The sequence below is a fragment of the Poecilia reticulata genome, chromosome 12, assembly GCF_904066995.2.
Source record: "Poecilia reticulata chromosome 12, P_reticulata-male-v2, whole genome shotgun sequence".
In the NCBI taxonomy this organism is placed as follows: domain Eukaryota; kingdom Metazoa; phylum Chordata; class Actinopteri; order Cyprinodontiformes; family Poeciliidae; genus Poecilia; species Poecilia reticulata.
Window position 1 is genome coordinate 6634917 of NC_088841.1, and position 288358 is coordinate 6923274.

The 288358-nt window shown below is 38.3% G+C and overlaps 1 protein-coding gene and 1 long non-coding RNA gene across 3 annotated transcripts; one reads left to right on the forward strand and one right to left on the reverse strand.

Moving 5' to 3' along the window:
• Positions 1-9683: 9683 nt before the first annotated feature.
• Positions 9684-239787, reverse strand: LOC103473501 (netrin receptor UNC5D-like). Of its 2 annotated transcripts, none has more exons than XM_081614107.1 (18): positions 239324-239787; positions 115118-115324; positions 87063-87206; positions 86741-86844; positions 65443-65623; positions 64447-64614; positions 61486-61650; positions 61145-61177; positions 55881-55985; positions 51693-51842; positions 44577-44795; positions 42680-42764; positions 33962-34130; positions 30558-30788; positions 23366-23515; positions 20836-21000; positions 19188-19366; positions 9684-16363 (listed from the first exon to the last, which is right to left on the reverse strand). In XM_081614107.1, the coding sequence occupies exons 1-18, from the start codon at positions 239406-239408 to the stop codon at positions 16171-16173; spliced, it is 2733 nt and encodes a 910-aa protein (XP_081470233.1). In that variant the 5' UTR covers positions 239409-239787; the 3' UTR covers positions 9684-16170. The 2 variants fall into 2 exon arrangements, with proteins under 2 accessions (XP_081470233.1, XP_081470232.1); XM_081614106.1 differs by having other exon boundaries at positions 55800-55985.
• Positions 239788-247822: 8035 nt separating this feature from the next.
• On the forward strand, positions 247823-248058 carry LOC145554405 (uncharacterized). The gene is made up of 2 exons (XR_014090366.1): positions 247823-247911; positions 247987-248058. It is a non-coding gene; the product is annotated as an uncharacterized LOC145554405 (long non-coding RNA).
• Positions 248059-288358: the final 40300 nt, after the last annotated feature.

The window sequence follows — 288358 nt, forward strand, 5'->3', positions numbered from 1 at the left end:
TCAGCGGTGTGTGGTGTTGTATATATACTGTGTGATTTACGGGAAATAATGCCATAAACACAGACCCCTCGCAAAAAGTATTCACACCCCTTGAATTTTTGACATTACAACAGCAAACTTTAATGTACTTTATTTTCATGTGATGGATGGAAAAAAGTGGATATAGACACTTTTCATGAAAAAGAAAATTCAAATGGTCTACATTTCTATTCTTATTCCCTTCATTTTAAAAATCCAGTGCAACCAACTCTCTTCAGAAGTCACCAAATTAATAAAATGTTGCCTGTGTGTGGGTTTATGTTACAGTTGAAGCCAGAAGTTTACATACACCCAATAAAAAGACACATATTTCTTTCACACCTTCTAAGCTTAATCAAACTTAAATTCTCTTGTTTTAGGTCAGTTAGAATCACCAAAGTTATTTCTATTTGCCAAATGCCACAATACGAACAGTGTAAAAATATGTCAAAGATTTAATTTAGTAAAGTTTGAAAAATCTAAAATTAACATACATTTGGTCCAGGGTTATAATAATTAGGGCTTTTTCATTAAAGCTTAGTTTTATTTTGTTGTGACTTCTCTTTTAAATTGGTTAGTTTTAGTCAGTTTGCTGTTTTTATTGGTTTTTAAAAATTGCTTAGTTTTTATTAGTTAAAATAGATTTAGTTTATTTCATATTTTAGTTCATTTTTTTATGCGCAGTATTCAAAAAGGTCAAAGTATTGTGTTGTTATGTATACACCGATTGAGTAATGATTACTCAACAGAAGACGCCATTTTCAAAACATATTATTCAGTAATTGTTGAACAACAAGCTGACTCAGGCGTTTTCTCCCAACTTTTTCTATCGCCACTCTGTGGTTTGGTGCCACCAGGATGATTATGGAGTACCGTAATTTGCTGACAGCTGGAGTAAACCGCTTATGTGTGGGAAACAAACAAACAAAATCTCACTTCAGTTTCAAAGGCTAATAATTAGGTTCATAAATAGTATAATTTCAGTATGTTTAAGCTAGTTTTGCAAATGCACGATGGTTTTTCCCTCAGTAATCACTCAGATTAAGTTTTCGTTATCCACAATAACCTTAATTTAGTCAGTATTTGGGACAACTGTTTTTTTAAACGGTGCGACGTGGGTCAAACTTCCTCAAGTTTCTCGCAGTACTAAACCTGTGGAATGAGTTCTGACCTCCTCTGGCATGTTGCAGCTGTGATGACGGCGGTGTCGAGTAGATGATGAATACTTAATGAGAAAAAGGTTGACAACTACTTACAAAAACCACAGGGAACACAGGGAGCCAGACCCAAAGCAGAAACAGGAATTCGGGAGCAAATCGCAGCAGGGTCTAATGGGAGGGGGGCGACAACGTAAGGAATATGAGAAAACCAGAGAAAACAGAGTTTACATAATGTGAAACTGACGGCCCTAACAATAGACCGGTGCTGATTGGCTAACAGGTTGCAGGTGTGAGGAGAGAGAGACAGAGAGAGAGAGAGAGAGAGAAAGAGAGAGATGGGAAAATGAATCTACCTTCAGCAAATTAGACACAAGGAAGAAATATGAATTAGAATAACTACCTGAACCAAAGCAGAAACGAGGCTGATCTAATCAAAATAAGAAACACATAACAATAATCATAACCAGACTAAAATAATCAAACCCCGAAGCCACCCAGATCCCGTCCTCCTCCTGTCAGAACTGGGCCCGTTTTTGTGGGCCACCTCACTCGCACACGCCTTTTCCAGATCTGCCCATAAACTCCCTGTCAGACTGAGATCAAGACTTTGTGATGGCCACACCAAAACACTGACTTTGTTGTCCTTTGGTGACTTTACAACCACTTCAGCTGGGTGCTTATAGGGTTATTGTTTGTCTGGAAGACCCATTTGTGCTTTATCTTCCTGGCTGATGTCTTTAAACGTTGCTTCAATTCTTCCCCATAATGTTCTTTCCTCGTGTTGCCATGTGTTTTAGGCAGCGTACCAGATCCTCCACAATATGATGCAAACTTCACAGCTGGAGAGACGGCAAACATTCCAGGGAAAAGATGCTCCAGTGAATTGAAACCAACTTTAATATTATTTGGGTAACTTGAATAAATGCCATGTGAATGGGACAAATACAGTGCAAAAACACAAAATCTGATTTTTAGGGGCTTGTTTTGAGTCAATAATTCCTTGAATATTGTTGTCAGATTATTTCACTTGTAACATCAAGAGTCACAGGTGAAAAAATCTGACAGTGGAACAAATACTCTTTTATTAATATCAACTTAAATCAAGGTCCTATATTTTGCTGAAAAGTTGGTAGTAAGTTGGTTTCATCTTATTTAAAGTGTTCTAATTTATGTGCACAAGAAACTCAATAAAAACTCTTGGTTGGTATCTTGCAGATGCTTTTTGTCTGTGTGGACACTAGCTGCAAATCCATTGACCATAAAATTGCGTAAATTGAAATTACGAAAATAAATTTGCTTGACGGAAACGCGGCAGTTTCGAGAAAACTCAAGTTTTTCAATAAAAAGTTTTCGCGCCGAAATGATGTGGTTTTTTTGGCCGTGTTGAAATTGGTTGGTATCGCAAAACTGCAACCAGAACACTTTATTTGCATCACACAAGTCATGTGATCAACAACAGGATGTTACCTCTGGCAGAAAAGAGGCTGAAAAAACAGCAGGATGAGGCGCAAGAAGGCTTTTTTATGACTTATCGCAAGAACAAACTTATTTACGTGACTTTAGTTGCGTCTAGTTGCATTATTTAATGGAAACTCCGCAAACTGCAAAACTGTGTTGTTGTTTTTTTCAACATTAGTGGAACATCGACAAAGTTTTACACGCATTTGTAATGGAAACGCAGCTGTTGAAGCTGGTCAGAGTTGATGGGAAGCTAAACATAGGGCAACTCTGGAAGAAAACCTGTAGTTGCAAAAGACGCTAGTTCACCTCATGAATCTGCTAAAATGGCCCAGTCAAAGCCCACACCTCAATACAACTGAGTATTGGACTCAGCATTTTTTTTCTTCTACTGAATAAAAGTCAGATAAAGCCCGCTTAAACTCATGGTTGTCAATTGACAAAATGAGAAATGGTTTAAGGGATTTTAATACATTTTGCAAGTGATTTAAAGTTGAGGGACTCGATCTTGGAAAGAGTGATGAAAGAGCTCCAGTTAAAAAAAAAAAAAGTGAAGGTTTTCTGGAAAGAGTCAGCAAGAGTGAATTAAAGTTGGACTCCTGGCTGAGCCACCGGCGCTGATGTTTGCCGTCTGATCCGCTCAGAGACAGTTGGCAGCCAACAGTCTACCAGCCGCAAATGTACAGTAATTCAAAGCATGCGACGTGACGCCGTTCCCTCAGAGCTGGGGCTGCAGCCGCCACCCACTCCCTCACTCCCTCACTCACTCCCTCACTCCCTCACTCACTCACTCACTCACTCCCTCACTCACTCACTCCCTCACTCACTCACATTCACCCAGGCTGAAGCGCCGTATGCCATAAAAGTAACGAATGCACCGAGGCCTCAGTTCCACGTGCCACAATTCTTCACAGTTCCACTGCAAATTTTGGCTATGGCTAATCTCTCATATAACTGTGTTAAAAACGGTGGAGCGCTTTTTATTTTTTTTGTTTGTTTTGCAGAGGCCAGACTTTCCAAAACAATAACAAGAAATTGAACATGGCTGATTAGTGAAGTAGCATGGCTTTTGGAGGACCCAAAGTTTATCTTGAAGTCAATGCAGTAAATTACAAACTGCATCGCAGCGCAAGATTTTCACTTATTCTGTGTGATGAGGCTTTTCTGGGAACATTAACCCAAAGCGTTGTTTTTAGGAACTTTTCATGAAAGCCAAGATACATTTTCAAATTGAACAACGAGCTGAGATGAAGCACAGTGTTAGCAAAAGAGTTAGTAAAAGGAAAACAAGATCCTATCTTTTGTAGGTTGGTTCTCATGAGCTTCACATGACTTGCATTTAGCCCTTCTCCCCCCCCTTCCCTCCCTTCCTTCACCACTTCCCACCATGCACCCCCCACCCCTCTCTCTCTCTGTCTCTCTCTCTCTCTGTTCTGTGCAGCACATAGACTTCCTGTGTGTCCTGGCCTGAATGGTATGTGCATGGAGTGGGTGTCTGGGAGGCCTTTCATCCGGCATGGAAAGAAAAGAGAAGTAGAGAGAAAGAGAACGGGAGAGTGAAGGAGGGAAAGGAGAGAGAGGGGAGGGGTGGAGGGCAAAAATGTGAGAGAAGAGAGTCATCTTTAATCCGTTTGAGTCAGAGCAGTTGTCCAGAGGAGGGGCGTATTTGGGGACGGGTGTGAGGGCTCTGGGATGCGTGTGTGTGTGCGTGTGTGTAAGCGTTTGGAGGGGCTGCTGGGAGAGCCTGCTGCCTGTTTTGCCTTCCTGGGACTGATGACATCCGGCTGGGGCATAGTTTGCATGGCTCAGTGAAGATACCACACAGTAGACAGGATAAAAATTAACTCCAGTATGAGGGGGAAAAAAAAGAAAGAAAAAAAGTTAATGTCATGCACATCATGCAGGAAAGCACAAAACAACTCTTGTGACTGGGTTTTTAAGCCAGCAGAACCTGCAGCCTCCAGGCTGAGGACGGATCTCCGTTTGAGGTCGTCAGACAGGGTGTAGCTGGCCAACGCCGGCTAGACCCTTACTTCACTGAGACTCTGCCTCATGCCATGGAAATAACACACTCACTGCTCTAAGTGTGGATGGATGCGTGTGTGTATGTGTGTGTACTTGTAGAGGACCACTTTCAACATTTTTGCCAACAAAAGTAGGTCATTTGTGGAAATGGTGGACTTGTCCTGGTCCTTTAGCTGTTTTTTTCCCAGTGTACTTCACTCTACCAGTTAGGCTTAGAGGACTGGAATGAGTGAAGTTTTGGTTATGATTAGGAACAGACTGGTAATGGTTCATGAATGCAGGCACTGAAATGCAGAGTTGGGTAATAACTGGTTGCATCTTCTCTGTTATGCTTGAATAAGATTTTTATGAAATCTAGATTTAGAAGCATTTTGATGATGCTGTACTTTCTTACTTTTACTTCAGTAACTTCTTTGTGAATTATAGTTTCTCTTACTGGAGAAAACATCATGGATACTCGACACGTTGTGAGCAACAAGCTTGTTTTAATAAAAAAATTCATCAGACCTGCAGTTTTTTGTTAAAGTGGTATAAGTTTTATGTTGGGGTGGAAAAAAAACTGATTTGGAAAATGTTTATTTTGCCTCATTTTGTAATTATTTATATGAACTATTTTCATTTTGATCTTTAAAACACCATATCTTCCACATAACTTTATATTTTAGTCTTTCTGATTATGTGATTTTTAAATATTAAATCATTAATTTTTCATCAATTTTTAAAATTTGTTTTCTTATCAAATTCATTTTACTTTCTTGAGTAAAAATATGTCGAAGTAGTGCTACTCTCAGCTAAAATCAACAGAAGTCAAAACAAAGATCCCAGTTGATGGAAGTACAAGCAGTGTGTGTGTGTGTGTGTGTGTGTGTGTATGTGTGTGCAGGCATGAACAAATAATGACATATCCAGGAAAGATAGCTTTCAATCAGAAGATAGGACACAGCGCCATCTGCTGTTTGGGTCCATCAAATAGTAGATGCTTTCAAATAATTGTTTAAGTTCATTAGAGAATCTGAATCCACTTGAAGATTGTACTTCTCCCCCCCCCCTTTATTTATGATGTAAAACTAGGATTTTGGCTCATTTAATATTTGTGACACCATGAAACTTTTCAGTGCCATGCGAAAGTTTTCCTGCCTCTAAAGGTTTAGTCACATTACAACTATGAATTTCATATTATATCCATCCATCCATCCATTTTATTATTTTTTTCTTACGGATAATAAACCCGATCTTGCCTTTGTATTCAGACGCCCTTGTAGGACATCGGCTCACCGCAGCTGCAGCAGAAAGGCTTCTGTTTGTTTTCAGTTTCCAGAAAACCCTTTGTCGGCCCATCTTGGCAGAACAGCTCGAGCTCAGTCCGACTGGACCATCTATGAATATCACTTTTCACATTTTGACTGAGTTCTGTACTCTGGAACCTCCTGAGGTTTTGATTTGGCTGCTGGACAGTGAAACTCCTTCCCAGTCTCGAGTCTTTTTAACTTCTGATAGATTTTCTCCAAGGTCGTCCTTCCTCGTTTTTGGACTGCTGAGTTCATGCTGAAGAAAAGCATCGCCACAGCATGACGCGGCCACCGCCGTGTTATTCAGTAAGGGCAGTGAGTTCAAGGTGATGTGAACTCACCTTGAACTCACTGTTTTTATCTTGTTACAGAAGTTTTTATCTTCTGTAACATACTCTGTATTTGTGGGTAAATGTATCCAACAAATAAAACCTAATTGTTGCTTGTTTTTTTTTGTGGTCTCATCCAATCACTATCCACCATCTTTCTTTATGACTGGTTTTTTTTGATCATGCAAAATAAATAATGATGCTGTCCACCTCTCCTTTGACAGTTTTCTGCACATTTGCAGCAAATTTCTTTGTTCAATGAAAACTTTTAGGTTGGTGGTTGTAGCATTTTATCTCTACGCTTTTCATCAAAAGTAATGAAAACACTGTCCATTATCAATTCAAACATGCTTTACATAAAGGACACATAACCTACATAATTAAGCCGCCATGTTAGATTAATAACACTGCAGGCTAATTAACCAACATGAGTGGAGTTCTGAAGGTTCAGATGAGTTATAATCACTACAGAAATGTCAGAGGAGGACGAGGCAGGAGGTAATTAGGTCCTCCAGCTATTGGCTCACAAATGGGATAAAATCTCAATATTCTCTTACTTATATCAGAATGAGCTGCCCACTCCTCAATTTATTACTGCATATGATTGTTTTAATGTAAGTTGTTTGGTTTGGTGGATTTGATTACATATTTCACATAAACCATTTGCAATAATTTACTTTTTTTTTCAACCTAGACTCATTTAAAGACTACTAAATTTTACTTTGGTGTCAAATGGTCTTGAATGGACTTGATTAATGCAGAATTATTAGACTTTAATGTTTAGATTTGAACACATTCTGGTGATGATTCATTTTATAATTTAATTTTAAGTCAGCTTTTGAAGTAAATTGCTTGAGAAAATATGTATACACAAACTGTTTTTCTTTTCAGATTTTCTTTTCTATTTTCTACATTCAGATAGAAGAAGTCGATTGTCTCCATAAAGATCCAGAAACACCAGAGATGGCCCAGATCAGATGGTAAAAGCGTGAAGCCTGGCGAGTCATGCTTTAAACTCGATTACTTGCTAGCTGTCAGCACGTTTTGAGCAACACGCAACAATTCAGACAATCGGGAATTCTCAGCAGCTGTTCAAAGCGGGGTCGACTTAAAAGTTTATTTCCCTCCGTTACAAACAACACGCACTTTAAAACTTTCCAGCAGTTGGACAGAACATTACTGACAGTAGTTTTTGCTACAGTTGTTTACATTGACACAATTTCTCAAGCAAGTAACAACTGGGCATTGCTACATGCCCAGACTCTGGTGTTTGGTTTTGTAGAGGATGTATATGTCAGAGTTTGCACCTTTAATGGTAACAGTATGTTAGCTTCAAGAGTAATTCTCTAAGAAAAAGCTCCAGGATAAAAACTTTCCTGGAGCTAGTTTTTATCCTGTGAACAGTTGAACAGTTGAAATCCATGACTCCTAATTACGCCAATACAATCTAAAAGTTTTCTGAAACAAAATAAATGTGCTTAAGACTCTGAAATCTATGAATAGTTTTAAACATATTACATAAGAACTGTTTCAACATTTACAAATGAATGTATTAAACTGTTTGTGTCAGTATGTTCAGGTCTCTGCAAAGTTGCTGTAAAACACTGAGCCTTTTTCTTTCAAATAAAGCTTCTTGGAGCTGTGAGTAAAGTTAGTATTGACGACTTTATATTATTCCTAACAATAAAGTTCCTTATTTTTAATATAAGAAGTATAAACTGACATATGTTGAAAATATGAATACCTTTAAAATACTAAGTTAGAAGTTTGTCAGCGGTTGAAGTATTAAAAATTATCTTACAGGACTGAAACATTGAAAATGTCTTCCTACTGATAATTAAGAAGAGTAAAACACAGTTTTGATGTGCCAGTTTTTGTCGGAATATAAATACGAATAGAAATGTTACATATGAATGAAATAAATTGGTACCCGGTGGACACTGTCTTGTTATTTTTTGAAGAAGTTGCCCGTCAATTCCTGGAAGAAACAAACATTCCCGGCTGAATGAAAATAACTTCAAATCTAAATCTGTCAGGCGTATAAATAATTCAGGCTTTAGGCCAAGAGTGAGCGAGACACTGGCTCTCTGATCCACCTCACCAGGATTTACTGCAAGGACACCGGGATGCCGTTCAGATTAGGTAAGTGCAGCAGAAAGGTGTCCAAGAGAGGCAGGATGATCACGAACCGAAGGGAAGGAACCGGCTTTCATTAGAGCAATGGAGGCCAGCCTCCAGACAAGACGATGCAGAAACGCTCCAGAAAAAGTCCTACGCATAGTAGCTGGTTATAAAGTACAAGAGGGAAAAGGAAAGCTTGTATTAACCGCCATAAAGCATATGGCTGGAGTGGTGTAGAGGAGGCTATGTTTTATTGATGATGAAAGTGGAGAAACTGTGTGGAGACCAGAGCGCCACTGAGCTGCAAAGTCCCACATCAAAAGTGAATGGACTGGAAAACAGTTCCGGAGTTAGGTTACTATTTTATTACACTTTAAAGTCAGGAAAGTCCCCTGTGAACTCATTAGGCGCTGATATCGGCTAAATGTTCATTAAGGAACGCAGCAGGACTCGCTCCCAACCGGACTCGTTCTCCCCACACTGTGACTAACTGCAGCAGTGCATTGTGGGATGTATAGTATAATGATTTGAGTGCTACACAACCTACAGATGGTATATTAGTAATAGAAGCTTGGAGCTCAACATGTCTGATCTGAGCTATAGCCAGCATCGTTTTATTGATTATTAAAAGAGGTACAGATGGAGCGCGTTGGTCACTTATTGTGCTTTTGATGATTAATTAAATGATGTTTTTGTAAGTAAAATGTAATGTTTTGTAATTGTATTATTTTTCTGGTGTATTTAGAGCCACTAAAAAATAAATAAACAAATCAAAATCTAGTCTTAAAATTTAAATCAACCAAATATATTTGGGAAAGGCTTTCAGTGTGGATAAAGTGCAAGTTTACAGATTCTATAACAAGGAAGAAAGAGTTGTGATTATTGTGCCAACAACATAGTTAATATACACATAGGAATGTTTACTTATGTCAATTTTGAGATTAAACAGAATTAAACAGAATCCCGACTGAGTCAAAATTTTGAGATTAAAGTCAGAATCCTGAGCAATAAGTCAAAACCTATTTTTCTTCTTTTAGTGGCCCTAATCTTCATCCATTTCTATGTATGATTTAACAGAAATATTGAGATTATACTTAGATTTGACAGATTCTGTGCAAATTATCCCTGTTTTTCAGTTAATTCTCATGAATTCCAATCGGGGGAAAAAAGCCCGTTCGGAATATTTCCAACTTATTTACCATGGGAACGCTGAGGAAGGTGTGCATCGCTAGCAGTGACGCTGTCAAGAGGATCTGAGGTAATCAACGAAGGGGAAAAAAAACGCACTTTCACTGCATATTTATTTCAACACAATACAATATATACAGCATCAAAATGAAACGTTTCCAAAAGGAACAAAAGTAAAAACAACAAAAGCAAAAGAGAGAAAACGTCACCACTGATTAGCAGTATGGCTATCACTCTTTTCCCGACGTTGACATTCATATGGCACTTAACTCAAACGTTCAGCACAGGATCTGTATTAAAATGTTTCAAATCAAACACACACAACTGCAATTAAGTATCAGTTTAACACTTCAAATCATAAATAGTAAAGATTCATTTTTCATCTCATATATTAAACATATTTAAAAGGCAGTAGTAGAAACAACAAAATATCTCTCTTCCGGCGACACCTTTGCCGACGTTAACCGTCTTTAAGCCATTTTCTATGTTCCCTTCCTGAAAAAGCGACGCGGATCTCACCATCGGCAGGCTGTGAAAAAAAAACCCAAAACAATAAAACACACCGTTTCACACTCTGAAGCTGAAATAGTAGCGGTACCAAGATAGGCTGGATTCTCGAAAGACACGGAAACACATCTCCTCAAATTTACACACACGACCTTTCCTCCGTGCGCGCGCACAGATACACACTCCGACTCTTTGAGTTTCAGGCGGACAGCGACAAGATGGCCGCTTTGTCGGCGGTCGCCGTAAGTTCCTGGCATCGGAGATAACAGGTTTAAATGCTTCTAGGTTTGTTTTTTTTTTCTGTCAGGAAACACCTCTGCACCAGCTATAAGGTGAACACTGTGCATGGCAATACGCAACGCAGCTTTGCATATAACATCCTAGGTGATATGGAGTAGTAAGAAACCAAAAAAACAACAAAAAAAACAAACAAACATTCTGGTCAGGCCTTTCTGGTTACTCTAAACCCACACAAAGAAGAGGCACGATTCGTACACAGGTAACTATAAAGCTAGAAGTTTCCTTTCATATTCTTTATACAGATGGAGGCAGAAAAAGGGGATTGTTAAAAAACCCATAATCAACAAAACAAAGATTTAAATTGGGAACAGGAACATGTTTTCATTGTGGGGTTTGGCAGCGGAGTATATTGTCCGAGCTTTAAGCCAAAAGTCACAAAGGCTTTAAAATAAAACCCAAACGGCCAAAGTAATTATTACCTCCAGCGGTGTGTGTCCACAGGATGTTTGAGCTGTGGAATGAGTCAGAAGGTTGTTGCTGTTTTGTCATAGATCTGCATAGCAAGGCCAGGCTCCTTCCCTGATTAGAAGTCGTCACATAAGCCGAGGAATGTAGAGTCGTCCTGATCCGTCTGCCCAGAAAATGACAAGAACCGGACTAATGCTTTCCACTTTAATGCGGTAAAATTGATCTTTTTTTTTTTTAACGCAGGTGTTCAGTCGGTATTGGTGTAACTCGAAGGCACCCCCCCTTCCTCACTGGTCAATATTTCCATCCCCATCTCGCAGTGCCGTCTCTAAATGAAACCAGCGGTTTGGTAGCTCAGCTGCCTACTTTAGTTTTTTTTTTTTTCATCCTCGATCTTCAGGGAGAAAAAAAGAAAAGAAAAACAATCCCTTCTTTCAGATATTGTTCTCATTTCTGTTCCGGTCTTCATTAGCTGTTGATGTTTTCCTCTAATGTAGCGGAGGACCGCTGCCAAAGCAGCTGCTTCACTGCTCACTTCAAGGAAAGCAAGGAAAAATTTGGGGCGGGCTTTTCACGGATTTATTAATCAGTTTTAAAGTCTCCTCTGGTTTCGATGCCCTCTCTCTCTTTTGGCCGGGATTTGTTTTGTCTTTACTCACTAAGTAGCTGCCCCAAAGAAATATTTGTACGGAGCTCCAATCTAATCTAATTTCTTGAAAGCCGTTTCTAGAGCTCAGCTTGATCCAGAAGCGTAAATAAGTATGATGGTTTGCACAATGATGTAAAGTTGCCAGAAATGGTTTGGCAGGAGTTTCAGGACATATTCTGTGCCTCAGCAGAAATTTGTGAAAAAAAAAAAAAAAAAGACAGCAAATTATTGGAATGTCTGGGGCAAAATATCAGGAAACTAAAGATGTAAAGGAATTCAGATTCTTGCTGTAAGAAACCATGTTAATAGCATTTGTGGGATTTGCCAAAGCAAACCTTTGCTAAAGGTCAACCTTGGGACTCGTTCACCTACAGGTGGTAATAAGTCAATAGTTTTTGCTAAATCTTCCTGGAATATAGCTGCTCCTACTGTAACAGAGTTATGAACATTAAATTGATTGCTGTTTTGTTCTCTCTTCTAATGTTTTTTAAAAGCCAGTATTATGCATTATTCCAGGCACATACTACAATTTTACAGCAGAACCAAGTAACTATGTTACCTTCAGTTGTTATAAAAACACTTTAAGTATCAAATATGACAAAGGAAATTCAAGTTTGTAGTTTAATACTTTAAAATTGGGTCTCTGTCTCTTTAATAAACTCCTACTCTTTTTGAAACAGGAAGTCAACACAACATCACTCCTATATTAACCCTTTAGCAACATTTTTACCAGTGTTTCACTGAGTTCCACCAGGTGTTTGCTAATTGCTGCTTGCTAGTCTGAAGGAGCTGAGTCTGCTCTGTGAGGCAGAGGCTCAGAAGCTGCAGCCCAGAGGAGGAGCTTCGTCCTTCAAGGCGGAGCTAGATCCAATCAAGCTTTTTTCATAGCTCAATGGTTGCCATGGGAGATTAAATAATTTCTCAACCATGCATAAAAGAGTCAAGGCAACACTCCAGGAATTTTTTTGATGAAGAAATAACATTACAACATGACGTAAAGCTAAAAAAAAATCATTATTACGTAGCACTGTCCCTTTAAATGGAACTCGATTTTCACTAAGAGCCCAAAAGCAGCTCATCAATCAAATAGTGAATTTGAATTCAGACTTATGTTTGTCTGATTAGGATATTTTTTCCCTCTATTTTTAGACCTTTTTTTTTCAGATGAGGAAAGAAATTAAGATTCTTTTCACTGGCCGTTTGAGGGCAAGAGCTTCCTATGCCACAAAAATCAGGACACACTTAGAGCAGCTAGGTGAAATACATAGAACATAGAAAAACAGTAAAGTACGAACATAAAGGAACGAAAATGACTTCTCCACATGGGGAGATACTGTTTGGTTTGGAATACTTTTAATCTATTAAAATATATCTATGTATAATGGAGCAATCCAGACTGTAAAAACATTGAAAACATTTTCTTAAGCACTAACCTCTAACCTCAAGGTATTTTCTTGGGATTTTATATTTAGTTATGCACTAAAATATCAATAAACCAGCATGAAAGTATTGGTTGTAACCTAACATTAGAATTAAAAAAAAGGTTATGGGTTATAAATTCTTTTCAAGGCACTGTACGTCATAAACTTCAGCAGAAAATAAAACTGTTGAGCTTTAAGATCCACTTGAGTCCAATTAGAGATACACTCTACATGTTTCAACAGATGAGCTGAATTCCAGGTGAAATCTTTATATATTTATAGTGATATATAGAGGAGATTATGAAAACTAAAGCCATGAGCTCGTTTTTCTGTGGTGTTGTACAGAGTGCATTAGACTGCAGGCCCGCACCGTTTCCATCACGCAGTCCTGACTGAACCCCCGTCTCAGCAGTTGCTGAATGAAATGCACACTCGTGTGGTTGAATATCTCAAGTTATTTCCATAAATGCACAAATCAGCAAGAAGTTCCTGCCGCCGAGCCAGAAGAACCACATCAATCTGCATTCTTCCTTTACCTCTGTGACTGCAAACCGTGACAAATTCAGACCAGGAATTCGTCCTGTTCGCAACCCCACATTCAAACGCAAGGAGAGCTCTCAGGAAATCCTCTGAAGAGTCTTTCTTTAGTCTTTTGAGATCAGTCAGATTATTGGTTGCTGGTTTCCAGGTTTCCAACCTTATCACCAGAACAAATCCCAAGATAAACAAGTGAGTAAGCTAGTAGCTACCTGAGAGTTTTAGCTCTTTCTCAAAAGCTGCGAGTGGAAAAGGATTGACCTCGTTGAGGGATTTAAGAGTTTTTAAAAACCGCTTTTCCACTTGTCTAGTTATTCAAGTCAACTTTAGTGAGGACAATTTTCTCCACAATTACTGACTCTCCAGAACCCATTGTGTCATTTCTGGTGAAGATGGGTAAAAAAAAAAAAAGCCTGAAAGCAAATACACCTTTCATAGCAGTGGCAAAATCTTAAATTAAATTTAGAAAAATTCAGCCATTTATTTATTAAAGTAACAAAAAAAATGCATGTAAAGAGAAATCCCCAGTGCCATAATCGCTGATATTCCTAACATTTGCTATGAAATATCTAAAAAATGTTCTGCTTATTTTATGTTATAATATACAGTTTAAGCTGACCACTGTCCCTGGGAACTTTTAATAAGTAATTCATGACTTCATGCTGCCTCCAAGTATAAACACCATGAACCACAAAGGCTGTGTTTTTTTGCCACTGGCTTTTATGTAGGATAATTATCTAGTTTCCACACACAGTAATGAAGAAAAACAAAAACAAAACCCTCCAAAGCTTTTTGTTACGAGAACTGCAGCACAGACTAATCTCCTGGGATCTCCGTAGCAACTACTGGACACATTAAATAGAAAAACATTTCTGTCCTACCATCACAAACATAAACATGTGCTTACTAAAGTGTGGCGAGCTTTTCTGCTTTATATAATCATCAACATGGGGCACGGTGGAGGATCTGTAATGCTTTGGGTGAACCAGGTGGATTCTGGGTAGAAACTGACTGAACATTCGGTCATTCTAAAGGATAATAATTATATGATAATTATGAAACAAGAACTGGCATCGTAGCTGTCTATAACTTGTTTGTTTTGTGAAAGGGAAAGATAAACTATTATTTCTCCATAGTAAATGCACTCAGATCACATTCTCAACATAAGATTATGGCACTGAAATAAAAGTTGCATTTATTTTAAGGCTTCTTCCACAGCTCCAATCCATCCATCCATTTTCTTGACACCCTTGTCCCTCAGTGGGGTCGGGAGGGTTGCTGGTGCCCATCTCCAGCTAACGTTCCAGGCGAGGGGCGGGGTCACCCTGGACAGGTCACCAGTCTGTCACAGCACCAATAAGTTCTGTATTTAGTTTTTTCACAAATCTAAAACCCAATTCCATATAAAATCATTAAATGGGGGGATGTCAGGGTCTGTTTCATCTTTTATTTGAACACCAGATTCCTTCATCGCGCCGTAATGTGGGCCGCCTGGTCTTCAAGAGGTAAATGAGTTAAGCAGATGGAAAGCGAGTCCCAACACCGAGTTGAACACAAACTCACTTTATTATTAATCTAAGGAGCCTCTGATTGCGGGGACTTATTATTATTTTTTTAAAGCCAAGTCAACAGAAGATTGCTGCTGGTGAGGTTGACGATGATGCAGTGGTAATTGACAAACTCTGGCTGCAGGAGACTCCGCTCTGACCACACATCAAAAATACTAATTTGAACTCAACCTATAGCAGGAGGAGAAGAAGAAGAAGAAGAAGAAAAAGCCCTGGGGATCTTGGAAATACACCCCACTTCACCAGTGGCAGAAACATGAAGGCTGCGTGGGATGGAGTCACATGTCACACGTTAAATTTCCTCCAAATTAACCAGACGCTGATTACTTGAACTCACAGAGAGGGTTGGGCTGGTGTGTGGGTGTGTGTGCGTGCACATGGGTGTGCAGTGGGTTTTTGGGGGGTAAGTGGTTCACCTCTGGCTGCTTTTCCAGATGAGGCACAGATCAACTCGTTCCTCCTCTGCAGCCTCTGCTTTGATATTTTTCTCTATCTGCCGCAGGTTGGAAAATGCTCCTGTATGCTTGTGGCTCATTCTTAAAATTACAGCTATCAGCGTGATTCATCCGTCCATTATCGCCTCAGCAAATGGACGCGTGTCCTTTTAGATACTAATCACCGTCAGTGTCTCTGACTTTATGGAATGGAGAGGGAAAAAAAAAAACTTTATATCTTTCTTCCTGTTTAAATCAAAACTGCAGAGACACTGAATTTACACTGAATAAAATAAGTTTCATTAGAAATCTATAAAATGAATGAGAAAATACTGTAAGGATATATTTTTTTGTTGTTCTGGCCACTTGGATTATTTGATTACGTCTGGTTCTGGAAAGGGTGCGTTGGAAACCGACTCCGTCCCGGTAGAAGGAAACGCTTCACACGTATGTCTTAAATCAGAAACTACGAGCGGCTGGATTGAACTTCGGAGCTTTTTTTTTTTGTGGGCGTTTCTCAATTGAAAGGTGGTTCACCTCGCTGACGACCTTTCCCCAAAACGCATCGGTACCTCTCGTAACACAAACGCTCGATCTGTCCTTGACTTCGTCGTGTCTTGTGTGGACCATTTGGTTTAGCAAAGGTGTTCCTTTAGTAACAGTCTCCTCCTCTCGGCGGGTATGTCGGCACACCCGATCGTCAGCGTTCATGCAGTAAAGGTCTGTCGGGACTCGGACTGCGCCAGAAACCCTTTTCCCTACCCGAGTCTCGTCAGCTCAGAGTCTTTGCTGCAGCTGAGAGCGCCGGCCTCCCGGGGGGACTGGACCTTTCCGATTTCTTCAAGGGCGCTGGCCAGAGAGTCCAGGTCCCCGGGGTCCTGGTGCTGCGCTTCCCACAGGCTCAGAATCACCGACGACGGGCTCTCCTGGCATGCAAAGTAGCCCAGGTTCCTATGGGTCGGAAAAATGGATGCATTTTAAAAAATAAATCAAGGAAATTATGTGATTATAACAAGAAAGAGATTAACAGTCAAATAAATGAGGTGATATGTGGGATTTTTTACTATAAATTGACAGAAATCATGTTTTTTTTCTTGTAGGTGCATCTGAAGGATATGTTAGTGAATATTTATTGTATGTATGAACTGATTTGAGTTAAAATAGAAGTTTCACAAAAAAATTATATAATTAATCACAAGCAGCCAAGAGGCCGACGGTAATCTGGTCATCCGGTAATTCGTAGTCAGGATTAGAAAATCTGTTGAAGCTCGTGGTTGTAATGCGACAAAAACGTGAAAACTTTCAAAAGGCTTAAAGATTTTAGCAAAACGCTGTTTTTGTGCCTTATTTTAGAATTCTCAGTTACAAACATAAAAAGACAATCAGAAATGATTGATGAATCAAATCGACTGATGCAGGTGTGATGCATTCACATCTCAGTGTTCAGTTTGACACCAATTTACTGTGACGACAGTCAAACGCAGACAACTAATTGCTCAAAGTTCAACGTTTTACATCTAAAACCAAATGTAAGGAAACCTTGGCAACACTAACACTTTGACGGGATGTGCATAAGACTGACATGACGCTGTCATAAATACAACATAACATTTGTTATGAACATGAAGGAGTCTTTATGAATGATTACGACTGTTGTCATGAAGTGCCATTGGGTAAATAATGACACCTTTAATGCAAAGTTGCTTTAAAAGTTGCATTGAAAGTGAATTAAAAGTGACAACTTTGCATTAAAGTGTCGTTTTTTTTACTGAAAAATGCAAAGGTGACACTTTTAATTGACTTTTAATGAAACTTTTAAAGCAACTTTGCGTTAAAGGTGTCATTATTTACCGAATGACACTTCAAGATCTCAGTCGTCAACATTAATAGACTCCTTCATGTTCATATAACAGATGTTATGTCGTGTTCATGTCAGTCTTATGCACAGCCCTTCAAATAAAGGTCAACAAAATGTCTACACGTTTCCGTCTCTCGTTTAGTTTCACATCTAATTGATTGGCTTTATAAGAACTTATATCTGAGATGATTTGTAGAGTGCTGATCCTCCTTATCTTTAAATTTTGTTCCCCACAGAGGATTTGTCCGTACTGGAGACATTTTTACTGACGATGTGGTTCGCCTTTTTTGACAAGGTGGTGGCCTTTCAGTTTCAGTTTTATATATTTCTTGTCTCATCTCCATATCGCTTTGTAATATATGCATCACAAGCCAGTCAAAACTCTAAAACGGAACAAGTCTCAGAGGTATTGTGGAATCCATTTTATTTAAAGGAATGCAGAGTGTGCAGCTGCTTGACGTTTTCTCTTCATATTAACACGATAGTTTCATCTAACACATGATTGCTGCACGTCAACAAGTGTTTTCCCTCTGAAATATAAGTAATAAATCAGCCTTTATGCTGCAGCACCTTCAAACAGTATTCACACACTTTGACACACATACACACTTTTACAAATAAAAGGTTTTGGATGTATTTCGTTGGGGTTTTATGGGACAAAATAACACTTAACTGCACAACAGTGACATGGAAGGAAAATAGCACAAGTTTCAAAGTTTTATAGAAATTTAATTTTGTCTATGTTAGTACTTTATGAAACTTATAAACATGAAAAGTTCAGATTTAAGATAAGCACATAACATGTTTTAAAATGTGAAGGACCTTTTTATTAGTTTCCGTTCCCTCATCCAGCAGAAGCTACTTAAACAGACTCACATTTGTTCTTTACCTTCATTACTCTTACAAAATCTCTCCAACAGAGGGCACCGTTTCATCGCAGTGACATTTCATCCTGCTGCCTGTCTCCTATTTTGCTCTCTTTTCCACTTCCTCATCTCCTTATATCATTATGTTCCCACACACTCACAGAAATAATTACAGAAATCAGCTTAAGTAGGTAGAGACATTCTTATGACATGCTTCTCGGCGTGTTTGACTATGTCGTACAAAAAAAAAGCAAACAAACTCTGAAATCCGTTCCCATTTCTCAGCTACAGATGTTTGTTTTCAGACCCGTTTAGGCAAAGCTCCCCTAATTGTGCAGTTGGCGCATAGTTTCCCCAGTTAACTTTTTGTTTTTTTCCCCCTCGTCTCGCGTTCCTCTAGCCGAAGAGAAACAAAGGCAGTCGCGAGCCAACTGCAAAGATCTGAGAGCGGTCATGGCAATAAGCACTTGATTATTGACTTCTCCTCTGAAGCACAAGCAGAGATCAGCGCTTCTCCAAATAAATAAAATCCTCCCACGCCCACACAAACACTGACCTGACACGAGCTCCTGAGTGTTCAGCAGGGGCGGGGGAAGACGAAGCAGGCGTATCTGCTGCTGCTGCTGCTGCTAATGAGAAGCACTAACACGAACACGTTTTATCGCCAGAGTGCTGGGCTGTCAGCAGTCAGAGACCTTTCCTCAGATTTCTGCGAGGCACCACATCCGCTTAGCAGCTACTGTATGTTAAACTGTGCTAAAGTCGACCTCAGCGCCCTGCTACCTGCCCCCGCCCCCCTGCCTTTTCACCTTCTACGTGCATGTTTTAGATCTATAATGAAATCTGCAGAGTGGTGCGCAAGTGAAGGCTGGTAGGCGATGAAAGATGAAGTCTGACACTGGCTTAATTCCTGCCTAAACACGCGATTCAGAAGGAGAGCTGTGTTTGCACCGATGAAGGAGGCATGAGTTACGCTGCGCTTCAAAACAGAAGCTTCATTGGAAGACGAGCCAGTGGAGTCGGCGTGGAACGTGAAGGCTTTCGTTCAGACCTGTCTATGTGAAGCTTCTGAGCCAGCAGCTGCCAGTCCTTCCCGTTGGCGTTGGCCGTGTCAAAGGTGGCGCTGATCCGCTGCCGGATGGACGGGGGGATTTTGAAGGCCTTTGACCCTGTCTGAGAGGTGATGGTGCAGTCGGACTGCGTGAAAAAGGGAACCGCTCCTTTGTCGTTCTGGAAGCGGCAGAGGAGGAAAGAGAGAAGACGGAGGACAAAGAGTCACCGAGACAATGCAGAAAAGCTCATTCAGCGAGCTCTTGAATCAGATCAATCACATCACAATCGATGTATACCGTTTGGTATTTACCCTGTTACAGGTCTGAATGTTCAATTGAATGCTAAGATCATCAACCAAATTTTGATGTCAGACTAAAATCTTCGTTCACACAGCTGGCGATTGCGACTCAAATCCGCTTTCTTTGCCTATTCTTTTGCATACACGCACCTTTCCCACTCCGTTCTGAACATCCCAATTCCAATGTTTTCGTTTCCCCCAAAATTCAATCTGTGCCACTTCCATATATGGTATTAATTTGGCCACTTATCCAACATTTTCCAAAGCATCTGCAGTCTCAACAGTTAAGTCTCATTTTATTTGGCTTTTATCTCACCGATGTGAGACACGCATCATTATTTTGCACAAGAAGAAACCAGACGAGGTAAATGTGGATGTAAACAATGGCTGAAAATTATGATTATGAACTTACGAGAAACGTCTGTGTCACTGAAGCGCATCAGATCACAATCCCACTGCTCTTTGCTCTGACTGCATCCAAACTTCCCTGCAGAAGCTGCAGTCGGCGCTCCACAAAAGACCACCGCTATTTGTGCTTTCTTTTTATTAGCTTCCTTCGGGTTGTCCTGATTTTGTAACAGTTCTGTCAGTTTTCATTGCTGAACAAACTTTAAAATTTCATCCTTTGTTATTTCCGTAACCTGCAGTGTGATGTTTTCTGCGCATGAGGGTTGCTTTGTGGTCGTCAACCACTTCACACATAAGTTTGATCTACATAGTAGCAAGAATGGCCAGGCAAAAAAAAAATAAAAAAATATTTCAGAAATAAAATCTGAATTGAGCATCAAACCCTGCTGTGTGAATGTAGCCAAAGATAATTTTAGCATTCAAAAGATGCTAATCTGGGTTTATGTAAATTTGTTGCCCCACTTGATAAATCCTGAATTATCTGTGATCAACCACATATTTCTAAGTCAGTTAGTTAGTTATTACTGGGAGAAGGCAGTGGAGCTCGACTTTTCCACAGATTATCTGTTTTATTCTATCCTGTCATGACAGAGTGAGAGTTTTAACAAATATGTAAAAAAACATATAATTAAACATGTATTTCTATTAAAGCTACTTCAGTTATACTGCAGCTTTAAATACAACTGAGGATCTGTGCTATCACCTGAAACAGGCTGTTCATGCTAAACAACGTTCTGCAGTGTGTTTGTGTGTTCAGTGGGTGATTACTTTCTCCCACTGAACCACGCTGGCTTAGAAAACTGCATTTACTCTCCACACCTCTGCTTGATATTAAAATTAGCTTGATGAACTGAAACATGTAAGCGACAAAAAAAATGTAAAAAATCAATCAGTAAGTCTTTCAGATGTGTGTTCGCAGCGCTGCATGAGTGCGGCTCACCTCCACGACAGACGTGTAGATCTGGAGTATCTGCTCCTCTCCTGTGACCTGCCGCACGCTGATCTTGCAGGACAGCTGAGACGAGGAGAGGCTGTAGCGCTCCAGAGAGAAGGCACACTGCAGGGGACACCGGTTACTGGCCCACACCTGAGAAAAGGAGAACTCCTGCGGAGCCGAGAGAGACGGAGGGCGGGACGGGATGACGGGATTAGGAAGACTTGTTGAATTTGACATGGGTCGGCTGATTGTTTCTGAATCTCACTCTGCCCATCTGCTGCTCTGCATGCTTAATTACGAGTGAGCGAGTGGCCTTGTTAGCCGATCGATGACGTTAACGAATCAAGAAGCTTCGCCGGGAGTTATAAAGTATCTTGTAACGAGAGAAAATGCAATAATTTGAGAAATGTCAGGTGTTATGTGGTGGATGTGCTGCTAAATCTAAAAAAACAAAGATGTTGCTAGCATAATGCTAGAACCAGTAATAAGCATTTGATTTATACTCAGTCTATCTATAAGTCAGGATCCACCAATTAACGTTCCGAATCAGTGAGTGTTCCCCTTATTACTGTAAATGTGTTCTGTTTACAAAAGCAACAACCAACAGTGTGTACCTTGAAGAACTTTTTTTTTTAATCAAATGAAACTGAAAATTGGGATAATATGGTAGATTCAACATTGCTGCCTCTATCAGTGACCCTACAGCTCTTTGTTCCTCTCTTTTATATTAGATTCTTCTTAGCATTAACATGGAATTGGTCATAACTGAAAATAAACAAGTCAGACCTAAAGGAGAAACATAATTCAGTATTTTTCAGAAACAAATGTAAGTGAAGAGCACGCTTTGTCACTATTCCACTTTTCCCCTCTTGTTCTGAATGTACATACGTGGACGTTAAGGTAAGAACCTATTTGCTTGTTGCCATTTCCCGACTTGTGAAGATAAACACGCATGATGACTCGAGTGGCTTGTTCTGTCATGTTTCTCAGTCTGAGGATGGGTTCAGAAATATCCATCTCTCTGCGCCACGTAATATTTATGCTGCAGGAACACAGGATGCTCAGGGATCCCCAATAAAACATTTCCAAACACACTGATCGATTATAAAAAGTACAAACACAAGCAAATCTTTATCTGAATGATTGTAGTACCTGCAACTTTGTAGAAAACAAGTTATTATATTCCTACTAAACAAATTGCAGGTTCCATTTAACAAAAATAAATAAATAAATAAATTACAGTGTAAGATTACGGCAACTGCAATAATACATTAATTTAGTTCACCGCGGTGCTGGGGGTAAGTGCTAAGCGTGATCTTTTACTTTATACAGTGGTGTTCTTACGTGGAAATACATTTTAATAGAATAAAACACATTTATCATCTTAAAAAGGCAGCATTTTATTTCTTTCTTGGAGGCTACTACATCCCACTACTGTTTATGCAGGAAAAAGCTTACCAATTTGTAAAAATAAGGAGTAATACTGATCGTTGAACTGTTTGCAGAACGTTTGTTATAGATGATACCACTTGGTTAAAAGAAAGAAAAAATGTTAAGCAAAGTCCACGATATCAGAACAATTTCATTTTGAGCTTTAACCTCAACTATATATATATATATATATATATATATATATATATATATATATATATATATATCACTGAACTGCATTAGTTTGAGGATTTATTGTCTTATTCTTCTCCTCTCCTCCACAGTCCTGCTGCTAAGCTTGTATCTTAATGCCGATCTTTAGATGGGGATCAATGTTGTGATTATAGAATTAGGGCGAGAGATCCCTTAACGCTCACAGTTTGCTCTGCATTTCCACCTCGGATGTAGCAAAGCTTTAGAAAGCAGAGCTACATCTGCTGAGCATATACAGTCTGAGGCTCACTGTTCCAGCTGCCGCCGCTCGCTGCTGTGTGACTCAGACGCTGCTGCAGTCGGAACGGGTCAAAACTCAGTTGTACAGATGAATCATCCACTCTTCAGACCCATCAGAAAAGGACAGCCACTTATAACTGCCTGCTTTAGGTGGCAGTCATGTCTGAATCAGAGCCTGAAGCCGTCTTCCTGGTCGAGTTTTCAGCTTTCCTCGTTGGTATTCTGGAGGTGCTACGTTGGGCTAATTCTGCTAATAAGATGTCGCTGGTGGGATAAACATCACAGGGCAGAACAGAACATGCAGCACGAAGACCCCTAGGAAGATAACTATGATATATCTGTGTGTGTGTGTGCGTGTGTGTTTTCCTGCCTACTAGTCATAATTAAGTTTGTAATGGTGTGTGTGTGGGTGAGATAGCTAGCCTCCTACTGTGCCCTTGCTGCTGCCCTTTAGCTTTGATGTGACCAAGCAAGCAAATGGCGTGTGTGATGGAAGAGTGAGGCTGCCGATGAAAACCAGGGCGGACGCCTTCTTTTCATGCACATGGCTGCCATGCAGCTGCGTGCGGTTTCGACATTAACACCGATAAACCCGTTGTGAACACTCCTCGCCGCTTTACGCAACAGTAAAGGATGGAAACAGTCCAACCTGGCAGGTGGTGAAAGGCTTGATGCTCCAGAGTAACCGCGGGACGTCCTGGATGGACACCTGGAGGCTGAATGTGTTCCCCTTGAACAGCAGAATTTTGGGTTCTTCGAGGAGCCGTCCGCCCCTGCTGCGCTCCCCCACCACCACCTCCTGATAGGGAACGAGACAATTGAACAGGCTTTTTGTTTTTGTCTTTGGCACAGAAGGAAAGGAAGACAGTTGCCTTACAAAATCATTTCTTTTGCTACATTTTTTACCATCACAGCTGCAACAATTAAAGGGGCAGTACTGCTAAGAAAATAAAATGTTTTTTTGGCCGATCTGAAAACACGAAGTGAGAAGGACAACTGGAACTCATCGTACGTTTCATAAAAATGGAGGTGACAGCAGCATACTGTGTGGATGCTTTCCTTTATCAAGGACAGGGAAGAAAACCCGCTATAGTTGCAAAAGACTTGAGAACCTTCCAACAAGCTAATCACCTCAAACTTACAGTCAGTTTGCTCAACAGAATGGTCTACGTCAAATAAAATCTGTGTGTTAAAGTGGCCCAGTCAAAGTAAACACCTATTTAGACAAAATTTTAAATTTGTGGGAGAACATGACACTTGAGATGAATGGATACCCTCCATTTAATCAGACTGAGATCCAGGTATTCTGAAAAATCAGAAGATAAACAACAAAAATATATTTGTTTATTTTTTCATTGAAAAAAAAAAATCCAGAAAAGTTTTACAGGAAAAATTTTCAGAAAAATTTTTCAGGGAACTTTACAGTGCAAAGTAAAAGAGACAGTGTTACAGTGTGTTCACACGGTAAAGACGTGAACAAACTGTACAGGTTTATATGTAGATGTTTTTTCTGTTTTCTAATGTCGACAGAAGAAGGATTAACAACAAACTTTGTTGAATATTTCCAAGGCAATCTACGGTTCATCTAAAACACAAAGGCTTCCTTCAGCTTCTCAGATTTTCACCCACGTTTTTTTTCCAGTTTTCATTTTCGACAGTAATGCACCCGTCCTTAAGTTCAAAGTCTAGATTTGGTCAAAGTGGAGAAATCCTCTCTTGACTGTGATGCAGCTCCCTCCTGATATTTTCCACAGACAAAAAAGATGAAAAGATTTCTCATATAAAAATAAAACTCTGAGCAGAACAGATGAATGTTAGATAACCTTATTGCAGAACACAATTAATATGGCTATGTGCTGAAAATCAGATCAAAATTTTAAAAGAAGTTGTCAAATAATAAAAGAGAAACATGATTAAAACAAGCGATGTTTGCTTGAATTTTTGATGACTGGCTGGAAAACAAAAGAGTGTAAAACACCATGGAGGAAAAAAAGAGTGTGGAAAAGTGATTCAAATCAATTTGTATTTGAAAATGTAGTTTTGATGGTCTTGCTATATTAAAAAGACATCAAATATTAAAAAAGTCAAAATGTCTACATGGCCTACATGATTTCACACATATGCATAAAATAAGTAATAAAGAGCACAATATTTCACTTAATATCTAAGAATTAAAGATAGAAATGCTTAGAAACTGCATGCATTTTACAATTGGAGTCTTTTCCTTTAAGTGGAAAGCAGCCCTCAGTAAATTGTTGGTGCTTGCCCTCTGTTTCTAGCAAAATAGCTGCAGTGAAAAAAGGTCTACTGCATGAAAAATTATCCAAATGCCAGCTTAGAGGCAGGTGGACAAAAAAAAAAGGAAGGACTTTGTCTATAAAAGAGAAAAACAAAGGTTCTTCTCTTGGCAGACAAGCAAAAAAAAAAACAACAACAACAACCAAACAAGCTTCCCAGGATGACAACTAAAAGAGGACACAATAATCTGACAGAGAACAAAGCAGGCCACACCGAGAGAACAATGGACAAAAAACGCAGCAAAAGGAAAAATTACCTCAAACAAAGCACAGTTCAAGCATTTATACCTCATTTTGTTCCTTCTGTGAACCATGTTGGGGTTTCTCAACAGGTATGAAGATCCATCAATGATCTGATTATGTGAGCATGATCTGCCATTCTAACAGCTAATGTTTACAGTGCAGTAAACAAAGGATAATCCATGTTAAACGATAAAGTAGACGAACAACACTGCAGGGTGTTTGCAACATTTAAAACGTATTAGTCATGTTGGCTAACTATCATGAGTACATACAGTATAACAATGTTTTTTTTTTTGCTGCTATAAGTATATGGGTAATGGTCACTGAGTTGATTTAATGTTTCATACCTTTGCAGTTTTAGGTTTTTGGTGTCTGGCATTTTTATGTATGAAAAGGAGCTTACAGCAGTGCCTATTCATCAATTTGTACCTAAAGTTATTTTCTATAATCTATTCATAATACGCTGGAAAGAAAATACATATGACTCCAGTAGTTAGTATCTGTCAGCAGGAGATTATGCAGTTATTCTGTTTGGATCAGCATAGTGCAGATGTGGGTTTGCATCCTCTCTGCCCTAACGTTGATCAACAATACTTTAAAGCTTTCTGACGCTTTCGCTTTTAACTCCTGTAAAAAAAAAAGAAAAAGGAAAAGAAAAAAGAGAAGAAATGGCTCACATCCCACCTTGGCGGTAAGCGCCATCGCTAAGCTAACAAACCCAAGCAACCATGAAGTGATGACGGCAGGATTTGGACCTGAACTCAGCTCAGTTCGACCAACTGGATGTTGCCTAAGATTGATGAGGTCCAACCAGCAGTGGACAAACAGGGTCGTCATTAATCTTCCCGTAAGTTGCCTGCACAGGAGACAAGTCAGTGACTCGGGAATCTCAGGGATGCATTCTTCAAGCTCCCAGACTCTATCTTCTCTGGTCATCGACTTGAAACACCAGGTGTCAAAGCCCAGCCCTCGAGACTTTCAGATTGTGTCTCTGAAATGATTTAAAAGGAATACAGTGGAGGTAATTTAGCCATTTGATTCAAGTGTGTTGGACCCCGGGGATGCATCTAAAAGTTTCTGCTCACCCTCGAGTACTAGAGCGACTGCCTGGCTCAGTCTTTGCCTGGGACTGTTTGGACTGACAGAGATAATGCCACGGCTGAAACCAGATGAGGGAACGTCTCCATCGCTAACAGACCAGGAACTTATCATCATGGAGGTGCGAGGAATCCAGGAGTTCTGAGTAACGCTGATCAGTGCATTTGGAAATGGGGATGACTGTTACCCCAAAGTCCTGAATCAGAAGGACCAGAAGGTACTAATGGAGTTTGCCTATCAAGGTCATCTTGATTTTTGTGCTGCCGGTTTCTGCATTAACATTTGCTGTCCAGAAAATGAAATTCTTCCCTGAAGTTCAAGTCTTCCAAACTAGTATCTGCATACTTTCTCTTTTATTTTTAATGCAATAAAAGTGTTTCTATTATTAATTATTTGGTTTATAGACACAAACAGTGTCTATTATGAGCTAAAATAAGAAATACTTTTTTCATCAGCAACACTAATGGATGGAGTCTCTCTTCGCGTTTCTTTCATTCATGGTTTCACTTATTAGCCGTAGTTTTCTTTTCTCTACTTCTGAGCAGTTTCCATCAGACGACATCTGAGATGCAGATTCATTCTGGCTACATATGAATATTTAACGGCTGTTGATTTTAACATGCAGCAGCTTCTGTAACAGCTTTAAATTACATTTTAAGGAAATTGTAGAAAACTTTATAAGAGGACTTTAATTGGAGTGAAAAACTGTTATCAACTTTATAGTTTTCACAAGATGTCAACATTCTCACTGTACGGTAATTAAAATTCATAAGCATAACACGGACTAACCAAGAATAGAAAAAGTGGGACTTTCATCTGCTTCCATTCACTTACACTACATCAGAAGAAAACGATGCAATTAACACACTGAAATGACTTGCTATGGTGTTATGTGTTGTTGGAAACAACCAGAATGAAAATGGAAAAAATATTTAAGAGCTGAAAAATATATGTTTCATACTTCACTTTACTTCTATAAACCGAGACTGTGAGGTGTTTCAATGAAAATTCTTCTCAGGTGGAAACCTGCCACAAAAAGGAGAAAACAACAAAAAACCTACACTTTTTTTTTTAATGTCGATATACTTTTTAAGGATGCTGAATGTGTGCAATTGTGTAGTGCACTTTGCAGATAATTCTGGGGAAAAAAAAAAAAGAGGACAATGCCAAGTGCGCAGGCTGCCTATCGATTTTCAAGCTCACAGGGGAAATTATTGCATGAAGCACAAAAGAAAACAAAAGCAAGGAAGCAAAACAGAAAAAAAAACAAAGAGACCAAATAACCACGTGTCACTGATGGAGAAGTAGAGTGAGTTGACTCTTGGCACCTACATCCAATTTCTCGTTGAGTACTTGCAATTTTGTCTCTCAAATGAAGCCAGTACTGATGCAGAACAAGTGGGTAGTGAGAGGCAACTAACGGGACCGTTTCAGAAAAACCTCTTGTTTTGTTTGTTTGGCTCAGATGGTACAATGGCTGCTGCGAAATTTCTCTCTGAACGAAAAGAACAGCTTCAAAGAAAAGCAAAAAAACAAAAAAAAACAGCATTTTGTGTCCTTTGTGCGGTGGAAGGATGAGAACCGCGTTTCCACATAGCTCCACACTCGAGGACGCAGCGGTGAACTTCCGCTCCGTGTGTCGAGCTGTGCCTCATTTTAACATGTTCAAGTGCTTTACAGATGAAATGTGTCGCAGAAACACATTTAATTAACAGACAGCAAATTAAACTACGCAAATAAAGGGCAGGGAAGCAACCCTGGAGCATCTGTTGTCTTTGTAATTAAAAGTCCTTCTTTGTCTCCTCGACATCAAGCGTCTCCCAGTGGCAATGTTACTTAACAAGTGGATCTTCAACAGAGCGCTGCACAGGCTGCTTCCACACGCAGCACTGCTGGAGCCTTATACCATTTGATAAACTTGTATGTTGCACAAGAAATCTTCAGGGAGTCATTGCTTTTGGTCTTACAACTAATGTGCTTTAAGACCCACAGTAAGCAGTTTGTTGAAAACATTCAGTACTGCGTGGATTTTCACAGGTATGTGAAATTCAGGGTGAAATTAGAGCTCCCTCTAACACAGACATAACGTTAAAATTTGAAACATATAGGGAATTCTTTATTATTTGTATAAACCACTGAAATAACGTTGCGTCAAGATTTCTTTATAACTTCTGGCGATCTAGGAGATTTAAATCTTAGCACCTTTTGTTTGATTACTAGAATTGTCACTTTGTCTGACAATCTCAGACAAAGTAAGTGAATTTAACAATCCTTGGTGCGAGGCCCTTCTCCTTCAGCTAGCTCTGTTGGCTTTATTTGGCACTGGGACTGTTTTACACGTTCACTTTGTCTTCTTTTTCTCTACTCACCTGGTCTTCGTTGCCAATAAAGGCATCTGCTTTTTATTTAGAGAATTCTTTCCTCAGGATGAAAAATGTCTCGGTTCTTCTTATTTCTTGTAAGACTGCCATCCCATTTACAAACAACAAGCTATTTTTGTCATGGCAAGATATGATGTCTAGTTCTGTTCCTTGTCCTCCTGCAAAACACTATTGCATATCTCCTTTGCATTCCAGTAATGTAACAATATAGGCTGCCTTCGCTAAATAATGCTTCAGCATTACCTTCCTACAAGTCTAATGCTGCAGCAGAGGCCATCGGATCACCAGCTAAGCCGGGCTGCCGCCGAGTCGGATTTGGATTTTAAATAACTTTTGTTCAATCAAGAATGTCGGGTATAGAAGGAAATGAGAGACAAAAGCTGACAAAAAAAACAATGTGAAAGTTGCAGCCGTTTTAGACAAAAATACTTTTTTTATTTAATTAAAAAGGTGTCAGGTCAAAATGTGTTTGGCATAAAGAAATGATTGATTCCGAAATTAATGGAAAATGTTGGCGAGGGATTATAGCAACCCGAGCCGTTTCCTAACTGTTGAGCAGCTTTTTGGCATTTTGAGTTGAAATTGTGTGATGAGTTAAGTATTATCTAAATGTCTCAGTAATGACTCAATGTTTAATATCATATTACTTTATGCAGACGCTCACTCTCCACTGACGAAGAATTTACTCATTTTGGAAGGCTTAAACCTTCCAAAAACAATAAACAATATTGCGATCTGCTTTCTGATTAGTTCACTGACCAATAAAGAGCGCTTATCTAAGCATAAATCTCTGACGCTTTATCAGGGAATAAATAAGTTATGGAAAAAAACATTCACATGAAGGCAAAAACAATGCAACCCTTTCCTACTGATGCAACTTAGTCACTATTTAAAGATGCATCAAAGTTACACACATGTTCCATAGACATGAAATAACTTAGGAATTTCACAAAATTCACTTTATGTCTTTAGGCATTTTTAGATATATGCCAGGTCACTAAAAGGAAAAACAAACAACTGTGTAGTTTGGTTGTCATGCCTACATAAATCTGTCTTTGCAGGATCCTGGTGTTAATGTACACCTCCATCACTGCTTTAAGGTAAGCTATCACAGCAAAAAAGGCTAACATATTCAATATCAAAAACTGTTGGCTTGCTGGTACAGTGATGAGGAGCAGAGAAATAAAGCCATGATCTGACATTTTTAAAGTTTCTCTCCAAACATCACAGATTAGCACAGAAAAAATAACAGCATAATTGTCTTTAATTTAGGTGAATGACAATAATGTCAGGTGGGTCAATATATTCTCAATAAGGAATGTCAACCCTGTGGTCCTGTTAAAGTAGCTGCAATAAAAAAAATAGCCTTCATGAAGCACATCAGCTTTATGATAAACTCAATCAAGTTTTATGAGAACAGAGACAGTAAGAAGCAGTTTGATGCATGTGAAGAAGCTGCCTGAGGCCAGAATGAGAATGTTAGGTGATAATTGTTGTGGAACAAATTCATATGGAAGTGTAAGTTTAATTAATTTATACTTAGATGGTGAAACATGTAAGCCAATTACTTCTGTTTTAACCTGAAACCCTAAACATAAAGTAAAAGATAAAATAATACAACACACAAAGAATATCTTCACTATAGATAGCTTCCGAGCTAATACCAATGGGCTTTTCATATATTCAACCATAATAAATTTCTTTGCAAAAAAACAGAAAATATGAAAACAAGTTTCTCCATTCTTCACAGATAGATTTTACAAAATCAGTGTAGAATAAGAAAAAAAAACAACTTTGATATATTACATTTCTTCCCTCATACCTGGAAAGCGTAGGGAGTGTCGTCCACACAGTACACTCTGAGGGTGAAGCCCAGAGAGTTGCTGAGGTCAGGGCTGCCAAAAACGGCTAGCCGCAGTCGCTTGGCAGCCTCCTGGTTCAGCGCCTCCCCCACCAGCGCGTAACGACCCGGCTGCTCCAACAGCACATGGCACCTCTGGGCCTCCAGCAGACAGTAGCAGGACGTGCTCTCCTCATCCACTGACATCACTTCCTTTGGTGGGAGAGGCAAATAAAATAAGTGCTAGATATAGCAGCAGAGCAAAAGGAAATGCTGTTCAAAAGCAAGGATTTTATTGAGTGAAATTTAACAGTGAATCTTTTTGCAAGTCATTTGACTACTTAAGCAAACGACTTAACTTTGACTTTTTTTCACCCACATTTTGTAACTTTACTAAGTGTTTTCCAGCTACATAGTGCCATTTTATAGCACAATCAAATAATTATCTTACCTTCAGTTGTTATAAAAATGCTGAGTATATCAAAGATGACTTGAAATAAACAACTTCCTAATTTATCGCCTTGAAATTGGGCCTCTGTCTCTTTAAGAAACTCTTGCTCTTTCTGAAACTCTGCCTTCAGGAAGTGATCACAATGCCGCTCCTCTATTAACTCTTTAACAAACGTTTGGTCAAGTGAGACATAATTTGAAATTTTTGGCCAACTTACTCTAAACACATTGTCCCTTCAGTGAAACATGGTGGTGAGAGCAGTATGATCTGGGGATGCTTCTCTTTAGCAGAGGCATGTAAGCTGGTCAGAAGTGATAGAAAGATGGATGGAGTTTGGATGGATGGGTCAAACATTTACTCTCCAGTAGGACGATGACGCTAAACTTACAGCCACAGAGCTACAATGGAAAGGTTTAGATCAACACATACTCATATGGTACAATGACCTAGTCAAAGTTCAGTCCTGAAAAGGGGTACACACCCCAAGTGACTTGTATTTGTAATTGCAGGGAAAGTTGTCTCTATAAATTATTGACTCAGGTGGGCTGGATGGATTTATTTATTTATTTGCAAAATCTTTCGAATTCCACATATCACAATTTCTTTCCAGTCGACCGGGTCTGGCACAACTTGTGCCGGTCTGTCACATAAAATTCCAATTTGCTGTTGTACAATGTAAATCCTCTTGTAGGGCATTGTATCAGCATCAGTGTGCTTTCTCAATGTGTACGGTTTTATTTTTTATTTCTTTTTGCTCTAAACCATTAAAATGTGGAATATGAGCGATATCATTAGTGTCATTTACCGGTTATTCATTAGGAAACCTTCCAGAAAACCTCGGATAAGAAGCTGTACGGAAAAAAACAACAACTTGCAAATGAATAATGATGCATCTCTCTTAACAGATGGGGGAGCTGGTAACACTGACAAAACGGATTAGCAGGGGGCAGTTGTTTCCAGTGGCCAATTGCTCCTCATCATGTGCTAAGTTCTCCCTGAATCACCTCATAACGTACCTGCGACCCGGCGGCCCCCTCTGCATATGGCCAAGTAAAGAAAAGTCGAGTGATTTTGTGGCCTACAGCTGCTTCAACCCGGGCCCCATTAGGGAAGCGCCACACATGACGGATATCTATGATATAGCTCCATCCCCCCACCAGGCGACGGTGGCGGCTGGGGGAGAAATGATGGAGTCAAACAAGTGTAAAAAATAAAAAAAATAAAAAAGCAGAAGCTTAAATGGGAATGGAGCTTAGAGGCAGACGGGGTGAAAGAGAAAAGTGAGGGCAAAGGAAAGAGAGGACAGAATGGGAAAGAGACCTTCATCTTTCATTATATCACTAATTTAGAGATTAGGATTTGAGTGAGCACCCTTCCAGAGATAAAAGCCTCATTAATTCTCCATGACAGAGATGGGCCATGGTGCTACATTCGGAAAATATATTCCCTGTCTTAACCTATGTCTTCCTGTCCGCGTCTGACCTCCCCCCCTCCCGTTCTACGTCGGCGTATAGCTCCCATCAGCGATGGGTATTTTGATAGCTTCCTCTTTGTGCAACACATCTTGTGGCAAATTACATCTGTGTAAATGTCACGCCGAGTGAAAGGACCAGGTAGGCAAAGTCACAGATCCATCCTACCCCTTCACCCCTCCCACCCCTCACAGTTCAGGGAGAGTCTGGCTGTGAGGTCACTGTGACCTGATGAGGTCTCCAAAGGCTTTCGATGAGGTTACTTAAACATTAAAAGAGCAGAGAAAACACAGGGAGAAGAATGGTGACTGCGTGGAAACGATTGCAGGTGTCTGAGTGCTCTTGTGATAGGCTACTACTCCAAAGGGCAGAGTTGAAGGACTTTTTTACAGCTATTATTTTATTAAAAGAGCTAGATGTGAGAAGGAAGTCACTCGGCAATCACGGAAATAACACTCTAATGCATCGAGGGAGGGGAGGTCCTGCATCCTTTAAAAGGTGCACTTCACAAATTTTTTTTTTTTTGGGGTTTTTGCCTACTCACGGATGGCTTTGAGACAGAGAAGTGCAATTTAGCCTTTTAAGTGTTTCGAATATTTAATTCCGTTTGTTAATGTAATTTTTTTTTATATTCTAGCAGCTAGGTGAGATACTTTTTCATTAAAACCTAAATCAAAATAATTCTCCTGTTTTACTCTGTATCATTTGCAGAATTTATTATTCATTTGCACTTATTACTCAGAAATTAAAAACAAATTAATTGTAAACAAAAACTAAATCAGATGTATTTATTCAAGTAAAAAAAAAAGAGACTTAGTAAAGACTCCTTAGTAAAAAGTTACTACCATTTAATCTATCAAGCCTTTTGGATATTAAACAGTTTGAGATACAGTTTTAATTACTATATTTTTAATTGTACCAGCCTTAAAATAACTACCAGCCTTAAAATAACTATTAGCTGAATTAAATTATATATATATATATATATATATATATATATATATATATATATATATATATATATATATATATATGATGTATATTTACATCATGCTATAATGTTATAAGATGATAACATCATAGCATGTAAACTATTTTTCAGTTCAACACTTCTAAGAACCATTGTAAACGGCATAATGAGGAGCATTGTTGTGATGACGGGTGGAAGGCGGAGTTTTGGAAAGAGGAGAAGTTTCTTAAAGTGACAGAAGCTAATTTCAAGGAATCAAAATGTGACACCAAATTTATTTTATGTCATGCTTTATATCTACCTAATTTTTTTATCACAACTGAACGCAACAGTTACTTGAGTGTGTAAGAAAATGGCATAATGTGCCTGGAAAATACATAATATTCCCCTTTTAAAAGTTTCGTGCACATACTTTGGCATTCAGTGTTGAAGTTATGGGGGGAAAAAACTCAATCTGCTTACTTTGAATTGAAGATAAAACGAGTTCACTCACCTCCCACTTGTCCTGGATTTGTCTCTTTAACCTGATGGTCCAGTTGTCAGCAGCGACTTCTGCACAGTGTGCTATAGTCATGGCTACTGGACAGGACAGGTCAAGGCCTGGCGGGCCGTACGTGACGGCAGGACTCAAAAAGATCTCTATCCCATCCTCCGGCACAGTGCTGCACACATGTAAAATACCACAGTTTTATGCATTTTCTCAACAAATGTGCTGGATTAATTCAGTCACTGTGTGTGGTAAACAACATATTTTAAACAAGAAGTGCCTAAGAGAAGATCTGGAAACATCTTAACTAAAAAAGAAAACGATATGGGACTATTTCTAACAAAAATGGAAACCTAGGTATAAGTAAATAAGGCCACAGCTTAATATTTTACAAAGTCTTACAATGTAAAGAACAGCCTTCAAAGGTTTGCAATAATCCAAATAATTTGGAAGCATGAATATCTTTGTCCATTGTCTTTAATTGGGAGATTTTTTTTATCCTCCTCTGTAGTTTATATTTTCTGTTACATTGAAATTACACACCATAAGTTCTGTAACATGCAGCCACCTATGCCAAATATCACGTTTTGAACAGTTTGCCTTTAAGTACACTGATAAAAATCCGTCAACCTTATTGGAAAAGTTAAATTAAAGGAAGCATGACATTCCCCTTTCGGTTTCTTCACAGATGACAAGAAAGAATAAAGCCTTTTAAGGAAATGTGTAGCCAGTAAAGTAAAAGTATCTTTTCAGCTTTAATGTTTTAAGATCAAAAAGATCATGGGTGTCAAAGATTGTTGATCATTCACCGATGTTGGGTTGAATAGCGCAGAGGCGCCGCTGCAGCTCCAGCATGTGTGTGCACGGTTGCTGTTCCTAGGAGACACATCCTACAGGCTTTAATTATTAAAGATATGTAAATTATTACAAATTTATTTTGAGCTAAAATAGGTTTTATTCAGTTTCAGATATTATTCGAAATGAAGGCGTCATAAACTATTTCTTTATGTGGCCAAATGTAGCATTTTTCCTGTCTCTTGTCATATTTAGGGGATTCAGGGTGATTTTACTCAACAAGGACAATTAAGCTGGTCAGAGTTGATGGGAAGACAGAAGGAGTTGAATACAAAAACAAACCTACTGTATTTCAGTTTCAAACGACTTGAAACAGGACGACAGTGACAATAAAACATACAGTTGGAGCTACAACATAAATGTTGATGGGCTATAGTGACCAAGTCAGAGTCAAAACCTGAATTCAATGGAGAATCCGAGGCAAGACTTGAAAATTGATGTTCACAGATGCCCTCCACCCACTCTCACTACAAGTGGCTGAAGAAAAAACTTCAGTCTCTAGGTGTCCAGAGGCAGTAGAGACATGCTTTCTCTACCAACAAAGTGTTAACTATTGACATTGTACGCAGTTTTGTAAACTGGGTATCAGTTTCCTTCCTTTGGCCTCTAACGTCCCCCAACGTAATGTCCCAATAAAATACATAAAAGTGTTTAAGGTTGCAACATAATAAAATGTGAAACAGCGTAGCTGAATGCTTTCACAAGGCACTGTACATCTTTACCTACTGGTCTCTGTGTAATTAGGACTGGGAGTGTAAAACTTACACATGAACTCCGTAAACTCAAATCCCTGGACAACCATAATGAATCAATCCCTGACTAGCTGACGCGCAGACACACAGATAGAGGAAGATTAAAGCACCAAGACTAATGGACAGTGAGGGTGGGTAGGACAGGCTTTAGACCGGAGTGTGTAAGCTTTGTGGGTCGATGGAGCTTATGAAGGCTGCTCCGGCCAGCCTGGTGACAGATTAGCCGGGCCAAGCTTCTCTTGGCCAGGGGCCCAAACTTGGCTGGAAGCCCTAAAGACTGAGAGCAATCGATGGGACCACCATCAGTCATGCAGCTGGCCTGGCTGGATACCTCACGTACGCAGAGCACAACGCTGGTGCTGTTGTCGTTGCAGCAGCATGGGTGTTTCTGGGCATCATTAATATAACTGTGGCATGAACGGACCCTAACGTGAGCGCAGAGATGCATCGCAAATGTGGACTGTGTGTCAAATCATACACCAGCGGGGACTAAAGGAAAGTATCACGCTTATAGGTTGTGATTTTATGCGTTTTATCTATCACCTAATGCACATTTAAACTAATATTGGTGTTCAGTAATTATTCTGAAACCACTACCACTCCGTTCTCCATTTGTCTTGCATTTTAAGTTGTAGGAAGACGTGCAGCCTTAAGTAATATCGACAACACTCCTGCCTTGCCCTTTTATACAACCAATATTGAACCAAACACAATTCTGATCAACAGCTCAGTCGGCCTGCCAAGGAGTTTCTGGACATAAAGTCACCTTCCTAAAATAGTGACCCAAGTTATTTTTTTGTCCAAGACATCTTATTTAAAAGATTACTTAATCTCATACTACATTATGCAGAAGCTCTGTCTGAACTATTAAGATTAAATCATCATAGGATACCTAATGCTTGAAGTGGCTGCAGCACACAACAGCCTGACCATTTTGATTAATTTGACCAACAGTTATTAATGACTGGGGCCACTAATAGAAAGTGTATGAATTTCACAAAAAACTCCATATTTTTATCTTTACATTCACTTAAAATGGTTGTTTACATACCCAGCACAAGACGACAAAACATAGGAAACAAGAAGAAAACCTTAAACATGCACGGATAAATTATAATGTTTAGAAATATGAATCTCTATAAATGAAAATAACAAAAATAATAACAAAAAAGATGCAGTGCTTTCAAACCTCAAATAATGCAAAGGAAACAAGTTCATATTCATTTATAAACAACAATACTAATGTTTTAACTCAGGAAGTGTTCAAAAATCAATATTTGATGTGATGGAATAACCAGGAGGTTTACAATGCGGGTCAGTGTAGTGGTGTCTTCATTTTTTCCAGAGCTGTATATCACCAATAACTGAAAATTAAATGAACGTTACAAAAGAATCAATGCATATTCCCTCGTATGGACAATGCTTGTTGTCATTTTCAAATTCAAGTGACTTAATACAAGACTAAATCTCTTCTCATTTGCATTCACCTTCAGCAACTTTCACCATTCCATGTCTGGGTGCTCTTCTTTAAAACATGCCAACTGAAGGAGTTATGAAAACTATTCAACTTTTAACAGATGGAGGATTTTTGTGAGCAAGTCTTGACACTAATTTATTATATTTCTGAATATCTGAATCAAAATGATACAGTTCTGCTGGCAGCTGTGCAGTTTCCAGCAGATGTTACCCGTAGACCAGATAACATGTTTGCGTTCAGACTTTTTAACCACCGTTATTCTTCTGACTCAGAGCGCTGTGAGAAGCTTTGTTTTTCATTATGCTGTTACCAATCATCAGTAAAAAATGAAAAGAATTGCAGTCCAAATGTAATTTCACACTTTCAGTCAGGCGGCACCTTGTCCGTACAGCTGCACTTCTGTGCTAATCAGCCCCCAGCTCAGAGGAAACCAAGGTTACCTGCTGCTGAGACTATGGTAATTAGCCAGACTGTCTGTGAACAAAGATTAAAGATGATTCTTTAGCATCCCTGATTGTGGTTATGGGAACAAAGAGCTATCACTGCAGTCATTGTTGGTTACAATTTCAGTTGCTGATTAAGTATAGTCTCATGTGTGCAGATGAACATCATGCTGCGTTTCTGCATAAAACAAAACCTCGCAGGATGCAGTTTGTCAGACGTGTTGCTGACAATGCCTTACACGTTATCTATCATGTTCTGAAATAAAGCTACAACGCTTATGGGCTTATAAATTGGGACCTTAATTAAAGCGAACACTTCTCACAGTCTGTATTGGACCAGGCAAGTTGTCAATGGAGGCAAATGGGAAAAGAAAAAAAAGAAAGAAAGAAAAAAAAACTAAAATCCTTCTCCTGCCTCTGTGAGTCTGGATTTAATCCACAGAACAGGATGTGAACAGCTGTGGTGTGACAGCCCTTTCTATCAAACAAATAGTCCCTGTGAAAACTGCTGACAGCACTTTATTTTATTACTAACTTGTCAAATGTTAATGCCGAACACGAGTCTGCTGTATGATACCGCTGTGTTTTATGCAGGAAACAACAAGTTAATAAAAAAACCTGTTACAGATCGAGTGCAGCTTCCATTCGAACCATGAAAAGCTTTGGACCGTTTCATATAAACACTAATTATTTTACAGCAATATTTTCTCTTTTAATAGTGCCTTAATATGAAATGTCTCACAAAAAGTTTTCATACCAGCTACACTTATTACACTTTGTAGTGGAGTGACCACGAAATGCAGTAATATGTTTTTTCATATGGAGTTTATGACAGACCAACAGAAAATGACATAGTATTGTAAAATGGAGGGCAAATTATAACTTGTTCTCTTTATGAATAAACATTTGAAAATGGCGACGTGTACAGACCCAGCTCCAGAGGAATGCTGCTGGAGGGGCAATGGCTTATGTTGGGGGGTAATGGTAAACGAACATTTAATTTGACATAAATACATTAAAAAAATTAGTTAATTTTCAAATAAAATACCCATTTGGCTTATTAATACAATAAACTTATGATGTAAACAGTGACTTATAGAAAATGCCGAGTAATTATGCTCAGATTTGCATAAACATTAGTAAATGTTGCAGAAATCTAATAATCTAATGTTTCCAATCTCTGAAGTCTATTTCTTTAAATGCACAATCAATTTACTCAAGCAAGAGCAGCAGCAGTTCATTACTATTAGCAAAAGTCAAAAAGTACAGTGCAGTAAAACTTTTTTTAACCGCCAAAAAACCGCCAAAAAAATTTACTCAAGCAAATGTACGGCTGAAAATACGTGGAGGACGGAGGGCACAGCTGTAGAAGGGAGCCCTTTCTGTATATCAAATTGAGATATCAATAATAGAAAGTTGACCATTCCGAGGTAAAATAACTAAATAAGTAAAATTAACAGCTACATCAGCAGGTACGGTGAGTCTGTGGGCGGGCAACGCCCCTCAGAGCCCCCCATGCAGACGGGGCTGAATGTGATTGTATTCTGCCCTCTTTAATGCAACTATTTCATACAAAAGTCTCCTATTTTGTGACTTGCTCATGAAAACCAATAGCGACAGTCGACTGTGGCTTTTCTGCGTTTCCATTACCCAAGCTACAATGGAATAGTTTAGTTCAAAGAATATTCCTTTGTAAGAATGTCAAAGTCTTTTCCTTTCATCCACAATTATGCACTAGTTTTTGGTTGGTCGTTTACTCAAAATCCCAGAAAATGACATACAAACTATAGCTGTAATGACTAAAGGCATAATTTAGTCGATATTTTTTACTTAAAGGTAAAGTACTGTAGTGGCCAGATTAAGATATGCTCATTTAATCTAGTCTGGTTAACAGCAGGGATAAGATTTAACTTCTGCTTTAACTATTTTTATACCACGATGAGGAGATTTTCAATAAATGCTTCTCACTTTGAAACCCTTTGTAAAGCACTCTGCATTTTCAGAACGTGTGGCCTGGTCTCCCAGTCTGGGAACATCTCAAGGTGAAAAAAGGGAATTCAATCTGGAGAAATCAATATTTTTAAATGAGCAAAGGCTCTTATGATAATGCACGCAGTAAAAGATGTAGTGACAACCCCGGAGAGAATCACCATCATGCCCCTGTGCCTAACCTCAGCTCTGCTAAGTTTTTTAATCACTTTTAATTGATTATTTTTACAGCTTTGCTGTGTTTCGATCACTTGCTACCGCTACACAATTGGAGTTGCCCTCATTAGCAGAAGGAAAGGGAGATTTTCAGCCAAAAGCTCCACAGTCCCAAAGAGACAAATTTGCTGATAAACTGAAGAACGTGGGGGATGGAGAGAGGGGGGGCACGAGACGCTAATCAGATAGATATTTCTCTGTGAGTATAGAGGAAACAAATGCAGTGCTTAGGGACTTATTAAATATTCACGACTCTTTCATTCATGTGATTCGAGAAAAAAAAATACAACTCTCTTTAGTTCTTCTCTTTATGTGTGTTGGAGGTGGCCATTATGTTGCACTGGGAAGCCTACAAGAAAATCTGAAGGTATACTTTAGGGTTCAGTTGTAAAAGGAAAGTTTTAGCAAAGAAACTTTGTAAAACTCGCTAAAAACAACCTCCAGCCAATGGAACCAATCGGAGACAGGTTTATTCCAAGTTTCGACACTACAGACTCTCTCTATGTGCACAACCAAGAAAGGCCCCCCTCGACTTATCCACTTTTGTGAGCCGTATCATATTAGGCGCGTTTTGCCACACGCCATGATTTCGTCCTTCAGCAACCTTGTGTCCCCTGCTGAGCTCAGAAAGTTCACACACAGAAGGGGAAAAAAAAAAAAGCTTCTTGATGCCTGGAGGACATGGAGAAGCTCCTTTGAGCACCTGAAACTGAGCCGGAGCTGATCGATTCCTATTCTTTGAGAAGAAAAACAACGTCTTATGTAGATGACCGAGGTTTGAATGGGAAGAAAGGATCCAATTTCTCCCCTGGACTGTGCGGCTGTCAGAAGATAGGCTGTGACTGACAGCTCAGCAGTGCACGGATCCTGCAGCTACTTAAATGACAGCCAGAGAAGTAAACAGCATCAGGCTTATCAGAGCAAAGCAGCAGCTTGGAGGGCAACAGTTTGGCTGAACGGGAGCGACTTAAGGCACAGAAGTGTGCAACGAGCCCGCTAACTGTGCTCCGAGCCACGGCATCTATTCGACCTTGGATGTGTTTCCTTTCCCCCGTGACCCCAGGCACCTAATGGGTGTGTGGAACTGCAGCGAGATGACGGCTGAATTTCAGATGGAGCCAAATGTCACTTCTCTGCCCACTGCTATTTGGGTTTGCTTTGGAAATTAAATCACATTCAGAAGTACAAGCAGCTACTCATGTCCGTGTGATAACATCTTGTGAGAAACGGTTCACGCAGACATGCTGACATCTTGATAGTGGCTGCTTTAAATCAGAAACATGTCATAAGGCTGACTTCTGCTTGTAAGATGTCTTCTGAGGGTCTGTTGCCAAGCAATCAGACGTGTCAGACACAGCGCCTTTGCAAAAATGCTCATATCCATAGAGCTTTTTGAGCAAACTTGGCTGTGCTTCAATGGATTTTTGGGGACTAATAAACACCAAGTGATGCCTCATGGTCACAGTAAAAGTTTCATTTATACCAAATTCTGATTGTACTGTCTAAATATCTCAGCTGAAATCAAGACTCTTAAGATGTTTAATCCAATCTGACATTGTCCAAATTTGTCAAATAGGTGTAGATTGTAGCTCTTCCTCTTCTTCAGTCAGTGTCCTTGAATGTTTGAGAAGTTGCGCGTTCAGAGTCGGTATTCTGCGTGACAAGCGCTTACTTAAACTACTGTTGACTTCATCGGCTGAAATCTAGCTTCCTACTTCTCTCTGACCTCTGAAATCAACAAGGCATTTCGTCCACACAACTGGCACTTACTGAATATTTTAAGACCACACTCTGCAAATCTTAGGACACGGCCATACCACATTTGTAATCACTTATAGTTGATCCACGCCAATTTAGGGTTCAGTATTTGTGGATTTCTCTTAAATGTTTTGAAAGAAAATGAAATTTGGGACGCTGAAACACCTAACCACAATGCCACTACAGATGCTACTGGCTGGCAGCCAATCCAGGAGCTGCATTTATTTTGTTATGGGCACTGATAGACTGTGCCCCAGAAAAAGCAGAAATAAGGAAGATAGTGGATTTTAGCTTATTAATACTATCTCTATAAATAGAGACAGTATTAAAATACTGTAAATATTAATACATATAAGGTATATTTGGTGTGTGAGCTGTTACTAAAAGCAGTTTTAGGTGCTATTAAAGGTAGTATCAAGTATTTGTAGATCTTAGCTATTACCTGTCAGCTAATATCAGGGGGTCCACTGTAAATAAGATGTGTTGTTTAAACTCTAGCACGTTGTCTTCACCACACCTCAATACATTAACACATTGGGTAGCTACTCCCTTCTTGATCTTTTATTTGTGTTAACAAGTAATTAAACAGGTGTACCAAACATGGTGGACGTCTGTGTTTGTGATCTTTCTCCACCAGGTCTTACTTATCGGGACGTTTTCTCCCTGAGTCGCAACTTGGTGAAAATCTTACATTCTCCTACTGCATCTGCATTCTGCAGCACATCATACCCAATCTCCGTCCATCTGACCAAACACCAGTTATCGCCTTCACACTGCGGAGTTCGCAGCGCTCGCATCTCTTACCAGTCGAGATGGAAAGAGATACTGTCATAGCTATGTCTGCAAATAGAAAACAGACTACCGTAGCCATGAAGTGTGTTTTCCTCCACTGAGAGAGTTGCTTAGGGCAGTAATGCAATACGTCTACGGCTTCCAATGTATTTATGACACATCACATCCTCCCCCTGTGGAGTCGGCAAGATGACAAAAGACGGCAAGCCGAGCGGGGACATGTGCATCTGTAAGCCAGAATATGTACATTGTGTGTCACTTTGTGTGCTTCTTAAGAGAGCCAGTGTGTCGTCGCCTTTGTATGTTCCAGGTTTTTGTTTGGCGATGAGACAAGGAGACGGCGTCACAGCAAGATGGATGAGATATGCACGGGGAAGGGCTGAGAGATTAAAAGAGAGCAGCCTGAGAGGCAGACGGTGCCGCCTCTGTGAGAGTCCCTCACCTGCTGTCCTCCTGGTTGATGCTCATGTACATTTCCCAGGTAGTGTCTTCCGCGATCCCCCCGTGAGGCACCAGCAGACTGATACCTGTGGAGAAAAAAGGCATGCGAGAGCTGATCAGCAGGCAGCCGGCCACGCACACACGTGGCACACACCTGCTCAGCTGTCAGGCCTCTTTACTGAGGGTGACAGCCAGCGGGGTGACGGCCCCAAAACGAGGTGACAGGAGAGTCTCAGAGGCCTTGTGAAACCCAGCGCTGCCAAGACTGCCTCTGTTGCAAGCAGACACACTTACACGCTGCATCTTTCTTAAACGTGTCCTCGCAAAAGCGTCGGCAGCGTTGTTTGGTATCGTAAACCAATTGCTACCAGTCTGGATGAAGTTCCTGGAGGAACAGAATGATGAATGTTTGCCACGACTATGTAGAAGTTCACACATTTCTTTGTAGTGTTAATTATATGCTTTCAAATACGGAATTAGGGGCAGTAATTCATATATATTTAGCTAAAGATGTTCTATATACAGCATACGGCTGCTGTAGTTAGAAAAAATACCTTAATGTATTTTATTTGATTTTATGTAAGAGAACAAAAGAGTGGATGGAAAAGTGGTCATTAGAATATTTGTTCCAATAAGACTCATTTGTCAGATTAAAAGTACATTTTAAAACTAAAAACCTTTAAGCAGGAACTAAACATGCTTTGTTGTTAGGCCCACATTTTTTGTTTTTTAAAGATAGTTTTTTTTATTGATTTGCTATAATGTCCTAATTTTAAATGGCATGTTTCTTGTGATAAATGGACTTTTAAATAATATTCTAATTTATTGAATAGACCAGTACACACCATACCTGTTGAGCTGATGCTTTTTATCAGCTGGGACATGAAAGTTGGTCAGCGTTCATATGGATAGAGCTTAATATAGAGTAAATACTGGAGGAAACCCTTTTAGAAAGACTGGAGAATGGGGTGGATGGTCGTTTTTAAACAGGAAACGAATGCTAGACATTCAGCTGTAGCATATTGATGCATCAGAATGGACAATTCATATCACAGACTTACATTTTTAGAAGAATTTCAGGAAATGCCTATAGAAAGTTATTGAACTTGATTCCAGCTTCCCAATAAAAAATTCCACATCTTGTGTTTTTAGACAGCAAATCGGTCCACTTAACATCTATTGATTCATATGAGCTGAATATAAACATCACACTTTTTAGATTTTCACATTAACCCTTTCATGCATAGTGGTCACTACAGTGGACAGCTGTGTAAAAGCCATTTTCTTGTGCTTGTGGATTTTTATGTTATAAATGCACACAGACCACTTAAGTGGACACTAATGCATCATAAAATACACCATCAACCACTGGGCATCAGCTGCAAATGCGACCCCCTTCCTCCTTCTACTGTAGACGACTCTTACAGGTAAAAAAAAATTGTGACATCAGATAACCCCCACATAACAATACTACTGATGTATTTTTCAAATAACAACTTTGTATTTGGAGAAAATTACAATTCACCTAAAAAAATAAAAAACAAAACATTTTAAAAAAATTACGAATTTTTTTTTCCCACCTTCTTTTTATGTTAAGAAAATAAAAAAATAAAAAAACTGAAAAAAAAATCCTGACACAAAGGATCATTCATGCATGGACAACAACAACAAAAAAAACACACATAATTTTCCTTCCATATTACAGTCATCCACTGTTTTGTGTTAGATTTTAACATAAAAACCAACCTCAATTTGCAAATTTAAAAATGACAGTGGTTTTGTAAATGACCAAAACCAAAAGTTTAATCTTCTACCACATTCACCTTCACATTACAGAAACCCGAGTTCACACTCCCAGGAGGGTCGCATCAGATCCAATTGCCTCACAGTTGGCTCACCTGTGTTGGGCACCACCAGCCTGCCTCCAGCATGGCCAAACACCGCCGTTGCTTTGTGCAGAGGCCTGCTGAGCGTCTGAAAGACCCGCGGAGTGAAAAGGTTTTTGCCTCTCCTGCCCAGCGTTGTCCCTACTGCAACCCCTCTGTAGTCTGGAGCCAAGCCCCGTGGAAATGTCTGAGGGTGGGACATGACGTGGTACTCTGCCCTTTCTGTTGCCCCTGCGGAAACAATGAACGCTTTGAAATTTTGCTTTCTGTAAACTTATGAACTCTGACGTCTCGTCAGTACATCTGTTCAACCCAAACAAAAGGCGAGCGGCGCTCAGCAAGCAGCTTTGTTTACATTTATGACACGCTCGTAGTAAAGTGATTCGCCCTCTGACTGCTCACTAAAGCTAATCCTGAAAGAGCAACCGAAAGAGCAGCAAGCCTGTCTCTGCCAAGGATTTTGCCTCCAGCTGAAACAACGAGCCTGAGGGAAGAGCATCACTTTGCATCCAAAGAACCAGTGAAGTAGAGTCTTTTCACTGCAGATTCTATGCAAAAGGTGATTTTTACATCCTAAGTTTCAGCATTTAGCAGTGGCTGTTTTTCTCTTGTGTCACACTAATATGTTTCAGGTCGTCAAACAAATGCGCTTTTTAAATTTGTATTGTATTCTCTGTGTAAGAAAAGCTTTCCAAACTAACCAGGCCCTAAGTAAAGAGCATGTCACACACACACTCCACGGATGTGACAGGACTTGATGTTTCGCAAAGTGAAATTCATTTCTTAACATTTACAGACACGCAACACATCTATGTTATTTGTGTCAACATAAGGTTGGAGATATAAAAGAGTGTGACAGCTGCTTCGGTTTCTCAGCCGCTGTTGTTGCTGGTGGCACAAATCCACGGAAAAACAGGGCAATTGTTCAAGATCGGCCATGTTGTGGTTTTCTGATATAGGATGTTGCTCTGAGCAACTTTACAAGATGAAAAATCTCTGTCAACTCATCAGACATCCACATCTGTTTTGTTCTTAGCTCTGTATTTTCCTTTTGACATTGTTGACGTTACCGGTGTGGTCGATATCAATTCTGTTTATTTAATAATGTCAACGGATCTTTATTTGGAAGCTTAAATTATTTTTTTAAGCATCTAAATATGGATAAATATATTTAAAACTCGGTCCATTGAATGGAAGAGCTCCAGACCAGCAGGGGGAGTCAATCACTACGCCCTCAAGATTGATTTCCTCAATGTTCAGAAGAAAGTTAGAGAAAGGATGAAAAGGTGTGTTAGACTTGTGTTTTTAATGACATAGTCTTTTTTAATATTATAGAGCAATAAAATAAATACATAAATAAAATTATCTACTCCAGACTCTCCCTAGTGGCATAGAGTACTTCTCTTTTGTGAAGCTTTATTTGCAGCATCTCTTACTTTTTGTATTTCCCATATGTGGGTATTTTTCCCTTTTGCTTCCATTTCCTGTGATTTTATCTGTGATTGCAGCATTTTGTCTTTCTTCAGTCTGCATTTGTCTTGTTGATTGTAGGTTTTCGCTTCTATTTTTTTCGAATTACAAAATGTATTTTTTGCAGTACATTCTGCTGTTTGCTGCTTGTTTGCACCTGGCAGCCATTGTACAAAAATCCAGCATAATGCTCAAACTGGTATTTTCAGGACTAAAATTAAAACTTTTTTTTTTTATTACTTAAGTAGGAGCAGCATTCCTCCATAATAATGCTTCTTAAGTAAAAGGTGTAATAAAATCACTCTTAGATTTACTTTTTCCCCAAATGTTTACTCATGTAAATGTAACTAGTTACAATTTAAATTTGACTGATAAATTATTCATGTAAACAAAAGGCCCTAATGTCAGCCCTTGTGTCAGAAGAGAACTTGCCCGACAGTGAAACCCAAGGTTTATGAAGCTGATATGTGACTGGGGTTATTTTTATTTGTATTTTTTTGTGGTACACAACTTGTGACCAATCAAGCATTTCTATCTGCAGAGTCGAAGTTTCTCAATCTGGCCCAGCCGATACTTCCAAATGCTTGTGGCTGAGCTGCTGCGGGTCATGAAATTGCAAGTATTTGAGAAATAAATTACAGGTCACGTATTTTAATATCAGTTTTCTGGGCAGCGGTTTTGATGTGTGAGCTCCCGGGCCAGGTACCGCGTGTTTTCTTGTTCGGTCATTATGTGCCTCGGCTGTTGCAGTTTCTCTTTTACTGGTTTCATCCAGGAGAGAAACACGGCTAAACAGATAAGTTATGAGCCTGTAGGATGAAAAACAGAGTAGAGAGCGTAGCTGGTAACAGACGCAGCTCAGAGACTATGTAGGGAGATACAATTGCTTTCATTAAAGCGCCACAAGATTGTTTTCAAACAATTAAAAGCCAGTCATTCTGCGGCGAGGAACATTAGGAACAGTTAGAGAAGCATCAATAAAATACATTCCTAAGGTCAGACTGTGAAATGTTTAGAAAACCAACCGGGTTCTTCTCAGACTCCATAGACTTAGCTTTTAAAATCTTATTGCTAATGGATGAAAACAGCTTTACAAAGTATGGCTCATCTGTAATATTGCGGTTCAGATCTTCGGTACGCAAACAAATAATTGACGTCAATCTAACCTGTAATGCACTGTACTGCTGAAGAGCAAATCACATTTTTCAACACAAACTAACTATTAACATGGGCACTTTGAGTCTGTCATAAACTCCTCTGTTGACTAAGTTATTCTAAAGGTAAGCAGCTGGTTCATCATTAGGGGCACAATCTCCTACACAGAAGCAATTCTGCCACAAAAAAAAAAAAAAGTGGAATCAGTGTGTTCCAACGGCCTAGTCAAAGTACTAGATCTCAACTTGATCCGAACTTAAGAACCTTACAGAAATAATTGCATGCAGTACCTAAAAACTGAAGCAATGTTGCAAAAGATTCCACATAAAACCCTACAGAAAATGGCCACACCAAATTACTGCCACTAAAGGAGTTTATACAAGTTGTTAGTTTTTCACACATAGTATAGCATTTTTTTGTTTTGTTTCACAGACATTGAGTGGAATCAGCTGTGTGATTTGGTATGCTCAAGGTTACATCTAAGCCATTTTAAAACCTTGTAAAGAACAGAAGCTGTGGCGCTGAAACAGTGTGATTCCTTTTCTTAGATATTTAGAACTTCAAGAAATTAGCTTGAACTTGTTAAAAAGGGTGCAACATACCTCCTTTATGTTCAGTTAAGCTCATCTATTTAAAGGATGGAAGAAAAAAAAGTCTGTGTGAGGTAGAAGTGTTGCTGTTAAAGGTGTAAGAAAAGGAGGTGTGTGTGTTTTTTTAAGAATCAGTCTGCAAATGTTTCTTGAAGGTGGAGAGAGAGACAGCTCTTTGTTGATAGAATTTGGCAGCTCGTTCCACCAACAGGTAACCGCAAATGAGAACAGTCTGTGCTCAGACTGCTTCGCATTTAGAGTCGCCCAAGTAAAAAAAAAAGTATACTTTAGCATACTTTGATTGATGTACTTAAACTGTACTAGTTTGGAACAACTAATTTTGTACTTAATATACTTTAGTAGTATTTAAGTTGTATAAAATCACAACTTTTAGTATACTTAGTATACTTCACCTTACTTTTTTGGAACAACTTCAAGTTGTACTTAGTATACTTAAAGTATACTTTTAAATGTAATATTCAACAGCTTCATTTTTATATTGAGTGTACTAATTCTGTCATAGAATTATATTAAAAATATACAGTATTAAAAATATATATTTTAAATATACTACTAATATATAAGTAATTATATAAATTACACTTAATTTTTATTCTTGATTTACTGCTATTGCTAATAAAGTACAATTTTAATTACTCATAAGTCTTTATTCATACTTTGTACATTGCATGCATAACTACACTACTTACATTGTTTTAGGCTAACATTAAATGGAAAGATTAATTACACAAGATGCCCACGGTAATTCAAATATTTTGTTTGATTACCGACATTTTAAAATTGTCCAATTTTACTCAACTTTATGAACTTCACATAAATGATCAGTTTACACATCAAAAGTGAACACATGAATAAAAATTTAAGTGTGACAATAAAAGATGACAGTGAGGATCAACGACAGAACATTCTCGTTCACTGCACCTTACAGGAACCTACAAAAAAGAACAATACAGCAATTAAACAGAGAAAGCATTTGTATTTAAAGAGAACAGAAAAATGGCAAATAAAAAATAATAAAATTTTAAGACATTTTGTACTCGCCATGTATGTGACATCATAAGAACTGATAATGATTGGGACCAGATGCCTGAGGTTGAAAATCATTTCTGGGTGTCGTCTTTGTCTGTTGATGTTAGAAGTAGAAAAAAATTGTCAGCAATGTCATAGAACTACCTTAAAATCTTTCCATCCATGATCTGAACACACTGATCCTTGCAGGGTGGTGAGGGGGGCTTGTGGTGCCCATCTCCAGCAGCCATCAGATGAGAGGCAGGGTTCACCCTGGACAGGTCACCAGTCCATCACAGGGCCCTGAAAGTCAACAACAAATTAAAAAAAAAAGAAAGATAAATGTTACATTAACAGGAAGAGAAAAATTATTTCCAGTTACCTTTAAATCAAATCATGTTTATTAAGCACTTGGTGTTGGTAACACACCAGTTTTTGTTGTTGAAAATGTAGCTAGGTCCTTATTGAAAAAACAAACTTACATCATGAAGACGATGTGAAGGTTCATCTTCAAAGCTGGTTGGTGATCTGGTGGAGTCGGAGCTTCTTCTGAGACTGAAAAGTCTTTAGTTTCCTAACACCTGATTTCTCTGGCTTCCTCTTTCATCTTCATTTGCTTAGACTGCAAACATATGTTGAAGATAAAATCATTGATGAAGGAGTTAGAACAACAACAACCTCACAATATCAAAGTCTCTCTGTCTTATGGAGCTTACTTAAAACCAGGTTAGTTTATGAATTAAAGTATAAGTTGCAACAAACAACCTGCATGCAGTTATAACATGAAGCTGAATGAGTGCTATAGTAATAATCATACAAGTCACAATAAAATTGATACAATAATTATTTATGAAACCAACGTAAGTTATATATCTTTACTGCACTGTTTATAATTAAATGAAGATAATTAATAAGCAAACTTACCACCAGCTAGCAACACTTAGCAGTCTTCGTCCCTCAGGGCTCCTTTTGTGACACACATTTCATTTCCATCGGTTGTTGTCCCATTGTGTTGTCGTCTAACTTGGACTAGGACGTCACCAGCTTGAATTTACCAAAATTAGTAAGTATTGTCAAGGCCCTCTCTACTTTTAAGGCAATATTATGCGAGTAAAAATGGCAAATTTGAACAACGCTTGTTATCTTCCCTGCGTTCAAGTTTTTTCTTCTCTTTGTGGCGTTTTTTAAATAAATGAAAGTGTGCAATACTTATTTTTCCTTCCATCCTTTAAATAGATTAGCTTAACTGAACATAAAGGAGGTATGTTGCACCCATTTTAACAAGTTCAAGCTAATTTCTTGAAGTTCTAAATATCTAAGAAAAGGAATCAAACTGTTTTAGCGCCACAGCTTCTGTTCTTTACAAGGTTTTAAAATGGCTTAGATGTAACCTTGAGCATACCAAATCACACAGCTGATTCCACTCAATGTCTGTGAAACAAAACAAAAAAATGCTATACTATGTGTGAAAAACTAACAACTTGTATAAACTCCTTTAGCAGTGGTAAATTGGTGTGGCCACTTTCTGTAGGGTTTTATGTGGAATCTTTTGCAACATTGCTTCAGTTTTTAGGTACTGCATGCAATTATTTCTGTAAGGCTCTTAAGTTCAGATCAAGTTGAAAAATGTGATTTGCTCTTCAGCGGTACAGTGCATTACAGGTTAGATTGGCATCAATTATTTGTTTGCGTACTCCAGACCACCATCTGGTCTGGAGTGTGAACTGGAGCTAATGCCGCTGATTATAAGGTCTTACATCACACATCTGAAAATGGATTGGGTACTTACTTAAAAATAACATCATGATTATAATTTTTTATTGTATGCAATTTTAATAAATAGTAAAAGATTATTAATGCACTTAAAAATTCATACTTTTTAGGTACTAAAAAAGTATGCCTACATATTACATTAAACACACTAAAATACATACTTCTGCATAAGTATTAATTAGTTTTATTTTGTAATCAGGTTGCTGGGGGTTGCAGACTTCTACCCAGCTCCCTCTTGAAAATGAGATCTGGATCTCAACGGGGTTCACCTGGTTAAATAAAGAAAATTAAGGCAGACTTTATTAGGCTAAAATTTACACTGAGCTGTAATTTCAAACATACTGAAAATAATAATCTAAAGAAGTGTTAAGTGAATTAAAAAAAATCTATTTTTAGCATATATTTTAAAATATACACAAAATATATTTTAAATATACTTGAGCAAGTGTATATTTAGACTTTGGCAAATATATATTTTGTTCACTTAAAGTATACTTTGATATATTAAAAGTATATTTTGGTACAATTATCTTTAAGTGTGTTTAAAGTTCTAATTTCGAAATTGGTACGAGTGTATTTTTAGTATACTTCAGATATACTTATAGGTAGTACACTTAATACTTTGTATACTTAAAGTGTACTTTCACAAATTTAAGTGTGTTTGAAATATACTAAAGTATACTTTTTTTTCACCTGCATTACCTGAGAGGAGCACGCCATTATCTTTCAAAGATTTCAATAATTTCCCTATTCAATCTCAACTCAACTTAATGTTTCTTTTCAGAATTTTGCGAAAAAGGGAAATGGTTAAAATTCACCCAAGTTGCATTTGATTGGTCAGAAAAGAGCGAAATATAGAAAATGTTAAGGGGATTGGTCAGATTTAAGGAAAAGCTGCGATGATTACAGGTCTGAATGATGACTGAATTTGCATTAATAGTGGTGATTGCAACGTCGCAACTTCCTGGAGGGACTAATGTTAGCACTAACACATCGGGGAACACGGACTGGAAAATCAGGTTGTTATGGATGAAAAGTTTCTTTAGAGATAAAATAAAATTTATTCAAAGAAAGGAGAATAAATCTCCTACCAGTGGTTGAGTTTTCTAACCTTTCGCCTTCAGATCAGGCAGCGGGTCAAGGAGTGAGTGATCGGCCATTAACTCCTTGTCAATGGAGTCCTGGAAACATATGGGGCTGGTATATGTGCGGGACACTGTGAGATCCGGCTGCATGGATGAGTTCATGAGCAGGGGGTTTGCTGAAAAACACACACAAAAAAGAGTGAATTATTGACAGCAGCTAGATTTCTTTTAAAGACATTTCAACACAATGACAGTTTAGACAAGAGGGTTGTTATTACCCTGAGTGCATATCAATAAAATGTTTTTTTTTTCTCATTGTGTGGAAATGACTATCATTTCTTCACCATGGAATCAAGAATGTCATGCATTTAAAGAAATAATGTCTTGCTTAGCAATGACAAACAGGAGCAGCAGATGGTGTTATCTGATAATCAACTTTCAAAACAGCTACAAAATCTTACATATTTGCATTTAAATGGTAATAACGTCATAAAGGGCATAAAGGAGAGGACACCTCCACTGAAAGATGCACTGACTTCCTCCAGCCACCAACAACAGCAACACAAGGAAGCACAGGATTGTGAAATGAAAGGGAAGTGCATGTTTTCTTTATATCCGCTTCAAATAAAAGATTTATATTTGAAATGTCTGTTGTTCAGCGGGATTCATCATTTCTGAACAGAGGAACTCTGGCACAGTGGCAGAGAAACCCTGTGACCGTCACACAGAGCTGTTTAAATGCTTTCATCAGTGACAATAAAACCATAAGTGATACACATAGATGGTCAATGGACCAGTAGAACGTAGCTCCAAACTTTCTCGGACATTTCGTCTAGTCACAGATGTTTCTCATAGAGCACATGTCAAATTTTCTGTGGAAAAAATGAAACGTGGGAGGTGCAATGCTACTTGACAAAGCTACTGGCTAGCATTGGCAAAGCAGCCAGTCCAAGAGTTGATCGCTGTTCATCGGCTGCATTCCCAAAACCATTTTTAGAGGGAGTCTCAAGTGTTTTTTTAGCTAGTCACAGACGACTGTGGTCCTTAACTCCCATGAATATTACAAGTCTTAACTTACACAAGTTAAGGCAATTAGCTTAAGAGATGCTGTTGCAGCATCTAACCTGTGATCTTCTATAGTGGCAGAATCATGTCAAAGTGTTGTGAGTGTAAATGAGATTCTGTGGAAGAAAATATCATTTCAGAGAAAGGGCATTAAGTGAGCATAAAATATAAAATTAGCTGTAAAGTTAAAATGTTTAGTGGGTATAAACACCTTCACAAACAATGTTGTGACTTAATACTTTCACAGAAAAGTCTGTTCAAATAGTGCATAGAAGACAGGATTGTTTGCTAAAAAGGAATTGGATTCTTCTTTTATATTTGACAGATTTGATAAAATAATATTTTATTTCACACAAAATGACAACAGAGGAAATGGGGCTGAAGTAAGAAAAAAAATTCGGTGTAAGATGTTCGACCGACTCTGGAAAGAAAAAAAGAAAAGAAAAACTAACTGATTGCTGAGATTTTACTTGTAGCAGCATATAACTGAGTGGCATATCAGGAGGGGAGCACATGCAGGATATTATGAAGATTCTAGCACAAGGAGCAGAGACCAAGATTAAAGCCTTCCCTGCCACCTGTGGTGTTATTAAAATGAACTTTGTTATGCCTGGCTGAGGGCTCCTGCTGTGGCCAACCATAATGCCTGTCTGGAAAAAAAAACAAAAAACACACAGACAAAGCTAGAACACTTTAATGTTTTTTGCATTTGCTGCATGAATTTTTCATCCCTGAACTTCACACACACAAAAAAAAGAAATTGGAAACACTAATAAATTGCATTTTTAATTCCGCTACAATGAATTGAATTGAATTGAAATAAATGGAGGTATTGTTGAACGTAGGACCATAAGTTAAAAAAAAGCTCCGTACTCTAAACATAAGCCTTTTATCTACCACGTTGATTAACGCACTCCGTGGTAGGAGGACAAATATCTAAGTAATAATAGATAAGAGTGAAATTACACAGATTCTTTATATGTTTTACCGTTTGTTTTCAACAAAGTTTTATGAGTCTGGCTGCGGCATTGTTTAAAATAAGATTCAAAACACCCTGCATGTTTTATGGATTAAGCCACATTATATTGGTCACTTTAACTCCAACTCAGACATTTAGAATCTCCAAAAGCCTTGCAGTAAACAAACTAAAAAATTAAAAACCGTCATTCTCATCCCGGCTCCTAAAGCATTTTAATAATTGATGCCCATTAGTTATGTCATAACACAAAGAAATGAATGCATAATTCATGACATTACATGAATGCATACACTGTATGGACTGTGTGGAGGGTGCTTTCATTCAGAAACATTAGCATCAATATTTCAGCACTTTTTATGGTTTTTGAATTAAAATAAATACCAACAAGAAAATGACAAAATCCTTCATCTTTTGCAAAAGTAATCTCTGCTCCACTGTTAATCTTTGGGAAAATAAAGAGCTGGTGATGGTTTGTGTTTTGTGTTTGTTTCTTACAAAGCCAATCTGTAAGAGTGACATTTTTCTGTCTTTTTCTCTATCAACTTTTGTGTTCTTCTGCTATTTGAAGGGAAATGACATTTTTTACAATGTCTATGCAGCCAAAGAATGACATTCAGAATGTAATATGCTCTCACTGTATTTATAAGGAACAAAACAGATTTGATTGGAGTTTTTTTTTTGTTTGTGGCTCATTCAAACCATAAAACCAGCTAGCATGCTAGACGGCTGCATGGATTTTATTTTTATGCATCACACGGCTTAGTCACAAAACATATAATTTTGACGATACCAACAATTCACAGCTTTTATTCCACCTATATTCCTTTTTTACTCTCCTGATTTCTGAAAAGTTAGGTAACAAGTAGGAAAAAACTGCATTTGGTTTCCAGTCTCATAGGACAGTTAAACCTTATGTGCTGGAGCCCAGAGCTGTGGAAATTATTTGTATTGTCATTAAAGATTTCATGATGATCTGTGTAAATAGAGCATTTTTTCAAATGAAGTGACCCAAACCAACCTGGCCGTATGTAAAAAGTAATCACCCCTAAATATGACAACTAGTGTGTCACCCTTGGTGGCAAATGGTGACATCAGCCATTTGTGATCACTGGCAATGAGTTTTGTACATATCTATGGAGGAGTTAGGCAGAATCAGCCATACTGACAGCTGTTCAAAGTCTTGCCTGAGCCTTTATCATAAAATCTTAGAGTGTACTTTGACTAGGCCCCTCTAGACAGTTTTTTTTACCCATTTATTATGCTTCTGATCTTCATCCTGCTGCATTACCTAGGAAGGTTTGAGCTTAAAAAATTACGTCCAGATGTTCAACTACAGGATTTTCTCATAAGAAATAAATTTATGGTTTCATCAATTACTGCAAGTTGTCCAGGTTGTGGTTAACTAGACCAGAACCAGTTGACCAGCGTAGTACCCATGATGTTTTTTATCTGAAACTCTTTGTTAGTTTTTGAAACATATGCATCCTGTTACTAAGACTTTTGTCTCGTCAGTTCGCTGAATATTTCTGCAAGGGTCTTATTTAGAAAAATCAGACCTTAAGCCCAAAAATGATCATAAAAATCATTTTTGGGAAAATATGAGATGGATATTTTTGTCCTGTTTGGTCGGCAGCTGTTTTGGTCTCCCATAGTTGCCATTTTTGTCCAATTGAATCATTAACAATAACCCTAACTAATGTCCTTGTTGGTGAAGACTGCAGTGCTTCATATGTTGTTCAATCTCAGTGAGTCATCGATGCGCCACTGAAGTAATTTTAAGTGGCTGATCATCCTTAGTCAGATGGAGCATTTCTAAAACTACCAGGACATCATTCAAAACCTGGGGTTTGATACATATCTCTACTTATTTTAAGTGGCTATAAAAAAAATCTAAGAGGTTTTAAAGTGTTATTTTGGCATACATCATGTAAACTGGTTCACACTCAGAAGTTTGCGTGTCTAGTTCTTGGAAAGCAAGTTGGAATTAGCAGATAAAATCTAAAACAAAGCTGGAAAAAAATCTGAAGTCTTGCAGGTGAAGGTTTAGTTTGAGCTGACTTATCCCTGTGAGACTCGGTCACTGGCTTACCTTGACGAGACGTCTTGAAGCTGAAAGACTGGAAGCCCCCAGTGAGGGCAGAGGAGTCGATGACATCGACCCCGTACTCACTTTGGCTCCGCCGATACAGAGTGACGGCGACGATCAGCAGCACCACGGTCACCACTCCCGCAGCCAAGCCTGAGTACAGGGCCACATCACTGGTTCTTTCCACTCCTTCGAAGGTTAGAAGGGAAAAGTTAGGCTTTTCGTCACAGTCCGGGAAATGTTATTGTGTCTAATTAGGACACAAGAAGCAGCTTCTTCCCTTAGAAGCCCAAGAATCCGTGTTGTTAAAGAATATTAAAGTTGTGGAAGTCGGCGGGAGGCAAATCTACCCCTGTTCCAAACTACATGAGAGCCTTTTGGTTTCTATCCATTGCCTGCCTCCTGATACACAATTTTATTGTTCCTTTCTGCAGAGTTAAGACTACTAATGAGGAACCTCGGAAGGAAGGCGATTATAATCAACCCAACACCTGACTGTCATTTCAAACACCGCTTGGCTCTGGTGTTGGAGGCTCTCTGCTTTCCACTGGGATAATGTGACAAAACCAATTCATTAAATTAGCTCATCGGAGACGATTACGCTCTATCTGCTCCCGCCAGTATTGCGGCGTCCAACTCCACAAAGAGAAAGAGCGAGAGAAAACAGAAGCTGCTAGCTTGTTCTTGAAAGATAATGAGATCTGTGCTAAAAACAGGACATGCTGAGAAATCCTCTAAGTAGCCTGAAGCTCAAAGGGAAGAAAATTGACAAAATATGCAAAGCGGTATTAGCAGCTATAGTGGCAGGTTAATTGAGGGCTCAGGAAAGTTACGGAAGCCTGAATGCATTTTTCTTACCGTTGGTGACAAATGGAAATACTGATTGTTGTTAAAGGACAAGTAAGGAGAACACGAGCTTCTGGCTCCGTATGGATCAAAATGACACTGCAGCAAATTCCTCATTTCCCTAAACAGCAATTAAGCATAAACCAGTGACTTTGCAGTGGATATCCACCGACAGGTGTGACCTGGCATGCCAAACCGGATAAAGTCAAAATTAAGAGATTTATTAGAGGGGAGCTACGTATTGATACGAGATGCTTTAAATGCTGCTTTTAACAGCAGCCTGCTTAGTTATCCATCCTACGAGGCAAATAAATGTCAAAAAGATCAGATCATCAATGAATTGTCTCAATTTAAAATGGGGAGATTCCACTGGGAGTTATTTTCCAGATTCACATGTATTAAAAGGATTTATTTGTTGAACTAATGTAGGGATATATTTTAGTTTTTGGTCTGTATTTTTCACATTATAAAAGGTGTGGGGTATATGCTATGTTTTAACAATCAGGCTGAGGCACCATTATTAAGAAAAAACATCTACTTAAACACTTGAAACGCACCCGGTTCCACATTCAGGTGAATCTTCATACGTCACTGATGTATTTTTTTTTTTCCTTTTGTATTAATTTATAGCTGAAACATCCTAGTATCCTTTTCTTTGCATCAACATATTACTGGATGAACCGAAAAACAGTCATCTATTTTATATGTTTCATCAGTAAATCATAATTTGCCCTCGTTGGAAGTTCCCATAATAACAAGGTATCTTTATTTAATCTAACATAATAAATGATCACAGTAAAGTATGACATTGTTTGTGTACTTTCCTTCTTAATGTGACAATTAATGTCTTAATGTTGGCTCCATGATGCTTACTGAAGCACAAAACACAGAAAAACTCACATGATCACGATTTTTTAAATTTAACAGAACTTGTCAGTTCATATAATATTTGTTGTATTCGTCTTTTTTAACTTTCAAATATGGACAGTATCATACTTTTCAAGGAAGAAGAAAAGACACTTTTTGGAATTATGCAGCGAAACAGTTCAAATGTCTAAACCTCAACCCATAGTATAGAACAGTATAGGGGCTAAATTCAGACAGTGATAAAAGATTCCACTGGGACATGGGATGCTCCTCTGCTAGAAGAAAGCTCAATCAGCTGTTATTGATTCCTTGTGGAAAAAATATATGTGACTTAATATGTCTGCATGTATTATATAAATGGTCATCAACACTGCAGCAAATTCCAACAGGTGTTATTTCTTTTTAATAACATTGAGAAGAAACATTACAACAATAATGTAAAAATGAAAAATATGATCAAGTGTTTTAACATGTTTTAAATGGAGATATTGTACTACTATCCACTGTCAGTTTTTTGTGCATCTTAGAATTTTTTTTTTTAAAAGCTATTAATATTAAAATCTATCATAATGCACAAGCAGAAACAACTTTTACTTTGTTTCTGCCTAATAATGACAGTGATTGATGATGATTACATATTGAAAATATCAAGATTAGAGAGTGCAGGGCTTATTGCTTCATTTAGTATCTTATATGAGGAAATAATAAAAGACTAAGTGTATCTGTGAATGGATGTACAAGCTCAGCTTCTACCTCTTCATTTTTCGAGTGTCGCAGAAAAAACCCCTCAAGTAATCCATGAACCCTTCGTCCTCCGCCTACTACTGAGAAACAACTGGGACATCGCACCCCATCGACATTTAGGATTAAGAGCAAAGACTGATGACAATGGGTACAATTGGATTAAGTCTTATTAATGATTACATATGGTCCAAAAAAAAGTCATGATGACAGTAATTTTCTAGCCAACTAAAACTGCTGCTCATAGTAATCCCAGTATGATAAAGAAGCAGTATGGCAGGGATCCAATGTTGAATACATTTATGGATGATTATAGCTCAGCAAAATTGTAAAGAAAAAAAAACGTCTTGCATTTGGAGCATTTGTTACAAGACAAAGAATAGCTCCACCTCAGCATTTAGTGTTGTTTGACATCATTGTAAAGCACACGTCAAAAGACGTTATGTATGGATGTATATTTTTTTAAAGAATTTATCAACTGCACAAAATACCTACACATAACTACTTAATGCAGCATTTAAAATAACTGAAATCAACATGAAAATATGTTAAAGCTGTGGTTCTCAAGAATATTATGCTGGGAAATGTCCAAACAGTACTACAACAGGCTGCATTGTTGTATTGAAAGAAAAAAAAGAACCAAAACTTCCTCAAGGGTGTCAAGATTTCCCTTTTCCTGCCCTAATTTGCACTCTAAAAACGATGCTCCTCTGTACAGTCCCACAGGCAAAACATTCCCCGATAAAAGAACAATCTCCAGTCCTCTATTGTCAATCCACAGAGGATTCAAGTTGATGGAGGTCCAAGACTCTGAGGAGGATCGACTTGAATAGTAAATATATACATGAAAGAATAAATATATAAATAAAGGAATAAATAAAAGCGTAAATATATATTTTGATAAGAAATAAAAGCAGAAATATATATTTTGTTTTTCCTTTTCCTTACACATGAGTTTCCATTAGGTAATGTATATATTTTCTTTTTCATTTCCCCTAAACATGCGTTTTGTCAAGAAAAATAGATATTTTGCTTAGTCTTTTTTTTTTTGCTTCTTCCTTTTCTGCTTGCTGTATTTCTGCTTGGTCTTTTTCCGTTTGCTGTATTTCTGCTGCACCAATATGTTAATGAGGAGAGTTGTCCAGCTTCCCTACTATTGGCCAATAGCTCTTTGGAACCAACGTCACTGCGTGAGACGTTGTTGGGCGTTCAGCTCGCTCGGTGCATTCTTTACAGGCCACAGACTGAGAGAACGGCTGTCCGACATTAGCGCTCATAAATCGGATCAACCTCGAGCTAAACGCTGCTTTCTCTGCAGACATTGGAATATCCAACTCACAACTAACGTCACTGCAGTTGGTAACACATTAAAACTACCAGGATAAAATTTGTTTTAGGGGAAATGAAAAAGAAAATATATACATTACTTGACGGAAACTCGTGTAAGGAAAAGGAAAAACTAAATATATATTTCTGCTTTTATTTCTTATCAAAATATATATTTATGCTTTTATTTATTCCTTTATTTATATATTTAATCTTTTATTTATATATTTATTCTTTTATTTCTTATTATGTCAGTTTTGGGGCTGCACAGTGGCGCAGTTGGTAGAACTGTTGCCTTGCAGCAAGTAGGTTCTGGGTTCGATTCCCAGCCCCGGTCTTTCTGCATGGAGTTTGCATGTTCTCACTGTGGATGCGTGGGTTTTCTCCGGGTACTCCGGTTTCCTCCCACAGTCCAAAAACATGACTGTCAGGTTAATTGGCCTCTCTAAATTGCCCCTAGGTGTGAGTGTGTGTGTGCATGGTTGTTTGTCCTGTGTGTCTCTGTGTTGCCCTGCGACAGACTGGCGACCTGTCCAGGGTGACCCCGCCTCTCGCCCGGAACTTTAGCTGGAGATGGGCACCAGCAACCCTCCCAACCCCACTGAGGGACAAGGGTGAAAGAAAATGGATGGATTATGTCAGTTTTGGTCCTCCAAAATATATTTATGTGCTTTTATTTCTTAACAATATATATATTTATTCTTTTATTTATACATTTATTCTTTTGTTAATATATTTATTATTTTATTTTTTATTATGTTTGTTTAGGTCCTCCATACGGGGTTGTTGTCCTGGCAATTTAGGAAAAAAAACTGGTAAACGTGATGTTTTTTTTTTTTTTTTATTGCATCCTGAAGTTGTTGAAACTTTGTATATATATTATTTCTTGATTCAGGTTCTTACATCAGAAGTAAACAGGACAGAGCGTAAGCAGAAACAAGAACTTTTTGAATGCTCTTCTAGATCTATTTTTTAAAGCTCAATCTGAACTAATGTTTATTTGGCTGATTTGCTTTACTAGCTATATGTTCCAGTTAATTGGCCGTTTCTCTTCAAGGTGGATAAGTGATTCCAACATTTCCTCTGAGGACCAGTGAAAGCAGTCCAATCATCACCAGTAGTAGTCTTAGTACTTTTGTAATTCAATACAATGTTAATTTTAATGATTTCAGTCTCTAAATGAATCAGTTAAAAGGATGCGCTTATTGCATGCAGGTTTGTGGTGAAGATTTAACTACATTAACACACTCATGTATTTAGTTAAGCTCTTTTAGACCATCGTCACAGATTAACCTCCAGTCATAAAAAAAGCTTAATGCTGGTCAATGGATATTTGCTTCATATCACAAATCATATTGGAAAATCAAACTTCCTGACCAGTTAGTGGTCAGAGTTATACCTTATTTATATTTTAAATACCTAAAAGAAAACATAATTTCAGACAGTAATCCATTAACATCAGATCAAAATACTCTAATCTGACAGAGACATTTTTTGTCAGTAGTGGAGTTGACGTTAGAAGTTTAACATTTATTAGAAAGTTTGGATGACATGAAGGAAAAACTCACCCTGTGGCTTTGCGTCATGGAGCAACTTCCGATCTGCAGGCAGACAAACACATTCACTTCAGAGTTTGCAGTCGGTTCATTCAGGCGCTGCTTGTGCATGCGTCCCTGCCTGAACACACTGTGCTTAATGTAAGTCAAGTGGATGAATAATGAAGACGGATGAGGGTGTTGGTAATGAGCATGATTATAATGATGATCATGATCCAGCCAGCTCTGCCAAAGATGATAAACATTTAATGTATAATGACACAGTCTTTAAGCATCATGCTTACAGACAGTAATGATCCCCAACTGCCTTTTTTTTTTTTTTTTTTACTTCTTAAGCAGATGACGTTACCCACTCTGCGTGCAGAGGCCGCCTGTGCAGTTTTCCGCTGCTGAAGCTGCGCCGTCGCAGAGCCGTCCTCCGTGTTTGGGCTCCGGAGCCGTGCACTCTCTGCCGCGATGCCTGTCGCAGTCGGAACTACACACAGACCACTCGCTCCACTCCCCCCAGCCTCCGTCCACTGAGCGATAAAACACAGGCAGGAAAGGAAAAAATATATACATATCATTAGCATAAGGAATTGACGGAGAACAGACGAGCAAACACAAACGCAACGCACAGAAGAATAAAGCTGTGTTTTTCCTCTCGTGAGTACAGATTCTACTCCAAGTTGACTCTCTCAAAAGTTGTTTGATTCTTTAAAGGAAACACTTTTAAAGTAACCGCTGCGGCTCCTTCCTCGGCCTGTCAAGATGCTTTCGGAGTCTTCTCTACTCGGAGCACAGAGACTCTGTTTGTGCCATATCCAATCAAGTCTCCTTCCCGCCTCCAAATGTTCTGTAAGCTCCCTTCCTCCAGCTGATCTCATGAACCCTTTTTATGTCTCCAGACATGAGAAAGAATTTCTCCCAAGAGTGAGAGCGCTGGCTTCCCTGATAGCCAGTTTTATTGAATGTGATAGATGTTTTCTTCAGGCCGTACAGTGGTTGAAATCATACAGTTTGGGATTAATTCAAACGCGTCAGCAGAGCAGATGAAGCATTAGTTGCAGAAGTCGGAAGACGTCTCGTTCGTTTTCACAAATTAAGACTGAAACCGGCTGTTCTGCTGTTCCAGCCAGTCAACTGTGTTTTCCAGGTTCGTTGATTTTAATTGTGTTTTCGGTTTCAGACACAGACGAATTAAGTTCAGGTCAGAAGCCGTCCAAAGATTTTTAAACTACCATCATATTGCGTAGGATGGTACTTCTCTTTGTTTGCTTTTATTGCACTGAAAAACGAGAATGGAGTGCCAACTTAAAAATATTGTGTTAATTGGTCACAAGTGATATAAAAAAGTTTGTCAAACTAACCTTATTTACTCATGTTTAACTTTAACAACTAAAATGAACTAAAATAAACTTACTTTGATGACTTGTGTTAAAAATAAACATATTTAAATATGCTGGGTTACTTGGCCTCCTTTTCAGTGTATTGAAGCCATCTTGCCTTTAAGGACGTGTTAAAACTGTAAGCTGTTTAATTCACAGCCCAAAAAGTAGCATTTAATAAATAAGTTTAAGACTTTTATTTTGTTTAATTCTTTTAGGCATGGAAGAAATACACTCATCACATTTCACACATTTAAAAAGAATATTTACAGTTTTTCTTTGCTTCACGATGCCCTACCAAATGTTTTTCTTCCACGAATTTTTTTGATTTATATGCTTTAATAGAGCACACACTGCACAGTTTCTTTGGTAAAGACTTTTTGTGCAAGTAAATGTTTGATTGTGCAGCCCATAAAATTACCATAACATAATCTTTTTGTATTACAAATTATTTTTCTCAAAGCATAACATTGCCATTTTCTAAGAAAAAATATTTTGGACTTTCATTAGTATAATAATCACCCTCTCACAAATAAGTGTGTTGAAGTACATCACTATGTGTAATGCATTTCTATAATACAGGCTTGCTTTTTTAATTTTTCTTTTTGGAAAAAAAATAAACCTTTTAGTTATAGTTTAATTTATTAAGATGCACCTGTGAGAAGCTCATTTGGTGCAACTCCAGACAGATGTAACAGTGTGGATCGACCAGAAACATTTAAGCAAAAGTATTTTCAACCTTCATGTTAACATAGCTCAAAATGCTACTGCACAGTAAAAATGCCGGTGTTGGATTAACACCCAAAAGTGTCTATATGTGTTCAAGTCAGCGGGTGTTAAAGTAACACTTTTGAAAGTGTTAAAATATTGACACCCATTTTTTTGTTAAATTAACATTGGTCTATAATACTGAAATGGGTTTAAGAAAAGTTTAACTTTCCATTTCTGTGTATAGTTTTGAATATTTTCCACTGGATTTGATTGATGTTGACACCTTGTGGGTCAATTATTTACTTTTTTAACACCACATTATGTTTTGTGATAAACACTGCACTGGTGTTACTTTTAACACCAGCACCGTTGTAATTGTTAATGTGACACTGCATTGTTGACTTGGCAGCTGACTTGGACACATATAGACACTTTTGGATGTTAATTCTACACTGGCTTTTTTACTGTGTGTAAATAGTCAGTTTGAGTCAACGATTACCCCTCACTTTAAAGCTTTAAATGTTGTTTACTGTGTCTATTTATTCTTATATTTTAAGCTCATCTACCATTAGCATACATGGCAACAGCATATTAAAACCTAGGACATTTTGATGACTTTTACCTTTTCTTTGAAAACTTTCAGTCGAGGAAATTTTTGCTTCTCGGTTCTGTTTGATTACAGACGTCCCTGGGCAGAAGAGCTGAGCCTAATTCAATCATGTTGGCTGATAAATAACTCCAGGCAAATGTCAAAGTTGGAGTCCTAAAAGCAAACTAACACATTCTTTCTCCTGATGAAAGCCTTCTTGTTTTTGTCAAAACCCTGTAGAGAAAATTTGACACTGATACCAGAGAACATTTGATCTTGTGGATCCACGGTGGACTGCAGGGCGTGGCTACTGAGGATTAGATTTGTTCCTGTGAATCACACAGATGCTTGATCGCATGGGGATCTAGAGAGTTTTGAGATTTAGAGACTTCTTTTTTTTTTTTTTTGCTGCGTTGCCTGATCCACTTGTGAGGTTGCTCGGCAACAAAGTCGAGGTGTGTAATTTTTGTAGAAGCATGGCAGCCACATAAATGCGAGAATCCAAAGGATTCCCAGCAGAACGTCAAGCTGCTGGTAAGACAAACAGTCCAATTCAGCCCAACCTGCCCAAAGATTTTAATATTCCTGATCTGTGATTTAATGCGAGTGCAGCGTTTTCCACGCATGTTGCAGCACATTTCTCTCACCTGGGCACACGGTGTTGCACGTGCTCTTCTGCACCGACATGCCCTCGCAGAAGGCTCCGCCGTTGAGAGGCGCCGGGTTGGTGCAGGTCCGCGATCGCTTCTGCACGCCCCGCCCGCAGCGCACGTTGCAGGTCGACCAGTCGCTCCACGACGACCAGCCTCCGTTCACTGGAGTGCAACCGGGATTCAAACGGGAAAGCAGTCAATGCGACATTTCCCGTTTCATGTACAACATCGGCGACTGCGGCGCCGACTGAGTCACAACCTTTCCGACTTGACGCAGGCTGTTTGACTAATCTGCTAATTTGCTGTCGCAGGAGAAAAAAAAAAAAAAAGGAAGCAAAACACTATTGTTCCACTACTTAACATTGGCAATGGTAGGCCTGTCAGAGTCCTTCATTAGCATTACGGAACTTAATAATTGATGGTCTTCAGCGAGCCGCCATAGTGAGAAAGAATCAGATATGTTCCCGCTTTAGCTTAATGCTCTCGCTGAATAAATAAGAGCATGAGACGGGAGGTCAGTGAAATGGGTACAGAAACGCTAATCAATGCTTTGCTTTTAGTCAAAGAAGCGCGATGCAGGCGTGACATTATAATTTCACTCTGCATTGGCCCATTAAAAGCCTGAGAACATTGTTTACCTGCCTGTAGCTACATAAAGTGCTCTGAAAAAGGTATTTAATACAGGCACAAATAAGTGGTGAAGTATCACTGACCTCATGGCAGCTGCTTTTCAATCATGGATAATAAGACTCTTGTAAATATTGTGAGTGTCTCCTTGCTCGACACGACTGATCAGTGATGATAAACCGCTCACAAGACTCAAGAGTCCAAAAAGGATCGCTTTCTAGTGGTGTCTGTTCAGTCTATAGGAGGCAATTTGACACCATAGCATAAGAGTTTGACATCCGATTTACTGCTGGTTTCATTCCGTGTATTGCAAATCATTTATTATTCTACACTACAACACTGCGCTTTACTTTCACATCTTACCGTAGACTACAACCATAGCCGTGACACTGCGTCTCTTGGCCACAATGTTGCTGGCAACACAGGTGTAGTTGCCGGAGTCAGAGAGACGGGCCTCCGAGACGATCAGCTCATGGTCACCCTTCTTACTGATCATGCCGTCGGCGCCAATGTTCAGAGGTTCCTCGTTTTTCAGCCACTCCACCTGCAAAGACCGAAAGAAAGAAAGAAAGAAAGATAGAAAGAATGGAAGGAAGAAAGAAAGGAAGAAGGAAAGAAAGAAAGAGAAAAAAAGAATCAGATTGCTATTTTTATTTTAGCTGAACAAAAACACTTCAAGTACCAGAGGAGGTGCACTTCCTGTATTAGCAACTTTTTCCACGAGCTGATGAAACGCCGCAACACTGGGGACTTTCTAATGTGAGGCTCCTCAGGAGGATTACGCTGAGATAAGAGCGACATGCGCCTTTTGTTTTATCATATGTTATTATGGGAGACTGTTGTGTAAGTGTGTGATTTTGATTAGTATTTTGGAGCGCGCTGCTCTCTTTCCTGCCGCTGCACACGGCTCCAAGTCGCACTCACTACAGCACCCCTGATAAGACGAGTAAAAATAAGCGGGAAATTAGATTACGTTTTCACAGCACCAGCATAATCTCACACTCAAATTTTCAACCTTTGATTACGTTTGGAGTTTTTTTGTCTACTTTCTTACAAAATTCTTCTTCAATTATTAGATCCCTATCAAGTAAATAATGCACTTTTTTATACCTTACTTTTTTTTTAAAGACTGATGATGATGTTACCACCAAGCACAGGGAGGTTAAAGGTCAGCTAATCTGAAAATGTGGCAATGCGAGACCAAAGTAAAAAAATAAATAAAAATAGTTTCCTTACTTTCACAAATCTTTTTTTGTGCCAATAAACATGCAAAAAAGTGGGTCACAACTCTGAGTTACAACCATTTTTAGCTGTTAAGGATGATATGGTGTTTATCTGTCAACGTTCGGCAGACGCATCAGAGCCTGAACTCACTCAGAGACGCTGTGATTATGCCATCAACTTGATGCAAGTGGCTCATGCAAAACAGGCCGGTTTTTATAATTTATATCAATTTACACGACGCTTTAGAAGGTTAATTATGTTAAGATGCTAATTTTGAATGGTAGAGCCCGTTGTACTGTACTATGCGCCTTCAAAACATCTCGGAGAAAATGCTTCAGTAGGACGAAATATAAACAAGAATGCAACGATACCCAAGTCTCAAAAAGACTGTCAAATGATGCTACTGACAGAGAAAGAAAAATAAGTGGTATAGGCATGTTTACCACTGCGTTGCATCATTTCTGTAAGCTTTGAGAAGTGAAGAGACCTGCTGCCTGCAATGTTAAAAGCAAAATCTTCATCTATTGATGTTTGCTTCGAGATTTGAGCTCCGTTGCCTTGGAGGGTCTCCTTTGTCGAGTACTTTGTTGGATGAAGCACCAAATGTTTTCAGCGGACGACGAGTCTGAACTTTAAAAAGAGACCAGCTGAGCCAAAACAAAGCTGTGCCGTTGTAACGCATGCAGATTAAGGTTTCTCGGCGAGACAAAGATGCTCCTGTCAGGAAAAGACGGCCGTTTTGATGGAAGCACATGTTGCTCTGGGTATCATTCAGCATTAATTGTGCCATCTAGATAAACATTCATCCCGTATGCCCACAATTTATGGTATGCAAAAGAATTTCAAGTTTTAAAACACCAGATTCAACTTACAATCTTTGAAGTTTTTTTTCCTTCCTTGGTCAACTTTAAAATATCAACTTTTGTGTGTTTTGAATCTTTGCGTGGTGCGTTTGCAACTTGTATTTTTTGCATCGGAAGTTCAGCTGTGTTTCTGAAACCCACAGTGATTTTCACCACAGGATGTCTGTATTGGCTCAATACTTGGGAGATTACAGCCATTCACTGCTGATTTCCTCTGTTTTTTTTGGGGGGGGGGGTTTGAGATTTAACAAAATCTCAAAAAGTTGTTTTAAATTTTACTTTGATGGGCAATATTCCTAAAATTTTGATCAATTTTCACTTTTGACAGAAGCGTAACCTCCTTCCTCCTCCTTATTTTTCTCTTTCCGAAGGACTAATTGGAAGGTGCTTTCAGCTCCAAATTATCACGACTTGTTGATTAATGTTCCACCGAGTTTTACACAAATTTTCTATAATTTTGTTGTCAACTTTCCAGTTCTTCTTTGGAAAGTGTCACTGGCGTCAGATTTTAAAATGACCCCCACATAAAAGAATTATGTGTTTTTTTATCCATTTATCTACTAATGCGATGCAGACTGTTTATCAAGCTAGTAATATTTGCCTGGAATATTTAGGAAAGTAAAACGTTGGACTAATTTATTATTCATTTTAACTCATATCTTACCAAATATCATACACTTTATACTGCGGGGGAAGTTTAGCCAAAAATAAACAGCTAACTCCAATTATTTAATTTAGTGTGGCAACTTTACAGTTTACTTCTTATTTCTGAGCAAGTTTGTCAAGGACCTTCTTCTTCTGAGTTGTTTATGATGACACCTTCAAATGTATCTCTAAACTTTATTGACAGTGTCATGAAAAAGTCAATTTATTCCACAAGTTTCAGATAATTAAGCAAATTGTTCATTTCAGCCAAATATATCCGGAGTAAATTTAACATAGAAAACAGTTCTTACTCTTAGGTTTCTTTTATAAAGGGAAAAACAGCTATTTAAACCAAGCTGACCCAAAGTGACAAAGTAATTGCCCCCTAAACCTATTAGGTTGCACCGTCTGGCTGCCATCAAGTGTTTGCAATAATTGGAAGTGAGTTTTTTTTTCCATCAGTAGTAGTATTTTTCCATTGACCAAATAATTGCGCATTTTGACATTAAGAAAACAAGTTCACTTATTGGAGACATGGCAATTTAAAAAACCCCCCAAAAAACCCAAATTTTTTGATAAAAATGTTTTGGTGCCAGGATGAGGCATTTCTCAATTTGGTGATATCAAAATTGGTTTATTTTGCAAAACTGCAATGGAAACCTTTTTTGTGTTTGAGTCACATGATCAACAACCGGATGTTGCCATTGGAACAACCATGAAGAAGAAAACAACAGGAAGTAGTTAGAAGATCATGGCACAGAATGTTATTTTAATGATTTGAATGAAACATTCCAGATTTTTTGGTACATTTAAACAATTACAGGAAGTTTTCCAGATGTGGTTTGAGTAGTTTTTTTTCTCCCCTCTAATAAGTGAAATTGTCAAACTCAGCTCCCAATTACCATGACTTGATGATGATTAATGCTCCACCAAATATTAAAACATAAAAACATATTTACTCTGACTATCCTCGTCAAAGTTCATGTGATGAGCTGAAACATTTCTTTGTTTAAAAAGTAAAAGAACAACAATTATATCTGACGGGGGGGAGAATGACTTTCCCGCTGCACTGTATACGTCAATTTTAACCTCGGTTATAAAAAAATGAAAGAAAATACCAGAAATAGCTGACATTTATCAAGACGAGATGGAACTCATTCTGCAGTAATTGCAAAATAAGTAGTTTGTAAGAAAGGAAGCACATTGCTGACAACAACCTGGAGTGAGTGATGTAGTAGGTAGGTCACATGCCCTACCGTTACCAATTCATTGTCCGTGCACTGAGTGAAAGTAATAAGGAATTACAAAATAAAAGACGCTCTGTTGATGCTCCCTTCCTCGCATGACTGGCTCTGTAAATTGCTATTAATGTGCCACTAGCATGAGCTGTTCATTGAGAGGGACGAGCCGGAGCACGAGGAGTGGGGTATGATTTATGGTCGTGTGTTTGGGGATTAAAACTCCGCCCCCGCTGGGAGCTCAATGTGTTTGTATATTGGTGGGGTGGGGGTGTGTGTGTGTAAGGGAGCGTCCATTTGCCAGAGGAATTTAACAAGAACCACTGAACTTGGAGATTGCTTTGCTTTTTTCCAAAACCCTTGATAAGAAAAAAATTACAGAAGTCAGAAAATCGATAAATCACGAGTCACGTTGTCACAAGTGGGTGCTTTCTTTTTTTTTTTTTTTTTCGACTTTGAAGGCTGAGGAAGTCTTTCATCATGTGGCTTTAATTTGAGTTTTTTTGTTTTTTCAGGACTTGGCTTCGGACCTTTCAGCACGCACTAAACATTGGTGGGTTGAATTGGTCTGTCAGACAACCTTATTTCTAAGCAATGTTTCCTTTAATATCATCAATATTTAAGTCCTCCACCCATGTTCACCAAAACTGATCAGACCACGAACCTGTGAAGAAAGTAAAACAGCAAAACCACATCTTCCATGTCTGCTAGGGAGATTTTGTGTGAAAGAATAACAGAAAACAAAACTCAATGATGAAGTGGGAGGACATAATTCATGTTGTCGTTTTTTTTAAATGATGAAAGCTGTTGTTGAAATCCAGTCAAAGGAAGTCCTGTTTGTAGTTTGCTTCTACAAAGTATTGACTTAGAGCAGGGTGTCAAACTCATTTTTGTTCTGGGTCAAATCACATCATAAATGCTCTTAATGGGTCGTTTGTGCCAGAACGTATTGATAAAAACCCGTTAACCTGTTAAAAATATTAAAAAATTCTTGAAATTAAATAATACTGAAAATCTTTTCAATCCCTCCAGAATTTTGCAATGTTTTTTGTGAGTGTTTTGCAATAAAAATCAATTGCTTGTAGTATATTTGTGGTATTTGCGCTTATTTATGACTGCAAGTGCGACTTTTTATTACTCGCTGTACAGATCATGGATCATTTGACATCAACTGAGGCTGAGGCAGTTGTTTAGTACAAGTATGAACGTTTTTGTCAATTCTGAAGAAAAATCTGCAATCTAGTACAAAAAAACTTCAGGGATTTGCTGATTTTGCATAAATTTCCACAGCAATTCCCAAGAAACTAGAGAGACTGATTGATACAATTTGACTGCAAACAGATAAAAACTCCATTGATTTGATTGATAACATAATGTTTAAGCAGTTTAGTCTAGAATCTATAAGGCCACATAAAACGCTATGGCTGGTTGGATTTGGCCCACAGGCCTCGAGTTTGACACGTGACTTAGAGGGTCTGAATACAAAGAAAAAACACACTTTTTAGGTCGGACTTTTCTTTTTTTTTTGCATTTTACATGTATTTTTGCATAATTTTCCTTCCAATTCACATCTAAGTACCCATTTTGTGGAGGTTCTATCACATAAAATACCAACTGAAGTTTGTGTCTCTAACATAACATGAGGAAATGCTTAAGAGGTGTGAATACTCTTCAAAGGAACTTTGTCATCTTCAAGTACAGAAACAGTTCATCTACAATCTTTTGCCTTGACCAAGTTTGATTATATGTGTTTCCATTTATAGTAAAAAGCAGCTAAACTAAAAACCATTTCCCCACATCTTTTTCATCTTGATGGAGGAGTAAAAGACGTTGGAGCTTAACCTCCAACCCTTTTGTTCTTGTCGTCAGATAAGACGCATATTCAAGGAAAAACGTTGGAATTGAACTTGACAGGAACTGAATTTAATGCCTGGGTGTGTGCGAATTTAATGCATTTAAACATTTAGCAGATAATGCCACCAAAGGAATTTCTTTAAGAGTCAAAGATGGTCTCCGATAAAATATGCATGTTGTAATTTCTGACAACGAAGCAAAAACAAATAGCAAGGATACCGTGTCATAGATCTTTTTTTCTACATTTACACCTGATCTGAATTAAAGCTATTGTTCAAAGACAATAATCTGTAATGCTATTTAAAGCCCAAACTCAAAACATAAATAATGCATCTTGTGATTTGGTAGATTAAAAGCATAAATAAATTGAAGAAGCCCAATGACATCTGCATGTGAAGACTCCAAACTGAGAGTTACTTTTTGCAGAAATGTGGATATGTTTTAAATTTATTAGAGTTGCAGAGCTGTCCATCCGGAGCAGTTTGATTAAATATAATGATCCAATGCTGATGTCTGAAACCAGGTTATTTGAAGCTATTGAACCAGATTTACAAGCTGGAGAAAGTTTGTAGACTTTTTATAACTAGAGGAGGGAAGTTACAATGGAGATGTACTGACATTAGGGTGCAGCTGGGATTTGACCCTTAGCAGTAAAGAAACACTTTATGACAGAAGCATCACTGCATTCAAAGAAGCTCAGGGAACAACTTTTTTCCCCCCCGCCTTAATAATCCATGTGTCATTTCACCATACAGACATTCACTGCCTGTCTCTGTCTGTCCAGCTCACTAAAAGTAACGGATCAGTGCAAACTTTGCCAAGATGTCGCTTAAACTAAAGTTCTGGTCTGGCTGCACCAATTCATGCTTGGAGAGTCTGCTCATTATTTAAAATCTAAAATTTTAAGGCAACTTCCACAAATCTGTAGGTTTTTCACATGTTGTCATAACTACAATTGTCAGTGTTTTTTTATTTATTGGTATTTTCTTTATGACATACCAACACAAAGTTGTACAAAATGTACAACTCAAGTTCAGTCAGATCAGATGGAGATACATTTTCACATCTTCCTTGTTTGACTGTTTCCTGTTGCCTTTTTGCAGTAATTTATTGGATTAGGCATCTGTCAAACTATCAACAGATAGTGGGCTGCGGATCTCTGCTGCTCCTCCAAAGACACCGTGATTCATGCACTGTAAAAACACAGAATCTTACCAAGTATTTCTGGTTCAGGTTCTAGTTTTTAAAATAAGACAAAAGTAACTTACAAGTAACCTTTCGCCAAGACACAGAAGTTTGTTTTAAGTCAGCAGTTCTTTAGCATTAATAATAAAAAAGGCTGATTATTTTATTTTTAATAGGAAAATGTCTTGATACAAGTCAAAAAATCTACCAGTGGCCTGAAATGTTCCTTTTAAGTTAGTTTTGTCTCATTTCAAGTGTACAAACTGATTTTTACTAGAAATGAGACTAAAATAATTGGTAATATTTTGTGTTTTTGCTATCCATATGTGGATGTTTCAGATATTCAGATGTCCAGGTCTTGGCATTTCAGTAACATGCTTAAAGCTTGGAGTATTGCTTGAAAACCTGATGCTACTTTAGTTTTCCACAACAACACCTGCATTTATGCCCACGCAGACGCTCCTTATTTGCGGACTAGATGATTCTGAACGTACTGAGTGTACTGGACTTATTTAAGGGTTGAACATAAATGTACGTCACACATTCAAAACTTTCATGTCACTTTTTGAAAACCATGCATCATTTTCTTTCCACTACCAAGCTATTCTCTGATTTGCGTCAGTCGGTCACATCAAATTCCAACTGTGAAATTGCTCAAGGGGTAAGCATACTTTCGCAAGGCAGCACAAGTCATCTTTATTCAGTAGCGACATTTACAGATTCCCAGAAATGTAATTGTTTTGTTTACACAGCTCGCCTGAAGGATGATGGCAGCGAGGCAACAAGTGCGTTCTTGCCACCCTCGAAGGCAAAATGCATCATTTATGTTTATTTTTATTTTTTTTTATATCTGCCCCAATCTTGCACCCAGACTTAAAGAGACTGCTCTCTAATCAATCTATCTAGTTGGTATTGATAACCCGTGAGCTGTGTCTGAGAGAAGTATTGATCACCCGCACATCGATCCGTCCTTCACTAAGGATCATTCACTCGCTGTTTTTGCAATACTGCTGACTTGTTTAGGATGCTGCGTGTCTCAGAAAATTATTTGTGGTGTTCTCATGTTCGGCTGTTCACAATCGGTGCGGATGTGTGCACATTTTCGGACGGGTTGGTGTTCGCATAGGCATCTGGGAAGCTTGCGCCGATGGAACCCGAAGGGATAAAATGTTTTTTGTTTTTTTTTAGCATTGGCTTACTCATTAAAGTCCTATTTTTGAAATGAAGTCAGTGTCAGAGGAAATTATATAATTATTAGAAGGAATACATTTAGAGCTATAATTAGCCCTACTTGGACTGATAATGAAAGTGTTTGATTGCTATTGTGTCTTTTGTAGGAAGCATCTGAGCGCCATGATAAAACGTGGAAGACAGCGGCAGCAGAAAGATGTAGTTTAATTAAACCAATAAACATCAATTGTTGTCTTCCTTAATTAAACTGACCAAATAATCTTGAATCTAATTTCTCCGTGATTGCTGAGTTTATTGCAATTCAATTTTCTTAGCTAAATCTATAATTTTTTCTTTTAGTTGCAAAGTTTTTGTTTTTTTTCTGTTTCATGCTTTTGCTTTGATCTATCTTTCTCATTCTGCTCCTATTCCTTGTTCGCTACAGGATGAGCATAATCCCAGAGCAGGATATGCATGCTGTGTCAAACCTGGAGTCTCCCCTCTGGGTGGGTGGGGAGAGGCGGGGGGATGAGGGAAAGCGATAGAGAGATGCACATGCTGATGAGAAGGCAGGGACAGGACAGACTCAAATGAGCCTGATAAGCCTCGCGCCTGGGGAGGAACAGAAACGGATTTGCTTAATTGGCAAATTTGTTCCACTTAGATAGCAGCGGTTGGGTGCTGAACAACACCTCGCCTGGCCTCGCCCGGCAGACCGGGCCTCGAGGGGCAAATCTGCCAGCCAGGTGTCAAGGTCACGACGCTGACCATTAAAAACCGTCGTCAAATTAAGATGGAACACGATCATGTCCATCCATCTCAGACTTTCCCTAAAACGTTTTGTCTTCATTAGCGGCCGAACGAGACAGAGTTCACTGTGGGTAGGGACTCCGTGAACTACACAGAGAAGTTTTTCTTTTGTTTTTTTTACCCCCTGCCATTCTTTTCGACAGCTTCGAGGTGTTTGAAGATGTTGAGAAAGAGAGAAGCGGCCCACCTGAAGCACTGTGCAAAGGTATCATCTCAACGCACAGGGGAATTTCCGCATCTCATCGGATCAGATCGAAACACCGATTTTGATCAAGCCGAAGTCAGAATAAATTCCATACTGCGTCATAACAAAAGGATGACCAAAGAGACTGCAGTCAGATAAAATTGATCTCAAAAGCGGTGCAGGTGTTGATCGTGCCACTGCAGAAGCTTTGGTTTTGTGTTTTTGTTCAGAGGTGGACTTGCTTGAGTGCGCCGGATCAATGTCCTGCTGCATAATGCAAGTGTTCTTGAGCTGAAGTCCACCGCTGATAGTCAGACGTCACCCTTCAGGATTTTCTGCAGGAGAGCAGGATTAATGGTACCACTTCCAGGAAGATTCACCACTTTTCCACAGCTTTCTATTGGTGGGTGATGGCTGTCAGCGTGGCTTGCTGGAGACCCAAAGCCTTAAGCCTGGTTCACACAGCAAGATAATGAAGCTGATTTTTGATACAGTCTCTCCCTTTGGAGACTGTATCAAAAATGCCCAGATTAACATGATGCCTCTAAAGATAATCTTATGAGATATTCCTACAGTGCATGCTGAACAGAGAGCGACCTAGTGGGATGTCCTGACCACTCTGACCTCAAATTGGGGATATTCAACATGCTAGATTGCCTTGGCAACAATGTGTAGCCAATCAGAAAGCAAAGGGGAATCCTAAACATGGAAGACAAGACAACAGCAGAAAGACTGGTGGACATAAGAGACGTCTTTTTGTGTTTTGTTTTCCTCTGTTATAAAATCATAAATTGCATTTACTCTGGACTCATGTTTAACCTCAAGAGGTTTTGTGAGATTCAGCTCCTGACATCTGAATGTTTGTGAGTGAAATCTGTTGGTTTGCTGTCTTTGTCGTGTGGCTGTACGCCAACGTCTGGCGTCTCTCAGGTCTTAAAAACCAACTGATAATTTCAAAAAGGCTACCTGTTCTTATATTTAGCTTAGCTTATTTAGAATAAAAAGCTGCTTTTATCTTATTTCATTTGTTTAGGCCGCACTTATTGAACTGATTTACTGATCCTATAGTTCAGAAAACGATCAAGCCTCAATGTGGATAGGAAAGCTAAACTACAAAAATGGGGGCTTTGAATATATGTGTTCAATGAATGATGTGTGCTTGCTTGATTACTGTTGATGAGAATATTAAAAACATTAGTATTTATGCATTAATTTGTACCTAACAGCCTTCATCCTCCAAAGCAGCACAGGAGGAGGTTATCGTTTTTAATTCTCATATCTGTAGCAAGAGTTTGAACTGAGTCAGAGAGAAACATTTTAAATATTGTGTTCCTCAGTCTTTTGTCTCAATGAAAGCTTTAAAGCAACTTCTACTACATGGATAATGTTCTTCTTTTATTGTTATTTTTATTTATATTTATTTGACCTTTAATTAAACAGATTGTCTCTCTGAGATATAGGATCTCATTTACAAGAAAAACCTTTTAGACTGTATTGTTTATCATTTGAATTACTTTTGTATGTTTCTGTTGTGTCTAATTTTTACCTGAGTTGGATGTTTTTATTCTAGTGTTGTTCTACACTACTGTCAATTCGAACTAAAACAAATCTTGTACAATTGTACTCAAAGGTAATCCAAAATGCTTTGGAGGTAAAGAATTTCCCATAGCAGCCTTTCATAAAATAAAAGATGTTATAGCTACAGGTACAATTCCTCATTTTTTTCATGTATATTAATCAGGGTATGAATAGTGGGACAGTAAAACAGTCTAAATAGTAAAGGAGTTCTAATGACCTACATGTGTAATTATTTAAATGGGAGGTGAAAGCAACATGAAGGCAATTAAAAAGCAATTTGCTGACTTTTCTACCATCTGATTCAATTAAACACACAGCCTCTTCCTCTCCCCTCCCTCATGTCTGCACTCTGCTCTACCTCAGTCATCTATGACTTTTTTCCTCGATCCAACAAAGACCGTCATGTCTTCACATTAAACAAACGAGGCCTCCAAATTTGACAGCAACATATTCCAGAATCCAAGGTGTAATTTTTGTGCCTGCGGTTTATCTTTGCGTTCTATGTCGGAGTGTTTTGTTTGTCGCCTCATAATTACATTTTAAGCACTTCAGACGACTTGGGATGGGAGGCGTGATGATTAATGAAGTTTGGTTTCGAATACTAGGATGTTTAATGTGGGACTAATGGTTGTAAGACACTTTCGCTGAAGTTACCGGAGGAATATGTCTCCCACAACTACTCAAATTTCATTCTAAGTAGACATTCACTCAACTTTTGGAAGATGGCGCACCCAGACAGCATACAAATGGTAATTTTTGGCTTTTCTTGTAAAAGTGTAACCCAGGTTAGCATAATCTTCACTAAATGTAAACCTTTTCATAAAAATAGCTATAAAATAGATACATAGGACATAAATAAATAAATAGGAGAATAAATAGGTCTTAAAATAGTTAAAAATATAAAAAGTAATAATTACAGACACCATAAGTGTTGTATTTCATGTTATATTTTATTTGGTTAAAAATATGCATAAAACAGCTTTATTTTGTCAGCAGTTAAATGTGAGTAAAAACTCTTATTCTGAAGGGTGACATTGATGTGTAGCCCATGTGACTAGCTCCAGCCAACCGGATTGCTATGTTCTCGTGCTAGAAGAAGCAGAGAGAGCAAAGAAGAAGCAAAGAACAAAGAAGCTAAAAGAGTTGTGCTGTGAATGAGAAAAAGATAAGAAATCGACAATTAAAAACATTTTTTAAATTTTTGGAGAAGGAGCGTTCTGCACTTTTCAACCTGACTGCGTTCGGGATTGTGTTATATGTTACAGAACTGGACTTGGTGAGTTAAAAAGTGTATTTTATTTTCTGAGAAGAACGTATTTGTAAAGTATTTTTATTTCATTGAAACGGAAAGCTAAAGTAGCGCATTTATGTTGTTTTATGTTCAAAATCTGTGGAAGTAACGGATGAGCTGTGGTGGATGAAACATGTTTCCCCCACCCACACACGATGTTCAATCACCAAATCGGCGAGTATATAACTTTATTCAGTACCAAGCGAAGTTAAATGAACTTTTGTTATGTGTAAACTATATGAGCAATTCATGTGGTATTTTTAAATGTTTTATTTAAAATTGAAATGTATCACAAGCAGATTTAGCATGTGAAACGGAGACCTAAGTATAAAACATGCTCTTTAGTTAGTTGGTTAGGTTATCTTGTGTCTTTTAGCTACTTTATCACATTGTTTCTTTATGCCACAAACATAAGCGGAACTCATAGTTCTGAATATTCGAAGTTTATGACCACTATTTTAATTTGTAGATGAAAAGCAGCACAGGAAGACTTTAAGGCACAGCTTTTTAGTCAAACATTAGAAAAGTATTTGGTTAATCTGAATCTGTAGTAGATAAGTTTCACATTGAACACGAAGAAGCTCAGAACTCATTCTGCATACACAAATAAAATGTTTCATATAAAATTCCCCAACATAAACAAGTTAAAGCTTATCCCATTTTATTCCGTTTTCAGAAGATATCTTAAATGTTGGCAGATTATGTAACGTGGTGATTAGCATATTTGCTAGATCGTCATGAATCATTCACATTTTGCCCTCTGCCTGCGTTTTCCCATCTGTTTGCTTCTCTCCTACTCCTTGAGAAGCAGAAGTACTTTAAATCAAATCTTCAGAAGGTTATATTCTAATCGACGTGCCCTCATTCACAAATTGCAGCGTTTCTATGCCTGGACTGCATAAAATACTGAAACTGTTACATTAACAATTTGTGTAAGTGAACTGGAGTCATCTTTGCAGTTATTTCGAAAGTGTTTTATGTGGAATGATTAGTCAGAGAGTAGGCAGCTTTAAAACTCTTCTGTCATTCGTCATTCTCTCTGCTGTCCCTGTAAGCCAAGACGAGGACGTCAGAGTATGCCAGGACAACTCAAAATAAACTTTTAAAGGTTAAGTCAGGAAGGTTTGTGTTTTTTCAGCTACATTTAAGGCAAACTTGGAGAGCCACCCACGTTATCAATAGAAAAATACAAGCACAGAGAGATGATGTGTGTGCGCAACAGCCTGACAGTACAAAATAAACTGGGTCTGCCCTTGTGAGAAAACACTAGTAATGCTCTTCCGGAAGAGGCAGCTCAGATTCATCCAGAATGTCTCAGTACACACTGCTTATTTTCTAAAAACGAGCATTGTTTAGGGTTTCTGTTGCGTTCAAACAGAAGAAGTACACTCAACACCCACACTGAAGCATGGTGGTGGGAGCATCATGACGCTTTTTTTCCACCAAACATCAGAAATCTGATCAGAGGGCAGGTGAATGGAGCTAAAAACAGAAAATTCAAGCAGAAAACCTTTCAGAGGCTGGATAAGACTTATGAAAACTCAGTCACCTTACTACAACTCCACAGGTGAAGAAATGCAACGGAATATTTAGATCAAATCCTATTTATGTATAGTCAAATGTCCAACCTAATTGATGTTTGTGGAGTAACTTAAAATTTGCAGATGTTTTTAATTTGGTCAGTCTGAGCTCGAGTTAATTAGAATTTGAAGATTTGCAAAGCTCGAGGAGACTTACACCAAAAGATTAGGAGCTGTAATTGCTGTACTTGCAGAAAAACAGTTCTGGCTCTGCCTTAGGTCATCCTACCAGTGGGATGTGCTCAAACAACCTTTGAGCACCTCCACCCTTAGAGGAAGCCTGATCAGATGACTCAAAAGGTGCCTCCTTTTGGATGTTTGCTGGGTTGGAGTATAGATTGACTGGTAAATTGAGAGCTTTCCTTTTTGACTCATCCCCTTCTTCACTACCCACTGCAGACAAACCCCCAATCCATCCGTCCATCTCATGATCCATCCAAAAGAAAAAACCAAAATAAGTGAATTTTTCAGGCAAACCCCCATCTGAGACAGTCATTCTGCCTTCGTGAAGTCCAACACATACATACAAGGCCAACCTTATGCTGAGAATGTAGAGAAAACATCTCTGGCTTCATTTAACCCTTCCAGATTGAACGGCTGGCGACAACCCAGCAGTACTGGACGAAACTTGCAGTACTGTAATTCTGCCACACTTTCCAACAGTTTCTGAAAGGAGAGACGTTGCGCTTTCCAGTCAATATCAGGTTTTTACGGTAATTTCATCCCCGCCGTAGCAGGGAGGGAAATTAATCTGAGGGGCAATCTTTTACTAGGCAGCAAATAGCAAAAATAATTCGCTAGATATTGAAAGTTTCAGTTGTTATGGAAAAATGGGCAAATATATTTACTTATAGGACATATAAAGAACTGCATACAATTAAAATAAGCAAAGATATCCAGGTGGAGATTTGAAACTTAGGCCATAAAGGGATTTATACAATGAACAGATTGCTCTTGAGAACTTCCCTATATCCCTGAAAAGGTCTGTGGGGGAAATGCTTTCTCTATATCCATGTAAACCAGTAAAACAAAATCCCTCTGCAAGACGGATGGATGGATGGATGGATGGATGGATGGATGGATGGATGGATGGATGGATGGATGGATGGATGGATGGATGGATGGCATTCTTTCTCTTTCTCTACTCTGTGGTTGTTTAGCACACAGGGAATTGTGGTTGCAACATGAACTGGCAGGAGAAAGAACAGTTTAACTTAAAGGCGGTGGAGACCGTCCTCCAGATTATCTTGCAGTTTATTCGACCAAGCAAAAAGAGAGACAGATCAGCATGCTAGCATCCTGGTGTGTGTCTAACGCAATGAGAAACACGGCCCGGTTTTACACACACTGAAGTCCCACCCCACATTCCACAATAGACGCTGTTTGCCCCCCAAACTACAGCGTGGTAAAACAGATCCGAGCTGATTTTATTACAGCCGTGCCCCAGCTACGACCCCGTCTAATCCACTACCCCTTATCTGTCCCACTACCCTTAAGCCGTCCTTTCATCTTCAATATTCTTCGCTGTAGGATCTGTAAACAATGTCCAGGTGTATCCCCAAACAAGCCACACATTTTCCACATGAATATGTTTTCACACAGATAAGCAGATTTAACAAATGTTACAAAAATTCTAAAAGTGCAAGAGACACTCGTACTTTTGCGAGACCCCCCCAAGTAAGCCTCTGGGTGTACGTGAATGAAAGCAGCCTAACAGTGTGAGAAGCAAACAATAATGAAAATCTTTTAAAGAGCAAGAGGTCCGTATATCTCAGTGCCAGTTAAAGTTTAACATGATGGCGGGGAGGGGGGAGAAAAAATAATCACACTGAAAATTGCTCTGTCTATAAAAAGAGGATCTAGTTTAAACTCTTGTCACTATTAAAGTGAAGAAGACTTAAGCTGTTTCGCTATGATCGATTCTCTGTGGTCTGACTTACAGTAGTGTGCAGATTATTGCTTCTAACACTGCTGGGAGCAATAATGTGGCGTTCTCTGGTGTTCATTAACATCCCGCGCAGCAGCCCAGCAAACCCCCGCATGGTTTGGTTACAGCCAGACGCAGATAAACTTTTTTCCCCCTTCTTTTTCTGTTCGCGTTGCCTGTGACAACTTGAAAAGAGAGGAGACGTAAGGGGATTTCGAGCCGCAAAGTCGGCCGGTGCGCGCATTAAGACAGCGGCAAGCACAAAGTCGAAACTTATTCCATTTGCGTCTTGTCAACCGACTGAAAAAATTAAGCGTCGGGACTCCTTCGATGGTGCGGAGTATGAAAGCTCGCAGAGGATGTGTTGCAAGTCGGAGGGGGCCGTGAAAGCCTTAAGTGAATGTCATGACCAAAATAAACATGCCTCTGAACACAAACAGTGTTTAATACAGCAGATTGCGCCGCATCGTGACCTCGATTCCTTAAAATCTAAGCTTTGGCGTCTTACTGAGGAAAGATTCCACAGCTCTGTCCACGGAAACGACTTTTAACCTCCTGACAATGGCTGATGTCACAAAAAGAGAAAAGTCCATTTCTGCTTCTGGGTGCCAGTAATTTCCATCTAGGTGTGACTAATGGAGGCTGCTGGATTTGTCACTGCATTATTTACCAACACCATTCTCTTTGTTATCCACAGACGCATTAATGAATGCATGAGGAAGTGCCTATTTGATGACCACAATGCACGGGGGAAAGTCGTGGTACACCAATGCTCCATTTGTGAACGCTGAATGATTAATCAGACACAAACACACACACACACACACACAGTTGTGCAGGGAGAATGGACACACACTTTTACATATTTATGGAGCCTTTGAGAGCTCTTTACAGACCTCTCTTTTTTTCCTCTTTAAACTTTTAGTAAAACCGCAATACAGACCTAATAATGCGAAGGAAATAGAAAAGTTCAGAATATTTAATGAATAAACATGTTGATTTTCAGCTCTGTTCGTACATTATTGGTTCATAAGTTATTATGGTTAAAGGTCAGTGCTGTCTCTTGAGAACTTTGTAGCTATTTTACATTTCTGGGAACCATGCTTGTTTATTATACACAGTTTCATTGGAAAGGTTTCTGTGGACTAGCTAAGCACCTGCAAATCTTGATTTGTTTTTCACATTTTTCAAAAATCACAGAGTGAGTTATATTTTTATTACACAATGATGTGAAAAACTACTGTGCTACTAGTTCTGAAGGTGAAGTTATTTGGTAGTGACTAGCTTACGGTGATAAATGGACATTATCGCTGAAAATGTTATGCAATTATGCAATTTTCTTACCCATAAAATTAATAAGGTTTCCAGATATGTGATGCATTATTATCTGTTTATATTTTTTTTTTTTTGGGCATTTTTTGTTTAAATGAAGTCACTGTTTACCTTGCTAGGACCTGAACAAATCTCATCCTCCTACACAGTTGATGTATATTTTAGGACTGTAACGATTCCTCGAATGATTCATCTACCTCGATTATTAAAATTCCTAGAGGAAAATTTATCTGCCTCAAAGCTTTGTTAAATTATGTTTCATTATTTAGCACATCGTGTTCCGGCCGGATCATTATTTGTGATGGGCAGTGTTCTCGTTTCCGCCTGTGAGTTGTTGCTAAGTGCTAGCAGGATAACATGGAACTTTCCGTGTTTCCATCGTTTTTTGGGGGACCAATAAGCATTCTTAAGTAGCCCGGCATGATGCTTGGTACTCAATTACTAAAATATTCTTTTACAACAGCCATAGGATCTTTATCTATGTGACATATCTTTGACATGTCAAACTTTTAGCCATGCTCTTCCCATTGGTTGTGTTTTCCAGGTAGTGTTTTTTCCTAAAAATTTACATTCTCATAAAAAAACAGAGAAAAATATACAACAGGATCACATTTTTGCAGATGTTCAGACACAGATTGCTAGCTGCAGCTGTATGTTTTACGAGCAGCAGCCCCCTGCCTGCACGTCACCCAATTAGTGCCTGAATGTACGCTTAATAAAGCCAGCGGTGGTACAAGAATCAAAAGTCAGTAGTGTGAGTGTCAAATAACTAAACAGGGAAACAAAATAAGAAATCCAATTAAAAACTGGCTAAACTAAGCGAGGGCAGACTTTGAATGTATTTGTGATTTTGTAAAAATGTCACACAGTATTTTTCTGCCAGTCGGGTTAAACACTGTTTGAAAGCTTGTGGACATCTGTCCATCATTGTCATGGCTATAATCTCTAATGCATGTACTGCTGCCAAGTTCACTTCCATTTTTCTGGGGCAACTTTCTGTCATTCTATTTAATGCTTTGTGGATTTGATTTACATAAATAACAGTAAATAATAAGGTGGCAAATTTGGTGCTGCCTGTAACATAGGTTTTTAATGTACCAATGTGATCCTCGGCGTGCTCTTTGTGCACTAACTGAACCGCTTTGAGTTAAATACATGCAAGAAAAATGCTGGTCTCTGAAGACAGCCTTGGGCTTCACTCTCTGCTAATTAAAATATAATTGGTTAACTCTTCTGCTAATTTCTGAGCAAAAACATGCACGGCTTTGGTCCTCTTTCTCGGCATGTCCTTCTCTGCCTTCAAAGAGCAGCTGCAAAACTAGGGTTGAATAACTTGCATTCTGACGGATTTCGTTTTAATAAAGCAAATATTAAATACGAAGCATTAAAATCTTGAGAAAACATAAGATGACCTTACGCCCTACAGAGATTGTTAAGGATAAAAACTCTTTTGAGACTTTTCCAGGAAAAAATGTTAATCAGTGAAATGAAATGAAGTTCAGAAAAAAAAACACAAGGTTGAATTGTTGTAACTGTCTTTGTTTTTGTCACAATCCCAACACATGGCCATCAACATGAACTGACAAGATTGGTTACTCTGGAGGGGCTGCAGCGATTCAAAGCTCGAGTAAAGGAATGGAAGATTTCTCTTTTAAAGTAGAGCATCTTTTGTTAAAAGAAAGCCATGTTTAGAGATTGTTACAATCCATGTAGGAGATACACTGTAAAACAGGGTATATCATGTTGCATATCATGCATTTGTCTTTAAGTAAAATAAAAGATTGAGAAAAATTGACTTGCATTCAGCTTTTTTTATGATTTCACACATAACAGAAAACATTGTTTGAGTTTTGCTTCTCAGTTGTGTTTGAAAATAAATCATTTTACTGTGTTAAGGTGTTTAGTTAATTCCTTTGTGTTAAGAGGTTTAATTCTTTCTCCTGTCTTTTCTGTGCATTTCGTTTTAGTTTTTTGTTATCAGACCTTAGCAGTTTCCATTCAGATTGTCAATTTTCCACCATTCCCTCAGTTCCCAGTTTAGATTATAATCTACATTCTTTCCATGCCATATTCACATTTCCACTGTATTTAAGCTCCTTGGTATCCATCTGTCACTGCTAGATTCTACAGTTGCTGTCGCTCTGGTTTGTTCCTCATGTTCCATCATCTGTATTCTGAGACTCTATCTGCATTTTGATTCGAAAACCCTACATGACAACCATTGAGGAGTTTTTTTTAAAATAATAATTTTGTTTTCTTTCAATGTAGGTCCCTCTTATAATTTCCTAACCCCTTGTAAAATTATTTGTTGCAGTTTTTGACTTTCACGTTCTTGCAAATTTAATAAATCTAACCTCTAAATCACAAGTCTAGCCTTAATGAAAACCTAATAAACGTTTTATTGTAAAACTGCATTTTTGTAGGTGAGAAAAAAAGGTCCAAATATTTACATTTTTCTTTCAACATTTCAGCTTAAACTAAGAACATGTTATTTAATCAAACAGATATTTATTGCCTTTTTTGATTAAATACAGAGAAACAGAAAAACAGACTGGATTTGAATTAGAAAAACAGTGACATAGATCAAAACCTGCTTTGATTTTAATGTCATAATAATTCCTTTGATCACTAATTTTCTTTATAGATCAACCACCCCAAATTTTTCTTTGAACCTTTTTTCTTCGTTGTCGTCAGCCTCAGCACACCTGTTGCCTTTTTTCATCTGCTATGATTGCTTCTCACTTAACTTTGGTAATAAAGTCACCGCTGACTGATGAACAATAGCTCTGGTACGTATCAGTGCGTCAGCAGCAGAATACGACAAGAAGTTTCAGATTTAAACGAGTGAGAACCGAAAATTCTCGGCAAGCGTTACGTAAACTTCATTTTCACGCTAAACATCCCAAACATGAACAATAGCTCACCTGAATTTACAAAAGCCTCAACTTTTCAACATTCATAACCTTGTGGTTAGCATATTTAAAAGCTCACCGTTTTGGGTGTTGTGTTTTTAAAATTGGAGGGTAGGATTGGCGCTTTGTTTTTGTGCAGATCACAGGCTGTGTCTGTTAGTAAATGGAAAGCTTCAGATGGCTGGGCACACAGGCTTTGATATTGACATATTTCCCTGCTGAGCCTCTGCATGAAGGAACACAGCGGCATCAGCGAGCGGCGGCAGCAGAACACACACCACTCAACGAGACTGTCCACGAAAGCCTCATTTTGTATTCATAGTAGAAATTAAAAAGACCGTGACAGCTGATTTTTTATTTATTTTTTGTTCTCAGGCAATTATGCACCCCTTTAAGACCGAAAATTGCAAGAAGAAAAATATGCTTCTTCACATTTTTATTCTTACGTTTTGCCACTTTAAAAACCACAACCTCCAATGTATTATTTTGGAAAGTAATCACATCAAATAGCTGTAAAGTGGAAAGAAAATGATCAACTGTGTGCGTTCTTTTGTTTTTTTTGTATTTCACAAGTAAAAAATGAGAAGAATTGTGCCATAGTATTCAGTATTTAGATTCCTCTACATAAAATCAAGTCAATCTAATCTGACCCTCAGTAGCTGGAGGTCAACTGCACACAATTTAATCTCAGCTGTTTACAAACCTGCATGAGAAACACTGCAATAAACGCTGCAGACAGGTCAGGGAGAAAGTCGCAACGAAGTTCAAACCAGGGTTAGGTTAAAAATAAATATCTCAGAATGTGAACGTGTAATGGACCACTGTTTTATCCATCATCCAAAAATAGAATTGAGTGTGGGACAAATGCAAAACTACCAAGACACGGTGTCCACTTAAGCTGATAGCCTGGACAAGGAGAGCATCAGTCAGATAACCAGTCGAGAAGATCAAGGTCACTCGGAGATCCGCGGCTCAGTGAGGGGGATCGGCTCACGGGATGACTATATGTTGTGCACTCCATTAATCTGACCTTTCATGGAGGAGTGGCAGGAAGGAAGAGATTGTTGAGAGAAAGTCATATTCGCAGCTAGTTGACATAAGCCATGTCAGAGACATGGCAAACGTGTGGAGGAAGGTCAGAGAGAGTCAGAAGAGAACTTTGTGGTCAATAGTTCAAAAAGTGTCAGCAAATCCACAGTCCAATGATTTAACTCAAAACATGTTCAAGTGTTAAAATCACCTAATGCACTGCAAAAACACCACATCTTACCAATTATTTTTGGTTCAGTTTCTAGTGCAAATAACTTTGTACACTGATTTACAAGTAGCTTAAGTTAATAAATTATTCACTTAAACAGTTATTCACTTAATTACTTGAAAGAAGTGCAGATGTCTTGCTGAAAAGTTACTTGTGATATATTTATTACAAAACATTTGCAACTGAAACGGCAAAAGTTTGAACCCAGAGGGACTGAATAGAAACATCGGCCACCCTTTTCGGATTTTCAAAACCATGCATCAATTTTCTCTTGACGATTATGAACCACCTTGTTTGGATCTATCACATGAAATTCCACAGTGGATGAATACTTTTGCAACGTATAAAGACATATAAATCAGCCCCCACAATCCAACTAATGCCTGACACGGACACAGAACTCTAAAAGCTCAAATTATCTGAATCTTCGGCGTACAACTAAAGCCCCCTCTGAACTGAAATGCAAAGTGCAGATGGGTCTCTGATATGTTGAAGCTGCAGAGCAAAAGCAGATTCTCTAGTGACAACAACAAGTAAACCAGACAGATGACAGCTGCTCTCAAGGCAACACAGGGTAAGATCTTTCTTTGAAGAGCAAGCAGCCCCTCACCTCAGCCACTGGCACTCCCTCTGGAGGACGACAGTGCAGAACAATCATGCCGTTCAGAGGCACCTCGGTGCCCTGGGGGTCCTGCTCAAAGTTCTTCCTCAGGTCTAGAAAAGACAATGAAAATTCAACATAAAAAAACACACACACACACACACACATTAGGAGGCAACAGGAAATGGTTCGCTTGTACATTTGTACAAGCGATATATTTTGTGACCTTAAAATATATCGGTTATCATATGTTTTGACATGGAAAAAAAGAAACAGTGATTTCAAACACAGTCAGGTCAACGTGGAATCAAAGGGAGATGACGTCGCTTACAGGCGATGCGGACGCTTGCCTTGCGGCTCTTGGAGGTCCCCAGGTGACTCCAGGCGACGCACAAACACCAGTAGTCCTCTGGGCCGTGGAAGTCCTCCACCTGCTGACGCGACACGTTGATCATCACTTCGCGGATCTTCAGCCCTGCGGACCAAATGAACGATGGCTCAGATTAGCTTTCATTACGTCTGTGGGTCGATGAGTCAAAGAGACGGAGATTTGCGGAGACAGGGTGATGAGTCAATCTCAGATTTGATAAGATTATCAACAGTAAACAGATCTACCATTTGTCAGGAGCAAACTGAGGAGAGCCTGGCTTGTCAAGGCATATCAACTTCTGGGAATTTGTTTGGATGACATTTTTAACCTGCATTCTAAGTTCATGTGGCAAAAACTCATGGAGGAGTTCGCTTGGTTTCTGACAATTAAATCCTTTGTTGTTGTTGGTCTTTTAATGCTTTGTTGTCCAGAAAATGTGGATTTTTCTTGGTGCTGGATAGATTTTACTTTGTAGGGTTTCAAATCTTTCACTCTCTGCGCACTGCGAGATATATATTCTGAAGTGGCAATAACTAATTTCCGGGAGAAGCATTATTGGGAAAAGGAGCAGATCAGCTTCTCATTGTTGCGAGTGAGAGCGTGATCAATCATTTTTTTTCTTTGTAAAGATCTCAAAAAGACCATAATTCACGATGTGGGGAAGGAAAAACAAAACGGCTCGACTGAGAGCTGCTTCTGTACACAAACGCTTTCTATACCCGTCAAATCCTTTCAATTTCGCCAGCCGAACTTTGACCTGAAGTCATGCGGGTCGTCCGCTAATATCCGCATTATTGTCTGTGATGCGGCCTGTAATGAGCCAGGCATGAGAGGGACATTTTCTAAGAGAATTAAAATGGAATTTAAAAAGCCGGGGATTTCAATAATGCCAGCCTATGTACAAAACATGACAGGCTTGGGCCATTAATGTGTTGTATAATAGGGGCTGTTTCACTGGTGTCCAGGAAAATTGCAGCCTCCGACAGATGCCTGTGATTCTCCGACTAGCCCTGCAGAATCCTGCGTTTTCAGGCAGCCAAGTTGAACAGATTTTTAATATGGTGCTACGGAGTTATGAATAGCTAATGTTTAGTGTCTGGTGTCCAAACTCATCACTCCCCGGAGAATGCAATTAAGGCTGCACAGTGGGGGGATTTAGAGAGGGGTAGATGGAGGGGTGAAAACAACAAATGCCCACCCCAGTGAACAGAACGTGGTGTTCTGCAGTGTAGGTGGCATGTCTGGTGTGTTACCACTGAAAACAGACAAAATCATCCCTATTATGTATTGTGTGTTTTCCAGCCACATAGTGGCATTTAAGGCACAAACAAGTAACTATGTTACCTTCAGTTGTTATAAAAATGCTGTATATATCAAATGTGACTTAAAAAAAATTTGACTTGGTACAAAATTTGAAATTTCAACTGTCTTGTTAAGAAACTCCTGTTCTTTCTGAGACTCCACCTTCAGGAAGTCATCCCAACATGGCTCCTCTTTTAACTCTTTACTATTTTTACCAGTGAGAAGTAGTTTCTAACATGAGCCCAGCACATGTGCAGTTCCACCAGCTGTTTGCTAATTGCTGCTGGCTAGTCTGAAGGAGCTGAGTGGGGGAGAGGCAGGGGACGGCCGCTCTGTGATGCAGAAGCTCAGAAGTTTGGAAACTGCAACTTTGAGGAGGAGCTTCGTCCTCGAAGGCGGAGCCAGGTCCCACCACGCGTTTTTCACAGCTGTATGGTTGCCATGGGAGATTAAAGAGTTTCTCAAGCATGCATGAAAGAATCAAGTCAACACTCCAGTTATGTTTTCAATCAGGAAATAACATAAGATAATGGACATATCAAAAAAGTCCATTTTAGATAATACTGGCTCTTTAAACATGGTAAGGGCAGCATTATGCTTTTCTTCCGGAGTGACTGGATGATAAATCCAGTTAAATATAGAGAAATATTTGAAACATGCAGCTTAAACGTCAATAAATGGAAAAAGAGTCCAGACCAAATCCAGTTCAGAATCTGTTTTAAGACTTGAAGTCCACAGTTGCTCTCCATCTGATCTGACTGAGTCATGTTTCAAAGAACACAGTGAACATTTCTGTTCCTGATGTGCTAAGATTCTGAAAACATTCATTTTTCCACTTCATAATATGCACTACTTTGTGTTGGTCTATTACATAAAATCCCAATAAAAATATGCTGAAATTTGAGTGTTGTAGCATAAACAAAGTTGGAAAAAACTTGACAAAAATCAAAATCAGCATGTAATTTACTTGTGTTGTTTTTATCTTTGGGTCTATAAATAAAGTGATTTAACTCTACTTGACAGCACCCCGAATTGTTTTTTGTTCAGACATGGAACTGCTTCCTCCGCTTTTGAGTAGAGACAAATTCTGCCTGACAGAATCTGTTGTCACCCCTGATCTACGGAGTAGATTAGCATTACAACAAATACGACGTTATGATTTAATAATGGCTTCATGTTGCTTTAATATTTACTTCAAGTAAAAGACTGCAAGTCTCAGCTGACTTGCTCAAACATCTTAAGCTTGAGCTTAACCCAACTCAAGGATTTTCTGTTCTTGCTGCAGGGTTTAATCAATGTGCTTCAGGTAATAATTGTTTTGTCTTGTTTTTATCATAGGCATTGTGCTGCCTGTAAGTTTTCAAGTATGGCTAGCATGTAATTTAATTTCTCTTAGCAGCGTTTGAAGTGTCAAACACAGCTGGCAAATAAAGCAGAACACAAAGCGCAACTTTTAACTGGTTGTTTTTTTGTGTGTGCAACTATTACATTGACATGTATTTCAATAAAACTGTAAAACAACCATCTGAGCCTCAGCAGGTAGTTGCAATTCAGCATGTAATATAATATACTGTTGCCTTAATATTTATATATAATAGTAGTAATTACTCTTTCAGGTAGAAACAGGCCCTTGTAGACAGTTTGCAGAATTTGATAATCATGGTTTGACTCCTAAAGATGGTCTTCCTGTTGGAAGGTTCATTTTTGTTTTATGCCTTACTTATTTGATCTTTCACAATCAATATTAGGACACAGAAAGAGTATTTCACCCAGCAGCAGATTCAAGAGAAAGTCCTATTTCAAATTATTACACAATCACCACCAAGCCTTACAGGTAGTGTTGTAAGAAATTTGCATTAAATATGTATGCTGTTGTGGATGAAAGGCTGTCTTTGTCTTCCACCCACAGTCCATTTTTGAGTCAATACACTTCTAAAGCGAACGCAGATGATCCTCCTTGTAGTTAAATTACACTGGGTTACAAAAAATATATATTTTTTGGAAGTTGTCTATGTTTTTTCAACTGAATTAGGACTATTTGCACTGCTGAATCAATCATGACTTCCATTTTTATCAATCGGGCCAGGATTTTATTTTAATTCAATTTAGAGAAATTTGACCTTCTGACTAAATTGATGACATTTTTGTGACATTATCAGTTCATTTCTCATTAAAAAAAGGTTTTAGGAAAAAAATTGTTTTCCAACAGAGTGTATTGATTAAATGTTACAAACTTGGATTTCTGTGAACTGAATAATAAACACTGATAAGGGTAAGTACATGTAAATTGAACATTATATCTTCATTGTGTAAAATTCTCCATCTCTTCTATGTCCTGATTGAATCTCTCCTCCTGCTCTTCACTCATGGATCCCAGATTCTGAGGAAACTGATCCATTTGAAAGAAGTCATGCGTTTTGAATCTCATCTTACTCCATAGTTCAGAAGGTTGACCTGATTGAGCAAAGCCAATGTGGTATTTTGGATTCAGCACAACAAAATGACCCTATACAGCTGAAAAACACCAGACAATTTTTTGGGTGCTGTCCTGTGAAATTAGTTTACATTTTTATTTAACATCTTTCACAGAGCTGTTTCTGTCTTAGTTTTCTGACACCCACACACGTCAAAAGCAAAATTATACAATAAATGTTTTCCAAGGTGATCAAGAATTTGCCTGTTAAAATATACGAAAAAAACCTTCATCACTCGGATGGATGAACATTTTCGTGACACTGTAATAGCATGCGATTAATGTGGATACACTAATTATTTGCTCAAAAACCTCTAACTAGGGCTTTCCAGGGTTTTGCACGTTCCTCAAACTCAGATAAAAGCTGTCGAGCAAAATGCCCGTCTCCTACCGGGAGCAACTTAGGGTTGGGTTTTGCTAAAAGAGAGTTTGGCAAGTGGCTGTGAAAGGTGAACAAACTGCATCTCTGCTCGAGTAACATCTGGCCCGTGGGGATTATGAACCGGGGATAAATCAATCTAAAAGAATTAGCAAAAGTGCCGATGCTTAGAAATTACAAGACAAAAACAAATTCCGGCACTAAATTGCAGCCGACTTAACAAATCCTGTTCCAGCAGCTGTTCCGAGTTCGATGGAAACGGCGGCCCCTTGAAGTTTACTCCTTAATCACCTGGACCTCCACTTGTAGAGGAGCAGTCGCTCCACAGGCTTTTCTCTTCATGTCGTACATTGCAAGCAGCAGCTCAGACATGGGCAGGGATTAAATGAAAACTATTAATGTGAAATGAAAGGTTATCTGAGGGAGCCTAATGAAGTAATGAAATGTTCTCTGAAGACACTGTAATCCTCCGCACTGACTTACTAATATTATGTACAATAAAATCCCTCCTCCGTCTGCCTCTCCTTGCCACGGCAACAAATTAGTCATAATCAACATGCCTGATTAAATGAGAGCACAGCAGATTTAACTTTGGGGAAATAAAAAACATAAGATTGGTTTCTAGGAACGGGGAAAAATGGGATTTTCCTCTATGTCAGAGTGCCAGCTGTTGCTCAAAATTTCCACCAGCAATATGAAAGTATTTCTTCTTTTTTTAAAAAATCTATTATCTCCCTGCTGTATACAGAAACACCACAGTATAAGTCTGCCAAACAAACAAAACATGACAAATTAATAAACAGGACTAAATGTAGCTTTGACAACTTTGTCACTAAATATGGATTTAGCAAACATATTGTGAGACCATTTAGTTACTTCTTCTTTAGTCATAAGGACTTTCCTCATGAGGTTTGTAAATTGATTCTTCTTCAGTCTCATTAGCTCTAAGTGATCAGCCAAAAACAAACAGATTTAGGTTTTTCTTGGGCATGAGTCCCTCTGACTGTACACACTGCAACATGCAAGTACACCAATCTGCCGACTCCAGGAAGTACTAATATCTAATGTAAGTGAAAACTAATTTACACCTGCATCCTCTTACATTGTTTCTCTCCCTCATTAAAGTTGAAACTGATGGTGAATGTACTGAAACTTCCCACATTGAAAGAAAACACGGTAGCACTTTATTTGAAGGAATGCGCATAAGATTTATGTGACACTGTCATAAATATGACATAACACTTGTTATGAACTTGAAGACGTCTGTATGACTGTGGTCATGAAGTGTCATTGGGTAAATAATGACATTTCTAATGCAAAGTTGCTTATAGTTGCATTAAAAGTCCATTAAAAGTACAACTTTGTATTTGGTACATTTATACACTTTGATGCAAAGTTGGTACTTTTAATTGACTTTTAATGCAACTATTAAAAAAAACTTTGTATTAAAAATGTCATTATTTACCCGATGATACTTCATGACAACAGTCATAGACATTCACAGACTCATTCATGTTCATGACAGATGTTATGTCATATTTATGATAGTGTCATGTCAGTCTTATGCACACCCCTTCAAATACAGTGTTTCCGAAAACACTTGTAGATCGTTGACAAAACACCTCAGTAAATCTAGGAGACCTGTAGTAGTAGCTTTGTGGTAAGGCCTGGACAGAATCTGGAAAAACAAACTATGGGTGGACAGACATAAATGAAACAGGCTCTTCCACATTTGCCCTGATCAAACTGCATTCCAATGGTCCGTGAGATGATGGAAAATGCAGGCCAGACTTTGGGCTCTTTCACACCAGGATGGTTCAGTAGACTTTGCCCTATTGGGCGGAAAGTGTCAAAAACTTTCCAACCTTCTTCAGGTTCAGTTCACGTTTATGATGAACTCTTAAAATTGGAGTAAACCACCTGGATACAGCTTCAGCAGCTAGCTAGGAGCGCTATTATAAGAAGCTCCCTAGTAAGAGACCATGAAGGTGAGACAATGAGCTACACAACATGTTGAATGCAGGTAAAAGAGGCTGTGACGTGTTGCTATGGTGACGCCGTCACAGAACAAGGTACCAGAAAGATTTCAGAGTTTTGAGAACAAAACTATGTTTTTATGTCATTTGTCACTTCCTCCCTCGGGTTCACTTTCTTTCTTTCTGTTCACGGGATAGTTCTGCATTACACACTAACAGAGAACCGTTCCACGGTTCATCTGAATGCAAAGCACAACCTACATTTTCAGGTGGCCCAGATTTTGCTTGTTTTGGCTCCGGCAGAGATTGGATATGCTTTCACACCTTCCCAAACAAAGCAGGATATCTGAGGAAAGCAACTCTATACTGTTGAAAGTGACAAATTTGGAATGAGGGAAAAGATGTAGAGATTTGGTGTAGACAGTATTTAAATTCATACGCAAAATGAAAATAAAATTCCATATTATACACATATTATGCAATAAAAGAAAACATGTCAAGTGAGTAAGCAAAGATGTCGGTATAATATCAAATGGTGTACAGTTTTTTGTTGAACAGAGATTAGATTTCAGCTACATGGTTGCTAATGAATCACAGTCCAACCAGAATGAGAACTTTTTAAAACCTTATAATTTATTTTTATACCTTGATGAAATGTCTGTTTTTAACACTGCTCATGCACTTTTATGTTGTGCTGTATGCTTCAAATGCCTGGCTGCAAAACAAATTTCCCCCTTGGGGGACAATGAAGGAACTGAACTGCACTGAAATGCATAAAGAAAAACAAACATGAAGACAAAAAAATAAATAAATCACAAAACAAATAACACAAAAACAGAAATTTCAAATACAACTTCTTCTGTACCGTTCTTGGTCTGCAGATTAAATTCTGCTGTTTTATGATAACTTCTATAATTGCACAATCACAATGTTTCACTCTCTCCTTTCCCTGTCAACGTCCAGGAAGCACACATCAACAAACGTCAGGCCACATTATGATCAACGTCAAATTTCAACATGCAGCTTTCAATTTCCAGACACCGCTGTGCGAGTCTGATGCCACACTGATGGATGGATTTTCTTCTATGTTATTTATATACAGATTGATTCTGTAACATTAGTGATGAAAATGATAACTTCTGTTGCAAAGATAGCTGGAATGTTCAAATTTAAGTGAGGATTTTCAAAACAAATATTCTTCAGTCACCATTAAGAAGCAAGAACTTTATTATGTAAGATATCATAGTTCATATGAGCACTTTAAATATGATTTTTGTAATTTCAAAAACTGCTTTACCACATGTTCTCTTCAACATGTGATCAGTGGAGCACAGCCCTGACTCTACCCACCAGAAATCTCCAAAACATGGTGAATATATAAGGTCATGAGACTAAAAAAACAAATGTCTCTTGTCTGACATGTTAAAGTCCATGTGAATATTTTTTGTTAAGCTTTCAAAAAGCATTGAAGTAGTCAATATTTACTTTTAAGAAAATATGGATCTTTAAATATTGATTATTATTTGCTGTCTTAAAACTTGAACATCATTCTTTGTATTATTATATATTAACAGTGAGATCAGCCATGGTAATCGGATAGCAATGTAGTTATTTGCAGATAGTTGATACTTTTGGTTCTACTGACTCTACAGGACACAATTATGGATTTTACAATCCAATTTTATAAATTGGAAGTTGTGTGATGTCAATGTTCCTCTTCAGTGTATGCAGATTTACGGGAGTAATAATGTATGCTTTAATATATGGATGCATTTTAAAATGGTTGAGCAATGGAAACCAACAGTTTTGTGACAAAACTAAGAAAGCCAACTGCAACTTCTGTAGAGGAGTCGGTTTGGATGATGTGATGCCCTTCACAAGCTTTTCTAAGATTGTTTACATCTGGATTTACAGCAGCTGGCTCTTCTCATGCAGAATTATGATGATGATCATGATAAATAATGACATGAAAGATGCATAAAATGAGACATGACTTTTCTGACTGCAGATTCCTGGAAAACTATAAAACTGTACACAGAAATGTTTTAGTTTAATGCAAACCCCAATAATTCCCTAGGACATAGTTTGAGTTTATGAAAGTGGATAGTTTATGAATCCTAGCATAGCAGACCAGCTATATAGTTTTTTCTTTGAAAAAGAAAAAGGTTACACAATGGTTTGTGTTTTCTCTCAATGAGATTTTAATTTTTGATAGTGAAATTAAAGACATCATGAGTACAAACGCGTTGGTACCAGAGTCACTTCTGGGTCAAAATAAAATGACACAAAGAGAACAAAGAGGGCTGAAGAAAGGTTCCTGCTGTCTGAAGGTAAACAATGGAGCAAAACCCAAAGAACAGCTCGACTCCCAGATTCCTTCGCTTTTTGGTGGAGATCAAAGAACCCCGGCCTTTCTTTTTTTCCAAGCAACCCAAAAGGACAGTCAGTGACAGCGTGCTGGAGCGATGATCCAACAGCTGCTCGGCCCTGCTGCTGTTAATGGACACTTTTCTGCATTCAAGAATGAAAACATCGATTCGGCTCCCGCCACAAGTTTCTCCCTCGTCGCTTGTTTATTTTCTTCCACCTCTTTTCCTCTCCTGCCTTCCCTTTAGGCTCATTACAGCGGCTCATGACGGAGCGCCGCAAAGCCTTGACAGCAAACCTCGAGGTGGAGTAGGTTCCACTTGCTCATTCAATCATGTCTTTTCATGTGTCTCTATAAAAGAGTCCAAAAAAAAGAGACGTAGAGAGGCTGATGTTCACTTATCATCTTATGCTACTCTGTCTCTTTTCCCTTTGCCTCTCCCCGTTGTGTCTCCCTCCCAGCTCTGGCCCATTGTTTTTTCTTTTGTTTTTTGCCTTGGCTCACTTGATGAAGAGGCCCTGAGAGAGCCGAGCGTTGCCAGCTACAAGTGGCTTGATCCAATCCTCTGTCTTGGTCCGGCCCAGCTCGGTCATGTCTGTCTCTTCGCCGCGTTTAACTCCACAGCAGAGGAGTGGGATTGTGTTTGTCTGAGGGATCCTCTCGAGGCGGCTGTACACATAACGGGTGACACGGCGTGGGCAGCCGGGTTGAAGCGGATGGATGTAGCTTTTGGAGAGGGTCTGTCCGATGTGAACCCAGCTTTAGGAAAATGTTTGTGTGATGTGACACTGTGCTGTGCTGTGTGTGTGTGTGTGAGAGAGCATTGGCCGGGGGCCAGACACAGACGAGCCCTCCTAGACAAGCGTAGCATGCTCCCAGCAACATCATCAGTCTGGTCCCAGCTGTGTTTATCATGCTAAATCCCAGCACCGAAGAAGGCACGGCGCTCCACGCATAAAAAAAAATAAAAATAAAAATCATGATAATTCAACCACTAAACTGCTACAAGTTCTCATCCGAGGCTTTCTCCTCAGCTGGCTTGTTTATGTTTTTCTAAAAGCGGCATGTTTGCCTATTAGGGCGTACTTGTGCATATGCAAGTAGCTTTTACTCAGTGGGCCACTTAATTTATTTCATTTCCATTTCTCTAACTAACAGTTTGTGACACGGAGCCCTCGGGGGCATCTCAATTCTCCCCGACTGGTTTTCACCTCTCTCTTCTCCCCTCTGCGCTGCGAGTTCAAGCAGAGTTGATGATATCTCGCAGAGTTCGAGGATCAGAATACACATGGTTTGACGGGCCATCAACAGGAATAGACATCCACACTTCCTCTACCCACCCTGCATTCACACGCTTACCTCCATCACTATCTCCTTATCTCTAAAATCTACTGGAGCTCGATCTCTTCCCCCCGTCTCGAGACGACCGGCGTGGTATCGTTTTCAGCCTCTCTTTCACTCCTCCATCAACTTCTGTTTCCTACGTCCTCTTTCTCCTATTATTCCCTCTTTCTCTTATCTCTCCATCAGGGTATCAACCTTGCAGCCGGAGCCTAAAGGCACAGATATCCCCTCTGTTCCACCACCCTTCCTCTCTTCTTTTCTCTCCGTCTGCCCTTTGATAATCTCTTGAGTTGTATCACTCATTTCCATCTTTTAGCCCTCTCGCAGCACTATCTCCTGGTGCGAGTCGCAGCGAGAAATACGCTGCCAGGATGTTTTTGTTTTTGTGGATCTTTTCGGAAGGCCTTCCAACAATCCAGAGCTAACTGATTGATTCAGTCTTTAAATACTTATCCCTGGGATAATTCGAAGGAGTGAGTTGTTTTCCTGAAGAGAGGGCTGAATCAGTATAGTGATAAGCCAATAGGATATCTGGCTCAGCCTCTTTCCAAAAGGCTTGGATAATTGCAAAAACCCACAGCTGTAGAAATGTAGCTGTACTGAATTTGAAGATGCCCTGAACAGCCCAGTAACAACCGTTTCTGCCAGAAAATGTACAAATTGACAGCATTTACTTATTTTGTTGTTGATATTTAAAAGCTATTCAATTTTCATGGCAACTAAATCACTTCACAATAAAACTACAGACAATTGCAGCAAGTTTCCCTGAAACCAAAACACATCTAATGTGTAACATGTACACCAGAAATGCCTACTGATACATATTTAACACATACCAAGAAACTTAGTCTTACCTCTATTTAGTAGGCGGAGGTATGTTCAGTTAAAGTTTTTTATAATACAGATTATTACAAAAATAGATTCAAGTAATAATGAGTCAGCACAGGGTGAAAACACTGGAGATAATCATATCGTTTTAGAAAGAATCCACTTTATTCTGCTTCAGCATATGGCTGCTAACGTGAAACAACACAAATTTTACCTGAGTGCTGGAAGGCACATGTCTACCTATGGATTTGCTTAAGAGTGTGCATACGACTGAAGTACAATAAAATATTTGTCATTGGCATTTTATGCTGACTCACTCTTACATAACAATGCTCCGTTAACAAGGGGCTCCTTAAATGATTTTTTTTTCTTTCATTTGAAAAGGAGGAAAGCACTTTTATTCCCAAATATTTCTCACAAAAGGCCAAGATAAACAGACATTGTTAAATATGTAAATGTTTTTCATATAGCAGCAGTGATGCTATGAAGAAATGTTGTCTTGATGACTGCATATTGCTTTGCGTGCTGATTTGATTTTCCTGGTCGTTATAAATGATACCTTGGGGACAAATATGAAGATAGTATCAATTTCGTCTTTTTTTTTTAAAGCTCAGAGGATTACATTTCTTTTTTTAATACAGTATATTTCAGTCGTCCCTCTGCTCTCTCTCTCTCAGAATCTCTGATCAGAATCAGCTTTTTTGGACAAGCTTGAGCACAGAAACAAGAAATTTGACTTTGGTTCCACTGTGTCTCTGGTGGATCATTTCTGCAATTAGAGCCCTGTAGCACCGGCATGAAGGTAAAAGTCTAAGCAGTTTGTGTTCAGAATGTTATGGTCTGTTTTCTGTTTTCTAAACCTGTGCAGATCTCACTGCAACACATAACAAATGTAGGATATTTAGCAACATAAGATAAATAGTGGTGCAGAATTGCCTTTCTCTGAATGTGACACTGCATCATGGACAGTGATCACCAGCTAAACCAGCCTGAGTCATTCAGCAGCATGACTGTCATCACTCTGAAACACCATATTTATTGCAAAAAAAATACCCAAGTGGCAACGTGTAACGGCACAATGATCACATAATCTCACTCTATGCCATGTAGACATTCATTTTGTGGTCATGAAAATGTACCAGCCATCAACCTCACCTCTAGCTGTTTTTCAGATTCTAAAAAAATATTTATATTTAATAAGTTCCAGTACTTGATACTTAATTTTGAAAACAAAAAATGAAAGTAACATAAGTAACATGATGCTATAAAAATTTGTGCATCAAAAATGATAGCAGCGTCGGTAAGATTACATTCATGGTATAAGAGAGAGACGTGTGTTGCTGCAAAAGCCTCATTAGGATTTGAGTGGGTGGTAAGAGTATTGCTGGTGGTAGCCTGGCAGCCTTTAGTAAAGTTGAGAGGAAATTTTAGAATTAACTATTCAGGAGATAATTAATTAACTACAATGTAAAGCTAACAGGCTGAACAAGTCAAAAAGATGCAGAATTAGGTTTGCCTCAAACAGATATTACTAAAAAGAACATTTTAACAATCATACTTAACTTGAAGGTGGGAATAATGTCAAACTCAACGAACCCAGGTTCTGGTTGAAGACTGGAAACTAGCAGTTCAAGCTAACAACAATATGTCTGCACTTTATGCAAAATAAATAGAGGTAGTGTAGTGCTATATGTGCAAGAGACTCAATTTGTCCAACTATCACCTGTAAATGTACCATTTAAGGTCAGGGCTGTTATATTATTTACCAGGATGAAACTTGGCTCATATGATTAGTAGCACTATATCAGGATAACATAGCGACATTATTTTGTTTTTGTTTTGTTGTTTTGTGGAAGCAAACCAACACATTTGTCCTAGACTGACCATCTTCCTTCGCAAATGCAATTGTGCAAACTCTTTTTCTACGAGTGCCCATCAGATCTGTTTCACAAAAATTAGATTTCCAACTTCAAATTGTGGAAGCTCAAATCTTAATGGCTTTAGGTTGAGCACATCAGGATACAGCAGCTTCTGACTTCCTGCTGCTGCAGCACCTCATTCACCTGATTCCTCCGAGATTCAGATAATAGTCCAAACTAAGCTACTATAGGCTCTAAGGATAGATCAAGGCTGATTCTACTTAAAACTCTTTTTTCCCCTCTCTCTCGCTCTTTCTCTCTCTGTCTCTGTCTATTACTCCACTTGTGGTGATATTTGTTCCAGCTATATTGGCTGAATTATCAGTAGAGACACTGGGGGCGGAGGTGGTCAGAGAGTCTGCTGCAGTACATCGAACTCTCTGGGGTAAATATTTGCACAATAAGAAGCGTATTTCTGTTTTAATAATAATCACTAAAATGTGTTCTCAAGCTGAGTTTGCAGGAAGGGTGCAGTATTTTAAAATGAATTTAAATGAGAGGGTGCTACAAGTTACTTTGTTTGCATGCAAGTATTTTCCAGAGCTCGAAGCGCCGGGCTTTCCACCTCTGTCCATAATTCATGTTACATTTCACATGAAGTCACTGGATACAGTTAACATTAAACAAGAAAGTTTAATTTAGGTTTATGTAGGAACCTGCATTACTGCCGGTCCTGATTTTTCAGAAGTTTTAAACTCCCTGCAAAGGCTCTTGCCGCTAGCAGTAATTTAGTGTATGCATTACAGAGTAACTCGTCCGAGACAGTTGTAAACACACCAAGAAAAACTGGAACAAGAATCATTAGGACAAAAACAGCAGTTTAAACTGAGCTAGACAATGGAAACAAATTACTATTTTACTTTGTCGTTAATAGAATTCATAAAACACAAATTATGTTTTAGCTTTAATGTTGTTTCTTGGCCACAAGTCTCACAGAACTCTACATTAAAACACGGAAGGCTGATTTCTTTTTTGTTTTAAAAACTGCGACTTGAGAACTGCAGCACTTAGCACTTATCAAAGTGCAATACAGTGTTTACAGCAATAAACCTTTTTTTTAAACCTCTTAAGCAAATAGAAATCTGGAAAGTTTGCCTTGCATCGGTAATCAGCCCACAGTTCAAAAAGTCAATGCTTTCTTTGGCTGCACTTACATCTGAAAGACTTTTGATGTGTGGCTCAATTATCTTTGACCATCAACAGACTAAAACTTTTGCCTATTATTCTACTTTTCAAAATAGCCTAAGCTTGATGTGGCAAAATGTAAAAAAAAAAAATCTAGGGGCTGTAATAAAACACCTAAATTGAAAGTATTTATATCATATTAGCATTATGCTGCTTTCTGTGAAAATAAATTTAAAAGAAAAACATGTCACAAAAATCTGTTCATAGAAAACTAAATTTGTTCTCTGATAGACTGATGATGGATGGACTGACAGTGTGTACTCTGTGTCTGGAGACAGGTACTGCATAGACGGGTGTGTTTAAATAAAGGATGAATGGATAAAAAACCTGCTAACATAAGAGACATGGAGGCGTTGCTAACAGCTAATCATGAATTGAGCAATACAAAACATTTTCTTCAGGATTGAATTTGCAACTTGGAAACTAACATTGTTTTTAGTTTAACAGAATATCTCATATTTTGTTGTTTTTCCATTCCCAGCAAAACTAATTAAAGCAGTTTAAGAAGAAGTCTTTATGTTCAGCTAGCATGTTTAGCTAATGTCAAAGTAAAGTTTCAAGAGAACATCTCAGGACTATCGCAGTTTCTGTACCAGTGTGATGCAATATTTTGGTTGATTCTGGTCAAATCTAAAAAAATAAAATAAAATACATGCCGGATAAATTTGCATTTAATCAAACTCGGTCTAAAATGTTAAGTATTGATCAACTCCACTGTGAAAAGAAACGCACCGTGTTCATATTGACGTCCAAACAGGAATGAGCGGCTGCAGAGTAACTACAGACTTTTTCCCACGCATAAGGGAACTAAATTAAATCTGACATTATGTCAGTTCAGGAGACATACTGTTGACTCACATCACACCAAGACCTCACGCTGAAAAATCCGCACAATTAGAGGTTCCAACTGTTCTTCATTTTGTTCCTCCATTTTTCAATTATTGTTTCTATTTAAAATAATAATAATAATGATGAAGAGTTAGCAGTGGGTGAATTTACTAATTCTTTAGCCTGTTTTTATTAAGCAAAAAGTCATATCTGTTTCTGAATTATCGTACAGCAAAACTGGCGGTGCAGTTTTGTTGCACAAATATTTCAGTGATCCAAACTAAACAAATTTCAGCACTAGACAGCAGCAGTATGACAAGAATTGATACATTTACACAGAAACTACAGTAACAGTCATAAATTAGAATATACATTTTGATGAGTCTTGTCAGATGGGTTTAAAAAAACAATTTAAGCAGGTATTAAAAAGACTGAATTGTTTTTCTCTATTGTGATATTCCAGTTTTAAATGTTACCCGAAAGCGGAAAATCATCATAACTAACTGTAATAAAGGCTTAAATACATCAATCTTTGTGTTATTATCCTACATTATGTATTTTCCATAGTGCATTGAGATGCTGAAATTTTCAACAATATTCTAATATGGCTATGTGTAACTGGGTCTATATTAATAGTTGTATATTTCCACAAAATGTGTTCTTTCATGTATTTGTCTGCTTCTACTTGACTGTTGTTGTGTTCCTCTGTGTCTACTATAAGGGGTTTGGTCCTCCAACTCCGCCTTATTTTCTTCTTCTTTTGTTCAGGGTCCTCCAGGACATAGACATGATATGTCTATGCTCCAGGACTATTATAAATATTAAGTTATTAATTTCCTCTGCCCTTTTGTAATTCGTTCCACTGGGGAGAGGCAAGTTTTATAATCTATTGTAATCCTTTCATTTATATTGTTCAAATGTTTATTTTTCCTTCTGTATTAATGGTAAGTGTTTGGATATTTTTATTTGAGTTGCTATTACACCTTTATATAATTTGATGCATGCTAACTATTATTTTGTATAGATCGGGTTGGAGAACTGGAGCACATGCTAGGTGCTAATACTAATATCTCCCGATTGACAGGTACGTTAGCGGCCCTTTTGTTATTCGTTACACTGGGGCAGTGGCGCAACTACACATTATTCAGGTGGATGCGAAAACATAGATCGGCCTATATTTTTTATTCCATCTGTCTATTTCCATCTTTTTTTGTTTAGTTCACAACATGGAGTTTATTTTATGTCTCCATTTCGCTCTTCTTTTATTAAAAACCTTAATTTATCCAGGTGGGTCGATTCAAAACCAATTGCCAAACAATACGATAAAGACCTATCGTATTGGCTGAGATTTGGACGTTTGTGCTTCCTCCAATGACATATTCATGTCCTAAAACTGCACCTGTGAGTTGTTTTCACTTCACAATTATGAAAACTCCAATCTGTAAAGAAAAAAAACAACAGTTTTTCAACTTTAAAAGACCTAAATGGACAGATAAATTCAGAACAAAAATAAAACACAACGGCAGTGTAGAGACATTTAGATGATTCAAATAAATCTTTGCTATATGATAGAAGAAGTGACGTAAGTTTAGCTCGCCATGTTCGATAATCTGCCTTTAAATGTCACACCATCTGCCTGTGGTAACTGGTTGATGCTCATTATTTTCCCGTCAATAAACTCACACTTCATTCAGACAGCGTTGTTGTCTTTGCAAAACAAACTCCTGGCTCTGCTCTTATTGAGCCGTTTTAAAATGCCACACTGGTCGTCACATTAGTTTAAAAAGATGGGAGTAGTAATGAGAGTTTCTGGGAAAGTTGAATGTTTTCATCACGGCCCACTGACATGCAGCTTAGTTTAGATCTTCACTTTTTAATTACACAGGTAATACCTTTTTGCATTATTTTACAATATCTGATTTATACAAAGGTCATTCACGCATATAATGTGAAATGCGGGCACATGATTTAGTCCAGCGGTGGGGAATAAATAATAATAATAATAAAGAAAATCTAACCATTGGTGTTTGTGTGTGTGTCTGTGTGTGTGTGTGTGTTTAACATCTAGCTAACTTGAGATCTGTTGAGCTTTAGGTGGATTGAGTGGCTTAGCGTAGCAGGGCTGTGAGGTGGTGAAACAGTTAACAGGACTAAAACAGATCCACATCAACTTAGATCAATGGGGTTTTCCCAACCTGCAGGCGAACAGCTACCCTTTATGCACCGAAACTGGCAACTTTTCTTTTTTTGTAGGCTTAAACTTTCTCATTTGGGTTTTTTTTTCAATCCAAAAAAGGTGGAATAGATCATTTTCTCAAAAATCAAAACATTTCTGAAAGCCAGTTAAAACTGCTCCATAAAAAGTTTTAGAAACTATTTGGCTTTAGTGTCGATCTGGTGGAAACACGGGAATCAGAGGTAGGATTACCCGTAGCTCCCTATCTTTTATCCATAAAGATTACACTTGCCTCAATGGACAATGGACTTCCTGTGTGTGCTTTTTGGGCAGTTTACCCCTTTAGAGTTGTGTAACTTTAAACATTTGATACCTGACTTTAAGAGGCACATAACAGAACCATCAGCCACAGGATATTTCATGCCACTTAAGCCTCGGTTCATACCCACCAAAGGTACATTTTGTACTGTGGTTAGAGTTATTTGGGGTTAATTGCAGAGCCTATTCTGTCATATTTCACAAGAATCAAATGGACCAGGAATGCCTCTTTTTCCACTGAGCGGTACGACATGGGTCGATGCAGTTCGGTATGCTATTTTGTGGTCGAGTGTTTTAAGGAGTGTAAGCATTACCAGTTAGCCTCTCGAAGGCCGGCGGGGTTAAACCCAAATAGCTAATGTAGTGTCATACTAGTGGATCAAGAAACGTGACGCGCTAGTATGCCTCGTTGTGGTCGTAATAAATGTAGTTTTTCTCTCCCCAGTAAACAAACTGTTTTGTGTGACGACAGTAGCTCCTCCATCACCGTAGCATACCACCGTCCCATGATCCTACAGTTCAAGGGAACTCAGGAAAGTTATGGTAAGAGTTGGTTGTATGGGAGACATTTTACAACTCAAACAAAAAAATATACCGAAGCGCATTGACCCTCAGCGGAACATGGATGCCATAATATAATATGCAGTACATACATTCGTCCATTGTCTATACTTGCTTATTCTTGTAAGGCTGGATGACACCAGTTCAGTTCAGCTAACATAAAAATTATTTTGTAATGTGGGGGAAAGCTGGAGTACCTGGAGAGAATCTCACACATGCACAGAGAGAACATGCAAACTCCATGCAAAAAGACTCCCTTCTGATATTTAAGATAAAGGGAATTTTTTTGCAAGGCTTCAGCGACAAAAACCATCCCAAATGCAGCTCATTGTCTAGTTTTATTATTCAAGAAAATACTTAACTTTAAGGAAAGATAAGCTGGCACACAGTTGTTTATTTATAGATATGAAATGGACGAAGGAAAGAATAAAGTGCCAATGCAACATAGCCTCTGAACTGTTTCCTCCTCCTTTGACTAACAGAAAGTTATTTAAGTTCGGGACATTTTAAAAGTGAACTGGCTGAGAACTCCGCTTTGCTACGGTACTTTGCTTTATGGGTGATGACACTAATTTGGATATGTTTGCTGTAGGTTATTCAAACTCAACACTTATACTAGCAAGAAGTGGTGCGAGTGGAGTTACATGTACTGCAGCGTGCTGCTTTAAATAGATACGGTTTACATGGTATCAGTTACCATGTTATGGTTATGGTGCTTTTTAATATAGAGCAGAAAAAAACACAATCAAATCCTCAGTTTTAGCAACATTTTTATTGTCTTATTGAGAGCAAAACCAATATGCTGAAGGCAGTCAAGCAGCGATTCAGAAACATTCAAACAATAAAAGTGTCACTTCCTTGTATTGCAAAACAGTAAACAATAGTCAGATTGTTTTTCCTTTGTGGAAGTGTGTGGCTTTGATTCGATTGTCCAGTTATTTTTATTTTTACTATTATTACTTATATTTAGTGTGTATTTGTGTATTTTCATTTCCCTGTTACCGTGATGTTGATACGCAGATATTCTCTGGGAGGAACAAGTCAGGGAAGAATGAGATTAGTGTATTCAAAAACTGACTTTTTTAAAAATAATTTTGTCTGTTATTATTGGTCATTGGCATCAGTCATCGCATTTAATGCCAGGCTGTGTAATCATTTCATCAAATTGCAACTTTCTTTGCCAGACATTTGGCTAAGCCATGAAGTTGAGCTGTCAAGAGATAACCATCCGGTGACAAGTTAGATGAGGTGGTGAGTAGCCGAGCTGATGACTATGTAATGAAATCACACAGAGAATCACACAGGAAATTTATGGGGACCGACTTCTCAGTGGAACTGAGGTACTTAAACAACTTAGCGGAGTCAAAGTCAAAGAAAGGATGAGAATCCACCCTGAGATCCTGAAGGCTGTGCAACACTGGCAGGAGTTCGGGGGCACTTGCAAATCTTTTTGAAGATCCCTCATTTTTAAAAATTTCTAATCCATATTTTAAGGTTGGATTAGGAGCAAACTGCATCCCCCTGGAAGACATTATGCTAGTGAGGCCTGGAAGATCTTAGGATTTCTGCAACCTATTTCATACTCATGCTTATCTAATGCATTGAGACCAACGTTTACTTTTTGAAGTAAAAGTTCAAAAAGTAAAATTTAAGGATTGACATTTTGAAAATGATCAGATGCAATGACTGCATGATGTTAATAAATCCAAATAAAAACAGTCTTTTTAAATGAAAAGTTAATGGGGTTATATTCATATTACATTTTTAGCTAGTTTACCAAAGATCTAACCAATGGTACACTATATCATGAAACGAATTACATGGCAATCGTATTCAGTCAGCTAGCTTTCTGCTGAGCGCAACATATTCCAGAGTCTATGCATGAAATACAGGAAGCACAAGTCAGGAGAAGACGGTATCATCAGCCTCTAACTTTGCCGCAGTGATTGCTTTGTCAGAAGTGGTGCGAGTCAAGTTACATGCACTGCAGCGTGCTGCTTTAAATAGATATGTTTTATACAGAACAAGTTGTTGAGAGCATGAGGTTTACTTTGAATTTGTTTTTTTCAACTAAGGTAGATTCTATCCGTCCATCTATTCATTGTCCACCGGACTTGGTGTTTACCTGCTGCAGACATTGGCATAGAAGTGGCGTATACCTTAGACTGGTCACCATTCCAGCACAGCGCAAGGTCAGTTTCCATTTACATTGAAATGATTTGGAGACCAAAAGCTTTTGCAATCTAAAAAAATGTCAAAAGACAACATGTTTCTTAAAATCCGACAGATTTTAAGGAATCAAGAGTCACACCATGTTGACACTTCCAGTTCATTCAAAGCTGAGGCATAGGGATTAAGTCACCGCAGATTATTTTACAGGTGTGAAACATTTTATTAATCTGCAACACATATTATGCGGGCTGAAAAACATTATGTAAACAATCAATGCCGGCTTTGCAGTGGATCTAAAAAAAGTGTAAAATACGTGATATAATGAGATCGTGATGAGTCCCTGAACAAAAGCGTGTGCACACTTATGAAACGATTTATGCGATTAAGCATTTCTCCTGTTTTAGTGGAATTGTGCAGAATATTTCACACTAAACATGGAAGAAGTGTAGAAACGAGTTACCACTGTTTCACATGTTTACGTAGCAGAAACCTGCAGTGTACATCCTTTATGTCCACTATTTACTCTGTATTTCAACATCAGATGGTCATATATATCCTTTTCACAACATGTCTTTTTATTTTTCTCACTGAGTTCTGAAACGGGGAAAAAAACCTACACAACACATAATGGTAAAGCTCCATATGTCTCCCTTGCAGCCTTTGGATATCCATGGTTTTTGTCCTCTGCCTTAAACCCTCTGGTCAAACAGTGTTAAGGCATCTGTTGTTTTGTCTGTCTCCATTTAATTCACAGGTTGCTGCTTTAATAACTACAGCCCCCTGTTCACTCCAGAACCCTGGGGCCATTCCACCAACTGAGCCACACTATAATAGCTTGTACTGATCTATAGCTGCTCCACAGCCTAATACAGACGAAGCTGGATGAGGAACAAGTTGTGTTTCAGTGGACAAAGGGTGTTTATTTTCACACCAGAGGCTCATAATGCTCTGCAAGTTGACACAGGTTGTGGAAAAAAAAAAAAAAAAACCCACCTCAGAAATACTCAATAATCCTCATTAAGGCCAAAAGCACGCTTCAGTGGCCATGAGATACTTTGGCATCCGGGCTAAAATTCAGATTTAAAGAGATATTTCTGCCAAAATGTAATGAGAAGAAAAATGTAAAAGGGATTGAGGTCAACAAAGAAAGGGTATATTAATGAATTGATTAAGACAACAAAGAAAAACACAAACTCTGCTTTCTCAGCCAGCATGATGTAGACATAAAATGAGTTTTGGGACTCCTTGAAGCTTACTGGGGACATTCTCCTGAGAATATCCAGCTGTACTTTCAGTTTTTTTTCTCTGCTGGCATTTAAAGGTTGCTTAACTAACCTGCTGGCAACTGGAGGCCTGCCCAAAATGAATATTTGGTTGTGTGAGGAATCCTGTGAAACTTTTATTTGCTTTTATAATGTGCATTTTTATTACTACTATGTTCTATGTATATTTTTAGGGAATTTATGTGCCATTTCCAAGCGATTAATTCATTTTACTTAGGTAAAAAATACTTCAACTACTGACAAACATAAACCTAGAATAGAAGCTACACTCATATTCATTTGCTGTGGCGCAGACACTCATTTTTACTTGTTCTTTGTGTTTTTTTTAATGATATACAAAGAAAGTTCTCTGATTTAAAGCCATTTTCTACTTGGAAAAGGAAGAGTGCTGTTTGAGTGTGCAGTAACATCCAAGTGTGGGCTGTCAAGGATTGGCCATCTCTAGTGTTCTTAAAAATCAAGTGATATTGGAATCAATGCGGGAACATTTCATTCTTTACAGAATCCTTTGAGGTATAATGCAGAAAGACTTTTCAGATATTCCTCTGTTACACCTCAAAACCACTTTGTGTTTATTTTGGAGCCCATGTCCGTGTGAAGTGATTTAATGAAGGAGAAAAAAATTAAAAATCACAGGATTTTTTTTCTTTTTACCCAATTAAAATGATATTCTTTAGTCATAATTCAAGTGGACAACAGCAGTGAAGTCCTTTCATACACTACTGTTGGAACAATTTCCTTTTTTTCTTGCAACTGATTTTAGATGACATTGTGAAACATTTGACTCCACTTTCTGTCATCAGCACAATATGTATACATATATCTAGCTAGCTAGCTAGCTAGCTAGCTAGCTAGTGAAATAGATGGATAACTAGATAGCTACATCGACTATTTACATATTGGTTACACTGGACTGTATTTTGGGGTAAAATATGGAACATAGCAGAAAGATCCTTATGAAAACCAATGTTGTAATGTGACCAAATATGAAACAGTTCAAGTTATTAATTCTGCATTAATGGATACATGTTTCAAAGAAACACGAGAGGTGTCGGGGACTTTCATGGTATGTAAAAGATGTGTGTATGCAAACATGAGAACAGGATTAAGAAGGACATATTTCTTGACCACTTTTTAAGTAAACAATGTAATTTTTATTGAGCATAAAATGGTTTGTCTCCAATGTAAAAGACTAGGTGCAATAAATTGCAAAGAAACTGGTATGGTTAGCTTGATTTTCATCCATCTTTTAACAATTTGACTATATACCCTCATCTAATTGTTGTATTTTGTATACATTTATCGCAACAGCATCGTTTATTTTCAGTTTTTCACACCATATTTCGTGCTGCTACGTTTGGTTTGTTACGGCTCTCGAAAAAGAGCAATAATGTGAGCCTGCATCCTGTTAGCAGGCCAGAACCTGCTCCTTCAGGCCCATCATAAAGAAGCACCAACAGCCAGAAAAAAGGGGCCGAAACACAACACATCAGTGAGCTGTTGAACCGATCACAGTCATGGTCACGGTCAAAATTTGCTGACAGGTATTGTCTCAATAAATCCTGGATTTTTTTTTTTTTGCTCGTGTCTTTCTGGTTCTAGAGCCGAGTTAGGACACATCTCTTAAATGGACTAGTCGAATAGCTGCTCATGTAGTGATGTTAGTCAGTTTTAATATGGAAATGCTAATTTAATTTCACTAACTCAACAACCAGCAACATATATTTTAAAAGAATATCCAAAGATAAAGAGCTGAAAAATGAAATCTTTGAGCTTCATATTCATAAATACAATGGCACATACAGTCTCAAACGATTTCTCAAACTCTTCCACTGCTTTCGCACTGTTTACATAACAGAGACAATGAGCTAATAAAGAACCACTTACATTAAAGCTGAGCAAGATCAAAGAACGCTTTATGTAACAGGATGAGGAGGAAGTTATGTAGGTCAAGACGACCGTCAACAAGTAGCGATAATCATGTTAACAAAATCAAGACAAAATGTAGTATTTCATTAGCTTAATATAAAATAGATCAAACACAACATTACATTCTTGGCGTGGTATATTCACAACCAATATTTGGGGTTGTCTTGAAATAAGAATTAAAGATGTTTCATCATTATCACATTGTGGTGGATAGCATTTCATTGTTATTTTCTTTCCTCTAAATTACATTAGAGTTGTGTTTTTTTATTCATATTGCTGTATCTCACTCTGATTCACTGGGAGTAGACAGACTAGCAGTGTAAAGGATAAGGAGGGACTGACAGACGGAGTTTGATGTCGGGTCTTTTATAATATGAAACAGCCAGACTCTGAGAGACAGGCTCCCTCCCTAGTGTCTGGGGGTAGTTTCTATGTGAGATCTCGAGCTTTGAATCAACTCGCTCCTTCATGCATCTAAAGATAGTCGAGACTTCTGGAGAGGTCCTGGCAAATAATTTCAAAAAATAAAATATTGAAAGAACAGCTGTTTTTTTTTTTTCTCCCCCTTCCTCTTAGCACTCGGTACTTTCTGTTCTAGTCCGCCTCTCCTTTTGAAGAAGCTCTGATCTTATTTACTTGCAATACAGGCTGGTTAGGGTTTCTGCTTTTATTTATTTTTTTTGTCTATTAATAATAAAAAAAACATATAGTATTAGAAAAAACCTATCAGCACCATATATTATTATTATTATTATTATTAGTAGTATTTTTGATAATAAAAAATACTGTGTTTATGATTGGTTATTTATTTAGTTATGTGATCACATCTTCCCACCTTAGTGTGAAATCCTCTGCCAAGATGAGTCGACAATTACTGTTTTTCAGCTGTACTATTGAACACTTTCTGAAAATGAAACGTTGTAATTCTGCTGTTAACTTCATCTTTTAGCAGGTTGGCATTTCAAAGGCATTTCTAAACATCCAGACAGTTTCAAACGGGATACAAGCTACTGTGTGAGGAGATAAAATGTTTATATGCACGATGATCTCCTACAGAGATTCAGAGTGCATATAGGGAAGACATAGTGAAAGCGAAGTATGGATGCGACATTGAGTTTCAGTTATTTCTTATCAAAATACACATTTTAATTGAGCTGCTTTAATCAAATCATAAAGGTAGAGCACTCGCCTCCACTGGTAAAATAAGTTACGACGCTACAGACTGCCTCTGCACAGAATGTAGGATTTAAATTCAAACTTTGCAAGAGCCGCCCCTCTTTAGCACTTTTTTACCCTTTCAGCTCATCTCAAAGTGACAGAAAACAGCCTTGAGCACTTGCTGGGAACAGCTCATGAACTTAATTTCTTTGACAGAATCTGATTTTTTTTTTTTTGCCAACACTCGCATGTACTAAGGACTGATAAAAAATACATTAATTTGAAATCTATCCTGCTCAATTCTCCTGCGTGCTGCGGCTAAAGGGATACATCCTGACAAAGTCCAGATCCCAGCAGAGCTTGTTAGGTTATGAGATACACTCCTGCACAGCCGCTTTCCCCTTCCTGCATCTCTCCCAGAGGAAACCGTATGAATGTCGACATGGAGCCAGATGGAAGTGAAGCTATGAAACAACACTAGAGGCAGTAAAACTGTGGAGGTCCATTGTTAAGTCTGGTGGGAGCTATTGCTCGGCACTGTGTTTTAAGTGAACCATTAACACTGTTGCACAAATAATGGCAGCAAAGGAATGGTGCAAAAAAACGGAGGTAATCCTGAGCGGACATCAAAACTGAAAACATAAATAAACGGGTGTCCAAAAGGCCTTGTAACGCCTCATGAAAGTATCCGTACTCCTTCAGCTTTTCCGCTTTTTGTTTTATCAAATCAATGTGCTTTAGTTTGTTGTAGTTCTATAGTTTAAACCTCAAATTGGGCGCAAAGAACAGTTTTCAAAATCGTTAGCAAAAACATGTGAAGTGTTGCATAGGTTCAGCTTCTTTTTCACCTTAAATTCATATATAAATTCAGTGCCGTAGTTGGTTTGAGAACACAAGACCAAGTTTAAAGTCTTATAAATCTTATAAACAATATTTTAAGCTTGTTCAATCAAATATCCTAAAATAGAAACAGCATTTTCTATTTTGAAAATGTCACAATAAAAGATTTTGCGGGACGATAAGTTTTTCCAGAAGTCATTGCAATAAATGATAATGTTGTTGTTTTGATACTGTTTAAGTGATATATTAGTAATGGATATGCGAATACAGTCTCTCAAAGATCAATAAACTTTCATTTCTACGGAACATTTAACATTGGAACCGGAAGACATTTTAAAAATCCCAAACAAATGAACAAAACAACCAAAGACAACGAATAAAATGAATACCAAAGTCTCTGAAAATAAAATGTCCCTTCAAAAAAGGGGCTGGTTGATTCCAATGAGTTAGACTGAAGCATTTTATCATCCAGACTTTGAAATAGTTGGAGAGGATAAAAAAATAAAATAAAAACAATCATGCAAATAGAAATGATCAAGCTTGTTTTAATTTATAACGCAATTAATTGAGCTATTGCTTATTACGACAGGCCTAGAACACAACCTGCCAATACATGGCAACTAACAACTAAATTCACAGGCTGGGCAATGAGAATATTGATCAGAAGAAAACAAGAGGCAACTCTGAAAAAAACAGGAAGTATCAGGTGAGGGAATCTGTAGACGGTAAAACTATCGGTTGTGAACTCCATAAATGTGCTTTTTAAGCAAGAGTGGCAAGAATAAAGCCTTATAGTTGAGAGTAAGCCACAATAAGCCGACTTCACAGTTTGCCACAAGCCATGTAGGGAGCACAGTAAACGGGTGGAAAAAAATGCTCTCTTCAGACTCAAGCTGAACATTTTTAGTAAAGCTACAAATCCAAACAAGAAGGATCTGGTGGCTAGCATAAAAAAAACATGTGGAGGCACAAAACTGGACAGTCTATCTCCATGGTGAAACATGGCGGTGGCAGCATCTTACTGTGAGAACAGAAGGATCAGATTTGAGTTTCACATTTCAGCAGGAAAACAACCTTAATCTCCTAAGACCAAAACTCTTATTTACCCTTTAATATTTGGGCTGATTGGGACCTTTTATTGCAAAAACAAATTGCCTTTTTACAAGATGTAGTTTCTGAGAGAAATCTTGTTTTTCAAAGCATCAACCGGGGCTGCCTACAAACACATGCAAGCCTTTTCAGATTTCCACTTGAATAAACAGAATAAACTCTTGACAACTGTGTACTACTTTCTGTCACAAAAAAATTACAAGAAAATATGTCAGATGTAATATGTGAAAATGTGAGAAAGTTCAAGTCATATAAATACCTTTGAAACTGACTGCATTCAGTATTCTCTTCATGTAAGCATACCAAAAGACCAAACAACAAACTACTGTCAAACTGGATTTTTTTATAAAAAAGGAACTGTACTGTAACTTATCTACCTTATCACATGGTAGATGTGATAAGGTAGATATCACATCCCAATAAGTGCATTGTTGGGAAATGTTTCTTTTTTTTTAGTTTGATGTGTAAACATGAGAGCTTTCTTTCACCCATCCCCCTCCCTGTTTGGGATGATGCAACAAAAACAGTCCAAGGACTCAAAGAGGAACCATTTTCCTTGTGGTTTTAATGGATTCACTTGAAGCTAAGACAACAACAACAGCAGCAGCAGTATTTCAGCAAGTTTCATCACTTACCGGAATCATATGGAGTTCAAAGTCTCATGCTAAAACTAAACAAGTTGGCTCAAACGTCACTTTAGTTTAGATGAATTGTGACACCTGGTGTGTTGGGAAAACTATTTCGTGAACAGATGGATGAATTGTCAGGAGACCACATCGGAAAAGGTTAATAACTGAAAATGCCAGCATCGTATATTTACAAAGGCGTGACTTTACATGAATGCCAGAACGTTACGATGTTATTACCAACGTTTGTTCCGCATGCCAAAATCCGTGTTCTCAGATTGGTTTTAGAGGAAAACAACACAAAAAAGGTGATACGATAAACTTCCACACCATTTCCTCCTAACCTTAGACAAAGCCCTGGGCTCATTCTTGGTCTTCTCCATACATTATTCATCAGTTCGGGTGCAAGGTAGAAACAGAAGAAAGAGGTAGAAATCAACACTCAAAGAGTCCTAATCTAAAATCCAAATAAAAAATCTGCTGAAAATTACAAAGCCCTTCTGGCTTCTTCTTCTTTTTTTTACTCCTTTTTGCAGGATTACAACCTGGAATTTGCATTCATTCAGTTAGCAGATGCTTTTATCTAAAGCGACTTGCAAGGAACTACATTCAAGCCTCAGCACTCCAAGTGCCTCTGGCATACACATTATTTGCTATTTAAAAAAAAGACAGTACAAGTGGAACAGGTACAGAAGTGCAAATGGAGAACAGGTTAGGTGGGCTTGAAAGTGCAGGCAATTGCTGAGATGGCCATAGAGGACAATATTTATCAAAGTAATTCAGCGGTTGGGAATGAGCATGAAAGTGGATTATACTGTATATGACCGAGAGGGGTGCAGACCCCACTGCTAGTCTATGGGTTGTTTACTTCAGTGTGAGTCTGCTGGGTGACTCATGTCCCTTATTGGTGGATTTAACATCAGACATGTAGGCATATTGTGAAGCACTTGCAGAAGTTTCACAGTGAATGCTGTGAGAACTGCTGGAAGAGAATGTGAACAGTAGAGACCGACCTGCAGCAGACAGTGGTGCTTCCAAATGCACAGTAAATTAATTTAACCCTGCAAGCTCTTGGCTACTTTTTGCTCTTACATTCCCCACAAATGAAATGCCAAATAAAGGACAGCGTCAGGCTTTTTTCATTTTGTATAGTGGACACTATGCATCAACCAGCCAATTCCTACATGGCAGTCTTGCTTGTCCTTGACACATGCATCATGTGTTCATTAAGGTTAAAGTACCTGTCACGACATCAGTGTGCTCTTGGGATATGTGCTGGCTCTGGTGGACCCATTCACCGTTGCACTTGAAGAAGATTTGGAGAGCGGGCCGGGCCTGACACCTGAGCTTGATGGGGTTGCTCTTGATGATGTAGGCATCGACAGGCTCCTCCAAGAAGCGCGGCAGGGTCCCCGACTGGCCATGTTGCAGGGCTTCACTTCTGGGACCTGGAGTGGGGAAAATATGAAAAGAAGAGACGAGTGAAACAGAGTCCATAAACAAAATGCATCGGATGTTATGCTTGTTTATTTCTGGCAGTAAAACAACTGGTTTCAGACATGTTTTTTTAAAACAATGAAGTTTTCTAAAACCATGAAGTTATCTTTTGATGAAGCAGTATTACAGTCCAGAACTAGTTTGAGCAGTTTTGCAAATTTACCATTTTTATTTCTCGCTGTAATTGTGTAGTTCTGTCCCTCAAAAGGCCTCCACAGTCACAAGATCTCAGTCCAATAGAGCGCATTCACAGCGTGGGCAGAACAAGAGATTTGCACCAAGGATGTGCAGCCATCAACAGCTACAAGACAACTACTCTTCCCACTGAACCACAGTTGCCCCAAAGGTGACCTGCTTTCTCTATTGGTTTGAAGTCAGGACTTTGTGCATCCCAGTCAACTTCCTCCACACAAAACTCACACATCTATGTCCCTAAACGAAGCACACAATTTTGGATATTTCTCCAAATGACTCCGAAAGTTTTTTCTTGTTTGTATTTTTTTTTTTTTTAAGATTTTTTTGGCTCTAGTGGCCTTTATTTAATAGTTAATTGACAGGAAAGTGGGTAATGAGAAGGGGGAAGACATGCAGCAAAGGTCGCTAAGGCCAGGAATCAAACCTGCGACAGCTGCGTGCGTCAAGGACTAAGGCCTCCATATGTGGGTTGTGCTTAACCCCTGCGCCACCACAGCACACCCCAACTCCGAAAGTTTTGACAAAACAAAGTCCGGCGCCTTGTTTTATCCACTGATGCACAGACATTTCAAAACTGAAAATTGTAATTTGGAGATTGTTCTAAACCTCTTTGCTACAGCATTAAGTGCTCCTTTCACTAAAAGTAAGGATTCAAGTCTTTCCCTTGACAAATGGTGCCAAGCCAACATCTCCATCAAAATTCACACTATTAGTAACTTCCAAACAAAGACTTGTTCATCGTATTGTCAGACAGAGGGCACATTCACTCCAGCCTTGTTCAGTCCACTTTAATCAGATTCTAGTTTGTTTGCCTAGAAAGTCTGGTACGTTTGGGGAGGTGTAAATGTGCCATCGCACGCTGATGCAGACCAAAAAAAAAGGAATTCTGATTTGCCTAAAAATCCAGGTCCCAGTTTGGTTGAAGTGAACTCTGGTATGGTTCAAATACATATGTGAAGGCCAAGCAGACTGGAGACCTCTTCAAAAGCGGGAAGCAGACTATAGCGCAAGGCATTCTGGTTGAATAATAACCAAAACAAACTTGTGAGTTTATTGTTAGCTGGAGAAATTGCTCATGGTCTTTTACGAACAACAAAAGAGAAATCCTACAACCACTAAAATCTTACTCTGCCCTATTTTTGTTTACATTTCACAAAGAAAGAAGTTGCACTCATGTCTACATCAGATATTTTCTTGTCTCTTACTTCAGTGGTTCTTGGTGAAGCCCCACCACATGTGAGGGAGGAACAGGTTTTTCAAGGATTTGGATCATTTGACACAAAGCAGTGTGAAAGAGAACAGCAGCAACACCAGTTGAAAACGTAACAAATGTTGCAATTTTTGTCCCCAATCGAACTGTCTCTACTGGACTATCAGGTGTAAAAAAAACCCAGAGAGGCATGATTGATAGAGTCCAGTGGTGCCAGGCTTCACTTAATTGCATCTGAGGTTTGACATTGCACTTGGTGATGTAAGGTATGATGCACCTCCTTGGCAATTTTTCTTTTTCTTTTTTTTTATCAAACTCTTTACCTATTGCTCTCGCTGTAATCTGAAAGGACTGAAGCTATTGACTGCACACAGTTGGTGATTCAGCATTCGCTTTTCCCAGTATGTAATGACGGCACACAGAGAAGTCAAAGGAGTTTGTAGTTGCAAGAACATTTCACAAAGGAGTTTATTCCTCAGGTGCCATCTTATCACATGACCTTGCCTTAAGTTACAGAACTTCTTACAGCCATCTTTCTGTTCAAGAGTTTGTAGAAGCATTTTACATGACACGGCGCCTCTGGCCATGAAAGTGATTGCAACAAATAAATTCAATGATTTGGATGGGTGTCTCAATACATATGGTGTGCTACTTGCATATGAAGCATAAATGTATTACACTTGAAATGTAGCATCCTCCCGAATACTGCATCAAAGTGGTCCTTTGAAACTGCAATAGTGGGCATATCATTAAGATGACGACTGTGATTTTATACATCGTGCAGCTCTATGTTTGCAGTGATGAACACATTCCCATTTAAAGCGAAGGTCGATCTACATCCATAAACAACGCTTTGATCTCAGACGTCGGTCCTCACTAAAAACCGTTACTTCAGTGGAGGAACTCGCAGACAAGGTGCTGGCTGCACATTAACAGTCATTACTCCCTCCTTCCTCTGCCTGTTTGAGGGCTGTTTCAGTCGGCGCACGTTTTTGCTGCTTCTGAGTCCCACAACTGTAATTATACTCTGACTAATCCGCTAGTTTGGTGGAACATCTTTCATGCAAGTGTGAAGAGTTTATTGAGGCAAACCATCCCATATGCTCTCACCTCCCCACTGCACACTCCATGTTTCCCCACAGTGGTGGTTGTACCTCTGAAAAGCCCATCAGGATTAGGGAACCCACTCTCTCATTTTCTTCTGCCTCCCAGCCCCCCTCTCCAGCTAATCCCATCCTCCTACCTTTCCTGGCTGGATGTCTCCTGATGGAGGGAAATAGATAAAAGACTCTCTGCGATTCCCCGACTGTGAAAATCACAGAACTTGCTCGCTGTTCGTCTACCCCTCTGTGGGACGCGTTCGCATTCTCTGCCGCGTTCGTGGAACGGGAGCTGAACAAAGAGACATGCTTTTAATTTCAAAATGTCTAGCCCCAGGCAAGCTTTTCTTGTATGGAGTGCTCCTCTTTGTTTTGCACGGGCAGAACTGACACGGTGTGTTTGTGTTTGGATGGATGCAAAACACAGACGTGACTTTGCATCGAGGCGACGATAGATGAGAACAGGAACACCCATACACAAAGGCCGTCAATCCTAGTTAAAGCCGTTCGCAATTATGACAAATGATAAATGATGGGTCCCATGTTATTCTGGCCTACCAACAGGAAAGTTAAACACCGGTGACTATTACAACCAATATCGATATCAACATTAGAGATGATTTCAGATTTTGTTGCCGTTAGCAGTCGGTTCACTGCTCTGATTTTTCTCTTCCATTTAGCCGCTGGGATGTTTCGCGGCAGACAGATTAAGAGAGACACATGAAAGGAAACTGGTGCCATTTAACCCCGGGCTGGTGTCGGCATGTGCAGCTTACAAGCACTTAACTGTCCCTGGAAACTGCATAACATTGTCTCCGGTCATGAAATTGATTAATATAAATCACAAACAGCAGCGCGACGCTGCGGCGGCAATATTTATGTTGCGGCGTACTATTTTAAACCATACTGTGATAAGGCTCCGTGGAGCAGTTTTGTGAAGAAGTGTGATGCCGCTTGACATTCTCACAACATTCTCTCATTTACATCCTGGGGTTGGTGCAGGGCGGTTATTGGTTCATCTCACCACAATATGTTTCCCCACCGCCGTTCAGGAGACCGCTGAGGCCTGTGCTTCACAGTTTTCAGAATGATCTACAACCAATGCTTCCGTCTGGCAATAACACATAAGGGGCACAGATACATTTAGCCAACTCAGAGAGAAAACAACATATCACTGCCAAAGGGCTGAGTGATGGCTCTATTTTCTTTCCCTTTCTCTGCCTCTGTGTCTGCCTTGCACATAAAGGCTTCTACAGGAAATACACGCCAGTCGTGAAGCAACTTGTCAGGGAGCGGGCGTGTTTCTGCCAGATGGAGCAAACACTCGATCTCTTTAACATGCTAAATTAAAGTCAGGGAAACTCAGTGACGTAAATGTATTTCATTAAAGGGGGATACAGGTACGTGGTGCCATTTTATACCACTTTATTTTATCAAATAACTATGTTGCCTTGAGTCATTATGAAAAGGCTATCTGTCAAAACAACTTCAAAGAAATTTGACTTCAAATCATAGCAGTATCCGATGCCTCGAAATTGGCCACTGTCTCTAACCTTTCAGACTCTCTGCCTTCAGCAACAACGCCTCTCCATGCCGTCCTCTGGTGCAGTTTACAAGCGTTATAGTTCTCAGCAGACCTGCAGCTTGACCAGATGTTTGGTAATTACTGCTGCTAGTCTGGAGGAGCTACTTTGGGTAAATAGGCACCGCTTTGTATGACCGTGCTTTAAAGACATTATGACATAATATGAAGCTTAAAAAAAGCAGATTTTGCATATTAATGGAAATACCTTTACATGTAATTTTACCAGTGGTGGGAAGTAACGAAGTACAAGTACTTCGTTACTGTACTTAAGTACAATTTTCGTGTATCTGTACTTTACTTAAGTAGATTTAATAATGTATACTTTCTACTTTTACTCCACTACATTTTACAGTAAGTATCTGTACTTTCTACTTCACTACATTTCTACAAAAGTATCTCGTTACTCGTTACATCCAAGTCTCGTTGCTCTTTTTTTCCATTAAAATGTGAAGTTCAGGGTCTTAAGGTGGCGCCGTAAAATCCAAGCAATAACGTGACTTAGTGTCTGTTGTCACCCATCGGCTCCACCTTTACTCGCACGCGAAGCTCCAAGACATGCGCAGTGGTTTCCTCTGAGCGTCAGTAATATAATAGTACGGAAGCGCTACATAAATCACAAGATATGGCGACATGTAAAATCAGCAGCGCTTCGCTTTCACAGACGGTGGAACTTTGTCCAATTTTTAGCGTCACTTGGAAGGAAAGCTTAAAGAAAGGTAAGATCTGTGGACGTGATGCTAGCAAAGCTAGCTGTACAGAGACACATGTTGCATCTGCGATGACTGACATGTCGCATATATGGGACAACGCTGTGACCAAAGTGCAATATTGTAATATGACATTCATGGACGATCCGATTCTTCTGGACGGGTCTTGACTAAGTCCTATAGTGCTGAAGCCTCACTGAGAGCCGTTCTTTGTTCTTGTAATGCTCTGCGTAGACTGCAGTAGCTATTTTATTTCATTAAAATATCTTTATATTTAATTGGTGAATAAATAAAACAAGAACATAAGAACACAGAACATGCTCATTGCTCTTTGTTTTCGTCACCTGTCATGGTGGCAGACGTTGCAGCAGGAGGGAGGATGAGAACAGTCACGGTGCTCCTCCTGCTTGGTTACTTCTTGCTTATTGGGCCTTGGACAGTGTTCATAGTTGAGCGTTGTTAATTGCAATGGTGCAGACAATTATTATTTCTGACATTGGCAATATGGGCAACCGCACAGGGCGTTATTTTTTTAGGGATGGCAGGAGACCTCTGTGTATTGTGGCACAGAGATGAAAGCAAAACAGAATGAAGAAGAGTTTGAATTGTCACTGGTTAAATTTATTTCAGCTCTAAGTGTTTAATATCTAGGTGTTTTTATGGGAAAGTAAATCTTTCAGATCAATTTGAGAAGCAATTTTGATAGGTGCACTAAATTTTATTGTCATGTCAGGTGCTGGTTTTGATTTGGTCTTGGGTTCAGTGGTCCAGACTACAACTCTGCTACGTGGCTCCTTGGTTCCATGTCCTCCTCTGCCAGTTGGATTTCTTTCAAAATAAATGTGTGGCAAAAAAAGTGAAGTTCATGTTATGTTAGGACAGGAGACGAGATGTTTCCATCCCTGAAATTATGATGCATAGAATCATATATCTAAGTCTAAACTATGTTACAGAATAAACACAATAAAAACATGCTTTATCTGTGGCATATGATCATATGATCGGTACACTTAATGATATTAGCGATTAGGTAATGCATTCAGCAAGTACTTTTACTTTTAATACTTAAGTATTTTTAAAAACCTGTACTTTTTTACTTTTACTTAAGTAAAATGTAAATGTGGTACTTTGACTTTTACTTGAGTACATTTTTGTCTGTGTATTTGTACTTTTACTTAAGTACATTTTTTGAGTACTTTCTCCACCACTGAATTTTACGTTGTCCTGTGTAAAATCAAAAGTATTTATTAGATTTGCTCAACATCCTTCAATTTTATCAAGCTTGTATTTAATAAAACAGAACAACTGGAACATTATTGTGGAGAGGAATGAAATTTAGATTGTCAACTTGTATTCAAAGTTTTGAACAACTATTCAAGTTTGAGCTCTGAAAGTATCGGTCAACTAAGATGACGACTATTTAGATATAGTTGTCATCTTAAAGCACATATGTCAAAGTCAAGGCCCGCGGGCCACATCCGGCCCGCAAATCAATTATCTATGGCCCCCTGAATGATATTTAATTACTATGAGAACCGGCCCGCAAGCCAGAGCCGCCCGCTCGTGTTTTGCCTGCAAACACTACATTTCCCATAATGCAACGGTAGCCCGCGAAGTGACTACAGCGCGCCCAAACGGCTTCATTATTCATCAGCTCAGAGCCTCACCCCGAACATTGATGAACTTGTACAAAAGATGAGACACCTCCAAGTATCAGGCTCAGCCTCAGATAAGTGAGCATCACAGAGCAGTAACGTATTTTCAGTTTATAAGTTTCAGTTAAATTTTTACATTTGTTTCTACAAAACGTGATTTTTCTTTGAATGAAGTATTGTTTTGTCTGTGTGCCATATATTTTTGTATTTTATTTTATTTTATTGTATTTATTTTTCAGTTGAATGGATTCAGGTAAAATTGCAGATAAGAGCCATGAGAAAGAATACAACTGATATGATTTATTTTTTTACTTTACTATTTGAAAGCAGTGATCGGTAGAATCATAGAGCAGCACAGTAATGCATTTTCAGTTTATAATGCATGCACTTTGATTTATGCATCTATCTTGATATTAAGAAACATATTTTGTTTTTAAAAACAATTAAATTTGTTGCTGTTTGCCTCTTGAAAAATGTTTTCCCTTGAAGTTACTGACAGAGCCATAACAAAATATTGCTTTATTCATTTAATCGTTAAATAATATACACTGTGTTAGGTCTTGGTTCAATAGGCTATGTGCAATCATTTCAATATGTTTTAATAAACATTAAACCAGTCCGGCCCTCGGCTTGTAGCAAATTTGTTTTTTTGGCCCTCTGTGTATTTGACTTTGACATCCCTGTCTTAAAGTGACTGACGTTGATGAGATAATCAGTCAAGAGTACTGGAGGATCTGGAGGCACACAGAGCTCAGGTGAGGTAAATTGTCTATAGGATTAATATTAGTCAGACACTCAACAAATATGACATTTATGGGAAACTGGAATGAAAGTCAGTGCTGAAAGGAAACCATGAGAATCCAGTTTTTCAGTCACAAATCTAACCTAATCCTGGTTGTGACCAGGGTTGTTACTGTTATGTTAAGAAAACTGAGTAATTCAACAAATAAAAAGCAGAAATGTTGGCTTCTGGATGTTTTAACCAGGTAGAGACCTGCAGCTGTAACTGTACGCAGAGGTTTGCTACTACCACAAAAAAGACATTCTGATAATAAAAACTATATTTTGTTGTCGAAATGTGACAAAATGTTCAATGTGTAAGCTAGTTTTGCAGTGTATCGTGGGAACAGTTCAGAGAAAAATAGTTTTAGCCGCCCCTTCTTTGTATTAGAAATCACCTCTTCAACATTATGTGCTGTTTGTAATATTTGATTAAGTTTTATAAGTCGTCACATATATTGAGAAGGTCTGGTGCTGCGGACAGAACCGTTTACGACTTGCGGTATTTCTGTCTTGAAAATCTGCAGAATGTGACTGGCGTAATTTCCTGTAGTAATTTCCAGCATTTTGCTTCATTACCTTTATAAATCTTTCACCGTTAAACGTCTCTTCACACATTCACGGCGTATCTATGAGGTGTGCAGTTACCGACCCGTTCTGAATGCAGGAACCACCAAGACGGCCTCTGTCTTCTTTAGCCTGAAGGACGAATTGTCAATGAATTATAAAGTAAGTGTTAAATTTTGAATCGTCTGTCTTCCTCCTGCAGTACATAATATCCAGAGTAGGTCTGAAATTCAGAGAGGATACCTGATCGATCAACCGAGCAAACCACCAGTAAAAACAGGAAGGGAAAAAAAAAAAAAAATGGAAAACATTTTTCGACATGTACAACTCATGTCAGGTTTGTGCTGCCTTAGACAGAATGTGGATTGTGCTGCAACAAGGACAGCCTGGTGGATAAAGTGTACAATCAGACAGTATAGCATTAATTCTGCACACATTATAGAGTCCTATTTGGCAATAAAATAGCGACAGATGAATAATTTCCAACAATGCAATGACACAAAATCTGAATTTTTGACGTTTCTGTGAGCAACATTTAAGTTGGTAAATAACAGAATTTATTGTTTTATTGTGCTAAACTGAAAACCAATTAATGAAGCACTGACAATGCACAATTAGAACAAAAATGTATGCAGAAAAGCAGAACAGAGTTACATGGTGAAGTATATTTGCCTATTGTACCAGATTTCGAAATATCTTAAAAAAATGCATCCTTCAGAAACAATTCCAAGCAACTCAATCCTATGGTAAACAGTACTTTACATATTATACATGTGAAAGTAATACTAATAGTTTTAATAAATTCCCAAGACCTGTGATTTGCAGAAGACGTAAATGAAAGCCACTGATGACTGCTGCCTTACATCTTAGAGCAACTTTAGAACAAGTTGGAAAGAGGAACAAAGACTTCAGTCATCTGGCGTTTCATTCATAGCTTGAAAATCAGCAGCTGATCTTGGCTCTGCTGACGGGATTCGGTTTGCACCAGAAATCAAAGCGGAGCAGAACAACTCGTGGGAGAATACCTGAGCTATGGTTGGGTGAAATGTACTAGGGATGGATGTTCTACTTTTCTCCATGCCTGTCAATGTTTCTCTTTAGAGCTGTGAGATGAATCCAGTGTACACTGGTGTAATTTGTGAAAATATGAGTTCTGGAGCCATGATCCTGGGTTACGTAAACTATCTAAAGGTTCAGGAAGTTTACTGAATGTGTAAAAAAAGAACCCAAAGTAATCCATATTAAACATTTGCTATGACCCATCTCAAGTGTTGAGATTTGAAAATCTAATATTGTCTCATTGAGGAATTTGGATTTACAACTTTATTACACTCACGTCATTATAAGGTCAACATTCAAACCAGACCTGCTCTGATCCCTTCCAAGAGAATTTATGAGGATAGAAAAATGTTCCCGTTTGCTTTTGAACCTACAGTAACCGATGAATTACACTTTAGTTCGGTTGTTTGCAGGTTTACTCTGTGAGTGTCAGCAATTTATTTGCCTCTTTGCAGTACATTATTGTAATTAATCTGATCTGAAGAGAACAGAGGACAAATTCAAAATGAAATATTCACAAATGATAGACTAATTGTGCCTTTGATATTCCTTCCTGCATTACTTCCGCTGCATGTTAAACTTGTGTCAAGAAGAACCAGAGGCGTTGTGACTTCTTAATACATCTGTTCACACAGCAGGCAAACTAAGGTTAAAATGACAACAGTTTTCCTACTAGAAGTCAGATTGGTGTCAAGCAATGCAAATGTAAATATCCAGAGCAAGATATGAGATCATTTGTTCCTCTTCCTGTATTTCAGCAACTTATGCACATTTTAAACTTGTTTCTTTTTTTTGGCATCAAATCAGAGTTGAACTTTTCCAAAACGTTTTCTGTTTTATGCTACACATTAGTGATGGTTCTACACAAATGTAGAGCAGGATAGAAAAAATTAACAAAAATGCTGAATGCTAGGTTTCTTTTCACTTCTTTAAAAATGCCAAGTAGCTGAAGATTTCTATAGAAGCAGAATCTTATTTTGTCAGCTCACAAATTCACCTTCGGTAAAGAATTTAATAAATGACCCGTTTTACCTAAATAGATCACGAGCCAAATTAAATTGCCCTAATCTGTCACGGCATGAAAACACAACTAAATTACTTCTTAAAATGTTTTATTTTTAAGCAATAGCTTTATCTTTACATTTAATAAAAGTCAAACCATAAATACATATTTTCTACCTTTCAGTTTTAGTTGTGCCTAATAAAAAGACAATGCTTTGTATTCTGATGTAATGTGTTGTTGCTTGTTTCATATTCTTTACTGAAATGCGTTTTTATGGTGCAAAGCACTTTGAAATGTACTACAACAATAACCTTGTCTTGATTTTGCATGAGAATAGCTTTGGGATGTGATTGATGATTGTTTTTTTGTTCCTGTGTGAAGTGAATGTCTTTGCACTAATTTAGGCAAACTGAAAGTGCGTGAGCAAAAAAAAAAAAGAAAAAAAAGAGAAAAGTTTTTGTAACTTTATTTGTGAGTCTCTTTGCTCTCAGGGTGGTGATTCCCTCCAGTTTTTAATAGCTTAATATATGCCAAGATTTTATAGCATGAAGAATAACGAGAGGGAAAGTTGTCAGCAGCAGAAAAACAGAACTTTTCATTTTGCCCTGGATCATCCTCCTGTGTGATTATTTCCACACCATCACATAATGGAGTTATACCTGCCTTTAATACTATATTTAAATAAATTGTTGTTGTTGTATCAACCTTCCAGACATCTCAGATCTTCTGGTTCTGGTCTGATCTGAACCAGAACATGGAGAAGAACCTTTCATCTTCTATCCACTACAAATCTGGAACAAACATCCAGATTTAAATCTAGACTAAAGATCCACCTGTTGCTTTTGAGACATAATAAATGAAACGCTGACCAACATTTTCACGTGTAACAACGGCACTTGGCAAAATGTAAACTTTACTGGTTTTCTCAATTGTTCATTGTGTGGTTTATTCAATGACTTTGTATTGTTGTGTTTTTATGATAAGCACTTTGAACAGCCTTGTTGTTGAAATGTGCTGTACAAATAAACTTGATTGATTGATTGATGTATAGTATAAAAGGCAGGGAACCCCCACTTATCCCAACAACCACACAAGAGCATTATGTATCATGGAGTTGTGCTTCGACATGGATTAAACAAATTATTTAATAACTTGCTGAGTTTCCCCAATTAAGAATCAGCACCAAAATTATTATAATTTTTTTAACCATAGTAACATTTCCCTACCAGGTTTAAGAAATGAGGAGTACAACTTCCTGTTGAAACAGAGACCTATTTGAAGATCTGCTATTCGTTATAGTCACCTTGTTGTCAACGGCGACTTTTATAAAGTGTGTCCGTGTAAATACACAAATTAATACAGCTTGGCAGTGGTCAACACTGCATTAATTACATACACCCAAATGAGGTGGGCCCCTCATAGGCAGAATCGACATTAATTCGTGCAGCAGATGGATGGGCCAGTCTGAGGAGTAGAGGTGAAGCTAACAGAGGAGGTGGGGGTGGCAGGAGATTGCCGAAGCAGATGATAGGTGGGTGTTGAGGATAGTGAGAAGCGCTGGGGGAGCATCTGTTCAGATCATACGTGTCCACGGCAAGAAGGTAGAGAGAAAAAAAATGCATTAATTCAGAAAATCTTCAAACACGTTGAATGTAAAATAAGTACAGTCCCATCATCAGGGAAGCACATTCAAAGAAATATCTAAAAATGGAATTACTTCACATTCTAACAACAGACTCAATGCTGTGTTTAAACATGACTATGTGGGTCATGTTTAATGTTCGTCACCCAAGCACATCAGGCTCTTCCCACCCAACAAGCAGATGGTGTTTGCATCTCCTGGATGTACACAAACGCTCTCCAACGAATGAGGTGTGTGTGAAACTTCCACACAGTTCCATTTCCTCCTTGTTGTTAAGCAAAGCTTTTCTGTAACTCAAGACAACAAGAAACACCTTAAGATCTAAATCTCCAGTCCAACATATGATGTCTGTTCTGCAGGAGCACATGTCCGCTGTGACTCCCAGTCTCTTTAAAAACAACAACAACAACAAAAAAAAACAGCCTGGTCTCAACAGAAAGAGATGCAAGAGCGGTTTGTTCAAATATTGATGTGAAACCTCTCATCTGTCATCCCAGAAAGCAACACACACACACACGCACCCCTACACGCACACGCACGCACACACACACCAGCACATTTGACGCTTGCGCTGACTGCATGTGTGCCACGACTCGAGCATTCCCAAGCAGAGACAGTTTTCCCGAAACACATGCCAGATGTCCAATCAAAACAAAAATAAACAAATGTTGACTCTGCCCTGATTCTCTGTTCCCCCATTTATGCAACTTCTTTCCCCCTTGTGTTCACCCACCAAACTTTTTTTTTTCTAAGTAAAACCTTATCATTAATACCAAAGTTAGACTTTGTTCTCATCCATTTTATGGATCATCTAAACTTATGTTCTTGGTAAGTCTGGAGGAGCTAAAGAGAGCCACACTTTTTTGTAGAAAACTTGTTTCGACTCCAAAAGACAAACTTGGACCCTGAACACAAAGAGCCAGAGCTGGAACAGTTTAGATCAAAGCCTTTTCATAGGCTGGTCAAAATTATTTTCTTTGTAATTGTTCATTACTGTAAATAAAATTTGGCAGTAAGGGTTAGACCTGAAGGTAAACGATGAGATAGCTTAATATATGCCAAGATTTTATAGCACGAAGAATAACATGTTATATTATGTGAGATATGCATCCTGGTCTCAAATATGTATCTAATTGTTTATAAGCCTTGTGATGTGCCACTATCCTTTAGCCTTCAAATTCTAAATATTTTTCAAGACCATGCAATTCAGGCAACACCCCGAGTCATGGAAATTGATGCCAAGGACACAAATGATAATAATAAAAAATGATTCAAAGGCATTGTTTAAAGCAATTTTTGTTTTTCGGCCTTTACTAATTTTTCAGAAACTGCCAATTTGCTCCGACAAGACGCCTGCTACAAATAATTAGTTAAAAAAACAAAAACAACAAAAACTCCCATCTGTGAATCCCTGTAGGCCTTCTAATGCAGTCCATGGGAACTCACTGTGCCAAGGTGGAATCAAATAATAGGGCCCTTAAAATGTCTCCTGGGTTGCTTCCTGTGGCTGGAGGAGTTTTGTTGCAATCTGAAGCGCCACAGTAAAAAAAAGAAAAAAAAAGTTGGGGGTTAATTTGTAAAAAAAAAACAAAAAAACAGCAATAATTGCATCTGTTTTGGCCAGAATGTATTCAGAGGTCAGGATTAATTAGCCCATATGCTAATGTTGTATAATTGGATTTGCAAACTTAGCTGTTTATTTATTTTTTTCTAATAAAGTATTGTGACCTGGTTTGCTTCGTGTTGTCATGACTCCATAAAATCCCTCTATGAATTCATATTCTTCTTCTCTAAAAAGCAACAGCAAAAACATGTTTGTTTCCAAAAAAACATGCTACTGTCTTTTGTTTTGTTTTTTTCCCGCTGTGTGGATATACTATTAAGCATGCACGCAGCCTTAGTTCGTGTGTGTGTGTACAGTTTGTGTGTACGGCATACAAACACCCAGGTGGTATATGTGTCTTCATCGGTGTTGTGACAGCCTGCCAGCCTGGTTTTGGCAGCTGAGAGATAGTGCTTCCCTCAGCTCTCCTGATAATCAAAGAGTAAACATGCTGAAGCAAAAGTGGGTTACCTGGATGTCAAACTGACAAAAAAACCTCTATAATATCAACCACCCTTCTATAGGACGTGTTCACTCTCAGATTGATATTAAGAGGGAAAACAACTTATCCCAATAAATGGCACATGCATTTGCATATGCCTTTCGTGTTCAGTATGTCGATGATCCGTCTCCAAGACTTTTCCGCCACTAACTCACACGAGGAAAGGTAGCTAAAAAATACAGTATTATAAGCTACGGACTCGTGTATTTCTTTTTCAGAGTGTGAAGATAATCCCTTTCAGATCCGGCCAAAAATCTCAACTTGGCTTTTCTTCACTGAAAAATGCTTTGTCATCAATAGAAAGAGCCGCACCGCGTTGGATAAAAGCTCTGTTCTCACATGTGACAGTTATGACTGAACTACTTTTTAGGTTGCTGTTTTTTTCTATTAGAAATACATCAATATAGGAATAACGGTCTGAAAAATGATGTGTTCATTCAATCTTTATACTGTTTCCTTTGAAAAGCAAAAGCTGGCAGAAGTTGGATGGATGGAGTGGATGGTGTCATACTTAGTTCTTGACTTATAAGGACTCTGGATTTGCTAAAGGACTGCACAATTAGAAAAAAAAAAGTTGTTTGGATTTGGATTAGCTAGAAATAAATACAAATATGGTAAGACCATGATATATTGAGGAAAAATACATTCTAAATAATCTAGGTCTCCAAAAAGTACTTATCTCCTTTAACACTTTCACACTTTGTCTCATTAAAAAGCATCAAACTCACTGGGATTCTATTATGAGACCACAAAATACATAATTATGATGCAGAAGGAAGAAAACAAATGGTTTTCAAATTCTTACTATAAAAATTAGAAGTGTGGCACGCATCTATATTTTTAAACTCTTTCTTTTAATTTTGAAAAAAGTCATCTACATGCATGCTGGTGTTGAGAATAAAAAATTCTGTGTTTTCCTTCTATCTCTGTTACCTAGTTGCTAAGAAATTACATGTTAGGAAATAATTAACATCAACAATAGAGGAGAACCAGGGTGACATGCCAAGCAATCTTCAGACTACTAGACGATGGGATTATATTCCCTCTCTTTGCCCGTATCGCATGACCAGCGCAGTCACTTTTGAGTGATGGCAAACGGAGATACGGTGCGCCTTTATTAACATGTTGTATCCGGCTGAATTATTACTTCATCTATCAAAGCTCCCTCGCTCCACTTTTGCTCTGGCGTCGTTTAGAGCCGCAGCCTCTGTTGACTGGCAGTGATAGCAGACAAAAGAACATAATTGCTTACTTACTCCTTCCCATATAGGCTTTGATTCATTTGATCTTTTCTGACAGAGAAGAGACAGCGACATAATTAGAAGCATTGTGTGGCGCATACGACTTTGGCTGCGATCACGCTGGCATCCTGACAGCTCTCTCTAATGTGAGTGCACTTTGTAAGGAGTCTTCATAAATAAGTAAGATTCCAGAAAACAATCCTCCCAATAACAGTTTTTTTTTTTCCCTCACTCAATCACTTTTCCTGAGAGCTTTGACTGTGACCACAGATGCGAGTGGGACTTTATTATTAAATGGATTTATGAATAAATTACAGCTGTGTGGCCCTTATTCGAGGGGAAGTCTGAAGTATCAAAATTTATTTCCATGAAAGCAGTTTTGCATTATTAATAAATGTTTGGCAGTGGGGGGAAAAAATGTGGTACATTAAAAAACTTAAGTCTTCAGCAAAAGACTTGGGGGAAACTCATCCTGTTTTGTCATTAATAATCATTTGGTATAATGTGCTAGATTGATAGTGGAAGGCAGCATATTGTTGAATTGTTCGCCTTTTAATTTCCATTTAAAACTTAAAGGCGACACGTTAAAGTTAGCGTATCTTAGTTCAACTTTTCTGCTTCTTTTACAAAGAACTTGAGAGAGTAAACACTCCAGCTCTTGGCCTCATGTTAAATGTTTTTATGTGTTCTGGGTTTTAAATGCAAAAATGTTATTTGGCAAAGAGAAGGCATTCTTCAAAGTGATGCACTATTTTCTCTAAATGTGCTACAATATGAAATGCTAAAGTCTCTATATACACTTTTACCTTAGGGATGATCACACACCAATCCTAAATTTAAAAAATGTGAAAAAAAATGTTTGCCCTCTGATTGGTATGACAGTCCATAGCAACTATCAGAACTGAATGGTTGTTTTGGACCTGAGTGCAGTTGCCCCCCCAGACCCCAAAATCCTTCAAATCAGACAAAAATGGTGTCAAACGTTTGTGTTGGATTGTGCCGCTATCATTTTAAAGATATTAAGAAATCTTTCCAGAGGTCATGAAAGGTCAACCAGGACCCCCTACCTTCTGCAAATCAGACACAATTGGTGTCGGTCACCTTCACTATGTTTATGTAGCAAATCTTTTGTTTGTTTGTGCTGCTTTGACTTTGAAGATATCAATTGGAGTCTAACACCTTACCCCCACTCAACCAAATTTTATAATATCAAAAAAACATCATTAATATTGTCAGTGCCAAAGCAACACAATCAAAACATTTTGCTGCACAAACAATCAAGTTAACTGACACCAGTTTTGTCTGATTTGGATAAGATTGGCCTGTCATGACCTCTGGAAACTTTTCTTAATATCTTTAAAATTTTAGCTGCACAAACCAGCACAAATGTTTGACACCATTTTTGTCTGATTTGAAGAAGGTGGAAGGTGAGGGGTCACCTTCACTCAGGATTAATTTGGATGAGGATCAGTGTTTTGTCACAAACCGATAACCCAACAAGTTCAGCTGATGACCTGCCGTCATGACTGAGTTTTCCCAAACCTCTGCTAAACAGCATACAGGCTATTCATAACGAAACCAAAACATTAACATGAGCTCCAAACTCTACACAGCAGCACTCAAAAAAAATCCCAAACAAACAAAAAAAAACACCACCACGGGACATGAATACAAAGGTCTAAGGGGCTCCACTGAACCACCCACAGCAGGCAACACTGACAAATTCTCAGTAGCAGAGACCACCTGTGTGTTCCTGTGGCGATACACTGCTGCTTTCTCGAAGCGAGTATTAGAGCACTGTGCAGCAGGTGTTTTTTTATGTGGTCCAGGATCAGTGAAAATCCACCGGTGCAGCTGAGGTTCCCTTTGTTATAACTACAGATGTTGACTCACTGTTTTAATGGGACCTGTTTTTGTGTTTATGTCAGATCAATTGAGCTCGCCATTGAAATGTGGCCTTCTTTTTTTTTCAACCTTTGACCTCTAACCAGTGATGCCATTAATGCGTTATTCTAATCTGATAATTTTTTTTTAGTAACGAGGAATCTAAAGCGCGAGTATTTCCAATCCAGTAATCAGATTAAAGTTATTGAAAATATTCAAGTCTGAAAAGGCAACTAAATGACCAAATTTCTTTATTTATTGACTGAAGTTTCAATTTAAAAGTGTATAGGATCTACGACATGATACAGATATAATAATTATAAACACAGTTTGTGATCATTCATTGCATAGTGCTTTCTAAACAAAAGAGCTACTTTCATAATAACTGGTACAAAATGTAATATTGTTATTAAAGAAAGTATTGCAAAATGCATTCAAGGATTTTATTACATTTTGAGTCAATTATCACATAATGTAGTTTTAATGATGTTTCATTGCATTTTGAAGTCAGATTTTATTACATTATTAAATATTGTGATATTATTACATAATACAGTATAACAAGCCCCCTAGTGGAGGATGGAGACACTACCAATCGATCTTGGGTTGAGCCTACTAGCTGATCGCTGATGTTCAGATAATAATTGACATAATTTGAAGAAACATTTGATGTTTCAGCAGTGGCACAGTCAATCTGCCCACTACTGACTTGCCATGATAATTATTTTTAAATTTGAGTAATCAGTTAAGTAATTATGTTACTTTTTTGAAGGCGTCATCAGAAATCAAGTTACTTTTTCAAGGTAACTCTGCCATCACTGCCTCTGACAGGATTTTTCCATCAAGTTCACTAACAAAACCAGGATTCTTCAAAAGGTACGTTAGATTTTTCAAAACACAATTAGGATTTGTGAAATCTACTTCCAACAAACATTTTTTTCTTTCTTTTCTTCCCAAAGAGATCAACCTCTTTTGATGAAAAGAACTGGAAAAAAAAAATACTAAAAACACGAGCCATTCTCTGACTTGTGAAATGAATCATAAACAAACTTTCGTTTCTATAGGAAGAATTATTAATAGGAAGTTTTAAAGTTTAGCTTTAAGGATTTATGAGCGCTTTGAACATTTTCAAAACCTTATCTATCATTTGAAAGGTGCTACAGCTTCAGCCACAATCATGATGACTCATTCAGCTCCATTAGACCCACTTCCATTTTTCCCTCTGAGAATTAAAAAGGATAAAAGAAAAGGGTCTACATAATCCTGCAGTCTGCCATATTTCTTTCTTTTCTTTTTTTTTTCTTTACAGCAAATGGCATAAGGCAAAACCTGACGTTGACAGCATGGGTTGGCTTTGCAGACATACATAATATGTTATAAGTAATTTCAGAAAGAAATACAGAGGCTCCTTGGTATTTAATATTCAGACCGATCAAACATCTGGACAGTGCTCTCCTACGTCCCTCAGCCTTCTTGCATACATGAAAAGGGAACGGCTGCTGAAAAATGCAAGACAGTGTACGACTTTATTCTGCACCTCTTCTTCCACCAAACAACTGTCTCATCTCATCCATGATTTTCTTTAGAGAGCAAAGGACAGAGGTTCAAAGCAGTGCATCACAGCCCAGCCCGCCCCGGTGGAGGTCTTCAAACGTTACTTTTAGCCACCCCAGTGATGCCGCCTGAGTGGATGGTGAGCATGTGAGCCAGCCGAAAAGCCTCGCCGCACTTGGCACCATGCGCGATCAAGATAGCATCAATAATAAACAAGGGAGCGATGTCGAGGTGAAGGTAGTACTTAAATCAGATAGTTTACAGACTTCTGCTGGGCATGTCATCTTCTGTTTTTTTAATGTGATGAGAAACACTCAGCTGTAAAAATATCTCTAACAAGCTCATTCAGCGGCAAGAGGGTATATCTGATTTCTGCCAGAGCAGGCGGCGAAAGGGCCCCGCTTCACTCCGCAATACATAACTGATGAACAATTTTCCATTTTTCCCCCTTAATAAGTTAAGAGTCCCGGCGAGCCGTGCCAAGGATTCCTGATGAATCTTTAACGGAACAGAAACAACCGAGAAAACAACGAGAATTGAAGACTTTTCGGGCTGAACGCCCTCATTTGTCAAGCTTAGATGGACACGGTGGAAGTGTGTCGGGATAATTTCTCTGCCGCCTCTACGCAAACAATGCCTCCCTTCAAAACAGGCGAGCAAACGTTGAACGGGGTGAGCGAGGGACGCTTGGCACCTTGTGCAGCACATCCTCTGCACACAGTGTCCCAGGTTCCACCTTATGCAAGCTCATTATTTGTGTGCGCCAGACAAATAATCAGGGAAAAGACGAATGCACGCTCATTGCTCATTGTCAGGCTCTTTTACTGACTTAAACATTGAGCTTGCACTCTGGGCGTAATTGCGTAAGGAATTTAAGACGAAGGATGCTGAATAAAGCCGGCTCACTACTGAAACAGCCACATGTACGGGGTGTGGTATGAAATGTCAACCAGGATGTTTGAAAAGACACTCTTTACGAAAGGGCTTATTTTTACTCTGTAAAACCGTCCTGACTTTGATTAAAGATTAGAAGTGTATAAATCCACACCAACAATCAACTCATAAAAAGACCTTGACAACCTGCAGCGTGATTTCTTTAGTTTGTTTATCATGCGTGCGTACGCCTCAGTTCTGAGTCTGCTACATTGCCTTGGGGCAAAACAACAAGCACAGCACGTCCAGTTGCGCTTCTACTCTGCATATTATACAGTAGCACATAGGTTGGTGCTGAAGCACACAGGGAAAACGGATCCGTTCAAACGGATGGTGCATATAGACAGCCTTTGGATGCTATAAAAGGTTGCACCTTTTGTTAAGATTCTGACTTGTAATTTATGTGGTTTCTGTATATTCCAACAGTCTGCACAAGTTTCCACAATTAGAACTAAAGTAGACTTTTTGAATTGTGATCTGAATAAAAGACTGTCTATTTAAGAATCTCAACTAAATAAAGACAGGATTTGATTGGATTAAAACCCAATCCTAAAACCGGATTGGGTGTTAAATTGAGTCATACAGCAGTGCTACAAGCCAGACTCGTTTTTTTCTGAAGATGGAAAACCTTAAGACAGAAAGACAACTATCAGAGCAGTATGCCATCACTCAGTTACCTCAGATGATAGTGGAGAAAGGAAGTAGCTATCTGACTGGTTGATATGTGGCAGTGTGCTGACCATCCACATAAACCCTTTATCGTTATAGTTTATTCTTTTTGTTGCTAAAGAAACACTCTGCATGAATCATCATTGTTAAATGCAGTAAATGTGCAACATTTAGCTAACAGGCTACATTTCATCTGCAGTTCCTGTAGATTAAGGGTAAAGTGTCTAAAAGCCTAACAAGTAAACAGTGAAGAACAAAATGAAAAATTAAACACACAAATTTTAAAAGAGTTCACTGTTCTTTATGATACGATTTAGGAAGTGTGCTAAATATAGTACGTATAGTAATGGAGGCGCGTCAAACCTGCTTGTTCAAATGCTCTATGTGGAGCTTTACAGTCACTTTAAGTTCAAATACCATAATGCTTTCTAATACTTTGTTCTAATACCACTTCTAGTCCTCCTACAAAAAATACTCTACTCTAAAATGTTGCAATGATGGAATTACATGCACATTTTCAGATGTGTAATAATAGAAAGTGCAAACGAGAATGGTCCAAGAATGGGGCTTTGTGGAACTCCTAAAGCAAAGTGAAGGTACAACAATTTGATCTTGTAATCCCCAAACATTTTGGCTCCACATTTTCATCATTCAGAATCGCTCAGATGACAAAAACTAAGGCATTGATTTACATAAAACCACATGGTGCCTAACAGTTCTGATTGCCTTATTTAAATCTATAGAGACTGTGTCAGCACAACCCTGATCGAGAAACAGTTGAGCGTTTCCATAACAACAGTTTGTTGACTGCGCAAAATTGTAAGGTCAGAAACCAAACCACACAGATTGCAGGCAGTAACCGTTACCCTTCTCTCTGCCACGTTACATTGAGCTGTGCGTATACTGATTTGTCAGAAGTTAGTTACGTTGCCTTAGTCCATCAGCTTTAAAATAAGAGCAAGTGTGGCGACTTTTCAAGCAGATGGTGCGACAGATTGCTTAAAAGACAAGTTAATTAAAAAAAGGGATTGGGCATATGGAGATATATTTGTGTAATTTAAAAAAATGGTATTTGGACCATATACGTTGCTAGTTTTGGAGATTTCTTAAGGAAACCGATCATTTTTGCCGTGGATTGTTCACGTCCCTAAAACACTCCATGATCACTGCTATGTAAAAAGCAGAATCAAGGCTGTACCTCTTTACTTCAAGGAAATAAACAATCAAGAATGCATTCACACTTGAACGTGACATTGAAGTGTGGAACACAAAGGATACCTCAGCTGTTATAGTTTTTAAAATACATTATATAGAAATGTGGATTAGCATACGGGTGAATAAACCCATGTCTGGGCAATAGCCTTGGAGAAAAAAAAAGATGTGTTGCTTCTGAGCACACAGCAGATCTGAGTTTAATGTTTAGATCCATCTGATCATCCTGTGGACATTTTTAAAAAAAGTATTTAAATCAAAAGAAAAATTGAGCCTGTCTACAGGCAGTTATAATTAAATGTGATTATATTTATCTGCACAAAACAAAGTCTGTCTTTATTTCATTACAAAGACATAAAATTTTTATTATTTTGTGCCAAAGGAGCTATCAAATGGAAGCCCGGAAAGCGGGAGGGGCCTAAAAAAAAAAGAAGAAAAAAGAAAAAAAAAAACATGGGAGTCACAGCAGGTCAAGGTGAGGCAGCCACCTAATCTTAAAAACATGAGAGAGGTTTCCGAGGTGTGTCAATCTGCACGGGTTCTGCTTATGCAGCTTGCCAAGTGTATATCTGTATGCCTGTTTGCATGTGCATGTGTGCCGACGCATAATGTTAGGCGGGGGGAAAGAGGAGAGGTGAAGAATGGCGGTGACCTGAGCTTTTGAATCGAACGAGAATGTGCTTCACGTACGTCTGCGTCCGTCAAAAGTATGTAAGTTAGCAGAAGTGGACACTCTGGCCTGCTTCTCAATTAATGAATGTATTCAGCAAACACCTCGGATTATGACTAATCCCAGCCATCGACTGGCCCCACGATGCATCGTGAGTGGGCTAAATGTCAGAATCTGATCATTTAAATTTAATGCGATTCACAGACAAATTCTTTTTTAATTAAAGATTATTTTGTGACATTTGTTGGCCCGCGCTGTGGACCGCACAGGGTCAAGATGATGAGCAATGGAGTGATATTGTAATTTAAAACCCAGGCTGGTGATGGGATCAATATTAATTTCCTTCCTCTATGCATAAACATCAAAACCGCAGATTAGTACTCTTACTTTATTAGAAAGCACCGAGCATATTTAAAAGCAACTCTGATTCATATGATAGTAATTAGGATATTCATTAGCTGAAAATCTTTTCGGCTCTCATCGACCAGTCTTTAAGCCAAAGGGACGACATTTGAGTCAAAATCTATTGGACACGGAGGATCCAATTGCATGAGCTTTGTGACTCTCCTCCAACCCCACAATAAATCGATGGGCAGCCAGTCTTCAGGAGTTCGCTGCTTGTTAGCCGGCTTGAAACAGCTGTCTTAGCCTCCGTGTTGTGACTTTCCATTGCCATTTCTATTTCGTCCGGTGTTCCAGCCCTACTTTTAGGTTCATTTTGGGGTTTATCAGCGCCAGTGCACTAAGGTGAGTGAACACAGCCCCCACATTCACTTAGGCTTTTCAATCTCATTGTGTCACGGTCGAATCAGGAGAGTGCACAAGATTAAATCGATGCCTTTACCGCTTGACGCAGCATTCTCTTCCAGACCATTTCCTTGGGTGCGCCATCTGTCACTCAAAAGCCAAACAGGCTTCCTCTTTGTCTCCCCTTTCCTCTTCTTTTTTTTCTTTTCCTCCTTCTGTCCACCTTAACATAATCAGCTCGTCCACGACTGCACTGGTCTCACGAGACGTGGCCCACTCGCTGTCTTGGGAGTCTTGGGAGTTCATAATACCAGGGTGGTGATGATGAAGGGATGACAGAGGTGACATAGCAACACACTGTGCAAAGAAAAAAAAATATCTAATTTACACTCGGCTCCACGGGTCAACTCAGGAGACCAGGTTCAAGCATCTATCAGATAAATTGACGTTAGGGTGCCTGGATTCTAGTTACCCACCCCACCTTCTGCCTGCTGTCCTGCCAGCTAAGTGGCTACAACTAGTAGATCGACTAGGACTCCAGGAGAAGAAGAAACATCCTCAAGCTTATATGAAGCTCTTTTTCTTTGGTTGAATTCCTCAAACCTAAAAAAAAAAAAACTCAACTAGACACTATTTTTTCATCCATCACTTATAAAGGCTTTATGAGGTTGTGAGTTTTTAGCGGCTGAGCCCATCCACTGAACAAGAGATACTTGACACCTGAGATAGTTCAACAGTGCTTCACAGGAGAGACGGATTCAGTTTCTCTTATCAGCTTGGTCTTCTTCCGTTATTTTTTCCAGCTGCTTTTCTGGCATTTTATTCCGTTCCACTTGAGATAACGACATAGGAAGCAAAAGACGGAAGCCAAGGAGTAGTCAAGGCAACACAAGTTCAGTTTACAGTATACTTCATCGTATAATTATGCTACATATATATTTGACATCACTAGCGGAACAAGTCAGCGTCGGGTTGACTTGTCCGGGGAGGGATGGGGGGGGGACGAAACTGAAACTGTTGACTTTAACATTGAATACACCTTTCTCAACAGGTGAGGGCACACTTTTTCCGTCTATAATCAGACATTTAAGCGACTTGAAACCATTCTTCCCTCCCAGGCACCTCCAGACCCGGGCCCCCATCCGGCCCGGTTCAGGGGGCAGCCGCACCCCCAGCCCCCCTATAGCTCCGCCCCATTGTGCAGTGTATGTGTAAGTCTTTTTTTTTTTGTACGAGTTGCATAATGTTCCACTTTTGCAGAAACAAAATTCTTGCAGTACAGCTTCTGCGTGTTTTTTAACCTCTCACTGAAGTTTCCATATTTTTTCCAAATTAAATCTCAAACTCTGGAAGAGCAACTCCAAGTCAAGACTTAAGTCCTTTGTTCCAAGTCTGAGCCAAGTCTATAACCACAGAAATAAACATTTCCTCACCGAATGCATGTCACCTGCCTATAAAACTATGTTGCTGTAGGCTATGAAGTCTAATCATGGACTCTTTTGTTACTGTCCATTTGATTGCTCTATTACTATTTTTACCTTCTAATTCTGCCACAAAAATACTTATCAAGTCTCTTCCTTTGCAGAATATTTCATTTGCCACACAAGGGAATGTTTATAAACTGCAGGAAAATATTTAAAAATTAAGAAAGTACTATGTGAACACCATTAAAAATGGAAATGTGCATTTGTGTTCAGAGAAACATGTAAAACCACTGTTGTTGTCAAGTTAAAAGATTCAAGGTGCAATGCAGAGTGGGTGGGTGCGAAATATAGAAAGTAAAATTTCTAAATTGGCACAACAGGAAGTGTTTGACAGGAACAGGAACAGTTTGTTCTGTAAGAAAAATTATTTACAGAATTTGGTTACAGAAATAAACGTGTAGTTATTGTGATGTAACATAATGATTTGCAGAAGTTTTTGACCAATAAATCGAACTCATCCTGTCGCAGTAAAATGGTCACATTCCTATCAGAAGTTAGGTGCAGGTGGATTAGATGAGATACTCACTGTATAAAGGTCAGAAGACCCAAACTGTCGTTTCTAAATGATTCTCAACCACAGTACTAGCATGGTGCTACCTAATAGTGAAAGGTAGCTAAGCAGAGATTTTATCACCTAAATGTGCAAATCTAATAAAATAAAATGAAGCCACATATCAAAATTTCACAACTCAGGGAACATTTTTACCCTTGCTGCTGAAGCTGAATAATTGTCAAAGCTGAGGTATGAGAAAATTACAGGGAGTTTTTTTTTCTAGTGGCAGTTTCTTTCTAATGGGAATCTACTGAACAGCTGCTTAATGGGATGTCCTTGAAATTCTGATATCAGCAAACAGAGAACGCTGACGTCTTTTTTTAAAAAAAGAATCCTGTAATCACTTGAAAATGTCTTGGAGACCTATAGCAGCCTTTAAAACACACAGCACCCCTGGTAAACAGATGTTCAAAAGACAACAAGATGTTCCCTGACTGAGCAGTATATGCACAAAGCATATATTTTATTCATGCTGCAGAGGCCCAAAGGAAACTGTTTATTATGTATATCTACACAGCTCCAAGGGCACCAAAACAGAACCTCCTCAGAGCGCGATGACTGATAATATCAAGGAAAGAGGTCTTTGTGCGGACCCTTACAACCGACCAATTAATTTAACCTTCATAACCAGTCACAGCATGCTGAAGCGCAACTTAAAGATTTATTTGGACTCTGCTGTATAATTTACGACATGTTGTGTTGTGCTCAGAGGGAGACCACTTCAAAGAGAGTTTCTCAACAGCTCTCATTAACCAATAAGCATGTCCAGTTATGACACCAACACACAAATGGGGCTGTAAATAAAGCTGCCCTTTCACAGAAGCAAACAAAGCGGCAACGTGTCATGTCCGTGTTTTCGCTCTCCTCAAACGCAGGCAATTAGGAGCATTGAGCCAAGTGTCGCTTCAACCGCTCCTCTGACCTTTCTTCAGCTGCTGACCACCTGCTCACATTGCTCGGCCATGTCTTTATTAGTTCGGCCTTCCTACATAAGATAGGCTTGTCTATGAAGGGCTGTGAAGAAGCCTGTTTCATCTGTTGTACTCGGCCGCAGCTCAGATGATAGAACTGTCTTCAGTCGCGACGTGCGGTCAACGCTACAAATTACTTACAGATTATTTTGGGTAAAACTGAGGGAAAGAGTCATATTTTCTATTCGCCAGAGATTGATGGTCAAAGCTCCTTTATATGTGTCACAAAATTTCAGAACTAGCAAAACAGTAAAGTTCTCTATAATACACAAAGTGTTTTTCCACATTACGTGAAATACCAAAGGTTTACAGGCCCAAAGGCTTACAGCATCATTTTAATTTTTTTAACAAGTAAAATTTTACAAGCATTTGTTTTTAACTCCTCAAGTCAACATTGGGCAGAATGTACCGTTATAACTGTCTCTGTCATTCAAAGATAGAAATTTTTGCCCCTTTTTTTCTTTAACCCTTGTATGTAGAAATGAGGTCCAACCGACACCACACACATAAAACTTGTACCATAGTCCTCTACGCTTGCCTCAGACCTCGCACACACAAGGTGTTGGATTCACTCCTCCCGTTCCACTAGGGGGCTCTATAGTTGCTTTGTATTGGTACATGGATTAATGTGTAGAAGAAGGAAACGAACGGCGGACCAGTTGTGTACTTAGGTTGCCTAGCAACCACACTAACAAGCCGAACCTGCCATAAATGTACATCTTATCAATCTTACCAATGTTCATGAGTGTTGCCCAATGTGGTGAGTTATATATTAATGCTGTAAACCTATGTTTAAGTTTGTGTCCTTTGAATATTGCAATATTAAGTATTGACGTTTTGTCTTTTTTTTAATGCTATTTACAGTTTAACCGGCATGTCCGCGTAAAGCACTCGGCAATAAAAAGAACAGCTACAACATCAACGGCTACCTTATGTTCTTCGTAACACAAGGGTTAAAACTCTGCGAAATTGGATGGAAAGAATCTGGAAACATTTTTTTTCAGTTAATTCCTCAGGTGGACTTTGACTATGCCACTCTAACACATAAGTGTGGTTCCATTGCAGCTCTATGACTGGTATCATTGTCTACCTCGGTCTCAGCTTTTTCACATTAATGTACTCCTGCAATTCATGCAATTTTAGCTCTGAAAGTAAAATGTAAATGTGACCAAATCTAGTGGAGTTACCATAGCAACATGCTGTTAAAAACGCACGAGAGAATGTTGACAGGTAAAATTGCTGTCAGATTAATACAAAGTCGCACGTCTTAAAAACGATGAAGAAATAACAACTATAATTATTTTCATTTGCTTTGTGATCGTGTGCTCGGCATGACCTGCCTGAAGGATAATTCTGATGTATAGATCAGATTAAAACCTCCTGATGATTGTGTTTATTTCCTGTCACATAATCCGACAGCCTGTCTCTGGAAAGTAAAAATATCCTAATCTTTATGAGCAAAAATCATAAAGATTTTTGCTCCTGTGTAATGCCGTTCATTTATTTTCACTGAAGAAAGAATTAATGCAAGTGTAATTCATAATGCTTTGGCTGTAGTCAGGGTAAGCAAGCATGAGGCTGACTCATTGTTTGGTCTGTATAAAACACTTGTCATCCTGTGTGTCGCAGATGGGGAAATTAATTATAGATGAATGAGAGCAATTTGGCTGTTTCCTTTAGTAGATTTATATTATGAGGTTTCTTTTTTTTTTAAAGATCTGGTTGTGACTGCTACTCTAAGTGTGTAGTGTGTAGCGTGTGTGTACAGTGAACCCTTACAACAGTGCAGCCATAGGAGCAAGTATGTAAGTGACTGGAATAAGACAACATTTGACTTGACTGGTGGCAGACCAGTTGAAAATTCTTCTTAAAAGTTGCTTAATTCAAGAGTGTAAATGTTATTTTTAAATCTTTTTAAATCCATTTTTGGTCATTTTTATTTAAATGGATCTAATGATGTTTCAATTGTTTGTGTATTTTACCTATTGTTAAAATGCGATCTCCCTCAACAAAGAAATTTTATCCCAACTATCTTCTTGGTAAAAAAAAAATGAAATAAACAATCCAATCTCAAAATTACAATCTTTTTTTGGGTCAGTGAATGCATCACACCTGAGATTGATAGTGTTAGTGTGAGTCACACTAACACTATCAAGTTGTTTCTAAAAGAATATTTAAACTAGAACTAGATATTCACCATTGTTGAGGTGTTTAAAATGAAGTGGTGTAAGAAATAGTTTAAAAAGAAAACTTATTAATCGGCATGTCATGCCATGTGACTAATTCAGGCAGCAAAAAAGTGAAGAAGAGCAAATGGTAAGTCGTAAAAATGCTCTTTTGTTTCAACCTCAATCGGTCACAGAATAGGATGGATTTGGAAATGTTGATGAAGCATTCTCATCATTTTGTCTTTGAAAATATCAGTAAAACCTTGGTGCAGAGGGAACCTCCCGTCCTCTACGACTCAGCAAGGTTAAGAAGGTTTACACTAGAGATGGATGGATGGATGGATGCTCTGGGTTTGTGGTAAAAAACAACAACCTTGAATTTAACTTTTCTTAAAAATAAAGGTAGTATTTCTAGTTGGAAGGTGTATTAAATACTGTACAGAATGTGCTTTTTTAATAATATTTTCATCAATCAAATCATAGCAGTTTTTATCCTCATTCTGCTAAATTCCCATCAATGTGAAAATACTGTATGTTCAGTATCATTTAACTTTAGGAAGTACTTATTGAATATTAATATATTAAGAGTTTATTAATGGGTAGTTTTATCGATACATTCTGCCACAGTCGGCCCTTCGAGGACATCCATGTTTTTGTTCGTTGGTAGAATTAGAGTGGAGGAAAAAAAAATGCAGTTTCAAAGTTGAAACTCTCAGCACTGCTGCTTTTTTCAAAAGCAACATGACAGCAAACTGCTCTGCACAAAGATTTAGGTTGCATTCATTTGTTTTCTTCTCTGGGAAAAAAAACAGCAAAAAGAAGAAGAAAAAAAAAGAAGAGAAAGTTGTCAGCAGCAAACGCGGAGAAGAAATGTTGGCGAATAAAACGCGAGCGAGATGCTAATGCATCAGTGTGCCTCTGGCGTCTGACTCCGCGTCTCCGTCCTTTATTTGTGGGCTCCGGCATCTACGCGGTGACAGTAGGCAGAAAAAGAGTGTTTTATGGTATCTTATTGAGACACCCTTGACGATGACACCTCCTCAATAGCATTCCTGTCTCCAGCTCCTTAGCACCCCTCCAACACCCGCACCCCGCCCACTTCTTCTCCCCGCTTTTAGGCTCCCTTGCTTCCACGCTCTCTCCCGCTGTCTGTAAATCACCTCCCTTTTTTCTGCGTCTCATCTTTTCCCATCCATCTCTCTCAATCATCTTCTTCCATATTGCTCTCTGTCCCCACAAATCTTCCACTCCTCGCATCCCGAGCACTTCCTCTGTCCGCTGTCCTCCTCGCTTTATATCACTCTCCCTCTTTACCCCCTGCCAGTCCCTCGCCTATTTTCCCCATCGAAGTGGTACAGTAATGGTGCACTCTGTCACCGCGGTCATTTCAGCATCATACCCCAGAGTGGTTCTGTTTACAGCTGAAAATCAGATACACGGGTCCAGAAATGCCGCAAGGAAATATTTGGGGTGTACTCGTTGCGAGAGAAAGATCTACAAATGTACATGTGAAGTAAATCATGATGCATATAGGCTTAAAAGTAACACGCAAAGAGAAAGTGGGCCACATGACGGAAATGATAAGCCACAATCTGACAGGAGACAGTGTCAGAACATGTCATTAAAATATCAGATTTCTTTGTGCACACCAAAACTTCATCCCACGCTGCAGCATCCCAAGAAATGAGTTTCATTTACGCATGCAGAAGGAGCAGTGCATCTTTTGCCCAGGCTTTAATTACACCATACTCAGATCAACCCTCGCAGCCATGCTGATCAATATGAGGAAAAAAAACCCCCAAAAAACTCTGAAGCCATTTATGCCTGTTAGAATAGACAGGAAAGAGGAAGAAAGTTGAGACTCTTTGAGTGGTTTTGTTTAAGATCTTTGGTGCATTTTAAAGTCGGACTTGGTTTTACTTTTGTTTTTTCAGGCAGACTAATGCAAAACGGTTTTCAATTTGGTTTTTGGAAATAAGAATTTTACAAAAGAAAGTCTCAGAAATTGCTGGAACTTTCATAAAATGACTTTTTTTTAATGTTAAAATACAGAGAATTGTAATGAGGTAGAAAAAGTATCAAAAGTATCATTCAGAAGGTGGGGGCCGGATAAATACAGATAAATACAACCAGCCGGGTCAGACTGGACAGTACGGGCGAATTCAGCGGATAAAATACCGACTGACTCATCTGTCCCTGCCCTCATCTGCCAGCAGGCACACAGAGAAGATTGCTCTCTCAATGCATACTGTTCAAAACAGTATCCAGACAATTTAAATTGATAATGACCGATAGAGATGAGGAAGGCATGTAGAAAATGTGTGTTAAGTTTAAACTAAACAGTTATATGGGGAAGGTAAAAGAATAAAATAAACTATTTCACTGCCCACAGAATTTTGGAAAAGTATTTTTTTTCCTCCTGTACCTGGATGAATCTGGCTCGATCTTTGCACATTTGAGAAACATGTTTAAAGGACAATCATCCTGCTCACACTACTGCTTGTGTCTTCTTTTCTCGATGGCATAAGAAGATGTGACACCACAGATAAAGAAATTATATCACTTCAATCTCAGTTTATGCAATGCAGATGTTCTGTCTGTGCTGATGAAGATTTAATCATTTTGATATGCCAGATTTTTAGAGAGGCTCCAACGGAAAGCAAGCTTAACCTGAGTAATTTAGCTAATAATAATAATAATGTATGTTTTTAATCTCTTTTTAATGGTATTTGTTATGATTAAATGTTTTCATGTATATTGTACAGCAATTTAAAAGTGCTTTATAACTAAAGCTGGAAAGACAGACGGATCTGTACACAATTACTTTACGTGCCATGTCATCAGCCTGCACAATGGTAAACATGGCTCTCATGTTCCTATTTTATTTAACTATTGACAAAGGCTACCCATCACAAATTATTAATTTGAAAAACTTCTCACTTGTGAGCTACACTGCAGGAAAACCAAACTCGGAATGTACCTAGCTCGTCTAAACCAATTAAACTGTCAAGTAATGTTTTTTTTTTTTTTTTTTTACATGTGCACAAGGAAAAACAGCATTTTCAACAATATTTAAAAAAAAAGATGCCTGTAATGATGTTATCAGTATGCTTGTGCCTAGATCTAGTCTGAGCATCTGTCTGAGGATGATAAGAAGCAAAATCATAAACCACACTACAGAGACAAACCTAAAATGAAATGATGCAGACATTGAACGGTATATAATCCTTCCATGTAATTTTATGTCAGCCAAGCTGATTATTCCAATACACATCCTGATTTCCAACTATAAATGCCAAATGACAACATGTTTCTTCTGGTTTCTTTGCCTCTGAATGCCACAGTTTGCAACATCTCAAATGTGTGATTGTGGATCAGAGTCGAGCTATCGCTCTGTTCAACGTGTCCTTCAGAGCGGCAGACAGGAAGCTAGCTGCTTACTGTTAGCAACAATCCTATCCTGTCCTGACACAGTTTCACAATGTCACTTTTACACCTTCCATCCCAAAATGCACCTAGTACATCCACACATAACTGACAGGGGTTAAGATTACACATTAAGAAAAGCTTAGTTTCCTGACATTCAGATCCTCATAACATGTTTTTAATTGTGTCAAAATTCATGGGGAGATAGAAACCAGGGTGACAACAGTTTTTAGACTATTTTAAAAAAGAGGAACATCCAGTTATACTGTCAAAATGAGATTAACCAAAACCCTTTTCAGTGGAAAAGAATCTAAGATCTGACAAAGAAAAAGTGAATTTCCCCAACTCAAAGAAAACACAGCATCCTCTGGCATGTGTGATCTGAGTACATCAGATGCCCTCTGCTACTGAGAAATTAGAGAAGGGAATCAAAGTGTGGCAAGACGCAGGGTGAAATCACACCAAAAAAATACCCAGACTACCAAAAAGTAACACATTTAGATCAATTTCGAAGACAGAAATATGCTGAGTTCACAGGGAAAGAAGTGCAGCTTGCTATGACAGGTTTGGTAAAATATTGGAAGTAATGGTAATGGGTAAAAATTAGCAGATCTGGACGGCCGTCCTTCCATCGCACTACATTAACTCTGACTGCGTCTCAAGGCGAATCAGTCAGAAACGAGGGCGAAACGCAGCGTTGTGGACAGACGGCGCATGTTGTTAAATGTACGGTGGAGCAAATGTACGACGGAGACGGGCGGCACACAGTTGCAAACGTCGGCTTTTCTGCGTGGGTCATTTCACTTCACTTGATCCTGTGACATGGCGATAATCTCCATTTTGTCATTTTAAATTGTAATTGCTCTGAGTACGCTGGAAGGGAGGGGAGAGATGGAGGGAGGATGGCAGGAGCCAGAGATGGAGGGAGAAAAATAAGGGAAAAGAACAAGGTTAAAAGGTTAGGAAAGCTGCTCTCAGAGGGAAGAAAAAGAATCTTCATTTATTTTTGTGTTTTACTTCTAAAAAGGAAAAGGAAAAGAAAAAAAAAGGAAGGCAGTCATGTCCTGCCTTTCTTCCGTCTCTCCTTTTAGAGAGTCGGATGATAGAATATCTGATTTTCATTTTCTCCAACTACCCCTCTATCATCCACTGATAGGACTCACATAATTATACCTTAGCTCTCTTGGCTATAATTACAAGCCTGCAGAACAAAAACACTTCAAGTCCATCAGTTTTCCTTCATCATAATTCTCCTCTGAGGCTGCTGCACCAGTCTGATGCGTTCCTCTGGGAAGGCAAGGTCATATCTGAGCCTGGAACTGTCCGATGACAGTGTCAAGGCTGCATCCATTAAAGGCTTTTCATGTAGTCACATATTCATTATAGAAAGTGTGCTGTAGCTGGCTGGCTGCTTTTTATTTGAGACAATACTGCCGTGAAAGCCCAGCATCTCTCCAGTCTCTGTCTATTAACTACCAGAAAGTGTTTCCGGGGAGCAGTACTTAACCTTAAAAGTCACGGACGGTATTTTTAAAGCCGGAGACAGAAACCATCATTTCGTGCGAGAGCAGCTTCTCGCAAGAGGCAATAATCTGGGAAACAGATTTATCTTGCCCACAAGTCGAGTGAAATCAGACCGCAAACCTGCTTTAAGGGTTATTTGCCATTGATATGATGAAGGACTTTACAAGATGGTGATAAACGGGAACTTCCAGAAAAAGTCGGGGCCCAAATGGCTTGCCAAAATTTAAATGATTTCTGATCTCTTCAGGCAAAACACAAAAAACAATAAAAAAAACTACATAAATGTAAATAATGATACAAAACCAGCATTACTTTAATTCAAGTCAAATGAAGGGTTGAGAGACTCAATGAAAAGCGAACACCTAATATAAGTGAAATGTAGTCACTTCATAGAATGCCACAGTGATAAGGAAGATGCTGCTCTTGCTAATTACAATATCAAAGCATTTTTCAGATTTTTCTTTTACAAATAATCTAGCTGGATGATAACAGTCGGGCCAAAAAGCATGTAAGAAACTTAAAAGGTTTGCCACCATTTTCAGTAGGCTAAGTGAGGACAAAACCGAAACAGGAACAGAGTGGAAAGACGATACAATGATTCATAAGCACAGTGACAATTCTGCAAACGATGCAGAAGTTTTCATCTGCCTCACATCTTTCCATAACAGCTAAACTGGAGCCCACAGTTATTTCTTGGGTCGTGCCAGCATTAGATTTCAACTTAAACTTGATTGAATATCGAACGGAGAATCTTGAAAACACTATTTGAATTTCATGAAATCTTTTATTTTATTTGTGAGAACTCCAAAAAAGGAGCATGTGTAATGTAATAATAAAGAATTGTAAATATTCACCAAGAGCATATTTTTCAGAAGATTGCCACTGCTATCAACAACCGTGGTGTTGTGTTATTTGTTGCTGCACAGTTAAACAAATAATTTCGGACAATGTTTTTCTGTTGGTCCAACAGTACATTGTGTTGAGGTTTCCCGTTGATACCAACAGTATTCAGCAGCTTGTCGACACTCTTCTTCATCCTGTCAGGTGTCTGGGCACCAAAGCCATCCGTAGCGCACAACCAGCCATTTCTTATCTGTTTGTTCAGTTTTCTTTGAGCAACCGACTCTGTTGCTGCTGCTACCCCAACAGATGGCTCTGGAGATAATTTTACTCCCCGCCAGAAGATACAAGATATGCAACATCTCACTGCAAAAGATGAAAATCCTAAGCTTGCTTTTATTCCAGCAAGAGTCTGCTCTGTCTTGTTTTGTAAACAGCCTCAGCATAGCTTCCCCGATCCAGCCTGTTGATGAGTTTGACAGCCATGTAGCTCCAAGTAGTCCTGCCCCCCCATCAAAGTCTGTTCTCAAATATGGAAATTAAAATCCTTCAATCCTTCACTAATCTGATATTTCAATATGTGTCCTGTTGTCATAGCTAGTAATTTTAGTGTTTGGAGGAATGTGACAAAGATCAGTCAGGCAAGCACAAATTGTGAAACACAGAGAAGGTCGGTTCAACCCTCGTCTACCGAGATGAGATATGGATCATGACTGAAAGAGTGAAATCCTAGATTTTACCTCCCTTAAAAAAAAAAAAAAGAAAAAAAAGAGCAAAAGCCAAGATGATGATCCCAGCTGAAAAGAGTTGGCTTAGGGGCTTCAGGCACCGTATATCGATACCTCCTGGTCGCTTCCCTACGGAGAATAAAAGAGACCACTGGGCAGATGCAGACTCTCTAGAGGGACTCACTTTATTAACAGAGTGAGTACTGCCTTACTTCTCTTTTGTGTAGGCAGAAACATTATTCAGAGATTTTAATCCATGTCAGTATGATAGAATGACTTGTTGAGTTTGTGGCTGTTTAGTCAAAAATCGTTCTCCATTTTCATAGCAACCTGCACCAGGACTATTTTTTTCCCTCTTACCATGTTTCCCCGACACCCCCGATTGTAAGACGTATCGGTGGTTTCAGGGGGGTCAGCTAATATAAGCCATACCCCGAAAGTAAGACATATGTCTTACTTTCGGGGAAACACGGGGGTATTGCCGCCTCCCTCTCATCTAGCTGCGCGCCGCCTCCTGCACACGTCCGCATCGTCCCCCTCTCCATACGTCACTGCGCCGTCCCCCTCTCAATACATCACCGCGCCGTCCCCCTCTCCATACGTCACGGCGCCGACGTATGGTTATTAACAACCTGAACAATACTGTTCAGGTTGTTAATAAATGTTAATTTTATGGTTAAAACAAAATATTCAACATTTTTTTCCAATATAAGACATACCCCGAAAGTAAGACATAGTGGGGCTTTTGGGGATAAAAAGAAAGTAAGACACTGTCTTACTTTCGGGGAAACACGGTAACAAGCATGTTGACGATTAGAGGGAATACATATTCCAAAATGTTTTTACACTTGCAAAAATGGCTTAAAAGTTACATAGATGAGGCAAAACTTTCTAGTTGCATTGTGATGGAATGGATTTCCTTTATGTCCTCTACTTCTGCTGCATGTTGTTGGACAGGAGAGGCAGATTTAATCTTTTACACAGTTTAAGAACTGCAGTGAAGACTGTGGTTCTCTTGAGACAGCTTCTGAGTGAGGGTTAACCACTGATTTATATGGCCTTCCATAGATAGTAGGATGAATCCAAGTTTATATATTGCTTAACGTCACAGCAGATATCAAGACTCTTCAGAGCAAGCAACATTTTTCCAGGCTGATTGTCCAATAAGGCTGTGAAAACTGTAGTTTCAGTTTCCTATTCTTAGCCAACAGGACTTTTACCCTTTGCCCTTCTGCTGATGGAGATCATCTGCTTCGCTGTCGGACATTCAGAGATCGTTTTCCGATTACCTTGGAAGCAAAATGTGCTTACTTGGAGAACTACTGGTTTTTTAATCTCTCGAACCTCTCTGACCCTTTTCTGTTGACCTCTGACATCATCAAATGTTTCCTCTATTCCATTCACTCATTGGATATACTTTCTTTTTAAAATCTCAACCAACGCTAAGAAAATGTATCATATTACACCAGTCAACGAATCATAGCACTGACTCACTGTTTTTGAAGAGATATAATTTAGCAGTTTACTGATGGTTTACAAATCAACAACGAATGTTGGGTCTACATTCAATTCAGAGTTGTTGGTCAGAACCATGAAGAGAACGAGAACAAGTGGAAGCAGCATTTAGCGCCACAACTCTACAACAAATGTGGATAAACTATTAGCTCTTTACAACCAGTACTAAAAACATTGCAGTTTCCTGCAGCTTACCCTAACACTCCGGTTTGCTTTATCATTTCTTCAATGTTTTAGCTTTTCATTTGCCTAATTTTTTTCTTATCGCTTTGTGTGATTGTCTCACACTCGTAGGTTTTTAAATTTGTGCTTTTGATGATTTCTTCTGTTTCAACCTCTGTTCCTCTGTTTTTCTAGTCAAGCACTTTGAATTAAGTGTGTATGAATGGTTCTATTGAAATAACCAGATGCAGTTGCTGACTAAAAGTTGTGGCAGTAAAGTCAGATGCTAAAACAACAATTTTTAAGAAACACACTTAAATATAGTTAACGCCAGAACAGACATGTTTCTTTTATTTAAATTTGTAACATAAACATGCTTTCATATCTTGATTTTTTTATATATATAATGATGTTTTCGACATGCTTTGGAAGAAATGTTATTTCAGAGTATTCCATATTGACCAAGGAAAATCTGCAGAGGGTGGATCATGTCTGGAATTAATACAAATTGAGGAGATGCAGCAAAATTGTGTATAGAAGTAGAAAGGTTAGACTCCTAAGTGTCTCCCAAAGGATGGAATGGGTCAGATTTAAATCGATACAAGAGCAAGAACAACCAATTCAGGAGACTTTTGAGAAAACAACATAGGATATAGGGAATAATGGCACAAGGTGAACTAAGTGAGCTAAATTTGGACGAATGTACAAAATGCATGCTTTCTCACAAAGGCATAAGGAACATTAAAGTGTGGTTAAAAGCTATTGATTCCAATCATATTGATATTCAGATAAGACAAACAAAAATTAACATGCTTGTTAGAGTTGAGCCACACCAAGACGCTAACTAAATTAGGATTTTTAATGAACACCAAGGCATTAATATTCTTCCAGTGACAGCCGGTTTTAGATTGCAATCAGTGAAGGGATTTGAAGGGGTACACACAAAACAAAGAGGTTTGATCGAAGCATTTATGCAAATATATGCTACACTTCTACCTGTAAGGGAAAAAAAAGTTATCTCACGTACTTACAGGCAGCAACTCTAAACTGACGTGTCAAACTCGAGGCCCGTGGGCCAAATCCAGCTCACCGTAGTTTTTTATGTGGCCCTCTAGATTCTAGAACAGTGTTTCTCAATCTTTTTTGGCCCAGCGCCCCCCTAGCCCTTTCCAGGTCCCTCACCGCCCCCCACCAAATAATTTGTAGACTACTTTGCACTGACTATTATTTTATCATTAATATTACTATCACTATTGTAGATGTTTTGATTTTTATGCTTGTTTCTGTATTTATCATCAAAAATAATTTCCCAGAGAACAAAAAAGCCATGAGAATAGAAATAATTTTCACAGGCGTCTACAAAAAATGCAATAAACATTCAAGTTAAAATCTGTAGGCCTAACAGCAGCCAGTCAGAGTGGAAAAAATATTCTTGTTCTTTGCCATTTTCTAGTTGTTAAATATTCCACAAAATGACCAGATAAAAGATGTTCAACATGCCAGTTTAAACTTTGAACTATTTGCAAACGACTGAGCTCTGCAACATTAAAACATGGATAGAACTGTAACTACATTAATCATAGCTCTTCTTCTCTTCAGTGTTTCTGTCGGGTTCTGGTGGTGCAGCTCTGTGCTGCCTTCAGGAGAATGGGACATCAGAGTATCATCCATAAAATTTCACCCTCATGGCATTTATTGTGCAAACCAGAGCTTTCAGTGGAAAAACAAAAGTTCCAGGTCCTTTTAATGCCATACAAATATGAGACAGAAACATGGATTATATCTTTATATAGACATGTCTATTGATTATAGATTAATAGTTTTACTGGACAGAAATTACAAAGAACAAATTTGGTTCTTAATCAAATCCTAATGAGTCAAATTGAAAGTGTCATGGAGTCATCAGCCTCATGACATTAACACTGACATGAAAAATAATATTGAAGAAATAAATATATCAAATCTAATTAAAAACATAAATAAGTGATCAGTTATTTACTGTTATGGTCTGTAAGATATATTTATTCTCAGTACTAGATATGGTCTCAACAAACCCATGGCTCTTCAACAATATCATTTTAACTTTTATCTGGAAATAGTGTCTGTTTATTCTTGCCATACAGTCCAAGAATTAAATATTGCTCGAAAGGTCTTGCCATACCAGTTTATTCCTCTGTATTTACTTTAGTTTCTTAGTTTATTCTTGCATTTTGTTCTTCATTCATTTCCATTTAGTTTCATTTGATTAGTATTATCCTCTCTTGGTTTATTGCTATGTCCACTTTAGTTTCTTTTCTGTTGCTAGATTTATTTTATCGTTTATTGACCATCAGTAATTTTCACTTATCACCTGCTGCGCCGCCTAATCGTCATGTGTTTCACATCATGTGTTGATTTTTCACTGTTCAGCGTCAGATTCTGTTTTTATGCCATAATTCACATCTAGTTCGTCGCTCCGTTTTATGTCCCACTTCTCCTGTTTCAGAGTTTTGCTCAATGTGCTCGTTTTTTTTTTTTTTACCCCCTAAGGTGAAGGGCTGTCATGAAACGTATTGATGGGGAAAAGGCAGACTGACATAAACCTTTTAAGACAATGGAAACAATTTCGGTATTCCGATTATTGAAATTTTAAAGTGCTGTGGTACCGTTGTTCTATCACCCCAGTTTCATGTCGGACCACTTTCAGCACCGGTGTTAACGCTATAAAATGAACGCTCTCTATCGTGGTATCACCCATGGAGGTATTTCTTTATTTAAATGGGTTCATTTTTTCAGAGGGATACAAAGTCAGGGTATCGTGATTTTAGTAATTACATGTTTATAAGAGTGATTTTCTGTTATTCCATGGAAGCGTGCAGCCTTTATACGGAAATAAAACACTTTTTAATATAAGTTGCTGCTTAACATGATCACAGAACTGGCAAAAATACCAGACAAAGTGAATCTCAGCAACGTCATCAGCCAGTGTAACGCTGAACTGATGCGCCGGTGAAGCTACTAGCAGGAGCGGAACTGCGCCAAAAGCTACAAACACTAAATAGAAGAAGAGCTGCCATTGACCATTGCAGCCAAGCAGGATTTAATGTTACAATATGCAGTTTTACCAAGTTGCTCAAAGTCTAAACTGGCATTGTTGCGCATTTAAGGTGTAAAATTTACCTTCGACCAAACGCCCCCCAAAGGCCTCCCAGCGCCCCCCTTTTGTAAAAATGTCCGCCAGCACCCTCTGCCGTCCTCTGAACGCCCCCTGGGGGGCGGTACCACCCACGTTGAGAACCGCTATTCTAGACTAAGCACTAAGTGTGCTAAAATATTATTTTATGCAAAAAAAAAAAATTCTATGCAATTTTTATCTGTTTACTACCGAATTATATCAATCAGTCCTTCCAGTTTCTTGGGAATTATTGTGAAAATTCAAACCAAATCAACAAATCCCCACACTTTTTTAGGTAAACACATAATTGGGAGTTTATTGCAGATTTTTCTCAAAAATTGTCAAAAACTTTTTTTTACTTTTACTAACCAGCTGCCTCAGCCTTAATTGATGTCAGATTATAGTCCATGATCTGTACAGCAATTTCCAAATTAGTACCACAAACAGAGATTTTATTGCAAAAAAAAAAAAAAAATCACAAAAAGTATCACAAAATCCTGGAGGGACTGAAAATATATTCAATAATATAACATTTTAAGAATTTATTGATATTTTAACAGTTTATTAACAAGTTTTATCAATAAATACAACTGGTCCTTTAAGAGCCTTCATGATCTTGATTTTGTCATGGTTGTTTCTGTGTATTTATTTTTTGGGTTTTCTGTGTTCAGTTTCCTTCCTGTGAGTCTCTGTCTCTGCGTCCTCCCAGTTGATTGTTCCCAGGTGTGTCTCGATCCCTCGATTACCCCTGTGTGTATTTAAATTCACCTGTTGTCTTTGTCTCTTGTCGGGTCCTTGTCTATGATAGTTTGTCTGCCGGCACAGTTGAACTTGTTAAGTCCTGTGTCGGCATTAGCTCGTCGCTTCAGTCTTTGTTTAATTCAGTTGCTACCGGTGATGAGCCTCTGTGTTTCCGCTCTGCCATGCTGCCTGAGATCTGGACTGTTTTGAGCTGCACTCTTCATTAAATTAATCATTTTCTTCTGCAACCTGGGTCTCTGCGCCTCTTCTCACCACCACCAACCACTCCACATGACAGAGTTGGCCCAAAATGAAAATGAGTTTGACATCCCTGATACATATCTACTTTTGCATGCAATATTGCTTTCCATGTTTCACGCAATGGAACACAGCATTCGAGTCTGAGGAAATTTGCTGAACTTTTTTTTTATTACATAAATACAGCTTAGGACTTAAAGAATAAAATACCATAATTTGATGTATTTTTAAAATGTTTTTGCTCATTTGTTGTAGATCAAGTAAGGTAAGACCTACTCTTAATAATGGCCTTGCTGATGACATCACATAAGGCAGGAGGCGATTAACCAGACAGTAACGGCTCCAGTTGTTTTTCCTTTGTTAGCACATTTTAAATAAAATTCTCCTGTTTACTAGTATTCGGTACAGTTATAGCAAAACGCTTCAGCCTCATATTGGAGCACAGAACGAATTTCCGAAAATTAGACAAGAAAACGCTGGAACGCAAACGCTCCAGAATCTCAGCTGACCTCTGTCCTGAAGGGTCGTCCGCCACAGTGTTTACACCAACGACAGCTGATCAGTTCGATCCTTGTGCCTCTTGTGATGTCAACCCAAATACACACAACGTGTTTTGTTTCTTCAGTGCTCCGCATTGGGAATCCATGCTTCATTACCGAGCTGCAACGCTTTAACTGGAACAGTACATTTCTTGGAGGAAAAAAAAAACAAACAAAAAAACGAGCAAACCACCGCATTGTGTCTTTGAACAAAAAAAAAAAGTTGATTTTTAGCAAATTGATAAAAACTACAATGCATGTAATTAGTAGCAGCTCACCGTTTCATACAGTAGGAAATATAAAATCATATTGATCAATGCCGCGGATGCAGTAGTGATCAAAAGAAGCCTGTTTCTTTTTTGCAGTAAAATCAAATTAGCCGCAAGAGGCAGTTCATTAAATGCCAACATTAATGCATCTGTCTGGTGTGACTAATGATGCTGCAGACAAACACCTTACTGTGGGAAGATTTTAGAGGAGCCTCCTGTTATTACTTTAATAACCAAGGGCAACCCATAGTAAAAAGAAACAATTGCACATATAACAGAATCAGCAGTTGACCAGACACCTTGTTTCTGGTTTTGCTTAGACAATCAAATGCAGATAACAGTTGTAAAAACAACTTTTTCTTCCAAATTTGGTTATTTCAACAGCTTTACCACAACAGCAGCAAAGGACTGTTTCTACAAAACTGTCCATGTTGTGAGCAGAACTTTTTTCTGCTGAAGCACCTTGAAGTATGAATCATCTACACAACACAACACCACGACTGAAATCAAGGGAGTTAAGAATCTCCCTCAAGAATGAATTTAAAGCATGTATTTAAAAACTTCTGTTTTTTTAACAGTATCAAGTTATATCAACCTTAACTTCTCAAAACCAAAGTTTTTCCATCATTTCATTCCCAGAGAAGATGATGTACAGATGCGTGCTACAAAGAACTACGAGTGCAGAATGAGTCAGTGATAGAAGACCACAGTAATTATGAAGGTGACTTTTATAAGGGCTATTGGTATTTATTTGCATCATTTTAAATGTAAAAAAATTATGAACCAATATGCTGTAAAACAGGCCACGATAACTAAATATGAGCTTTATTGTTCATGATATAGAAAATAGATTTTTATTCCTGCTCTCTGCTGACTTGCTAAATGAGTCTTGGTGCAGCCTGAAGGTTGTGGTTTTATTTTAAGTCAGGTTTTATAAAAGTGTGTTAGAGTTGACGTGGCATGTTTCTTAAAGGTTATTGTTTTAATAAAGTAATTTACTAGGTGTATTCAAGCGCAGTGTATAACTCTGCTCAGTCCATGTATGAGGAGTAGTACAAGGATAATGTCTCATTTCTCTGTTCTTTAAAACATCAAACTACAAGTGTTAATCACACCAAAAACAGTCAATTAACTCTTTATAAATGAGAATATGTCCCAAATTCTGATGTGAGATTTTGCTCATAACTCATTCATTAGTAGTTTGGTATGTATTATTCTACTTTGGTTTCAAACATGAAGTCCACTCCAAATGTGGGTTTACATGGCAGCCCGCATTTGGTTCTCCTTTAATCACACAAAATAGTCAGCAGATCTCAAAATATCTCCTTTATTAAAGTTGCAATATCAAAACAAGTTTCCTTTCTCTTCCTGAAATACTACTCAGGCTCAAGTGTGAAATCAAAATTGTCTGGTGGTCTATATTACACCTCAAACTCAAAAACAATTTGGAATTTCTTCTAATGTTGAAGAAAGACATTTATAGGTTGGTGGTTGGTTAAATGTGAGTGAAGATGGCCACCATCATTTTCTTGCTTTTTTGCACAAACTTGGTCAATAAAATGTAAAAGTTTATTATTACCAGAGTTACTTTTGTAATAATCATTGCTCGATTTAAATTTGATTGTATTTAGTTTGGTAAAATCATGTTGAAGTTTAGCTTTTGGCTTTTTTTTTTTTTTTTTTTAAGTCCAGTTGTTTTTTTTAAACCCGATTAACCTTTGGACAACCACATTTCCAATCCTGCATAGAGGTGGTTTAAATGGGTAAATAAATATCCTGCAATGCTTAAAATGGTTTAAACAAGTTCCTGCACAAATGATTACAATAATGCCTCTGGCTAAGTGCCACTGTGGGTATTGCATTGTGTGTGTAAGACGGCACCACCAATTTAGCAATTCTTTTTACGAGTGCAGGGCTTCATATAAAGCACACAACCTGAATAAATGCAATGCGGTGTGTGTGTGCGCTTCAAAATCCATCTACGACACAGTTGGCTTTCTCACTTTATGCACTTTTTAAAACAACCTGCGGGAGAAGAAAGTTCAGAGATGCTGAATAATTCAAGCGGAATATGAACGGCAGCACACAGTCTGAGAACGCCTGTTGACCTCTGGTCCCCGACTGGACCCTGACTTGTGGCCAAACTGTCAGTTCGTCAGCATACCACGGGAGGCGAAACTCACGAGCCGCATCTGTAAAGTGTCGTAACAAGATTATTTAGTGTGCCGACGAGGTCCTGGAGACGACCGAGAGAGTGACGCCCACAGCTGATCGTTATCTGCTCTAGTCACCGCAGAATCGTAAACAGCTATTTAAAAAGAAGAAGAAGAAAAAAAAAATTCAATCTCAGGTAGATCTCCTCAGAGGTCTGGTCGCGACGCTGATGAAACTCCCGTCCGTTCATCTTGTCGACATGGCTTTATCTCGGTCTACTCTGTAAATGCAGCTTGAAAGAACATTTGGTTTATTTACAAGGGCCTTTATGATGCACCTCATAATGCCGGTGCTGATCCAGCCGGTGACCCGACACGGCTGCACAGACACAGCCTTGAGACTGAATAAATAGCACACAGCTATATCTGTGTCATTACAAACTGGTCCTCATCCCCCCGCTTGGACCAGTGGTCATCAGTCATCGGGAGTGACTTTATCTCTCGGAGGTGCCAAGGATAACGGCGGCACAGAGACCTTGCATGGTGACCCCCCAAGGGATGACAGTGGGAGGCCTGATGAGGTGAAGGCACAAACAAAATGAGGGGAAAAAAGTGCGACAGGAAGAAGAGAATAGGAGATGGTGATGGAGTGATGGAGAAAATACTATTAAAGGTAATGAATGTCAGTGTGCCAGAACTTCTGTATGATTGAGGTTCCTCTCGCCAATTACCATGACAGCCAGAGGTCTGGTCCCTTTCTCCTTCCCACGGGGGAAAAAAGTCTGGTTCCAGTGCCAAACGCTAGCCTTGTTAGAGGACCCGATAGAGACTGTGGCTTTAACTCAAGGTCATCATTTTTTGATAAAGAGCCGTGGCCTCTGCACAGCGGTGGGAGCGGCGACGGAGCGAGCGCTTAATTTCAAGAGAGAATTTGATGGTCATCTTGAGGGCGCGGACCGATGACCTCAGCCTGAAGTCATCAACCTGGGACAAACAGATAGAGGGGGCTGACTTTCCACCATTTGTGATCAACATTTATTTATTTCTTTTTTAATCAGAATGAACTCAGAGCTCGAGTCAGAACACATTTTTTTCCACTCCTGCTTTGAGGGGAAACTGAAAGATAATTAAAACCTGATCCATCCTCAATAATTCTGCGAAATGTTTCATCAGAACGGCATGGAGTGTTAATTGAGCAGAAATTATTCATAAATGTCTTGCCTCCCAACAATCAAAACGGGGAAAAAAAAATGTAATACACCTACACATCAACCCGCTGATGAATTTTCTGAGCCCCGAGCAACAAAATAAATAAATGATTAAGGTTTCAGAGTACTTCATAAAGATTATTTCAAGTACTTTTTTCCTTTTTTTCCCCCCCACCCGAAACGATAGAAGTTTCTGGAAACTAATGAAGCACGTGGAAGGTGTACAGAATATGTTTCACTATTAATCAGTCAAAATGAAAGCTGGTGCTCTGAGCAAAATCTGGAGTTAAGAGCTACAGCCACAACTAGTCCAGTGTTTAAGACGTAAAGTAATTCAGCTTTCTATACAAATGCAATGACTTTTTAGATAAATAATAACCTTAACAAACGAAGATGCTAATTGTGAGATTAGCTAAAAGATATGATTTCAAAAACCTATTAAAAAAAACTCAGTTTTTATTGTGATTGTATAGTCTTAGCAGTAGCAGTAAGTCATCAAACAAAAACATTAGAAAGTACTCCTACTCAACGTTCCCTCTAAGCTGCGCGCTTGCGCAATCGTGCACTACTCGCACAGTCGCAGCGCACAATAAAATCTATGCAGCGCATAAAATTAGATCCAACGTAAACTGGAAATTGAGCTAGGACATCAGTTTTGACAGGCTAACTCAGGTGAGCCTGTGACTCACAACGATAGGTTCACTTGTGCTACGCAGCCAATCATCGCATACTATTGTATAAACGCGCCTTGCCCATATGCGTTGTGGTTCCCTGCAGATTTGAGTTGAGACGCAGCCCCGGCTCCGCACCAGTTAACAGGGAAGGGCATCGACGGTTAATCTACGTCGCTCAACATAACATTAATACCCTACAGGCTACTTGTTAACAAGCTTAACGTGCTGTATTGTTATTAGCTAGTCACCTTTTAGCTAACATTATCCAACAGCTTTACTCAACTCAGTCGGTCAGTTTGGGGGAAAACTGTGCAAAGTTCTTTGCGTTTTGCAGCCATGATTTTAACACCCTTACGTAGCTCTGCTCTGCTGCACAGATGTAAACCCGGCACGGGCGTCTCAGCGTTCATGTTGCGTTTGAATGCGGCTCGGAAAAACAGGTTACGACGTATTAACAACCGATTAAACAGTTTTAACTGCTGAAAAAAGTGACAGAGGGCACAGATATGGGAAGTACAGAAGCCGTATCAAATTAATATAGGAATATCAGACAGTTGTTACAGGAATTTACACTGCATCACAAGCTACAACACATTTCATTGTGCAGAATGTGAATGTTTTAATGTGAACAAAAAGTTATATCTGAAAGGTGTAATGTTTCATTTCTCACCATGGCCAAAGCAGGACTCTTACATATACTATGCATCTCATGATCAGCAATATTTTAGTTTTTTCATTTCAAGTGGGCAAATCACATATATTAAAAGCAAACTAATGGAAGTTGCTGCTGTAATTTGATTCTTTTAATAAGCCATATAACTTGCTATGATCCTAGATTTATAACAGGTATAATACTGTTATAATACATCAGCTGGGCCATCGTGCGCACACCTGATGTTGCTCACAGTGGTTCTGAGTGTGCTCAGGGAGCTTGTGTATACGCCCAGACGCATGAAAAATTAGAGGGAACATTGCGAGTCCTGCTAGTTTTCAGGGGCTTCTTGCTCCATGAAAAGTTTGCACATTTTTAGCTCAATGCAATACATTTATTTGCCTTTTTAAATGTTTAATACAGCACCAATTTTGAATGATGAAGGCTGCTTTTGTTTGCATCTTTTTAGCGTTGAATTAAGAGAGTTTAAACAGCTACAACAGTTTTTTTATTTATTTTATTGTTGTCATCTTGAGTTACTAGAAACCAAGGATTGCTGCTGCACACATACAAGCTAACAGCTCTATCTTTCTGGACACATTCAACTTAAATTCAAGATGAAGTCACAACTCAGAGATGGAATTGGATCACTAAGTTATTACTGCACATGAGCTGCAAGTTTAATATAGTTTCTACTTTTTTAATCTCGGATCTTTTGAATGTTTTAGCCCTGCAGCACTATTCGTAGGCTGATCGCCATCTCATAAGGGAATGAATTCAAATTTCTGTATATTTCTTTAGGAAAAAAAATTCTTGATACAATTATTTCAACAAATTAAGTGTTTACCTGTAGTTGTACAAAAAAAAACATAATCATATAGCCCTTTACTATTTAACTTTTTTAATTACTCGTCTTAAACTTTAAATTTCAGTGAGTGAACGGTAGCTGAATAAATCAACCTTGGATGTTAATTACTAAAAAGCACAAAACCAGTGCGGGTAAACAGCTATGGCAAATTAACATTTAAACAATTTCCCTCCAAATGGATAAATGGAGAAATCTTCCTGATGCTGCTGTGTGATGTGCTGCCAGTCTGCGAGGCCCATGATGAGACGCGAGGCTGGCGTGGCAGCCAGGCTGTCTATGGAACCCCGACTGTGTCCATCTGTGAGTCCGTCCTGCAGGGACTCACACTGGGCACAGCTGATAGCAGAAAGAGGACGGCGACATGGGGCCAGAACATGTGGGCAAAACATAAATGGAGCTGGTGTGCACACGAAGGAAACCAATGAACCGAGTCCCAGTGATCTGAGACTGGAAGGAAATGACAGAAAGATGAGCCGAAAGGAAAATGTGAGAAATTCGCACTTAAAGGTCAATTTGGTTTTTAAACTCAGAATGTTTTTATTTTTTTCTTTCACAAGATAAAAACATTAAATTATGTAAAACTACAAAGTAGCACGTACTTATTGTTCAAATCAGCTCTTAAATGTATTGTTTTAGAGAAATTCATTTGTAAACAATAAACACCAAATTTTGAAAACAAACAATGAAATACTAACATGATAAGTAAAATAACATTCCTTACAGTGTTTGTTACTTCTTATCTGGAACTGTAAATGGCTGGAAGCCATTTTCTCCTCTGGATTTCAATGAAACATAAATTACACATTTAGTCTTCTTTTGCTGCAGTACGTATGGATTTTCTCCATGTAGGTTGCAGAAAACCCACACTATTTGTCACACAATAAGCTTTAAGATTAAAAAAACTAAACTATAGAAAAATAAATATGATAAAGTAAAACATTTCACAGCTCCATTTATGTCCTCAACCTCTCTCTTGGGAGGCTGTCATGAATCACAGAGATGAGTGTGTTGCACTTGCAGCAAAACACTCATGGACTGAATACAAGCTGGTATTATAACTGGTGGCTCAAAAATTTACCGCATTCTAGAATGCGGTAAATTTTTTTGTTGTTACTGAAACATAAATACATCGGAAAAGAATCACATTTCTTTACTTTTAATGACTCTAGTTTTCTGAATATTTTGTGCCACACCATCTTTCAAAAGTTAATATTGACCTGAATCATGTAACCATAATTCATTTGTAGTCAAAATCACTTTCAATCAAAGTCGGTCCAAAACATTACGAGGTAGGTACAGTAGGGACCATCGCTCTTTTTACTATGAAGAAACCAAGTGAAAAAATGGCAGCAGTACAAATGGTTAAATGTTTAAGATTTTCAGGGAAAATCCAAACATCAACTGTTGTCTTACCGTTTTAAGCATTTCTTTAACACTTGCACATTTCGTTTTCCTAAAACTAACAGTGTCGCTTTTTAAACTGCCCAGACAAAAAAGATAATTGTGAACAAAGGAAAGACTAACTAAAATGTAACATTAAGTGTGTAGTAGTAGCACTGAGTGACCAAAAAAAGGTAACATACGAGGAAGAGGATGATATGTCTTTACCACATGAAGCACAAAGAGTAATACTTCAGGTCATATCAGTTGAACTATGACCATGACACGGTGCTGTCATTTTGACCACTGTGTTGATAAGTAATTGCGACTGTTCCATCAAAGTATAAATCTTGAACTCTTCATCTAGGAGCACTTTCTACTGCCAGACTGACAGTGGTAATGTCCTGCTCATTGGGGGAGTTTAAACTCAACATCAACCACATAAAAGAGTCAAGATGGTGTTTCCTGTCTCATTTACCATTTTGCCATAACAGCTATGACTGAAAAAAAAAACACTGACTTTGTATTAAATAATAAACCACTCTTTAACTTGATGAATTTTCTATCTGGAAAGTAAAATGCCTAGAATTTAGGCAATATGATCAAAGATGATTTTCCCTAAAACCGGTCCGTTTTACAAACTCCTTTAATGAAGTGATTCAAAATGTTAGCCTGGTTTGCTCATGAATAAAACGATGGACTCGAGGAGCTATGTGTGCATGGATCCTAACATTCTCAGTAATCCCCTCTTTCTACAGCACTGCACCAATTATTTTAATGCTTTAAAGAAGCGATTTCCAACCTGTTTTGCTGTCAGTGTCTCATATTGTATTTCTACACAAAGCCTCCTCCCACTGCCCACCTCTGAGCCAGACAGTTCACGTGTGCACATACACCCACACGGCAAAGTAATCCATAAATTTCCCACTACATTTTTCTTTCCATTAAAGAAAACAAAACACCCACTTTTGACTGCCTACATCTGATGAGATGTAGCGAGGCGCTTCTTCTTCATGCTGCAAAAATAGAGTTCTAACACTCGCTCCTTTGACAAATACTTGTCAAATTTGGCAGGGTGAGAATTACGTGACAATTCAGGTAATTCGGATTTGCTTTTCAGAATGTGAAGGTGAATCCATATGAAACAGGGGCATCCTGCAATTTATCAGTTCTCTGATGTTTTTATGTAGTAAAAAAAAACTACACGTTATTAGTTATCACAAGCAGTGGCGCAACTACACATTATTCAGGTGGATGCAAAAACATAGATCGGCGCCCCTCCCCCCCCCCCCCCCCCGACCGAGGGACGGAACGTCAGGGTGAAGGAGCGACGCTCACCCCCCCCGAGGCGACGATACGTGAAGGGTAAAACTCGCTACATTTACCTCGTTATGTGCGCGAGGTGAAGGAGCGTAAGGCGCGCAGAAGTGTATGGGAAAACATCATCGGCGCACCGCCCCCTCCAGACGGGGTTTTGGCGCCCCCTCTGGTGCTGCGCCCCTATGCGTTGCATACCCTGCATACCCACTTTTTGCGCCACTGATCACAAGGTATTCTGGAGTCAAACTGACTGAAAGACAAACCTTGAACATACAGAACTAAACTACTCTGTGCACTACTTCTAAAAAATTAGGGATGCACCGATTTGAAAATTTGGGCCAATACAATATTGGAAATTAGTATTGCTGCTATGGCCTATAACCAATATTTATTCTGTACTGCATCATTATTCGTCACGTCTAAATAAATGCCACATGACCACCTTCCTGCCCTCCGCCTCCAAAAACACAAACGACAACAAAATGGGAATCAATATTGGTTGTTAATATCGGCTCAGTTTTACTTGGTTAAAAAAAAAAAAATCTACCAAAACTGATGTCAATGACGATATAGTGTGGATCACTACCAAAAATCACAAAGGGGGGGAAGAAGAAAAAAAGACACAATACCCAATAATTTCAAAGAAGTGATCTTTACTGTTTCATTAAGTGTTTTGTTACTCCTAGGACATTTTAATGTTTTTTTTTTTTTTTTTGGGAATGATCAGAGATAACACATCATAAATTAGATATTTTGAGTGTCCAATCCTGTCCATTAATTTTCAGTTCTAGTAGTCTCAGAGAATCTTAATGATTGACTATTGGCCCTTTTCCACGCATGGCTCAGCTCACCTCAACTCTACACATTTCTGGTAGTTTTTTATTACAATTCAGAAACAGCTCTAGTGTCTGGGGTCATCGTACAGCTGGCTGGCCACAAAGTCCCAAAAATAGTGTGGTGACCTGTACACAGCACAAACACAACACAATGCAAATGTAAGTTAGCTGAATATTCTACTCAGTCTGCAATCAATGACTCTACACCCTATGTCAATCAGTGACAGATGGACAGACGGATATAGGAGGGTTAGAATAGAACCTAGGATGTCATATAGACACCGTGTACCTACTTAGGATCAGCTGACTGTACCCCAATAGGTGGGTTAGGGGTTTGTGGTTAAAATAATACCAGCTGGGTTTTTTGAGTGGCTGAAGTTAAGATTATTTCACAATTATTTTTGATGCATTTAATGTAAATTAATTAACCATTTCATGCATAAATTATGATCCTTTGTGTCATAATTCACGCATTTTCCAATTTTTGTTTACTTTCTTATTTCATAAAAAATAGGGGAAAAAATTTTGTAAAAAAAAAAAAAAATAAATAAAATTATTTTACTTTTTTTAGGTGATCAATTGTAATTTTCTCCAAATACAAAGTTGTTATTCTAAAAATACATCAGTAGTATTGCTCTTTAGGGGTTATCTGTTGTCACAATATTATTTTTTTACCTGCAAGAGTCGTCTACAGCAGAAGGAGGGACCGGGTCGGCTGGCATGCTTTTTTGTCTGTCAGCCATATTGGATTTAACTAAAATAATCTCTTGCATTTGCAGGTGATGCCCAGTAATTGGGCATCACCTGCAATGCACCTGCAATGCATAAATGCACACAGACCACTTCAGTGGTCTGTGTGCATTTATAACAAAAATTCACAAGAAGCACAAGAAAATGGCTTTTAGATAGTTGTCCACTGTAGTGACCACTATGCATGAAAGTGTTAAGTATTGAGTACAATATATATCTCTAACCTGGTATATTTGCTTTGACTTTTTTTTTCTTGAGGCTTTTTACAAATGCAGACTCAGTGCTCAGATACTTTTTATATGTCTTTTAATTTAAGAAGTGGCATCTACATGTAGGCTGCTGGTCTAGTTCAAGAAACTTAAATTCTCAATGAATGCTGTCCAAAAGCACATCAGTCCTTGTCCAAAGCAATTAATGCTTTCTTTGAACTTCTTGGAATTTCATAAAAGACCCGATCACTTGCTTGTAAAAGCAGTCTCTGATCACTTAGCTTCACAAAGACTGTTAATAATCCAGTAAGTGGTAATACTCTCATTCTGACAAGCCTCTGTGACATCCAAAACTCAAGAAACCCCCTATGGTTGAGGAAAACCCCCAGGATGGGCATTTTAATTTGTTTTCTAAACCCGGGCTGATTACCATCTGCGTGATGAATGTTGATAATTGCAAACGCTACGCCCCTTCAGAAAAGCCCTGTGAACTGCCTCCTTTGGCTACATAGTTTTTAGTAAGTAGCACACGCTTCTTGAGATCTTTACAGTGGATCAATTCCCTACAGCACCCCTTATCAGTAAATGAAGTGGTGGATTCTTATCTTTGTTGAGGAATGGCCCACATGTCCATAGGATGTAGCTCCTTACTTAATGTCCTTAAATAACATCTTATGTTCCTCAATTCTCACTTTAGTTTTCCTTCATATTTTATGTAAAATCTACATGTTTTTCTCTGATTCACAAAAAAAGATCCCATAAAAGTGCCTCACAAATAACAAGACAAATGCAATTTTTTGTAAAAAAAGAGCAAGATTTATACTTCCGTTTATAGAAAACACACAATCTGTTTAAAAAGGTAAATCCTCTGAAGTAGACTTCAAGGATATAACCAAAAAAACACATAAATCCTCAATAAACTCCCGCAGTCTGTTCCTTTCAAGTTTATTAGGAGACAAGAACCTCTCCTTCCTTAGAATTTTGCGCCAGAGTAGAAAAGAAACCCAGACACTTTAAAAAATACTAGTCTGAACCCAGAAATGTCCAAAATGTTCCATCCATAAGTACTCAGTAATAGAATAAAAGCCTTGTCTTACATGGTGCACAAGTGAAAACCAGAGAAATGGAGCATTTTTGATAAAATGGAGAGAGAAAAGCAGAGGATTAATCAGATATAAAACATCTACAGAGCAGAAATGTGAATATATGCTTTCTAAGTTGCAGACACAAAATACAAACAGTGAACCAATCACAATTTTTAAGATTATATATTATATTATTATATATACCCATTGGTATGGCATATTATTAGACAAAACAGCATGAACAACTTAAACTGAAAATAAATTACTTTTTCTTTCTCACTCATCTGGCACACCATCATCTATATCTACTTCAAAGACACCACATCCAATGGGGTGACTGTGTTGGCATTGGCACACAAAGTGTGAAGTCCTGAAAATATGAACATATAGGGGCACTAACAATACATTCTAAAAAGACTATTGCAATATTACATCCATCCATCCATCCATTTTCCTGCACCCTTGTCCCTTAGGGGGGTCGGGAGGGTTGCTGGTGCCGATCTCCAGCTGGCGTGCCGGGCGAGAGGCGGGGTCACCCTGGACAGGTCGCCAGTCTGTTGCAGGGCAACACAGAGACACACAGAACAAACAACCATGCACACACACACTCACACCTAGGGGCAATTTGGAAAGGCCAATTAACCTAACAGTCATGTTTTTGGACTGTGGGAGGAAACCGGAGTACCCGGAGAAAACCCACGCATGCACAGGGAGAACAAGCAGGTGGAAGTGTCATGGTTTGGACTGTGTTTCACTACGTCAGTCGGGGAACATGTTTCCTTCTCACTTTCATCACATTAACTCTTTTTCAGAAAAGCCAAAAGTCACCTTCAGCAACCGTAAAATCTCTTTTTGTGAAATTGAGTAAGTTATTTTGAATTCTGTTTAACCTTTTCTAATGCAATACTTCAAATTGTGCACAAAAAGTGTTGATGGAGCATTGCTATTTGTCGCTCTCTTGCAACCTGAATGCAGCAAAATACCACAGAAAATACAGCTTACTTTGTAATAACTTCTACGAACTGATCTGTTCATTTTAAAAACCTTAATGAAATGAAAAATAGCTAATTTCAGGTTTTCTTCAGTCTGCAACAGCATCCACACTGGAAAGTGTTGCCGTCAACGTCACAACCGACGTAAAGCTAAAAATGTCCTTATTCTAGTAACCAGATGATTTTTCAGTGAATCTCTAAAAAGGTTGAATTTATAGTAAAATGAAATCCATAGCTAAAATACAAGAACAGTTTAATTCCTATTTCTTGTAATATAATGTAAAAACTTAATTTCTGGCTTGCCTCTGTCTCTCCAATAAAACATTGTTGAATTTTGCATTCAGAGGTTTTTTCTTTTCTTTTTTAAAATTGCTGACAAGCAGTAAGGGAGCTAACATAGGGAGAGAAATGTGTCATTTTAGGGCCTGGCTGGCCTAGAGTATAAATGAGAAATGAAGCTGGTTTGAGTCGAGCACACAGGGAGAAGGTTTCCACACGCCTTTGCCAAGTCCATCTGGATTCTGCCACACAACTGTCAAGAGTAATTATTCCCCCAGAGAGTTGCATCTAATGTTGGCCATACAGCTCGGTTTACTTTGTATGCAATATTCTGAGACTTGTGTGAAAACGTTGCTATGCAGGTGTAAGAATGTATTCTGAATGTTGGGGCGGGGGGGAGATAGGAGATATTTTTGACATCTGATTGCGCAGAATGAACAAAGTCATTCATTTGCTTGGCCTGCTTCGAAGCAATTCATCTCAATTTCTACAGGCAATTAGGTTTTTTTTGTTTGTTTTCTCCCGTTTTATGTTTCCGCCACAGTTTCAGAACGAGGCAGGCAGAATTAACGGCATGAACGCTCAAACTTATGATCAAGTGACCTATTAGCCTCGACTAAATTAGTTATGTGTGACTCTTCTTTCATGCTCAGTTTACTTTTGATGAAAGCTTTTAATGCTCTCTGCTGGTGTTCGTATAATAGCCATTATCTGCCAGTTCTCTAAACACATTAATAAAGAGACGGATTGCACAACATTCATCCGCAGTGTCATTACCGCTTTTGTCTCGTGTGCAAACAATACGAGTGAACGATTCTTCCATAGCTTCATTATTATTATGACTTATTTCCAACCAGATGCCCAGCTGCTAATATGCATCTATTTCCAAACTGTGTCAAAAACAGAGTTTTAGAGACACAAGAACGTCCAAGAAGTTAGAAAAGAGTGGGAAAAAAAGGATAACGGTTTCTTACTGCAAGTGTGCTGTCTGGATATTATTGCATGTGTGACTCCACAGGAGGAAAAGAAAAAAAAGGGAGTTTCTCTATTCAAATACTGAAAATACTTCAGAGGCTTGCTGTCATTCTCAATGCATCAATGAGAAGTTGAAATATTCATAAAAACGAGAGAAGTCAAAGGGCAATTCAGTACTCAGTACCTCCTGTTGTCTGAACTGTTTTTGCCAAACTTGACAGAATGCTTGGTGGGTCGGGTTGGAAACTGGCAGAGCTTCTTTTCTCTTTATCTTTTTTTTCTTCCCTCTCCCTATCTCTTTCTGAACCGAGGCCAGGGTCCTCTTGGGCCTGGCGCTATTGTGCTGGAGGAAAATTGCCAATCCGGACTACTCTGATTGAACAGTGCAAGCAGGAGTTTTATGAAAGAGCTGATTTGCTATTCATTACCTCCCTTCTCGCACTCCTTTTTCCCACGTTCCACTATTTTCCATTGGCTGAATGTGCCACACTCCAACTTCCTTTCTTGGTCTTTTATTCTTTTTATATTATGTTCACAGATTCCCCCTCTGATGATTCTCCCTGAGGAGACTCTGCATGGTAAGGCATATTATATATATATGTTTAATGTGTTGCTCTACGACTAGGACTACGCGATTGATCAAGTTAATGATTTTACTTTGATTCTGGGTCTAAGAAATCCCAAAAAGAAACTGAAATGACATCTGGTTGATGGGAAATAAAAGGTAGACGGTGTCATTTTCTCCCTGGAATAAGTTAGGCATGAAACAACCGATGGCTCCATAGGGATGAAATGACCACCACCCATGTGGAAAGCAGTAACAAGGTTCTTGCAAACAGTCTATTTATGTCGGAACATTTAAAAGACACAAAAGAAGGTACAAAACACACGACGTGCAGACTGGATGACGTTTGCTTCAATAGGCAGCGCAAGTATCTATGATTTAAACAGGGAATGTTCTTTTACTCACCAATACAGAAAGGAATGATTTTAGCAATTATATCATGTCAAAATGTAAATAAATGTATGGTATCTTTTGGTGAATTCAGTTAAATGTAGCTTGAAAAAAAACGTATCTATTCTTATATGTTGCAATTCTAAATGTTTCACTTGAACCATTATAAATGATACATATACATATATATATATTAATATCTTAACATTTTTGTTTTTTAATTATGTTAATTATTTCCAGTGATTGTTGAAGGACACTAAATTCCTTTTTAATATTAATTTGTGCTAATTTTATTGGTAACAACCTACAACTTGATAAATAATTTCTAAAGCTTTGATACAAAGAAGATATCACCGCCTTAAGGCAAGTCGCTGTTCTTCTTATGCAATAAAAGTGTTGTTTCTCCTAACTACATTAATGGTGGTGATTTCGACACTGACCTAAACAATCCTAATTATTATTTTTTTTCCCATAAATGAGCATCGCTACCTATAAACCCCTGTCAAAGTAAAGGAATGAAAACAATTTACAAACCAAACCTTGAGCACGTCAAAAACCATCTTAAAACAGATCTTAGGAGAAAAGTTTTGCAACTACTATTCATTACCGAGATAAATATATCAGTAATGAACAAAGGAACAGTTTCCTTTCCCGTTTCTTTTTTCTTTGCCTTTTAAATTGGGTGCAGGCGTCAACCGCAGTAGGACCCAATTGAAGAGGTCAAACAATAATTTCCACATTCATCGGCGGAGAAGCTGTGTAACAATCCTCGTTAAATTTATCTCTGATGTAGAAGCATATTTTCACACTTTGGATTTGTTGAAAACAGAAGAAAGTAGAAAAGTTTAAAAACTTTTGATTGCTAAACTGTAACGTCACCTCTGAACTGAGACAATCAAGGCCGGACAAGTACACAAATTAGTGTTACGAAGTTAGGAGAATCTGAAAGGAGAAGAAAAATATCTCGAAAGCTTACATGACAGCAGCAAAAAAAAAAGTCACGTCTCTAAAGCAACCATCAGATGCAATTAAAATCGGCTGTTCTGGAGGCATGCTAGGAAGAAGACTTTCTCTTTATGCTTAAGAGTTTACTTGGTGCTTTCTGGGACTTTAACTATGACATTTGGTCAGATGAGCTTTTAGGCAACAAACACTCAAGGTGAGTTTGTCGTGAAATAAAAAGCATAATTGTAAATGTAGATCTACATGTAGAGCAGCAAATTATGGCCATTTTTAATGTATGGTGGAGGACCGGTGATAATGTGGGCCTGTTCCTCTTCACCAGGCACAGACGACACTTTGAGCATCTCATTTTGAAGCGACGTCTGAGACTCTGTTTTCTCTCTGCTGAACTGGTACATGATAGTGTTTTGAGATTAATATACGCAAAACTGAAATGTTAGAAGTGAGATTAATTGCAGACTGTGAGCTAACAAAGAGAGACACAATCTTTTTATGTATTATTTATATCAGTCAGAAAAAAATCCTCCGTTGAGTGGTTTCAGAGAAACCAAAGCAGTCACTAACTGCTCAGATAAACCTTTTCTATATATAAAAAAAAGCTTTAATAATTAATAGAATCCTAAGTGAAATTGTTCAGAGGGGATAAGCTTTTGAAATACGTTGGGCCTGTTCTCTGAGAGGCTCACCAGCGAGAAAATTTACCAACCCCCAGGAGAAGTTTCACTAAAAACGAAAACTCCACGAGAGTGAAGTCATTTCATTAAGAACCTCCACGACTGCAAAAGCAACGTCAGCCCCGTCCATGCAAACATTCAAGCACAATAAGTCCACGAAACAAAAAATATTTTTTGATAGCACACCTAAATCCTGTCTAGTTTAAGTGGAGTGCTTGTTTATAAGCAGTCCTCTTGATTCTTTTTCTCTTTATTTTCATCACTACTCACGTAAGTGCTACTGCAGATAAATTCTGAGTCACTACCTGGGGTTTGTCATTCCTCTTTAGAGCCCAGGGACTCCAAAGATGAAGCATCCTCTTTGGAGCAGCATCCAGAGCGTCAGCATCCAGACTTTACATGAAGCTACAGCCCAACAGATGGATGCACAGTCAGAGGCAAGATAAATCTTTGTCTGTCCTCTTCTTCTTTCCACAGATTTACATGGTCGTGCTGTCGTTTCTCAATGTAAAAAAACTTAGCATTTACACTAAAAATGCTAAGTTCTCAACATATTGTGAACAAGATGCAAAAAAAGGGGGGAAAAAATCAGCTTTTTTTATTTCCTTGGAGTCCTGACCTACTTACTTTGATTTTGATCAATTCTGATTTTATAAGGACTGCAACCCGCAAACCCCATAAAGACAATAGTTTTAAATTTGAAAGACATGTTAGGAAATGTAATATTATTCCTTTTTTTTTTTTTTTAAATCAAACTCTAAAAAGTGCATTAAAGTTAAGTGATTTTTATGACTTTGAGCCAAAAGTTGTGGGAATTTTTGGGTTCGATGCATGTTAATTGTAGTAGTTGATCAGTCTGATCAAGTAAAAATCAGATGATTTGGATCTCTTGCTGATTGGTGTCAGTCTGTCTAATTAATTAACTATAAAACAAACTAGAGATCTTGGAGACTATATTCAGCTTTGAGGGAACCCAGCTGTCTTCTTCGTGGCAAGCCAAAATGTTTTCTCTTTCCTATAAAAAAAAAAAAGAAAAAAAAAACAAACTAATTCTCCAGTTCGTATATTTTTCTAAAAGTACGTTGTGGTCGTTTCTCAAACTAGTTTGGAACCGGGCTCATCTTCTTCTGTGTAGGCTGTGAGTCTGTTTTAAAGTGATTAAGTCTTTAGTCAGACAGGATACTTTTAAAGCAATTACATTTTAATGAATCTAACTTTTTTTTTTCCCCAAGGTTTCAGGCAGTTAAATAAAAACACCCAATGCAGAAAAGAAAGCCGAAGCTGCTTCTTCTGTGGCATGAAACACAAACATTTAAAAATGTTCAAACAATATATTTCATCTCATAGGGAAATAGGCACTCTGAGAAAATCTTACAGATTATTATTTTCTTTTAATTTTACACTCCAGCTATTTATCCCAGTGGCTTAATTTCTTTATAAGTCATGAAACAAATAATGAAATAAAGGGGGCCTGTTTTTCAAACCACTTATAACAGCAGTAAACATTTATTATTCTGTAAACGTATCTATTAAAGAAGCTCAGCTTCTCCTTAGAAAATTTCACTAAGATGTCAAAGTGTTTTTGTTTTTTTCCCCAACTCAATCACAGATTTTTCCCTCATTAGCCTTAACTGCATTTCAATTTAAAAAAAGTTACTGTTTTAAATGAAGCTGAAAATCAGGTCTATCTAAAACAAGAAGAAAGCTTTAAATACTGTTTTGGTTTTAAAATCCACCTTAGCTTTGAGTGGGTAACCTTACATAACAGTATTTGCTGATGTTTTCGGCCTTTTTAAGCTCGTTTAGCCTAATAATTTCTCACTAATGAGGTGTGCATTGGTTCATGACAGTTTAATGAATGTCACAGCTGCAACGACATGATAACTGGTTTTGAATTGTTATGGTGGTTTCTTTTTTTTCTTTTTTCTTTTTTTTTTTACTCGACAATATAGTGGCAATGTCACATTATTGTTCACAATGTATTGTGTTGGTGTCACATAAACTAAGAAAAATCCCTCAATTTTGAGCTTTTACCAGGTGCACAATATCACCACATCATACAGATCTGTCAGTGTTTGGAAAGATTTGCTATCATGAACATAATAACCAGGAGGATGAGATAGTATTACTCCTCTTTAAGACAATTTAATTTATAACTCTTTTGTTTTTTTAGGACAGATGGCATCATGTTGGATAATTTGCTAAAATTAATAAATTAAGTTCCTCTTTAAGACAACTTAATTCATAACTTTTGTTTTTTTTAGGACAGATGGCATTGTGTTGGATAATTTGCTAAAATTAATAAATTGACACTTTTGACATCTAGTGAACAATATAAAACACTGCCTACTGCCTTCAAGCTGCTTCTGTTAATGTTGAACAAACATATTAAAATGGAAAATTAATTCAAAACTAAAATTTTAACCTTATTATTGAGCTAATGATAAAAATATTGTCAGTACACTCCTATTATATACAGGACCAGATAACCAGATAAAAACATTACATTGGCATTACTTTGGATTAGTTGCACTGCCTCTGCCAATGAAACTAGCTGAGGGGTTTCTAAAATTGCTGGTGTTTTAATTTAATGTTTTTGTTGGTTTCAATGACGAATTTTTGGATTTTAAAGTTCTTACATTTTTTTGCAGAACTAATTTTACAAATCTACGGAAGGGCATTGCTATCACGCAGGGGGGAAAAAAATTTGAGTGCTATCACGTTATAACGTGATGCGTATCTTGTTAAAACCTGATACATATCTTGTTAAAACGTGTTACGTATCTTGTTAAAACGTGATACGTATCTTGTTAAAACTTGATAATTTATGTCCAGGAAGTGGCGGTATTATGCTAGGCTATTACAGTGGCTAACAGGAATTGGTCAGGTTTCCCTTCATGTTTGGTCTACACGGATACGGATGCTGCTTTGCACGGTGGTTAAAACCATTAATAGCATGCTACTCTGAGCAGGATCCTACACAGAACGGGACTGCACAGAAGGAGACGTCAATTCGGTCCTCTAGCTGTGGCGGCGTTCCTGACTGTCTGGATTGAAGATGAAGTTCCGATTGAAGCTTCTAATTTGGGAAATGGCTAAAGGGAGATTATAACGGAGGCTCAGATGTATTTGCTGAACATTTTCTGTTCAGATTTTGTTTTTTTACAGTACACTTGCTGAATGGCTGTTCGTAACCAAGCAACCGAAATCAACAGAAGGCTAGATAGTGGCAAAAGACAAAACTAGATTTTGTTAAGCATTCTTCAAAATAAAAGACTTCCTCTCTCCAAAATAAATCATAAATAAAGCTTTGAATTTAATTATTTTTCACATCACCTTTTTGTATTTATGTACAATCAAGTTAAATTCGGTGAAGAATAATATTCACGTAAATTATACTTAACACATGACTTGATATATGAGTGTAAATAACTAATCATGGAAATTATATTTTACATATAAATGTTAAGAAATCATCTGTTCTGCTTTAAAAACAAACATACATCGACACTTCAAATCTGGAGTACATTATTCTATGCCAATGGCAGAATATTTCAAACCTAGTTTGTGATTTGTGAAACCTTTATCTGAATTGTGAAACATCAAAAATGAGAGATTTAAAAACCTTTTCGTATCTGGAATGAATTAGAAATGAACTATCACATTTACAATATTTGCTATTATTTTAACCTTCTGTTTTCTTTCATTGTGTGTCCTAGAGCACCTGCCTTTCTGTTTAGCTGTTGTGGCTTTCAGGGAGGCATCAGTTGGGATAATAATAATTCATATATAAAACATAGTAATGTTTTATATATGAATGCTTCGACCAAATGCCTTCAATCATTAAATACTGTTTATCATTGTGCTTTAAGGTTTGTAACCATTAGCAAACGTCTCACACATCATTGTGAGTTGTATGCAAAAGCTGAATGGCCTCCTTTAAGCGTACGGAGAAACAATCACCTGATGATCCTGATTTATAAATCTCTACTCGGCTTGGCTCCAGCATACTTAAACTTTCTTTTACATAGATCTGTTAATTCCCATTATTTATGTTCTAACAATATTTTTCTTTTGCATGTTCCATGTTTCCGAACTGAAAAAGGGAAGCAAGCTTTTATAGTGTGATGGCTCTTACAGCCTGGAATCAGCTCCAGTCTGAAATCAAGATGTCAGAATTGATTTCACTGGACTTATTTCGAGCGATTCTTAAAAACAGACAAGATTCTATTAAACAGTGTCACTGTTTTTATATTGTTTTCTACTGTTTTACACTTCTGCATATGCATTAATTAATTTTATTTTGTAACCAGGATGCTGTGTGTTGCAGACTTCTGCCCAGGTCCCTCTTGAAAATGAGATATATATCTCAATGGGGTTTACCTGGTAAAATAAAGGAAATAAAATAAAAAATTAAATAATATTTGTTGAAAATTTTTCAAAGATGTTTAATATTTGTCGACAAGGAGCAAAGAAGAGAGACCTACTGTATACCATGTAGGTGACTTACAATAATGTCTTCTAATGAAGACAAAGAGGGTAGATAAAGATTATTGTGTTGCTTGGATAAAATAAAACTCTGAACTTGAAGATATTTATAGAAATATTTTGTGGGAATATCATGTTTAGTTTTAATTTCTTCAAGTTACATAAATACCTTCCCTGGAAAAAGATCATACATTTGATGTATTTCCTTATTAGATCAGAGTTTAAGTCCTGCTCTACCTGGATGAACATCACATGGGATAGTTGTTGCTTTTCTCCCAAATAATCAATTGTTTTTTGCCAGATAATCATTGTATTTTTCAGAAGTGGGTTTTTTGTTTGCTGTCTGGCAGTAAAGTAAAACGTAGCTGCCCTGATCTGGGCTGAAATAACATAATAGGTCTGGTAATTGTAAACACCCTCTGTTATACGGTAGATATAAGAGAGACAGTCTCATTCTAGGGTGTTTACCATTCCAATGAAAATGGAAAAAGTTTTATTTAGCTCCTTAAAGAAGAAGGGGAGTGAGGAAATTGAAACTGATTCAAAAACATAAGAATTTTGGCAATATTGTAATTTTTATAATATTGATGTGACCAATTAAGGAGATGGGTAGAATATTTAATCTATTAAACTTTTAAAGCTAACATACTAAGACACTTCCGACCTGGAATAGATTATTAATCTCTGATGCTATGTTGCATCACGATAAATCTGAATCTGAAAAGTTGTTGGCATTATTATCCCAACTGATGCCTCCCTGAAAGCCACAACAGCTAAACAGAAAGGCAGGTGCTCTAGGACACACAATGAAAGAAAACAGAAGGTTAAAATAATAGCAAATATTGTAAATGTGATAGTTCATTTCTAATTCATTCCAGATACGAAAAGGTTTTTAAATCTCTCATTTTTGATGTTTCACAATTCAGATAAAGGTTTCACAAATCACAAACTAGGTTTGAAATATTCTGCCATTGGCGTAGAATAATCTACTCCAGATTTGAAGTTTTAAAATCTCTCATTTTTGATGTTTCACAATTCAGATAAAGGTTTCACAAATCACAAACTAGGTTTGAAATATTCTGCCATTGGCGTAGAATAATCTACTCCAGATTTGAAGTGCAAAGCAGCATCCGTATCCGTGTAGACCAAACAGAAAGGGAAACCTGACCAATTCCTGTTAGCCACTGTAATAGCCTAGCATAATACCGCCACTTCCTGGACATAAATTATCAAGTTTTAACAAGATACGTATCACGTTTTAACAAGATAGGTAACACATTTTAACAAGATATGTATCAGGTTTTAACAAGATACGCATCACGTTATAACGTGATAGCACTCGAAAAAAATTTTTCCTGCGTGATGGCAATGCCCTTCCATACAAATCACTACATTCCAATCATATCATTCATTGAATTTCCTCACCTCTCATTTAAATTCCCATTAATCTCTTTCACACCGCACAACGAAATAAAAGATTGACCTCAACTAGCAGAAGTCAGCATGTTTAATAGCTTAATTAGCCGAATACTTTTCATCATTCGTGTTGCACTGGAAACAAAACAAAAAAAAAAAGCATAATAGTCATTCCACTTGCTTAAAATATCACATCTTCTGTGGCTGAGATAATTATCTGCTGCAGTCCAGCAGCATTTTCAGGGTGAGCATATGCAAATGAGCACAAAGCCAAGCTGGAGAATGAATAATAATAACATATTTATAACGTCCTTTATCTTATCAAGAAAGCTGTGATACTCTATTTCAGTTATTATATTATACCTGAATGAGGTCAACATCGTAAAAATTAAGTCCACGGATGAAAACCAATGGCTAAAACAAAAAAGCCATCTTCATGTGTCACAATTTGTACCCTTTCTTTGAACTTGTTGGGTTAAAAAAATGATATAAAATGAAAATTTCATAGGGAAAAAAAAATCCAAGATAATCAAATTATGATGCCTAGAAGGCAGTTTGTTTCTGAACCCTTTTTTTTTTATTATCATACGCACCACAGATCCATTGAATTAAAATTCAATAGGATCTAGGCTGCTTCCCAAACGGTTTTGCACCACTGAACTGTGATATGACTCGTCTGCTCCACTCAAAATCCTGGCACCACAATACACTATACCATTTAAGCCAATCAAGACAACTAATATGAATTAGTTTATTATCAGTGTGATGCACCCGTAGTTGATAAAAGTTTAGAGAATGCATATTGTACACAGTTTCAACATTTGAGATTACAAGCTTATTCCAAATACAAAACATCTAGTTGTCTCTCTTCCCGCTCTTTAAAAGGGCAGTGTTATGTATTTTCTAGGAACATTGTGCCATTTTATAGCACGATCAAGAATATTTGCAACATTCAGCTTTTATAATAATGCCACACATTATCAAACATGACTTAAAAGAAATTTGACTTTGTAACTTAACGCCTTGAAATTTTTCTTCCATCTCTTTAAGAAGCTCCTATAGTTTCTAAAACTCCACCTTCATGAAGTCACCACAACAGTGTCCCTTATTTACCCTTTAGCAACGTCTTTATCAGCAAAATGGGTCGTGTAACAAGCTCTGCAGATGCACAGTTCCACCGGGTGCTTGCCAATTGCTGCTGGCTAGTCTGAAGGAGCTGAGAGGGTTTTTCTGTGAGGCAGAAGCTTTGGAAACTGCAGGTCCTAGGAGGAGCTGTGTCCTCGAAGGCGAAGGCGGAGCTAAGTCCACACAGGCGTTTTGCACAGCTGAATGGTTTCCACAGGAGATTAAAGGATTTTTCAAACACGCAAGAAAGAATAAAGGCAACATTTCAGGTATGTTTTTGATGAGGGAATTACATTACAACATGATGTAAAACAAAAAAAAAGTCAATTTTACGGCACATTTAAGACATACTTGCATAATTGTTATGGGATGCAGCAAATGACTTTGTTTCAGGCACTCATTATGCAGACAGAGATGATATGCTCTGCTTGTCCTGTGGAAACTATTAGATTAATTATTGAGTGAACATATTTCCCTCTCCTCTCCGTCCTCACAATCAGCTTTTGAGGTCCACTCCCTGCTCACTGAGCTGATTCATTGTCCCTATCATGACAAGCCTTTCCTCAGTTTTTTTTTCCTTCGTTATTTATTTTTTTTACGAAACAAGACCTGCAGCTAGTTATGATTGTCTTGATGGATTTGTGCAATTCGACCGGCTGCCGCTTAATGAGCACGAGACGTAATCAAAAGTGGAGAGAAAGGGGCTCGAGTTTTCAAACTCGGCCTTGCCTCTGGATCATTCCGCTGAAAGAGCTCCTCCTTGTCATTTTTCTCCACAGCCACGCAGAAGAGAGCAGTTTACACAGAACGAACGGCGGCCGATGCATCATCCGCTCCTGCATGCTGACGGCTGGTGAAAAACAGGAGTATTTACTGAGTCGGGGAGCCATTTACAACGGTAAATATGTACATCCCAGGCAAGTGAAGGGTTGATGGTTTTTGCAGCCGGTTGACATCTGATATACAGCTGCATCCAGGGAGAGGGGCTGATCAAGGCCACCTCTATCACTCAACCAGATAATCTCTGCAACCAGGAAAACAAACGGTGGTCGCTATCTAACCTCAATAGTCTGCCTCACATCTTCATCTTGTGCAGCCATTATCCTTCCTAGCTGTCCTCAGATTTCTGTCCAACTAGGGAACACCATTACTGTCTGGGCAGGGAAAAATATCTGTTTATGCATTTCTTGAGATTAAAAACATCAAACAATGTTAAAGATATTTGTACATTTTGAACTTCTGCAAAGCAGTTCAGGACCCTTTTGTTCTTTGGATGTTTAGATTGTGTCACAGAGATGTATGAGTCAAATAGGGCGAAGCAGTGATTTCTGTTGGAAAACAGAAACCATGAGGGTTACAAAAATGGTTCCCCAGGGCAATTTATAGACATCTGCTGTGGTTGGGATATAAGAACAGAGGAGTAAATTGCTAGTTGATGGACCCCAAGAACAAGATGGAGCCTTGGATTCTGTTCATACACAGAATAAAGGACGCAAGCCAGAGCAGCCTGCTCCTCTGGTTGGGTAAACAGCGGCTGACATGACTGAGTAGATTGAGATGGATAGAACAAAGCCGGGGCTGACCAGGGAGGCTGAATGCCTCTTCTCCAATATGGTGCATGTTGGATGCTTTGATATTCATGAGCTGGTTCAAGGGACTCGCATGGTATCTGTGATATATGACGGCAGAAGGAGTTGGCCGACTGTGACTTTGTTACATGTGTAAACGGGGAGAAAAGAAGATATGTTAAGACATGTAATATTTAGCGCATGTTTGCAGTACTTCAGCTTCCCAAGCTGTGTTTTCTTTCAAATACTGTAGATACGGTCTACGAAGAAAATCCACAAATGGGCAAGTTTTTCAAGCACAATTTAGAGTTATGTTCCACTTGAAAAGTTGAGTGAATCAGTAAATACTAAATCACAAATATGCTGGGACCGACTGTAGTTAAAAAAAAAAAGTGTGCATGACCTATGTAAAAAAAATGAACCGATTAGGATTTACATTAACCTACAGTCTTTCATAAACTGACATCTTTTCTTTGTCCCGACAATGCTTCCATACTGATGCTGGGCTAATGCCTGGATGTTTTGATCCAACTTATAAATGACCGGTCTTGAAGCATATTTTGAGTTAATCGTGTCAGAAAAATCTGTTGTCATGCTTCATAAAGTTTGTCCTGGCTTCAGTTCTCAGTCCCAGGTCATTTGTTTGCAAGTCTTCCCATTCTCTCTCCTCTCCTGTATGAACTATTCAATAAAGTTCACTCCAGCCTAAAAACATCTTTAAAAAAATAAACTAAAAGGTTAACTGTACTTTCCAGACTATAAGGCACACTTAAAAGCCTTTAATTGGATCAAAAAAACGACAGTGCGCATTACAATCCGGGGCGCCTTATTTATATATTGTTCAGGAGTAAAACAGTGCCCCCTAGTGAATTAATGTGGATTAATTCTGGTTGCGCCTACTGACCTTAAAGCAATTTTGTGTGGTACACAGCGCTCACTGCACTCTGTCAAAATGATTGTTACATTACATTATGGCTACCATAGTCAGGAGCGTCTCGGAGTATTACATACTGTCCTTTGACTGACTGACTTATCTGACTGTTTTCTTTCGTTGAATGCGCCATACAATTTGGTACGCTTTATATCTGAAAGACAGATAAAAAATGTACCTTTCATTGACAGTGTGCCTTATAATCCAATGTGCTCTATATTGCGGGAAATGCAGTATCTTTAATATTGTAAATTTTGCAACTAGTGTTTCAGCAGCATGGAAATACATCCCACAGAGAGACAAAGAGCTGCAGCGGCCAATGCAGTCTGACTTTTAGTATGAAAAATGTGTGTTTTCAACGGGCCAGAAAATCAAAATCAGTCATTTCTGGTGGCCAGCGGATTTCTTGGTGCACGACCATTTCCTTGACATTGGTAATGATTATATCAAAAATCGGAGCCTTAGGTCTAAGGCTGCAACCACAACAGGTACAAAAGCAGAATAAAGCTTTTAGCAAATTCAGAACTTAAGCAACTTCCTTTTCAATTAGAGAAACCTACATAACGACAATTCAGTGCACAAGTATAGATGTTTGCTGAGAAATAATATCAAATGTACAACATAGTGAGGTGTAATTTGTGATTCACACATGCATTAAAGGAACCTCGGACTCTGAATCAGCCTGTCGCATAACATAAACGTTAGATCTTATGCAGTGAGACGTGCTTGTATTTGCATGGAGCTATGTTTATATGACATAATGAGTAAGACATGTGGGAAAACACAAACAGACTGAAAAAAAACTAAACTAAAAGAAGGGACAGAGTGAGTAATAGAGAGAGAGAGAGAGACAGAGAGGAAGAGAGAACGAGAGAGAGACTCCCAAGTTCCCTGCTGGCAGGGTCTTTCATGTAATCTGAGCGACCACAGGGCCAGAAAGAAACTTTGATCGGAAATATTTTCTCCAGTCCATTTACAGCTCAGGCTCTGGTGTGTTAAAGTGTGTGTGTGCGTGTGTGTGAACATTTTCTCCATACAGTAATGTGGAGGACATAAGCAGGTCACACAGACACATGCCTCATTCCACTCGCAGCAGACCCAAAGGATTAATTTAACGAGCTGTCGGACGCTTGTCCTATACGGCCCTCGTTAAGACCATCATGCAGAATCTCCATTTGACTGCCGCCTGCCGTGACTAATTGACTTATTTTGCAGGCCTAAGCAGTACTGAAAGCTCTCATATTTCATATTTATCTCTTTCTGGAGTAATGTCAGAAAACTTCAGCCCGAGCAGGACACCGCACCGCCTTATGAATACTAAAGAACAAAAGAGGTGGATAATTGGACTGACCACACAGGGTGGGGGGGTGGAAACGAAAAAAAGGGTCAATTTTTGTCTCGATTTTTATTAGAGTTTAAATTAATGAATGAAAAGAAAATCGAGTTGCAAATAATTCCCGATGTAGATGCAATTCACCATGACGGCCATTATATCCTTTTTCATTTCCCCTAACATTGTATTTAATCAAGATTAAACAGGTTTAAAGCATGCTGCTTCCAGCCCAGGAATAGTAATGACTGCATCAATCAGGCTTTTCCTCATACTGGACTAATATCCAGATAAATTGACTTGTTTATTTCTCCACTGTCAACCCATAGCAAATATTAGCCTCATCCACTCACCATATCATCCTGGCATTGAGACTGGACATGTCAGACACAGCAGAGCTCCCCTGGGTGTTTAGGCAGGCTTATAACGGCCATCTTGTTGACTTAAGTGCGGTTTCAATTTTCCTTCTTTTTTTTTTTTGGTCACTGCTTGAATCAAGAGAGGAGCAAAGTGGTGCACTTTCACATTTAACTTTGTTTGCTTGCGAAACTTTAGCAGCTCATCTTTGTTAACAGTTGAAAAAGCAGTCACTTGGTGCCACCACCCGCTCTCACCCACACAAAAACACACACACACACATATCACCTCAAATGCCACATCGCTTCAGTCTCTTTCTCTCTCTCTCTCGTGCACGTACAAAGCAAACAAAATGCCGGAGGGCTGCCGGGTGTTTTATTCTGCCGTGCCGTTCTGTAGCTCCAGACGCAAATGGGCCAATACGTTTGCGTTAGCTGGTGGGGGCACACCGAGAATGGATCTGCGGCTGTGTTTTATTAGATCACTATTGTGTTTGAGGACATAAAATCTGACAAGTAAATGGAAACGCATGGATCACGTCCAGAAAAAAAAAATAAAAAATCGATAATAAAGACAAGCATGTGGCGGCCGGTGTTTGGTGCGCGCGTGAGGCTTTGTGTCTCATCTCTTCAGGCAGATTACCAAACATATTTCACTGCTTTAATAGAGTCGTGATTCCACGTGAAGCTTGTTCATTGTTCATTCTTTTTTTTTTCTTTTCATTTTTCCAATCGCACAGATACAACCAAAAACCCCGTCTCCTTCTGCCCCATCACTTCTATCTGGTTAGATCTGCGCAGATGGATTGACAGTTTGATTGTACACGAGAGACACTGTACTCCCTATGGTATGGGCAGATGTGCTCTATATGCAAGGCAATCAAGTAAAACTGAGCGGAGAACACAGCGGTATCTCTACACCCACTCGCACACTGAACTAGCCTTAAGAGAAAAAGAAGTGGAGGAGGATGAAAAAGAGTGGGATGGAAAGGTGATTATGGTGTTTGAGGTGAAGTATGAAGGTCAAAAAAGAGAAACTGTAAGGAAGAAGAATAGTTATGAGGAAAAAAAATAGCTACAGCGGAGAGGATGGAGTGGAATTAGTTTGGTAAATGAAATTCATGTGCGTAGATTTAAAATAGGATCGAAGAGAAAATTGGACAAGTGTTTTAATTGTGAGAAGGAATTAAATTAACACTGCGACCAATTAGTATGGCCTGTAAAAACTGTTTTTGGCCCCTGAAAATATCCAAAGTCATGTTGAAAAGGTTATTTTAGACTTAGCGAGCTGGCTTCTCCAATATTACTAGGGAAATGTAATTTTTATCCTTCTAAAGCCATTTCAAGAAATTTGTTGCAGACTAGCGACAGCTCGATACAATACCTTGAGGAAACATAGTTATAAAGTCAGTTTATAATACAGCTTGGTCCAAGACTGTAAAGTTGCCTGTGTAACACGAATATAACACAAATGCAATATTTTAATAATATTGCTGTGTGTAATAATTCTGGTCATAAAAGTTGTTATTGGCAATAAATAAAAGATTTAGCTGTTTTTAAAAAGCAGAGGACAAATAACACAATTTAATTGTTACCACCATAAAACTTTTTATTATGGGACTTTAAAGGAGTTTAAAGAAGTTTTTGCTGTTTTTAACAGTTCAAAAGTAACAAGTCATGTAAGTGATGTTATTCATCGATCAGCATGCTAATAAACTTTGCCTCGCTTTTTAACCTGCCACACATCTTTTCTATTCTCCTTTTGTTTTCTCTCAGTCAAGCAGCTCTTAAAATAGCTGAATTACCAAAACAGCAGCTCTTATTCACATATTTTAGTGCTTTTCTCATCAGACAACAAAAAACATAAGAAATCCACAAGTGGTCCATAGATTTTTGGCCAAAAGAGGGTTAAAACTCAACACAAGGTTAATCTTTAATTATGTTTAACCGCATTAGGTCACAAAATCTTCAGTCATGAAAATTAAAGGCAACATCTGTGCTGCTATTTATCTGTGATGTGGAACATGAAGCTTCATCAGCTTGTCTCTACAGCATATCCCACCCATAAATAATAAATCTGGGGCGCAGAACTTCAATCTATTAGCTGTGATGGTCAGGGCATGAGCCTTCAGTTTAAATCCGCTACAGTGAAATCGAAACCATTACAGTCAAGTTTAAAGCAAGGAGAGAGCCGAACGTTATATTATCAATAGCCTGAAAAAGAAAAAAAACCTGCAAAAGCGTAAACTAAATTGCTTCTTTGCAGCCGTGCACACACAGAACAGACACCAAGATTGCCTTGAGGCAGAATGTTGTTCCCGCTCTTTTCTGTATAAAATATCCAGTTTGCCCTTTCAAAACAGAGTAAATCTTTTGTTCAACCCCAAATAGAGAATCTTTAAGAGACACCAAGCTGCTCACTTCAAGTTCACAATGTAAAAAAATGGATTCGCTCAGTTCCGAGTTCTCAAAAAATGTTAAAAATAAAAAAATTTTTTTTAATTCTTCTCATGCCCAACACAGCCAATTGACAAGGCTGCATTAAAGAAAAACTGAATATCTAATAGTGGTGAAGAAAGACCCCCCCCAAAAACCCCCAAAAAACCATCCTGCATATATTAGATACATTTTTGCACACAAGTTTCTCCTCTTCTATTTTTTTTGAGTTTGTAAAATATTCCTTTGCAAAATTAATTAAGCAGAGTGCTGTTCTTTTGTTTTAGCTGCTTGCAGCTCTTTCTGCTAAAAATATTGTGTGACTAACAAGGAAAAACCATCCTGTTTCTGTCACGGGAGTCTGAGATGATGTTTTACCCCACTGAAATATTCAGTGTAAAATCAGTGCTAGTGCTCTGAAGTGTACATCTACTGATATACTTAGAACACATCTATTTGCCTCGCCAACCAGTTTCTGTCTGGAGTAGAAACATGAAAAAACCGTTGGACTTTTATTTTGAAAAAGCTAATTTTTACTCAGAAATGCAAAACCGCCCCCAACAAGGCCTCAAATAAGCACTGAATCTTTTATGGCACACTTAATTATCTTCAACACACACACACGCTCACGCCTACACAGATGCACAATATCGTGATCTCAGAGAGCAGTGGCACTGCTTCTTGTTTTAATGTCTAGCTCTATGAAGCCAGAAAAAAGAGAAATAAATAATATTCTCAAGACCGAGTAAGTCATTAGAAACTTGGTTACTGTTATGTTTTGCTGAACTAATTCTTATTTGACAAAACAACATAAAATGTAATAAGTGGTGTCTTGGAGTAACTCCAGAAAAGATGAGCCAATTAGCTAAACCAAAACATGTTGTAGAAAAAAAAAGTGCTAAACTACACGTAGCGAATAGCAAAAATATCCATAACCCCTGGAACATTTTTATATCTGGTCACATTGCAGCCTTCATCTTTAGGTTTTTGGGAATGTATTTCAAATGGACCAACACAAAATGGCGCCTGGCTGTGAAGGACAAAAATAAAAAAAATTAAAAAAAAGACATCTGAAAAGTGTGGCAGTATTCCATGAGTTTTGAGGTAAAATCTTTGGTTCTAGCCATCTGAAGCTCCATTAGAGTGAATAGAAAGCATCTGTGGGAAGCAAAGTATTAAGTATTGCTACATATTCCCAATTGGACTTTGACTAGAACACATTGTGCTTTGCTCTAAATCCCTGTTGTCTAAATCCCTGTTGTCTAAATCACTGTTGTTCTGACTATATTTTTACTGCCTTTGTCAAGGATTGCACTAATGCTCCATTCATTTCCTACAAAACTTAAAACGTCTTCCTTCTCACTGGCCCAGTAAAGTATCCAATGGCATAAAGCTGCCACCACTATGTATCAAGATGTGGATGTTGTGTGCAGGGTAATGGTAAATATTAGTTTTCCACCACAACCAGTTTCATCAATGGAGAATAAAAGTATACATTTTGGTCTCCCCTGATCAGATCAGATGTCCTTCTAACTTTGACTTTCCTTTTGCCACTCTCATATAAAAGCCAGATTTTTGTAGTGAACTCTGCAGCTCATTCACCATTTCCATGGCTCTCTTGACTACTTTGCTATTTAATAATCTCAGCTTAGGTGGCCGTCCATATGTTGGTAGGTTTACAGCGGTGCCATTGGCTCTCCAGTTGTGGATGGTGATCGGTGAAAAGTTTAATGCTCCAGGTTTTGTTTTGTAACAACCTTCACTTAAATTTTTGATTTCAAAAATACTCACGCTTTTCACGACAAAGTTTTGGCGCAAAGATGAAGTGGCTTTTCGGTTGCATCGAAATATGTGTATTGCAAAACAGATGGAAACAAATAAGCAGGATATTTTTTTTATGACTTATCGCAATATAGAAACTTATTCGCATATGTTTTTAATTGCGCTTCTCTTTTAAGGGATACACCGCAATTGCAAAATTGTGCTTTTTCTACTTTAACGGAATATCAGCAAATTTTTTTTCACACATTTGAAATGGAAACGCAGCTGCACATGAGATTAAATTACTAACTAGCTGACAAAACAAATGCATACCACAATTATTATATTTCCAGTTTTTACTTCTCTCCACAATTTGTTCCTTATAATGAATTTCCAATAAAAAATCCACGGCTATAATGTGACAAAATGTGAAAATGTTCAAGGGAAATTAGAAAAAGTGTTTCCAGTTCAGCATGTATGAGTTAGAAAATAAAAAGTGATTTATATGCCAGATGCATACTTGAAGATTTTATACAGAACAAAACTTCCAAACAAAGGACAGAAGAATAAATCTCACCTGTACGTGTGTTGACTCAGCAGGGGTAGAATGCAAAGGAAGCAGCTGATCTGAAGGAAAATAAATATTTGAAAGCAATACAGACTGCCAGGGAGCTAGGCTGCATTATTTTCCATCATATGTTGAAATGTGACTTGGTTCCTGAAATGTTGTTTTCTACCGTACAAATATGCTATTACCACGAAATGAGTCTGAAAAGGGACTAATCAAACGAAGCAGATAAATTCAGAACAAAAAAACAGTCTTAGGTTCTTGAATTCCAACCAGAGACCCCCTGCTGTGTCCATCTCTTGCTAAATTGATGTCAATACCTATTGTCATTGCAAAAATAATCATAGTTTGTTTTAGTTTGTGTAAGAGTACAACAAAAAACATTTTTGTGTGTTTTTTTTAAACAAAAATTAGAATTATTAGCTTATAGATTTACTTTTTTTCTAGGTCTGGGCTCATTTGGTTTATTGGTATTGGATTTGGGCAATCCAGCATCTGTTCCAACAGGTTAGCCACAAGGCTCACTTTATTCTATCCGTTTTTCTAGGTGATTATGTTACAAACCAATGGAAAATTCAAAGCTTCCTCTTAAAGTTTCAGGTTTATGGCCAGCATATTCACCGAACCGGCTTTATGAACACCAGCACATGTTGCTCACACAAATCTAGATGTACTGCGTTGGATGCAATCCACTGATTTTGAATTATTTTTGTGCATCCTCGTTGAAAACTCAAACTGTTTCCACGGTTGGGTTCTACTTCACTCCTTTCCTCAAAGTGTTTTTCTCATTCTTGTCATCCACTCAGACGCTTTAACCTCTCGTTGTCTCACTTTCAAGATCCCCTCTTTTTCCACTTCTCTTTCACCGTCTTCAAGCTCTAACTGCTAAGGCCTGTGATTGCAGTGTTCGTCCCTTCGGACGAAAGCAGATGCTTCTTTTCCTGAGAGAGGAGAAGCTCATTTAGGCTGTTCAATCATGATGGAAAAGGGATGTTTCCTGTGTGTGTGTGTGTGTGCGTGTGTGTGTGTGTGTATGTGTGTGTGTGTGTGTGTGTGTGTGTGTGTGTGTGTGTGTGTGTGTGAATGTGTGTCTATGTATGTGTATTTCTGAACATATTATAGATGGGATGTACAAAAAAGTTAAAGCAACAGAACATTAGTGCAAAACAGATTTAAACACAGGTTGCACAACTGGTAGTTTCATTTGTTCCGACATCCGTGCCAGGAACAAATGATGGCGCGTGGAGGAGTGATGCACAGAAAAACTAGAAAGATTGAGACTAGAAAGAGAACAGCAGAGGCTAGTAAAGGATTGCACTCCCCAGCATGTTGACAGTGAGCCTGACAGTTCATTAATCCAACCAAATCCCTCCGAAGTTACTCAAGTGTGGATTCTATTTTCAAATTTCCTATTAGTTCCTCTTTATGGATTAAGCACTGAAGTTCACGAGTGAGTGCCCAGCCCCAGCCCCGGCCCAGCTCATATAATTGGCTTGTAATGGATTTGGGGTCGTCTTTGCATCACTGATAGGGATAGATCCAAGGCGAAAACGTCTCCTGCTTCCCCATTTCTCCTTCCGAGCAGTCCAGGCTTCCAAGCCTCTGGTTTTTGTATTATTCCTTTTCTTCGTTCCACATTGTCATTTCTGTTTCCGTGTGCGGCTGCATCCTTAGCTGGAGGACTGTGGCGGGGGAACGTGACATGGCTGGAGATGAAACATGTCAGGTGTCATGCAGCCTTAGGGCCCCTGTCACAGGCAAGACCCCTGATTCATAATCTCCCACCCCCACTTCTGCAACCTTTTTGTTTTCTCCAGCCTGTTTCTCGCTTTCTGCTTCTTTGGGGATTGCTACATTACAAGCAGATTGACTTGTTTCACCTAGAAGTCATATTTTAAGGCCCAGGCCGACTCTTCTTGCATTCCAACGATGGAAATATATGGTGGAGTAGTGGACCACAACAACTTTTTGCTGTGTGGAAATTGCTTTATGGAAAAGCAGACATAAAACGTGTTATTTATTAATTGTACTCTGCAGCAGTTTATCTCTCAGATAACAATGTGGCTAGGTCTGTCACAATAATCAATAAATCAATTAATCGCATGGTAAATTAAAACAAACTCAATAATTTCCATTAGCATCTTTTACCATTCATCTCTTTTTTTCTATTTCTACCAAAAACTGGATGATAAAAGTCTTCAGTTTGGTGCTTTGGTCTCAACATACCTTTTTTTAAGGACAATTTTGTTTACAAAAACTTCAAAATTCATTTTATTTGTTGTTTTGCTTATTTATTTTGTATATTTAAAATGTCCCAGTTCCAGTGTTAAATGTTTATTAGGATAACCTTTTAGAATGTGCCTTTGCATTATAATTATGCCATTACCATCATATTCCTTAAAAATGGTCTCAAAACAACATTATTGTTTATCGCAGCAACTTCTGGAACAACTTATCATCCTGCAAAATTTGTTATCGTGACAGGTCGAGATGTGGCGCAAAAATTTGCTTATGCTTGAAGACATTGCGTAAGCGTATTGGAAGATTTTGGGATGATAAAGAACAACTGTCTGATGCATCAAATTTCTGTAAATAAATTACAAAAATGTTTTCTTTGCTCTATTCAGCACTGGATTAAATTAAACAAAGAAGTCACAGTAACAAAGCCCCTATTGTTTTTTCATTGTTTAGAAGAAAATTTAGAAGAAATTTTTTCTGGATGAGGGGAAAAAAAACTGTTACAGGAACTCCAGCCATCGCTCTCATCTCACCTGTTTTAAGACTTCAGTAAATGTTTATTTCTATATTTTTCTCTAAAATCTAAAATCCAATATAAATAATAGAGATGATATGCATTACACAAATTTTAATAATTATTGTAGTAATTTCAGGTATGTTTACATGTTTTTATGCACAAGTAATTACGCCATCTTAGATTTTTAGCTTTAGATTTTTTGCTAAGCACACAATATGAGTCCACATTGTGTTTGCATTACCATCATATCTAAAGTCAAGGTGAGAGCCAAGTTTCACCTGTCGTCCAGACCCGTCAGTTTATGTCAAGTCAAGATAAACTAATAAGGCTTTTCTCAGTAATTGCTTGGCATCCGAACTTTTGCAGACAGGTCATCATGCAGACACATGGTGTGAAATCTTTCAAACACCTATATTGCATAATTGAATACATTACTACAATCATTTCAATTGAGGAAATGATCTAGATCATTATTGTAATGTTCTATGGGGATAGTTAGTTTATTCACCGGAACAGATATGGAAATTGCTAACAAGAACACACGATAAAGCTCTCGCCGTTTCCCACTAACAAACACAACGGTGCGGCAGACAAGAAATTTGAATTAACAAGGTTGGAGTCTGCCATCTCACAGTCTGATGGTCCCTAGCCAATTACCACATCATAATGAGCTGGTCAAATACAGATGCTTGCTTACATTCATTTAGGATGCAGTGCCAAATTGGGTATGCACCTTTTTCTATGCACTGTGTGCGTGTATGTGTGTGTGCGCAGGTGCGTGTGTGTGTGTGTGTGTGTGTGTGGTTCACACACTTACATTGGTGCTTCTAAACGCAGCAACAGGGATGCAGAAATAAAGTGATACTGCTGCAGTAGAAAAATGTGTTTATCTCCAAGTTTGCAGAAACAGCAGCAATTTCTTTATAAAGACAGTTTCTTCAAAAACAAATACTAGCAATAACAGCGTGCCACATAGTCAGGCTTAAAAACAAAAATATTGTTGCTTAAAGTATCATCCACAATTATTCCAACATTTTTTTTTTTGCATTTTACAAGTTTTACAAGTTTTTATAGTATATCTTAAATAGTAAGATATACTATAAGATAAGCCTCTGCTTCTGACTCAAGTATTCAGCCACATTTAACATGTTCACTTCCACGACTTTCCTGTATTTGGTCACATCAAGTTGTCCATGAACTCTAACCAGCTTCTCTTTTTGCCACCCACAGTGTTTTACTGTGGGTGGCAAAATCTGGTTCCTCTGACCAGACCATTTTCTTCCATGTGTCCCAAAGTTTTTTTGTGGAAAACTGTAAAGGACTTTGTCTGGGTTTCTGAACATTCTTCTCATTAGCCATATAAAGATTAGATTTGTGGAGAGAACATTTAAGGGTTACATGAAAACCTGCTGACAGGCCGGGACTTTTTTTTACTGCATATTGGCATTGATAACAACTGAACAACCATGCAGACACTAACAATCTAGTTAATTTTAGCTTAATAATATATTAACAAAAGAAAAAAACAACCTCTAATATTGATTGTAAGTCATCTGAGTAGTCTGTGGATACAAAAAAGCACCAGTTATTGTCTAAATTTGTATTGGTGTGCTATATTAATCCATTGTAACTCAGTAAATGTCAGCCAATTAAAAAATTAAATAATCATTAAAGCGGCATGAAGGAATTCCCATCTTTCAGAGTTCCTCCGGTTATTCTGTAATTTTCTCAAGTTTCTGAGTCCCTGTGAGTAATTTAAAAGGCACCTAGTACACCATGTCTTTAATATGGAAATGATTTACTGGCCTTCAAAAGGGGCACGGAATGCTTTAAGATATGCAAGGGACAAAATAAACACCCCCAATGAGATGCGCACTCATGATACGGATCTATGCAAATTAGGGCATGTCTAACAAAAAACAGATAAGGAAATTCTGACCTTCAAAGTCATGGAAGTCAATGAACCAGCTGTTAGCAAACCCTTTAAAATCAAATATGGACAATCCAAGAAGAAAAGGGGACATCTGCGATGGATTTGTGGACTTTCAAATCCAGGCCTCGAGGTCTGCTGTCCTGCAACTTTTGGATACGCCTCTACTTTAACACACCTGAGTCAAATAATGAGGCAATTAGCAGGACTCTGGGGAATTTGACTCTACCGAGGAGGTAATTTATCCATTACATTCAGATGAGTTGGACAAGAGACATCTATAGGTTGGATGACACCGGTCCTTCATGCCTGGATTTGACGATTCTTGCATTAAATGTTTTGCTTTTTGTTAAAGAACAGCCCTGTGTTCGGGAGGGTTGACTGGGTTTGAAATGACAAAACATCATGTAATTAGGTGATATGCTGTTGCTGTTTGCTAGTTGTTATTATTATTGTGTACATAACATATCCAAACCTTGAAATGTTAAAATGAGATTTGATTACTATATTCTATTCGGCCTGACTCTGTATTTAAGGCTAAACATTCATTTTGAAAATTTGAAATTGCACTAAGTTGGTCATGAGGTTGTTAAAACTTTTGGTTTATCCACAGCAATGTGTTCTGGGAAAGCCATGATAGATCACTCTTTAGAGAACAGGCATCTTTGGACCGTTTCTGTCACTTAACAAGAATGAACTCAATTCTGCATGAAAAAGGTTCTACTGCAGTTTCCCCAAAAAACGTTTTTCAGTAAAACTAATTTCACATATGACAACAAGATATCTAAGATAAACAGCAGTTAATTATGGGATAAGATTTGAGATTAGGATTAGTTGGCTGCGGGGCTATTTAAGATGTAGCATGGATGTAGGAAGTAAGAGAAGACGAGTCCTTCTTGACCCAAGCTTATTAAAAAACAGCCAATCAGAGCCAGGTGGCGTGTCTTAGCGCTGTCAATCAACCTCCTGTACGCTGCTCAACTTGGTAGTTGTGGAAAAACAACTTAGAGTAACAGGAAATCCATTTATCTGCTGTCATAGGTGGCTATGCTAATTAGCCTTAGCCTGGTAGCCTGGCTTACCACCACCTGCTCTGATGGGTTGTTTTTGACTTATTGGTGTCCCAGTGCTCCCAGTTAGCATTGGGAGCACTAGGAGAACGCAGAGGAGCTAGATGTTTTCACATATTTTTTGTCTTATGTCATACTGTCCCAACATAATGATACTTTTAACAAATATGTAAAATCATTGTTTTGTTTTTTTAATAATAGTTACACTGAGTTTAATAGTTTAAACTGAGAGCTGATGGACTACCTTGTGGAGTAGAGGGGTAAGCTTTTTTCATTTATTTATTTAATGTTCATGTTACAAATACCAAATGAAAATCTTTTGACCCCGAATGTTAGGGACAAACTAAAACAGCAGAGTTCCCTCTAGTGGACATAAAGAATCAACAAAGAAGTAAATGAGGCGAAAAAGCTCTCAGCCCCTGGCAACTGCTACGGGTTTTAATGACTGCCTTTGCTCAGAGACAATGAGGTAAAAAACACACACTCTTCAAGGTTATGGCGCTTTGTTAACAGGTGCTAGATTACTGTTTACTGCTTCATTAATAACTGGTGGAAAAGTGTGACTGCTTCAGTGATCAGTAGTCGGGTGATTAAGATGCAGAATGGCTGCTTTTTAGGGAAATGTGCAAATGTCTTCAAGCTTTTAAAAAAAAATTAAAAATCTGTATCCAAGATTAAGTTCTTTGAATTGAAAATATGAATGAATGCCTCAGATTAATCCCCAAAACATTTTTTAATCCCCTCAAACACATGCTTAACTTTCAAACCTTAAATCAACATCACTGGGACAATATTGTAAGTTTGTCATAATAAACAAACAAAAAAGGACATTTAATCTTTTCCTTGCATAAATTATGTCCGCTTCAATGATGCTGCCTGACAAAGACAGTTTAGTTTCTCTTTCTGGCTATGGTCAGATGATTACGCGTTGGACAAAAATCGGAACGCTTTCTTTTTAAATCTTAGGGAAAAGTATATTTTAGCAAGTTCATCATGGCTGTTCTGTCCGTATAAAGTGAAGTTATGCAGTTCCTTATCAGATATGTTGAGGTGTAGAAGAAATCCATATACCTTGACTTATGAGCCGTGCTGCACAGATATAATCCCTCAAAAAGTGAACTTCCATATTCCGATATGCTTCCAGTGTTATAGATGTTTGATCTGTGAAGAGCATATGGTTTAATAAAATATTCTCACGCAGCTATTTTTGATTTCAGATCTCGGTTTTCAGCGTGTCTCAGCAGACCCAGTTTAGCATTGGAGTTATTTTTAATAAAAGCGAGAAACCCGTTTCCCAGAAAGCACAGAAATGAACGTCTATGTTGCTATTTTGTTGTGCCTGGTTTTCACGGCTTTTTCCAGACATTGTGTAATTCATTAATCCACTAGATAAAACAATCTTCTGATTGACCTTCACGGTATAAAAAAAAAAAAGAAGACTAGCCTTGTAGGAAACAATATGATTTTAACAAAGTCCTGAAATTAACCCCTGGGCAGACAGATCTGATTAATTAACTGATTAATGTTGCTGTTTTAGAAGCCAATTACAAAATGAGTTCATCAATACTAACCTAAGGACCTAAGTTAATACCGCTCTTGTCTTCTCTGTAATTTAATTTAGGCTGGTTAGTTCCTAATTGATGACTGGCCTGTGGAAGAATTACATTTTGATGCGATACATACTTGCAGCTAGTTGCACGCTACAAAATCGTTTCATATTTGAATGGCGACGACTTTGTTGCTTTTCCTCCACTCAGTGGCTGTGTTTTATTGTAATGCATGTGTTTACCGGGCATAGAGCCACCTCTATTTGCTGTGTTTAGCCTCGGGATCGGCAGACCAGCATTCTGTCATGGTCCAGCAGTCTGGTGTCTGTATGTTTATTTCCCCCTAAGAATCAGTGTATGTTTGCCTGACCAGAGGCGGGCCAAGTAGAATTGGGTGCTTTATTTATTTATTTATTTATTTATTTATTCTTTTATTCCTCTGCTCTTCTTCTCTATTTATTCTGCATAGCTATAACCAAATCTGAGTGATCCTTCTTAAACTGTGCGACAAAGCACTGACACTTGAAACAAACTAAGCTTTTTCCAATTACTATAGCTGGAATTTTGACTTAAAAATCTAATAATTCCATTACAATCATCTAAAATATTCTGTTGATCTGTGAGACGCCCAATGTTTCAAAAAGAGGGGAAAAAAAACAGATTGGTTGTAAATAGGAAAAGGTAGCTTTAAGTAGTTTTCCATTTGTTCTGTGTAATTTTAACCTTGCTGAAAGAGAAATTGGAAAATAAAGTGTTACACGGATGACAGCAGAGTGATGTGCTTTCAGTACAAAACCATTCATAAGGCTTGTCCTTGTAACCATGGAGATGGAACAAAAACGCCACGGAGGTCCTTGTACTTGATGTTTCTACTTTTTTTTTTTTTTTTTTTTTTTAAATTAGAGATATTCCTTCCATGGCCACATTATTGTAATTCTTTTAAAGTGGCTGAAGTGGTGCAATGATTTTCCATCTCTGATTAGCCTTTGAGGACAAAATTTTTTCCCGCAGATAAAATCTGCAACACGCCCAGCCGGCTTCTTTGCCATTTTTCTTTAAGGACTCGGTCACTTCAGCACAACGAGCCTGCATGACAGGCCGCAGAAGCAGCTCCGTGTCTCTCTTTGATTCCCTGATCACCGTCTGCTCACCGCCTCGTTTTTGATGCCATCAATTTAGATTCTATTACAGTCCCAGCTTCCAAGTCCCTGTTGTGGCACTAATGCAGTCCTTCCAAGCCGAGCTTCTAGTAAATAATAGAAGCCCGTCATGATGGATTGTTAGCACTTGTGTTACAATGATATTAGCAGACACTCTTCATGACCTCATGCACTGATTTGACTGATAACTTATGCAATAATTCCTTCAGGGCTCTGTAAATACATCATGAATATAGTCTCTTAGATTGGTCATTACCTTCCTGAGCCTCCACTAGATTTTCTACAGGGTCAATCAGCAAACAGAAGGAGAATTGCGAACAATGATGTTTAATTTTCTGTAAGCTTCATAGCATCTAACTGGCATATTACATGTGTCACAGGTAAACATTAGCGATTGGGTAAAACTGAAAACTTTTTCAGAGTCCATGCCTCCAGGAAGCAATTGTTACACAAGAGCGGAGAGTAACAAACCAAAGCAAAGAACAAGGGGCTAGCGTTCTCTATGAGTTTATGACAGATATCTCCTTTCAGTGGAGTCCTGAAAACCAAACCCGAAAAATACCAATTAAATTTCACACTTTTCGAGAATCCAGAGGAATCCTATTCTCTGCTTCTGATCGTTTTTCTTTGAGAGTCTTTATCTTCAACGACATTTCCTCTAAGTTTTTTTGCCTTGCGAAATTCCACCTACACATTTTTCCTTCCTTGTAAAGCTCCTCCCTTCCTCATTCCTGTCATCTTCTTCCATTTCAACTTTTATATCACTGTCCTTTTCTGTTCCTTTGTCCTCACCACAGACAAGAGAACACTTAAAGGAGTAAACGACTGTAACTCTGCTCCTCAGTGAAGGCTTTAGCAGCGGTTATTACCATATGATTATTAGTGATGGACAATTGGCCTCAAAGTTGTTTCATTATGAAAGAGCTCGCTGGGATCTCATTAGCGCTCTCAGTCTAAGGGCTGCTGCTCAAGCCTGCTCTGCTCTGGGGAATTGCATTTCGATCACCAAGTCTGGAGTTAACAAGGCAACATTAAAGTAATGTGAAAGGTGCAACAGCCAAAAAGAGACAAATTAGTAACCTCCAAGAGTGTCAGAGGTGCTCTAGTCATATAAATAAATTATAAGAGCCGTGCTGGATCAGAGGGCTCCCATGTTATCTTACAGCATGGCCTGGCGCACCTGCGCAGTCCTTGTTTGGCGTGCAGTGCAACCCCTGATGCTGTAGGCATTTGCTTTTCTTTTAGCCTGACAGGAGCATCCATCAAAAAAAATGTAATTTCATTTCTTTTCAGCTGTTGATAAAGTTGCTGACTAGTGCCAGTCCTCCCCAAAGGATCAATAGCTGTTTATACAAATAATGTAGGAAAGCACAATACACCAGTCGCATAGCTGGAGGTGACTCTCTCCAAGGGCAGCTGTAGTGCTATAGAGCCCGCACTGTGGATCCACTCTAAATTAACCTCGTAAACCTGAAAGAGCAACAAGAGCGTGGTCTGACATTTGAGGTTATCACAAACTGGTTCCATAATTGAACACAGTAATTGTTTATGCATACACCTCATAAATTTACAAAACTCTTTGTTAGCAGGTCAAGCTATTTTATTTTGTAGACTTTAACACAATGCTAAGCACAGGAGACCTAACAGAATTAGGGTGAATTCACACCAGCCCTGTTTAACCTGTTTTAATTAAACTCCAGTTTGTTCATTTAGGAAGTCCGGTTCATTTCAGAAAGTGTTATTATGCAATCGAACTCTGATGAAGAAAAAAGTGAGCTCTGGTCCGTATAAAGACCAAGATGTTGGTTCGGCTGAAGTGAACTACAGTGCGGTTCGAATGATTATGTAGATGCAAGCAGATGAGAGACCAAATAATTTGGTTTGTTCGACACAGTGCAGTGTGAAAGCAGCTGAAAATGTAACAACTACTGCAACTTTGGTGCCAAATCAAACCAAGTATACCAGACTATCAGGTGTAAAAATACCCTTGGAACAAACAATTCTTGAATGTTTGTTGCTTATTAAACTTTATTTGTTCCCTGTACAAACACGTCAAAGGCACAACTTCCGAAGATTAAACTCTGCTTGAATGTGAACAGTTTCAGTAGCAACAGGAGTCACATATATTGAAGTTCATCTGCTATTGTCTTCCGGGGACTGATCCAACTTCCTCATCTGATTCTTTGTCAGAATATTGCTTGGTTTTCTCATTATCTTAAAGCAATTTGACAAAATAAGAACATTAAAGAAACATTGATTCTAACGTACAGAAGCAAAACCAAAGACAACAAACATGAACAAGAAAGACGGCAAATATTAAGCACAAGAGCTTTGAGTTAAAGTAAATGTCAATTTTTTTTTAAAGTTGTGAGATGCTTTGGCGTTATAAAACACACACAGAAGTCTAATTGCAGATGCATTTAACTAGTAGTATGAACGACAGCACAAAAAAACCCATCAGATTTTAATAAAAACATGGATTTGGGCATAAAGACCTGCTGTGTGAGCGTAGTCTTAGCTGTTCACAATATACAAAAGTACATGCATGTAAGAAGCTATTCAAAAGAAAATCAATGTTCTATGTCAGGACATTATTGTGGTTTACCTTATGACTTTTTTTGTTTTCTTTCATATTTACCACGACGCACATGCTTCCTTAAAGTGCTTTACAGATAAAGTTGAAGTGGCGTTAAGGCTGCAGGAGAATTGGAGAGAACAAGACCTTCAGCAGATGATATGTTTTTAATGCAGTTTCTGTATCTTCTTGTACTATTCTTATGCACATATTTAGCTGTTTATTTTTCACAATTAGACATGAACATTTAAGAGTTATTCTTTTGTTGTTCAATCTTCAAGACGAGCTCATTCTGCTACTAAGAAAAGTATTGTAGGCACAAAGTTATCCTTGTGTTTTTTTTTTTAGTGTGTTACGTCCAACTTTCTCACATGGTGATCACCCCACAAGTAAATCTGTTAAAATTATAGAACAATTGGTGTCTTTATGTGCGATTTTGAGAAAAAGCACTGTGGTTATAAAATCAGCATTTTATCTGAAATGCCTCAGGGGTGTCCGCTGGCTGACATGCAGTCCTTTCGTTGCACTTTTTACTTGACAGGTACAGGAAACTGATTTTCCTGCCTGAATTAAGTAATAAAAAAAATTATATATGTGAAAGGAAGACAGAGGCAACTTTACCTTTAACAAGGGCTAGCTGTATATTAGTAACGATTGAAGCAGAATTATTTCATGTTTACCACCTAAACAATTTGAATTAAAACTCCTGTCCTAGAAGACACAACTCATTACTGAGGTAACAACGTTTTTCTTCAGCTCGCATGTAATTATGTCGAAGTGAATTTTTCAAATCCTGCCTTTGATAACTTTCTAGATCTATTTAATTCTCTGCTGTTTTCTGCTTCCAAATTTTTAGACTACATTTGTAGATGGTGCCACTTTTATACCACCTGGACACCATCTACAGTAACAAAGCCAGAGTCCAAAAAAACAACAAAAATAAAACAAAACAAAAAAAAAACATTGAATGCATCAGTTTGGCTGTTTTATACGGAGCCCCTGAAGGGACTTTGAAGGAAAAAATAAGAATCTCGTGCGCACCAGATAGCATCTTGTGTACACAATATCTGCTGCGCATGAGATGGTTTATTTATTTATTTTTTCATCAGTGTCCCTCTAGGGGCTTCGTACAAAACATCTGATGCATTCTATGTTTAGTTCTGTTTAGATGATGTAGTGTAGTTTAGTAGACTTGGATTTTCATTACGTTTAAAGCAAAATATAAAAAAATATATATATAAGGTCAGGAGAGAAGCATATAATTATCAGTTTCCTGTCTTGCTGCGCTACCGTTTCTCCCCCACAGTGTATTTTTACCCATCAGCTATCACCATGCTGGATGTGGCTAAGTGGTCAATTTGACCTTGTCTATTTTAATTTAAAGATAATCTTTTATCACGATTTACATCAAGTGCAACATACATAATTATTTATAGTCTTTTTTGAAGTAAGATATTGTTTTTATCTGGAGAATTACACCCAAATTTTGTTGTAGACTTTCTCCTGTTTTGCATCTTTTTATCAGTTTATATCATCATCCAATAAGTTTTATTAGTGCTTTTGACAGGATATGGCATCTAAATGTTGCCTCAGGCTTTGTGGAATTTCAATTTAATATTTAAATTAAAAAACAAATCATTCCTAAACGAGGCGATCGATAATCACAGCATTCACTGGCGATGCACCTGCTCTCGTAAGGTCTTTCTCAGTTGCATGTTGAAGCTTTACTATTCAGCACGGAGGTTTGGCATTTCACTATAAAATCTCCCACACATTTTCTCTAAAATGTTTTCCAGTTCAGTGGTTAGAAAACAATTCCACCTGCATGAGAACTTTCTGCCCCGTCTCCCACCTTTACCACAACACCATCGCCTCCTTCTCTCTCTCTCTCTCTCTCTCTCTCTCTCTCTCTCTCTCTCTCTCTCTCTCTCTCTCTCTCTCTCTCTCTCTCTCTCTCTCTCTCTCCTCTCTCTCTCTCTCTCTCTCTCTCTCTCTCTCTCTCTCTCTCTCTCTCTCTCTCTCTCTCTCTCTCTCTCTCTCTCTCTCTCATTCACAGCTCAGGCACACGAGCAGGCTTTGGAGACAAAACCCTGAGGTTTGTGGTTCTTCACTCAATATTTCCTCATCAGAGGGAAGCGGCAGACCGACAGCAGAGAGGGGAAGAGTGCAGAGACTGGCTCTGGGACAGTAATGAGTGGCTTGGTTGATGTGCTATAGGCTAAACCTCCAACTTTGAACCCAACATCTCAGACACACAGCAGTCCAGTAAGCACTTCCACTGTATGTGTTTTTAACACAGTACCTGCCTACAGAGCGTGGTGTGCAGGAGGGAATGTGATTAATTAATAGCATTGATTGAGTTCTGATTCTTTGCACTACCCTAAGGTTATAATACACAGGATCTCAGCTAGCTCCACATGCTGTATGAGTGTAGCAGTGTGTGTCGGGGGGAAAAAAAGATGGCTAAGAAAATACAGTGGAAGTAATATACCAAGTCAGATAATGCTGTCAGGATGGAGAAACGTACAGCAAAAAGCCTGTAAACACACAGCGATGCGAACACGAAGACACCAGATACAACGGGGGAGGGAAAAAAGTACCAAAGAAATAAAAACAAGTGTAAACTGAATAATAAAGTGCAATATCATCAAGTCACCTGATGGAGTAACAAAACTCAACAAACTCACATTTTAATATCAGCAAGAACTCAAGCGCAGTTCTTCTAAGCAGGCAGGGCATTTATAAAACATGAACTCAGCTTTTTTTATTCAATTATTGAACAAGTTCCCTTTCACAGGGAAGGGCCAGTTGTGAAGCAGTAGAGGAGTTTTAAGCTTTGCTGGGGACAATAAATGAAAGAGCAGAAGTGACGATAAAGAGAATAGAGCTAAACTTTAAATGACATTTCTATTTAAATTCACAGCTCTCCCCTCTGCTACCGTCGGGGGGAAAAAAAAAGAAGATTTCGTGGCTCTTTTGAGACTTTTTATTCTTCTTCTTCAAAACGACATCACTAATCTGAAGGGTATTAAATATGCAGCATAAAGTTGCATGTATTATTGACTCCGATTTGTCATTCAAAGCTTATCACAGTGGGTATATCCACAGAATAGTTTTTAGTGTGTTGTGGTGAAATTAACACAGATATGTTCATTTGTAATGTTTGTAGAAAATTAACAAGCAGTCTGCAAACCAGGTGGTGATAAAACGGGAAACCAGAGCGCTTTCCTTACAATTATGGTGCTCTGAAAAAGTATACACACCCTGAAATTCTGAAAAATGTGGTGTGAACTTGTATTCTTGCCCCAAATTAAAATCTACATTTACAGTTTGCCACAAACTTTGGTAAGAGGAGACCAAATCTTAACTTTTTGGCCTTTATGTAAAATGTGAGATAGAAAACTACTATTGCACATCACGATGAAAGTACAGTATAATATTGAGAAGAAAAAAAACATGGTGGTGACAGTTTCCTGCTCTGATCAGATGAGACCAAGTTGAACTACATGCAGAAGTATGTGCAACCAAAACTATTACTGCACATTATCCAGTGTTGGTCAGAGTTAAAGGGAACATGGATGGACCCAACTACTGGGCCAATGTGGACAGAAACCGGCTAAAAGCTGCAAAAGATTTCAGACTATGACTTTAGATCAAAGCATTCTCAGGTTATCATTCATTGGTTTTGCAAAAGAATGATGAGCAAAAACAAGTAGGGACTCAGAGGGGGCTGAAAACAAAATGTCATATTTCCGTGGCAGATTTTTATCAGTACAGTACTTTTTCTTTTTTTTTTAATTGGTTTGCCTCTTCATAATTATGTACTACTTAGTTTTACTCTATCAAATAAAATCCCTTATGGCTTACACTGAAGTGTGTAGCTGCAGCGTGACAAAATTGTGAAGCAGCACAAGGTATATGAATATTCCTACAAGGCACTGTAATGTGCAACTTATTTTTGCTCTGATTATTCAGTTCAACAGAATTATTTTTGTTATAATTTAATTAAAATATAAAAACTAAATGATTTAAAGGTTTTTCTATAAATTCCTATTGTTTTAACTCGCAGGCTGGTGGGTAAGCCATGTATAGCACAGGGAATACAACATTAAATTTGCTTCCACAAAAAGTGTTGCACACTGACTGACAATTTGCAAATGTTCAGTTTAACCTGTTGCCGGTGTCTGAACTCTGCCCAATGAGTCTTTCACAAGAATTATCATTAACTTCACATTTTATCTCAACTCCTGCTGATGGCATGAGCGACCCAACATAATTCCTCAGTAATTGTTTGGGCTGTAAAGTGACTGCGCGTCTGATGGGTCCAGTAAGGGACACGACGGCCCAGTTTCAGTAAGTGATGAGAACGCGGGGAAAAATAGACCGCTTGATTACCCCTGACACCGCTCAATCTGCGCTCCTGCCATTCAAGGTTATTGGGCCTCTTTACATGGCTGGTCAAATATAGAAGGACACAATTATGATCTAGTTTTCCCTGTCTTAGTTTTTAGCGCTGAAGTATGAAGAGTTTTTGATTAACCACGCGTAAGGTCAGGTTGGAATTGTGTCGGAACGAACACCTGTGACCTCGACAACCGGGCCCATCAGCCTCATTAATACCGACATCATCATTAGTATCAGGGTCATCAACACCCTCAATTACTTCCGCCACTGCCAGTCATCAGTAATGTCACTGTCAATGCTGTCACCATCAGTGTCATTATCCCGAGCCCCGAATGCTAATTTCTATTTGATATTCATCACTCCACATCTGTGAATCCGAGATGAGCCATTCCTTCAGTAACAATTATTTACTCTCAGCGTTTTAACCATTCAAGCAGCAGTGCCAGATGAACAGTGAAGGCCACAGCAGCCCTGAACAAAACACTCCCAGGAGGAGAGGGTACTGATGGTTTTTCTAATGCGTAATGAATAAAATACGCAGAGCGGTGGAGCCGTCCCTCAGGCCAGGGAAACAAGAAGCCCTACTTCCCCCCGTCCTGCTGCCCCAACCTCCAGCGATTTCAGACTGGAAAAAAGAAGAAAAAAAGTGGAAGTTAATGCATATATTTTATAACTAACAACACCTGTCAAGGTCTGCAGCCATGACAATGCATCAACCAAATGAAATCAAATATAATTGGATACATTGCCTTTGTTCTCTGAAGCGTAAAGGCTCCTGTCGAAGACGAGTCGACGAACAATATGCAAACTATTCAAACACGCAGCCTCCTGACCCGCAGTAAACATATGAGAGCGCACACTAATGTAGGAAAACATTTTTTTTAGATTGTGTTTATTGGGGATGCAGGGCTTTAAGCTCAAAAAGCTTCCCGCTATTTGAAGTAATTGTAATTACCTTTTGAAGCGCTCCCTTCCACTTTTACGGCGGAATGAGAGCGAAGCAGACTCAATGTGTGTTTCATCTGTTTTCTTTATGTACTGACACTCCAATTACCAAGAAACTTTGTATGAAGCCTCAAAAAAGCTGAGCACTTTCTCCTTTCAAACAGGACTGGCTTCCCCCCCCTTTTTTTTTCTTTAACATCCCTCTGCACACTTTCATATCTATCAGCACTCTTAAACTCAGACTGAGACTCAAACCCCATTACTGTGTTAACACTCCATTCCACTTTAAAAATCAAAACCTCCTTTATTCTTCCTTTACCAAAGTGTTGTACTGAAGACACGATCTTCAAATTCCTCCGAAAAATATTTCTACTTGTTAAAGTTAGGGAAGTTTAGGAGATGTATGTTTTAAGATGTTTTACTTTTTGATAGCTGACAAAAACAAAAAAAAAACAGTCACATTTTCTCCACAGTTACCCACTGGTGTTTCTCTTGTTTCTCCATTTGTCAAGCTGCAGCACTTTAAACACTGCACTTCAAGACCCCGAGGCTCACAGGAGCATAAACCAGAGTTAAACAGGATGCTGCGGATTCATTCTGTCTGCTTACATTTTACATTCTACTTTACGGAACAGTGCAGTCAAAAATATACATATTTTTTTGTGTGTTTCTACAGCTTAATCTCCAAATATTTTGCATTTTGTTAATTTGAGGAGAAATATTTTTGAATGACTTCCAATTGATTTACAGTAATGGATGTGAACATTAGAAGTAAAAATGTCAAACAGTCGCAAGTTCTTGCTTTCTAAAGCTATCTTATTTGAAATATTAATTATAAATCTTTACAATTTATTTTTAATAGCAAGGTTGTGAGAAAAATCTTTTAGCTGTCTTATAGTCATTAATTAATAATCTTCCTGACAGTTGAAATCAACTTTCTCCCAGCTTAACGAGCTCCACAATACAGTTCTTTTAATTACGGATGCCCTTATTAGGATTTGTGTCCCTGATGCCAATCTTAATTATTTATGGTTAGACATATGCTGATACAGTGTTCCAGTTCAATACTTTATTAAAGTCAACGTCATGTAGACTATATGCTAACCTTCGATCAATGACATTGTGATAAATACTGCAGTGATCATTCTTTTGAAAGGAGGCTGATATTTACACAGACAGCTGCGTTCTTCAATAAACGCATCTCTTGCCTGTGCTGAGTGTGTTTTCAAATTGAGGTGTTTGCTGTAATGTCAGGCTATTTGATACGTTTACTCAGTTTTCATATGCTGATAACATTTAAATTCAGCTTTATAAACTTTGTTTTGAGTGTCAAACAACATAATGACTAGGGGTGCACCGATTTATCGGCCAGATATTATCCACCGATGTTATCAGCCTTAGCAAAGGTCTAAAAATCAACCACTGTGCTTTTCTTTTCTCCAGTGAGGAGGTTTGACTGACAAACCGGCCGACCAGGTCATTTACAGTTAATAGTCACGCTATTGTTACCAATTCAGCAACTTTCTGGATATATTAGGCAACATTTCAGACAAAAACCTTTACAAAAAAATCAGAATCGGTAAATCAGGTTTTTTTAAAGATTGGTAATCGACCAGAAAACTGCAATCGGTGCAGCCCTTTAATGACTAAAGTTTCAGCTGCACTGCAACAAAAACATTACAAGTCTTACAACAGCAGCTATTCACAGCAACGGTTACAAATACCTAGATTTGAAAATGCTTTGATCAAAACACTGACCTAGTTTTAAGTTGCAATCAAATCAAGACATTGACTCAAGAAAATTAAGTGCAATTGAATTATTATTATTTTCAAAAATGACAGGTGGAAGATCATGATGGATATTTGTCCCCATCAGTCAAACATTGAAAAATGTAGCGCAATAGGCTTGACGGGCTAAAAAGTTTTTTTTTCTACTTTCCAACTCTTGCAGAATTGTGACCAACTATAAATGGTTTCAATTGTCTTTCTTCTCTTCTTGGTATCTCCCAGCAAATGTTTTGGATGGAACGTTTTAGTATCCTGGATTGGTGACACGCCCAGAGTGTACCCTGCTTTTCTTACCCAATGATCAACATCCGACCCCATTGCAAAGATAAGCAGGATTTGATAATGGATGGATAGGTTTTAGTATCCATAGCGACAAAACGGATAAAACAGAGAATGGCATAAGAAACTGAAATGGTTGTTCAGATCGTTCTGGAAAAACAACTGGCAAAAGGTGCAGAAAGAAACTACAAGTAAAAAATAAAAATATGTATACTTGGTAGTGTTCTGCTGTTCTTTAAAGTGTGCTCTATATGGTTTGTATTTGACAAACACAGGATGAAGAACAATAAATAAGAAAGGAGTATGTAATATATACAATGCTTTTCCACAGGCAAGCTAAGATGTTGTTTAGGAAAAAAACAATCTTACTCCATCAGATGTGGAGGTGGTGAAAATTAGTGCATTTTACCAAATTAGTTTTTGACTGACTGAGTCTTTTCTGAATCAGTGTAAAATAATTACCATGAGCAAGTATTTCCCAGGGCTGAACACTTTGTTGTCGCAATTAATCACTTAAATTAGCTCTTGAAGATTTTCTGGAGCAGAACAAATGGAGAAAAACAATGCCCTTATTACATTTTCCTTCTATTTTAAGACTTTGTGTTTCCTCTGCTATGATATGCTGTCATTACAGTGCATTCAAATGCATCTCTGAAAACAAGAGTCTAAACATATTTCAGTCTGTAGCTACTACATGAAAATAGCTTTCCATTTAACATCCTGTTTCACAGTTTAAGAATTTATAACCAATTGTTCTCTAGAAAATTTTAGCAAAGTTATAAAGTAAATGATGTGCTTAAAACATTGGCACTTGTGTAACAAAAACAGCAACTAAGCATACGCTGAAGAAAAAGTGTAAATTAAAAAAAAAACATTTTTTAAGAAATGTGTATGATGTGTATGTCTTTTCTGTCCCCTCAAGGTTAAACACAATCTTCAGAATTGACAAAGATGGATAATTGGATGACAACACAGTGAGCTCAAATAAATGTTACAGCTTCAGGAAGTTTCAAAAATTTCAATCAAGAGTTTTAAACCTTCAGCAGAAAGAAAGATTTTCAGATTATTTTCTACAATTAGCAGGCAGCTCAGTTTAACAATGCCATTAAAAGTTTTTCTGTGTGTTTGTTTCTCAATCCGTTCAATAACTTGGCTGCTCAATGTGTGCCACAGTAAAAAGCAGTCAGACTGCTCAACTTATACAGATAATGGTATCCCAGCAAAGCCATCATCAGTCTGTCTCGAGTGCAGTCACACCTGCTCTAAGAGCGAGCACGATACGACTGCACCAGAAAAACGGCAGGTTTGACGGAGCCTAATTGCTGGATGTAAACATTTCTCCTTTTAAAAAGGTCAATTTTGCACCTTGTTGCTGAGCACAAAATGTCTGCAACCCGAAAAGCAAAGAATAAATAAAATAGCTAATTGTAGCTACCCAGGCAACCTAACTGCGATTCGATATGGTAATCTTTCATCACGCTTCAATGTTTTATTAATTGACGTAAAAATAACGGCAGAAACCTTTGTGTAAGACTATTGTCTCAAGACTTTGGTTCACTAATATGTTGAAAAAAATTAGGACCCAATATATTAAAATACGAGTCCTGTTGCAGTTGAATGTAAAACAATTATCTACAAAAAAAAAAAAATTCTGAGCTGCAAACCAAATTAAATAAAGAATTTGAGAGTACAAAGATGAAAATTTGTGGAAAAGTGGCTGAATATGTATTCAACACCGAGTTATTTAAATGACCCACTCCATTTAAATCATAAATAGTAGCTTTAATAGTTAATTAGTCTAAAACGATAACCAAAAGATGATATTTTAATTATCCTGGGATACAATTTAAATAATTTTTTTCTCATAGCGAGGTAATGTTGGAACGCCACATAGATTCTGTTGCGCGGATTCTTAGAAACCATCTGGTTATTCATGTCTTAATGCGAGTTTTCAGTGACCACCCTCTTTTCACGGAGTGCAGATCATGAATACACTGACATGCAGCCTGTAATAGGAAATAAAAGACTTCAAACAACAAGAATTAGTTGGACTGTGGCGTGGGTGTAGAGCACGCTGCTGTTTTTGAAATGGTGGGATGAAAACAGAACTGTTCAAATTACGACAAAGTGCAAACCTACCTAGAGAGGCAAGACGGGAACTTTGCCCATTGAATATTTAAAAAAAGAACAACTGCAGGGAAGCAGGAGGCGAGAGGAAGCAGAGAAACGCAAAGGGCACGGAGTGAAATGCCTCCAGGACAAAGCGCCCCACTCCTCATCGTTGAAACAGTAAAACAAAAAAGTACAAGACTTGGAAAGCCCGATAAAGGAGAAATGAGCTGAAGAGGGCACCTCGCGGTCTCCCACACCCATCAGCTAGCAGTGGGAAGCAGGCCTGTATGTGGTTATTCCGCCGGGACTATCAAGCACGGGTCAGATCGATGTATGCCCTTAACGCAGATCAGAGCTTGACAACTCCCCTCGGTGTTGGCATTTCTGAGTGAACAGCAATTGCCCACCTCCACAAGAGTGAATAACATCAAAAGTGATGGATTTCAAAAAGCTTTGTTGTAAATGAGAATCTGGAGGCGATGATTAAACCGAGTAATACACAGCCATTCGGTGTTTGGGAATTAAGCTTGTAATACACATGGATTCCAAATCTACAAAAAAAAAAAAAAAAACTGAACCCTTGACACTTTGCCATAATCGGATACAATTTGTTTGCTTATGTTCATTGGATATATTTTCATCTAATTGTGTGTTTTTAGCTGCAGATTTCATCAGCAGAAACTTTTGTTCTTGTACTTATTTTCTTTTGAGAAAAGCACTAAACACATTAATTTAATCCTATAAAATTAAATATTAAATATGGATTCACTTGAACCATTATGGGATACATTTCAGGCAAAATAAAGTAAAACATGTAATTCTGAAAGCTAAAAATAAAACATTTAGGGAAAAAAAAAACATATTTCAAAGGGTCCAACTTATGTTCTGTCACAATTATTTCTTTATTGTCCAACTGAAATTATCTGAGCTGGTCATAAACATTTTTTTATATTTGCACCCAGCATTAAATCCCCAATTAAGAATAACTTTGCTCTATTACATCTGACAAGTTGGCTTCTCCAGGTCATGAACCCTGCGTCTTTACACGGCACGCTCTGTGATTATGGAATCAAAAGGGTGTGGTTTACAACCTGCAGGATCCACCCGGGCAATGAATAAGATGTGCTGGTGGATTCCCACAGAGGAATTCCCCAAAGAACTTTTCAAATCCTTTCAGTGCTTCAAACACAAGAAACCTTGTTGTTATCTGTATCAGACTCTGCCGGGCAGCATATTCCTCAGATCAGACGTACTTTGGAAAAATTATGCGATACATCTGCTCCCGCTACAGACCAGGGGCTCCTGCTGCTTTGGCAGCTGTCTTTACTTTGTATCACATTACTACCTCGCATTTGTATCACAATCCCATATTGTCTCTTACACTTTATAGTTGTTTGGATCATATTACGGGGTGTAGGGACTTTAACTACCCGTCCCATACCGGGTCTTAAGAGCTGATTACAAGGCTTAAAGACAATGTGTAGATCACAAAGCAAAAGGATAATTTGAAAGAAGCTACTTTGGCTTGACTGTATGGAGAAAAGAAAAACTTCACTGTTTTGTATCTAAGCTGGCAAAGGAGGAAAACACACAGCCAAGTTGGGGAGTAGGTGTGAAGTGGGTGGTGCATCGTTATATTCCATAGCAATAATAAATTGTTAATTCAACAAACGGAAATAGAACATAACAGAATAAGTGATCATTCTGCAGAATTTCATGCTCTTTTATTGTAATATTGATGTCATTTGCCTGCAACAAAATCAACTACACAGCAAATTCAAAAGTGTTAAATGTTTTGGTGTTAGTAGACTTTGTACAAAAGCAGAGTTAATTTTACACTTAAAGAGTCACATTCTGTTTATGTAAGTCTGGGGTGTATATTATTAGTAGTTAAAATCCAGTGTTAAAACAAAGTGTTTCCGTATCAAATCTAGAGGTGTTAAAATAGAATCAATAACTCTTTACTGCTCAACTCTGAACTCCTACAGCGGCTCTAACACTGAAGGAGTTAATTCACTGACTCCGCCCCCAGAATCACAGATTCCCACCGAAGCGAAGCGACAGAAGCAAAGTGTTTCAGGACTATTTACTTTCCACATGTCTGAGTTATTTACTGCTCTTGGTAAGTTATTTTTTCTGAGATGGTTTATAACTATTATTTTGAGTTGAGCTCAACCTGTATGATAGACGTCACGTTCGCCACACGGCTCGGTGTTAGCATATTTAGCTTAGCATGCTGAATGTTAGCGAAATATAAATGTGGGGAAAAATCGAGTCGGTGAACATTTAATAAAATTATTGGCTAACTTGAACAGATCCGTTATAGTCTGGAGTATGCTTTATCGTGATGTTGAACGTTTACATGCATATTGGTCAGATTTATCAACCTTTCTGATAGATTTTTTTCCTTTAAAAAAACGTAAAAGGTTTTTCACGTTGAGCAGCATGTTTTAATCCTTTTATTGCCTTTTTGTATATATTAGAACCAGTTTGGTTGCGGATGAATCGCCAGTCGTCAGCCTAACCTCCCCCTCCCCATCCCCATCCCTCTATGGATTCTTCGAAGATTCAAGCTCCAAAAATGATTATGCAAGTGTTAATATCTCTGAAACTCTACATTTCTGTAATTGAGCCTTGTTGTTAGAGTTGTAGTAAAGTGTATTCCTTCGTTCCATTTCTCATTGTTATGTTTTTTGTTTGTTATGATCCAGAGACCAACACTGACCAACTACTCAGAGACTGAAGACTGTCTAATGCAGTAGAGGAGCATGTTGGTGTCTCCGGCCAAACGTCACAAACAGCCCAACAACCTGAAGACAATCTGTTAGTGAGTGGACATCTCTGGTGGAGTGCAGAGAGGAACTGGGTCTTATCAACAGAAACAGAAACTGGATAAGAAATGATGGGTCTGAATATCAGGTTGGTCTGTTATGTAATGTACATATCTGGCAATCTGCCTGTTAAAAGAAAATGTGCTCTATCATATTACATGAACTGCATTGCATTGATACAGGCTTTACTTTCTCCATCTTGTACTTTGAACAATTTCATGCATACAGTATTGAAGAAAAATGTATTAAGCATACTGCATTTTGTATTGCGTAGCCGATATGTTAGACCTTTTAAAAAGCAATATGTGAATGAAAGCGACATGTGAAACATGCACATTATTCCATGTTGCAATATGTTTTGTAATTATGGTGCACATTTTTAAATAAATGCATTTGAGAAAATCATTGCCTCTTTACTAAATGTTTATTTTTCAAAGAATTTTTAAGAGTTCAAAACAATAAAGTACCCATTTAGTATTAATTACAATTAACTCTTAAGTTAAAGAAGTACTCCGTGAGAGTTAATATTAAGATCTAACACTGAATTAGTGTTAATAAGTGTTAAATTATTAACTCCAGCAGATTTGATATTTGACACTTTATAAGAGTTAAGATACCAACTCTCCAAAAAGAGTTAAATTAACACTTTCTGATGTGGACACACGTAGACACTTTAAAAGTGTTGAAATCAAATCTGACAGTGTTAATCTGGGCCTCCTGGATTTGCTGTGTAGTTATAGAAAAAAAGAGCCATCTATTTACATTTAATTAATAAAGAAAATCTCTGCTACACTTTAAAAATAATGCACAAATTAAGTTAGTGCTCCTGCATCTGGATTTGACACAACATAATGTCCTTCCTATAAGGTACAAGTCATAAACGCTCGTCTGGAAAGGTTGACAGAGTCTAGAACACCTCATGGGGAAAAGAAAAATCATGCAAGGTGGTATTTTAGGCCCAATTACCCATATGTTTGTGACAACTGACCTTTTCACACTTGGTGCACTGCCTGAATGTCCAAGCAGCAACAGTTACCGGCTATCAAAAATGGTTTATTGAAGTGTTTATTCTTAGCCTTTCCCCCAAAGGTTAGATTAAGCTTTCATACTCACTGCCCATCACCTTTCTAAATGCATGTTCACAAATAGGGCGACATTAAAGTGGAGGAATCCGCACACGTCTGGCGAGTTGAAATCCTAATTTCATAGGTCTCTTTTTCTCACATCAAATACTAGCTGTCATTCAACCGTGACATAGTTATGATCCTGCTTTCTTCCAGTTCTCTTAGAAATGAGATTTTACAGCAGCTTTTAATTCTTTTGTGGTGCATTAGGGTTTCAGAGGCAATTACCCAGCGATGGGACATTCATCCTAAATTTGAACCATGCAACTTTTGACTAAATTGCTTATGGCCTCCTGTGTCCGCTAAGATACTGATAATATAAAACCACTGAGAACAGTGAATTGCAGTGACATTACTTTCTGGCCTTGCTAAAGGCTAAACATTTTGGTAAGGTAGAAAGGCAGTTGCAGTTCTTATCTTTTATGCATCTTTTATGTTATTGCATTCAACATGTCCAAAGTTGTACTGCAGGGAAAAAAGAAGCTTTTTTTTATGGAAAAAGATTCAATCCATTGTCTATACCTGTTTATCCATAAAAAACAATCATGCATACACAAATTCATATTTAAGGACAATCTAGAAAAAACAAATAGCCTAACAGTCATATTTTTTAGACTGTAAGAGGAAGGTGAAGTTCCCAGAGAGAACCTCCACATGAACATGGAGAACATGCAAACTCCATGTAGAAAGACCTCAGACTGGGATTCAAACCCAGAACCTACTTTGGTCTCGTGCAACCCAGGAAATGACCAATTTAGATTAATTAATTTAGAATTTAGTCAGTAAATTAAACAACAAAAATACCCATTACATGCAGCAACATTCTTAAAAGACTCACCACAAAGCAATAAAAGATATGTAGATGGCTCAGACTCAGTAAAAAACAAAACAAAACAAAATTTAAACACTACTTTAAATTCAACTATCCTGTGAATTTCCAATCTTGCTCCCACCTGCATACATAAGTAATGGAGTTCAAGAAAGACAGCTTTGCACATTTTTCTGTAGTTGTTAAAAAAATAACCTGACATTAAGAGCAAAGTAAACAAATGAATGCAAGTCTGTGAGAGAAAACCCCTACAGGTCTTGACATGTAAAACCTTTAATTTTCGATCCACTAAAATGTAAGATTTGTGAAATACGCAAAGCAATGTAAGTCAGTATCAAGGAACGGCAAGTTTTTTCCTCCCGGGATTTGTTTATCAAAAAATAAACTTAGAAGATTCACATATACGAAGCACGTTTACAGCCTGGAACATAAATGAAAGAATGAGGTTCTTCAAGTTTATAATGAAACAGTTAAAACAGTAAACTATAATATTTTGCATCAATTAATTTATGTATGTGAACTAACCAATTAATTTCTATATGTGAACTAATCATGCTATAAGAATACTGATATAAGCTGTAAGCTTGCATCCAGACGACCTTCATTATTTGTTTGAGATTGGATGTGTCCATGTTCACAGTGACCTGTCCTGCTCAAGAAATTTGTTTGGCTTCTTTTGCTAAGATGGTTTAGTTTTAGTTTTGTAGAATGGACTTTAGATGATTTGTAAAAATGATGATGGATGGATTTTTTTACGGTGGAGGGCAACCGACTGCGGACGAGGTCACCACTATTGACTGAATTAGGATGCAAGGATTGCGGTGCGTTAGTACATGGAAGGCAAATGTAAAAGTTGAAGTATTGTTTATCATTTTGGGACTGTATTCACTGTTATTTGACTAAAGTTGTTATCAGCCATCAGCGTGGTTGGTTTAGTCTGACCAGAGCAGCAGTCAATATTCCTCGCTTCACTTTTAAGCCTATCGGCCACAATCTGGCTGCTGATTGTCACTTAGCAACCATGACTTCAATCTGAATCCATGTTTTTAAATTAGATAAACTGATGTTTAATTCAACCTTGTGTATGACACGGATCCCAGTTGGAGGGGTGCGAGCCAGAACCTACAGATCTGTGTGGAGAAACGTTCAAACTGCTTGAACAGATGGACCAGTTTTTCAAGTCAAAGGGTGATCGGACAAACAATCACAAACACAGACCACTGGACACAATCGGTCGACCAGTATGACTATTAAGACTCATTTAAAGAGAATAGTTTCCTTATTTCAAGTGCAATTTTTTTTTTTTATTTTAGTTTCACATTTGGTGGTAAATGTACGGAAGAAGATTAGGGCCACTGGAAAAAAATAATAATAATTCTACCTTTTTTCTCAGAATTGACTTTTTTTTCCTCAGAATTCTGACTTTAATCTCAGAATTCTGAGATTAAAGTCAGAACTGTTTTATTTTTTTTTCCAGTGGCCCTAATCCTCTTCCGTAGAAATGTATCTAATTTCATAAATGTTCTGTAAAAGAAAGAAAATCTGAAAAATCAGCTCCTGCCGCTCTAACTAATCGTAGCCAAAGCTTATATTGACTTTGAGCTGACCTGCAGGAAGCACCTACAGCATTATTTTCTCCCAGTAATATTGTTAGACATGGATTTTTTTTTTTTTTTTTTTTTTGCAGCTGCTTGTATAAATGCAGCATGTCCTCCTACAAACAAGCCTGTTGTGTTTTTGGTGTTTTGTTTCATCAACAGATCTCCCAAATTTGAAGGGAAATTCTACTTAACCAGTGTCATCAGGACAAGATGAAGGCAACTTCATTTTAAATTTTTAACACATATAAAACATAACCGTATGCCATGCCATAACACAATAATATTCTATTAATATTCTATGAATCAAGCTTGGATTATTGTGACAGCTAGAGTGTTGTGAGTCATTTGACGAAACACTTCAAGTGCATGTAGCGTTTCTCGCGTATTTAAAATTTATTGAGGGATTGCAAGGTATGAAAGAAGTATATTTTCAAAGTTTAGGTCAAAACAGGATATTTTTATCTGAAGACTTGACAACACTTACAAAAATTCACAATTGCTGTTTTGCACTTGTCTAGCCATGAAGGGTTACACTGAAAGGAGTCCATTTGATTAAAGTCAGGCACCTTTTTAGAGTTTTTTTCTGAACCATTGGTTCTGCCTGCATGAGGAAGGCCCATGAGAGTAGAAAGCGGAGATTTTTGAAATTGGGGATGTACTGTAAGGGTACCTGACTCCCACCGCCCCAGCCCTTATTTTAGAAGCACCGTCTAAAGGTTAATGCTCTGCTGCTTGAGGGGGTTAGGGAGAAAAAAGAAAATCAAGCATGGAGACCTAAGTTCTCAGGTTGTACCTTTTGGTGGCTCCACAGTTTAATTTATACTTAGAAGATGAGATTTACTGGAACTCTTTTAAAACAAGTCAAAAACACAGATTGTCCCACTCTTGTGTTTTTGTTTTTTTTTTTTTCCAGTTTTTCATCAATTTTTCTTTGTGTGTTTTCTTTGGGGGGAGCTAAAATAAATTCCTTAGTGAAAGAACAACTAAATTAAAGGGAGAAGTAAAACATTTTAATAAAAAATATGTATTAAGTTTGCAGCTGTGGGGATAAAGGTATACTCAGGGAGCAGCAGAGCAAAATTGGTTTCTGTTTATAATTTTAAAAATGGCTTAAGGTCAATAATACTCTTGCGTGCTTCTTAATCAGCGAAGGTGATGCATAATTAAGTAAACGTTTGAAACAATGCGAATGAGGCTGTGTGTAAGTAGTTTAAATATGTTCATAACAAAGTCCAAAAATAGACTGAATCAGGTTAGGTAAATTAACTAAATTAATTTACTCAGTCCTTCAAACAAATCACAATTCACTTAATAATATTGCTATACATGTCTGAGGTGTCATTTGTAACCACTTCCTGTTACTCTTATTTCAACATACCTCTCATTTTAAGAACATAGACTAAGACTAAAAGTGTTTCTAATTTATCTTTTTGCTGCTTGTCCAGCTTTAATCCCACTATGGTTCAAATATTATGATTTTTTTAAAGCTTTATCTGGCAGCTTTTTAAGACAGAATCCTTCCAGAGAATCTAAGATTAACAGCAGACATATATTTCATCTGGTCCCATATAACACATTTCTTATGAGCACAAGCCACAACAGACAGCAAAATGAGCTGCATCTGTAACTGTATATGTTGCATTAGTTTCCATTTTGGAAATTTGGACCACACAACAGGGGGGAAAAAGCTGAAAAGGCAATATTTTATTTCTCTAAAAGACAAATTAGAGCATGTAGAAATTCTAGACATTTTCCTAAAATGACTTTAGGGGTGAGGAATAGGAAAATAAACCTTGTGTTTCTCAGTATTTATTGGAATAGATCCTAAGTACAACAGCAAAAGTTGCTGAGTTTCATAAATGTTCAAGGTACGCAATCCACAAACTCATTATTATAACTATAAATGGCACAAGAAGTATTGCATTGCAAAATACTAGAAAATAGGCTCTTTAGGTGAAAAATAATGGGTAAGTGGTGAGGGATTTCAAGCTAATGCCTGCACAATGATGGGGAAAAAATCAGTGGTGGACATTTCATTAGTAAAATTATTTTAGTAAGAAAAAAAAACAATGTCTGTGTGAGGTGTAGAGGCTACTGAGTCAAAGTGCCTTTGTTCTTGTTGTTGCCGGGGGCAGCTTGATGGGTGTCATATGACTCACCCTAGTGCTGCAGATGCTATGCGTTTTCAGTATTTAGCCGTCAACCTGCACCCAACAACGAGACCACTACAAACGTGCACACCGCAGGGTGGAGCATCATACTCTTTTGTAAACCTGACAACTGTTCTTTTCTGAATCAGTTGCAACTAGAAATACGCTGCGATATCAGCTGTGACCGAATTCAGACAGTTTCCAGCTTCATCGTGTCTGGTGATCAAAAAGTAGAAATCCAGTCACATCATGCCCAAACATCTCCAGCTTGAACTGACAGCATTCTGCAGTGTGGATGTTGTTACTGAGTAAAGAGCATTTAAAGGTATGAGGAGGTGTTTGAAAATGAGGTAAAAGAAAGCATAGAGATGCAAGAAGTTATATTAAAAAAGACAGTATTTTCTTTGACATGACATATAAATAATTAATAACCTCCTGCTCAAGGAAAACCAAAACATATGTGGAATGATTATGTTATATCATATTACATTATATTAGGTTGTACTGTATATTATAATTCTCAAAGAGAAAATACAATTGACTGAAATCTTACTTCTTAGTATAAAACTTTACAACAAACAGAAATCAGAATCTGATTATTTCGCCAAGTTTGTGCTCACAAAAAGAATTTGAGTTCAATTATACTTTTCTCTCAATTTACATTATAAATATAAACATTTTGCTGGTGGGAAGAAGGCCTGAAGCACAGTAGCCTCGTACAAAAAATATAAAAAGGGAAATAAAAATAAGAGCACATTTTTGTAAATGTAAATATACACAATGTTTTAACAAACCACAAAAACATGGCAAGTGTAGGAAAGAAGAAACTCCTGTTCTGACAATGAACACATCACTTTAATATAGTTCAGCCTGTTAAAAACTCAACAACAAACATTGGTATGTGCAACCAATAGCAAAAAAAGGACACATTTCTGCCATTTATCTGATCTACATCACCTGTTCAGCCTAATGAACACATAAAATCTGCCCTGTGATAAATGATGAAACATCTAGGTTGGTTGGACTTAATTTTTTTAGAGTCAATGCCATCTCACAAATTATCAGACTTTCTTACCCATTATACCTATACTGCCACATATGATACGCAAGCAAGCTACCCAAATTTGTTTTGTCATAATTCTGGGTGGAAAAATAGTTAATGTTTAATAATCTGCCAGGTTTTCTAGTCTCAGTAAAAGTTGTTCACCAACAGTGGCCTGAATGCCTGCATTGGATCGCTTTAGCTCAGGTTTTCCACGAAAAAAAATCTTCTCCTGCCCCGACAATTAAATATAAATATTATAGAACATCAGAGCAAATTTCTCAACGTTTTGTACTTCTCTAGCTTAATACCACTTATAGCCGATTCATTGTCAAACACTTTACATTCACTAAGACTTATCCAGTTTGATTTCCAGGAGTTTTATAGTTTGTCACAGGGATTTTAATGTTTCTAAGCCTTTCATATTTGACTACTTCAATGTTTTACCTCACAAATCTGCCTTACTGTTGATTAAATGACACCAGAGCCTCTTTGGAGAACCACTAAATATCACCAGTGGTAACACACAACACAGTTTGAGAAGCAACAATCTAGGTGGTTTAATTAGACATTGATTGACCGTCTCTGCTGATTATCACTAGCAATGCTGCAGGTCAAATCTGATAGGTCGCTAAAAAATGAGGAAGCCCATTTTATTTGTCTGGGGTCCTCACTTTAGAAAAGACTGATGCATAGTCTTTACGTCTCCTGTTCATTGACTTGTTTTTACCAACATGGAAATAAATAATAAAAAGGAGGCAAAAAGTTTGTATTTGCTTTGGAAAAAAAAAACTTGTCTTTTCTCTCTCATTTAACTGAGTTTACAAGAATTAAATAGGAAATTGAATAATCTTTTTTTCAGACATTTCCAATAAATTGGAATGTGCATTTTGATGAGGCTTGTTTGTCAACTTAAAAGTACCTTTTGAAAATAACATTTATTCAGGTAAACTTTTCAGTAACCCAATATTTTAGTATTAAGAGGTTAATTCAACCCTATACGATCTAATTAATATTCTTACTTCCAATATTGAGTTGAGCTCCTAAAATAATTAATAAATACTCTATTGTATAACTGTATGCATTGTATTGGGTACATGCTGTGTAAGCTCAGTTTATGTCAACATATTAAACATAAATTAAACATTACAACACTTTTACATGCAGATCCTTATAGAACAATATCTGAATTTTACATTAGAAAACAGTCAAAACAAGCATGTACTATGAAAGATACCAAGTAAAGTTACCAAATTTTCTAATTCAGCTACAGAAAAATTGAGGCAAAATGTTTTCAAGTGGGAGCAAGAAATTAAACTGCAATATGTGACAGCTGAAGTGCACCCATGCAATCAGAGTTTACCAGCCATCAAGGAAAACAAGCTATTTTTAAAGTGTCTCTTGCAACACATTTCCATTAAAATATCTTAAGAGTAGTTCAAATATTTCGATGCAAATATGTTCCAAAAGTAGCTTCAAAAATAGTTCTCTCATTTGAACATCTGTTTGTTATTCTATAAAGAACAAACAAACCCTACAATGAACAGGCATCTAATATGCTTCAAGCTGATCTCAGGAATAGAGAAACAAGACTTAACATAAAGAAAAAATATAATTATAGGAAGAGCGTAAGCTTGTGGCATGTTAGCTTAACCTTGAAAAACGGCTTTGAAAATTGATTGTGTTCTTTTCTCTTTACGTTGGAGAAATAATATATTTGGTGTCAAAAATATATCAGTAGCTGGGCTTCTTTGTATCTGACTTTTAAAGGGGGAGGAAAAAAAAGCTTCTCCTGAATACCCGTCACTGATCTCAATTGAAATACAAGAAGTCTGAAGGACTTGAAAATGAGACGAAAGAAAGCACTTACACTGGGCATCAGTATGGGTTAGATGTGGTGCAAGTATAACTTTTACAAAGATGGAATACAAGACACTTCAGCTGCATCGCCCTGTGGGTTCTCATGCCATTCTTTCATGCGGGCTGCTGAAATAGGTAACCAACTCTGTGAAAATATTACTTCATCCTGAAGGTTGTAATTTGCATCAATAGAAGAAGGGAAGAACAAGCCATGAAAAGTTAAATATAATGTTGTCACATTAATAATAGTCGTAGATGGACTCGCTCTGGAGTTTTCATATTTTTCTACATGAATCCCAAAAAGACAGACTGTATAAAGTATGACTGACCATAGCTTTTAACGAGGTGGAGGCTAGATATGGTATTAATACAGCGTAGTTGAATTTGTCATATTTTGAGGAATGCAATAAAGGATGCACCTATGTCCCTTTTTTACACTGTAGAAAGTATCACAGGCTCATATCAGCTCTCAGTTGTAGGAAAAGGTAATTGTACTTAATTTCAACATCGTGAGGGAGAATGGTAGCTGGAGCAGAGGATTTTTGTCACTCCACTCCCCTTCATGTTCCACCTCCTCTGTATAACCCTTCACAAAAATTGCTTCAGGGTTGAAGCTGGGGCTAAAACCAGTTCTGCCTTCCTGACACAAACCTCGCTTTTAAGTTTAATAGTTGAATAGTGTTTAACTTGGGGCCATTCCAAAAGCTTTTTGGAAAAAAGAAATTATGCTAAGAAGGTGGACAGTGAGGCTTTCACTCAAACAGTATACGCACTGCCAAGCATGTTGGTGAGAGCGTCAATCTAAGACTTATCAATGGTACGTGTGCACTGCTCAAAGTGGGTGGAATAATGAAGGAATACTGCCTCCAAATTATTCAAGCTCAGCGCTCAAAAATAAAAATGATCACCACACATCAAAATTGAGTTGGTGATGAATAAAGAGTGGTAACATTAGGATTGTAGAAAGGCCTTTACCTCAACCCTATTGAAAATCATTGGATTATTTATCTATCATTAAATCAGTTGGACCAGTTCTCAATTAGAAAAGAGTTTAGATGTCGGGCCAGAATTATATCAGAAGATTATATTTATTATATATATTAATTATATTGATATATTTAAGGGTGAAGGTTTTATATTAAAACATTTAATATAAGGAATATGTAAAGGAAGTGAATTATATGTGATTTGTATGAAACAGGTGATTGATTTTAAAAACAATGGCTGTCAACACTGCATCAGTTCTCTGTTTGCATTAAGACATGTCATATAGATTTTAATACAACTGTATCATTATAATTGTTAACTGATGCAATATATTATGCGTTTTCCTGTTTTTAAATACAAGAGCTGTTTTGTGTGAGTGTTCATCTTTACCTCAAGTCCGTAGACCTAAAGAAAATGGTGATGCCATTACAGAGCATCTTATATTTCTATAAGATATAAATTACTGCTTCCAGATTTTTTGAAAAGATCTTCACAAATCACAAAGTTGATCACTGTTAGTTCATTTCAAACTTATTTCGTCATCCATATGTGTGTGTATGCAAAAAAAGCAGTTTTATTTTTACTTTGGCTTGGAAAAAATGCTTGGTTTGTGATATTTTTATCATTTGCCAGTTCCCCTGGAGAGGTGAGTCAACTATTTAATTTTGGACACCGAACAAAACCCAAGGCTTTGCTGTAGGTCAAATCTGTGTCTGTGTGCGAGTGGCTGAATGACTAGTTTAGTGACTTAACAAGATGGTACAAAATCTGTAGCCTCAGTTATAAACCTGTTCTTTTAGTAGACGCTACATATGAAAAGCAGGTAAAGTGATATACAGAACTCTCAGCAGCGTGCAAGTAAAAAATAAAAAGTTTTTGTAAGGAAAATATATTTTTAAAACTGATGAGTCAGATGAGTTAGCAATCAAGGTGAAGTAAATATTCTGATATGTATTCTTCACAACTGCACTTTCCCTCACATCCGCTGATAAAGCTTGATGGCTTGGAAAATTAACATTGCACAGGTGCATGCATTTGCATTTACGTAACGCTGCAACATTCCCTCATTACAGATATAAAATGTGCAATGTGTAAGGACCAAAAACACATTTTGTGCACATGAAAAAACATCGTGAACAGATGAGAATGAGCAAGAGATATAAATTAGTACGACTGCGCACTGTGGTTGGGGATGCATACAAAGACAAATCAATGACACTAAAAACCACAATTAGACCACAAAGGATCTTTTTGCCATCACTTCACTCCCAAGATTACTCTTCTGGGAACAAATCACATTAATATTTATACGCACATACAGAAACAGAAATACTCAGGAAAAAATGTGACTACAAAAATAACGGGAGCATAAAATTTTTTAAATAAGTTTTTCTTCCCTTAAATAATTAAACTTGAAACAAAACTTAGCAACAAGGATTTCACTAGCGTGCCAAGGTGAAGCTAACTAAAAGCCTTGGTAGAGGCGTGCTGATGTCATGTCTGCTTTATGACATTCACCGCTTCATTATTATCAGTCAGTGAGAAAAAAAAGTAAAAAAATGCAACACATGTTGCAGTTTTGGTCCCAAATTGAAGAGTCTACCAGACTATTGTGTTAAAACACCCCAAATGCTTCCTTATTAGCAAAAGGGCATTGCAGGAAGTATTGACATCTGGGATAGCAGTGATTGTGCCGCTGAACGAATATACTCAAATCTAAAGTTGGCTTTATGTCTCTGCAATAAAAGAGGATATTATTCAAAAGGCTTTTTATCCATCCTCACCTGGGTGCCAATAAAAATGGTCAGGCCTATAATTCATATCTGCCATTTTCTTTGATTAAACAAAGCTCTTTATTATCTACCTTCCACTGTGTTGTAGAGATGTAAAAGCAAATAGAAAGGACTCTACTAAATCTCTATCAATATAACGGATCAGCCCTTCTTATGAGTCATGGAGAGGAAAATTGGGCCTCGTGAGTAGGTGGGTTAAAATGCTGCCACAGAGAGGCTGAAATTGGAATGAAGGTGGAACAGCAAATATTCCTCAGCAGTCACTTATTAAAACGCAGCGTCATAACCTAAGTTTGCACTTCTTATCGAGTTGAGCTTGTTCATTAATTTTAAGACCGGAAATCCAAAGTCTAGGCTTGTTTGAGGAGTTGGGCGACTTATATCTATAATCCCAATTAGCCTGGTTGTTTTAAAAGCAAAGAAGGTATTTGTTAAGGAAAACAGAACACCTACACATTACAACTAAATATAAAGTAAAACAGAAAAACCCCTACAAGTGATTTAGATTTTATGTTCACAAGTCATTTTGTTTAAAGTCCAAGTCAAGTGTCAAGTCTCTAATGACTGAAATTCTTCTCTATCGGATGGATGTCATTCAGTCTATTACAACACATGTAGCTGTAGGTTATGAAACCAAATCAAATCTGTTTGGTTAACACAAACGGTAAGCTGTTAAAAACAGCACTGCTTTGACCAGCTTTAATGATTGTTTTTGTGAGTTCTCATCAACAAGTCTAAGTACACACTAGATGCCAACTTTAACGTTTTTAGCAAGCAAATATGTGCTACTTCCTGTGTTTGCACAACTTTCTCATCTTGCCTGTCAATGTCATAAACAATCTGAAAGTGGTGGGGAATTAAATGCTAAGGACTACTTCACACCCCCAAGTCCCAGCTCTGCTGACCGTTCCCACCTTCGTGGTGTAAATTCTGTCATGTCTGTCTGCACAATGTGGCACACTAAGGCTATTCATGAATGTCTATGGGTTACCCAGATCTTTGTGACATTTCTGACAGTGACAGCAGTACACCAGTTCTAAGGGAACCATAAACACACGGTGGAGACAAAAAAAAACACTACTATTTTCCCCCAGTTGGAGTATCTCTCTCAGAGAAACCAAAAAAATAAAATAAAAAATCACACAAAATTACATTGGTTTCCTGGTAAGAAAAATCACTTCATTCTGTCTTTTTTTATTTCTACTGCATTATCAACCCTTGTTAGGCTTAAAAAGAAAACTGTGTCCCTGAATGAAATTCTGTGACTGAAAATAGCTCTGTTAGGCGAGTTGCTGTCGGAGCAGTCCAACCACCTCGCAATCACAGACATGGACAGGTACATTAGTTTAAATGGCGAAAGTTATGCTAACTGCAGCTGAAAAGTTCTTCAAGAAACATACTTCCTGTTGAGGTGACGTTTGCCATGAGATCTTGTTTAATCTCTAATGAAGAGCTTCCTGTGTTGGTGATGCCAGAAAACAGAAATTATTTTCTAATCTACTACAAATTAGACAGTTTAGAGACCAGACAGCAGGGTTTGAGTCATACTTCTTGACAACAGCAGTAGGAACACAACTTAGAGAAAGCATCAAAAGCAACAGAAAAAAAACTATCTTTAAGGAAGAACTGTTTACAGCATAAATACAGCGCTATATGTTTTAGTAATCAGATTACTTAATGCGTAACCTGCTGCATAAGGGATCCGTTAGTGAAGATGCCGCTTTTTAATTAAAAATTAAAAGTTTGACGTCAGTCATCAATCCGTCATATGTCAAGTATAGCTTAGCTAGTGAGATGGCAAAGAACAGCATGTTTATATATTTTCAACACTAAAGTTGTTGATACCCATGGTTGAGATTTTGGCTTTAGAGTGACACCATAAAAGGTTTTCTACAACCTTAAAATACTTCAGCTCACTTAAAAGGAACAAACATATTTCTCCACTTGTTAAGCATTCATTGTGATGCTACAATACCTAATAGTATTATATTCTCATTACATAAGGCAAGTTATGAAACCCATACAACTTAGAGCTTCACAATATCAAACTACAACCTTCTAATTGAAATATTATATTTTTGATATCCTGCTTGCATGCATTATTAGCTTAACGATCATATTTGAAGTGCTGTGCGTCAACTTTTTTGCAGTTCGACTTGATGCACATTGTATATATTTTTTGTGGTTGAGATGGTAAAGTTAATTTTAAAAATTGATATGAAAAATGTGACAGAAATCAGAGTTAGTAGCAATGAAAATATTGGTTAAGTACAATAGTCATAATATTCAGCAGCAGAAGTATCACAATTACACGTTTTTCTAACATAGTGCAACTTGTTAGTAAAACTCAAAACAAGTTCCATTTTAAGTTTAAATTATAGACCGTCAACTATCCTGTGGAGTAGGTGTGTACTGCGACCTGTAATTAAACTAAAAGAAGCAATGATCCAATTATGTGTACTTAATACAATTATTCTCATTTTTATATGCAACAGTGATAAATATGTTAAAAAAAAACATGACAGTAATTTTGCAAACTTAAAAAGGTTGAATTCACAGCAACGATTGAAAGAAACAACAAGCAGGTTCAAGAAGCTTCATCGTGGCTAGAGAAAAAAAAATCCCAATGAATTCTATTAAATGTGTCAAGTATGCATACAAGTTTACCTTGTGGGAAAAAAAGCCTTAGTCATTTCAGATTTTTATGGATTTCATAAAACATTAATATAGAAAACAAGGTGTAAAACATGGAATATTGTATATAGGATTACAATTAGCTATGATGTCTAGTTATTTAATGAAAATGGCAAAATAGACTCCACACCAGTGGGGGAATCCCTGTGGGATGGGTAATGGCATCACCAGTTCTGTTGTGCCTTTGGGAGTGTTCTCTATTAGCCTTGAAAACAAACTAAGTAGTTCTGTAGGTTATCATACACCTTGTAGGTCAGCAGAGAGAGCCGAGTGTCAGGGGTGCATTACTCCATTATCTGGTAGCTACACTGTAAAAAGCCTGCAGCAAGGACATTAAATGCAAACTTATATACTTGTACTGATATTGTATTCTTAGTGCTCAGAATAATGGAGATTCTTAGTTTTTTTTTTATTTATTTTTTTTATCCAAAGGTCAAAATCACGATCAGGGTTGTCTCAGGAGCTCTATATGCAAAGTCCCCATTTGGACATATGGACATTAGGAGAATTTATGAATATCTGTCAATGTTGTCCAGATTGTCCAAATAACCCAATCAGTTCTATTTCCACAAATTTAGTTATGATAAAAAAAATGTTCTTGTGATATAAGAGCTGATTGCTGCCATTGGTTTGTCAAAACCAGAAAATGATCCACTGAATCAGGACCAGTCCAGGTCGGAGGTTAGAGCCCCGCCATGATGTAATTGGTCCCCTCAGGAATCCGCCCGCATACAAGCTTCACAAAATCAAACTGGAAGATTACCCCGTGGAGAAAAAGAAAAAAAAAAAAGGATCTCTTTGTGCAAACTGCTTTGCATCGATTAGCTCACTCTATCTAATCAGTTTCTTTACATTTTCTAATCCCATTTCTTTCCATGTAAAGATTCCCATCAGATGGGGTGGTTTCTGAGTAAACCATACAAATCAACATTAAAAAGAGGTTTACCGAGGAGATAATGTGTGAAATAAATACAGAGAGAATGCGGACTGCCAATTGGAATTGGGTTTTATAATCATATTCTCTGGACTTGTTTGGATTATAGATATACAGCATGAATTTGCAAGGGAAATGCAAGGAATACCTAGATATTAACAAATCTCTAGAAGCTATACGGGGGAATTAGAATAAAAGCATCGCTGCAGCCTAAACGTGACAGTCAGCAGCAGGAAAGCTTTCAGTGGAAACACTTGTTTATCCCTTTTCTAATCAAAGAGTTGGACATACTTGATAAACAATGCATGCCAAAAAGATGCAACAATATTCTGCTGCATAACAGCTTGTTTTTTTTTTTGTCTACATTCTAATTCATGGCATGCTCATTTCAAGCTGACATTTCAATTTCAGTTGCTCTTTCATTTCAGTGCTTTGAGTATGGGTCTTGTCAGCACATGTATGCGTAGGCTGAAGACCATGACAGGTGAACAATTCCCAAAAAAAAAATCATCTGGATGAAATACTGTAGATATGCAACAGTGTAATGTGCAGTTTCTCACACAAATAATAGATCTGTCTGTTGACACCAAGAACTGATTCTTTTGCAAAAGTAAGAGATATTATGGGGAAAAAAATACTCTCTTTTAGCTTGGCCAGGTTAGTGGAATATCATCAACACTTGGGGCGACTGTGGCTCTGTGGGTAGAGTAGTCGTCTTGCGATCGGAAGGTTGTAGGTTCGATTCCAGCTTCCTCCTGCCATGTGTCAATGTGCCCCTGGGCAAGGCACCTAACCCCAAATTGCCTACCAAGCTGTGTATAAATGTGTGACCTTTTGTGAGTGCGAATGGGTGAATGTGACTCTAGTGTAAAGCGCTTTGAGTGGTCAAAAATGATTGGATAAAGTGCTATATAAGTTCAGTCCATTTACCATATATTTGAGAATTTACAACCTTTGTAGAATTTCCATGCAGCGGTTCTCTGATCAGTAAGCTGAAGTTACAGCATCATGTCAAACTCAAAATAGGTTGTGTGTTTGGAACAACCGTCATAACATTACTGTGAAAAACTGCATATCCTACAAACAGTTACTTTCCCAATATATCAACAATCTGGCCTCAAGTTGTGCTGATTTTTTAAGAAACAGACTGAAAAATGTTAACCAACATAACAAGGTAGATGTTTAATTATTTTATTTTGCTTTGTTTGGATGTAGGGAAAACAGTTCAGCAGGAGTGCAATAATGTTGCAATATCAGGATGACAATATTTCTTGTTAAAGTGAAGTGTGTCAGCTAACGTGTGGTTTAACTAATGTCAACATGTGTCACCTTCTGGTGAAGGTAAGCAGAGACAGGGACTATATGGTCCCCGAGAATGAATGGGTGTGATAAGCTTTTCACCCCATCATATCTGTGTTTGAGACTCTTATGCTTATTTTAGAAAGGATCCAGTTGTCCTTCTCAACAGACTGGCTAACAACATTCAAAGTTTTTTCAAAAATTACAAAAATCTTAGGCCTTCTAATTGTTTGTGTGACAGTTTTCTGGTACCTGGTAGAAAACAGAAACTGTGACAGTCTGGCAAACAAACAAGATACAGAGGAATTTTGAGAATACATCAACTCGCTAACCATTAGCTGCAAAAAGTATTTGCTTCACTTTATTTTTCCTTTTTAACCAATTTTTATTTGCGTTTAATTACATCTACTTCCCTGTTTTTTTTTACCGATAGTTTGTCCATAGTAAATGTAAAACTTTAATATTCCTACTTATATAATAGATCTTAAGATATATAAAATGTGAAGCCCTGTAAAATGTTATTTTTATTTCAACTGGGGCTGAATCAAGATAGAATGAGGCTGAAATAGGCAAAGCTATTTATTGATTGCCCTGTCTGCGGGTTGAAACAAAAGTACTCTTTAAATGAATGTATCGATGAGCCGGATAGATGTTATCTGTCTTAATGACAAAGGGGAGTCCTTGACTGAAGGGGACCTCATCAAAGCTACACATGCATAACCTTGCATCAGTGTTCAGAAAGAAAAAGGAAAACATTCAACCCCAAGAGTAGATAAGCTTTTAAATTAACCCAAACAAAGTTCATACAGAATGAAAAGAAAAGATTAAACTAAGTCAAGAGGTAATTTAAATGTATCTTTTTCTTTTGAAACGCTTAATTCTTTATTGGTTAAATGTCACTTAATATAAACGAGTGAGATATATAAAATGGATGTCATCATTGGCTCATAACACTGGCACCAAAGATGAGAAGCAAAAAAATGCCATCAAACAAAATAAAAATAATCAGTTTTTCATTAAATGCAGAGATTTTTAAGTTACATCTGTAGACACGTCCCCTTTCAACTATTTCACACAACGTCATACAATCCTACTTAAGCCGCCCTCACTAGATGAGTAAAAGGAGCAGCTAAGAAATGCCATGGTGATTGTTAATAAAGACACTATTGCTGATCATAGCCAAAAGGGTCTAAGATGTGATGCAGAGCAGCTTTAAAAAGGGACAATATACCAGGCATGCTGGAAGTTGTGCTGCCTAAGCTTTACCCTTTTATTAAACTCTTGCTCTTCGCTGCTGAATACAAACACAAAAACGATGTAAGAGAGGTAAACAGCTGAAAAGGAAGACACTCTGAATCAAACTAAACATAGATGTGCCTTTTGTCCCCTAAAGATTACTCTCATTGTTCAATAAGAAGGGTGTTTTTTTTGTTGGCAAACCCTCTGAAATTGCTTTAATGAAAATGAGGCAAGCTGCAGGGATCCCAACATCATCTTCATTCTGCTCAGTCAGGTGCAGAGAAAGTACTAACACCACCCCTGAGCTTTTATTTTATTTTTATTTGTTTTTTAGTTTTTGTGTTTTATGTTTCAAATAACATTTTAGCATCTCAAAATATGACTGCCATACCAATAAGATTTAAATGTTTGTTTTGAGAGACAACCAATGACTTGAGGATGTTAGTCAAGCGTTTTGTGTTGAGGCTCTTCGTTTTTTCTCATGTTCTGTCTCTTAAATCTGGGTTACTCTTTTACTCTGGGTTTGTAGTTCCTTTTGGGTCTTAGTTTAGATCACTCTGTTAGCTATCCTCCTCCCTTAGTAAACCTGGTCTCCTTCTGGCACAGTTGTACCACATCTACTTTGATCCATTCATCTGGTTCCTTTGTCATTTTTCCACCTCTATTCAACCTCCTGCTTTTTGTTTTGCTCCATACTCATGCCCGTTCCATGCCCTGTTCCTTTCATAGTAGCTCTGTAAAAGTCTTTATTTTCCATTACTAGAAACTCATCACTTCACCTTTCTGCCTCTGGTTCTGCCTGCTTTTGGGTTCAACCAGAAACCAAACGTAACACAATTACTAGAAATACTTTGGAAGTGAAAGAAGCATGAATACAAAATGTGATGCAACATTGTATTTCCAGTATATTCTAGCATTGCCTTTTTAAGTCCTGTTATGAGAAACAGTTTCCAACACAAGAGAGACGGGAAGATATGTAAATAGAAGTCCTTTGATTAAAATTCTAATTTATTAAAATATCAGCATGACCACAGATGCCAAAAAAAAAACATGTACACACACACAAAGTAGAACAGCAGCAGTAACGCAGTCATATCAACAATGTCCTAATTTACACATGACATGTGGTAACATCCTGAGACATTCCTGGGAGGGTTTAAGTCTGAGTCACACGGGTAGCATGGCGAGTGTGTTGTCTGCATTTGGCTAAGCTGCTGTTTCACAGCATGTGAGTCTTCACACTGATCTTTCTGCTACAGTGCTGCTCCAGTCAATCTACTGACAGCACATTCACTTTAAATGCTACTAATTTGGATTATATATGCTATTTTTTATGTAATAGGGAGGCAATTAGGTTTAAAAAGTGAATACTGTAGAATTTACGAGAATATGAGACGATTCCTATGCAATTACCAACATGTGGTGATTCGACAAGCAGGTGGCTTCTGTAGTACATTCAAGTACAACTCATTGATTGGATTGTCTTTAATATATTAAAACGACTTAGTAGTAAATACAACAAATATTTTAATCCCCAGTCTTATTCAAAAATTCCTAAGCAATAACGTTAACCATTTCTGGCGATTTTGATTGTTGCATTATCCATCTAGGCATTGATCGTCTATAATAGTTTATCTTTAAAAGTGCCTATAGTTAAAACCAAGTCACAGAGTTTCTTTTATGCCTGCTGCTGCTGTTATGCTTCATAACATAAAACCATAAGCACCGTTTCCAACACTATTGTTTATTACTCTTTGTTGATGCTGACACATAAAAAAATTGGTTGTTTCTGTTTCATTTTGTTTTGTGTGTAATGTTTGATGAGTACACCTACTGCAAATAGACTTCCCACTGGGGACAATAAAGTTCCGATTTATCTTTAACTTTATTCATGTACGAAATCTACATTCAGTTCTACACCAGCCACCTTTTGAAATAAAAAGGTGGCCAACTTACTTATTTTTTATGAAAATATTTGTTTCATTTATTTTTCTATTTTATTTTGTTTGTAATTTATCTTTAATAGTGGGAGTATTAGCAGCTGGTCATGCTATCCTGGTTTTCAGTTTCCTTTTTCCCCCAACCTGTTTAAAAAAGTCTATTTTAAAATAATAAAAGCACAAATGCATTTATGTATTTTCTCATTTCCACCACGATCTTCGGCGTACTTAATTTGGAACTTATGTGATACACTAACTTGAAGTAGCACATTATTGTAGAGAGAAAAATATAATACAAGTAATTGTATTTTTTCAGAAAGAAAACCTGAGCCCAATTACTCAAAATAAAATCAAGTGCACCCAGTTACCTTTAGAAGTTACCTAATTTTGAAGACTGCATATATTCTCCTGGCTATCCTGTATCCATGGTAGTTTTCTTTAGGCACATGTTGGTTTATGCACTTCTTTAGAACCGTGTTTCTGAACATTCACTCTGTTGAAAGAAGATTGAAAGACTCTGAAGAAAAAGCATCAAGGACCTACCTAACTGAGCTCTGTGGTTCAATTTATGAATGATAGAGCTTTGTTGGTTTTACAACATACTGCCACGCTGACTTCAGAGAGTTATTATGCAGGTTTTATATGCCAAGAGGGACTCTTAAACCTCATCTTGTATTTCTGACACCTACGAAAGAACCAAACAGAATTTGAGAACATATATTGCCGAAAGAAATACAGCCTGAGCCTCTTTCTTTTTCTGCAACTTGTGCCACTGAATGTTTTTTTTAGTTCCAAGTTAGAAACAGTGAGAGCTGAAATAAATTTTAAAAGAAAAATAGAGTACATGAAAAAAATGGTATAATTTAAACGTGGAGAAAAAACAAGAATTTGACCTTGCGCACATTTATTTAACTTATTTTCTGGCCATGTTCCCTATATTTACTGAAACTTACATTTCTGAAATAAGTTAGTATGAACAACATTTTCTTCACATTCCATAAATTACGGATATTCATATTGCATTGACCTTTCTTTTAATTTATTTCAATATATTTTCTGTCTTTTTTTTTAACCCTGCACCTACAAAAAACCAAATCTAGTTGGATTCTAGTTTCTAGAATCCAAACTAGAAACGTACAATATATCAGCATTAATATTTGTATCGGCCATTGTTAACTATTTTTAGCGCATCAATATTAATCCCATAAGTAAAACTGAGTCTATACAACTGATATGCACAAATATTGTGTATCAACCATTGTGGTCATGTCAACAGATATCAATACAAGTCTAAATTTTATATCATTGCATCCCATTAAAAATATTTGACAAAGACTTTTAAACATTACCAGCATATCAGAGGTAACCAACGGTTACATAATTAAAACAACGAGTGTCTGGTTGCACCTGTTACTTCTTAGGAAAGCTTGAAGTCATAACAGAGATGCACTGGTCAGGGCCTCTTTCTTTTTCTGCAACTTTGAAAAAGAAAGACGTGGATTGCTTTTTTTTTTTTTTTTTAATTACGAGGACTATAACACATAAAAGAGGAAAAATATGCAGCAGATACTTTGATGCAAGAAGAAATTTTAGCTCCAGTGGAAAAGACATAAGAATATTCTCAGCTATCCATCAAAGCGTACACTACCAAGCTATTTAATTTTTATTAAACTCAACAAAAAAAGCTTCAAAGTAAAGCCTGATGGTTGACTTGTTTACAGACCAAACAAGGGTAGTTTTTATGGACTTAAAGAAAAAAAAATCCTGATCTCTGGACGAATGATTGGCAGATCTGTATATGTCATTTATAGACAACTCCACACTGGGGCAGTGCATTTAGTCAAATAATTTTAATGACAACTCATAGATCCATTTAAATTGCCATGTTATAAAATTATTAAAAACATACATAAGATGCAAAATTATTTTATAAGTGATTAGAATAAATGTCGTGACTGAATTAAACCACCTAAAGCATGTCTTTTCTGATTGGTCACAAGAGTCACAAGAAAAAAATCTAAATATACGTATGCATATTGAAAGTAAAATACGTAGCTTTATGCCAAAATTGGCTTTAATGGTGAAGGAATATGGTACATCAGGTCTAAATCGAAGAAGGTTAATTTCAACAATAAGAGTTGATTATGGTCATTGTTATTACCGGGTGACAAAAATACCCCCCTCTCTTTAGGATCAAAGTCATGAAATATGTATTTGCTTTTGATTACTCTTGAAATTAATTCATCAGGAAGAGCAGTGACAGGCCCTCGCTGTTACTGACAAAATGCTTTGGCAGTTACTGATAACATGAGCTGCTTAAGGATTCTGCACTGTAACCTTCCTATTCGTCTTTCGCTCTCCCTGTGGTTTTTTTCCTCCGCTCCACACCGAGCTCTCCTTTCTTCTTCAGTCAGGTGAGTTGAGAAATGATACATAACCTGAGCATTTGTCAGAGGTACAATCCACTGAAACTAAATTACATTGAAAGAAATTGCGAGAGAAGAGTGGGCAACGAGAAAGGATGAAGGGCCGGGGCATTTATGAAATAAATGCACTTTAGAGGGTACAACAGTGCAACATATCGGCACAAACTGGAAGCTCAGAAAGAAAGAGAAAGACAGAAGAAAGAAAGATAGATGTGTGGAGAGCATTTAGCAATGAGGTAAACAGTGTATGGTTTGAATCTAACATCTGTGGCAATGCCCTTGAGTTGGCCAGTGAGGCATTGAAGAGTGCATTTGGGATGGACAGTTATCTCCAAGGCTTTCCTTTCAGTGGTATAAAAAACATAACAGCAATGCCAGGTCTTGCTGAAGAGAAAGCCTCAAGGCTGAAGAGAAGAGGCTGCAAGGCAAATCTGCAAGAGGTAATGCAAATGGCCCCTCTCGACACCCTGTCATTGTCTCCACGCCTTGACATACATGAAACATTAAAAACTAGAACTGTGTAGAACGACACATGCATGAAAACACACAGCACGTCTAACTGATGGGGAATAGTTAAAATATGATCCCTAGACAAGTGTGTATCTATGTACATGTTTTTGTTGATGCAGTCCAGAGTGTCGTTTTTGGAAAACCATTTAAGAGAGAGATGTACCGTATTTTCCGTACTATAAGGCACACCGGATTATAAGGTGCACCTTTAATGAATGGCCTATTTTAAAATTTTTTCATATATAAGGCGCATAGAATAGACACTACCGTAGAGGCTGGAGTTACGTTATGCATCCACTAGATGGAGTTGCACTAAAGGGAATGTTGACAAAATAATCCGACTCCGGTCGGCAAGCAGAGCCTTCCACAACTGGGCCGGGGCGTGGCCGGATGATGGTGACCCTTCTCCGTTCGCACACAGCATGTTCGTGGAGAACGTGATGCTAAAAGACCTGCAGACGACTTGAATCTAGACGGTCGGTAGGTAGATAGGTCAGTCAAACTTTATTAAACCAGCGTTCTGACAGCTATCCCAGCATGCACCATGCACTTCTTCTTCTACGGGCGAAAATGAAGTCGGTGGCTGCTTACCATAGTTGCTAGAACTGTTGTGGCTCAATATTGGTCCATATATAAGGCACACCGGATTATAAGGCGCACTGTCGGCTTTTGAGGAAATTGAAGGTTTTTAAGTGCACCTTTTAGTGCGGAAAATACGGTATCTGTTCTCTTTCTCAAAAGCAGGTAACATTACATGATTACTATAGCACTAATTCACTGCAAGTGTGTGGTCATTTTACAAATATCTTTAGATCAGAATTTGGGCCAGAATATTGAGAATTTTTTTGACAAAAAAAAAAAACTAAGGTACTACGTCAGATAAATATAAGATTGTGAAACTGAAAAAAAAGACAAGACAAACAGGAAATTGAAAGTCCAACAATCTTTACATAAACGTCTCAATTTAGCCATTGAAACGTTTGAGTGAAAGCAGAGAGTTTTTTTAAGGAGAAAAAAAATGGTTGCTAGGCTAATTCCTCCTTCCTTACAGGGCTAAAGCTAAAGCATTGATGAAATCCTCAAGACTCAACACAATAGCCATACAGGTTTGCCATAACACTTCACTGCTCTATTTTCATATCTTACAGAATACATTTTCTTGTACTTTAAAGCTTCCCAGTATAAGGTTACAAAATGCTTTGCTTTAAAGTCCATTTTCCCTAACCAGGACCCCCTACCCGTCTTTGGCTCTTGGAGAGTCTGGTTTCCTTTGAATGCCGAGAGGAAATGATGGGAAAGGGGCTTGATGGGTTTGAATAAAGTAATGGACTCCCTTTGAATAATGCAGTAGTGAATGGGCAGTATGACCACCATAACACAACTGTGGATGCCTTCTCAACTGTGCCACTGAGTTCATATCGTGTGAAACGTCTGTGAAATCAAACTCGAAGCTTGAGCAAGATTCCGGCAGTCATTTTTGAGATAAATAAAACATGTCAGAGATGACTCTATTGCCCTTTGTTCTCCATTCTCTGTCTCTCTTCTTGCCTCTCTCTACAGTCTTTTTTTTTTTTAACCATGCCAGACCATGATGCTTTTCTACCAGCAGGTCGTTTGGATTACATGTTCTGCCATGTGAATCCTCAACAAAGAGCTTGCTGAATCGTTTTGATCAAACAGTAAAATGAAATTTGATGTATTGTGCCTGGGCTTTGGAGCACTGCTGTGTTGTTGTGACATGTAAAATTTGCAATGCAAGACATTTTAGCTACAAAAGGGCTGAAAGTGGTGTTTATTCGGCTGAAAGTGATCTAAGGTTAATTTGGCATTCGTAAGGAAGGACACCAAGCTGCTGCTGCTCCTCCAGCTGCTTTATACGTTTAGAGATGCTGGTGTCTTGCTTTGGGCAAACAAGCTACACATTTCAGACTGAGGTGTTACTTTCCTTTTGAAGCTAAACTTATCACTACCTAAATAACATTTTAACTACAGATGAACAAAAAATCTACAGCTTCACAACACTACCCGTAAGCATTTGCATCTCAGCCACAAAAAATATACCAGTGACAAGCATAAAAGGCAGATAGGGGGCACAATACAAGAAAAAAATAACACGTTAAAAAAATAAATTAAACTGCATTGTGGAATGTAAACCCAAATGCCATCCAAACGAGTGTTGAAGTGAGTAAATATCTGATATCCAAGAGCAAGTGAATATAGTGTGAGCTACATAGTGCTCCTTTTTCCTCAAGTGTTTGGCTGGTGGCGGGGAGCAGGTGATGAGGGCCGAGGGAAGCAGAGTCCTGTTTAATGACCAGATGATGCGTTTTAAACAGTGCTGGACAACTGGAGTTAAAAGTATACCAAGAACTGGGTTTGTAAGTAAACTTCAGAGATGTTTATTTCAGCAAAGGGTCATCATTTAAAGCCTAAAGCCAAACAGTATCAATGATGGGGCATTCCAACAACGGGGGGAAAAAATAGCAGAACATGTCAGTGTTGTTATGCTATACTTTTAGCTTTTGGTTCATTTTAAAGCCTTAAGACTGGGAGGTGAGTCATTGAGAATAATAAACTGCATGTAGAGGATCTAAAAATTTAATTTCCACTAAACTGCAGTGACCATAAAGAGTGATGCAGAGAGAGGCAGCACACCTGCAGTATAATTAAAACTAAGTGACTGTAAAGTTTAGATGCATTTATCCCTCAACATAGCTACAAGATTTAGAAGAAAAGTATGATATGCAAAATACCTGGTTTTCCACGCAGACATTTTTGAATGTTACTGAATCTGGATCTGTGTGGTTGGATGAGTCACAGCATAAAGGTAAAGCCACGAAATTCCACTTTTTAATAAACTGAGATCTACTACTCAGTACTAAATACAAAAATATTTGACAGCTCATACTGTACATTTAAGTCATCATCCAAGCTGTACAACTCAGTTGGCGTTGCCACTTTTACTTCTTTGCTATTCAATTTTAAGTTACTAACTTTCCCCCCAACAATTTGAAACACGATGAAATCTTTAAATGACAAATAAAGCCTGCATCAGGAAACTACAGCCTCTGGGAATCTTTATGAGATTCACACTCTTCTAAAACCAATAAAAAGGTATGTAATTACATTAGTAGGCAAATGTATGTGCAGTCACTCTATTTCAGCTCAGCGTGAGCATTACATCCAACTTGTTCTGTTATTTACAGTGGGATTATTTCCTCGCCCGCACTTCCTCTTACTGTGTTTGGGTATCTGATAGTGCTGAGCGGAGCAGCAGGGAAGACAGGTTAGGTGACAACAACAACACTTATAGGCTGAGAAAAATGTGTCTGGTGAATGAAAGTGCAATGAAGGTTTCCCGACAAGTGCTAATCCTCCTAGCGCCCAAAACGGATAAAAACGAAGGGCCTGAAAGCCTGCCAAAATGTCTACATGTGGCTACAGCGTTGGAGATACTGAAACGGCTGCTTCCAGTGTCAGAAGAACACGTCATTGCCAGAACACCAGTAGCTCACACCCTCAAACTGTTAATGCTCCAGTTCCAACACAAAAGAAACGAGCTGTCAACTTAGAGGAAATGCTGAGTTACATTTTGTCACAAACATGTTATGAGCATCATACTGAGAGTCGGTGCTAAATATATCTTGGTTCAACATATATGTATATTTGCAAGTACAACAAGGGTGATTGACACTTTGGAGATAATTAAGAAACACTGAAATCTCTAAATCTATAAAGAAAAACAAGTGTTTGTTTTCCTAATATGCATATTTTTGTTAGAGAACTGAACATTGCAACATGATTCATAAAAAGTAAATGTATAATTTTTTTTAAAAAGGCTTATGAGAAAAAGTAACAAGAAAAATCAATTTAAAAAACCAAATAGCGTAATAAAACTGGAGCATAACTGTTCTTTCAGAAAATAGTAATCTATCCTAAAAAAATCTGCAATGAAAAACTGTAGGGAACTCAAAATGTATGTAGGTATTTTTTTTTTATTTTTTATTCAACCATAACTTAGAAATGCTTTGCAATTCTTCTATTTCTTTGCCCTTAGAGTTGCTTTTTCTTTGTGCATCCTTTCATGTTTGCATAATGTACTTGACTGCTGACATTTATATTATTGAAAAACATAAATATTTATCACAAACCGCCTGAGTAAGAGCCATCGCCAGCCAGCAAAAAGGACCTATGCAGCTTATATAAACTACCTCCTCAAACACAGCGGCACATTTTACTTTCATGCAGTTGTAGCATTGTTTCCCTGCCAAGCCCTGGTCACTCTTTCTGAACATCACAGCAACATTTCACGAATGTAATATGGCCACAGTGGAAATGCTACAAAATGCAATTCCAAGCCTGATATTTTTTTGTTTTTGTTTTTTTTTTTTAAAGGTCATCTCCAGGACCTTCCATATATCAACAACAAAAGCAGCCTGATCCTTGCATGAAAAGCTGTATTTAAGATACTTAAGCTAAATCTAATATTTATGCTACGCAAATTTCCAAGTCGAAGCAAATTTCAAAACTTGCGATGCAAAGAGATGAAAACCTTCAGGGCTACTTAACTAATTGACTTGCAAATGCTGCTTTGTTACACTGGCATGCAAGTTAAATGGAAGTCAATGGGTCAGCACGAATTCACCCAGAGAAAAAGACTTTGTGATCATCTAGTCCGTGGCCAAGATTTGCAAGCTGCACATAACATCTAATTATCATGTTTTCATTTCTGGACAATTTTGATACTAAGCAATTATTTTCCTGTACCACCAAGCCTACAGCAGAACAATTAATATTTGTGAAAACAACTGCCCACGCTTTTGGATATATGTGAACCTGCTGAATATCACTATTTTTCCCCTTACTAAACTCAGAAGGACCCGTCATGTAAAAATGTTTTTAAAAAAAAAAGAAAAAGGGGGAAAAAAGTGCACATACGCAGCTAAGCGCTGGTGGACACTTCTTCACGCACTAATATGCAATTTTTTTTTTTCGTGACCAGTTTTAATGCAGCATAAGAGGAGCAGAAATGATTCAACTTCATTTCTATACAGTCGAAAACATCAATTATATGTAATTAATCACGGCAAGCAGACGTTCGCGTCACTGTTACGCACCATTAACAAAAACTTGCCGTCATTAAAATCCAGTCCGTGAACATATCGTACTTCTTATGAAGGGAACGCACGTGAGAAATAGGAAAATTACTTCCCCCTTCTCTCTCCAAGGTAACCACAGCCCGCGCCAAACGAAGCAACATTTCCATTTATACACCTTTGAGTTTATTCTCGCACACTTAGAGCTCATTAAAGTCTTGCGCTTACCTCGAGCTAACGTCGCCGGGACTTGCAAACCAAGGAGCACGAGGATGGAAAAACTCCAGCAGCATCCTCCGGAAAACTGTCCCATCACTGCTGTGCTCGTCTCCCTCCCCGTCGGGTGTGGGGCCACCTGCCGCGGGTCTCGAGCATTTGTCGTCCCTCCACAACCCACCTTTTGCTTTTTGCTTTTTTCTTAACCCGTTTCGGTGTCCCGGCGGGCTGCTTGCTAGTGTGCACAGTCAGGTGTTGAGCTGTGGAGCTATGAACCTCACCTCGCGGAATCGCAGTGCGGTGACTGGAAAAGAGACGGGAAAGAAAGTGAGGCTGAGCTTTGAAGCTGCCGACACTCAGCTGAGCGAGAGCGGAATAATCACTGAGCGCGCGGCAGCCAGCAGCGGCAGCAGTAGTGGCTTTTTGGGGTTTTCGGAGGAGGAGAGAGAGAGAGGAGAAAGCAAAGAGAGAGAGAGAGAGAGAGAGAGAGGGTGGACCTGTTGAGAAATAAAATGTGTGGATAAACGCACGTGCTGTCGTTTGTTTGTCACGAGCGGATACAAGCAGTCAGATTGTTTAATTATTTGTAATTCACGCCTTGTTTTCAAGACAGCAGTGTGGTGGTGGCCGATATCGGAGCGGGTGTCTTGGGGATGGGGGTGGGCTCTTACAAATGGCTTTTGAAATTGCGTTTTTACTAATTAATGACTATCTGCAGCCTTTGAGCATATGGCTTCTGATTGGTGTCCTTTTGCCAATTAAGCGTGCATTATCTCAGTTAAACGAGGCTATAGAGCAAGATAATATAATTCATCTCGCACTGTAATGATTAGAGCTTCTATTTCTATTTTATATTATAAATGATTGAATATTCTCTTAAGCAGAACATTAAGCCGGAACGGACCCGAGGTGGTATGAGGCTCTAAGTAGGATTTCATTTAAAGGGGTTGCTTCCGGCTAAGTCCATGACAATTACTGAGAGTTGGGGGACGAAGGACAAAGAGTAATGTTTTATGTACAAGTAATCCAAGAAAAAAAAACAAAAAAACTATTAGTGCCTTATAATGAAAATGTGACCGCAGCTCAGGCAACGTAAGTTATTGATAAGTATTGAAATATGACTCTTTATGCTGTATCTTTTGCGTATATTGGTACATTTGTAAAACCAGCCAGGGACCATAAACAGTGACACAATTTCCCTATGCTGATCAGATTACATCTCAAAAAGTTTTTTCTTGTCTTTGGCAATCCCTACCCAGTTTCTACCACCTCCAAACAAAACTGAACGACTTTTTGGCAGTTACTTGTTAGAAACAGAATTAAAATTAACTCAATCAGTTGTTGTTTTTTTTACCGATACCATTCAGATTTTATTCAGCTATTAAAACTTAACCCTTATCAACCCACAGCCCAGTCACAAGGGACACATTGTACAACCGACAGGTAACGTTTTGGGTTTTTTCTTTGTGGCATCCACTACGTCATGCCATCCTGAGCAGAAAGTCATATTAACAATTCCAGAAACATTTTATTTCATCATTATATGTTTCTGAAATTCTTGATATTTTGTATACTGTAGACACACCAACTAGCTTAGGCTATTTGTATCTGAAGAGGCATTAGCATTTAAATGGCGTTTTAATGCTAGTTAGCAAAGTATAAGCTCATTCTTGCCATTGGGTAGGTTTGCTTATTAAAGGTTGTTGTTTTTTTATGTGGATTAATTACAGCAGTCAGATTGTTGTGGGGCACAAATTAACGGTTCTTATTGAAATGCTGGAGAAAAACACTACAGTGAAATTAAGATGCTTCAGTCAAGCACCTCATGCACTCACTACACACACAGCTGAGCAGTTTTAGTGGCATCACTGCAATTTTTTTGTGTTGTGACAAAAAGGTAATTCAAAACTCTAAGAAAAAAAAAACAAACGTGCCTTTTCTTTAGTAACTATGTAGCCCATGAGGAGCTGCTGCCGTCATGAGAAATGTGACGATCCTTGAAAGAAGTTATGCTTCTCGACACAAACCATCTGTTAATTACATACAGTATTTTAACAACTTATGTTTCAGAGATGTATATTTGAACGTAGGTCTGTTTTTTATGCAAATCGTTCCACTTTAACCCTGCTTATTGCAGTACTGATGGAAACCTCATTTGTTCATTTCCCCGCTTGGAGCTTGGGGTTCTGCTGTTAGACGAGGTTAACTAGATAACCCAAAAGAGACCCATAGGCCGAGCATTAAGTATTTCTCATGGGTTGAAGGCTATTGAGCTAACTGTCAGACTATGAACAAAAGAAAGACAATGGAAATGTTTGTGCAAAATAACCTCTTGTTGTATGTTTGACTTACAGCTTGCGCTGCAACGTGACAAATTCAATTGTTGTTCTACTTGCCAGAGTTTTGAGTTGTAAATAATCAGTACATATGACAGGACACACGTTAGATACTGAAACACAGTAATAATACTAGCAATATCCCCTTGCATCTCTAATGGACTTCACATTGTCCCGTATTTGTGTTAAAGGCTCTGAAAATTAAAAAACGTTTAAGTGTCTCATTGTGGAAAACAATGATTTGAATGTTGCTAAGCAACAACTAATTAATTTTTTTTTTTTTACTGTAGCAAGCCAACTGACAAATCCAAACAGCTCTGTGCAGATTATTCCACATGTAGAAAGGAAGATTCTTGCTCTGTGCAGATTATCATTCATTTCAAAAATACTTTACTTTTCTCAAAGGGGAAAAAAAAAGTTTGTTGTAAGCATCTTCAGTCGATGATGATAATGCAGTAGACGGACAGGCTCTCCAGTAGCAGTCAGTCTTGCAGCAAATCTGAAGAGGCCTCTGACTGAAGACAGTTGCTGTGTGAGAGCATTTTGAGTGTTATGACATGCAAGCAGCTTTTTCCAGACTGCAGAAAATTGTTTGCAATTTCCTGCAGTCTGGAAGGACAATTGATTCCCTTCAATTGAGTCAATTGAATCAATTCACTTTAAATGTATTGATTCTGTAGGTACAATGCTAACCGTTGATTCGCAGCACACTGTGCCGTTCACGCAATGTGAAATGGTTTGTTCCTGCTATAGGACAAGAACAGTGATTATAACCATGTTGTTATGATTCATGTCCTGTCCATGCTGTGTTAAGCACTCATTCAGTTCACCTGCCACGCCTGATTGCTTACCTGTTCCACCTGGGCCTTGCCCTACTTAAACACCCCTCAGCCTCTGCTTCCCTGCCAGATTATCGACAGCCACGAGCCAGTAGAGATCCAGCGTTTCCTGCCAAGCCTTCTGTGTTTCTTCGACCCCCCCCTTCTGACCACGGATTTACCCCTCCTGCCAAGCCCTTCACGGATCCCTTCTATTCTGGATTTCTGGACCCTGACCCAAGCTCTGCCTCACGACCACCGATTACTGCCTGCCCCTCTAAGCTAAGTCTGCTCTCTGTCCTCCTGTGTATGACCTCTGCCTGTTTTTCGACAAAGTCTCTGGGTGCTGCATCTCGGGTCTCCCCGTGGAGATCTTCCTTGCCTCCACAGAAGCCTGTTCCTCTGGTTTCCTGCATCTCCCTGTCATCAGACCCTCTGTTCCTCTGCCCCACCCGTCCACTGCTCTACAGGTCAGTTAAGCTGAACATTTCTAAGATACCCCTCCTTTGTCCGTGCTTCACCAGTCTTCTCCCCTCTCTCCTCAGTGCTGTGTTTGATGACCTCTCCCTTAGCTGAAACCAGTATCTGAAAAAATAAACTTTGTTTTCCTTTTTATACTCCTGTGTGTGGTTGAATTTCCGGGTCCCCTCTGAGTACCCTTACAGTATAATCTGGCCACTATGGACCCGTCACCCACACAGGAGTGGCGTTCCAGTGTTGAAGGTGCTATTAACCGCCTGGAAGCTAACATGCAAGAAATGATGTCTATGCTTGATAAGATGTCCTCCTCTCCTCCCCCAAAGAGCACTTCTCCTAGCCCCAAGGCTTCTAAGTCTGGCTACCAGGTCTCGCCCATTTATGAGCCCCGTCTGTCGCCTCCGGAGGTGTTCAAGGGTGAGCAGAGTCAATGTCGTCCTTTCATTACTCAATGTGAGATTGTCTTTGAACTGCAACCATCATCTTTCCCCACTGAACGTGCTAAAGTAGCCTATGCTATTTCTCTCCTCTCGGGGAAGGCCAAGTTATGGGGTACTGCTGAGTGGCAGAAAGACTCCCTCATTTGTTATCAGTTCAAGGACTTTTCTAAGGAGCTAATCAGAGTCTTCGATCCTGTTCTGCCTGAGAGGGAGGCTGCACGTGGTTTGCTCAAACTCAAACAAGGCAGGAGGCGAGTCACAGAGTACATAATTGACTTTCATGCTCTTTCTTCAGGAAGTGACTGGAACGATGAGGCACTATGTGACGCTTTCTACCAGGGTCTCAGTGAGGAGGTAAAGGATGAACTGTCTACACGGGATGCTCCCAAGGATTTGGAGGAACTGGAGACTCTGGCCGCAAGGATCGACATGAGGCTTCATGAGAGAAGGTTGGAGAGGGGTTCTTTCAGTCGTACTTACCAAGTTGAACGTGTTCCCAGGCCACAGCAATCTGTCTCATCCCCACCTTTGAGCTCATCTCCCACCTCTCCGGCGGAGGAGCCTATGCAGATAGGTCGATCACGCTTATCCCCACAAGAGAGAGAGCGGAGACTTAAGAGAGGCCTTTGTTTCTATTGTGGTGGAGAGGGTCACCTACTTCGTCTGTGTCCAGCAAAAGGCCAGGCTCAGTAGGAGGTAAGAGGCTCCTGCTGAGTCAAAAGAGATTTAAATCCTCTCCTTTCTCTGTTCAGGCCTTTCTCCAAACTGACTGCCTTACCAAACACCTATCTGTCTTTATTGATTCAGGAGCAGACACTGAGTTCATGGACCGTGGCCTTGCCGAATCTCTTGGTATCCAACTCCTACCCACCTCTAAGCATCTTGAAGTTTTGGCTATTGACGGCCATGTACTTCACCAGGTCACCCACGAAACGGGCCCCATTAAGTTTAGTATTTCCGGGAATCACCATGAAGTCATTTCCTTCCTGATAATAAATTCCCTGGTCTCCCTGTCATTTTGGGGGCCACTTGGTTGAGAAAACACAACCCCCACATTGACTGGGTTAGGGGCGAGGTGTTGGGCTGGTCACCATCTTGCATTCCACCTGCCTCTTAGCGGCTTCGGTCCCATGTACTGTCCCTATCTCGGGACAGGAGACCTACCCCGACCTATCCAAAGTACCTGCTGTTTACCATGACCTTAGGGAGGTCTTTAACAAGCATCGAGCCACTGCCCTTCCACCCCATCGGCCCTATGATTGTGCTATTGATTGCTCCCTGGTACCTTTCCTCCAGAGGTCGTCTTTTCCCCCTCTCTGGCCCAGAGGATAAGGCCATGAGGGATTATGTCAGTGACTCACTCAAGGCAGGCATCATCCGTCCTTCTTCCTACCCAGCTGGTGCAGGATTCTTCTTTGTGGGCAAAAAAGATGGTTCCTTAAGACCCTGTATTGACTACAGAGGATTGAATGACATCACAGTCAAAAACCGTTACCCACTTCCTCTAATGAACACTGCCTTCGATCTGATCCAGGGATCCACTGTTTTTACTAAGTTAGATCTTAGAAATGCCTACCATCTGGTCCGGATAAAAGAGGGGGATGAGTGGAAGACAGCCTTTAACACCCCAACCGGTCATTATGAATACCTTGTAATGCCCTTTGGCCTGTCCAATGCTCCTGCTGTGTTCCAGGCACTTGTCAATGATGTCCTCAGGGACATGGTTGGTCATTTTGTATATGTCTATCTGGATGACATTTTGATTTTTTCTAAGGATCTCACAGCCCATCAAGCTCATGTCCGTTCTGTCATTCTCCGCTTGCTGCAGAATAACCTGTTTGTCAAGGCAGAAAAGTGTGAGTTCCACAAACAGTCAACTTCATTCTTGGGTTTCGTCATCTCTCCTAACAGGATTTCCATGGACCCCAGCAAGACGGATGCCATCAAGAATTGGCCCCACCCACAAGACCGCAAGCAACTTCAAAGATTTCTGGGGTTTGCAAACTTTTATCGCCGGTTCATCCGCAATTTCAGCTCTGTAGCCTCTCCACTTCATGCACTTACCTCATCCAAGTGCAAGTTTGTTTGGGATAAGGCTGCTGCTGAGTCATTCGAGCACCTTAAGAGGGCTTTCACCTCAGCTCCTGTCCTCCGCACACCGGACCCGTCCCGCCAATTCATTGTTGAAGTGGATGCTTCTGCCTCCGGGGTGGGAGCCATACTCAGTCAGAGGTGCACTGATGGCAAGACTCACCCATGTGCCTTCTTTTCCAGAAAACTGTCTTCTGCAGAGACCAACTATGATGTTGGTGACCGTGAACTACTGGCAGTTAAACTGGCACTTGAGGAGTGGAGGCACTGGCTTGAGGGAGCTAAGGAACCTTTCATGGTTTGGACTGATCATAAAAATCTGCAGTACCTCAAGTCAGCAAGGAGACTCAACCCCAGGCAAGCCAGGTGGGCCTTGTACTTCTGTCGCTTTAATTTTTCACTGTCTTACAGACCGGGGAGTAAGAACGCTAAACCAGACGCACTCTCCAGGCTTCATGAGACTGTGGAGGAGGGTCAAGAGGTAAAGCAGGTGGACTATGTGCTCCCCACGTCAGTGCAGCTAGCAGTTTCCAAGCTAGAGCTGGAGCAGAAAATAAGAGAAGCCCATCATCTAAGCCCCATCCCTGAGAACTGTCCTAAAGATCGACTCTTTGTTCCAGAGCAGCTAATACCTGAGGTACTGTCATTTTGTCATGCGTCTAGACTTTTCTGTCATCCAGGAGTCACTAAGACCCTATCTGTGATCAGGAGTTGTTTCTGGTGGGAAAGTATGCTACAAGATGTTACTGAGTTCATCAAGGCTTGCAGAGTTTGCTGTCAGGCTAAACCATCCCGTCGGCCACCCTCTGGGCTTCTGCGACCCCTCCCTGTTCCACACCGCCCATGGTCCCACATATCCATGGATTTTGTGACTGGTCTACCCTCTTCCAATAACCACTCTGTCCTTCTCACAGTCGTTGATCGCTTCTCCAAGATGTCCACCTGATTCCTCTTCGCAAACTGCCTTCTCCAGGAGCTGGGAGGGATTCTGGCCCGTGAGGTGTTTCGCCTACATGGGCTGCCCTCTGACATTGTTTCTGACAGGGGACCCCAGTTTGTCTCTAGATTCTGGAAGGAATTCTGTGGTCTCCTGGGTATCACAGTGAGTCTCTCATCAGGGTTCCACCCTCAAACTGACGGACAAACGGAGAGGATCAACCAAGAAGTGGAGACCAAGCTTCGGATGCTATGTGAACATGATCCCTCCTCTTGGTCACAGAACCTACCATGGGTGGAGTATGCACTCAACTCTCTCCCTTCTACTTCTACAGGGCTGTCCCCCTTTTACACGGTTTACGGTTACCAACCTCCTGTGTTGTCTCTTCAAGAAAAGCCACTAGAGTCCCATCTGCCCATGCCTCAGCCTTGAAGTGCCAGCAGGTATGGCGTCAGGCCCGCAGGGCTCTCCTGAAAACCTCCGCTTTATGTTGCAGATTTGCCAATCGTCGCAGAACCCCAGCACCCACCTACCTCACAGGACAAAGAGTCTGGCTATCCACCAAGGACCTCCCCTTGCGGATTGAAAACCGCAAGCTAGCCCCTCGTTTCATAGGACCCTTCCCGATTTCCAAAGTGATCAACCAGTGGCTGTTCGGCTCCGCCTCCCCAGGACTCTCAGGGTTTGTCCCACCTTTCATGTGTCCCGTGTCAAACCTGTCTTCACTTCACAGTTGGTACCCTCCTCCAGACCCCCTCCTCCCGCCCGGATGATTGATGGGGGCCCCGCTCACACTGTACGTCGTCTCCTTCGGTCCAGACGTTGGGGCCGGTCCATCCATTACTTGGTGGACTGGGAGGGATACGGGCCTGAGGAGCGCTCCTGGGTGCCGGCCCGGCATGTTTTGGACAAGTCCCTTATCAGGGAGTTTCATCTGTCCAACCCTGACCAGCCTGGTGGTCCTTCTGGAGCCGGACCTTGAGGAGGGGGTACTGTTATGATTCATGTCCTGTCCATGCTGTGTTAAGCACTCATTCAGTTCACCTGCCACGCCTGATTGCTTACCTGTTCCACCTGGGCCTTGCCCTACTTAAACACCCCTCAGCCTCTGCTTCCCTGCCAGATTATCGACAGCCACGAGCCAGTAGAGATCCAGCGTTTCCTGCCAAGCCTTCTGTGTTTCTTCGACCCCCCCTTCTGACCACGGATTTACCCCTCCTGCCAAGCCCTTCACGGATCCCTTCTATTCTGGATTTCTGGACCCTGACCCAAGCTCTGCCTCACGACCACCGATTACTGCCTGCCCCTCTAAGCTAAGTCTGCTCTCTGTCCTCCTGTGTATGACCTCTGCCTGTTTTTCGACAAAGTCTCTGGGTGCTGCATCTCGGGTCTCCCCGTGGAGATCTTCCTTGCCTCCACAGAAGCCTGTTCCTCTGGTTTCCTGCATCTCCCTGTCATCAGACCCTCTGTTCCTCTGCCCCACCCGTCCACTGCTCTACAGGTCAGTTAAGCTGAACATTTCTAAGATACCCCTCCTTTGTCCGTGCTTCACCAGTCTTCTCCCCTCTCTCCTCAGTGCTGTGTTTGATGACCTCTCCCTTAGCTGAAACCAGTATCTGAAAAAATAAACTTTGTTTTCCTTTTTATACTCCTGTGTGTGGTTGAATTTCCGGGTCCCCTCTGAGTACCCTTACACATGTAGCCTAGCAAAACAAAATCAGTGTGAAGGGATCATGGTAGAGAGATGCTGTCTTTCTCTCTGTCTCTCTCATTGGGTGAATCAGTCAATAAAATGATTGGTTTCAGTTCATTCACTGAAATTATTTGTTCATTTGAATAGATCATTCATGAACAACAACGCTACAGCGTCGTTCCACTGTAATATGTTTGGATGAAGCCATCAGCTGTTGACAAGCACTGCTTATCCACCCAATTTGCTTTTGCCAGTCTATATTATAGGTATTATTTGAGCTTTTGAGATGCTAATTGGCTACTTCCAGTTGTAAAAGTAATATTTTGTTGAGACAAACTCCTCCCAAGCTGCACAGCATCAAAAAGTCATCACAACATATTGCTAAATAAATATCTAATATGAATATAAATACGTTCTTCCATGAAAACATGCTGACAGTGTAAACATTTTTGATATGTTTTTACTAGATAAAGACTACAAAGAACACAGGTATTAAGAGCCATTCAACACCACCAAGAGCTCTGATGTCTTGATTTCAGACTTAATTTTTCTAATTTCTGTTATCAGCTTGTTTTGGTTCATGTTGTACTGACAGCTTTATGGTTTGGTTTGTTTTGTTTTGCGGAATCAGTTTTCACAGTTTTTTGTTTTTTTTTTTACTTTCATCGGTATTCATGTCTCTTTGTCTTCTTTGTTCTGAGGCAAATCGCTTCCCCTCCCTCCTCTGACATTAGCTAACTTTGCCAAGCCTATGTTTATCTCGTCTCCGGTTCTAGCTTGTAATAAAGTTCTTTTATTCTGCATCGTGTCCTGGCCTCTGGCGTTCGGTACTCCGTCTCCATCTTCACCTTTAATTGTGACATACTTGCACTCAGGAAGTACAAAACACACATTCACAGTTTGATAGAAGTGTAATGTTCTGCTTATAAAAAGATGTACAAGGCAGTTCTGGTAAACAAATGACTTAATTTTAATGAAAATTCTGACAGAATTGTCTTACTTGCAGTACATGACTCTTCAAATAGTATAAATTTAACTTAGGTGGCACTAAAGTCCTAGAGTAGAAAGCTATAATTATTTGTTTCTTAAAAAAAATGAATTGTATTAATTGCAACAATTAGGAAAGTGTAGCTAGGGGATGAATGAGTGGATGATTTCCCAGAGGCTCTGTTTGAAATTATTGCAACACAGTTCTGTATTTTTTTATTTTTTTCCACCAGAGATAAAGATTTTCCCTTTCAAAATAAAAGAGACAAATTTCCATCTGGCTGCCATTTGTCTCTGAAGGACTATTGACCTCTCTCTGATCATTTTGCAAAAGAAGAAAAAAAAAGAATCCATCCACTGTGATGGTTGATTTTCTGTAAGAGTCTCCCTGCTTCATGAAGTGTCTCAGGCTCAAGTCACCATTAGGACCACTGGTCACTCTACTTGGCTGGGCAGGCAAAGGCAGGTAGCCTGTTCAAGTATAGTATTACTCTTCGAAGCACAGTTTTGGTGCCTGTTATTCATCCATTTATTCCTATAGTTTTGTGTTGCACCGTCCTATCTTTAAAAGCTGCAGGCAATCTTTCAAATCAAGACCAGTCATTATATACAGAGCAGGTTTGTACTATCTTAATTATGTTGATTAATTGCATTGTTTGTAGAAGTATTTCAAGGTCCACATACAGAAGCTGAAAGCACTGGAGCAGATTTGAGCTTCCCCAACATTTTCTGAAATGATGAATACTTAGTTTCTTTCTTTCTCTTAAAAAAACTCTTCAAAGATGAGCTGTATTTAGATGAGTCTGTCACTAAACAATATTAAAATATTTAAGATTGAGTTTTTCAAACAGTTGTCTTCACAAGAGGTTTAGGGGGCCACAGTCAAGAGGATTAGCTTTACTTGCAAACGAAGCGTGTATCTGCCTTGGATAAAAACCACTTAAAAAGGAAATGACTGGAGTGGGGAGCATTTTGAGCACTACAAATTTTAACAGAAGGCCTAGTGGCTAATTATTTAGCTTTGAAGCCAAAACATGGATCTGAGAATTACAAGATCAAACCCAACATAGCTATGATTAAGGTTTAAATTAATACAGGGGAAGTAGGCCAGTTGCTATGTTTAGCAACAAGCTAACCACTATTAGCAGCACTAAGCTAATAAGGCAAAATTTCTTAGAATTTTGTTTTCAAACAACTAACGTGTCATACTGTCTGTGTATGAGACTTATGAAAATGCAAAGAATCCAAAGTGCAATTAGATAACTATCCCTACTTTAACACTTGGCAGCCATGTTGGATTTTAGGGTAAGGCCTAGTGAGAAATAAGCTCATTAATTTCAACATTTTTATAGACAGATTTGCTAAATTTTTGCATTGTCTGTTCATCATGTCTCTTTAAATCGGCAGTATACACAATTTTATTACGCATGTATTGTATGCTGACATTCCACAACCTGCCTAATATGCTTAATGAATATATGTATCATATTTAATCTTTCTGATCAGGGTGAGGTAGAAAGTACCTTGTCGCACTGATAGGGGGCAGTGCTGAGCCCCATAGGCAAAATGCATGTTGCTCTTCTTGCTCGTCTTCTACACATCGAAAAGACTGAAAACCTACAGGCAGAACAGAACTGTCTGAGGACGAAACTTCTTCGGGGCGATCATCTCCGTTGAAGTAGCCAGACTTTTAAATGTATGAAACGAATTAAAGCATAATTGAAAGTTATTTTTAAAACAAGTGCTTCCATAATGAAATGCAAGCTGGGTTCATCTATTCGTACATCCGACTCTCCTGAGGAGTCGGTGCGCCCACAGTCGTCAACCTTACTGCGCGTCACTGGGTTTATCATCTCCTAAACTCTGCTTTAAACAAATTCATGAGTAAAAATGTAAAAAAATAAATAAATACAAAAAAATATTCTGCCCAAGCAAGATGTAACTGTGTAAAGAGCTAAAGAGCTACCTTCATCCTGCGGCATTAGTGACTCACTACCACTTTGACTGACACGTCCACAAAGTCCACATTTGTCTTCTGTGCATTGAATTGAATTTACATAAAAGAATGCATTTTTTCCCTCAGGATATATGTTGATCAGCATATCTACAGCCTTTTCCCCCCAAACATTGGAGGGTCTTTACTGAGTTAGCAGAATCTAGTTTTTTTTTAACACAGGCTCCATGTATTAAAATGATTTTTGTTTTGATCCACATGGCATTTTGCTGAGCTTGCATACCTTCCGCAGCATCAGGCTCATTCTTCACATGCTGCACACAGTATAACACAAATTCCAGTCTAGGTGAGGACTTTCTCGCTCATTTGCATTGAAAAGCCGCTGTGACAGTGTTAGGCAAAGTTATAAAGTTTGAAATTTATTTCCCATGTTTTTGGTGAAGAGAAAAACACTAGTGTTGCTTTCATTTCAAAGTTACCCTTTTTTTTGTTGAGTGGGACATTTTCCAGATTTCCTCGGGGCGCTTGCTCTGCCATCTGCTTCATGTGTTGGCTGATCCTGAAACGACAATTTGCATTTTTCCAGTTACGCACTTTTTGCTTGTTTTGTTTAGAGAGTACGAGGGTGTAAAGGAGCCAAAAAGATTCAATTATGTTACAAAAGAGATGAAAGAAAATCAATGTCATCGGGGTGTGTTTGTCGGCAATTTATTTTTCATTCATCAGTCGTTGGGATCAATAATGGAGGAGGGAAAGATGAAAAGAATGGCGCAGTTTACCGAACAAGCCGAAACTACAACAGGGCGGGCAGTCAAAGTCCCAGACATCATAAAACTGTTGACATGAATCAAACGAAACGGGGAAGCCGGAACAGAAACAAGCAATGTTACAGGAAAGACAGGAGGACAGCTAAGAGGCCAGAGACTAATATATCCATCACGTCATTGCGTTTCTGTGTTGCGTTGAAGGAGGAAAACATGAACTAAATAACTGTTCACCATTGTCCTTCTTCACGCACTGTATGCAATTTTATCAACAACAAAGCCTAGCTGCCACACAGTTTTTGCATGTGGTAAAATTTACTGCCGATGTCAGCATGGTGACTGTGAAATTGTTGCCACTGTGACACTGATTGAAAATTACTCAGAGTGGAATACTGCAAAGTTGCAGCATGCAGACACTCTGTCTGCGCTGACAAAGACTCACCCACCTTTTCATGTGAAATGCTTGAAACGACTCCAAATCATGGCAGCTTAAAGTGCTTTCTGATAAATTCAGCCTTGGGCTTTACCTGCTATAGATGGCCAGTCAATTTCTATATGTGGGACCAAATTAAATAAAATGAGATGGTAATTTTACAGCAAAAGTAACTATGAATTCTACATTCTTCTTCCCAATACAGACATACTGTAGATAGAACTGTTGCAACTAGCAATAAATCAATACATTGCATGATTGATTAAAATCAATTTTCATCTGCATGACTTATCGTTTTTCTCTTTTCTCTCTCTCTTCCTACCAAAAACTGGGTGACAAAAGTCTCCAGTTTGGCGCTTTGGTCTCAACAAGCTCATTTTATGGACGACAACTTTGTTTTCAAAGACTTCATAATTCAATTCGTTTGTGGTTTCTGTCGTTTTGTTTACTTATTTCGGATATTTAAAATGTCTTCCAGCTCCAGTGTTCGATAGAATTTAAAGTTTATTGATCTTTGAGAATGTGTTCTTGGATAACAATATTACCGCTCATCATGATAAACTCACCCACAGAGACATCAGAGACATGATAGAAAACAGGGAGATGAAGCTAGAAAATATGTTCCCCAAAATGTGCTTTGATTTCTCTTATTTAGACCCATATAACATGTTTAAGAAATGTATGGCAAGGTGTGACCACCCCCCACCCCACAAAACTAATACATAACTACCAAGTGTCACATCCACTTGAAGTAGGCCAACAGTAAAATCTGAAAAAAAAGAAGAAAAACAGGCTCTATATATTGTAGTGGTGAAAGTCAAGACAAAGTAGAAATGTCTTGTGAATCAAGAGTCTCCTTAAAACACTTAGTCGGGACGTTTTGACTTAAGAGGAGATGACTTTGAGCTCTGCCACTGAGAGGGAAGGAAAAACATGCACAGCAATCAGTTCAAGATTAGATAAGGACCAGATCTCCTTGTATCAAACCACATGCTCAGGCAGTCAAGCATACCTCCTACAAGCTCATTGGGGGTGTGATTAGTTGTTGCACTCTTGTGATCAAAAGCGAGTGAAAATGACTTCAAGTGGGGGAAAAAAGGGAGCTGCACACATTTGTATGTACGACGTGATGGGAAAGTTGTAAGAATTTGTGAAAACAGTCATTTCAATAGAAGGATAGTTATAAGTCGAAACCTTATTTAATGCAAGGATCTACAAAATAACTTAGTATAAGGAAATAATTATAAGTTCCACTATTTACTTTTTTTTTTTTGATGAGCATGAGTGGCCTTTAAACTTTGTAAAAGTGATTCCCCTAAACATTCACACTTAACCCCCCTGTTAGCCTGACCAAATGTAATGACAGTGACTATTTATCTCAGCTTACACAACTGAAGTCATTACTTTAATGACTTGGAGAACAAGAAGATCTAATGTTAAATAATCTCTTGAGGCATCATTTCTAAGACCTATGGCTTTCATGTAAACAAAAATCACTGATACACTTGCCTACTCAGTTTGACGTGCCGAATCTGTAATTTGATTTCTTGGCTTTGCATAGTTATCTCTCAGCTTCTCTGTATATTAAAAAAAAATAATAAATAAAAATAAAAACCATAAGCAGTAGATCAGCTTGTGAGCAGTGATGGACCAAAGTACTACACCATAATAGTCTGCATTAAGACAGGAATTCCCTGTGACTGAATCAAGCATCTATGGCAGGAGTGGGCGGTTTTTTCTTTTTTTTTCTGTTTTAATGGGGTGTGAAGCGAAGGGTGGAAATATATGTACTCTGCAAATCCTTTAGCTCCTATACTATCGCTAAGGAAAAGCTGCACAGATGGTTATTTTAATCCAAATTAAACAAAACAAAACAGAAGTCTGAATAGCAGATCTACCATATCTGTAGATGTTAGGCAAACTGGTTATATAAGGTATGCACAGAATAAGGCTTAAACTAGGCTTTGCATACCAGATAAACAGTTAACGCCGTGTCCAAACACAAAGGGACCGGAAAACATAGCTCTAACAGAGCAGAGGGAATCTAAAAGCAGTCGTCACACAGCTTATCATTCCAAATATGGCACATCTTAGTTGGGTCGTGAACATTAATAAAGAAGCTGCATTTCGCGGAACATGAGTTCTTGTTGCATCTTTCAAACGTGTTTTGCTTTTGGTCAGCCCCTGTTTTGTATAGTGCGTGCGTGTGCGGGCGTGTGTGTGCATGTGTGTGGGCGTGCATGTGCGTGCATGCGTGAGTTTGCATGTGTGTGTGTGTAGCGTGGAATGAAGTTTTAACCATAACCAAAGCAATGCCTTTTTCAGTTTATGAGTGTGTTCAACTGGTTAAGAATCACTCCTTCAATCAATCGCAAGACACCATTAGTGTGATCTTGAGTTTATTAATCTACATTAATGTAGGTTGATCTAATATGAATCTTTAAAAATAGTAATGTTTGAACAAAACAGTTTCTGTACAAAAAATAAAAATCTTACGATTGAACTGATCGACCAATACCGGTGTTTTAATAAATACATTTTAAATGCAGTGTATTAATTGAGTAAATTAGAGACTGAAGAGGCACACCAACTCTCATTTAAGGTGCCATTTACAATTTCTAAAAAAAAATTAATAATAATAATTATATATATATATATATATATACTTTTTTTTAAACATTTGTTAAAATTATTAAGTCATGGCAGTATCATAAAAGACAGATAAATGTGGAAGAATTGATCTTGTCTGCTTTCTCCCAGTGCTCCGACTACAAGCTACACAAATACACCAGTCAGTCAGAAACAACCAATTAGAGCCTGGAGGAGGGTTTTAGCCCTCTCTGCTAGGCTACGGACGGTTCCCCACAAATGCTAGTTAGCATAGCCACCGATTACAGCGAAAAACTTTTTTTTTAATAGGATGTTAAGTTGTTTCTCTGCCATTAGCACATCGAGCAGCATGTACACAAATAAAGTTGATTGACAGCTTTAGGACCTTCCTCCTGGCTCCGATTGGTTGTTTTTGACCGGGAGCTGTGCATTTTATCAGACAGCAATAGTAGCTCATGTAGGTGCATGGTGTTTGTTCGACATACTGTCACAACACGGTGACAGTTTCAACAAATATGGACAAAACATATTTTTGTAAACGTTATTTACTGCAGCTTTAAGATGGGCCAACATGTACCGTGTCCTTTGTCTAAGTCATATAAAACATTAGATATTCATCATTGGAATTTGTTACCATTTCCAATAATGAATTTGCTGGTGACTGATTTTGTGTAAAGTTCTACATCACTATTCACAAGGACAATGTTCAACTCATGGAGCACTAAAACTAGAATTCACTATCGACTGTGAGGCTAAAGGTTTTCCGCAAACACCAAGTACAACGGTGTTTACTGTACCTGCAGCCTGTATCGCTGCACTCAAACTGTCAAACCAGCCCTGGAGCGAGGGCTTATCCAGATTTCTGAGGGTGGAAATGGATATTGACCTAACCCTCCACATCCCACATCAAGGCCAAAATAAACCTCCATTACTTCTTCTTTATTCTTGGCAGGAAGCAAAGCCTCACATAAATTAAGTTTTTTTTTTTTTTTATTGCTTGGTTTGTCTATCACAATTTCTTAAAGTATTTCTTTGATCAGCTCTATCTGCTTATTGAAAATCCTGATGGCTTTCTGTGCTGTATGAATCAGAAAACTACGATTACATACACAGTGGAAAATGCCTTGTTGCAATCTATGGCTTTCGTATTCTTAATTATTTAAAAAATCCGATCTAGTTTTTGAAAAAGGCTACACTTTCTTTTTATTGCAATAATTGGTGCATTGCTCACATTATTCCCATCAAAAGCTGAATGAAAAAGCACAATAAAATCTCTTGAAAAATACACAATTTATCTTTTCTTATGCGTGGTATAAGAAAAATACCATGTGTAAGTGGCATGCGTGGTATCAACAAAACCATTTAACAAAGCCAGTTAAATGGTTTTGTTTTTCCATTTAACTGGACAAAACTTTATCTTTTCTTATTTGACCTTTAGTTTTGGAAAAGAGTAATTGATTTTTTTTATGAAGTTGTGGAATGGCTGCTTTAATCTAGGAGTTCTTTGTCACACACAGAAAACAAAACTTTTCTTAAATAAAACCTCCCACTCACTCAGTACCTGCGCTAACACTGTTTTGTCCAATTATTTTTGGTTGAAGGCCACCGGAGCATTCAGGAAAAACAAACAAAGACCAAGAACGTAGTAAATGTGTCTAATTTCTCTGGATTTCTAAGAGGAAATAAACCTCACTGTGGTTTTTGTTGGTAAAGAAAGAAGACATGCCATATTTGTATGAATAGAAGCACCAGTAAAAACAAAACTGCTAAATTATTTTCAGTGTTTGCTTGCAAACACATTTCAAAGCCCAGGTGCATAATGCTCTCAGTTTCATGAAGCGTTTAAGGACTGGCTTAGTTTGCTTCTTCATTCATGAATTCCGTTTCAAACGTTTGCGTCTAGTCAGAAAATGCAATCAAAAATAAGAAACAAATATAAAATCTTTGGAAAAATTGATTTTTTTCCCCCTTCCAGAGCTGCACAAAAAGAAAGAGACATGATTCTGTTCTTACAAGCTGGTCTACACACAAAATCTTTGGCAGAAGCTTCTTGTGTTGCATCTAAGAAATATGAAGTGGGTGTGTCGTACTGGCAAAGAACTATGAAGGCTTCTAAGGAGTTTTGTAGTTTAGAAAAAACTGAAGAACAACAAAAAGAAAGTTATAAAATCTCTGTATTATGAGCAATGGATGCTAACTTTTTTAGTACTAAAATTTACACACAAAACTGTTCAGTTTTACCGTGACGGAGGCAACTACAAGACTTCTAGGAAAGAGTTGTCTGTAAGTGAAGAACAAGAGGCTGCTTTAATTCTAATTGCTATTTTAATAACTCTAATGTTCAGTTGATATTTAGCTTTTTGTTTTGAGTAAAGAGCTAGATAAAGTGCAAATGCAAGTGCTTTACAAATGACTGAAATACTATCTACATGTTACGATGATTTTTAAAATGCTTTACGGATAAGAATCTTAAAAGTGTGGAGTCCATATCAAATAAATGGTCTCAAGAAGTCACCTTATGAATTAATGGATCCATTTGCTTGTAGTTTACTGAACAGACAAAGTCATGCAGCCAAAAAAAATCACCAAGTCAGGAAACTAACCTGGAATCCCTGAAGGCACCACCACCCTGGTTAAACAAAGTAGTGGCAGGATCATGCTGTGGGGATGCTGTTCCTTAAAAGGAACAGAGACAAGTTTATGAGACGATGAATGCAGATGAACACAATCCTAAAAGAAAACACTGTAGACTGGGGCAATCTAAAGTCAAAGTTCAGCTTTCAGTTCAAGAGCTGATCAAAATGAAATGATTTTGTAAAGTGAATAATGTGCTTGAATGGCCCAGTCCAAGTTCAGATCCAAACCCAAGTGAGAATCAGTAACCTGATATTCACAGATAATCAAAGTTTGAGCCATTTAGAAAAACAATAAGCACAAACTTTCAGTCTCTGAATGTATAGGATTTGGTGTTGGATCCTTGAAGAGTTGCGGCTGAAATTGTGTTTCTACAAAGCACTGAATGAGACAGACTGAAAAAAAAACACACATTAATTTTAAGACAAAATAAAGTAAAAGTTCAACAGAATGGATTAAGATGAGTTGTAGTCAGAAAAAGCAGAAAAGTTCAAATTTACATGCTTGGTTTTCTACTTCCTAGGACACATGAAGAATACAAAGCACTGTATAATCAATCAGGAAACTAGCAAACGAGTTTTCAGAATACATCTATTTTTTCTCAATTACTTAACAAAGTAGTACGAAGGCAATTAGATCTAATAGAAAACATAAAAGCAATTTGTTAAAAGGGACAACCTAGTGCAAAGAGTGAAAACATGTTAGTGTTTCCGAGAAGTAAAGAGCCACCAGACTCTGCACAACAAATGCAGTTCTAATAAGCACCTTTAATAGAACAGATTCATCCGTAGAGCAGGTGAATATTTAAAAGGCACCGTCAGATTTAAATAAATCGTGCATCTCATGTTACGACTAATTATTTATTATTATAATTTAGATTTTGCTGTTAGAAAGGTGTTCTGATTGCACATTTTGAAAGAAAAAAATGTAAATAGAATTTGTGCCCCACCACTAATCTGTTAAAACATCACAGGAGACATAAAATGGAGGAGGTACGGGTGGGGTGAAGGGCCAAGAGACATTTGAGGAGTTGCAAAACCTTTTCTGTGCACTTACTACCAAACCAATGACATGAAGAGTTCTTTTCTTTAACCCAAACCTCTGATGTTTTGCTGAAAAACATTGTTTTTCAGAGTCTGAACATAGAGGAGAAAAAAAAAAAATCACTTTATTTTACAACCAAAAGAAGGCTGCCAATTTAGAAAGAAAAAGAAACATGAATGGTATTCAGAGAGTAAGGTCAAATGATTGATGTGGTCATGGAGGTTAATAGACATGATGGAATTACTTGAATAAAAAAATAAATAAAAAACAGAGTAGGTATTCTTACATTGTTTGAATTTGGACCTTGAGAAGATCGGGTGCCTTCTTTTTCTTTTTAGTCAAAAATGAATATCTAGGTGTGTGTGTGCATGCGCATCTCTTCCAAGGTCCCGGTTTCACAAGAAGAGGGACCCGTGTATTAAAAAGTGTATTCTTTGTGGCTGTGTGTGTGTTATGGGCCCACGGCACACCAGGGACGACACAAAGAGCCGCTATCAACAAACAATGGGCTCTAGTCTGAGAAAGCCATTCTAGTAGCTGTGGATGGGGGTCCGTGAAGCTAATCAGACCCCTGGGACAAGCTCACAGACGACCGTTTCAGTTGTTGATGCTCTGGGATTCTCAACACATAAGGACAGAGAGGTTTAAAGTTCTCTCTCCACACCCCCCACCCTCCGAATCCTCTCTTCCTTTGTTTGTTACACACCTTCAACAGGGTGATGTCCGCAGGACAACGCTGAATTAATGAATGGAAATATATGCCCATGTGTATGGTATCACATTTCTGAACTGGTCAGGTCAGCGTGTTACCACATGCATGATGCAACATGCGGTGCAACGTTGTTGATACAGCTGGCTATATGTTAAAGACAAGAAAAGAAGAATTTAAGGAAAAACAATTGTAAAGAACTAACTGTTTTTCAACCATTTTGATAACAAATAATGACGTAAGACTAAGTATGCAAAAAAAAAATAAAAAATGACCCAGACCTCTAAAGACATGCTCCCAGGCAACATTTTTCATTTTGGATGCTAAGGAGAGTCTTGACAAACAAGGACACAGCAGGATGCAGGAAATCCCAAGGACTATCTCCCCTTGCTCATTGGCTAAATGAGTGCTTAGCAATGCAATACATCATTATTTAATAAACACTTCAAGGGGAAAAAAAGTGCAATTTATCAACAAAAAAAAAACAAACAAGTTGAACCTCTTAGGATTATAATATACAGTGATATATAACAAGGTCTTCTGGCAACTCTTAAAGCTGTTTCTGTTTTTTATAGTAAATTACAATTGAGCGGGAACAAAAAATGAGACTAACACTGTTTATAATAATTAATATCACAAGGGAAGTCCTTGTGATATCACTGTTATATTTTGTCACATTACAATATCAGATTTTTAATTTTTTTTGCAATATTATATTACAAAAATATGACACTGTTTTTCTCAATGTTTTGGAAGTACTAAAACAGTTAGAGGTATCTCTACTTTGATACCCCTAAATTAAGGTACACATTTTGTAAATGGAGTCAATATGTTTAACAGAAGGAACAGTGGTTGCTCACTTCCTGATTTTCATTTTTTTTATTGTTTGTCACACTTGTCTAGAACAAATCCTGCAGCTGTGAGTTGTGCACATGTGTGCGTTCACACCTGCGGGGCAGCTCACACATCGGCGGGGGGAGTTTCTGAAAAGTTTCCCTCTGAAATCTGGTTCTAAATGTTCTGGTGTCAGAGACACCAAATCACTGGTGACGTGTAAACAAACGACTGGATCACAGCCAAAGTGTTACGGTTTCACTGAAAGCCAGCTACGTAAATATTTGCATGAGACTCTCATGGCACTGCATGATCTGCTGTTTATGAGCGAGAATGTTGTTCTAATGAACAATTGAGTCTGTTCAAAATCCTCTAGAGAGATTATTTTTTAATGATTTTTTTTAATGGAAAAACAATTAAGTGGCACATTTGGAAATAAAAATCAAAGATCAAAAATTAAATGCATCTACAAATAAAATGCAAGATCGAGGACAATGTTTCATTTTTTCACAGGCACACGAGTATATGACATGACTATACATTGAATGGTGTGAAAGAATTAAGTTAAATAAAGTTATAGATTTTGCCTAGCTATAATTACTTATTTAATGACACGATGTCACAGTGTTGACATAGTAAAAAAATTGCAAAACCGTTGAGCTCATCACTCATCACTCATCATTCTTCTTATTTGAGTCGGCATTTGCTTTTTACTTGTTATTCTGCAGAGGTACGGTGCATGTTATGTTTTATGAAATGTAAAACTATATTTTTGTTTAAAAGCCCCCTCCTGTAATCCTGCCCTGAAGGGTCTGATATTCATGCAAAGATGAAAACCAACCGAGTCTGTCGACTCGTGCAACGCTGCCTGCAGGATCAGTGCATCTGCCAATTAGAGCTCCTTTTTACATAAAAATATAAATATAAAAATTCAATTTTATATTTGAATATGTATTTCATATGTACATCTCTCTGTTTTCGCTTTTTAAAAAAAGCACTCAAGACAGCAGGCGGATAGTTCTGTCACGGTAAAGGTAATATGATAAATTGTCTGAGACGTTTTTTGCGATAAATGACAATATTGTTGTTTTGAGACCATTTTCAAGTAATATGCTAATGGCATAATAATGCAAGTCTGCCCTCTCAAACACCAATAAACATTCATTTAACACCAAAACGGTAAGATATTTTAAATATCCAAAATAAGTAAAACAACAAATAAAATGGATCCTGAAGTCTCTGCAAACAAAATTGTCCTTCAAAAAAGCGGCTTGTTGAGACCAATGCATCAGACGGAAGCCTTTTGTCACGAAAAAATCAATCTAGCTTGTTTTCACTTACTATGTGATTAACTGTTTTACTGCTTATTGCAACAGGCCTACAGGAAAATGTACAACATTTACTCAATTATACTTCATAAAAACAAAAACTATATTATGTATCCCCATTATTAAAACGTCGTGTTTTTTCCTATGCACCACTTTCAACACATTTTGAGTCTACAAGTAGAAGAGTCGTGAAAATATGAGCAAAACAACAAAGAAAAAGAAAAAAACAAGTGACAAACTGGGCTATCTGCCAACATTACCACAGGCAGTGTAGATCTTAAAACAGCACGAAGTTATCTCAGCACAAAGTTCAGATCATGTCTCATGTCCTCTGAGACCAATTACTTGTTTATTCTAGTCAAGCTCGCAACTTTAAATTTCCCCTTTTTCCAAACAAGCACAGTAATTTGTGAGGGGAATTGTTTATTTATTATGTGAGATACTATATCAGATTCATCCATCCACCTGCAAGTCCTTGTAGGATCACGAGGGAAGGGAGGGATGTTTAAGAGTACGGGGAGTTTGGATTTGTATAGCGCTTTATCAAGTCCATACTACAGTATATTCAATCATTCACCCATTCATAGTAGCCACAGCTATCCTAAGTAACACTGTCAGAGAAGAGGTTTCCACGCACCAGCACCACTGGACCCTCTGACCACAACCAGCAGGTAATGCTGGTTGTGGTCCAGCATTGGATCATGTCCCTGGGAAAGTATTCTACCCAGGGACACGACAATGGAGGCGGACGGAGCGGTGATCGAATCGACAACCCCCCCGATTGCAGAACAAACAACTATCATCATCACCACCATCGTCCCAAGAGGTACACCCTGGTCAGGTCACCAGTCTAGGGTCCAGTCCATACAGGGCAACCATGAATACTCATGCAGAAAGACTAAAGGCTGGGAAATACAGCCTGAGTAAATACACATAAAAAATAAAACATATGCACGATCTAATACATGGCAGCTGTGCAATCAACAATAATGAAGAAAGTCTATTAAAATAGGTATTTTAGTCCAATGTTAAAAAAGATTTTTTTTTGTTTTTTTTTACATATTTGTTAAAACTGTCTCCATGTTGTGACAGAATGATATGATACAGATTATCTGAAAAAAAAATAAAATAAATAAAAAATCAAGCACCTCCACTTCCTGCCATTGCTACTTTTACCATCTACAGAAATGCACTGCTCCGGGTTAAAAAAGTCCAACCAGAGCCAGGAGGAGGGTCTTAGCCCTGTCAATCAAACCAGTGTATGTGCTGCTCAATGTGCTAATGGTGGAGAAACAACTTACCATTCCAGGAAAACTGTTTATCAGACCTCTTCGGTGGCTATGCTAACTAGCCTTAGCATTCATAACAAGCTCTGCTGGAGAAGCTGTAGCGTAGCAGAGATAAAGGGGGACGATGTGAATGTTGTGTACACAAGGGTGATTGACAGCGCTAAGATCCTCCCCCTGGCTTTGATTGGTTGTTTGAGACTGAGCTGGTTATTTTAACACTGGGAGAAAGCAGAGGAGCCAGATTTATTTCACAGAAAGTCTATCTTGTATATTATACCGTCACAAGATAGTGACAGTTTTAGCAATCACGTGAAAAACTTTTTTTTTTTTTAATAAAAGTTACATACCCCAGTAAAATTTGAATTTGCTATAGGACTCATCTGCCAGAATCTAGCTTTTGCTACAAAAATGAAAGGACAAATGATTATCAATGGACAAAAAAAGGCTTTCATTTCACTCCAGTGTATAAGAACTCAAAAGTTGTGAAAAGTTGCAAAAAAAAAGTGTACAGAAAGAGCATTGCAAGGTCTTAAATCAGCGCTCGACAGCTCAGGTGTTATGCTCGTCTGCCACTGTGAATTGCACCTCTGGGAGACCGAATGACACCCTATACCCTCTTCCCTTGTCGACCTTGAGTAGGAAAACCAGTGAGAGGACCAGGATTGGCTCCAGCTGAAACCTGAATAGTCATCTGTCCACCCCAATCAGTCAGCCTTTCTTTCTTAAAGAAGGGCAAAGTGACTTCTAGAGGCAAGACGAATGATTGCACTGTGTTGCAGAAATGTGGATCCCCCTTTTTCGAGGATTGTGGAGAAGGCAGTTAATGACAGGTTTTGGGCTGGAGGGGACGACGTGTATTGTTAGAGGCAAACAGAAAACAGTCGTTTGTATTTAGGACTCATTTGTGTCTTTGGTGGCCAACAAAGCTTGAGTGACCAACTTAAAATGTTTATTGCAGTAACACAAAAGTACTGGATGCCAATGTGTGTGTCTCTGTGTGTGTGTGTGTGTGTGTGTGTGTGTGTGTGTGCGTGCGTGTGTGTGTGTGTGTGTGTGTGCGTGTGTGTGCGTGTGTGTGTGTGTGTGTGTGCGTGCGCATGTGTGTGTTCGTGTGTGTTCAATGATTATTAGAGGATTAGATGTAAGATGCTATCTTGCCAAAGGTGAACGAGCTAAAGATGTACCATCCCTAGAAGGAAAAAATGCAAAACTATTTGTTTTTAAGTGACAGTTTTTCTGCCCATCGCTTCAGGGAGAAGGAATGTAGAGAGAAATCGGAGACAAGAAAAAGAAAGTTTGCTGATGCGGGGTTCGGCACTGAATTCACCCAAATCAACTCACGGTTGTCAATCATTTTCAAGATACGTCGACCAGCCTTATCATTATGACCAGCAAGTTCACCTCGATGGCTTGGACTGAACTACAAACAGTATCCTGTTATGTACAATTCTTGCACAGGACTTTGATACATCTTATACAGCATTTATTGGGTTACAATTTATCTTTATTATCAACAGCTTCATTCTGTTATCAGTCTGCAATTAACTGCCCTCGCTTAAAAGTTTTGCCCCAGTGAGTACTCATAAACAATCTTACTGTGGTCTGCATGTCTGCTCTGAAATTCACTGGTTCATGCACAAACGTCTTGCTTTCCAATTTGCGGCCTTCTCTTGATGCCCCCGCAACTTCTTTTGTAGGGACTGACGCGTTTCGTTCTCGAGTTGCTGTAAAATAACCCTGCGATAGGCCCCCAGGTAATACTAGTCACGGGCAAATAGGTCTTAAATTGGACAATACACAGACAATTCACTGATATCCCCTTACTTGTTGTCTTGACTCGTTTTGAAATATAATCCAAAGTCCTTTTCTTTTTTTTTTGTCTGGGTACCGAGATAGGACTGAGTGAAAATGCATTCAGTTACGAGGGGAAAATACCTCAATACTTTCTGTAATCTGCTGAATATAGGAGTAAGATGATACTAGTACTCCCAACCAAAATCCATCTTCTTACACTGTGTAAGATGTCACAAAAATAAATTAAATACATAAAACTGCTTGTTGCAATTTAAACATTTAAAGCATCGAGTCAATACGACTCGCAGAGAATATGTCATATTTTGTAGCAGATCACTTATCTGCCTTTCGTTATGAAGTGCATGTTTGCTAGCAAGAAATGGCGTCTATGAACTTTATGTCTGAACACAGATTTCTACAGAATTTTATGCGAGTGTACACAGTAATAAAAAAAGAATATATGCAGCAACCGCACCTGTGGATGACAGAAAAGCTGTCAATGAGGAAAGCAGATTTCGTGTGCTCAAAACAAGCTTTCCTGCATCACTTTTGGGTTTATCCTGCAATCTTTGTTGCCCTTTTACACATTACAATGTCTTTATGAAGTCTTTATCAGGTGTGCCATTAGATATGAATTTACCGGTGTTCATTCAGAGATTTAAACGTGTTTTTTGTTTTTTTCTAAGGTTGTGACTTACCAAAAAAAAAGGACTTTTTCACACCATAACTGATTACTCTGCTTAAAACAGAGTTGAGGTTTTTTTTTTTTTCTTCTTTTCCCCTGAACGGTCCACTTTGAAACTCGTCTGAATTTTGGACCGGACAAAACGATCAAACTCTGTTCTGCCACAAAAGGACGGCCTCCATTCAAGTGGAAAGTGAACTCTTGTTATGGTTCACTTCCACTGAGGAAACAAACACTCTATATCCAGAAAAAGAAATCAAAGAAAGGAAGTGAACCAAAGGTAGGAATTAGCGTATGATCTACTGACATATTTTGCGATTTGAAAACTTTGCAATGCCTCGCTCTTGCTTCTGTGTTCCCACAACAGAAGCTCTTTTGTCTCCAGCTCTCTGCTATCTTTTTCAGTCCTCCCGCATTTATCTCGCCACCCCTGCTGCTCGTGTTCCTCGGTTTCTTGCCGCTTGCAAAAAGCAGCTTTTCTAACTGGATTCCTGAAAGGAGTTTTTTTTTTTTTAAAGTGCAGTGTGAAAGTGAACCAAATCAAACGAAGGGATATGATTTCTTGCCCTTCCCTGCTAAATCAAATCAAGCACGCCCTCCCCAGACTGTCATCGTGTGAAAACACCTAGGTGATCATCTGCGCGTTAAAGAAAAACAGTTTTGCGACAGTAGGTAAGATGCTGACTGCTAATACGTAACGTAACCTTCAGGCAAATCTTGGTTGAATACACCTGTATTAGATTTTTTAAACAATGCCAGATTGTCATCAAAGTCCACACAAGGATGATTCTTGCTAAATAGAGTTAAAAAGTGACAAAAACAAAGATTCTGTCTCTGTATGTGATCATTTTTGGACAAAATGCTAAAAATATTGGACACAAAAACCAAACCTCCAAGCCCAAAACACAACACCTTGAGATTTTTGTTGCCTGCAAAAATATTACATCTGCTTGTGTAGCTCAAGGTTCTGCTAAAAAAACAATAAAAGAATTCACAAAGTAAACCAAATTAAATTAAGACATCTAAGCTCCTGTGATAATACTTTTGAGTTCTTTAATTGTTCCACACTCACATTTCATTAAGCAATCAACATAATTTGCTGCTTATAAACACACTTGGTGTGATCCGCCTGCCTCCGACTGAGCACCTGTATGTTTAATTCATGGGCCCGTGTGGATTTCTCCGAAATCTTTTGTTTTTTTGACTGCAGCTGGTTATACACAAACAATGATGCCACATTTCTCAGCAGACTGGAAATATGCAAAACAATGGGCTGTTTGTGCATATGAAAGCTTTATCGGAGTCTAGACTGCCAGATTCACAAATTAGCAGGCTGAATAAAGCCTGGTGACACAATTGTTTCTCGTTTCTTCTTGGAGCAAGTTTTCACAGATAGAAAGAGGAGAGAAATTTTAAGCAGATCCGCTTTCCTCCACGTAACGGGATGAGAAAGATTCGGTGGGAATGTATTCAGAATTAAGCTTCGTTCGTTTTCCTTTTGATAACGCATTAACGAGAGAATTAGATAGCATTTGTTTGTAGTTCCTGCACGGTATTTGGGCTTTGTTGAAGTTTGTCGTGATTCTCCTGTTGATGGTCAGTTAGCTTTGAGCTTTATTAGTCAAGCTCGGTTATCTGGAAACGTGTTCACGTTGTTAACCTTGCCTTCCCAGTTATTTCACAATTTAATTTCTTTTTCTAAATAAGGCCAGCTTTTCAGCTCTCTAATCAGAGCACCTACCAATAATTTACATTCCTTATTAACAACATAATCCCAAGGTTTCGCTTAGGCCTTGGCCATTTCATCATCATCATCATCATCATCATCATCATCATCATCATCATCATCATCATCATCATCATCATCATCATCATCATCATCCCCTTAGTTGTATCTTTTGCATCAACTTTTCAAGACATGGAAAGAAGCTGTGATCTACACATATTTCATGCATCATTGACTCATAGCCATACTCCTAATCTGCTGTAAGTTGACGTGATTGATTTCTACAGCGAAGCTGCTTATAGTTATTGTTTGGATTAACTATAATCTTTGGGGCTCAAATAGACATCTGACACACAATGGGATAAAAAAAAAACCCAAAAATGTAGATCTCCATTTAAAAGTAACCGTCTGCAACTTAAAAACTTGTATTTGTTCTTAAGGCCTCGTGACCTCACCACTATCCACCTCTTTGTGATGTTTTCTGTATTTTTAACCTTATGTCAAGTATTAATGTGCAGGTGTTCTTTTTTTTTTCTTTTTAGCTTTTTAATTTTCCAAAAGTTGCTCATGTGAAAAGTCATGGGAATCACACGTGAACCAGTGTTATGCCTGTCAGCAGGTGTGTGACGAGATGTTGTGATACAAAATCTTGCCACAATTTTCTCATCGAAGGGACGTTCATTTCACCCAGTGCTGTTCAGGAGTTGTGAACATGTAACTTTACCCGAAAAAAAAAAAGAACAGTAAAATTAGTTCCTGATAAGAAGTGGTGATTTCATTGATTTTCCTGTTTGAAAAAAGAAAAGGTCGCAAAGGAATATACAAGACATTTACCACTCTAAGAATACCTTGACAAGCCAGTTGTCACACCAATCATATCTGCGCTACATTAAACAGCCATTTAATCGTTTTTTTAAGGCCGGACTTTACTTGAACCCGTCTTGACTAAAAGCTAATCCAACCTGAACCAGATACTTCTACACTAAACAGAGACCCTTTAAATCAGCTTCATGAATGAATTAAATCTTTGATCTATATGTGAAATGACAAAAAGCAGATTTTTAAAACTTCAATGCTTCCGCCTCAGAATAGGTCTCCATTCTGAGGCTATTCTGAATGGAGAATAGCCATTCAGAATAGCCTCAGACTGATTCCAAAAGCAGTCTATAGATAAGTCGACACTGATTGACTCTGCAGTAGATGTTCTTTCCAGTTTGTGATTTATGAAACTTTTACTTATGATTTTGAACATTTCGCCAACATTCCTAAGAATCTTGATAAAATCTCATTCTTGTGAACAAAATGTTAGAATGCAATAGAAATATCCCTTATTATAAATATTCACAATGGAGGAATGTCTGTGGCATCTTATAAGCTGGATGTTACAAAACACCCAACTTTACACAGAAAAGGCTTTTTCTACTTGTTTGAGTCATGACTGGAAAGTTAATAAAGATAAATACAGTTCCAAAACTTTTGAAGGAAATTCAGTATGAGAATGAGTTAGCTACAGCATTTAAAAAAAAAGTTAATTTTTGCAAGAATTCATAACCCAGGTCAAGCCAAGACAGCTGGTAAAACTTCCTTATGGACCTAAAAGTCAGACAGAGGTGATTAAAGTTACTGAAATACAAGTTCACGCGTCAGCTGGCATTATTTCTAGTCACAATCAATCTCTGTTACGAGACCTCGGAGAATAATTCTCCATTTGTATTGAAGTTTCAAAAAAAAAAAAAAGCGATTAGCAATATTGGTGTCAAATCTGCTCCTTATTAGGAAATAATAATGCAGACAGTAACCTTGAGACTGCCTCACACGACAATCAGCCACGGTGATGGATGAACTTGACTGTGGGAGCAAGTGCACAGTATAAATGCATTCCATGCCAGCTCAAGTTATTGGCTCCCGCATTCACTCGGTTATTCAGCGAGTCACAAAGGGGAGCCGAGTCTTAACTCAATCCATTAGATCCATCCATCATCTCGGTATCTCGGTGGGAGACAAACACTGATGGATCTATGCACATCGACTAGCATTGCACCTTTAAAAATGGGGCTTGCTCTCGTGTCTCCCATATGCTCCTTGGGTAAAGATTGCATGTGTGCGCCTGTGTGAGACAGGTGGGTAATAGAGATGAAAGGAGCTTGTTTGGGTTTTAAGCGTGAGCTTCCATCAGTCGCTTTTCCACTTCATTAGTCCTGGGATGACAGGGCAAGATACTGTAATAAATGTTTAAAATGGTGTTTGCAGGGAAATTTCCAGACTGACACACCTTACATGACATAAATGAAAACAGAAAAGGGATCACTCCCTATGCAGTTGGGTTTTGATGACAGCAAAAGCATGATGCTAGGCAGCTAAAAGCTTTTCATTAATATGAGTTTCATTAGACTGGGGGAAAAAAAATAAAAAGATTGTGTATTTTGTTAACAGGGAAAAAAAGTATGTTGTCAAGGTATTTCCCATCTCCGAATGTTTCAAAGTGCCAATATTTGCTTTTATTATTAACCCATTTAGTGTCCAACACATGATGATGCACTGATGTAACTTGAAATACGAAGCAACTGGAAGTTATACCTTAAATTGGGAATTTCCTAATCAGTATTTTTTGGTTTCCAATACCAAGTTGTGTCTTTTAAAAATGTGATATTTTCCTAAACGAGTCCACCTGCAGTTTCATAGTACAGACTTGTAAAGTAGCCAAAGTTCGCTATATTCCACTGAGTGTCTTGCAGAACCAACATGTGCACAAAAAGCCATGCTTTAGTGCCCAGTTTGTTTCATCCTTTTTTTTTGGCCATTGATGCATTATCACATTAAATTATGTGGACAGGCTTTGTTGTTTTTGTGTCTCCTTAGCATCGCTATGATTGCATACTCACATGCTCAAAACTCATAACTCAGCAAATCCTAATTTTGATGAATGAGGCTAAGCAATGACATTAAGCAAAGGTCGGAACTATAAATGTTTGTAGTAAAGCCAATATCAATGGCATCACCGAACAGGTGATTTTAAACTATCTCTTGTAGAAATCGGATGGCACTGTGCTGGACGTACAACGCTAATAATATGTGTCCAACGACTCCAAAAAACATTTAAAACCTCATGTTTTTGCCACACTTACTTTTGAAGACGTCTCTCATTTGCTTCTTGTGTTGCTTCACCTCAACTGTTTTCAGATTTAATTGCCATTCACAGCTGGAGGCTTCTGTCTTGTCCAATCACTTGGTTCGTGTTTTACTATGTCCTCAGGAAGTCTATTGATGTCCAGCAAGGCTCCACAAATAGTTCAGTACCTCTGGTAATCGTAGGAACAACGTGGAGCAGTAAAGCTCACATGGAGTCAGCGGAAGGTGTAGTGAAGTAAGAGCAGCAACTTCATCTACTGCAAAGCCTTTTTTAAATGCCTACTTATGGGAATTCATTATTACCATGTCCTTTACATTTTAACATGTTGTCTAAAAAAAAAAAAGCCTCTTCATTTAGAACAGCCGTCTCAAAGATTTAGTGCCAAACCACCATGCAGTCTTAATAAATGCATTGGAAGCACGAGGGAAGTGATGCTTGACAATGATAGAATTAGGCAGACCTATATTTGTGCGTAAACGGGTCCGCCTTTAGCTGGCAGATGTTGCATTTGGTGGTGTGGCTCTTTCCACTACAAAGCCTCCAGAAATATTCAAACTGCAAAGTGCAGGTTTACCAGTGACAACTTAGCTGCTGCCATTTTCTGTTACAGAATAGCTAGCAATGGTAGCTATGTTCAGCTGAGATCCAAACTTAACTTCTTGCCCAATCAAAACACCACGTCTAGAGAAACTAACTTTGCCCTTCACCCTGAGCAAGGTGCCGCAGGTATAGCATCATGATGAAACTGAACACAGCTCAATCCTGGAAGAGAAAGCTGACAGTTTTATGGTGCAGCTGATGTAAAGCCTACAGAAGAAGGCAACATTGGATTTGGAGTCAAAGTAGTCAGCTGCTCTGATAACCATCAGTTAAAAACACCGGGATCAGAGCTGAGATTTGGGATTAGGATTTCATCCTCCCGACCACAAATGCTATTGTATATCAATCTGAAAGGTTAACGAGAGAGCTAATCGAAAAACGAACATGCAAACACCAAACCACCATAGACTATTCAACTCCACAATATACGTCAATGTGTCCATGAGGACACCGGTGTCATCATAACATTGAGGGAATAATCTTTAGTTGGACTCTTACAATTGGAGGGTCATTTTCACAATTCCTTGTCAGACCATGAAAAACAAAATGAAGTCTGCATGGCCATCACCAGGCCTGTTGGTGTGCCAGTTTGGCCATGAAAAAAAAAGAAAGGCCATACAGACTAAGAAGCACTTTATCAGAGTGTTTGAGTGAATAGGAACTCCTTGAAAAGTGTTTTTGCTCTACCGAGCTTCTTAAAAAGGAAGCGTACAAATATGGAATTTTTAACCAATCAGTCCGGGCATGTGTGGAATACAAAAAGTGAGGGGTTCAGTCTTTGAAATGCTTTTAGCCTTGGAAAAAAAAAAAATCCTTACTAGTATCACAAAAAGGATTTTATTTGTAAAAGAAAAGGGGGGGAAAAACAAATGCAACAACTAGGAAGTATAAGGAGAAAAGAGGCTTTCACTAAATTTTCTAATACTACTCTGTTTTTCGCAACAGCTTCTGGCATTTTCATATCACTTTCTTACAGCTTTATCTCTCAATTTCCTTTGCCGACGACCTTCTTCTTTTGAAGCTGCAGACTTTCAATTAAGTCTTCGAGGTCCTGTACTGGAGCCTGCATCTATTCTGTATCCAACCACTTCGCCAAGATCAACCAGTAACCTGTGTGCATGTGTGTGTGTGTTTCTTCCTCTGGGAATAATTTGCAACACAGCATGCAAAATTGCTCTGCAAAGTATGACACTGCTACAAGATTTTAAGTCAAGCAATTATCTTTGCTTAACCTTCCACACTGCCTCATTTAGAAAGTTACCTAAACTGCAGTGCCATGCAAAAGTTCTTTTCAACTTTTTCACATTTTGCCAGGGTACAAACACAAACTTTAGTGTATTTAATGCAGATTTTCTTGAAAAAAATATAAAGACGTAAAAGGTAAAAACATTAAAAGAGTGTCCATGTTGGTTCAATGGTTTCATGGCAGAATAAAAGAAGTACACAAGTAGTCTTTCAGTCTATGTGTGAGAGATCTTAGCTTATTACACGGCAAGTGTTTTGACTGCTTTCCACTATGTCTACTGGTTCTACATGAAAAGCATCTCTAATTTAGTATCTTTTTCTTCCCAGATAGGGTGAATGTAGTTATGTGTAGGTTCAGTGACTACAAGATGTCATGTAGGAACAAATGTTGCTGGCAGCTGCTGAGGAACTGATGCCCAGAGGAGGAAGGCAGTAGAGGTTTGAGTCATTGTTGTATGTCATCTTTACAAACATGCTAGTGCTGTGTCATCGAGATATTACTGTGATCCGCAACTGTTAAGGCATTTATGTTGGGTTTGAAAAAGACATGTGGAAAACATAACCCATTGTCTTGTCATACCGTCTAACCAGCTCTTTTATAATCCTTCTTTCTTATCTCACAATTATAATGTCAGGCCAGAAAAGGAGAGAAGCCTTTTTACATCCTTCCTTCAACGCGTGCTTTACAATGCAGATTCTCTTGCTCAGTCAGCCGGTGTCACTACCGTCCTATTAAGGGAAGTTGTAGAAAGTCTTTTTTTTTTTTTTTCTTAAGCCATTTTGCAGAATCCATTATGATATGTCAGGATTAAATCTCGCTGTTTCGTGTTTAAATTACAGTCAGATGTCACGCTGACATAAATCACAATTTGATTTCAGAGGTTCTTCAGCGAGTCCCAATTTAACGAAGGTAAACTTTTGGTCGGCCGTACCCGACTCTTAATGCTGAAGTGTTGACTTGCAGGGAATCTTTTCCTAACTTGCTGTCCACATGAAAGAAAAAAAACATGGGAACAGAGGGGCATGCATACTGCCATTTAGGTATAATGGTAAATGGACTGAACTTATATAGCGCTTTATTAAAACATTTTTGACCACTCAAAGCGCTTTACACTAGAGTCTATTCACCCATTCGCACTCACACATTTATACATCAATACACAGCTCGGTTGGCAATTTGGGGTTAAGTGCCTTGCTCAAAGGCACATCGACACGTGGGAGGAGGAAGCTGGACTCAAACCTACAACTTTCCGATCGCAAGACGACTTACCCACAGAGCCACAGTCGATCAATCACTACCAACTGTTAGATTAGGTTGTTGCCTTCTCATTTTTAAATATATACATTAAAACTATTAAACAGATACAGAAAATAAATCAAATACTAAAGACGAGATGTTCACAATGCAAATTGTACTACTTCTTCCACATACTTCTGCTTTCATTTTATCCACCTGCAGCACATCCAATATATTTCTTTCCTCCCTCCCACCCCACACTGTTTGCTTGTATGCAGAGCAGGTGGCCATTGAGTGGCTGAATTCAAGAGCCGAGAAAGAACAGCCGTACTGGGAGATGTAAGCCGAGCCTGAGCTTTGAGGAATGGATAAGGATCAGTCAGCAATGAGACCTCTGCCAATTGCCTCTGCATATCTACCATCCATCGGTCTGTGTTGTGCAGCAGCTGCAGTTGAAAAATTGATTTGGTGTGCGCTCTCAACTGACATGTGACACTGGGATGCAATTCTGCCACAGGACAAGTCACAACGTGGAGGACACGAGGTACTGTGAAATGTTGTCCAGTGTGGACAGTCCCTGGGAAGAATGTTCATAAATGCACATAAATGCATTTTGTTTCCTTATAAATGATAAAGTTTAATGTTTTTTTTGTGAATTTTACAGGATAGATGAAGTCAAGTATTGTGTAATTGTGAACTGAAGGGATGGCAAGGCTTTTGTAATCTATGCAGTGAGACAGGAGAATAGAGGCCAAAGACTTTAATGAAAGGACAAACTAAAAAAAACAAAACAAAACAAAAAAACAGACAGAAGAGGAACTGGAATGCATGTGACTGAAAAAAAAACAACCAATGGAGACAGGAGAGATGAGACAAAGGAATACAACCATATGAAAGATCTGACAAGCACGTAAAGGAAGTGGCTGGCTTTTAAATAATTGAATGATATGGATGACCAGTTGAGAACTAATCAAGAGGAATGGATTGCAAGCGGATGAAAACTTCTGCAGAGAAGTTGAGGAAAAATGGCTAACAGAAATGAATAAAGAGGAATCTAACAAGACACACAATGAGCTAATAAACTCCAAAGAAACCTCACAGTATAGCAATAATGTAAGCTAACACAAAAATCTGAACACAAGAAAGAACAAAGACTCTCAACAGAGAGAAATAAACTTGGTGTGGAGAAATGGGAGTGAGAAAACAAAAAATAATGCCAAGCCTAAGAATTATCTTAATCCAAAACCAAAGTGAAAAACCAAACACTGTCAGCCTAAATCATGACGCCATTTTCATTTAGTTTTCTAAAGCAAAACTTGTAAATCCACACTTGGGTAAAATTATGGCTGCAGTTTGTTTCACTAGCTTTACAAATAATATGTTCACACTTTTTTCTAAAAACAAATATAAAACAAAACAAAAAAGTAATCTCAGACAGGATGAAGAAATTATGAAGATACTATGTTGGATTTAGATCTGGGTTATATCAACACATGAAGAAATGTTTATCAAAAAATCTGTGCTTAGCATTGTTGTCCTGTTGAAAGGTGAACTTCTATCCTACAGTCAGAAGTCTTTTGTGGTGTCAAAGTAATTTTCTTCTGGGATTCCATTTCATTTATCCCTCTTTAACTCTCTGGGATCTTTAGAGAGTCATTTGAACCCGGAGCGCAGTCCAGCTGGGTCACATTGACCCAGTGTGCACTTTTACAAGTTTCTTGTGTGTGTTGTTTCGGGAACTGACGGTGTGATGGGACAGCCTCCGTCACACCGTTAGTTTGAAAACAGCATATTTTTCTCCAACTTCACAATGAAGTGCTACGTAGTTTTTACTTATCACATAATATTATTTTTAAGTTTGTGGTTGTTAACATGACAAAATGTGAATACATTTCAGAAATATGGATGCTTTAAAAAAATACCTAGAAGTTGCAGATTTTTTTTTTGTAAACTGTTAAATTCCAACAATGCCACAAACAACATACTATAATTAAAATACTTTTTTTACAAGAAAGTAATAATGGATGTCTTAAAAAATACTCATTCAAAAATATCCAGTTACATTTTCCCCGTTTGCTTTAACTCTACAGTCGAGTCTGACCAAACCATGAGTCATGCTTACATAGCATGAATAATGGTGCAGTTCTAAAGAATGCAGCATGCTATCACAATGCTGCACACCTTTGCGGCACAGAGGGAAATTCAGCACTTCATGCAATCAAGGCAATGAATGGAGTTTTGAGTGTGCCAATTTAGCCCACAACAATAGCTCTATTGTGCTCTCTATGATGTTTCGCACCTGTATTGAACAGAGCGGCACTCAGTGCAATCTTGCACACTCGAACCGCAGAATTATTATCTCAAATATTTAGAAATTTGAAAATGCTCATTTTTATATGTTGCTTTGAGAACACTGCAAATGAAACGTTGAAACGTACAGTTGAAACGTAATGATTGAAAAGATATTTAATTAACAGATGCAACTTTTTTTTTTGTTTGTTAGTTGTAGATGCCAGGGACAGAAACCCTGGGTTGGCATCTGCTAAGGTGCTTGAGAAGGACAGCATAAGGTTTAAGAGGCAATTTGTTGTTCATTCATGTTATCCTAAATGAGGAGAATTACTGTTTTCCAAAGTGCTGAACCAGTACCCTTCTAGGCAGGGAGGAGGCCTCTAAATTACTGTATTTCATGCAACTGCGAACAAACGGGAGGGTTGCATCGCCTAACGGAAAAGGTTACGGGTTTTACACTTTAATTTTGACACGAAAACATTCTCCTCTGATCACTACCTGTGCTCCCTGCCATCACCTTCTGTCGTCAGACAAACTTGGCAAGTTATGCTGGGAAGTGCGGAACCCAGAACTCAAAGGACCGAAGGAGAGCTGCAGTAAAACATCTGTTGAGAAGGTTTGGAGCTATACTTTGTGTCAGATCATGTCACTGGCGATTACACTAAATTGCATCAGTGTAGCAGCGTGTGCAATGGCTGATATAAAATGCCTCACTGTGCTTGCAGTACCTTGCTTAATGTTAGCGCTGCGACACGGTATGGTTGGTTGCTGATGGGTAATGCTGTTCAATTTCATGGAGATCGAATCCAGCAAGTCCCACGGTTGCTAGGTTCAGTTTAGATTCAACATAGCTAAAAAAAAATGTCAGCAGAAAATAAAAACTAAGATATTGCTGAATATTTTACCTTTTATGATGATTTAGGATTACACATTTTACGTGTTTTAGATTTTTTTTTTAATTGCAGACTAATTTGGAACCTCCTCTACTTCAGATCATCCATAACCAGGATCAGGGAGGTAAAATAAGCTGAATTTGTTTTTACTATGCTTAGATACTTTATTATTAATAATGATATTAATAATACATTTTATTTACAGGCACCTTTCAAGAGTTCCAAGGTCGCTTAACATCAACAACATAAAAAACACCACCTTCTGAACAAAAGTTAAAAAGTGCAACAAAAACAACATAAAAATACAAACGAGTGTTTGTTTGCGGTGTGATGTGTGAGAAGGTCAAACGGGGTATGCTAGTCGGAGCAGGTGAGTTTTGAGGAGAGATTTTAAAGTGTGCAGAAATGATGTGAAGTGTGTCCCATTTGGCGAGCAGAACAGCTGAAAGATCTGAGTCCAGTAGTGGACAGACGGGCGGGTGGCATCTGCAATCTGTCAGAATGGCATAAATTATTAGTGCCATGTTTTCATACTAGTCGTGGTCAGCTGAACACATGTGAGATTAAAAGTTAAATGCAATACCGGTTATTTCAGGCTCTATTTTATATATTTAAGTCAGGTAATGAATTCATGGCTGAATTTTATCGGCGCCCCCGGCAAACGTGTTAAATGCTACATTTGACTGCAGTGTTAATCTCACACATTTAGAAAAATCTAAATTTTTGTTTTAGGTTTTATTTCTACAAAATCACTGGTGGGATTCTTGGCAAATCTTCTGTTGACATTTTGAAAAACCTCGTTTTGCTAAAAGGACACCATAAAGTCTGGTACTGTGACATTTTGCGTTGTTAGAGCACACAGAGAGGGAGATCTTTTACTATTTCTCTCTTTGAAGATTCCAGATAACTTTTCTATAGTCTGCCAATTGACTATTTAGACATTTTATAGTGAAGGTGGATAAATATGCATGGAAGGTCTGCAGGAAGTCAATCGAGCCCCAGACAGCTACAGCCATCTGTGGCTGGGCCCACACCACTAAGCACTGCCACAGATGTATATTCAACAATAAAATGCTCTTTCTGTGGTCTGCACATCTCTACATCCAAACTAAACAGTGTTTTTTATAAGATCTTTACTTTGCATATGGTTTCTCAATCGGACTCATCCATGACATTGGTTCAGTCTGCAAGAAACACAAGCCGGCTGTCGCAAAACCTAACTTTTCTCAACAACAGTCAACAAACGACTGTGCAAACATCACGCTGATCACATGAATCATTCATAGCACATCTATACTCTCAGTTACTTTTATATGCAAAGATTGTTCTTTCGTACCACACTTTGCTTCAGTGTCATTCTCTCTCTCTCTCTCTCTTTCTCTCTCTCTCTCTCTCTCTCTCTCTGTGGCCACGACTGTATCATGTTGGTCTGTTGTTCTGAATCAGAGGTTTACCTGCTGCACCGATCTCACAGTTTTTGCCTCTCTCTGTGCCGTGGTTGTCAAACCGGTGTTGCACTGTGCCTGCAGTGGCTTAATTAAATACAGGAGCCTTAACGTGATCATGAATTTCAAAGAGAGCTGGGATGTGTATGAATGTACCGAAAGGCTTTACTGGTGTGATCCTGGCAATTAGCCGTTTGATCATCATTAGTTTATATTCAAGCGGTGCATGACACAGGTCCTAAAATTGAGCCGAATGTTATTTATTATTCCTGTGTTCATTAGTATGGATATTAATCTTCAAATTTATATCCTATGCTGATGTATCTTTAATGGGCTGTACAATATAACTTTATCAGTTTGCTTAATTTCTATTTTCTCTGCTCTAGCGGTTATAAGCTGGCACAAGATCACCAATTAACTCACTTAGTATATGGAAGACAAGACAGGAAGGGTGTAATATTAATACTGGCTTTTTATGCTGATGACTATAACTAAAAAGAGATGCAAAAGTTATGCTGTTCATTAGCAAAGAGAAAGTGCAAATATAATATGTTACCTCAGCATAAGGGGGACCAACAATTACTTTATACATACCCACTTAATGCCTTACACTGATCTTAAAAAAGCCCCTGGGAGAAATATGTGCACGTACTATACAGGAACCAGACTTTATGCCAGCAGATTTCTGTTTCCTGTAATCCAGTGCATGTAATATTTGCAGCACTAAATTGTATCCCTCCCTCTGCTTAACGGTCGGGAGGAAAGGAGGTGTGAAAGGGAAAGGGAAAAAAAAGAGAGAGAAAATGAGTGAATTAATGCTGAGCTGATGCTTAGCGATGCCTAACGCTAATTACATTTTTCTGCTGTTTTTAATAGCGTTTACAGAAGATCTTGGAGAAACCATGTGGGGAGGAGCATTCACCTTGTTTTCATTAGAGGAATCCCTGAAGCAGAAATCTCTTTTGTTCATTAAAGTACTATATTACTATATATATATATATATGTGTGTTTCCTCTGTAATGTTAATGTAAAGCTTCCCGTAGCAGCCCTGAAAGTGCACCAACTGATGGTGGGGTTAGGACAGGCTTCTAACAATGGTTTCTGCCATTACTGAGTCAAGAAAGCTTGGATACGGCTTTCGTGGTTAGTACATGTTCAGAATCAACATGTATTAACCACGATAATGTAGTTTGTAATACGTGGATGTGAAATGGTTTTTTTATGAGTACCAAAACACAAGAAGGAAAGTGAATTGTAATTCATGAGTACCACATAGAGGTACAAATCTGTCAAGAAGCAAACTGCCTTAGCGCTGTCAGACTACATGTTCATTTTAATATAAAAGCAGCAACCAGTGTCACTGAAAGCAAGACAGTTGGTTCTGTAGTAAACTTATTAACCATTTTTGACCTTGCTTTAGATATAATCATATTTTTCTTGCTACATCATGAGCGTCAGTGGCTGTGGTTTTTCTTTTTTGTCTTCACCTACTCTCTTCCCCCCTCCCTCGTTTCATGTGCTGCTTATCCTCCATGACGAGGATGCTCCCCTGTGCTGCTTGCTCACCTGTTTCCAATCATGTTATCAAGCTACAACATACTAACCCCTGCGCAAAGCAACAGACGGCATGCGCCGAGTTCACTGCTGTACCCCGCTGTTCACTCACAAGTTTCAACCTTGTAGTGCGTGGACTCCCGAGGAAAAGAAAGATGTGAAGGATTTATCTTTCTAGCTCTGCTACTGAGATGGGAAAGCAAAGGAAAAAGGAGGAAAGAAAGGTTTTGGGTACAAGACGCTTGTGTCTAGGTAAAATGTTGATCATATACTGTCTACAAGAAAAAGAAAGTATGTCAAGCAATCAAACTTGACTTTGGCTGAACTTTGATTAGAGAAATCTGTAGTTGGATGTGCAAGAGCCACAAGAGGACTGGCAGAACTCCCTGGCAGAGCCACATTGTCTATCGTGGCTGTAGTAATCCAGTTTCCTGGTTTCCATGTTTGTAGTCTTAAATCTTTACTCTCTCCTCGTCTCTTTTGACCAACTGGAACAAGCTTTCACCATTGCGTCCCTTGGATCTTCAAGTCACTTGGTGACCAACAAACAAGCACCAAAGAGAGATTGGAAAACCTGTCATAGGAAACAAGAATCAAATACTCACCACAAGTTTCCTTTCCACTTCGGCCTTCAGTTACCTTAGTACTTCCACTGTGCCGATAAGCTCGCGAAACAGCTTAAAACTAACACAACCTCTGTCAGATTACTTCTGGGCCTGACGCATGAGAGCAACAACCTTTTCAAGACATCTAGATATTTACTTAATTTTTCTCTGTATATTGATGGCGCTGAGGCCACAGAACCAAACTATCCAACGTAGCACTTGTGTGTTTTCCAACAAAGTGATAGTCAGTAAATGTATGCGGTGATGACAAGCAGATAATTGGTTCCGTCATCCATAGAACCAATTACAAAAAAATAACACTTTTCTTTTCTTGTTTTCTTTTCTTTTCTTAAGCTCTTATTAATTTGATTTGAGAATCTATCGCTGTGTATTTTCTGTCACCAAACAATAAACAGACTGAGACCAAAGTGTCCGTTTTGGTTAGATCTCATTACTCAACATAAAGTCATGATATATAACTGCAAAAGATACCTTGTTTTCAGTGGTGGAGAAAGTACTCAAAAAATGTACTTAAGTAAAAGTACAAATACACAGACAAAAATGTACTCAAGTAAAAGTCAAAGTACCACATTAACATTTTACTTAAGTAAAAGTAAAAAAGTACTGGTTTTTGAAAATACTTAAGTATTAAAAGTAAAAGTACTTGCTGAATGCATTACCTAATCACTAATATCATTAAGTGTACCGATCATATGATCATATGCCACAGATAAAACATGTTTTTATTGCGTTTATTCTGTAACATAGATTAGACTTAGATATATGATTCTATGCATCATAATTTCAGGGATGGAAACATCTGGTCTCCTGTCCTAACATAACATGAACTTCACTTTTTTTTGCCACACATTTATTTTGAAAGAAATCCAACTGGCAGAGGAGGACATGGAACCAAGGAGCCACGTAGCAGAGTTGTAGTCTGGACCACTGAACCCAAGACCAAATCAAAACCAGCACCCCGTGCTACATGACAATAAAATTAAGTGCACCTATCAAAACTGCTTCTCAAATTGATCTGAAAGATTCACTTTCCCATAAAAACACCTAGATATTAAATACTTAGAGCTGAATAAATTTAACCAGTGACAAATCAAACTCTTCTTCATTCTATTTTGCTTTCATCTCTGTGCCACAATGCACAGAGGTCTCCTGCCATCCCTAAAGAAATAACACCCTGGGCGGTTGCCCATATTGCCAATGTCAGAAATAATAATTGTCTGCACCATTAAACAGCAATTAACAACGCTCAACTATGAACACTGTCCAAGGCCCAATAAGCAACAAGTAACCAAGCAGGAGGAGCACCGTGACTGTTCTCATCTTCCCTCCTGCTGCAACGTCTGCCACCATGACAGGTGACGAAAACAAAGAGCAATGAGCATGTTCTGTGTTCTTACGTTCTTGTTTTATTTATTCACCAATTAAATATAAAGATATTTTAATGAAATAAAATAGCTACTGCAGTCTACGCAGAGCATTACAAGAACAAAGAACGGCTCTCAGTGAGGCTTCAGCACTATAGGACTTAGTCAAGATCCGTCCAGAAGAATCGGATCGTCCATCGTGACCAATATTTGGTCACGCTGTGACCAAATATTGCACTTTGGTCACAGCGTTGTCCCATATCTGCGACATGTCAGTCATCGCAGATGCAACATGTGTCTCAGTCAATACAGCTAACTTTGCTAGCATCACGTCCACGGAGCTTACCTTTCTTTAAGCTTTCCTTCCAAGTGACAAAATTGGACAAAGTCCCACCGTCTGTGAAAGCGAAGCGCTGCTGATTTTACATGTCGCCATATATTATGATTTATGCAGCTATTGTATTACTGACGCTCAGAGGAAACCACTGCGCATGTCTTGGAGCTCCGCGTGCGAGTAAAGGTGGAGCCGATGGATGACAACAGGCACGTAAGTCACGTTATTGCTCGGATTTTACGGCGCCACCTTAAGACCCTGAACTTCACATTTTAACGGAAAAAAAACACAATGCGACTTGGATGTAACGAGTAACGTGAGAGTTTAGTAGAAATGTAGTGAAGTAGAAAGTACAGATACTTACTGTAAAATGTAGTGGAGTAAAAGTAGAAAGTATCCATTATTAAATCTACTTAAGTAAAGTACAGATACACGAAAATTGTACTTAAGTACAGTAACGACGTACTTGTACTTCGTTACTTCCCACCACTGCTTGTTTTACAATGAGCATTTTTTCATCTTGCCAGTATTTTCCTACCCAATTCTTGTGCTATGAACATGAATTTGCTGCAACCTTTGGGGACAGGTTCTTTGGACCCACAAGTCAATGAAAAAGAGCTGGCATAAGTATTATAAAATATAGTTAACACACTGCATATTCTCTTCCTTGCAGTTCTCCATATATATCTCCATGCACTCTGTTACACACACACACACACGCATTTAGGCACTGACGTCAGTGCTTGGATTTTCACATAAAATCAATCGAACTGGCACCAGGTTTTCTGGAAAGGTGTCGATAGGTTTATTTCTGCTGCCAACAGTGTTCTCTTCACACTTCCAAACATCACTTCTTTAACTTTTGGATTCAGTCTAGGGGGGAGAAGTCTCAAGTTTAAAGTTTAACTTTTTGAGTGCATATTACCACCAGAATTGCTGTTTTTTTTAAATGTAAATGTTAAATGTTCAACATTTCAACTAACACTCTTAAGAGAATTTTTTTCTTGTTGATTAGAGAAAGACTTAAGGGATTTTGTCCCAAATTCTAGGATTTTTATGCACATGACCAAAATCTTAAGTATTTCATTCTTAGTTTTTTTTATTATTATTTGCAGTTATTCATGAAGTTCCTTTGTCTGTAGTTTTGCAGATTATATCTTTTCTTTGGATTGCAATGCAGCTCTCCCACCAAAATAAGAGATTTTGCCCTTCAATGGAGCAGTTTGTAGGTGTGACGGAGTACGAGACGTAGACATTGGCATCACATGCATGCTCACCGTCTCCAAATTATGATTATGAGCAATCTCTATATGTGACACTACAGCTTACTACTCCAGGCTGATAAATAGTGATAATGTGCTAGCAAGCCGGTACACTAAATGGCAATTTACAAAAACAGAACTTTGAGTGATTTCTAACCTCTACATGCAATTTGTGTGTCCTCATAGACCTTCTTCACTGATGAATTGTTCAGATGTGGATAACAGCAAAATTGTCTCCCACATTTTGCGTCTAAAAATAACTCTCCAATTTGCTCATGTTCCTACTTGCGATCTTGGTTCACTGGTATGAATTTGAACGATTATTTCATTCACTTTCAAAAACGACACATTTGAGCAGTCTGTATTGTAAGAACATTTTTTGGTGGGATGATTCTCACAAACCAGTACAGATGTCTAGATGAACATCAGGTACAGAGCTGTGCAAAAATATAAATCCAGATGAAACCTTTTCACATTTTGTCAGAAATTTCTGCATTTTGTGTGAATTATCGGAACATAGTAGCACATTAGCAAATAGTCTACCTGTAAGAAATTAAATCTCAGTATGCAACTGCTGTGTGAAGTGCTCAGAGGTTTGTTAGTGAACAGTAGAGGGCAAATAGCATCATGAACATCAAGAAGCAGACAGATTAGAAATAACTTTGTGGAGAAGGTTTCCTAAAAAACCCAAACAGTGTTAAATCAATCATTCATAGAAGAAAGAACCAAACACAAACCTAAAAAGAAATGGTTGTCCACATATCTGGCAGGACAAGGGGGGGGGGGGGAGCAATAATCAGAGAACCGGTTACAGGGGTCCGGGGTAGCTCTATAGGAGCTGCACAGATCATCACCTCAGAAGGAAAAATCGGTTAACATCACAACTCAACTGCACTCCAAAAATCAGATTTTTGTGGAAAAAGGCCTGTACTAGAAAAAGGAGGCTCTTTTTCCTGCTCGCTGCAATCACTGGACAAAATGTGGAGGAAAAAAAATATTGTGTTCCAGCCCATTCGTAACACTAAGAGTTGTGAAAAAATAATGGTGTGTTTCACTCTGAAAATATCTCCATCGGGAAACACGCTGGTGGAAGTATGAGTATGCTGCCACAGAGCCCTTGACTCTTTCTGTGCTCCTTCTCGTGGTTCCCCCAGTCATTCCATCAATTTACTTATCCACAACATTTGATTTTTTTTATCTTTTTATAAAATAAAAAAAGGTATTCACCAAAACAAATGATCTAACCTGATCACTTACAGGTTATGGTCAGTCAGCAGGGTTTATTGGTGTAAGATTTCAATTTCTCATTGATGCATCTGAAGAGAAAAAGAGAAGCATGTTTTCAGAAATAAATGTAAAAATATATTAAATGTGCTATGTTCACTATCCTGTAAAAGCAAAATAATAAATGTTCTGAAATGCAGTTTAAATCAGATTGAAATTATCAACGTGAAATGGAGAATTTATTGAAGCAATAAACTTCAAGTTAGTTCTAGTATTTAGGAACGCAACCCCTACGAAAAAAAAGGGTTCACTGTAAACATAGTGTTTACTTATTTTTTTTCTACAGCAGGAAAAAGTTTAATCAAAAAAGCGTAACAGACTAAATTTCAAAATGCTGTAAAAAAAAATTTTAAATAAAAATTTGTGGAAAAAGAAAGTCCATGCATCCTCATTCCAAACACATTCACTTAAAATTTCATTTTATGGTACATGTTCACATTATTTATTGACTGTATATCAAATATATTTAAAATTTAACTGAAGATATGACATAATACAATATATAATATTCAATAAAATACAAAAACCTAAATCTTATTGTATAGACTAGGTCATCAAATCTCTACAATGCCTGTAGGATTTTTTAATGTCCAGCAGGTGTCACTATTGAGTGACACAGTAGCGACACAGAATCGACACAGTTTTGCCATGTGTCGAAATGATACATGACGCCTCATCTACCCATCACTACTTTACAGAACTAACTCTGTAAAGTAGTGATGGGTAAAGTAGTTTCTTTCTAAATGCAGGGGGGAAAAACTGCAGAAACTGTTACAGTGAAATGATTTAAATCTTGATGTCAAATTCATTTTCATTTTTGGGCTACACATCAAAATAATATTTTTTAAGGGCTGTATTGATAAAACTACCTATGTACATAAATCTGCATTCAATTTGTATTTAAGATTTAATAATATTTAACATCATTTCACATTGGCGTAGATAGACTGCCGATAAACTGATTTGATTTGACTGATAAAATCATATTTAAGTATACAAATGCTAGCTTAAAATTCTTGTTCTGCGGCTCTCTGAGGTATTGGATTTAACCCAATGGCCTTGAGTTTGATACGCGATTGAGTTCAAACCATTTTCACGTGTTAGAACGGCCCAGTCAAAGTTCAGATGGAAATCCGATTAATTACGTGCTGCAAAATTCGGACATTACTGCCTGCAGTCGCTCACATGCTCGTAAATCTCTGAATGAACAAAGCTAACCACTTAGCTTGAGATGCACTTCAACAATTTTTGCAGCATTTTGTAGACTATCTGTCAAAACTAAAGTGGGGACAGATGGGTGTCTGTCCCATCTGTCACTGCAACAGTTTGAATGACACTAAACACCATGATGGTGTGAAGTGGAAGAGATTCCTTTTACCTTCTCCTTTGATAATTTTTTCACCTTTAAAGATGTTGTTTTATATATCATGCTGTTTTGAGTATACTTTGAGAGGTCAGTTTTATTTATCTGATCTGACTAAAAGGTCCATCTGGACTCTACACCGTGAACTCACTTAGGGTATAAATACCATGTTGAGTGGTATTTGTTAAACAATAAATAAATATGGAGAAAACAGACAAACACCAGGAGAAGATTAGGAAGTGGAAAGAGAGAGGGCTTTCACATTTACCAACACCAGATGGTGCAACAAGGGGAAGTAAAGGAGATTGTGCGCAGCACAAACTTTGAGATGCTGGCAGTTGGCCTCAGACAGCATTACGTGCCAAGGGAGTTCTCCCACGCCGTTTTTGTTTGTGTCTGTGTCCTTTCTCGAATGCATGCTGAGAGGTAAAAGAAAAGAAAAATCACTTCACTATGTTGATAAATGATGATCACAGTTTCTCTGCCACCATCCCCCCGTTTTAGAAACAAATAAGGAATGACATCTAAAAATAGTCCCTTCATTTTACTTAAGTTACATGTACTTTTGAGCAAAGTGGTGTTTTTGATTAAGTCAACGTTAATATAATTATGGTTTACTTTTGAAATGTTTACCAGAAAAGCATCACGCATTTTAGGCAATTTCAACAAGTTTTTTGTTAAACAATAAAACTGTCTCCAATAATGTGACATGCAGGTTCTTCTTTGATGAAGCTCGACTCTCTTCACATTTGTGATTACATTTTTGGTTTTCCATGCCATTTCTCTGAGAAAATCATTGACTGTAGAAAATGTTTACTTACAGTCAATGAGGCAACTGCAGTTTTCACCACATTACAAAACATTAACCTTATTTTTCTTGGAGAAAGAGTGATGTGTATGTAGGAGCTGTGCTGCACAGCACTCTCAGTCAGTAAGGTAGTCTGCATTTCTTCCATTAGCAGACTGTGCATACTCCCGCGGAAGGTAATGCATTTCTGTTGGTCCATTATTTAGCACTACCCAAACCCACTGTGTGGCTGTTTTTTCTCCCCCCTTCTTTTTACTTAGTACTACTCAAAAGGAACTAGGCAGACTAATTTAAGAAGAACAAACTCAAGCAGAAGTACAAATTTCACAATCTGTAAAAAAAGAAAAAAAAATAGAAAAGAAGCAGAAATATGTAAATTTAATTAACATGTGCAAATTTAATTTGCTACTTTTTATCTCTGATTATTGCGTTTTAATATTGTGAGCTCTCTCACTATGGGATCTCTTTGCACCCCTAATGAAGTGGGTGGACCCGCATAGCTAAATCCATATTGTTTGACTGTTTCTCAATAGGCTGTATAACACCCATGTATGTTTTTTCTTGTTAGTTTTCTTTTCATATAATAGAATGCAATTTATTTTGTCAGCGCCGATAAATGAACTGGTTGACAAATCAAGACAAACAAAATACTATTGACCATGAATATTGTTTAAGAACTGCCAGATCACAATGGCTTCCATTAAACTACCACCATCAGGTAGTCTCTCACACCAGTTTTGACCTTTTCAGGGTTAACCCAACCTACCCCAGCCATCATTAGATTAAATGTGGTACACACAGACAGATTGCTATCACAGCTGCTTCATACCAAGGTACTTTTTTGTTTTTTTCCCCATACCAACCTGTCCTTATCCTCTGTCTTTTAACTACAGCATGCCGTTTTCTTTGTATCACCTTGGAGAAGTTGTCCTTTGGCCTCAGAACTGTAGAATACTGGACACAGCAGTATTAGATGCTAAGAGCCAGTAGTTTGCTGACATGTAATTGTGGGGCTTACACCCTGGGACCCAAGTCTGACTTCTGTGTGATAAGATTGTTTTGAATATGGTGAGCAAGTTTACGCTTTGGCTTTGAAGACATATTTTCACAGTGCTAGTGCAGAATGTATCCTAAAGAGTACTAGTAACATAATATTACCTATGCATACATACTCTTCACCTACGCATGTATTACCTATATGTAAGCAAGCACTCCTTATATGTTGGTACTCTGCCAGGGACTATATCTAATATATTATGGATCCATTTTGGATCCATAATACATAGTATAGCAAATGGATCCATTTGTTATACTTTGTGGTTTTGTAGTTAATGTCACCTAACCCAAGGCTAAGTAAAGACCAAGACTTTTAAGGAGGCGAGACCATAAGCAGGAGAAAATCTATGGGAGACTGTTTTCAACATTACTGCTGTGATCATGTTAATGAAGTGACCTGCTGCAAAGATTTGAGAAAATCTGCCAATAGTAGCTCATTAGCAAGCTGGCCTATAACAAGGCTGCAGACCCATTGGTTTTCCTGCAGTGCAGGACTTTTTCCAGTTTGATGTACTGCTTTTGATTTGAACGCAGACAAAGATTTCACACTCACTTGAAGTTAAAAAAAAAGAACGTTGTAGCTCTGGTCTAAGCTGGTCTAACCCAAAACCAACATTTAAAACAGGACTAATATTTTGTACTATCATACTCTGATAGTACTCCAACTTCTGTTTTTTTACATATTTCTTTCTAGATTGGCTCCATGTAAACAAGTTTTTACTCACTAAAAAATACAATTGAAACAAATTATATATTTCATACTTGTTGCTATATTGACTAATTGATCTGTATGCTTATGTAAGTGCACCTGAAACATGTTATTTCATATTTCCTGGTTCAATTAACGAAAGAAGCACTGTAAGATTAATTCTGCTCTTAACACAGTTTGATAAGAGGCACCGCTTGAACCAAGGTTATGTCTCCGTTGGCATGGCTGCAAGTGGCCTGCCTTCTTCCTCCTTCTCCTTTTA

Excerpts from the sequence above, each read along its gene's own strand:
- LOC103473501 (XM_081614106.1), bottom strand. The coding sequence starts at position 239,408 with ATGGGACAGTTTTCCGGAGGATGCTGCTGGAGTTTTTCCATCCTCGTG. Across the intron at positions 51,843-55,799 it reads CTTCAAGACGTCTCGTCAAG|CAAACCCCCTGCTCATGAAC; the intron begins GTAAGCCAGTGA and ends TGTGTTTTTCAG. Across the intron at positions 42,765-44,576 it reads GCTGGTGGTGCCCAACACAG|GTATCAGTCTGCTGGTGCCT; the intron begins GTGAGCCAACTG and ends TTTTCTCCACAG.